Source organism: Dasypus novemcinctus, chromosome 7 (assembly GCF_030445035.2).
Source record: "Dasypus novemcinctus isolate mDasNov1 chromosome 7, mDasNov1.1.hap2, whole genome shotgun sequence".
Taxonomy (NCBI): domain Eukaryota; kingdom Metazoa; phylum Chordata; class Mammalia; order Cingulata; family Dasypodidae; genus Dasypus; species Dasypus novemcinctus.
In genome coordinates this window covers 135,302,018-135,590,375 of record NC_080679.1, presented here as the reverse complement: position 1 = coordinate 135,590,375, position 288,358 = coordinate 135,302,018, and the positions used below count along the sequence as shown (strand labels likewise).

The 288,358-nt window shown below is 41.0% G+C and overlaps 1 protein-coding gene and 1 long non-coding RNA gene across 2 annotated transcripts; both read right to left on the bottom strand.

Moving 5' to 3' along the window:
* Window positions 1–58,198: 58,198 nt before the first annotated feature.
* On the bottom strand, window positions 58,199–181,198 carry LOC139439270 (collagen alpha-1(I) chain-like). The gene is made up of 4 exons (XM_071215996.1): window positions 181,155–181,198; window positions 179,571–179,710; window positions 61,831–62,017; window positions 58,199–60,950 (listed from the first exon to the last, which is right to left on the bottom strand). Exons 1-4 carry the CDS (start codon window positions 181,196–181,198, stop codon window positions 58,199–58,201), a joined length of 3,123 nt encoding a protein of 1,040 aa, XP_071072097.1.
* Window positions 181,199–246,328: 65,130 nt separating this feature from the next.
* On the bottom strand, window positions 246,329–249,295 carry LOC131279310 (uncharacterized). The gene is made up of 3 exons (XR_009186697.1): window positions 249,063–249,295; window positions 248,209–248,361; window positions 246,329–246,858 (listed from the first exon to the last, which is right to left on the bottom strand). It is a non-coding gene; the product is annotated as an uncharacterized lncRNA (long non-coding RNA).
* Between the last annotated feature and the right edge of the window lie 39,063 nt (window positions 249,296–288,358).

The following is a 288,358-nucleotide window of genomic DNA, read 5'->3' as shown; positions in this document are numbered from 1 at the left end:
AAGAACTACCAAAAATTGACCCACACAAATATTGTTAACTGATACTTGAAAGAGGAACAGAGATAACGCAATGGACAAAATTTAGTCTTTTCAAAATGATGTTGGAACAATGGAAGTTCCATATACAAACTAATGGTGAGGGCAAGCAGTGTCTCCTTACTGCTGGACAGGGATAGAAACCCGGTTTCCCTGTCACACCTCTCAGGAGAGGGAGAGGTCATTCCGCCTCTGGGGGTGCAGTCTTGGCTCCATGCTTGTCTTGTCTAACGCTCCCGAAAGGCAGCATGGGGTGTTTGGGGGCCTCACTTCAGAGAGGAGAGGGTAGAAGTCTGGGCTCCCCACATGGCCCAGCCTTTACTGACCTGACTCGGGTTGGGGTCCCATGGCTTTTCTTGCATGACTGGCTGAAGTAAGGTGGTTATTATTTAAAAGGCTTCTGTCTTGGTAGGCTACTCCCTTTGCTGGTCCTTTGGCTAGAAAGAGAAGAGGGTTTTTTGTGGCCTATTTGCCTTTGCAGTCCGCTGGGTTCTTCAGCTTCATGTTTGGGGTATTTGAGGCAAACAGAAAACCTCGGGAACTCAATGTGTCATTTCTTGGGTCCAGAAGTCTGTAGCTGGTCTACATCATCTCTTCAAGGGGATTTTAATTGTACTTAGTGAGAAGGAAAGGGAGAAGTATGTCTACTCTATCTTCCCAGAAGTTATCTTGTTTTTATGTGGAAGAAAGCCAGCATGAAAAAGGTTATTAGTTTTCCATGATAATTGGCAATGGCAGAAATGAAATTGGAATCTGTTTCTTTTTACTTGAAACACCATGCTCTATTCCAGACATATGCTAATATATTCACTCTGTGTTTGAGTTCTGAATTGAGTCTTTAGTTATTTATTAGAAGTAAACGCTTACATCATTGTCTAATCATTTGATGGCTTTAGTCTTGTCATATTAAAAACAAAAAGATTACACACACCAAAAAAATCCCAGCTTCTTTTTTCCTATCAACAGGTGAATTTATAAACAAACTCTGATATATCCAAACAATAAAAACAACTCAGAAATGAAAAGAAATGACCTTTGGATACATGCACGAAGTGAAGGGATATATCAAAAACATTATATTCAGTGAGATAGTGCATACTATAGGATACCATTTACATGACATTCTACAAATAGCAAAACTAAGCTACAGTGAGAGAATTCATGGTTGACTGGGGCGGGGGTGAGAATTGCCTGCGACAGAGCAAGAGAGAATTTGCTAGGGTAATAAAACGTTCTATCTCATGATCAGGGTATGAGGTAGACCTTTATCAAAATCATCAAACTATAAACATAAAACCTGCTCACTTTGTTGAAGGTAAATTATATCTCAATAAAGCTGAATTAGAACAACAAAAATGTTTGGTTACACTTTATATTTTACTCTTGTAGTTCCTATGGTCTGGTAAGTAGGGCACACATAGCTAATGAAACTGGAATTGAATGGAATGAAATGGGATGGGATGGGATGGGATGGGGTGAAACTGGGTTTCAATCCTTGATGAAAAGCCTGGGGGAAAGAGTAGCTGAAGAGTTGGAGTTCAGTGCCTACTAAAGACCACAGCTCCAACCCAGGGGTGCTCCGGGGATGGCTGAGTGGTCAGATAATCCCACTGTGCTCTAGAGGTGCCTCCTTCTTGAGTGACTGAGGAGTTGGAGTAGAGCCAAGGGGACCAGTGGCGATGAGGCGCACTCATGCATCACCGTCTTACAGCTGGACGGCTTGTGTCCACCTCACACCAACAGCTTCACCGAATGCAAATGAGTCAGATGCAAGTCCACCTAGCATGGAAAAGACAGCCTCCTATTTCTAGACGGCAGTGAGAAGGTGATCTAACACCCGGTTGGGAAACAAGTTCCAAATGTGTAACTTGTACCCTGGACGACAGTGGAGTCTGTCCATTGAGAGTTCTGACTCACAGCCCTGGACCTCCTGCTGAGGGAAATTGGAAAGGTCAATAGCTTTTGCATGGTTTAGGGTTATTGAGGAGAACTAACGCCATGTGCACTTACAGAAGAGAAACTGCAAGCAGGATGGCTGCATGAGTGAGCTCATCTGGTTGTCGCTATATGAGTGTGTGCCTGAGCCCCCCACAGACCCCAAATCGATGCTCTGTGTCTAGATCAAACTGCCTGCAAATGTCACATTGGGCAGCGGGCAATGATTGCTGTATGCATCAAAGCATGTGAGATTCAGTACTAACACGAGGGGATTAGGGTGGGCGAACACCTAGCATTCGAAAATAGGCTCACCAGGTGGAGGGAGGATGCAACAGCGAGAAGCTGCCCAGACTGCTCTTTAACCATGTGGAACTCCTAGTCAAAATTACCAGTGCCAAGGCATTCTTCTCTCATGGGCCACAGCTGCCTGCTCTGCTGAGCAGTATTTAGAAAAAAAGTAATATGACCAACTTCTTTATAAATGACTTCTGTTCCTGAAGCCATTTTGATGGAGCTACTGCTGCATGGTAATACCATATGGCCATACTTCATTTTCAAATCACACCCTGCAGTTAAGAAAATGTCCTGATTACTCATGAGGCAAGATCATATCAGAAAAGCTAATTTAAAATTCAATACCTATCCAACAAGGTCAGGCCTTTGCTCTCTGACTCTTGGTGTGTGTGTGCATGTGCACACACCCACAGACTCACATTTGTGCATGCACATGCACAATCACTAAGGCAAACACACTCACAACTTCACACTCACAAACACATTCATGCCTGCATGCACATGCACAAACACTGGGCATACATACTCACTTACATTCACACACACACATTCCTGTGTGAACATGCAAGCACACACATTGAGACACACTCACACATTCACACACAGGTGCCTGCACGCATCTGCCCACACACTGAGCACACACTCGCTCAGCTGTGATGGACTTGCTCCTGATTCCCATGACTGCCCCTCGTGGCAGTTTCTGTGCTGTGGGTGACACAGGAGTGAGTGGCACCTTTGATGCACATTCATCTCAACAACTCCAGACTGTCCAAATCTCCCATGGCTATGACCAATTTTGAAAGCCAGTAGTGCCAATATTTATGTTTTTTCCCCTAAAGTAAGATCCCATTCAGATGCGTTGACCTTCCTCTTTGGAAGTGCACCCAACAGGTCACTGAGGGAGGGGAATGGGAGAACAGTGGTGGTCTCTGCCCCCCTGGCCAGCAAGGTGTGGAGGGCAGAGAGGAGGAGACCCACCTGCACAGCCCACCAGGAAACTCTCTTTGCAGGGGGAAGCTCTGGACTGTTTCTCAAAGCCTGAATTGGAAGTATCCAGGGACAGAGGAGGGAGAGCAGAGCGTGGGGTCCCCGTGGCAGGGAGCCAGTTTTGTTTGCTGGGTCCTGTGACAGAAGAGGCTGCAGTGAGGTAGGGGTGTGAGACCCCATCTCGGAGGGCTTGTGCCAGACCGGAATGACGAACCAGAAAGCAGAACCTCAGCGGAGCTGCAGCCCTGGTGGCCGTGAGCGGCGGTGCTCCCCGTGCTCCTCAGGGGAGGGCATCCTACCCAGTCCCCCAACAGCGGCGCTGCTCTCCAAGGCTTCCGGGACAACCGGCCTGGTCAAGCTAGGGATGAGTCGGCCTGAGCACCTGCGGGTGGGCGGAGGGTGATTTGGCTCTGACAGGTCTCTCAGGGGCTCCCTCTGCCCATCCCTCCATTCCAGGGACTTGCCTTGTAATAAACATCCTGACCCTTCAACTCTATCAGTCTGCTTCCAGGGACCGCAACCTGCAACAGGAGTTGATGCAAGAATTTTAAGACTGCTGTAGCTGGAGGAGGTATGGATGCCAGGGCAGCCTGGAGGGCTTTTCAGACAGGGAAATGGGCATTGGACAGTGCTTGACGTCCAGCTCAGTTTACCCTTGGGGTCACCAAGTGGTCAGGTGTGAGCTGGAGGGGGGACTACGGGCAACTGGGAGGGGCTGCCCCCTGGGACGACAAGCTCTCCTCTGGAGTCCCTGCCCGGACCCCTGTGGGGTGGGTGGGGGAACAGCTGTCTCTTTACAGAAGGGCTCATTGCATGGGATACTGAGGTGGACCCTGAGCTGGCAGCAGGTGGAGGCGGGCTCCAGCTGGACAGCGTCAGCAGTGATGGAACACGGCTGCGCAGGCACAGGCCAGGAGTGAGGGTGGCAGATGTCCTGGGATGGACCGGGAGCGCTCCGTGACTCTTTCTGTCCTGAGAGCCCGGGCGGGGGGGTGGGGGTTGCAGTGGTAGATTGGGCAGCCAGACTGGTGTGGCACCCCCAGGTCTTAATTGAAGGTGGTGGGAGCCAGCTGCCTATCCTGGAGCTAGAGGTGAGTGCCCCGGGGGCAGGGGATCGGGGGCATGTAGAGGGGGGTGCGGCGAGAGGCGCTGTGCTGAACCTCCAGGAAGCTGGGAAGAAGGCCCGTTGAAATCCTGGCACCCGCCTTGACTGAGTCTGTACAGCGGTGACCGGTCCTCCCCTGGGGCCCTCTGTGCCCTTGAGTCATGCATCCCGATCGGCAGAAGGTCAGAGGGGGATCTCCTGGGCACTGACTTAGATTCCTAAGAAGAAAGCCTTGCCCCAGAGGGCAGGGTGGAAGCGGGCCCCTCCCGGCCGGTGGGCAAGACAAAGATGAGTGGTGTGGGTAAGGGCAGTGATAATTAGTGCTACTCTTGTTTAAGTAAACTTTAAAAAAGGGACTTCGAATGAGGCTCCAGCCTCTCTTCAGGGCAAAAGGCAAGCTCGAAGCAGACTCAGAGCTTTATCTAGGCTCTCTTCCATTTTCTCAGCCTGGTTCTGCTGGAAATAAATGAGGCTTTTGTTTGCTTTTGTTTGAGGGGTTTGAAGGAATTCTCATAGATTTACTTCTACAGAGTCTCCAGCAGAAGGTCACCTTGTAGTGTGGCTCATTTCTACCCGCAGGAGATGTTTCCTATCCTACATTTAATAAAATCCCAGCATGGGTGAACTGAATTTTTAAATACCACAAATCATAAGTGAGAACACTTGTAGTTCACACAGAACATTTATAATATGTATTGAGACAATACGTTATGCCGTCACTTCTATTTGTTATATGTCCAGATGTACATGACCCGTCAGTGTGTGGCAGTCGTTACCCTTAGTCTAATAATTAGCTTCAATTAAACCACTTAACAATACTTATGGTAATTAGTTGTAAGTGTCCTCTCTTTGGCCCATATCACTCTCCTGAGCTGTAGGATGGCGGCCTGCTGTGATCAGCACGCACTGTCTTCAAAGGGCCGCAGCCTACCTTGTGTGCACGCTAAGCTGTATCCTACCTACAATGCTTCCATTTAAACAGATGGTCAATCAACTGTGGCATTTAATCAAATCATAAACTTGCTGCAATTCTAAGGAAGGAACCAATAGAGATAACATTAAGCAAAAGAAGACCCAGAAAGAATTCACAGGACTAACCAAGGAATTCAGGAAAGACCTTGACCAATTGCTGAGGTCCCTGGAAAGGAGTTGACAGTGGCCCCGTATTTCATAAAAGCATAAGAAATGTCTGTGGCATGAAAGAAGGACCTGCAAGGATTTACTGCATTTTGCATTTTATCCATCCATTTTCCTACTTTTGAAATGTAGGTTGTTTAGATATGTCTTGCTCTTCTAAACCTTGTTGAAGTGAAATCTGTATACATGTCTCTTTTCTATATATATGCATGAGGGTTTCTCTAGATTTATTTCCTTGATGAAGACATCTGGCCTAAAGTGTGCACATGTCTTAAATAAATTTTAACAGACAGAGAAAGATTATTCTTCAAAACTGTGCTCCAATGTCCCTACTCACTAGCAATTTAGGATGACTTTCTTTTCCTTGAATTTTTTCCAAACATTTTAGGGTGGGTGGGAACCAGGGCTGCTTACCTCCTTTTGTGTATATCATATGTGGTGAGTCTTCTTTGTGGCCTTCTGATTCTCCACTTTTTGACTAAGAGAACTACTTAGTAGTTGTGTGCTGTCCTTTGCAATATCCTTAGCTTAAAACCTCAACTTCCCTCACATCAGGGTTGAATATGTCAAATTTCCAACAGACGAAATGTTAGTAGAAATCCTTTAGGAGGACCTACATTCATGAACGAAAAGGGAAAATACTGCTGGGTAAAATAATCCCTCTGCCCATTTGCCCTTTCATAACTTCTTGGAAGGAGATGTAAGGTCAGAGATAAAGCAACCACATTGTCATCACGAGGTGACAGGCATGAAAACGTTCCAATTGTAGTGGAGGGTGGGGGGCTCTGCCTGCAATGCCTCTTCAGGGCCCACACACCTGTTGTCAATGCTGAGAATATTATTTCAGGATTCACAACTGCATCACTCATTGGCAGTTGTCCTCGGCCTAAGGGAGCCACCGTGCAAGGGTTACCACTTCTAGGGGGACGGCAATGGCAATGATTGGCTGGTGCAGGGACTTACTTCATCTGGGACCCCCTGAGCAGTGTCTCAGCTCCAGATCACCCTATAAGATGAGTGGCTTCAGCACCCCTCTGTCCAGCCCTGCCTTCCTCATGTCTTCATGGGCGCATCTCTGGAGGGCTATCTCCCAGCAAGACACCATCTCAGAGTCTGTTTCCAGGGACCCCAAACTAAGGTGCTCAGAAGATGCAGCAGAGCACAAATGTTGAAGAAGCCTGAAGTCTTTGCTCAGATATCACAACTGCCTTGAACTTCTCCCAGACGTTTTGTTACATGTAACAAAGCTGTGTTTAAGCTGTGGCCATTTGAAGATCTATTATTTAATAGTTGAACTGAATCCTAGCTTATCCTGCAGCCCCACCTGCTAAACAAGGAGGCAAGGTCCCTTTGAACCTAGGGGTAGTGGAGTTATGATGTTTTCCGTTATAGTACATATGGAAATAAAAGGAAGGTGAAGATAGCGCCAAACATCCCAGACTCCCCTCCTCTGTGTCCTCCAACCCCCCTTCTATTTTGTGCACCAGCTATACAGAAATGCCTATATAATCCCAGACACACAGCATTGCTTTTTTCCTCTTTGGCACATAGTGGTATTTCCTTGGAAGAAGCGCACCGTGCGTTGAGAAGACACACCCTCCTTCCCAGCCCAGCCCTGCCTCATTAACAGTTTCCCCTGGAGCTTCTGTGGCGGACACAGCTCCTTGCCTGCCAGATAAACAGGATCCCCAATACCTTGAGTGATGGTTTTGAACTGTGTCAATTTAGCTGAATTGGAACTATGTTTTCCCAAATGTCTTTCTTTTGAAAATTTGCTTTATGGTTGGCCAGATAGAATAAAAGATTTTGTGCATGGTCTGGAAGGCAGGAGTGAGCAGCCAGCACTGCTGATGAGGTCTGCAGAGGGCACAGGTACTTGGAGCAGGTTATGTGCAGCCCTCCAGTTGGTTGGCTCACCTCGCTGGCACGGGGCAGCACTCAGACCCACACTCCTGCAGTTCCACCAGATTGTCTCTTGAGCTGCTCCAAGTCCAGGCAGAGTGTGTGTGCCCTTCTGGCAAAGGGCACCAGCTCTTCCCACAAGGAACCCACATCATGAAGGTTGGAGGTGGTGAAAGACAGATGGGAATTCCACATTTTCCTCACAGGTTTGCAATTTGTCCTGGTGGGCATCAGTCATCCTTGCAGGCTCCAGTTGGACCTGCAGCCCCCTACATCACTCCTCGCTTCCTTCCTGATCGATGGGCTGTCTGGCTTATGGTGACTTCAGGCCAATGCCTAGCCCTGGACCTTACATGTACTTCGTAACCACCCCCTACAATTGTCATTGGTCTAATCCAGCTTGGAAGCTCCTGTCTCTGTATCACTCACAGTGATTCTGCTTCTGTGATGAATACTGACTAAAACGCCTGGTAACATATTTCTGATTTATTCAGTGAGAGTGAGGCCAGGTTTAAAGATGACATTTCCTATGCGCCATTGCAGTAAGAATGGCTGATGAGATATAAGTGGAACTCATTAGGTGGGCTTCTGGGAGGGGTGTTCCTTTTGCCCGTTGCTTTTCCCCTCCTTTCTCTCTAGTACTCAGATGTAAGGTCTGAGTTCCAGCAGCTGTCTTGTGACTTTGAGGAAGGAAGTCACATCAAGATGGTGATGCAGAAAGAAATTCGGAGCCTTGGACTCTGGTGGCTTTTGAGCCACTAACACAGCCCTGGACAGCCAAACCTGAACATCATGATGTTACTGAAGAAAGCTAAAATTTAATAAAACCACTGGAGCTAGGAGTTTGTAACTAGCCCACCAAACACCAATTTAAATTGATTCAGCATTAAATGTTTGTTTTTCTATGAAATCGCTATGCCATCTAAAGCATATTTGCTTATGTGTGTGTCCGTCAAGTTGAGAGGTGGACGTCTGAGCATGGCAGGACAGGTATCCTCAACGCCTTATACTGCAAGTGGCATGCAGAGGCATGGAGAGAGTACGGTTGGATATAACTGAACTATGACTAGCATGCTTTTAATTCCCCATCTGGAAACTCAAACCTACTGAAAGAGGACGCATTTTGTGAAGCTCCCACTGATGTTGCACATCATCCACCCTGTCTTCCCCATCTTCCTCCCCTGTACCCATCTATCCTAGAAGTCAACCATAATTGGATTTTGAGTTTATTGCAGGCTGTCTGTCACCTTGGACCCCATCTATATTTATTTGTTGGTGACTTTTGTGGGGGTTTTCAGAATGTTGCAATGAAAGATCATGTTCACTGATGTGAGTTCCCTGGCTCCTGGGAAGAATGGTATCTGCGAGAAGCCTGGTAACTGCTAGCATTCAAGCTGAGAATTCTAGTGTCCTGGCTAAGGAGGAGGGGCTGGGAGTCCCCCAAACCCAGCATGAGCATCTCCCTGGAAAGGACCAAGTTTGCCCTACCCACATTGTCAGGAACCATGCAATGAGGAGATCAAATCCACAAAGGCTTGGGTTGGTGGTATTTCCTTATGATTTTTATGCTTGGAACGTAGGAATTTTCTTTTATTGTCTTCTGCTTTCGAACAGTTTCATTTTTCATATTAAATTTTTAATGCACTAGAAATTCATGTTGGTATTCAGGAGAAGAAAGAATTTAATATCTTCCTACCAACAGTTGATGAAATATCCCTTATTAAACAAGTCTCTTTTATCTCTGGAAGTTTTATTTTAATTTTTGATATTAAAGCAGCTTTTATTTATTTTTATTATAAAAGCAATAGATATGTGTGGCAGTTAAAGATTATTATGAATCAAAAAAAGAAGATTGTTTGTAAACTAATCTATTCCTCTGGGTGTGATACCCTTGACTGCATCAGATTCTGCTGAAATGTCTTTGGTTAAGTAACCTATTAAGGTTAGGGTTTTGATTCGACCATGTCATTAAGGCATGTATTAGTCAGCCACAGGGGTGCTAATGAAAAATACCAGAAATCTGTTGGCTTTTATAAAGGATATTTATTTGGGGTAGAAGCTCACAGTTACCTGGCAATAAAGCATCAGCAAACTTCCCTCCCCAAAGTCTATTGCCACGTGTTGGAGCAAGATGATTGTCAACATCTGCAAGGGTTCAGGCTTCCTGGCTCCTCTCTTCCCAGGCTCTGTTTCTCTCTGGGCTCAGCTGCTCTGCTCTCTCCACAAGGTCAGCTGTGGACTATCAGGTGAATGGTTCTGTCTCTCTGGGGTTTCTGTCGTGTCTAAGGAGCTATCTCTATTCCTCTGTGTTCTTCTCCTGTGTTCACTTCCCGGGCTCCAGCTCAAAACTCCCAACTCTGTCCTTTGCCATGTCTTAAAGGGCAGGGACTCAACATCTTACTGATGTGGCTCAATCAAAGTCCTAATACCAAATTAACCAATTAGAAGTGATACCTCTGACAGACCAGTTTACAAACATAATTCAGTAACAACTTTTGGAATTCATAAACAATGCCAAACTGCTAGAAGGTCTGACTCAGTTTGAATCCCCACCCCATTGGTTGGTGGGCCCATATAAATGGACACTCATTCAAGAAGACACATAGGAAGAAAGAGAGCTGTTTTTGATCCTGGGCCCCAGGGAGAGATGGTCCATTTGCCTGATAGCCTACAGCTGACCTTGGTAAGAGAGCTGAGACTGATAAAGGAAGCCGTGAGAGATGACCTCTAACCAGGAGAGAGAGAGGACTGGAAGCCCAGAGAGAAAGGAGAGAACAGACATCAGTGGCCATTTTGCTTCAACATGTGGCAACTGACTTTGGTGAGAAAGCAGCCTTCACTTGGATTCTTTGTGGCTTGTAGCTGTGAGCGTTGACCCCAAATAAATACCTTTTATAAAAGCCAACAGATTTCTGGTAACTTCCATCAGCACCCCTTTGGCAGACTAATACGATATGTATTGCCAAAATTAGAAAATAGGAAATAAAAAGGTAAAATTCTTTACCCCACCCTCTTTTCACTTTGTGTGTGTATATATTTATATAGATACAGATAAATGTATATATATCTTTCCCACCAGTGTAACTCCATCTTCTATAATATTTGCGCTCACCTATTTTACATGGAGAGAGATCTTTTCCTGTTAACATTTCTTACCAAGTCTGAAGATTTCAATCTTTACATGGAGAAAATGTATCAAATCAATTTAATTATGATTATTGACAGCATTGAAGTTGTTATTGTTATTTTGTTTCTCTTTTTTAGCTATGATATTATGGTTTCACGTGTCATAATCCCTTTCTCTTTACCCTCCAGTAACTATTGTTGTTGGATTGGCAGCTTTAAGTTATCCCACTTATTGTTTTAGCTATAGTTCAACATTTTAAATATATATATTTTATTGAAGTGAATTTAAAATAACATAAAATTAACCATTTAAAAATAAACAATTCAATGACATTCGAAATGTTGTACCACCTCTGTTGAATTCTAAAGTGTTTTCATCCCCGAAAGGAAACCCCGTACCTATTCAGCAGTTGATCCCCATCCTCTTTTCCCTCAGCAACTGGTAACTACCAATCTGCTTTCTGTTTTTATAGATTTGCCTCTTCTGCATATTTCGTATAAATGGAGTCATACAATGTGTCAACTTTTGTGTGTGGTTTCTTTCATTTAGCATCATGATTTCGAGGTTCATCCTTATCATTGCATGTATCAGTAATTCATTCCAGGTTGTTCTTCATTATGTTCAACTAATATTTCATCATATATATACATAACACAGTTTGTTTATTCATTTATTAATTAATGGAAACTTGGGTTATTTCCACTTTGGGCCTATTGTGGATAGTGTCATTTTATATTTGTTTGATTCCTGGTTTTCAGTTAAGGTACATACATAGGAGTGGAATTGCTGAGTCATCTTGTAATTCTGGGTTTAACTGTTTGAGGAACTTACAATTTCCCATAGCATCTGAGCCATTTTACAACCACGCTAGAGTTGTATGAGTGTTCCAATTTCTCTGCATCCTTACCAACATTTATTAAATGTGTTTTTGACTAGAATATCTCAGTGGTTGTGAAGTCGTGTATTAGTCAGGGTTCCCTAGGGAAACAGAATCAACAAGACATATCTGTCAATAGTGTGTGATTCTATAAGAGTCTCTCATATGCAGCCGTGGGGATGCACAAGCCCGGGTTCCGCAGGCAGGCTGCAACCAGGGGCTGCAATGAAAGTCCAGTGAAGGTTTTTGAGTTCTGGGAGATGTTGACTGGCCAAAGACGAGGTGGGAAATTCTCTCTCAATGCTGGAATCACTTCCCCTTTTAAGGCATTCAACTGATTGAGTTAAGCATCACTTATTGCTGATGGCAAGCTGCCTGATTGATGTAATTATAATCAGCTATCGATGATATACCACTGCAGTAAAGTCAATGGTGACTAAGTCCATAAATGCCCTTGTATTACAATTAGCCCAGTGCTTGCTTGACCAAACAACTGGGTACAATTTCCTGGCCGAGTTGATACAATAGCCTAACCATCACAAGTGATATCTCATTGTGATTTTAATTTGCATTTCCAAATATCGAATATGTTGAGCCTCTTCTTATGTGCTTGTTGTCTATTTTCATATCTTCTTTTAAGAAATATGTATTCAAGTCTTTTGCCCATTTTTAGTTGGGTTTTAGTATTTTTTTTGTTGAATTGTAAGAATTCTTTATATATGCTGCTTATTAGATGCTTATTAGATGAATAATTTTCAGCTATTTTCTCCCATTCTATAGGATGTCTTTTCACTCAGTCCATTTAAGAATGTTTTCATTATTCCAAAAGGAAAAGTCCCATATCTTCTATATACCCCCATTATTGACCATTAACTTGATATAGTACCTTCTTTGCCATTGCTTTAAAAATACTACAATCTCTGTTAACTATAGTCTATACATAATGATAGTTGTATTTTACATCTCTCATATTCTAACACTTTGGTGAAGTGTTAGATCTTTGGTGAAGATTTCTTTTGTATGTACTATTAAACACAACCATCATCTACTGAAATCACTATTATACAGTCCCTAGATTATCCTCTAGCCTTTTTCAATTGGCATTAACCTCCTTATACTACCCATTATACACACTATAAAGTGTTACTATCAACTCTATCAATTTTCCCACATTTACAATTCAACTTATTAAACATTCTACTTACTTTCAGTATTGACTCCCCTTTTTCAACCTTCATTCTCTCTCCTAGCAGCTCTCTCTCTAGGTGTTAACTCTATGTTTAGTCTTCATATTCAGTTCATATTATTGCAATAGTACAATATTTTACCTGTTGTGTTGGCTTATTTCACTCAATATAATGTCCTCTAGGTTCATCCATGTTGTCATATGCACCCTGATTTCAATTCTGTTTACAGCTAGATAGAATTCCAGTGTATGCATATGCCACAATGTATATATCCATTCATTGGTTGATGGGTAGTTGGGTTGTTGCCACCTTTAGCAAATTGTGAATAGTGCCACTGTAAACATCAATGTACATGTGTCTCCAAGTTCTTGCTTTTACTTCTTCTGAATATATTCCTAATAGTGGGATTTCCAGATCATATGACAGTTCAATATTTAGTTTCCTGAGGAACTGTTAACTGTCCTCTACAGAGAGTGTACCACTTTATATTACCACCAACAGTGGAGTGTTCCAATTTCTCCACATCCTCTTCAGCACTTGTAGTTTTCTTTTTTTTTTTTTTTTTAATAATGGCCATTCTGTAAGGTATGAAATGGTATCTTATTGTAGTTTTGGTATGCATTTCCTTAAAAACTAGTGATGTTGAACATTTTTGCATGTGTTTTTTGGCCATTTGCACTTCTACTTTGGAAAAATGTTCACGTCTTTGTCTATTTTTTGATTGGGTTGTTGCCTTTTTATCATTGAGTTGCATGCTCTCTTTATATAACATGGAGATCAAACTCTTATTGGATATGTGATTCCAAAATTTTCTCCCATTGAGTAAGTTTCTTAGTAAAATCACTTGATACACAAAAGTGTTTAATTTTGAGGAGGCACCGTTTATGTTTTATCTTTCTTTGCTTGTGCTTTGGGTATGAAGTTTAAGAAGCCACCACTTACCACAAGCTCTTGAAAGTGTTTCCCTACATTTTCTTCAAAGAGTGTTGTGGTTCCAGCTTTTGTATTGAGACCCTTCATCCATTTTTGAGTTAATTTTTGCATAAGGTGCCAGGTAGGGGTCCTCTTTCTTTCTTTTAGCTCTAGATACCCATTTCCCCCAGCATCATTTATTGAACAGACTGTTCTGTCCCAGCTAGGTGGATTTGACAACCTTGTTGAAAATGACTTGCTTGTAGATATGAGGGTCTGTTTCCAAATTCTCAGTTCAATTCCACTGGTCGGTATGTCTACTTTTATGCCAGTGCCATACAGCATAGTTAAGGAATATGCTTTATAATCAGGGAGTGAAAGTCCTCCAACTTCATTTTTCTTTTTAAAGACATTTTTTGGCTATTTGGGGCATCATACCATTCCAAATAAGTTTGATAATTGGATTTTCCATTTATGAAAAAAAGGCTGTTGGGATTTTCATTGAGATTGCATTGAATCTATAAATTATTTTGGGTTTAATTGACATCTTATTGATATTTAGTCTTCCAACCATCAACTCAAATGTCCTTCCATTTATTTAGGTCTTTTTTGGTTTCTTTTAGCAATGTTTTGTAGTTTTCTGAATATAGTTTCTTTTATATTCCTGGTTAAGTTTATTCCTAATCTCTGCCTATTTTTGACAATCAAAGTTTTATTTTCTAAGATCTCTATTTGGTTATTTTATAGTTATTTTAACATCTTTAAAAGGCATTAATAGTACTTAAATAATAGTTCCTATTCAACTGTTTTTCTTCTTTGTATGACTGCCTTTTGAGATTGAAGCCCCTCTATTGGCATCCCAGTGTATGATTCTTGGTTGCCTTCTTATCTTTGTGTTTGAAAATTTCTGTTTGCTCTCTGTTATGACTATGTAGTAGATCTACAGTGGCTATTGGTGAAGGACAGGGCATGCTATTTGGAGGGGTGTGAAAGTAGCTGTGTGCATTACCTGTGACAGGAGTTCCCATCCATCCTGTTGGTCTTTAGCTTCTAGGGTCACTGCTCCTCTTCTATTCCCTCTACAATAGCACTTATGGCTCTGTGCTGTGAGCAGATACCACAGATGTTTGCTATTCAGCACAAGTAGAAAAGCAGGAAAAGGCCAAATAGCAAAGCTCCTTAGACTTCACCTCAGTTTCCTAAGTAATCTCCCTACCCTAACATTCCCTGATAGTGCCCTGCATATGCAGTGGTCTTCTTCTTTTAGGAATTTTGGACTTTGCTGATTTTATTCTCCTTAAGTTCATTCTTCTCAGATTCTTCCTACGTAGGTTTTATCCTATGTGTTCAATCTTTTAGAAATCTCTGAAAATAGGCTGCCCTGTTATGGACTTATGCTTAAAAAAAAGGCATCTTTTCTCAAAGTTCCTTGGGATTTCATAACATAAAGGAGGTATTCAGTCTTCTATCTTGTCCCAATCTCTGGTGCTTCATAATTATGTTTGGAATGACTTCACAGTACTTTTTAATTTCCACCTAAAATTCTATCTGATTATTGCTGGTATGAAAGAATAGATTGTTTTATTTTTTACTCAGTCAAAGCAGTAACATTATTTTGTAGTTCATCCTTGTGGTATTTTAGATATTAAAGGAAAGTACATAATTTCTGTCTATAATTTCTGTCTATAATTTCTGTTTAATTTATAAGAGTATCACCTAGCTAATATGAGACAAATTTTAATAATATTGGTAACACTTAGAATTTTTATCTTTTCCTGAAATTCCACCAGCCTCTCACAGGGAAGAACGATGAGGCTCCTGTGGGCTGTTGGGGAAGGATTTTAGAGTCGCTACAGTGATATATGCCCTAACCCTTTACCCTATGGTTGAAAAGCCTTAAGTCTCAGGGGGATGGGAAGCAAAACAGTAGCCTGCTGGAAACTCACAGCACCTGAGAGAGGGTAACTGGGATGGGGAAAGGGGATGAAGATCTGATGATGTACCAGGGGCAAGAATACACGCGAGACCCAGTCTTAACTCTAGAGGTGAGACAGCAGCAAGTGTGAAGGTCACAGCTTGAGGCTTCGGTTCACAGTGTCTGCCTAAGACCCAGACTTCAGCAAAACATCAGATGGAAACTTCAAGATTTAAACAGATACGATAAAAATGAGAAGCATATTAACAGAAATGGAAAATGCCTTTAATGGGCTCATCAGTAGACTTGACATAGGTGAGAAAAGAATCAAGGGACTTGAAGATAGGTCCATCTAAATTACCCAGACTGAAGCAGAAATAGGATAAAAGCCAGAAAAGAAAAGGAACAGAGCATCTAAGCGCAATAGGCCTGAAATTTATTATTCCTGTGTCTGTCATGGTTTCATTTAGCAGTGTGTATGAAAATATCTACGCAGGAAACTGAGCTTTCCACTTTAAAACAAGATTAAAACTAAAGACTGCCAGAAACAACCTCATCTCTTTTTTTTCTTGTACTTTCCAGCCAAAATTGATACCTCTGTATTTGGGGACAGCATACAACAGTCATACTGATAAAATAGCATGTGTTGGGCAGCCAGTGACAGTTAACTTCTTGCATTCTCTGTGGCAGTTGGAGAAGTATTCGAAGCTGCTATTTCAGCCAGTTTCTTGGGTGCACCGACTAGCTGTAAAACAGCACTCAGGAACCTGAGAGGCTCACAAAAACTCCATGTCGTCTGTCAGTGGGATCTATGGAGATCACGTGCAGTGATACATGGATTTCCTCTGAAATGTGACTTAAGAAATCAGATTCTGAAAAACCTGCCATTGAGAATATCGACAGTGGTCTAAACACTTAATATTTATTGCAGTATGAAAATCTATTTATTAAATATATTGTTTAATAATTTAAAAGTTTAATAAACACTGGCAGCAGCAATAAGTTTAAAAATAAACTAAATGTTTAATGGAAAAGTAAGTGCTAAAATTAGGTTCCCAGTAAGGTTGATGAACATGCACAAAACTCCTCTGTAACAGCCATCAGGGACATAAAGTAATAATGACCATGTGAAATAAAAAGACAAAAGTATGATGAAGATGCAACAACTATTATCCATTTCAAGAGCTGGCAATTATTTTAAGAAAACTGTGCCCAAAGATAATGTTTTAACAAATGCTCTTGCAGAAAGAACATTAACTTATTGCTCAGTGAAGCACTGCCTTTCATTTAGGTCAATTGAAAAATAATCCATTTTTAAATTTCAGTGTTTCTTGCACATATGCTAAAAGTAAACTGATACTATAAATTAATTGGTTCTGCTATGAGAAAATCTTTTTAATTGGTTAAATGATGCCCAAAACTAAGAGAATGTTTTTACCAGAAGACTTGCACTGAAAAAAAAAAATTAAATAATCAAAACAAGAACCTTTTTGAATCTTATTAGGCATATGTGTAACGACCCCTCAGGGAAATAGAGAAGTGTAGGAAAGACTAAAGAGCAAAGGAGAGGGTACATATCTAGGAAAAGATTGATGTATATGGATACTGACAGAATATTGGCTCCACAAACAAAATTGGGTCCAGTAAATGTGTTTTGAGGTTCTAGTATGACTGGAGAAAAGGTAAAATCAATACTTTTTTTAGACAATAATGAGTCAAGAAAATCTACAGTAAGTTCTGAAATACAACTGAAAAAATGAATAAGTAATAATAGAGAAAAAGAGAAATAGTGAAAATTATCTGATTAATCTAAATGAGGCATGCAAAGAGAAGAAAGAAGGTATAAAAGAGATGGATAATATAGAAAATAACCAGCAAGATGATAGGCCAAGCCTATGAATATTTATAAAATATAAATTATATAATATTATAAATGGATCAAATATTTTATATAAAAGAGTAAGATTTTCAGGAAGAATTACAAAACAAACCCAAATAATTGCTTCATATAAAACATACACCTTCATCTTAAGAACACAGATTGGTTGATAGTAAAAAAATGCAAATATTGTATCCTGTAAACACTGAGCAAAATAAATAGTGTAGCTATAATAATTTTAGCTATGATAGTAATATTATTATAAAGAACAAAATATATTATTTATATTAATAGTATAGCTACACTATTAAGTGAGGAATAATTGTTAAGTATGACACAGGCTATTTCATAATGATAAAAGGATCAGTCTACCAAGGTAATATAACAATTATGAATAGCTTCAAATTATTTACAACAAAAACTGGCAGAGCTAAAGGAGGACAAAGAAACAAATTTACAAGCATGCTAGAAGGCTTTGAACAATCCTCTATCAATATTTGATAGAAAAAAGAATAGAAGAAAGAATATAGAACATTTGAAAACTACTATTAATTAATTGTGTTTCATTGACTATACTTCAAAATGAGACTTAGCATCATTCTCAAGAATATATTTTCAGTGATATTGATCAAACTCCACAAAGTTTTTGGCCATAAAAATACCTCCATAACTTTACAAAAAGATTAAAATTTTAAAAATACATTAATGGACCACAAAGGAATTAAGTCGAATATCATTAACAGTGTTACAATTGGAAAAATTTCCAAGCTTTGATATTAACTAATACAGTTTTAGTAACTCATTAATCAAAGAAGTCACAATAGACATAAGCAATATGATGAACTGGATGATAACAAAATTATGATATGTCAAATGTGAGTTATCACTAAAGCATTGATTACAAGAAAATTTAGAATATCATTTACAAATATATTGGAGAAAGTTTTGAAACTTACATCTCAAGAAGCTATAGTAGATGAAGCCCAAAGGAATAGAAAGAAGTAGCTAATAAAAAGAACAAAAATCAAGGAATGAGAAAAGAACATACAGTAGAGAATAAACAAAGCCAGTTTTATTTTGAGGTATTAATATAGTGAATAAAACTCTAGAAAGCAAGATCAAAGTAAGGAAATATGAAAACAAAAAGTACCAATAGCAGGAATAAAAAGGGCAAATATTACAGGCCACACAGAGAGTGAAAATATCAGAACATATTATTGAAAAATATACACAAATCTTAAAATAGTTAGATGGAATAAATTTATTTCTTGAGAAAAACAAACTTACAAAACTCAACATAATAACTCACAGAATAATGGAATATTTCCATCTATTAAAAATAAGTTTAGAACTCTTCCCTAAAGTATACCCAAAGGCCCTGACTGTTTCATCCGTGTAAATTTTCCAATTACTTAAGGATAAAATAACACTAATTTTAAACAAGCTTATAAAGAGGACAGAAAAAAGAATATATCTTTCCCAACTCCTGTAATGAAGTCAAGACAATATGACCTTGATACCAAATTCTGTCAAGAACACTGGCAAAGAAGAAGAAGGTGGAGGAGAAGGAGATGGAGAAAAAAGAAGGGTAAATGATACCCTTAGATATTCCTTAGATATACATTAATACAAATCAAATTCATTGATGTAAATAAAGGCTAATATATCCTAATCTAGTGGAGTTTATTCCAGGAATACAGTATGTTGTAACATACAAAATCCATACATTGTCTTTCCCCACAATTATAGAGAAAGAAAGAATAAAACCACATAGTCATCTTGATGAAGACAAGACATTTGATATAATTCAATACCCATTCACAATTGAAACACTTTTCATAGTAGGAAAGGAAGGCATTTTCCCTAATCTGATTAAATGTAATAAAACAAATATTATAGTCAATGATTCCTCCTGAGAAAGATACCAGTATCAGTCCAACAATAATACAATATGGTGCTGGAGATCATAGTAATTTCAATAAGACAATACAATTAAATAAAGTAAAGGTCCAATGAATGAAAAAGAGTAAATAAAATTGTCATTATTTTGCAAGTGACATAATCATTAACCAAGAAAACTGAAAAAAAATTGGTATCAAAGAACTATTAGTATTAATATATGAATTTAAGAGTGCTGCTGGTACAAGTTCAACTGTATTTCAAAATAATAGCAACAAACAAGAAGAAAGTCAAATGTAATAAACAATAACATTTATATTAGCAATATATTAAAATACTAAAATGCTCAAATACTAAACAGAAAGATAATAAAGAACAGAACAGAAATCAATGAAGTTTAAAAAAGGAACCAAGAAAATCAATGAAACAAGGAGTTCTTGAAAAAAATAAAATTGATAAATTCTAAAAATATGATGAAAATAAAAAGAGAGAAGACAGAAATCACCCATATTTGAAGATGGTAAAGTAGAAAGTTCTAGGAATTATTTCCTCCATCAGAGCAATTGTTAAGTGGTAGGAAACGTCTGAATCAACTATTTTGAAACTCTAGAGTCCAGTAGAATATTATGCAGCATCAGGAAGAGTAGGAGTAAGAGGCTGGTAATTTTGCTAAAGAAATCAAAGAAGAACTAAATAAATGAAAGGGCATTCCGTATTCATCGATTGGAAGACTAAATATTGTTAAGATGTCAATTCTATCCTAAGTGATTTATGTATTTGACATAATTCCAATCAAATTCTTTCTTTGCAGAAATGGAAAGCCAGACATCTAATTGATATGGAAAGATAAGGGCCTTGAATAGCCAAAGCCATTGTAAGCCCCTACTTCCCAGTTTACCCAAAAATTAATTCTAGGAGGATTGCTTATATAAATACAAAAAGTAAAATAATAATATTTAAAGCATAAAACAAAATACATCTTCATGTCTTTCTGGTAGACAATGATTTCTTGAACAGGGCACAAATTTGATTTTTTAAAGGAAAAGTTGATAAACATGAGCACATTAAAATTGAGAATTTGCCTTTATCAGAGGACACTGTTAAGAGAGTGAAAAGGCAATCCACATAAAGAATCTAGACAATACATACATCTAAGAAAGGGTCTTTGCTCAAAATATGTGACAAACTTTCAATGGGAAAACTTGAACAAGTACTTCACAAAAAATAGGAAAAAGAAAAAGAGAAAACATACTGAAGGGCAATGAATTTGGGAAAAATGTTATAAAATCCACTCATCTTTTGGGACTTGCAAATTAATACTGCAATAATTGTAGTAGATTGTTTGCAAAGATGGCCTTATTTTATCTCTGCAGGCATGCTGCTTTGCAATGTGATTTTACCTCTCCTGCTGTAAAGACACAACATTTGTTTCCACAAGTACAACATAGTTACACATAAGATTCCGAAAGAGCTTGAATCTGGGATGGAGTTGTGACTTGCCTTGGTCAATTGAATGGTGAGGAAATGATAGGGACCTCCTTAAAATATTGCTGCCGCCATGCCAAGGAGCCCAGGTTAGCATCCTTGAAGAAAGAACATAAGGAAAAGAAAGCCCAGTCCGTGACCAGCACCTAATGCCACACCTGTGAGTGTTGCCATCCTGGACCGTCCAGCAGCACGACTCAATCCTGGCAAGGCTAGTAAGAGCACTGCTCAGGTAGCCCCAGGCCAAACTAATTGTCCCATGTAGTAAAATGGTTTTTAAGTCTCTGAGTTTTGGTGTGATTTGTTATATAGCAACTACTAACTGAAACAATGAAATAGCACTACACACCCACCAGAATAGTTAAAATCAAAAGAACAGACATTAGCAAATGTCAACCACAAGGCAGAGCACCTGGAACCCCTACCGACTATTGATGGACATGTAAACTGGTAAAATCATCTCAAAAAACAAGCCAACAGTTTTCAGCGAAGCTGTATGTAAACATATTCCTACATCCAGAAATTCCACTCCTGAAGTATATATTCAAGAAAAATGCACTTGAAACACATATAAGACTGTTATTTACATCATTATTCATAAAAGATGACAACTAGAAACAACCCCAGTACCCATCTAAAATATAATGGATAAATAGTAAATTGTGGTATGGACCTATAATAAACAACCATGAGAATAAACAAACCACGAGTACACCCCTCTACAATATAATAAAAATAATTTGAAGTCAATAAATACCTCAAAAGTTATCTAATTTTATTTCTTTATAATGTCCCTCTCACTCGCAAAAGTTCTTAGTGAGGCCAAAAATTATATGATCACCTACTTGTCATGCTGCAAATGTTTTTTCACAGACTAATTATGGGCCTTTATTTATACTTGATGGTAGTTGCTAAAAGTTCATTTTCAGTTCATTCTTTAACACATTTTTTCCCATTGCTATTTTCTTTGTCTAATAATCTACAAAAGATTCTGGCTAGTTGCCCTCCTTGCTTAACCCAGAATGGTTTTCAGGCTGCATAGTCTTGCTCTTTCCCCCTAACTTGCTGGTTCTTGACTTCTTAGGATTCAAGTCTTCCTTGGAAATTTCTGGAGGATTTTGATTCCTCCCCAGAGAAGAGTACTCACTCTTCTTTTCCTGTCACATACAACATTTTGCTACACTGTTCAGGGCCATTAGCAACCCTAGTCTGAATGAATCCTTTTGTGGTCCTGGGACCCAAGGGTTACCAGTGCTGTGGACAGGACAACTAGAATGGCCCGTTTCCTTTGCTGGGAAGACCTGCTTCCTGAGCCGAGCCCCCAAAGGAATTGCATTGCACTGCTTCCAGTGAGGTCCCCAGGAGCCTTGGCGTGGGCCACACTGCTGCCCTCATCTACCCAAACCCATCTGAGGTGTCTCCATTATACCGCTTCCCTGAGGAGAATTTGCCCTGCATCTCATGGCCTCAGTCTTGTTCCCATCCTCTCTGAAGGTTCCAGAGAAGCTTCAGCATCATAATGAACTCTTTCTTGGCCAGTCAACATGGAGCTACTCTTTGCCCCCTCTGATTGTCTGAGGAAGAGATTTTCTTTTCCATTTGTCCCTTGACAGACTTAATTTCATAGGTAGCTTTCCCATCTTACCAAATACATTGCACATGGTGATTTGAGATTAACCTTTTTCTACAGGGTGATGACAAAATCAATACAAAGAAACTATTATTTATTTAGTGCCTACCGGATGCAACATAACAGTACTAAATTTTAAAACTTCATGCTTACCTGCCCTATGTTGATGTTGTGATATTGATTACAAATGGAGAAGATGATGATGATGATGAACAGATGTCCAGTTACTCTTGGTTATATGTGAGCTCTTGGTTATATGCAGTGAAACTGAAATATGACCCTAACATATACATCCTGTCTTTTTACCCAACCATGCTCCTTCTTCGGCTGTGGCTGTGCCCAAAATTTCACATTATGAAACTAGTAATTATGTTGAAATTTTCCTCATTGAATTGGTCCTTGTGTTGCTCAGTCCACCATTGCAACCGTTTGGTATAACGTTTTCCAAACTTTTACACCTAAATCCGCATGACTCCTTTTGCACAATCCAGATGAAATACAACGAGCTGATTATCACTTATAAAATTAGTTGAAGTTAAAACAGAGCAAAACCCTGTAAGTATATAGTTGGTTTAAAATCCATCTGCACATCAGAGGGGAATAAAGGCCACCCAGGTGGGCCCTGCCCAGATACATTGGACCTTCTCAGGGGTAGCTCCATGGATGTCTGTAGTACAGAAGAGCCAAGAAACACAAAGAGAAGAGTGTTCTATGATGAGCAGAAAGTTCAGTGCCTCTGGCATCATCCCTGTGGGTGAGGTGTTTGAGATGTAGGCAAGAACTGTTGCTGGTCTCCATAGAGGACCACAGGGTCCTCCTCTTTTCTACTTATTTTTGATGTCTGTATGTTTTTGTCCCTGTACGGAAAGAGCATTTTTTTGACAGAGACTTAGGAGACGGTGAGTCTTGGGTTTCTCTCCCTCTCTCTCCTGCCTCATCAAACATATATCAAGGTACAATGTGCCAACCTCAGGAGGTTCTGCCACTATATAAAATGAATTATATTTCTTTCTCAATGAGCTCCACAGAAAGTTCAGTGGATTTTGGCATACAAGCAAAACAGAATAAAAACTACAGGTGTCTATGCTGTATGTTAGGAGTGAGGTATGGAGGACCCAATATATCAGACATAGAGAATTGAGGAAGGTTCTGAGCTCACCTTGTGAAGGGAAAGAGACATTTAGCTGATTCATGGAGAGGTATGGTATGGCCGCCGCAGAAATGGTCTGGAAGGGAGCGTACAACTATGCGTGCCTGCCAGCCATTGAACCATAGGTGCAGGGGCGTTGCATGGGTCAAGTGGGAGAAGTCAGTAGGTACTTGGCCACCAATGCCTCCAATGTTTTAAGTATTAATAAAATAAAATGGCCACCTGAATTGGGCATTACTGAGAGGGATCCCTTTCTGAGAATGGATTTTCCAGAAGACAGAAATAATTGAGGGGCTTTCTGAGAAAATAGAACCATCAGAATACAACCCACAGAACTGCAGATAGCCAACACCTGGTGTTGAACCAGTTTCAGTCCAGTAAAGAGAGTCTATAAAAATGGGAAACATAACCTGTAAATCAGTATAGATCTGCTCACCACTCTATAAGAACCTCCAGTGTAAAATGGAAACTTTCAACAAACAGAACATTTCCTTCCTTGCTTCCATATTTTCCCTACATCAGCTCACCCCTCCACCCCCTTCAGGTGTAGTTTGAATGCTGCCCAATTCGTGAATCATAAATTGATCAAATAAACACCCATAAATGATATCTTGTCTAATATTTCCTTTTAGAGGCCATACAAAGGATCAAGTCCTGTAGGAGGCAAGGGCACTGCTGTCATCATTGCTTTCCCTGAGAAGATCCAAGAAGCAAGGTGAGGAGTAGCCACAAGTGCAGATCTCACAGTTGGAAAGACTTGTTGACTATGAGGTCATGGGCAAGTCATCTTACTCCTCAGGACAGTTTGAGGTTTTTATGAATCCCAGAAATTATCATGTTCTTGGAGCTAACCCATTCGTATGGGTGTGGACACTTTGATTGGATTGGTTTGATGAGGCCTGACCCAGGGTGGGTCTTGGCCCTCTTGCTGGAGTCCTTTATAAGTGGAGGACTGAAAGCAGAGACACACAGAGAAAGGCTGCAGAGACAGAGAAACCCCAAGAGGCTGAGAGAGAGGTCCTGGAGTCTAGAGGCTAGAATCAGCAGAGCACAGAGGCAAGGTAAGAAGTCCCTGAGAGGTTGAAAGAGACGAGGAATGGAGGAAAGTGGAGAGATGAGCCATAGGCTTGATTGCTGAGAGCTGAGCTTCAGAGACAGGGAGAGCTACCATTATACCCTGCCATGTGCCTGATTGACTACAGCTGAGCATAGGGAGAAAGTGAGCCTGAAGGGGAAGGTAGAGACCTCAGCAGAGACTGGCTGCCATTGTGCCTTGCCACGTGGCATGAGTCCAGGATTGCCAGCAGCCTACCTTTGGAGAGACAGCATCTTGAAGATGCCTTGATTTGGACATTTTCACAGCCTCAAAACTGTAAGCTTGTAACCTAATAAATTCCCATTATAAAAGCCAACCCATTTCTGGTATTTTGCTCACAGCAGCTTTTGGGAGCCTCTGTCCTTTGCCTATGAGATCTGGATGAATTTGGGGAGGGGGAGATTAGAAGAGATGCACTCCCTGATTTTCGTGCATAGTCAAATAGTAATGATCACGTCAGCATTATTATTTTCAAGCTCTTCAGGATGAAGCTGTGTCACTTAGGAGAAAGGGACTGATGCTCTTGGCACCAGAGGCCCCTGTAGTTCCTCCAAAGGAGCCTCTCAGCCCCAGACACAAAAGCCAGAGGACTCATGCACAGACCCAACCCCTTTGTTTAGTCCTCTGCCCACCACATTTGCACTAGCATTCCTAAGTTGCAAATAGTTTCCTGATGATGGTCATGATTTAAATTTTAATAATCTTCTTGTTGAAAGACAAATCAAGAAATAAGAAAAACGTAAGCTGGAGATATTGCATTTCCCAGAAAGGCTAGCACTAATTAAGATGTTGAAAATGATCTTAACACCATTTCTCACAGCCGTGACAAATCTGACAGGTTTACTAATTAGCATTCCAGGACTCTCACACTGAATGTCCGCATTTTGTCAGATGGTGTGAAAGAACACAAACGGACTTGGTAATTGCCCGAGTGATTCAAGACCTTGCTGAAAGTAAAAGCCTTCTCTTGGGTGGCTCCAGGAACTGGTCCCTGGAGCAAATGGAAGACCACTGGAAGATGTTGCCCCCTGTCCTCCCCATCTCTGACCCCAAAGGAATCATGGAGAAGGTGGAGGGAGTTCAAAGTTACCTTCCACAAGTATGGCCTGAGTGAGCAGAGCCCAATACTCGCCCAGCTCTCACCCTGCTGGCTATTAGCAACCACTTCTTCATGCTAAGATCTTCCTCTCTGGGCTTTCCCCCATGGGTTCTGGCTCAAAGCTTTGGGGCAGCACATGACAATTCTAAAGCCCTTTCCACATGCCAACCCGTCTGCAAGAGCTACGCAAGTGGCAATTAGTATTAGTGCTTTCACTTGACACCGTGCTCTCACAGGCATCATTTCATGTGTCATAAGAACTTTGCCTAGTGGATAGTTAGAACCAGCCCCAACTCCCAGGTGAACCCATTGAATTCAGAGTAATGCTGTGACTTGCTTCAAGAAATATACCAAGTAGGTGGCTGAGTAGAGTCTCAATAATGACCCAGAGTTGGTTTAGGGTCTCCTCACCATTCTGAACTCTCCTCTTGAAATAAGTTCCAGTTCATCCAAAACCTATGAATATCATATTTTTAAAAGACCCAACTCCATGAGGCAAACTGGATCAACTGTGATGGCCTCTCTTAGGGAGGCACTCAAAAGGAGGCCACTTATATGAGATAAACTACAGCAGAGGTTTGCTGAACCCCTGGTCTGGCCCAGGGTGGTAGAGACGCAATTGAGAAAAGCCAGGAACAAAGCAGGATGGTAGAGGGTGTGACCCCAGAGGAATGCATGGCTGGAAAGCCAGGAGGAAAGAGTGAGACCTAGAGCCAAGGCACCCGGGCCATGAGATCTGAGAGCCCTGAGGGCTGTCATGGGGACATAGGGCATGGGCTTCAGCCAGGACACTATGTGTGCTGAGCCCATGACAATACTCTAGGCAACTCTCAGGAGTTCCTTGCCACAATGTCCATTTCTTAGTACAGTCTGATCTTCCTTCGCAATTCCATTTAAATGCTTCTGTCCACCATTGTCCTTATTCTGCTGTGTGGTCACCCTTTCTTTGTTTGCCTATCTCCACCACTATTTTTTTAATAAGATTTATTTTATTTCTCCATGCCCTCTCATTGCTTGCAATTGCTATGTCTGTTTGTTGTATGCTGGTCTTCTCTTTCTAGGAAGCACCAGGACCAAACCCAGGGACCCCCCCATGTAGGAGAGAGGTGTTATTCGCCTGTGCTACCTCTGCTCCCTGCTTTGTTGCATCTCCCATTGTGGTTCCTCACTGTCTCTTGGTTGCGTCATCTCACTGCGTCATCGTGTCGCATCAGCTCACCATCTGCGTGGCTTTTCCAGGAGGCACCGGGAACTGAACCCAAACCTCCCATGTGATAGGCAGGAGCTCAGTCACCCGAGCCACATCCCCTTCCCTCTCCACCATTATTTCAGGGTCCTGGAGGGCAGAAAAAGGCCAGATCCATAGCAGGGGCTGGCATGAAACAAATGCTTGGTAAATATCTGTAAGAGAATGAATCCTGAAGGATCTTCAAAATCAGTCACAATAAATGAACAAATTTAAAATAATATTAAACCCTTCCATGTCTATTAAAAATATGGTTTTTGGAAGTTCTGAAAAAAGTAGAATTGGGTAAGGGCAAGCTAGCAACTCTCCCACCAGATAATTTTCAGATTCAAGAACGATTAGATCATCAGTACTTGTGCTAAAAATCCAGACCACGTGGTTCTGCTTGATAGGGTCCTACCAGGATATTTGGAACCAAGAAGAAGGTGAGATAAATATCTCATGTAACATAGGTGGCTCTGTTTTATTTTCCAGCAAATAAGCTAGTAGGGATAATTTCTCATTTCATTATGTACTGCAGCTGCTCCTGGGCTCACTGATTTCCTGTTTCCCATAGGAAAAGAGTAATTTCAGAAGCTGTCCTGAAAGGTCATTCTTGCCAGGAAATTTTTGATAAATCGACAGATACACACTTAATGTTAAATGGCAGCATTTTCCATTCCTTTCTCCCCCCTCTTCTTCCTCCTCCTCCTCCTTTGCTTTTTCTTCCTCACATAAAGCTATACTGTGTTAAATTTAGTAGGTCGGTATGATGGTTAGGCTAACCTGTCAATTCAGCCAGGTAAAACCAGGGAGATTGCCACCTGCAATGAGTGACATTTTATCCAATCAGTTGAATGCCTTTAAAGGGGAAGTGACCTGTATTCATCATTGCAGGATCATGCAGAACACTTTCATTGCCCCCCAGTTACCCCCTCTTCCAACTATTCAGTTTCTCTCTCCCTCTTCAGGGCCCACAGTGACAACAAAGCTTCACTGCTTGAAGGACAAGATTCGTAGTTACTTACAACAATGCTGAGGGCTTCACACACTAGTCTATCCTACCCCATTGAGAGCCACCCATCTCTTGAGAGATACCCTGCCCTCTGAGGCCTATCCAGGATGGGGGCATAACACCTTCCTGATCATTGAATGGGTCTCCACCCACTGATATATCACACTATGACATGATGAGCACTCACACACTCCCTAAAAGCCTGCCCCAGGTGCACCCTGTGCCAGATGCCCCCCTTCAAACACCTTATACCAGTAACCCTTCCTTATTATATTTTCTATAGAGTTTTCTAAACATTATAGTTTGAACACATCCCTGACTATCTCCCATATTCACCTGCTCCCCCATAACCCTCCCCCCAATTCCATGGACCATCTGACCCATCTTCCCAACCCTAGCCCCCCTCAAGCCTGCAAAGCCCAACCCAACAGTATCCCCATGTCTTATCCCTTAACCCAACAGTCTTATCCCTTCACTGCCCAACTACTTAGCTCCACTTTATCATAGATTTTGCCCATGTGGGCATTGGCTCACAACCCTTCCTCTCCCCCTCTATTTCCTGTAAGCCTATTCTTCCAGTCTCTAGCTCTCTAAGAAAGCTTGGTTTGCTTAATTCATATCAGAGTGGTCATGTAATATTTGTCCTTCAATGCCTGGCTTGCTTCACTCAACATAAGGTCCTCAAGATTCATCCATGTTATCCCATGTGTTAGTACTGTATTCCTTTCTACACATGAGTAGTATTCCATTGTATATACATACCATATTTTGCTTATCTTTTCTTCTATTGATGGGCATTTGGATTGATTCCAGCTTTTGGCAATAGTGAATAATGTGGCTATGAACATTGGTGTGCATACATTGGTTTGTGTCCTTGTTTTCAGTACTTCCGGGTATGTACCCAGCAGTGAAATTGCTGGGTCATATGGCAAATCTATAGCTAGTTTTTTGAGGAACCACCAAACCATCTTCCAGAATGGCTGGATCCTTCTACATTCCCACCAGGAATGGATGAGGGTTCCCATTCCTCCACATCTTCTCCAACATTTGTAGTCCTCTGATTTTTTAATAGCTGCCAAGTCAGGCCATGTTAAATATCACCAAAAATTTGTATACTCTAAAAAGTAAACCATAATGTAACCAAAAATCTATAGAAGTGTACAGTCTAAAATGTAAACCATAATGGAACCATGGTTGGTAGCCATGTTTCAATATTTGTACATCAGTTGCAGCAAATATAACATCCACATGTAAAAAGACCATTGCTGGGGAAGGGGAAAAAGGGTTTTATGTTGGGTATATGGGAGTTCCCTATATTCTATATGTGACTTTACTGTGAACTAAAACTTTTTTGATGATATATTTTTAAAAAAGGATGTAGACACTGAGGAAGAAATGGGAGAGATTGCCATGCCACTGTACATGCAACACCTATTACAACTATGAAAGGCAAAACATCAACAAAAATTTTTTTAGGATATTTTTCATTTTTTTTAATACCCCAATTTATTTTTTACTGTATTTTAGTTTTTCTAAATTATCACATATTCTATTTCTAATCTTTAAACCTGTTGTTACTATTTCATTTTCCTAATAATTGAATTTGCCAATATATTAGACTTCATTTTTGAAGAAGTATTGGATCAAAGAGGGTTCAACTATGGCAGGGGAGGAGCACTGATGTGGAGTATCATTGATGGGGGATGCATGGGTGGGAGGGAGTTCATATGGGTGCATAGGTATGTTCATATGTTCATTGGGTATTGACATAGCGGGTAGAGTTTCACATGACAACTGAGGGAGTGCTGAGTTCCCATTCTGGGAAACTCTGTCGCATTCCCCAATAGAGGAGCAAAAATCCCCCAAGTACAAGGGCAAAGAACAATGAAGACGGATTGTCCAGTGATGGATCCTGAATACTGATGACTATGCTTATGAGCCTGCGTGCTTGAAATTTCAGCTAGGCCTAGAGCTGCAGAGTGCCTAAGAGTTACCTCTTGAAAACTTCCGTGTTGCTCAAATGTAGCCACTCTATAAGCCAAACTCAGCATGTAAATGCATTACCTTCTCCCCAGCATGGGTCATGACTCCCAGGAATGAGCCTCCCTGGTTCAGAGAGATTACTACCAAGCACCAGGTGGTGATGCAACTAGAAAAAGACCTTGAATAAAAGGGATAAATGGTAAAGACAAATGAGTTTATATGGCTAAGAGACTTCAAAATGAGTCAGGAGGTTATCAGAGGGGTCATGCTTACACACATCTCAGCAGGATCTTAGAGACAGGCAAAGTAGGTACAACCCCAGGTAGGGGTGCTCCTGAGGGTTACAGTCATGACAGATGGCTCTGGAGTTCAGTGCTTTGTCAATGAGTCCGACCTTGGAATTTGTGCTCCTGAGTATGATGGAGTTGGACTCAGCTGTGATCTCTCTATGCATGCTTCTTCTGTCACTTTTACTGAATGTGTGGTTGGTGCTGGGGTTGGTGTATACTCAGGAGACTTGAATCTCTGGACTGCCCATGTGCCAGCTGGGCCCTGAGCCTCAGCAGAGTTGCAATACCTGTGCTCCGGTTTGTTGGACTTGCCCAGGTCAGCTAACAGGGAGGTGAGGATGGTCAACCACCACACGAGGGAACTGAGAGAGTCTACAGCTGCAAGCAGGAGAACTCCATTCATCAGCCATGTGGAATCTAAGCCCCCTCTCATTTTAGAAGTGGAGTGGTCATTGCCATCCCAGGATCCTCAGGATGGAGGAATAAAATATGGATTAGAGTGGACTTACTGGTATTCTACTATAGAATTGTTGTGACTCTAGTAAAGGAAGAAATTATATCATTGATGTGGAGACAGTGGCCATGGGAGTTGCTGAAGATAGGGAGAGAGAAAAAGAGGCATGATATGGGGGCATTTTCTGGACTTGGAGTTGTCCTGAATGATATTGCAGGGACAGATGCAGGACATTATATACCCTGCCATAACTCACTGAATGGACCAGGAGAGATTGTAAACTACAATGTAAACATAATCCATGCTGCATAGCAGTGCTCCAAAATGTACTCATCAAATGCAATGAATGTACCACACTAATGAAAGATGTTGTTGATGTTGGAGGAGTGAAGCATGTGGGTATTGGTTATATGGGAACCTCTTATATTTTTTAATGTAATATTTTGTGTGGTCTGTGCATCTTTTTAAAAAAAGATTATTTTAAAAATGAAGGGAAAAAAGGTGGGGAAAGTGATTTCAGCATTCGGAGAGAATTTCCCAGCTCGTTTATGGATAGCCAACATCTCCTAGAAACTATCAAGGACCTTCACTGAACTTCATCAGAGTCTCTGTCTTGCAACTTGCCTGTGGAACCTGGACTTGTGCATCATCACAGTCACGTGAGAAGATTTTATAGACTCTCACACTCCTGATGGCTATCTCCTGTTGATTCTTTTCCCCTAGAGAACCCTGACTCATACCAGCAGCGGGGTGAGGGGTGCCTGAGCAGGAACCAACAGCATCCTCCAGGACAGGCATTATTTGAGCTCTGTTATTCCATGGGAATTCATTATTGGTGTATAACTTCTGAGCTCACAGCCCACATCATCTGTGACCCTCAGGGCCTCAGTTTAATGTCCCCTGGAAGTTTCCTTGGACACTCCAACCCCTTGGATCTCTCCTTTCCAAAAAACCTAGCTAGCATTTCTATGAACCAAATACTTGTGCAGCTAACCTCTGCCTTAAAATTCTGTCAAGTCATTACAGGTATACATAATTGTTTCCTTTTAAGCCTGAAAGCAACTCCAAGGCATGGTTTATGGAATCAAATAACACTTTGCACTAGTTCAGCACTCAACAGTGGGAGAGCTTCAATAGAAGGCACAGACCCTGCACAGTAATAAATAATATGATAGACTGCATAGTAGTAAATTTTAGTAACAAATTATTGTTAATGTTAACTAGTGCTTACTGGTGCTTGGTATTTGCCAAGCAATGCAATAGATACTCAGCTAACATTTATTTCATAACAACATTTTTGTTTAAGTAGTGTATTTTTAGGAATGCTTTCACCATCAGGTAAAAGGAAGTCTTGATAGAGAGTGACTTGAACAAATCAGAGGCATGTTTGCACTATATCAATGTGGAGATGGAATTTTCCTGGCAGTGGATTCATGGCTCAGTGTCTGTGAATCTCTTGGGCTTTTCCTTATGCTTGATACCTCACAGTCGTACAATGACTGCTGCAACCGCAGACATTACATTTGCCTTTAAGATAGGCAAAACACCTGCAACCAGCTGCATCTGTCCCTTTTATTAGGCAAAACAAAACCCCTCTCAGAAGACTCCAGAAAAATTTCCATTGCCACATTAACCAGACCAGAACTGTGTTATAAGGTTATCCTTGTCAACATGGAAGTTTAGCAAACTATACATTTCATTTTCTTAGATGCTAGAGTATGGTGGAGCAAACTGCAAAAAGACAAAAGGGTGTAGGAAATGTCTGTCAGGTTAGCCAGTGGACATCATCTTCTACATGCAGCTTCTAAATTTGCCTCCACTTTATAGATAAGAAAACTGAGGCAAGTAAGTAATTGCCCAAGGACTGGTAAGCAGTGGATTCAGGATTTATTCTCAACTCATTCTGTAGAGTCTGTTCTTTTGACTACTATGACATATTGCTTCTTCAGTTACTACATCTCAGAACCTCATTTCTCTCTCAAAAATGTCAACTCCAGGATAGAGAGAATTCAGATCATTACCTTAATGCATTTATCATCAAATATGGGAATCAAAAAATGCTAAATCCTAGATGCCATCTATCTTCAGTGAAAAACAAATGTGAGAAAGCTGGGTTTAAGCTAGTAAAGGAGAGGACATGAGTACAAAAGAAATGTCTGACCACTGTTAAACAGAAAAATGGAGCAGACAAATACATGGCATACTCCACGCTTAAACTGGGAAAACAGCTATCCAATAACTTACCTTTCCTTTGGCTGGGGAAGGATTACATTTATTTTATTTGATAGCAAAAAGCCTAGGTGGTTTTGTATATCACCATTTTTATAGCTCAGTCTTCCTGGCATAGACAATTAATTTAACTTCAAATGTTGTTTTTTAAATCTCTGCAACAAGAAAGAAACAGAACAACGTTGCTTGGCAGAAGGCAAAGTTCATAGAAGGAAGGATCCAGGTCAATCACCTTCTAATTTTGAAGGAAGGGTAACTCCGATGACACAAGGAGACACCAGGCGGACGAGGTTGTGTATTTGTGGCTTTAGGCTGTCCGCTGTGGAGTGCTGAGTTGACTTGGACTCACTCAGGAGCATTGGCTGCTAGCCTTTTTCCCCACTCTGCATTTAGTGATGCCTTATTGACAGCACCAAATCACCCATCGTGGGGCATTTCCAACGCAGGCATTGGGAAACCTGGCAGATCAGGGCTTTTTTCTCAGAAAGCTGGATGTTAAAGATTTACTAGCACTCCATTGTTGTGCAGGTCGGACATTGAGTGCAATAGGAACTCCCAAAGGGAAACAGTTAATATCAGGCTGGTCCAGAATTTGGTAAGACCTCAGATGTGGACTCACAGCTGCTGACCTTGACCCCTGATTAGTAACAGGCTGTATCTTATTTTCCTCAGGATCTATGGTTCTGGGGAGCACTGGGTAGGCAACTGGCCTTGGATCTTTTCATCTGTATTCTTCTGTCTCTTGCTAAATAAACCTATTACTGGTAACCAGAGAGCCAATAGCATGTGGTTAAATGCATTATAGATTCCTTAATGCTTCAGGGCAACTTTAAATATTATCAAGTTCCTGAAGGCAAATTTACCAACACACTTGACCCGCACGTTGGAGCTCTGTTTTCCCATTCATTATCTGCCTGATGCAATGACCTTTCACAGTAATCAATAGCTAAACTGATAAATGGGGAGCCTCCTTAAAAATCCATTGCTTGATTGCTGAGACTGAATGTTTTATTCATTGACAGGTGTGATTTATCATTCAGTGGCAAGGAGGAGAACGTTTGTTGCAGCTGCTCTCACAGACACCGCACAGCAGTGGGGGCTTTCCATCTGTTTCCAGCTTTTGGTGAGGGAGCTGCAGCTATATTTAGCGTAGTAGGCCATTAGCGATCTGTAAACAATCCGGATGCATTATTCTTCCCATTGTTCATAATTAAACTCCTCATCATGGGAATTGTAATGCATAAAGTCTTGTCTGTGATCTCACATTCAGATTCCAAAAACCATGAACTATTTCTACCTAAGTGGAAACTCCCCCTATGACTCAAACCAGCTTCTTAATGAAACAAGTAGTGATAGCTCCTGCCCACTTACTGAGGACCTACTATGTGCTAGACATTAGGTTTGGCCCTTATATACTTTATGTGCATTATATCACTTTAATCTCTGTAAAAACCCTGAAAGCCCACTGCTTCCTGATTCCCCTTTGCTTCTCTAGAGGGGCACACAGAGACAAACCATACCAGTCAGGGTTCAATCAGAGAAGCAGAATCACTGTGAATGATATAGAATAAGGGACTTGATCTTATCCCATTTGTGGGAGCTGGTTAAGCTCGTAATTTTTGGCTATTGCACATCTGACGTTGGGCAGTAAGTCAGCAGGACTAGAGCAGGCAGCAGGGAAGGAAAGATGGGCGTTTTTGTTTTTTTATTACTTTTTATTTTTAAAAAAGCATTAGATTACATAGATGTTACCTAAAAAATATAGGGGATTCCCATATGCCCCCGCATAAACACACACTTTCCCATGTTAACAACATCTTTCATTAGTGCGGTACATTTGTTACAATTGATGAACACATTGAAGCGTTGCTAACTGACCATGGACAAAGTTTACATTTTAGTTTATACTTTGTCCCACACAATTTTATAGGTTTTAACAAAATGTATGATGGGTTGTATCTGCCATTGCAATGTCATGCAGGACAATTCCAACGTCCCCAAAATGCCCCCATGTTACACCTATTCTTCCCTCTCCTTCCCCTCAGAACCTCTGGTAGCCACTGTCTTTATATCAATGATAAAAGTTCTTCCATTGCTAGAATAATAATAAGTCTATAATCCTATTACTGGAGTCTTTTACAAATAGAATGAAATTTAGACAGAGAGAGAGAAAGCCAGAGGGAGCAGGAAGCTGAAATTCAACAGAACTTGGAAGAGAATGGAGAGGACAGGAGATGCTGCCATGTTCATTGCCATGTGACGAGCTCAGGACCAAAGCCTCACCAGCCCTAGAAGACCCCAGTTTTCAGGAATAAAGCATCACTTTGATGATGCTTTGATTTGGACTTTTTCCCAGCATTAAACTGTGGGCCAATAAATTTCCATTGTATAAAACAACCCATTGCACAGGATTTGCTTGAGCAACCTAATACACTAAAACAACTTCTCCAATCCCAGTTATTTCAAATGTGAAATAGTTGCACTATTACACTATCTGTCTTGTGTGAAGACTTCCTGGGGAGAAGTTTGTCAGGCAGGCTGTGTGGTGTTTGGAACATGCCAGGTGAAACACATGCACCAGATGCTGGTTCCTTTTTCCCCTGTAATTCAGCAATGGTTTGGGGTATCCATCCGACACACCTAGCTCTGCCTCACTGCCCTCTGGAGGACTTCTGAGCTTGCAGGTGCTTCCTTGATCTGGATAACATCCTTCCCTATCCCCAGGAGGGGGGAGCCACTGCCCATTGGTGGGACCCTTCCTGGGGGGTTGCCTTCTTGGAACTCTGCATGCACATCCTTCCACCACTCCCCTCTGTGAGCCCCCACTCATACCCCTGCCCAAGATCCCGGTGGCCCCACTGTGATCCTGCAATGCTGCCTCACACACCACAGGTCTCTGTAGTGGGCTAGCCATTCTTTAGGCACCTACACTGAGCCCAGACCCCAGCTCCAAGTCCATTCCTGGGTGTATGTGTGTGTATGTGTGTGTTATTTAAAGGTCTAGACCTGCTTCGTCTTCTCCACCCTGCGAGTTACCAGTGACACCTGTATTTCTCCTATGTTTATAAAAATATTCAATAATTAGTTGAGGAATATTTTTATCCAATTTTTTTTAACCCATAGATTTTTATAAACTTCAAGACAGTGAGCCCAAGTTGAATATGGATGTGCTTGCTCTTCCCACTGCTCACTGCTTGTTGAGAGCAGTTGCTCCTGCTCCAGTTAATCTTATCAGTAACTCCTTATGCAAACCACCCCAAATGACCCAAAGCTTGTCTTTTGTTCACTGATGCCTTGCAGTTGTCTAGGTATCTGTTCCAATGTCCCCATCCTCTTGTTGATCTATTTCTATTTTGTGGTTCCAGAAAGCTTCAGCTAATGAGTACAGAAAGACATGACAATAGAAAGTTACACATTGCCAATCACTCTCCAGTTTTGCAGATGAAGAAATCAAGAATCAGACAATGAAGGGTTTGCACATTCTCTTGGTTAATAAGGGCCATTGTGCCATAATTGAGGTCTCCTCACCCATGACTGATTGCCTCTAACTACCTCTCCTTAGTCCACCTTTTATAACCATACAATATACTAAAGAGGAAATCAAAAGCTTCCTTGGAAATCATACGCATTCTTACTTGCTTTGTTTCCAGTAGATGCAAAGAGAAGCAACACGTTGGGTATGATCTGACCTCCCTTCATAGGTGTCAATGACATCCCCTTGTCACCTCCAATATTATATTGGAAACAGTGTGAAGATTTGATGCATTATGATGTTATTTGAGCAAGTAGATTCAGGTTGTCACTCTTTGTCCTAAAACTCCCAAGAAAGAGGTGAACAAAAGTTGCAGTGACATACAGAATTACTGTGGCAGGCTAATTAGACAAGGCTGGTTCCAAATGCCCAGTGTACACTCTCAGGAAGGCTGGCCTACATCATGTAGCTTAGGCTTTATGAGATTTTTGCCCAAGTCCTGATACTAGTGGATCATGATCCCAGTGAGAAGACTGATGACATCATAGTGTTAGGTAAGAGGAAGTGAACTAACAGCAAGATGTTCTGTCAATGAAAGAACTTTTTTCCAACAAGAAAGAAGAGTATCAGGGAGAGAGAAAGAAAGAGAGCCTGAGAATCATACCGACATACCCTCCTGTGACGGTTAGGCTAATGTGTCAACTCAGCAAGGTAATTGTGACCCAGTTAGCACTGGGCTAACTGTAATACAAGGACACTTATGGACTTTAGTCACAATTTACTTCACTGCAGTGATAAATCATAGAAAACTGATTACAATTACATCCATCAGGGAGCTTGTCATCAGCAATGAATGATACTTTATCCAATCAGTTGACTACCTTAAAAGGGGAAGTGATTCCAGCATTGAGTGAGAATTTCCCAGATCATCTTTAGACAGCCAGCATCTTTCAGAACTCAACAAGAACCTTAATGGACCTTCATTGGAGCCCCTGGTTGCAGCCTGCCTGTGGAACCTGGACTTGTGCATCCCCATGGTCATGTGAGAGACTCTGATTAAATCTCTTACTCTTGACACATGTCTCTTGTTGATTCTGTTTCCTAAGAGAACCCTGACTAATACACCTCCCATCTCCACCCCTCCTATACCTGATTGGGGTCTGGGAATCTGAGCCATTCTAATTGGAAGTCCTCTACTTGGGAAGGAGAAGGGAAGGGAGTAGAGAAAGAAAGGTCTTGGCCCCTAATGTGTTCTCCAAGTTCAATAAATTATTTCTTCAATGTGACTTCTGTGAAAATGCTCCCTGAGAGCAAAAACTTGAGTGTAGGTGGCTGCCCACTAAAGGAAAAAAAAAATTAGAGAAAAGAAAAGCAGAAAAGAGAGGGCAAGAGTAAAGGATAAGAGAGGACAGAAGGAAGAACAAAGATGGAGTGTCAAGTGAATGATAGGGGAGGGCAAGGAAAGGCAAGGGAAGGGAGTGTGTCATGGGGAGGAAAGGAAAGGGAAAGAGCTGCTATCAGTGCTTGCCAGGCTGCCATGGATGGGTTCCACCTAGATTTTTGTGTGCATAGAGGAGGAGTGATTTGGACGTAGTCCCAAGGTCTTCTAGTCTCTGGAATATGTGACCTCTTTAGGATTCAGACCACATCTTCTTCACTTCTACTGCTTCCCAAGATGCTTGCCCTTCGTATCCTTCAGGCTACCAACACCCCAGCCTCCCTCTTGAGGCACTTGGGTCTCCCTGGATTTCAGATATTTGTGAAATCTGCAGACATTCCTTATCCCTCTAATCAATAATTCCCACAATGACTTCTGTATAAGACAATCTGAAGTAACCCCAGGGTGACATTTTAAAAGGAAGAAAGAGGAGAGAGGATTTAAGTGAAGGCTGGTATAGTATACTAACTCAGTACATGGAAACTGATTATTTTCTCCTTCTATTTTGTCAGCCACCACTTTGAACCATCGTGTCCTGGTGCTGATGCCATACCTTTTTTCAAACATAGTTGTGCTGCTAACACTTCCATAACTAGTCTTATCCAGACAAGTGCACGCTTGAACAAGAAAGTGTGTTTATTGCTCATGACAACCTCTATATGGGAGGCATTATTATTGTTCACCCCTTTAACAGTAGGAAAACTGAGGCACAGAGTAATCAAGTAGGTCAAGGCATGTAGCAAGTAAGGGACAGAGGTGGGATGAGACAAGGCAGCTTAGATCTAGAGCCTATGCTTTGTGATGGTACACCCCTCTTTTGTTGTGTGACTTATCAGCATCTTTGTCTGTTACTATCAGTGTGCAGCTGTGCTTTTTGTTGTTGTTGCTTTTTTTGTTTTTTATTATCTTTTTTTATAGATACATAGATCACACAAGATGTTACATTAAAAAATATATGAGGTTCCCGTATATGCCACTCCCCATAAACCCCACTCCTCCCACATCAACAACTTCTTTCATTACTATGGTACATTCATTACATTTGAAGAATGCATTTTGGAGCACTGCTACACAGCATGGATTATAGTTTATGCTGTAGTTTACACTCTCTCCCTGTACATTCAGTGAGTTATGGCAGGATATATAATATTCTTCATTTGTCCCTGCAATATCATTCAGGACAAATCCAAGTCTAGAAAATGCCCCCATATCACACCTTTTTTTCCTATCCCTGCCTTCAGCAACTCCCATGGCCACTGTCTCCACATCAATGATATAGTTTCTTCCACTTCTAGAGTCACAATAATTTTAGAGTAGAATACCAGTAAGTCCACCCTAATCCATATTTTATTCCTCCATCCTGAGGACCCTGGGATGGCGATGCCCACTCTACTTCTAAATTGAGAGGGGACTTATATCCCACATGACTGATGGATGGGATTCTCTTGCTTGTAGTTGTAGACTCTCTTGGTTCCTTGGTGTGGTGGTTGACCATCCTCAATTCCTTATTAGCTGACCTGGGTAAGTCCACTGAACTGGAGAGTAGGTGGTGCAACTCTGTTGAGGCTCAGGGCCCAAAAGGCACATGGACAGTCCAAAGATTAAAGTTTCCTGAGCATAAGCCAACCTAAGTGCCAACCATGGGTTCAGTAAAAGTGACAGAAGAGGCATGTGTAGAGAAGTCACATCCAAGTCCAACTCCATCACACTCAGGAGTACAAATTCCAAAGTAAAGCCCACTGGCAAAGCACCAAACTCTGAAGCCATCTGCCATGGCTGTAGGACCTTGGTGTCTTCATAGCCCTCAGAAGCACCACTACCTGGGCTTGTATCTATTTTGGCTTTCTCTGAGATCCTGCTGAGAAGTGCATAAGCACAACCCCTCTGATGACCTCCTGACTCATTTTGAAGTCTCTTAGCCATATAAACTCATTTGTCTTTACCATTTACCCCTTTTATTCAAGGTCTTTTTCTAGTTGCATCACCATCTGGTGCTTGGTAGTAGTAAACCCTCTGAGCCAGGGAGGCTCATTCCTGGGTATCATGTCCCACACTGGGGAGAAGGTAATGCATTTACATGCTGAGTTTGGCTTAGAAAGTGGCCGCATTTGAGCAACATGGAGGTCCTCAGAAGGTAACACTTAGGCACCCTGAAGATCTAGGCCTAGTTGAAATTTCAAGCACACAGGCTCATATGCATAGTCATCAGTATTAAGGGCACATCATTGGACCACTGGTCTTTGCGCTTGTACTTGGGGAATTGTTGCTGTTCCACAGGGGGATGTAAGTGAACTCCTCAGGAGGGGAACTCAACACTGCCTTAGTTATCATGTAAAACTCTACCCATGATGTCAATAACCAATGAGCATCTGAACATATCTATATACCTTGAATGCATGCCCTGGTGAACTCTCTCCCACCCATGCATCTCCATCAATGACACCCCACATCAGTGCTCCTCCTCTGCCAAAGTTGAACCCTTCTGTGATCCAAAACTTCTTCAAAAATGAAGACATATATTTCCAAATTCAAGTAATAGGAAAATGAAAAGTAATGATGTTTAAAGATTAGAAATAAAACACATAATTTAGAAAAGTTAAATGAAGTAACAAATAAATTGGGGTATAGAAAATGAAAAATATCATACATTTTTTTTTCATATTTTGCCTTTCATCACTGTAACAGGTACAATCTCTTCCATTTCTTTCTCAGTATCTACATCCTTTTTTTAAAATTATGTCTTCAAAAAAGTTTTAGATCACAGTAAAGTCACATATAGAATATAGGGGACTGCCATATACCCAACATCAAACCCTTTTTCCCCTTGCCAGCAACTGAAACATGACTACTAACCGTAGTTCCATTATTGTTTACATTATGGTTTACATTTTAGACTATACACCTTTATAAATTTTTGGTGAAATTTAACATGGACTGTATCTATCATTACAGGATTGTGCAGAACACTTCCATTGCTCCCCAGTTACCCGTTCTTCCATCCATTCTATTCCTTTCTCCCACTCCTCTCAGGCCCACAGTGACAACCAAACTTCACTGCTTGAAGGACAAGATTCATAGCAACAATGCTGAGGGTTTGAAAATTTAGTCTGTTCTCCCCCATTGGGAGCCAACCATGCTCTCAATAGACACCCCCCTCTGTTTGCGAACATCAGGCCTCCCCAGGATGGGGGTACAACACCTTCCTGCTCATTGTATGGGTCTTTACCCACGGATATAACACCCTATGACAAGGTGAGCACTCACCAACTCCCTAGAAGCCTGCCCCAGTTTCACCCTGTGACAGATTCCCCCTGTCAAATACTTTAAATCAGTAACCCTTCCTTACTTTATTTTCTAAAGTGTTTTATCAACGTTATCATTTGAATCATATTCCTGACAATCTCCCATGTTTACCTGCTCCCCCTCAAGTCTCCTCCCAATTCCATGGGCCATCTGACCCATGCCCCCAACCCTAGCCCCCCTCAAGCCTTCAAAGCCCCACCCAGAGTGTCCCTATGCCCCTGTCTTATCCTTTCACTGCCTAAGTACTTCCCTCCACTTTATCATAAATTTCACCCATGTAGACATTGGCTCACAACCTTCCTCTCACCCCGAATCTCCTGTAAGCCTATCTTCCAGTCTCTAGCTATCTAAGAAAGCTTGATTTGCTTAATTCATATCAGAGAGGTCATGTACTATTTGTCCTTTAATGCCTGGCTTGCTTCACTCGACATAAGGTCCTCAAGATTCATTCATATTTTCCATGGGTTAGTACTGTGTACCTTCTTACGGTGGAGTAGTATTCCATTGTATGTATACACAACATTTTATTTATCCATTCCTCTGTTGATGGACATTTCGGTTGATTCCAACTTTTGGCAATAGTGAATAATGCCACCATGAACATTGGTGTGCATACATACATTTGTGTCCTTGTTTCAGTTTTTCTGGGTATATACCCAGCAGTGAATTTGCTGGGTCATAAGGCAAGTCTATATCTAGTTTTTTGAGGAACTGCCAAACTGTCCTCCAGAATGGCTGGATCCTTCTGCATTCCACCAGCAGTGGATAAGGGTTCCCATTCCTTCACATCCTCTCAAACACCTTTAGACCTTTGTATTTTTAATAGCCATCAGTTTAATGGGTGTAAGATGGTATCTCATTGTAATTTTGATTTGCATTTCCCTAATAGGTAATGATGTTGGGCATCTTTTCATGTGCTTTTTAGCCATTTGTATTTCTTCTTTGGAGGTGCATCTGTTCAAATCTCTCACCCATTTTTTCAATGGGTTGTTTGTCTTTTTATTTTCGAGATATAGGATTTCTTTTTATATGTTAGATATTAGACTCCTACCAGCCATATGGTTGCCAAATATTTTCTCTCGTTGGGTTGGCTGTCTTTTCACTTTCTTGGTAAACTCCTTTGAGGTGCAAATGGCTATCATTTTGAGAAGGTTCCATTTATCTATTTTTTCAATCACTGCTCATGCTTCAAGAAGCCATTTCCTACTATAAGGTCAGGCAGATGCTTCCCTACGTTGTTTTCCACAGTCCTTATGGCCTTGGTTCTTATATTTAGATCTATGATCCATCTTGTGTTGATTTTTCTATAAGGTGTGGTGGTGATCCTCTCTCATTCTTTTGCATATGGATATCCAGTTCTCTAAGCACCATTTGCTGAAGAGGCCATTCTCTCTCAGGAGAGTGGGCTTGGGGGCCTTGTTGAATATCAGGTAACTGTATATGCAAGGATCTATATTAGAACTCTCAATTCAGTTCCATTCATCAGTATGATTATCCTTATGCCAATACCATGACATTTTAACCACTATACCTTTGTAGTATGTTTTAAAATCTAAAATGTAGTATGTTTTAAAATCTAAAATTTAAAAAATGTAGTGTGATTCCTCCAATTTCATTTTTCCTTTTAAATATGTCTTTGGCTATTCAAAGCCTCTTTCCCTTCCAAATAAATTTCATAATTAGTTTTTCCACTTCATTAAAAAAATGCTATGTTGATTTTTATTGGGATCACATTGCATGTAGATCAGTTTTGGTAGGATAGATATCTTAATGATATTTAGTTTTCCTATCCATGAACAGGGAATATTCTTCCATTTATTTAAGTCTTCTTTGATTTCCTTGAACAGTGCTGTGTAGTTTTCTGTGTATAAGTCTTTTACATCTTTAGTTAAATTTATTCTCAGGTATTTGATTTATTTATTTTTTATTATTATAAATGGTATTTGTTTCTTGATAATCTCCTCAGATTGCTCATTATTGGTGTATGGAAATCCTCCTGATTTTTGCACATTGATCTTATAATCTGCAATTTACTGAATTCATTCATAAGTTCTAGAAGCGTTGTTGTAGATTTCTCAGTGCTTTCTACATAAAGGATCATGTCATATGCAAAAAGTGAGGTTTTGAATTCTTCCTTTCCATTTTGTATGCATTTTATAATTTTTTCTTGCCTCAGTCCTCAAGCAAGTACTTCTATACAATGTTAAATAGGAGGGTGGTAGTGGGCATCCTTGTCTTGTTCCTGATCTTGGAGGGAAAGATTTTAGAATTTCATCATTGTATATGATGTTAGCTGTGGGTTTTTCATGTATACCCTTTATCATGCTCAGAAAATTTCCTTCTATTCCTATCTTTTGCAGTGTTTTTATCAAAAAAGGGTGCTGTATTTTGTCAAATGTTTTTTCTGCATTTATAGATATGACCATGTGATTTTTTTCTTTTGATTTCTTTATGTGGTGTATTACATTGATTGATTTTCTTATGTTGAACCATCCTTGCACACCAGGGATGAAACCCACTTGGTCTCAGTATATAATTCATTTGATGTGTTGTTGAAAATGGTTAGCAAATATTTTGTTAAGGATTCTAGCTCTAAGTTCATTAGAAAGCTTAGTCTATAATTGTCCTTTCTTGTGGTGTCTTTGCTTGGCTTTGGTATTAGGGTCATGTTCACATCATAGAATGAGTTAGGCAATGTTCCTTCTGTTTCAATTTTTGGGAAGAGTTTCAGCAAGATTGAGGTTAGTTCTTTCCTGACTATCTGGTAGAATTAACCTGTGAAGCCATCTTGCCTAGGGTTCTTCTTATTTGGGAGGTATTTAACAACTGGTTCTATCTCTTTACTTGTGATTGGCTTGTTGAGATCAAAAATTTCTTCTTTCATCAATAAGGCTGCTAGTGTGTTTCTAGGAATTTGTCCATTTCCTCTAAATTTTCTTTCTTGTTGGCATATAGGTTTCCAAAGTATCCTCTTATGACACTCTTTATTTCTGTGGGGTTAGTGGTGATATCACTTTTTTCATTTCATATTTTGTGCATATGCATCTTTTTTCTTTTATTCTTTGTTGTCTAGCTAAGTGTCAATTTTATTGATCTTCTCATAGAACTGACTTTTTGTTTTGTTTTTTTTCTAGTGTTTTCTTCTTTTCTATTTCATTTAGTTCTGCTTTGATCTTAGTCCTTCCTTCCTTCCTTCCTTCCTTCCTTCCTTCCTTCCTTCCTTCCTTCCTTCCTTCCTTCCTTCCTTCCTTCCTTCTTTCCTTCCTTCCTTCTTCCTTTGGGTTAGTTTGTTGTTGTTTTTTACTAATTCCTCCAATGTGCAGTTAGATCTTCAATTTTAGCTCTTTCTTCTTTTTTGATATATGGATTTAGGACTATGAATTTCCCTCTCAGTACAGTTTTTGCTGCATCCCATAAGTTTAGATATATGTGTTGTCATATTAGTTTCAATGTAGTTACTAATTTTTTTTTTTTTTTGAGATTTCCTCCTTGACCCTCTGTTTGGCTAAAAGTGTCTTGCTTAACTTCCATATTTTCATGCCTAATCTGCTTTTGGGCCCTTGCAGATTTCCAGCTTCATTCCATTGTGGTCAGAGAAATTATTTGTATGATTTCAACTTTTCTGAATTCATTGAGATTTTCTCTGTGCACCAGCATGAGGTCTATCTTGAAGAATGATCCATGTGTGCTTGAGAAGAATGTATATCCTGCTGTTTTTGAATGTAGTGTTCTGTACATGTCTATTAGGTGAGGATCTTTTATTGTATTATTCAAAGTCTTTGTTTCTTTATTGATTCTCTGTTGAGATTTTCTATCTCATGGTGTTAATGGTATTAAAGTTCCCCACTATAATTGTAGAGGCATCTGTTCCTCCACTTAGTTTTCCCAGGGTTTCCCTCACATATTTTGAGTCACCCTGCTTAGGTGCATAAATGTTTATGCTTGTTCTTTCTTCTCGAAGGATTACCCCTTTTACTAATTTATAGTGTCTGTGCTTGTCTTTCACAATAGTTTTACATTTAAATCTATACTGATATTAGTATAGCTACTCCTGCCTTTTTTTGAGGTTATTGATTGCTTGTAAGACTGTTTTCCAGTCATTCAATTTCAAACTCCTTAAATCCCTGGGTCTAAGGTGGGTGTCTTGACCCACATAGATATAGGCAGCACATATCTCCTTATCCATTCTGCCATTCTGTGTCTCTTGACAGATGAGTTTAATCCATTAACATTCTGGGTTATTACTCTCAAGGAATTACTGACATTAGCCATATTATCTTTGGATTTGTATATGTCATGTCATTTTTATTTCTCTTTTTGTCTTTTTAGTTGATCTTACACTCTCCTACTCCAACTCTTCTGTTTTTTTTCTTTCAACTTCCTTTCAACCTCCCTTTAGTACTTCTTGAAGGGAAAGTTTCATATTGGCATACTCTCTTAGTTTCTGTTTATCTGCAAATATTTTAAACTCTCCATCATTTTTCAATGCCAAACAGTATTTTTGACTGGAATTTTCTTTCTTTAGTTCCTTGACTATGTCATACCACTGCCTTCTTGCCTCCATGGTTTCAGATGAGAAAGCAACACTTAATCTTATTGATCTTCCCTTGTATGTGATGGTTCTCTTTTCTCTTGCTGCTCTCAGTATTTTCTCTTTGTCCGAGCACTGGATAATCTGGAGAAGGCCTGTTGGAATTTATACTGTTTGGAGTGTGCTGCACTTCCTGGACATGTACATCCATCTCCCTCAATAGGTTTGGTAAGTTTTCAGGCATTATTTCCTCCAATATCCCTTCTTTCCCCTTTCCCTTCTCTTGTCTTTCTGGGTTGCCTATATTGCATATATCTGAGTGTTTTATATTGTCATTCAAATCCCTAAGTCCCTGCTGGATTTTTTCTCTCTTTTTATCTATCAGCTCTACTATCTGTTTGATTTCAGATGTACTATCTTCAACATCACTAATTCTTTCTCTGCCTGTTCAAATCTGCTGTTATTTTTGAGTGTATTTTGAGTGCATTTTTGATTTTTTGGATTGTGCCATTCATCACCATCATGTCCATTATCTTTTTGTGTATGTTTACAATTTCTTCAGTATGCTCTCCAAGTGTTTTCTTTTTTTTAATTTATTGAAATATATCACCCATACATAAACATACATAAACCATAAGTGTATAATAGTTGTGAACTTACAAAACAAACATACATAACATCAAACAAACATATAACATCTTGTCCTACCACCAATAACTTTCATTGTTTTTAAACCTTTTCAACTAATGATTAAAGGGCATTGTCAAGTATTACTACTAAACAAAGTAGTTTTCCCCTAACCAATCTGATTGTTATTATCTTTATATCATTTATATATGAACATTTAATATAAACAATTAAGTGTATAGTAAAAGTTGTGAACTTACAAAGCAAACATGCACAACATCATACAGGGGTCCCATACATCAATGCTCCACTAACACTTTGCATTGTCATGAGACGTTTGTTACACACTATGAAAGAACACCGTCAAAATCTTACTACTGCTCATAGTCCTTATCTTACATTTGGTGTGTTTTCCCCCAACCCACCCTATTGTTGTTTCTTAAATATATTTTTTTATGACATAAGTTGTACATTTATAAAATAATCATGCACAGGTACAGAATTCCCAAACAACACCCCTCCATCAACACACCACAATGTGGTGTGTCATTTGCTACAGATAAAATAATATCATCTGATTGTTACCATGTCCATAGTGTACATTTGGCTCACATTTTCCATACTGCTTCAGTATCAACACAGTGCATCTTTTGTACAGATGCAAGAATATTATATTATTACTGCTAACCACAGTCCATAGGTCACTCCAGCTGTATTTTTCCCATGCTTCTCCACATTCCCATCACCCTGCAGTAGTGATATATATTTATTCTAGCTAACAAAGAACACTCTTGCATCTGTACCATCAACCACAATTCTCACCCACCTCTTGGTTTACTGTGCAATTGAGTTCCTAGATTATTCTCAAGCATTCTGTCAACTGGCATTTACATAACTAGACTACCATTTTCAGTCACAGCCCCATTTATAAACTAGCTGTTTTTCACCGTGTGTTACCATCCACTCTATCCAAGTGTTTTTTTAATATCCTTAATCTCTTCCTTCTCTTCATTAAGTTGGCCCATGATATTTGTTTGGAAAGCTTTGATTCATTGCCTTAATGCTCTGCTGCTCTTCCAGATTTTTAGTTTGTTCATTGGACTGGGCCATGACTTCCTGATTATTGGTATGGTTTGCAATTTTTTATTGCTGTCTGGTCATCATTTTATCTTGATGGGTTTGTTCGGCTGATTAGCTTCTCTGTCTAGATTTGGGTTTTATTTAGTTGCTGTTTTTTTGTGTGTGTTAAGTTTTCTTTTTGACACTTTGTTCTTCTTATTCTATTTCCTTGTTTTTGTCTAAGTTCCCTCGAAGGAAAAAGATTAGGTCCAGGGAAAGCAAAAGAGATAAGAAAAGGAAAAGTATCATAGTAATATTGATGGTAAATGTTAGCAGAAGAAATATATAAGATCTAGGAGAATGAATATTAAATTCATGTAAGCAGTGTAGAGTTATAGGAATAAAAAAGCGGAGTACCTACAATGAAATGGGAAACTGAATATGGAGAAGGATAAAGTATGAATTAAAAGGCCAGTGTGATGAGGAGACAGGGAAAGAGAATAGAAGGACAAAAACAAAAAGAGTTAATAAAAGATAGAAAACAGAAGTGTTAGAAATAAAATTCCAGAAAAATTGGGGGCTAAACAAAGAGAAGTGGAATGTAAAAGCAACAACACAAAACAGAAGACAGAAAGATGTAGGAAGGAAAAGAGAGAGCATTGGTCACCAAAATCAGTACACACAGAAAAGAGGAAACAAGAAAGATGAAACACAGCAAACAAGAAACAAGCTATCACTAAGTAATTTAAAAAAGAAAAGGGGGGTGAGAAAAGAGGAAGGAAGGGCAAGAAAACAAAATACAGACAAACCCCCAAGCAAGGAGTCAACCAAACATTTCAAAAAATCAAACTTCCCTCTTAACCCCCTGTGAAGCCTGTCAGGCTACCATTGTTTATCATTCAGTTACCCTGGGGCTTTCTCTCTGAGGATTTTCAAGTGGGTTTTAGTGAATAAGCTAAGTTAAATTATATAACAAAAGTAACCTTTTTTTTTTTTTTTAAGGAAGAACAAGAGACTTAAGGGAAGTTATTACAAGGATAATGTCTTTGTTTTCCCTGTCCTAAAGTTTCAGGTAGATGTTTAATATCCCAGTGGCTCTCTACCCTAAGAGGAGCTGGGGATAGAATTAGAGACCTTGCACATTCAGGGCTGAAACTCCTCCACTGAGCTAAGCTTTCTTTCTGGGTTGATTTGTTCTTCAGAAAGAGTCCATTTGCGAGGGGCAGGATTGACTCTTTGCAATTGGATAAACTGCTGATTAGGGATCTGTCCTTTCCACCACCCCTCCCCCCTTTTTTCCCCTAACTGCTTTCTCTCTCAGGTCAGTAGGAAGCAATAACCTGTGTGAGAGTTACATTTTGAAATTCAAATGGGACCCTGGTGAATTAACTCACCACAGAAAATAATGACAGTCTCTTTGAGAGAGTGCACCCACACCTTGCCAGGGACCCTAAATAAGCTCTTGGAAGTTTATTAAGCCCTTCCTACTGTCCCCCTCTCTTAGGGTAGTTGCACAGGACTAGTCAATTGCTTGGCTCCACCTTCTCCCGGACAAATTCTCCCTATTCCAGGGAGGTTAGGTAAACCAGACTGCCCCAGCAGATTCACCTCTCCTTCTTCCTGGTTTCTCCTCAAGCCAGCTAGTATGCTCCTCAAAGCTCAAAAAAGGGGGTCCAGACAATTGAACCCACACTTCAGGGACCCTCTCCACCCTTCACCAGAGCCCCCTCTCTCTCAGAGTTTGTCTCCTCTGACTGTGTGACCAGCAAGGCCACAGCTGCCTGCTCTGAGGAAGGGGCTTAGCCGTCCCACAGCTCCTGCCTCAAGCACCAGAAACTCACAGTTTTATCTTGAACAATCACTCTTGTTGTCATGCTCTCTCCAGATGGATGCTCTAAAGCCTCCTGCTCTGTGGGTTCCCAAAACAGCTCACCCAGGCAGGATTTTGCCCCCACTCAGCCATTTTGTTGTGGGAGAGATCATGTGAGTGTGTGTACTCAATCCAATGCCATCTCACCCCTTCTTTGAACTGTGTTCTCTCTCAGGATTTCTGGAATGCCAAACTCTGGATGGACACAGTGCTCCTCTGATTGTCATTACTATGCATTTTATTCATCCATTCAGCAGACGTGGATTTGGAAGATTTTTAAAATATTTCTGTTAGAGAAGTTACAGGTTTATACACAAATCATAAAGAAATTACAGAGTTTTTGTATATCCCCCTATTTAAATACCTTGCATTAGTGTGGTAACTTTGTTACAAATGAAGAAGAATATCGTTATAATTGTACTATTAACAGTTCATAGATTGCATAGAATTCTTTCTTTGTATTGTACAGGCCTATGTTGTTGTTGTTTTATTTTTATTCTTAGTAACTAATATATACAAGCTAACCTTTCTCCTTTTAACCACATTCAAATATGTAACTCAGCACTGTTAGTTACCTTCACAATGTATGGAAGATTTGAAAGGAAAACCTCAAAGTGAACTTTGGGAAATATTCAATGAAATCCTACATCCCGCCATTTAATTTGATAACCCTAAAAGAAGTGTCAGTTGAAGACCACCTATTGTTACCACAACGATTCTTTTTGTAACCGTTCCTTACTGGAAAGCAATGCACCCAACTTGGAGATAATCAGAGTAAGCATGCCACGGAATGAAAAGAATGTGAGGATGCTTCATCCCGTGGTTTAAAGACAGAGAGAAGAGTGCATGGATTCAGTGATCCTCTTCTGCTGCAATGCTTACAGGCGGAATAAATAATTAGTGAGATGAAAAACATCTTGTGAGTGTGGGTCATGTGGGAAAAGTGGGTTATTGATGCAGGGGCTGTAAAATCTCTCTAAACTGCAGTGATTTCCTCTGTTAGCATCCAATTAATTGAGCATTCTAATGTAATTAGTTCACATTGTATACCTTTTCTGTGCACACGATAAAATATTGCAGCTTGAAAAGCTGAGAGCCTTGAAGGAAAGACCCTGGCCAAGGGGGTGGGGGAGGCTGGCAGGCAGAGAGCAGCTCCCATCAGCCCCTCCCCACAAAAGGACCCCGTCTCAGCTCCAGGTGTGTGCATGCCAGGTTTCCATTCAGGCTGCTCAGCATGGTTTGAGCACCAATAAATTCAACAATCAAATAGCCAGGCTGCCGGGTTCCTGACTAGAAGCATGCAGTTAAGCTTCAGTATTTAGGTGTTGCCTAAGAATCAAACCCTCACTACCGAGTAACCCATCTCAGATAACATAGGATTTGTAAAGAAAAGGGAATTTTCAGTAAGAAAACTGAGCCCAAAGAGGAGAACGGAGAATTGCCCAAATTCCCATAGGTGATTACTGGTACAGGTGGGACTAGGACAAGGTTTCTTGATCAAATTCTCTGCTCTCCCCATCATAGGACATCCCCACCCATTTCAGGTACCCTTCCCTGGCCTGGAATTTTAGTTTGCAATATGTGCAGTGACCTCTGAGGTCTGATTTTGAGGAGGTAACATCCCACCCTATGTTCAATGTCAAAGATGAAGGGGTGCTCAACTCGGGGATTTGGGGGGAACTGGCCCTTCTCCCCATTCCACAGGTCTGACTCACTGAAGCAAAACCCTAGAGACCTCAAACATCTGGGTGCAATTAGATCTTCTTTACACTAATTTCTACCTATTGTTAACCACTGCTGATACAGCTTTATTAACAGAGTATATCAGAATGGTATGACACGCTTGGAATCCACCTTGTGACAGGAATCTGGGTTGGATTCCACAGCTGCTAATCAGGTTGCTCTGAAACTCCTCCACAAAGGTCCCATCACTTCTGTCCCCTCATGGGGAATGATGCTGGCTGCATAGTTATAACTTCTAGGGAAGAGGCCAGCTCTTCACTTCTGATTCTCCTACCAGTTTTATCCTCATTTCAAGGCAAAGAGAAAACTAGGAAACTCTAAGATAACAGCCTCAAGAATAAGCCTCAGTTTGGTCAGGTTAGACTAGATTATTCTGTGGAAACAAACACCCACTAATTTCTATGACTTATACAATGAAAGTTTATCTCTCACTACATTAGTTTCCTAGGGCTGTTGTTAAAAAAAAAAAAAAGTTGAGTGGCTTGAAACAACAGAAATTTATTTTCCTACAGTCATGGAGATCAGAAGTCCAGGTGTCAACAGTGTCGAGTTCCCTCCACAGGCTCTAGAGGAGAACACTTCCTGCCTCTTCTGGCTTCTTATAGTGCTGGGCATTCCTTGGCTTGTAGACGCATCACTCCAATCTCCACCTCCAAGGCCACATGACCTTCTCTCTTGGCTGTCGATGTCTCTGTGTCCAAATTTCCCTCTTCTTATAAATCTGCCAGTCTTCGAATTCAGGACCCACTTTAATCCAGCACCACCTTATCTTAATATAACTAATTTTATCTGCAAAGATCCTATTTCAATATATGGTCATATTCTGAGGTTCTGGTATTAGGAAATCAGCATATCTTTTGGGGGACCATTCAACCCAAAACACTCAAACAAAGTCCACTCTAGAATAGAGGCAACTGTCCTGGGCTGCTACTTCTGCCTCAGCCCAGAGGTGATTACCCTTGGCTACTGCACATTTAAGGGGCCGGCACCTGCCCATGGCCCCATTAGACTGCAATGTGCTATGACCTGTAGCTACTCATTTTTCTGGTGAGAAAAGGAGGACCAGGTATCCTGAGTACCCGAGACATTGTTTGCCCTAGTAATTAATTCTAAATTATTTAGATTCCCAATTCCCAGCCAAGATTTTCCTGACTGATAGAAGCCATGATAGCAAACATGGTACCTGGAAAACATACATTTAACTGTTTCTCATCTAATTTTAGTTATTTGCATCACTAAATATATAAAAATAGAGGAGAAATCCGTGCTATTGCTAGAAACTGGAGAAGAGTGTAACCATGTGACAAAATCTCTATGGGATAGTTCTATGGCATGGGACGAGATTTGAGGAAATGTTGACCAGCAAAGTGATACATGAAGAAATATATTATCCATATATCTGAGTGGGAAAAAATCCCAGCACAATTCCAATAATGTTTATTAACACACAACGTCAGGGTAAAGTTAAAGATGGTCCAAGAAACTAAAGACATAAGTGGACAACGACCAGGAAACTCTGACCCTCAGCCTGGAACACTCAGTCCAGGAAGCTGGCCATTACGTGGAACAACCATCCCCGGTAGTCAAACCACCAAACAGCAATCCCTGCCACAACTGATCCAAAACAGCCAGGACCTAATAAATAACTGACAACTCTCTTACTTTTTGTCCCAGCTTTCAATTTAGGACCAACTGGATAAAAACAAATATACTCCCCTAAACAATCAAGTAAGAGGCCCCACTTCTGTCCAGCTTCCCCAGGATAAAAATCTCTGATCAGGGTATACCTGAAGTCTTCCCTTTTTCCACTCTAAAGCTCTTCCACTCCCCTGCCTACATTTGAGTCTCTGAGGTTCTGACTTCCCTGCTAGAGCAAGCTCTGAATAAATGGCTTTTGTTCTTTATTTCCACAAGCTCTTGGAAATCACAAAGAAAAAGATAAGCATCTCAAGTACAAAACCGGCAAAGGAAATGAACAGATGATTCACACATAGAGACATGTAAATTACTACAAAAATAAATAAATGAAATCATGTCTCATTTTTTCTATGCAAGTTCTAAATCACTTGAGAAATTAGACAAAGTCAGCAGGCTTAACACAGTATGTGGGAGAGAGGGGGAGGACACAGCCTAATGGGAGAGTTGGAAAGGGCCTGCTGCCTTCCACTGCCCAGCCTGGGGTGTGGGAAACCCCCTGAGGTCAAAGCAAGAGTGTGTCACATGACACAGGCAAAAACCGCAAAAGGCCAAGCCCACCAGCCAGCTCACAGGGTGCATTTCCAGGGAGCGTAATAACGGGTGGGCAGGAACTACGATATTTAGAGGGAAGCCATTTGTCATGGAAACTAGAAGGATGGGGAAATGGGGCTTCTTTTGAAAATCTTCAGTTTTACTGAAATGAGAAATTGTAACCTCAAACAACAGCACAATTCCCTTTTCTCCTTATTAAAATCCTGAAGTAGCGATGGTACTAATAACAATAAACCTGTTAAGAATGCATGAAACAGATCATCTCATATACTATTAAGGAGAGTGTAAGTGCCTCTCTGAAAGGCAATTTAGTAGTACCTATCAGAAATCATGATATGGGCATAATATTTGGCCAAGCGTTTTTACTTTGAATAATTAATCATGAGAATGTTAAAGGATATATTTTAAAGCAAAGTGAAATCATGAAATCTGTAAGAATATAAAATGAATATGAATCCAAGATTTTATTTATCTTTTTATTAATTAGGGAAACAGTAATATGTTACAACTGGTTCAAAGTAGAATTCAAAGAACATACATATGTAGGCGATTAAGGCAGCTGAAAATAGATGAAAAGCTGCTCAGTATTAAATTGTATTCCACAGGACACAATTCATTTGCATTTCTATGGACAGGATTCATTTGCATTGTTAATGATTTTATACAAGTTACAGAGTTGTAAAATAGCTCACAGACAAAAATAGGCAGAGAGAACCCTGAAGCCCAGATTTCTAATCTTTCAGGAATAAGCAATGCAAAGATTGAGCAACAAAGCTTCTCATCAAAATATTAAGAGTAATGGTTGGAGTGGGGGTGAAGGAAACAACATAATGTCCAATACGTGATAAATTTAATTTTCTGCAGCTATACACTGGAATGCTATGAATCTTTAAACTTTCATTGTAAGAAATATTTAAATCAGTGGGGAAAAGTTCACAGAGAAAATAAATACTTTTTCAAATTGTTGCCTATAAATTATACCTCGAGTAAGGAAACTGAACTCGCCCAGATTCCTCCTGAATTGTGTGGATGTCTGTCTAGAATTATGTCCAGGCCGAGAGCTTTGTCTGGGGTTGGAGATAAAGAGTTAACTTCCTCTTCCAGTAAGCAAGCAGGTGCATCATGGACCAAGCAGCAGGGAAGGAGGAGGTTCTCCTGCGGCAGAGACTGCGGTGCGGCCAGAGGGCCCTCGAAGTCCAGCTTCTGGCTTGCAGAGATGTAGAGAAAACTTCATACTATTGTTCGTGGCTATTGGTAATTAAAAAAATTATTTTAGTATTTTTGTTTGAATTATAATATTTTTTCTCTATTTTGCAAACATTGACAAAATATGCATTACTTTTGCAAAAATATAAATTATTGCAAAATAATTGTACTTAAAATATAGAAAAATAACTTTTGCCAATTTAAAAACCTGACACATAGAGCACACTGCTTTCTGCACTTATCCACATGGGTATACAGGCTCCAAAAGATAGTGAAAATGCTGTCCTAGAGTCCCATTCTTCTCCTGCACAGCCTGATTTGGTGACTGTTGCTTCATTCTAACATCCTGGAGGAGTTCACTTCTTCCTGAACTCTATTCTCCCTATCTCATGGGAAAACTGGCCCAGTCAATACCATCCCCGTGACATCTATGGCATATATCCTCTTCTATGTGTGCTTATCTCCAATAAATCCTTATTATCTCTTGGCAAAATGATATCTGTCTTAGATTCCTTTAGTTTCTATTCCAACCTATCCTCCATTCTGCAGAGAATATATATATATATAATACATGTGCATACATGCACAATTTTTTGAAGTGCAAATCTAATCATGTCTATCAATTTCTTAAAATCCTTTAGAGGATATCACGCTATCTAGGATACAATCCACATTCCTTAGTGTAGCTCGACAGGCCTGCACCACACTCCTCTTACGACCTCTTCTCTTCCTGCACTGCTGCTGCTTGTCTTGGCCTCTAAATGCGTTGCAGTGCCTCTGAGAGGGTCATATATTTGAAGATTCCTGCCTTTTCACAGACCTCTTCCATTTCCTCGTGTGCTCCGTGGCCCTCCTTTCCTTCAACCTTCAATGCCCAGTTCAGATAACAACCCTTTTTTAAATTATTAATTTCTTTTTATTTTAGAGTACATAAATGTTACATTAAAAATATAAGGAATTCCTTATCTTACATTTGGTGTATTTTTTCCCCAACCCATACTATTTTTTTAATGGGATTTTATGTATGTTTATTTTGTAAGTTCGCAATTTTTACTATACACACGTATTGTTTGTGTGTTCATGTATGAATGATATACTTCAATAAAAAATTTTTTGAAGTAAAAAAATGCATTAAAAAATATATATATATATAAGGAATTCCCATATGCCCTGCTACCTCCCCCTCCCACACATCTCCACATCAGCAACATCCCTCATTGATGTGGTACAATAGTTAAAATTGATGACCACATACTGAGGCATTGCTACTAACCACAGATTATAGTTTACATTATAATTTATACTCTGTCCCACACAATTTCGTGGGTTATGACAAAATATACAATGGCCTGTATCTGCTGTTGCAATGGCATGCCTCATGTGCTCCCCAAGCTGAGCCAGGCTCTGAGATCCTTTTGTTTACCACTGTTATGGATTTATCAAATTTATAATAGTGTAAAATGATTTCAGTGGGCTGTCACCTTCTTTAAAATGGAGAACTTGAAGTCAGGGGCCAGGTTTTCTCCCAGCACCTTAAGTAGGACTTGCCTCCTCTCCTGGTGGGCACTCAGTCTGTGGTTGTGCGAGGAAAATTTGGCCCTGGCACATCTTCCATTAAAGGAAGACCATGTGTGTTTCACTGTGTGTGAATTGTGTATGTTTAAGTACATAGATGTAATTTTTCTCCTAACTCTCTGAATCATTATGAGAGCATGGAGAGGGCATCACCAGTGCAGTGGCTGTGGAATAAGAACTAGAAATGCTATCAGTGTTGCTCCTGGTGTAGAAGAGGTTAGGAAAAAGCTCAATTCACTGTTTGCTATGAAGCTGGAATGGTTGGAACAATAAATTTAAAATTTTGACATTTAATTATCCTCCCGTTCCCTGCCTGGATTTTCAGATCTCTGCTTTAGGCCTAGGAAATTTCTTGGGATGGAGGATTCAGTTAAAATTGATCTACTGAGAGATTTCCTGCAGTCTCCACTGGAGTAAGGCATGGCAAGGACAGGTGACAACTCAGTGGCACAACAACCAAGCATAGGGTGACCCAGCAATGTGTGACTCAGAAAGTGTTTCAGAAAGTGGCTCTAAGAAATGTGACTTTGAGAAGGGCCTCCTGCAATGGGTAGGGGGGTCTGGCTTGCTAACCATGAGCATCCACAGTTCTATTCATCACGTCTGTTTGGCAAACTCTCAGGCACCACCGGTTAATGGGACCAGTGAAGACGTGTGGTCAGCTCAGACACCAGTGCTGTCCACAAAGGTGAGCACTTGTCCTCTCGAGTTAAGCCGAGCTTGTCCTGGGCAGGCAGCTGGGAGTCTCTTGTTCCCTGGGAGATCTTGGGGGCTCGCTTTGACTTCACCTAGTTCAGAGTGGCCTTCTGCAAAATGAAGGCTCCTTCTCAACCCCTCTCCTTGGCATCCCCGCCAGCCCTGGAGATGTGTGAAGCTCCAGAATCCGAAGGGCTGGGAGGAGGCCCCGAGAGTGTCATCAGAGCAACCTTCCTCCAAGGCAGGTCTCCCCACGCGCTGCCCCTGCCCACAAGCACAGGGAGCTCCCCACTTCCCCACCTCCGGTCCCTGTGCTTTCCAGTCCTCCAGACTCTTGAGCCCTATCCCGTCCCACCACCCACTCCCTTACTCCAAACCCGGGCGTTTCCCACACGCGGGCACCCCTAGCTCCTGACCTTTGGGAATCAGTGGGAGCCCTCGCCTCAGAGCTCCTCTCCTGCCCTCCCAGGCTGCGTCTCGCCTCTCCTCATCAGTGCTGCTTCCACTGTCTGTGCCCTCTCAGTGGCCCCGAGTCACTGCCGCTCCCGGCAGGCCCTGCAGCTCCTGTGCCGTCAACGTCCTCAGCCTTCCGTGATGCGAGGGTGAGTAGACAGATGGTGACGTAGTAATGGAGGGCGTGCAGGTGGGTGTCCACGTGGGTGGGCCACCGGACGTGGGGATTGGTGAGCAGGGTGGGTGTTAGGGGAGAGTGGGTGAGCAGATGAGTGAATTAGAGCGGGTAGGTGAGTAGGTGGATGAGAGAGTAGGCGAGCAGCTGAGGAAAGGAATGGGTGGGTACAAAAATGGGTAAGTGAGCTAGTGAACTGAGAAAACAAATAACAATCTAGGGCGAAGCTTTTGATACCCAGAAGAGGAAACTGTATCCGTTGCTATTCCGCCTTATTTTAGGAGCTCCCCTATTTTTATTTTTCAGTGTTAATAATAACATAATTAAAGTTAGAGTGTGGTAGTTTACCAAGATTATGAGACCGCAGTTCTGAATTCTTGGTTGTAAAAATGTTATTTTGATTACATTTTGAATTATAAGGTCAAAAGAAATAAACTTCTTGCCCATTTTTTCATTAAGTTGGAATGATTTTCAAGTTTCTGCAAATAGAGCAATTGTAAAATTAAAGCATGACACACTTACTGGTGAATAACGTACATATTCCCATTCCAAGAAATACAATGAATGACTTTGAAATAAGTTCTTTAATGTTTACTATATTGCCAGGGATTTCACAAAAATCAAGTCAAACATGATTAAGGAGAACACATTGGGTACTGAGTGGGCAGGTGGGTAGGGCAGGGCGAGCAAGGCGTCGGTGAAATGGAGGGAAAAGAGAGCACGTGACAAGGTCAAAGCTGTGTACTCCATCAGCTGCGGAGCCAGGGGGAACCAGACCCCGCAGGGACCCCGCCGGGGCCCGTCTGGACCACCACCCCTCCCTCTGAATCCCAGCTCCTTCACTTCGCTGCGGGACTCCCTGCCCCCACCCCAGTCCTCTCAAACACAGGTCCACAGGGTCCCTCGGAGGGAGGCAGAAGGCGCTGCCGCCTTAACAAACGGGGCTGCCTCAGCTCTCTGCAGCCAACGGCCGGGGCGGGAGGACAGCAGCCCCCGCGGGCCCGCAGCAGCCGGGGGGGGAGACAGCAGCCCCCGCGGGCCCGCGGCCGGGGCGGGAGGACAGCAGCCCCCGGGAGCCCGCAGCAGCCGGGGCGGGAGGACAGCAGCCCCCGGGAGCCCGCAGCCGGGGGGGGAGACAGCAGCCCCCACGGGCCCGCGGCCGGGGCGGGAGGACAGCAGCCCCCGCGGGCCCGCAGCTGGGGCGGGAGGACAGCAGCCCCCGGGAGCCCGCGGCCGGGGCGGGAGGACAGCAGCCCCCGGGAGCCCGCGGCCGGGGCGGGAGGACAGCAGCCCCCGGGAGCCCGCAGCAGCCAGGGCGGGAGGACAGCAGCCCCCGCGGGCCCGCAGCAGCCGGGCGGGAGGACAGCAGCCCCCGGAGCCCGCGGCCGGGGCGGGAGGACAGCAGCCCCCGGGAGCCCGCAGCAGCCGGGCGGGAGGACAGCAGCCCCCGGAGCCCGCGGCCGGGGCGGGAGGACAGCAGCCCCCGCGGGCCCGCAGCAGCCGGGCGGGAGGACAGCAGCCCCCGGAGCCCGCGGCCGGGGCGGGAGGACAGCAGCCCCCGCGGGCCCGCGGCCAGGGCGGGAGGACAGCAGCCCCCGGGAGCCCGCAGCAGCCGGGGCGGGAGGACAGCAGCCCCCGGGAGCCCGCAGCAGCCGGGCGGGAGGACAGCAGCCCCCGGGAGCCTGCGGCCAGGGCGGGAGGACAGCAGCCCCCGGGAGCCCGCGGCCGGGGCGGGAGGACAGCAGCCCCCGGGAGCCCGCAGCAGCCGGGGCGGGAGGACAGCAGCCCCCGGGAGCCCGCAGCAGCCGGGGCGGGAGGACAGCAGCCCCCGGGAGCCCGCAGCAGCCGGGGCGGGAGGACAGCAGCCCCCGCGGGCCCGCAGCAGCCGGGGCGGGAGGACAGCAGCCCCCGCGGGCCCGAAGCCGGGGCGGGAGGACAGCAGTCCCCGGGAGCCCGCAGCCGGGGCGGGAGGACAGCAGCCCCCGGGAGCCCGCAGCAGCCGGGCGGGAGGACAGCAGCCCCCGGGAGCCCGCAGCCGGGGCGGGAGGACAGCAGCCCCCGCGGGCCCGCAGCAGCCGGGGCGGGAGGACAGCAGCCCCCGCGGGCCCGCAGCTGGGGCGGGAGGACAGCAGCCCCCGGGAGCCCGCAGCAGCCGGGGCGGGAGGACAGCAGCCCCCGGGAGCCCGCGGCCGGGGCGGGAGGACAGCAGCCCCCGGGAGCCCGCAGCCGGGGCGGGAGGACAGCAGTCCCCGCGGGCCCGAAGCCGGGGCGGGAGGACAGCAGCCCCCGGGAGCCCGCAGCCGGGGCGGGAGGACAGCAGCCCCCGGGAGCCCGCAGCAGCTGGGGCGGGAGGACAGCAGCCCCCGCGGGCCCGCGGCCAGGGCGGGAGGACAGCAGCCCCCGGGAGCCCGCAGCAGCCGGGGCGGGAGGACAGCAGCCCCGGGAGCCCGCAGCAGCTGGGGCGGGAGGATAGCAGCCCCCGCGGGCCCGCGGCCGGGGCGGGAGGACAGCAGCCCCCGCGGGCCCGCGGCCGGGGCGGGAGGACAGCAGCCCCCGGGAGCCCGCAGCAGCCGGGGCGGGAGGACAGCAGCCCCCGCGGGCCCGCGGCCGGGGCGGGAGGACAGCAGCCCCCGCGGGCCCGCGGCCGGGGCGGGAGGACAGCAGCCCCCGGGAGCCCGCAGCAGCCGGGGCGGGAGGACAGCAGCCCCCGGAGCCGACGGCCGGGGCGGGAGGACAGCAGCCCCCGGGAGCCCGAAGCCGGGGCGGGAGGACAGCAGCCCCCGCGGGCCCGCAGCAGCCGGGGCGGGAGGACAGCAGCCCCCGCGGGCCCGCAGCAGCCGGGGCGGGAGGACAGCAGCCTCCGGGAGCCCGCAGCCGGGGCGGGAGGACAGCAGCCCCCGCGGGCCCGCAGCAGCCGGGGCGGGAGGACAGCAGCCCCCGCGGGCCCGCAGCTGGGGCGGGAGGACAGCAGCCCCCGCGGGCCCGCAGCCGGGGCGGGAGGACAGCAGCCCCCGCGGGCCCGCAGCAGCCGGGGCGGGAGGACAGCAGCCCCCGGGAGCCCGCAGCAGCCGGGGCGGGAGGACAGCAGCCCCCGCGGGCCCGCAGCAGCCGGGCGGGAGGACAGCAGCCCCCGGAGCCCGCGGCCGGGGCGGGAGGACAGCAGCCCCCGCGGGCCCGCAGCCGGGGCGGGAGGACAGCAGCCCCCGCGGGCCCGCAGCAGCCGGGGCGGGAGGACAGCAGCCCCCGGGAGCCCGCAGCAGCCGGGGCGGGAGGATAGCAGCCCCCGCGGGCCCGCAGCCGGGGCGGGAGGACAGCAGCCCCCGGGAGCCCGCGGCCGGGGCGGGAGGACAGCAGCCCCCGCAGGCCCGCAGCAGCCGGGGCGGGAGGACAGCAGCCCCCGCGGGCCCGCAGCAGCCGGGGCGGGCTGGGCCGCACCTGCTCCTCCTCTTGGCAGGTGCTTGCCCTCGCGGAGGGTCCCTGAGGGCATGCCCGCCAGGCTCCACGCCACGAGGGCGGGCCTGAGGCTCCAGATCAGAGGCAGCCTGTTGAACGGGAGCTTGGAGGAAGGGGATCTTGGAGGAAGGGGAGCTTGGAGGAAGGGGCCTGCCGGAATCTGCAAGTCCCCTGGAGACCGCAACTCTCCTAATCCTGTGCTCTCGCCCTCCTTCTGAGAGCCCTGTGGGAACCTGGCGCTGCAGTACCTTCAGCTTGGGAAAATAAATGATAACCGAAGCAACCAAGAGCATTAAGGAGAATTATGCCATCTTGGTTGGAGTTTTTAATCTCAGCTCCTAACGAGACTGAATTCCCCAGCCAGCATCCTCCTGGGAGGGCATGGCGATTTCCCCAAAGGTGGAACTTTAAGAAAAACACATTTCAAAAGTTAATGAGGGGAGAAGAGGCAAAAAAAACCAAAAACAGACTTTGTTTAAAAAACAGATGGAGAGATGAAGTCTCAACAGACTCACAGCCTTCACAGGCCTGAGGCCTGAGGCCGGCCAGGAGGAGATGCTGGGGCTCACCCCACACGCACAAAATCCTGTTCACGGTCAGCTATCAATTTCCCTGCTTTTACTCACTGCTTGAAATGTTACTTACTTGACTAAAGCACAATTCTGACCATTAACAAACAAGCCTGGTTAACTAACGGGGAGTCACAGCGGCGTGCGGTGGCGTCCCTTCCCGCACAGACAACTCCCGGTGATGAGAGCGTCTGCGGGGGGGGGGGGGCGGTGAGAACGGGGCTGGGGCTGGGAAGGTGATGAGAGCGTCTGCGGGGGGCGGTGAGAACGGGGCTGGGGCTGGGAAGGTGATGTAGCTCAGCTCCTGGGGGCTGCAAGTCTTCCGTGAGGAACGACAGCACTTCCTGCAGGGCAGAAGGAGGGGGGCCCAGTATCCTGAACAGCATGGTGCTACATCATTATCTCATTCGACCTCATTTTAAGAGGCACTGTAGTTTTTTCACCCATATTTACAGTTGAGCACACCAAAGTAAGAGTGATTAATTGGCTCCCCCAAAGTTTCAGAGCTCATAAGTGGCCCAGAGGGGTTAGAGTCACATCTGTCTCCGTCCCTTCACACCTGCCGTCAGCTGCCTGGGCCAAAGCTTTCCGAGCCTCAACATGGTCAATGAAGAAACCTGAGATGCGGGGACACACTTTCCTTTTCCTCAGGGTAGCTGTGTCTCTTCCCAACCATGGGGCCTCCACGGCCAGGTAATAAATCTCAGTCCTAACCTCCGTGACCCCAGCCTTGGCATGGCGGGGCTCTGCAGGCACGGTTTGGAGCACACTTCAAATTATCAGACTCCTCACACGTCAACTCCGTCTGGAGCAGAGCCAAGCCGCAGGCTCCGCCTGCCTGAGCCGTGCCTCCTCGCGAGCAGCGTCTGCTCAGTCACCTCCAGAACTTTTTTCTTCTGCAAGAAACTCACACAGTGTAATAACCATCTGGCCCCTTTATTTCTCGGTGGAGCTGAGTGTGTTCAGCACCGACCTCGCTGGCCTTGCGTTTGGCTGGAAGAAATCCTCTTATTAAATCAGAAACCACAAAGGACCCCTGCCCCTTGCCCTGACCCCAAGACAAGCCGAGGCTGGCTCTGCTCTGACTTCTCCAGACTGTCTGGCATTTAAATGCCAACCTCCATCCAAACTCCCACGAGGCAGGTGGCAGGCTGCGCACAACTTTCTCTACTTCGTTTCTCATAGTAAGCAAGAAAAGAAAAGAAAGGAAAAGGGAAAATGTCAGGAGACATTCAATGCTGGTAGAGAGGGCAGCTGCCGATGAGCTGAGATGCAGGAGCCCCTGGAGAGGTCTGAGCCCCTTCACAGCCACCCCCCCAGCCTGCCACCCATCGCTAGCCTTGGCAGGTCCCATGGTCTCCCAAGGACTGGGCCTGACCTTTGGCGTACCCTGTCTCAAGCTGCAATCCTCAAACCCACCTCAGGAAACTGGGTAGCAGGTCTGCGAAGGGTTGGTTTGGCAAGGCTGGAAGAAAGCCCACTGCCCACCAGACTTAGCACCCGGCCTGGAGAGTTCTCTACTACCCAGAGCCTGGCCCCAGTGGTCAGCCTGCAGCTTCAGAACCTAAGATAAGCGAATGGAGTATTTTCATTCATTCACTCACCCATTCATTCATACATCCATTTAACAAACGTTTATGGAGCACCTCTCCAGGATGGAGCATCTCTCCAGGTAAATTATCTAGGTCCAAGGATTTGCTGCTGAATAAATCAGATGGCATGCTGCTCCTCTGGGGTGGGGCCTCAGGCACTGATTGCACAGGGAAGAGCCACGCTCTCAATACGGGATGGAGACTCCAGGCCAGCTCAGCGGGCAGCACCAGTGAGAATCCTGCTCCTGCACTGCCCGTCCAGTTCCTGGATGCCCAGACATGTCCTGGCCACTGCTGTGCATTCATGGTCTAGTGCAGAGAAGTGTGGTCACAGCTGCAAAGTCCAGGTGAATCAGCAGTTGCTTCTCATGGTGAATCCATCAATTGATATCTAGTTTAGAGATTGATGAGCGGATTCATGGAAGCTGCCTTCTTACCCCATCCCCTTCTCTCTCTTTCTCTCTCTCTCACTATTTTATTGTCTTGATGGCAACTGTCATCATCTGAAATGATCTTTATTTGTCTGGGTATTTATCAGTCAGGGTTCTCCAGTGAAACAGAACCTCTATGTAGCCACACACACACAAACACACACACACACACACAGAGTTATCCCTTCCCCATTATGGTTTCTATATATTGTGGGTTGGCATAAGAAATTAAATGGGAATTTTTTGGCAGTTTTGCCGAAGCTGCAAAGGAGAGGTAAAAGCCAGTGGACAACACAGGAAAAGTTTAGAAACTCAGAAATGCATAAAATACATGTATACTATTACATAATACTTAACCCTAATTTTACAATAAGGTACTATAAATACCCCATAAAAGAACAAGAAAAAATTCAGACATCTTCTCTGGTATGAGGGAGGACAAAAGTTTTTAATGTGTTTTTTCCAGATCACTGGGGTGCCACACCCTAACTCCCCTGGTGTGGAAGGGAGAACTGGACTATATATTTACTATACATTATGCAGATTTACTATAAGGAATTGGTACGTGCACTGTAGGGGCTGGCAAGTCCAAATTCCATAAGTAAACCATAGGATGGGAATTCCAGTAAAGGTGACTTTGGAGTCTTGAGGCAGAAATCCTTCTGCTTCCAGAACTCCCAGTTCTTGCTGTTCAGAATGGAACTGATTGGATGAGATCCACCCACATAATGGAGGGAAATCTCCTTTATTCAAGGTCAACTAATTGAAGAGGCTAATCTATCTACAAAATACACAGTAACAACTAGACCAGCGTTGGACCAAACAACTAGATATCACAACCTAGTCAAATGGGCACATAATATATTAAGCGAGTACTCTTTGGACTTGCTTGGCTGAAGGCTGCCCCATTTCTTTATGTCTTTTGGGCTTTGCTCATCTCTGCTCATAAACATTGACAGACACCAGAGTTTACTCCTCCTAGGGCAATTGGAGTCCCAGGTTTGAAGAGCAAACTTGGCAGTAGAGATGCCCCATTACAAACAGATGGATAAAATGAGGCTTATAACCATTAAGGAATTTGCCTCAATTCACTTAGCTCACTGATCCTGAGCTGGGTCTGCAAACCAGAATTTATTATTTTTTCTACTATATCAGTCTGCCTCTTGGCCTGTTAAACTTGAAGAATTTCTCTCATGTGTTTTTCATTTAGACTGCCTCAAAAAAATTCCCTCTTGTCTTCTTTTCAGCTACTCAAAACTGCTTTCTTATTAGTCTTACTGTGTCTTCTGATGCTTTATCATTGCTCACAGAAGTTACAAATACCTTAGAATGGCTTTTTTTGTTCCTTATGATCTTACTTAACCCATCTTTACTTCCCCAATAGACAATACAGGAAGTAGTGTGAGGCAACTGGCTGTTTGTTCCCATAAACTTTGAGAACATCATAAGTTCCCATCATTGCTATTTCTGGTAATTTGCATTCCCTTTACTTCCTTTATCCCCTAAAATTAAGGAAGCAACTTTGGAATCAAGAAGTGGGTGGATGCTGGAATTATGAGATGCATAGTAGAAAAAAACCTAGTTAACTTTGAGCAGGCTGTTAGTAGAAATATGAATGCTGTTGAAAGAAGTGAAGATTTTAGAAAACTCCTAAATCTCCTTAATGAAAGTCCAAATTTCCTGCTACAATCTTCTGGTAGAAGTAAGGACTTGTAGGATGCTATGGTGAGTGCTCAAAACAAACTAGGGACCACGTCATTGTAAACTAGAGAAAGGAGGGGACAAGACAGGGAATGCAGGTGGTCTTGAAGAGCTGAAAGAAGCTTCTGGATGAAGCCAGCAAAGATTTGGAGACCTCAGCTCTATAGGCACAGGAAACTGACTTCTGCCAACAGCATGAAAATTTGGAAGTGGGTTTTACCCCTTAGCTTCTGGTTAGGAGGTAAGAGCTGCCTGACATCTTGATTTCAGCCTTGTGAGACCCAAATCAGAGGAACCAGCTGAGCCCACCTAGACTTCTGACCTGTAGAACTGTGAGATAGTGTACTTGTATTATTTTAAGCCAATAATTTTGTGGTTATTTGTTATAGCAGCAACAGAAAGCTACTATACTGAGGTTCTTTCATCTCTTTCAGAAAATCCTCCTCAACTACCCTATACATTTTTCAGACACATTCTTTCTATCATCCATTCCTAGACCTCTAATTGGATATGTGCTTTTTTTCTTCTTCTTCTTTACTTTCTTTTAAATGTTACAATCAAAAAATATGAGGTCCCCATATACCTCCTACCCCACCCACGCCACCCCTCCCATATCAACAAACTCTTTCATCATTGTGGCACATCCACTGCACCTGGTGAATACATTCTGGAGAACCACTGCAGTACATGGACGGTGGTCCACATTGTAGTCCACACTCTCCCCCAGTCCACCCAGTGAGCCATGACAGGACACACAATGTCCAGCATCTGTCCCTGCCACACCACCTAGGACAACTCCAAGTACTGAAAATGCCCCACACCATATCTCTTCTTCCCTCTTCCAACCATCATCAGCCACCATGGCCACCCTCTCCACATCACTACTACAATTTCTTCCCTTACTAATCACAATAGTTCCCCAGCAGAACACCAGTAGGTCCACTCTAATCCATCCTCTATTCCTCCATCTTGTGGACCTGGGATGGCTATGTCGAGTGCCCCTCTACATCAAGAGGGGGCTTAGATTCCACATGGCTGATGGATGCAATTCTCCTGCTTGCAGCTGTAGGCACTCTTGGCTCCCTGGTATGGTGGTTGATCCTCTTCATATCCCTGTCAGCTGGCCAGGGTAAGTCCAAGTAAGTAGAGTTCATCTAGCACTCTGAATATTAATGAGAAACAAAAGGATGAAAAATAAACTTTAAAAAATATAAGAGACATAAGGAATATGGTAAATGGTTGCCCACTAATATTCAGAGCACTAGATGAACTCTACTTATCTATCTCCCAGGTCATCAATACCCTGTTCCACTTTGTCCAATCTGTTATTAAGCCCATATACTAAACTATTTTTCTGTCATTTTATTTAATGTTATTTAAACATATTCACATGTACATCATAAAGTATACAGTCAGTGGCACTTGGTATAATCAGAGTTGTACATTCAACACTAAGCTATATTAGCACATTTTCATTGCTCAAAAAAATCAACAAAAAACAATAACAAACACAAAAACCCTAACCCTTCATAGTCTCCTCGCAATCTCTCTGTCCTGTCTGCCATATATAACTGTTAATCTATTTCTGTCTCTATAATTTATTTGTATTTACATTCTTTATAAAGGGAGTCAAACAATATTCAGTTCTTTTTGTCTAGTTTCTTTCTCTTAGCATACTTCCATTTTTTACATTAATGGAAGGTTATTAACATATTACTATAAATCACTGACCATAGTCTGCTTTGGTTCGCTCAAATATCACCCTGATATTAACATCTTGCAACATTAACATACATTTTAATCTTCCTAATTTCCTAGAGTTTTCACTGTGCTATACTACTAAATTCTTATTTCATTTTCCGTATACATCATCTTTAAAAATTATATTTAATTCTTTCAGTACATTCCAATTTTCTGGTGAATTTCTCCATCTTACCTGTTTTCTTGACCATATTATCACATATGGTTGCTTCTCTTTCTTATTGTTTTTACCTTGTTGACGTTTGCTCTTGGCCTCGTTTCTTGTGCCTGGTGAGGTGAACCTGAAAGCCGGACTCTGCATATTGCAACTCGAAGAGGCTTTAGATCCTGCCATCTTCCCTCAGATGTGCTTCAGACTCTCTGCCAGAGTAGGGACAAATCACCTTAATCAGAAGTGAGGCTGGTTTCAGTCTTGCAAGTCCTGGCCTACTTCTGGTTCACCCTCCCTGCTAGGGTGAAATACACCAAGGGTCCTGGCTGATATTCTTCAATTTTTTGGTTATCCTGATTTCCATTACATTCTTCTAACCTTCTTGGGCTCTTCTTCTATAGCTAAGAGTCATTAAATGCCCTCTGTATGAGCTGACTCCTCTGCACGTCCCTTCTCCTGAGCCCTTGGCCTTTATAGCAAATCTATTGTTCCTGCTCTTTGTTTTTTGTTTCTTTTTTTTTTTTTCCACTCTTTTTCTGCCTTCTCTGGTTTTAATTGAGAGTTTTATATCATTGCCTTCTCACTCTTCTTTTAGTACATGCTCTTCAATTTTTCCATTAGGTCCCTTAACATATTAACCATACTTATTTTTAACTCCTGTTCTGATTATTCCAAATTCTCTGCCATATATGAAGCTGGCTTTGATGTTTGGTCTGTCTCTTAAGACTGCATTTTTTTTGCTTTTTAATATGCCCTGCAATTTTTTTTATTGAACACTAGACATGATGTAACAAGTAAAAGAAACTGAGGTGTATTAGTCTGCCAAAGGGGTGTCGATACAAAGTACCAGAAATCTATTGACTTTTTAAAAGGGAGGTTATTTGGGGTGAAAGCTTACAGTTCCAAGGCCATAAGAAGTCTGATTCAAGACACCATAAGAGATACTTTCTTACCCAAGTCAGTTGCCAGGTGTTGAGGCAGGTGGCCACCATTCTCTGGGCTATGCCTTCCCCTTTCTGTCACATGGCAGTGTAAAAAATGACAGAGCTCCTTTTTTCTGTGTGTCTGTCTGTCCCTGTGTGTCCATTTATATCAGAGTCAGCAAGAAGGCAGGAACTCAGACTGAGTCATGCCTTACCGATGTAGTGGAATCAAAACCCTAAAGGGATCTTTGGAGTAATCTAATCAAAGGCCCCAAAGCTGAATTTCATGCAATCAAAAAGTATTGCACCCAGGGGATTAGATTAGTTTACAAATATAATCTTTCTCTTTTTGATTCATAAAATAATCTCAAAATGTCACATGATATAAATAGACTTTTTAGTATGAGGTTTTATGTTTACCTGATTAGAATTAAGCTGTGTTTACTGTTTGCTGTAAGTGTTAGAGGTTAAAATTTCCTCTGGTGTCCTTGGTTTCTATCTGCCCTGTTGTCTTTGGGTTTCCTTGAAAACTCCTTCTTAAATAAGGTTTGAGTCTTGCAGTTTTTCCGTCTGTAATCACCTGTTTTTATCCAGGAGGTTATTTAGGAGGTGGTAACATTTGGGGGACAGAGATGAGGCTTATATCCTATAACTATGTCTCAAACATTTTGTGAGCCAAAGCAAGTGCTTCTAAGCTATTTCCCCCACTTAGGTGAGACAGGAGGGCTAGAAGAGGCTGGATTCGGGTATTTCCCTTTTTCCACTTGAAAGGCTGTAGGGATTTGACATTCAATATTTCCCTTTGCCAAAGTCTGTTAAGTTCTGGTAGGATAATTACCCATGATGGAAGGTCTTTGTGAAGGAGAACAGAATGCTCTAGGTGTATTTGAAAATGACTGATTTCACCCTTCTCCTGTTCAGAGTCCAAGGAGATTTTCCTCCGACATTCCTGGTGAAGATCTAGTGGGAATACTGGAGGAAAAGCACATAAAAGTGTGGGGAACCCCTGAAAATTAGGCCTCTTGTGCAGTTTACCTCTCAGTTCAGCCATCTCAGTCACCAGCAATTGATCAATTTCCCTTTAAGTATGTATAGCAAATGCTGACCCCAGCAGTGGTTTCTGCTCCAGGTAGACTTTTGTTTTCTATGTCTGCCTGCCTCTCCTGTTTTGGGAGCAGCAGTTTGTCCTGTGACTTCAATTATCTGAAAGGTCTAAGAAGAATTGTTGATTTTCAATTTGTTCATCCATTTTTTCTTGTAACAATGAGAGTGAGAACTTCCAAACTCTTCATGTTGGTTTGGGCCCTTTGGGCAAGCTTCCAAACGATCTGCATATATCCCTTGGGTTCTGCTTAAGTTTTCCCTTGTCTTCTCATCCTTTTACCCAGTGCTGCTCAAAAATACCCATAAAGTCCAGGGTGTCAGATTTACCTTAAAGAACTTCCCTTCTTTTTAGAATTTTGACCCCTCAAACCCAGGTTCCTATGGACCCATCAATTCTTGGATAGTAGGTAACCTTTTTTTCCACCTTGTAAGTGGAAAAAGGGGAGAAGCAATTATATAATGTTTTGCGGGGGGACAATGTCTCAAAATAACACTTATCACTTTTGTTCAAAATTCATTGACTAGAATTTGGTTAGATCATCACATGTTACATATTTTCTTATCCACTCAGAGAGGCTGTGTCTTTTGATTGGGCAGTTTAATCCACTAACATTCAATGTTATTACTGTTGAGGGAGTTCTTACTTCACTCATTTTGACCTTTAGGTTTTATCTGTCATATTTTATTTTCACCACTATTTTTACACTTTTAGTTAACTTAGTCGATTAATGATATCTCATAATTTGTAACAAATGTTTCACAACAATGTAGTATGTTGGTGGAGGAGTGTTGTATGGGAATTCCACACATGTGCATGATTGTTCTGTAAGTTCACAACTACTTCTCTAATAAATAATACACATATATATAAGTTTAGACCATGTGATTACAGAGGTTTTCATGTGTACCTAAAACTCATTCCTCTTCTTTCTGGACATAGAAATAGACCACATTATTCAGCCTTCCTTATAGTTGGAGTGATCTTGTAACCAAATGTACTGTCCCTTCTGCCCTTTAATGGGTGACGATGGAACCACAGGCACCCAACCCGCTCGTCCATGCAGGCTGTGAACACCTGCAATTTCCAGAGAGGCTGAGGAAACACAGCTCCCCTGCTGTCCTGTTGGGGTGCATGGGTAGAGCTACAGGTGTCTGAGTATCCAGACGATGTGGGCTGAAAGTGCCTGCAGTTGTCCAGAGAGGCTGTCCAGAGAGGCACCCCCCCTTCCTATACTATGTGGGGGGGAGGAGGGTGGAATTCAAGGCACTCAACAAGCCCATCTGTGCAGGCCAAAAGCACTTACAGTGACTCAGAGAAGGCAAGGAAACACGGCTCTCCTCCTGTCGTACTGGGTGGTGAGGATGGAGCCCCAGGTGTCTAACTATCCAGTCTGTACCAGCAAAAGTGCCTGCAGTTGCCTAGAGAGGCTGGTGCAGTTTCAGCAGCTTCCGCCTCACCAGAGGCGGGGCTGGGGCCTAGGCTAGGGCGGCAGTCTGATCCATGTGAAAATAAGCCAATCCTGTGGTCACTGTGATTTTCAATCAGCCCCGCTTTCCTTCAAGCCAGGGCAGAGTTAAGATTGTGGCCACTCGCCTCCTTCCAACTTGTACAGGTTCAAACTCTAGCTGTTCTTAGGATTATACTTTAGCTAGCCGAATTTACTTACCAGTAGCTGAAGTCGGTGCTCAACCATCTCTTCCACCCCTGTTTTTGGAAAATGGAGCTTCCAACCGCAGCCATGGAACAGCTCCCCAGGCAGCTTGCACCGCTACTGGAGTATGGACACTGGCCTCTGGGAAGGGCCCTACTCACAAATCTTCACTACAGATAGGCAGTCTCTTCCTTCCATTCTTTCAAAGATTTTGCAGGATGCTCTTCTGGTCTCTTGGGCCCCCCAAATAGGTTCTTGATACAGCTCTGGGTAATTACTAACTGCCTTGTAGCATGAGGTGACTCTTGGCGGTCCTTACTCTGCTGCCATCTTGCCCCTCCCCCAGCACAGTGTAAATTTAATAAGCATTTGGTGAATTTAACAACATTGGAGATATAGAAGATGAACCAGATTATCTCAGAAGGCCTCTTCATGCCTAATGATTCCTGTACAATTCCTGAAAATGGTCTAAGAATTGCCTGCAGGATGCTGATACCAAAAAGAAAAAAGCATAAGAAGACAAAGATATTCTATTTACTTATTTTTAGACAATAAATGCTGCATTCAAGATATCATTGCATTGTCTTGTCTTAAGTGCCAAGATAGTTCTCATGACTTAGAATTTACAGTGGACTTCCTTAAAAATACCATTCCTGCACAAGTTAATTCAGTGAGTGCTCTGCCTATTCAGCTTCAGTGAGCTGGAACAAATGTTCACTGGTTATTGGATAACTTAAAAGTTTTATCTAGCATAAAACTAAAATTCCTTTGTGTTCAAGGAGAGCATGAGCTTATTTCAATTTTTCATGATTGCATAATCATGGTTTAAGCCTTTACTCTGTACATTTACCACCTCAGGACTTTTAATAGGCGTTTGGGGTATGCAAGAAAAGCAAGAACAAGGTACTTTCTCTGAAGGAGTTTGTATCTAGCTGATTAAACTTACGCAAAGAAAATGATGATGAAGTATCATAGCTGGAAAACATCAACATTTGGATCTGAATACAAGAAGCATGCAACAAAAGCTACTAGTGAATTATTTTGTTATTATTTTATTTTGATGGATAAGTAGAGGTCAATTTTGATTTTAATTTTCAGAGAAGGTGTAAAATTCTTTGGAGATATTCCATATATGTAGAATGAAGTCCAGATGCCTTACTTACATATTTAAACATATTCATAGTCTGCTCCCCCTGCATTCATTTACTCTTTTTCAACACCTCACCCATCATTCCCACTGTACTTGTCAACTTCCTGTTTCTCAAACTCTCATCCCTCTCTTTCTTGTGTATACGGTTCTGTCTGATTGGCATGTCCTTCCCCTTCATGTTCACCTGGAAAATTTTCTTGTCTCATGTTTTAGTTTGCTAAAGATGCTGGAAGCAATGTACCAGAAATGTGTTGGCTTTTATAAAAGGAATTTATTAGGTTACAAGCTTAGTTCTGAGGCTGTGAAAATGTCCAAATCAAGGCATCATCAGAGATGCTGTCTCACAGAGGGTTGGCTGCTGGTGACCCCGGACTCCTCTCTCAGAGAGCAAGGCACAGGAGGCACATGGAGGCATCTGCTTCTCTTCCAGGCCTCACTGCTTCTGCTTCTGCCTGCTCCATCCGGCTTCCTTTCTCCTGGATTCCTCTCTGAGCTCCTGGTTTCCTTCTTTCTATCTCTTCAGCTGTTTCTGTCTATTCTTTCAGTCCTCTGTTTATAAAGGACTCCAGCAAGAGGACCAAGACACACCCTGGGTCACTCCTTGCTAAATTAATGCAATCAAAGGCTCCTAACTGAACCCAACCCAATCAAATTGTCCCATACCCATAGAATGGATTAGCTACAAAAAGCATATTTTCCTGAGTTGACAAAAATCTTCACACTGTCACATCCCTTATGGTTTGTCTCTAGGGCCACCTCCCATGTATGTGTTTTTTGACATTTTCCAGTCTTGGCTGATACTTCCACTCATTTATTCTTCCATTCACAAGCACTCTGCTCCTGACATTGCCTTTGACTTAGTATCAAATTATCTAGTTTCTCATTGACTTTTTGTCCTGCTGAGAGACCAACCAAAGAAAATAATAATATAAATGCAGATTATGATAAGTACTGAACTGGAAGAAAGTTAAAGTGCTGAAACAGAGACCCAAAAATAAAGACCTTATGATAGGAAAGGAGATCAGGAAAGGCCTTTTCCAGGAGGAAGACTTTATGCTGAGATCTAAGGATGAGACAAAGCTGACCTTGCTAAAAGTAAGAGGAAAAACATCCCATCAAAGGAGATAGTCTGTGCAAAGGCCTTAATGGAGGCATGAGTTAAGTACACTGGATGACCTGAAAACAAGGGTTTTAGTTTGCTACAGGGTTGCTAAGGCAAAATACCAGAACTATGTAAGCTTTTATAACAGGAATTTATTTGGAATAAAATCTTACAATTCCAAGGCTGTGGAAATGTCCAAATCGAGGCATCATCAGAGATGCTGTCTTACCAAAGGTCAGCTGCTGGATGTTGGACTCCTGCCATGTGGCAGGGCAGAAATAGCAGGTCTACCACAGGTCTCTCTCTGCTTCTCCTCCAGGCTCATCTTCCCTTTCAGCTTCCAGCTGCTTTAAGGGCCTCTTGGGGACCTTGTTGCTTCAGCTGCTCTGTGGATTCCATCCTCCAGCCTCTCTCTCTACCTCTGAGGGTTTCTCTGTCTCTGCAGCTATAGGTGATCCTGGAATCTTCTCTCACATAGCAGGATAAAATGGCAGCTGTCTTTCTGTGTGTCTCTGCTTTCAGTTCTCCACTTATATAAGACTATAGCAAGAGGACCAAGACCCAACCTGGGTCAAGCCTCACCGATATAATCCAACCAAAGGTCCTAAAGTGATCTAATCAAAAGTGGTCTAATCAAAAATCTCTTAACTGAATCTAATGCATTTAAAGGACCCCACATGCATAGGAATGAATTAGTTCCAAGAAAATGATCTTTTCTGGGATTCACAAAAGCTTCAATCTGTCCCAACAAGTAAGGCTGGTGCTGATGAACAAGAAAGAGAGAGCTGAGATGAAGCTTGAGATACAGAGAGGACCAAAATCAGGCTAGGTGTTAGAGGCCCTGGCATGGAGGCTTGATATTATTCTAGACAAATGATGGTCTGATTTATATTTAACAAACTCTTACCTGCTACTATACAGAGAATGATTATTGAGAATCAGTAATTAGGATGATCATATAATTTATCATCCAAATCAGTACACTTTTGAGTTTGAAAAATGGCACCATTAATAATTATGGTTGGACAACGGGTACACACCAGGACATATTGCAACCCTAACAATAATGGATACAAGACAAAGCTAGTTGGTAGTCACTGCCTTCTGGAAGAAGGTTGATGGTCTTGGAAAGAAGCAGGTGGATTCATTGCATGTTTTGACTGGAGAATAAACGGGATTTTTCCCCACATGCATAAAGGAGATAGATTGAATCAAGTAAGATCTCTAGTTATTTTGTTTGAGAAACTGCATGCATATGATTTCCTGAGTTGGGGAGACCAGTTATGGGGAATACCTCTTTGGGTCGAGACAAGGAACAAGTAAATGTAAATCTTCCATAGTAACCCTCTAAGCCTGAGCAATCACTGAGCTCTTTGACCAAAATCACAGGGGCTATTGTATATGTCTAGGCTGAACCTCAGAGTGGAAGAATGGACAAGAGATATAAGTCTGGGGCATTGTCAACAAGAAGATAGATTTAAAATTATGTTAGTGGGTAGGTTCACATAGAGAGAACATGAAGAACAAGAAGAATGCAGTAGGTCGGTATTAGACCCAGAGAAGCAGAAATATAGAGGTTGGATAGGGAAGGAAGAGTCCCCAGTGAGGTTGAGAAGAAGAATTTGGGATGAAAGACAAGCCAGAAGCCTGGCAAAATGGAGGCAAAATGTTTCATGAAAGAGGGAATCATTAACTGTGTTAAAAGTTGCTGAGTAGAGGTAAGGGGAAATGAGAACAGAAGCATCTATTGAATTTGCTAACTTATAAGTCATTTATGGCCTTGGGAACATCAGTTTCTTGATATGGAGGCAGAAGAAACCAGGTTGGAAAATGATAGAGCAAAATGCAAGTTTAAATGTGGAGACTGCTGGTTAAAAATATATTTCAAGACATTTGGCCATAAAGAGTAAAGGAAGAATGAGGAATGGGGTTGATAGCTGAATGGAAATGTGACTTGGGAAAAAAATTGTTTTTCGTTAAGTTGGAAATTCATAGAACACGTATTTTTTGCCCCTTCTGATGGGTGCTCTCCTTTTAAGTATCCATAGCAGTCTATTTACCTTCCTGTCTTCTCTGCTTTCATTTAAAGACAATTTATCCCAGAACCCCAAGGTTCTAACAGAGTCCTCCTGTGAATTTGTTGAATGTTTAAGAGCTCCTTGTGGGCCAGATCCTGGTGACCAAGGGTTGAAAACTTCAGAGTGGGTTGAGGGGACATTGGCAGAAGAGATGGGACATACCCATGATTACGCAGAGAGTTAGGGGCATGGGCTCCTGTCCGATCAGTTCTAAGTGTCCCAGGGCTGTGATAGCACAGTGCCATGGACTGGTGGCTTAAAACAACAGGAATTTATCATCTCACAGTTCTGGAGGATGGAAGTCCAATCCAACAACAAGGTGTCCCTCTGCAGTCTGTAAGGTTCTGGCAATTTGCTGACAATCCGTGCATTCTTCAGCTTGTGGCATAGCTCAATCTCTGCCTTCATCTTCTCCCTCCATCTTTCTGCATCCAAATTTCCTTTCTTTATAAGGACACAGGTCACATAGGATTAAGGCTCACCCTTATCCAGTTTAGTCTCACCTTAACTAACCACTTCTTCAAAGATCCTATTTCCAAATAAGATCGAATTTGCAAGACCTGGGTTAGGATTTGAACATGACTTTTAGGAGGACACAGTTCAATCCATAACAAAAGGGGTTCACGTGATGCTCAGTCTTGGCTCTCAGAGGTAGCTCATATTTGGTCAGTTTTCACAGAAGATCTTAAGATGCTAGCACATGTGTTGGTTACCTTCAAAGGCCACCCTTCTTACCTTCTTATTGATAGAACCCCAATTGTGTTTGGTGCAGGAGTAAACCAGATACAGGACAGTAAGTCATGGCAATCTTCCACACTTTTGCAAGATAGTTTCACTCCCACCCTCCCTTGCAATTAGGAGAAACCATATGATTATGCGCTGGACAATGAGGTTTAAGAGGAAATCTATTGTGAGGCTTTGGGAAAAGTTTTTATTTCTTGATAAAGGAAGAATCCTTTTTTTTTTTAAATTTTTTTATTTTTTATTGACTTTGTAATAATATTACATTAAAAATATATATGTGAGGTCCCATTCAACCCCCCCCACCCCCCCTCTCTCCCCCCCCCCCAACAACACTCGTTCCCATCATCATGACACATCCATTGGATTTGGTAAGTACATCTTTGGGCACCTCTGCACCTCATATACATTGGTTCACATCATGGCCCATACTCTCCTCTATTCCATCAAGTGGGCCCTGTGAGGATTTACAATGTCCGGTGATTACCTCTGAAGCACCATCCAGGGCAGCTCCATGTCCCGAAGACGCCTCCACCTCTCATCTCTTCCTGCCTTTCCCCATACCCATCGTCCACCATGTCCACTTTTCCCAATCCAATGCCACCTCTTCTATGTGGACATTGGATTGGTTGTGTCCATTGCACCTCTATGTCAAGAGGAGGGTCAGATTCCACCTGGATGCTGGATGCAATCCTCCCATTTTCAGTTGTAATCACTCTAGGCTCCATGGTGTGGTGGTTGTCCTTCTTCAACTCCATCTTAGCTGAGTGTGGTAAGTCCAATAGATCAGATTGTAGGTGCTGGAGTCTGTTGAGGCTCAGGACCTGGCTATCACATTGTCAGTCCAGAGATTCAAATCCCCTAAATATATCTTAAACCCCAACATTAACTGCACCTCCAGCACATTAGCATGAAAGTCTTATGAAGGGAGATCCCATCTGAGTCCAGATTCATCACACATAAACACCATTTCCAAAGAGGGGCCATCTGCCCTGGTAGTTAACCCCATCGGCCATGACCATAACTCCCATGGGTCTCTTTAGCCCTCAAAGGAACCAATATCTGGGGGTTGTATCTGCTTTATCTGTCTCTCTGACTCTGCTCAGTTGTGCATGAGGGCAAACCTTCTGCCAGCCTCCAGACTCTTTTTTAGAAACTCGTAGCCATATAAACTCATTTCTCCTTTCCATTTCCCCCTTACTTTAGGTCAAACAGCATTTTAAAGTCATGGTATTTTATGTAGACATGGATATTCTGCTGATCCGCATTGAACCTTCCGTATAAGGTCATTTTCCAGTTGCATCATCAGTTGGTAGTTGATAGTGGTCCCTCGTTGCCAGGGAGGCTCATCCCCGGGTGTCATGTCCCGCGCTGGGGGGAAGGCATTGCATTTACATGCTGAGTTTGGCTTCGAGACTGGCCACATTTGAGTAACATGAAGGCTGACAGAAGGAAATTCCCAGGCACAAAGTTGCTCTAGGCCTTGTTCTTATTTTGGGTTTATCAGCTCACAAGCATAGTCATTAGCATCTGGGGCTCACTGTTGAACCCTCACTCCCTCCCGGTCCCCACCACTGTACCTGGGAGACTGTCGCTGCTCCCCTAGGGACCACGACAGAGCACCACTGGCCAGGAACCCAGTACCCCCCCTACTGTGGTTTTTAATTGTTGCCACTATGAGTATATCCAAACATTACCATGCACCCTGGACATATGTTCTGTACAGCTCCCTGTCAGTCATATATCACCTGTCATTGGTATCCCATACCAGTATCCCTCCATTGCCATTGTTGAAACACTCTGTGATCCAGAACTCCCCGAAATTTGAAGCCCAATATAATGTCATGGTCCCTTACTAGGGAATGGCATATAGCGATGAGTTTAAAGGATAGATAAAGAACTTGGATAAAGTTAGATAAAGAACTTAGATAAAGAATGTTGACTTGAAAAAATTCCACATCCTATTTTTTTCTTCTTCTTTTTCCCCCCCCCCCTAATTATTCAGCTTTTCTTCATAGGAGTCCTAGACCACAGCAATGTATATATATAATATACAGCACTCCCACACATCCACCAGAAAACCTTTTCCCTTCCACAGTGATACTCTTACGCCCTATTCATATCATATTTACTTAAAGTGATGTACAGAGTCTGAGACATTAGCTTTCTAACAAGGTGACATCTGTGCTTACATTATGGTGCATACTTTAGGATACACAGTTCTTTACATTTTTAGTTATCCTATGTTTTACATTATGGTTTACATTATCAGTCTGTCATCTCCTATATGTTATGGTGTAATATTACATGTTTTATATCCATCTTTGTGTACTCTCAAGAAACTCCTCTCTTACCCCCCATTTACTTTGGTTCCACACATTTAACGTCCATTTTCCCTTCCACCTTGGTGCCCTCAGTGATAGCCAACCTCCGTTTCCTGAGGAGCCACTTCCAGAGATAGATGGAATAGTGTTCAGGGCCTAACTTGCTCAACTGCCCCAATGCCCTGGGAGCCACCCTTTCTCTCGAGGGATACAGTTCCCTCTATTGGATGGCATTAGTCCTCCCCAGGATGTGGGTCCACCCCCACTCTCACTACTTGGGTTTCTACCCCATGGTGTCACCCACTCTGGCAGAATGAGCATTTAGACATTCCCCAGGAGCCCGTCCTGCATCAGACCCTCCCCTCCGAGCATTCTAAACAGGTAACCCTCTTTATTATATTTTGATATGATTTTCTCGGCATTTTACTCTCCACCAACACCTGACCCTCTCCTGGTTCGTATGCTACCCCTCCCTCCCCCCACTTTTGGGCAACGTTACCCATCCGTCCCTCCCCAGCCACCCTCAAACCCGCAAAGCCCCAAGCAAAGGCAACCCCTTGCCCCCCTGTTATCTCTTCTTTGTGTTCATACTTACCACCATCTCGTCTTAAATTCCACCCCTGCAGACATCAGCTCATATCCTTCCTCCACCCTCCGATTTCCTGCAAGCCTATCGTTCAGTCTCTTGCTATCTAGGGCAGCTTGTTTATTTCATATCATTGAGGTCATGTAGTATTTGTCCTTCAATGTCTGGGTTGCTTCACTCAACATAAGGTTCTCAAGATTCATCCATGTTATCACATGTGTTTGTAGTGTGTTTGTTCTTACAGCCGAGTAGTATTCCATTGTGTGTATATACCACATTTTATTGATCCACTCGTCTGTTGATGGGCATTTGGGTTGATTCCAACTTTTGGCAATAGTGAACAATGCTGCTATGAACATTGGTGTACATATATTGGTTTGTGTTCTTGTTTTCAGTTCTGCTGGGTATATTCCCAGCAGTGGTATTGCTGGGTCATATGGCAAATCTATGGCTAGTTTTTTGAGAAACCGCCATACTGTTCTCCAGAATGGTTGGATCCTTCTGCATTCCCACCAGCAGTGGATGAGTGTTCCCCTTCCTTCACATCCTCTCCAGCACTTGTATTCTTCTGTTTTTTTCATAGCTGCCAATCTTATGGGTGTAAGATGGTATCTCATTGTGGTTTTGATTTGCATTTCCCTGATAGCTAGAGATTTGGAACATTTTTTCATGTGCTTTCTTGCCATTTGTATTTCTTCTTCGGAGAAGTGTCTGTTTAAGTCTTTTTCCCATTTTTTAAATGGGTTGTTTATCTTTTTATTTTCAAGATATAGGAGTTCTTTATATATGCAAGTTATAAGTTTCTTATCAGATATATGATTGCCAAATATTTTCTCCCACTGTGTGGGCTCCCTTTTTACTTTCTTGACAAACTCCTTTGAGGTGCAGAAGGCTTTAATTTTGAGGAAGTCCCATTTATCTATTAGTTCTTTTGCTGCTCGTGCTTTTGGTGAGATATTCATAAATCCATTACCTATTACAAGGTCCTGTAGATGTTTCCCTACACTGCTTTCTAAGGTTTTTATGGTCTTGGCTCTTATATTTAGGTCTTTGATCCATCTTGAGTTAATCTTTGTATAAGGTGTGAGATGGTAATCCTCTTTCATTCTTCTACATATGGCTATCCAGTTCTCCAGACACCATTTGTTGAATAGGCCACTCTCTCCCAGTTGAGAGGGTTTGGTGGCTTTATCGAATATTATGTGGTTGTATATGTGAGGTTCTATATCAGAGCTTTCAATTCGATTCCATTGGTCTATATGTCTCTCCTTATGCCAATACCATGCTGTTTTCACCACCGTAGCTTTATAGTATGTTTTGAAGTCAGGTAGTGTGATTCCTCCAATTTCGTTTTTCTTTTTCAGTATGTCTTTGGCTATTCGGAGTCTCTTTCCTTTCCAAATAAATTTCATAGTTAGTTTTTCTAGTTCCTTAAAGAAGGCTGCATTGATTTTTATTGGGATTGCATTGAATGTGTAGATCAATTTTGGTAGGATAGACATCTTAATAATGTTCAGTCTTCCTATCCATGAACAAGGAATAGTCTTCCATTTATTTAGGTCTTCTTTGATTTCCTTGAACAATCTTGTATAGTTCTCAGTGTATAAGTTCTTTACCTCTTTAGTTAAATTTATTCCTAAGTATTTGATTTTTTTATTTACTATTGTGAATGGTATTTGTTTCTTGATTTCCTCCTGATCTTGCTCATTATTGGTGTACAGAAATGCTACTGATTTTTGCGCATTGATCTTATAACCTGCGACTTTACTAAACTCATTTATGAGTTCTAGAATCTTCGTTGTAGATCTCTCAGGGTTTTCTATGTATAGGATCATGTCATCTGCAAATAATGAAATTTTGACTTCTTCCTTTCCAATTTGAATGCCTTTTATTTCTGGTTCTTGCCTCAGTGCTCGAGCAAGTACTTCTAAGACAATGTTAAATAGGAGCGGAGACAGTGGGCATCCTTGTCTTGTTCCTGAGTTTAGAGGGAAGGAGTCTAGGATTTCTCCATTGTAAACAATATTGGCTTTAGGTTTTTCATATATACTCTTTATCATGTTCAAAAAATTTCCTTGTATTCCAATCATTTGGAGTGTTTTTATCAAGAAAGGGTGCTGTATTTTGTCAAATGCTTTTTCTGCATCAATAGATATAATCATGTGATTTTTTTCCTTCAATCTGTTTATATGGTGTATTACATTGATTGATTTTCTTATGTTGAACCATCCTTGCATACCTGGGATGAATCCCACTTGGTCATGGTGTATAATTCATTTAATGTGTTGTTGAATACGATTAGCAAGTATTTTGTTAAGTATTTTTGCGTCTAGGTTCATTAGAGAAATTGGTCTGTAATTTTCCTTTCTTGTGATGTCTTTGTTTGGCTTTGGTACTAGGGTAATGTTGGCATCATAGAAGGAGTTGGGTAATGTTCTTTCTGTTTCGATGGTTTGGAATAGTTTCAGCAGGATTGGTCTCAGTTCTTTCCGGAATGTTTTGTAGAATTCACCTGTGAAGCCATCTGGCCCTGGGCTCTTCTTAGTTGGGAGATTTTTAATAACTGATTCTATCTCTCTGCTTGTGATTGGTTTGTTAAGATCATCAATTTCTTCTTTTGTCAATATGGGCTGTTTATGTGTTTCTAGGAATTTGTCCATTTCCTCTAGATTGTCATTTTTGTTGGAATATAGTTTTTCAAAATATCCTCTTATGATAGTCTTTATTTCTGTGGGGTCAGTGGTGATATCGCCTTTCTCATTTCTTATTTTGTGTATTTGCATCTTCTCTCTTTTTTTCTTTGTTAGTGTTGCTAAAGGTTTGTCAATTTTGTTGATCTTCTCAAAAAACCAGCTCTTGGTCTTGTTTATCTGTTCAAGTGCTTTCTTATTTTCTATTTCGTTTAGTTCTGCTCTTATCTTTGTTATTTCCTTCCTTCTTCTTCCTGTTGGGTTACTTTGTTATTGTTTTTCTAATTCCTTCAAATGTGCAGTTAGTTCTTCAATTTTTGCTCTTTCTTCTTTTTTGATATATGAGTTTATGGCTATAAACTTCCCTCTCAGTACTGCTTTTGCTGCATCCCATAAATTTTGGTATGTTGTGTTATCATTATCATTTGTTTCAAGGTAGTCATTGATTTCTTTTGAGATTTCCTCTTTGACCCACTGTTTTTCTAAGAGTGTGTTGTTTAATTTCCAAATCGTGGTGTGAAATCTGGGCTTCTTTCCCTTGCAAATCTCCAGCTTGACTCCATTGTGGTCAGAGATAATGTTTTGTATGATTTCAATCTTTCTGAATTCGTTCAGCCTTTCTTTGTGGCCTAGCATATGATCTATCTTGGAGAATGATCCATGTGCGCTTGAGAAAAATGTATATCCTGTTGTGTTTGGGTGTAGCGATCTATATATGTCTATTAGATCGAGCTCCTCTAATATACTATTCAGATGTTTTGTTTCTTTGGTGATTCTCTTTTGAGATGTTCTGTCCAGAGTTGATAGTGGTGTATTAAAATCCCCCACTATAATTGTAGATGTATCTATTCTTTCACTTAGTTTTTCCAGCGTTTGCCTGACGTATTTAGAGGCACCCTTGTTAGGGGCATAGATATTTATGATTGTTCGATCTTCTTGACAGATTTTCCCTTGGACTAAAATGTAGTATCCTTCTTTGTCTCTCACAATTGTTTCACATTTAAAGTCTATTTTGTCTGATATTAATATAGCTACTCCTGCCTTTTTTTGGTTATTGTTAGCTTGTATGATTGTTTTCCAGCCTTTCACTTTCAATCTCCATGCGTCTCTGGGTCTAAGATGTGTCTCTTGTAGACAGCATATGGATGGGTCATATTTCCTTATCCAATGTCCCAGTCTGAATCTTTTGATAGGTGAGTTTAATCCATTGACATTCAGTGTTATTACTATCAAGGAATTATTTGTGTTAGCCATACTTTGATTGGATTTGTGTTTGTCATATTTTGTTTGTATATTTTTTTTTTGTCTTTTTTGTTGTTGTTGTTGGTCTTATACTCTCCTCCAACTTTGCCTTTCCTGTTTTTTCCTTTCTTCCTGCAGCACTCCCTTTAGAATTTCTTGAAGGGGAGGTTTCTTGTTGGTATACTCTTTCAGTTTCTGTTTGTCTGCAAATATTTTGAACTCTCCATCATATTTGAATGCTAGTTTAGCTGGATAAAGTATTCTTGGTTGGAAATTTCTTTCCCTTAGTACCTTGACTATATCATACCACTGTTTTCTTGCCTCCATGGTTTCAGAAGAGAAATCAGCACTTAATCTAATTGAGCTTCCCTTGTATGTGATGGTTTTCTTTTCTCTTGCTGCTTTTAGGATTTTCTCTTTGTCTTGAGCATTGGATAATTTGACAAGTATATGTCTTGGGGTGGGCCTTTTGGGGTTTATGACTTGTGGAGTGCGCTGTGCTTCTTGGATATGTACATCTGTCTCTTTCAGTAGATTTGGGAAGTTTTCAGCCATTATTTCCTGCAACACTCTTTCTGACCCCTTTCCCTTCTCTTCACCTTCTGGAATGCCTATAATACGTATGTTTGAGCGTTTTGCATTGTCATTCAGGTCCCTAAATCCTAATTGGATTTTTTCTATCTTCTTATTGACCCCTTCTACTATCTGTTTGATTTCTGATGTACTGTCTTCCACATCACTAATTCTCTGCTCTGTCTCTTCTAGTCTGCTGATATTTGCTGCAAGTGTATTTTTGATTTCTTGAACTGTGGTGTTCATTCCCATCATATCTGTTATGTTTTTGCGTATGTCTGCAATTTCCCCTCCAAGTGATGTCTTCATGTTGTTAACCTCTTTCATTACTGCATCAAATTTGTCGGTGATAAATGTTCTGAGATCTTTCATTGCTTGTGCCAAGTTTTGCTCCCCTTCGTGCTTATTGGTTTGTTGATTGGATTCAGCCATGTTTTCCTGATTATTGGTTTGGTTCGTAGATTTTTGTTGCTTTCTGGTCATCTCTTTATTTTGACGAATTTAATCAGTTCCTTAGCTTCTTTGTCTGCTCTTGGAGGTTAATTAGTTGTTATTTTTGCACAGGTGTTATATCTTCTCTTTGTCACTTTTTTCTTCTTATTCTAGTTACTTGTTGTTGGTTAAGTTCACTTTAGAGGAAAGTATTAGTGTTGGGGAAAGGCAATTGTGTAAGCAAGGGAAAAGTGTAAAGTTGTATTGGTGATGTATGTTAATAAAGCAAGAATATGAGATCTGGAAGGATGGAGGTTAGATTCATGTAGATTGTATAGAGTTATAGCTGTAGGTAGAGTACCTTTTATGAAGTAGATGACTGAATTTGGGAGGAATATGGTATGAACTACACAGCTATTGTTTTCATGAGAGAGGGAAAAAGAAAAGAAAGGTAAGAGTTTCAAGAGTGGATAATAGACAGAAAACAGAACAAAGGTATTAGAAATTAAGAGTTAGACACTTTGTGGATCAAAGAACGGGAGGTGGGGGGTGGAATATAGGAGAGACAGTAGATGATAGTGGATATCAAGATGCAGGGGAAGGGGGATAGTGTAGGTAGCCTAAATCAGTTCACACAGAAATGAGGCAGTGGAGGATGGGAAAACCCAGCAAATGTGAGGTGTTCCCTGTAGCACCTATTGTATACTTGAATTAAAGTAAAAATAAGTGGAAGATGAGGGACAAGAGGGAAAGAGAAAACCGAAAAAAAAAAAACTAATTATAATAAAGAAAAAAGAAAGGCAAGAAGAAAGGAAGAAAGAAAAAGAGGATGGGCAAACGGTGGGGAACGGATAGGGAGAAGAGAGATACAGGTACACACGTGTCACAATTGCAACACTATCTAAAACAACAACTTCCCCCCGCTTTGCCCTAAAAACCCCGTCTGTCTGCCCAAATGGGTCTGCAAGCACCTCCCTTCCCACAAACCCCCAATAGGCCGCCCAGGGCCCACGAACTCCCCAGTACTGCAGATGCTCAAAAAAAAAAAAAAAAAAAAAAAACAGAAACCCCTCCGCAGGCCCGGCTCCGCCCGCCGCGGAGGCTTGGACCGGCTCTGCCCGGCTCCTCACGCCGCCTTGGCCTGGCCTGGCTCCGCCCAGCTCCGCTCGCTACAGCGGCCCAGCCGGCTCCGGCGTCCACCTCCCGCCACCGCGGCCTGGACCGGCCCTGCCCGGCTCCGTACCCGCCGCGGCCTGACCCGGCCCCGCCCGGCTCCAAACGCTACCGCGGCCCGCAGCCGGGGCCTGAACCGGCCCCGCCCGGCTCCAAACGCTACCCCGGCCCGCAGCCGGGGCCTGAACCGGCCCCGCCCGGCTCCAAACGCTACCCCGGCCCGCAGCCGGGGCCTGAACCGGCCCCGCCCGGCTCCAAACGCTACCGCGGCCCGCAGCCGGGGCCTGAACCGGCCCCGCCCGGCTCCAAACGCTACCGCGGCCCGCAGCCGGGGCCTGAACCGGCCCCGCCCGGCTCCAAACGCTACCGCGGCCCGCAGCCGGGGCCTGAACCGGCCCCGCCCGGCTCCAAAGGCTACCTCGGCCCGGCTCTGCCTGGCTCGGCCCCGCCCGGCCCCGCTCGCCGCCCGCGCAGCCCAGCCCGGCTCTGGCGTCCGCCGCTGCGGCCCAGCCTGGCTCAGCCCCACCGAGCGGGGCTAGATGCCTCGTCTCCACCTACCCAAGGAGGGAATCCTCTACAGGTAGCTGGGATCTCCGTGTATATTTCACAGACGAATCCTCTCTGTTACCTTCCCTCCAAATCGATGTCCAGACACCTCCGGACCAGCAAAAATCCTGAAACAATCCGGTCCCAAAGAGTCTCCAACGCCGCCCAGCCGATTCCCTGCAGAAGACCCTAACAGGGATGTTCACTCAGCCGCCATCTTGCCCCCTCCTCCAAGGAAGAATCCTTTTTATCCTCATTTACTTCCTTGATGCTTGGGTTTCTGGGGTGAAGAAACAATGCCTGGAACTGCAGCAACTATCTTGACATTGTAAAGTGACAAGCTTGAGGACCAAAAGCCAGCATGCCAAAAAGAGACTGGGCTCTTGATGGAATCATTGAATCAATCCCTGAACTGTCCAGTACACAACTTGCTGTTAGGTAAGCAAGTCATATTCTTAGCATTTTACATCATTGGGTCTCTGATTCTTGTAGATGAGCACATTCAAACCAATGTCCTGAAATTGATTTCTTTTGCTTTGTCTCAACATTTCTTGCTTCTTCAAAGATAGTGTGTAATTAGCATGGACAGGTAATTGGAAGAGGAAGTAAAATTCCAATTCAGACAGGCCAAGATTAAAATCCACACTCAATCATTGCTAACTGGGACCTTGGGTAATTTGGTTAATTTCCATGAGCCTTTAATTAATATATAAAAGGACAAAAATATAAATTTCAGACATCCCACTAATTTGGGCAGACTTCTTTTTCACTAACAATTTCTGGAATTTTCTGACTTCCGGACCCCCAGTCCTTGCTGTTAAGAACAGGGTATTAATTAAGGATGCCCCTGACAGAATGAGACCAGGCTTCTTGCTACAGCCCCTTCTGACCAAATCAGAGTGCAGGGAGCCCCACCGGGAGGAGTTGAGGAGCAGCTAGTCCTATTTTGAAGGTCTCACTTAAATTAAAGTAAGAATTATCAAATTGTGTAATAAAACAAAAGCCAACTATGTGCTAGTTCTAAAAGATACATGTACAACATAAGGACAAAGAAGAGCTAAAAGCAAAAATGTGGAAAAGGATACTTTATACAAGTAAAATAGTAATAAAAAGGCATAGAAATACTAATATAAAAACACAAACTTTATGGGGAAGAGCATCATTGATAATAAAGAAACTTGTAACATGATAAAAAAATTTAAATTAAAAAAACAAACCAGGAAGATACATGAATTTTGAATTTGTATTCATTAATTTATACAACCTTCAATTAAAGAAAGCAAACACTGACAGGTTTGCTAGAAGAAAATTGCAACCTAAAATCATAGAGACCAAATGTTACCTTGTTTGAAAGCTATTGTCTCAATATCTGTACATCAGTTTCAGTAAATATAGTATGAATATGTAAAAAGATTATTGCTGTGGAAGGGAAAAGGGTTTTATATCGGATATGTGGGAGTACTGGATATTGTATATATGAATTACTGTGATCTAAAACTTTTGTGAAGATAAGCTTAATAATTAGGAAAAAAAAAAAAGAAAGGGCGTAGACACTGAGGAAAAGACAGAAGAATTTGCCTTGCCAATTTGCATACAGGGCAACACTTATTGCAGTGATGGAAGGCAAAACATCAAAAACAAAGCTTTTGCATTTTTAAATTTTATGATACCCCAATTTATTTTTACATTAATTTTTCCAAATTAATATGTATTCTATATCTAATCTTTCAACTCATCACTATATTCCATTTTACTTTTTTTTTTTTCAGGGTGGAAGTGTTTTTATTATAGCTTTGGTTAGACAGGGCGTGGCGGAGCCGGGCAGGAGCTTTGGGGATGCTGGGAAGCTACTAGCCAGCCCCCATTCCGTCCCTCCCCAGGCGGCGCCACCACGTTGCGGGGAAGGGCAGCGCACGGCAGCAGCACAGAAAGCGACACCGCCCTGACCTCTCCCCCCACAGGGGCGGGCTCCATTTTACTATTAATGGAACCTGGCAATATATTGGGCTTCACTTTTCAGGGAGTTTTGGATCACAGAGAGGTTCAACAATGGCAGTGGAGGAATACTGGTGTGGGGTGTTATTGACAGGGGACACATGGTTGGCAGAGAGTTCTCCAGGGTATATATCCAGGGTACATAAAAATGTTTGGATATTTTCATAGTGGTTACAATTAAAAACAACTACTGAGGGAGTGCTGAGTTCCTAGCCAGGGGAAGTCTACCACAGTCCCTAAAGGAACAGCAACAATCCCCCAACTGCAACAGCAAAGACCAAAAAAGAGGGAAGGTCCAACAATGAGCCCTTGATACTAATACCTATGCTTGTGAGCCTGTGTACCTGAAATAAGAACAAGGCCTAGAGCTGCAGGGTGCCTAAGAGTTACCTCCTGAGAGCCTCTGTGTTGCTCAAATGCGGCCAGTCTCGAAGCCAAATGCAGCATGTAAATGTGTTGCCTTCCCCCCAGCATGGGACATGACTCCCAGGGATGAGCTCCCTGGTGCTGAGGGATTACTACCAAGTACCAGCTGGTGATGTAACTAGAAAATGACCTTGAATAAAAGGGTCAACTTGGACCAGCAGAATATCTTAGTCTACATATAATACCAGGAGTTAAAAATGTTTTTTGACCTGAATAAAAGGGGGAAATGGAAAGGACAAATGAGTTAATAAGGCTATGAGTCTCCAAAAAGAACTGGGAGGTTATCAGAGGGGTTGCCCTTATGTACACTCAGCAGAGTCCCATAGATAGATAAAGTAGATACAACCACAGATATTGGTTCTTCTGAGGGCTACAGAGACCCACAGGTTCTATTGTCATGGCTGACGGAGTTCAGTGCCATTTCAGTTGGTCCTACTTTGGGGTTTGTGTTTCTGTGTGATGGAGCTGGACTCAGATGTGATCTTTGTCCATAAGCCTCTCCTGTTACTTTTACCAGAACTGTAGCTGGTGCTGGGGTTTAATGTATACCCAGGGGACCTGAATCTCTAGAATGACCATGTGATAGCCAGACCCTGAGCCTCAACAGACTTGCAACTCCTACACTCTGATTTATTGGACTTACCCCACTCAGCTAACCTGGAGGTGAAGAAGGTTAACCACCACATCAGGGAGCCAAGAGTGCCTACAACTGAAAGCAGGAGAATTGCATCCAGCATCCATGTGGAATCTAAGCCCCCTCTTGATAAGATGTGGAGTGGACACAACCATTCCAAGGTCCACAGGATGGAGGAATAGAGTATGGATTAGAGTGGACTTAGTGATATTCTATTCATGAACTATTGTGATTAGTAATCGAAGAAAATGTGGCCTTGGTGTGGAGAAAGTGGCCATGGTGGCTGCTGGGGGTAGGGAGTGGGAGGAAGAGATGTGATGTGGGGGCATTTTCAGGGATTGGAGTTGTTCTGGATGGTGCTGCAGGGACAGTTACCGGACATTATATGTCCTCCCATGGCCCACTGGGTGGACTGTGGGAGAGTGTGGGCTATGGTGTGGACCATTGACCATGAGGTGCAGTGGTGCTCAGAGATGTATTCACCAAATGCAAAGAATGTCTCATGATGATGGAGGAGGTTGTTGTTATGGTGGGAGGAGTGGGGTGAAGGGGGTGAGGGGTATATGGGGACCTCATGATTTTTAATGTAACATTAAAAAAATAAATAAAGACAAAAAAAATTGTAGTGAGAAATACTAACAGAAATCTCATAGTAATTGAACTATTTCATTAAAATGTAATAAAATTATAGTGCATTTATAAAACACAGTTAACAAGCTTGATTTAAACCCATACTTGTCCCAACAATGTGAAATGAAGCTTCCTTTTTAGTAAGCATGGATTACACTAACCACACTTTGGATCACAAAGTAACTCCCAAAAATACCAATGATCCAAAGTATCATGCACACCATTTCATTTGACCAATATGAAATTAAGCAGTGAATCTATTTTAAAAATATGTTATGCTTTTTAAAAAATTCCATGTATTTCAGATTACATAAAAATTGTCAGTATATCATGGGTTATAGAAAAGATGATAAGGAAGCAGATGTGGCTTAAGTGATAGGGTCTCCACCTACCATATGAGAGGACCCAGGTTCGATCCCTGGGGCCTCCTGGTAAAAAAGAGAAAGGTATGCCTGTGCAGTGAGCCAATGCCCACTCTGCAGGCTGAGTGCCCATGCTGTGAGCCAAGTGCCTGCATGGTGAGCCAGTGCCCGCACAACGAGCCGAGGGCCCACACATGTGCCTGCATGGTGAGCCAGTGCCCGCACAACGAGCCGAGGGCCCACACAAGTGCCTGCATGGTGAGCCAGTGCCCGCACAACGAGCCGAGGGCCCACACAAGTGCCTGCATGGTGAGCCAGTGCCCGCACAACGAGCCGAGGGCCCACACAAGTGCCTGCATGGTGAGCCAGTGCCTGCACAATGAGCCGAGGGCCCACACAAGTGCCTGTGTGGTGAGCTGAGTGCCTGTGTGACAAGCCAGTGTCCACGCAAGTGAGTCATGCAGCAAGATGATGCTGCAACAAAAGAGAGATGAAGGGGAGAGGCAAGATGAAGGGCAAGAGAAATCAGGAACTGAGGTGGCGCAATTGACAGGGAACCTCTCTCCACATCAGAGGTCCCCACTATCGAATCCCGGTGAATCTGAAAGAAAGACGAGAAGAGAAGACAAAAAATGGAAATAGATACAGATCACATAGTGAATGGACACAGACAGCAAAACCAGCAGGGTGGGGGAGGGTAAGAAGGGATGGGGGAAGGGGTGGGGGGGGGGAGGGGGAAATAAATAAATATTTTTTAAAAAGAAAAGATGATAGAAACTAGAAAATGTTTGGGATGCAGTTTGACATTTCTTACAGAGGCAATGGAGTCCTCCGCAGTGGCCAGTTCCTAGCCCTCATTTTACTTGATTTGTTAGCAGCATTGACCAGTCACTTCTTTTGTGGTGATGCTGTCTTCTATAGAACACTTCATTAAGTGGCCTCCCTGCTTAGTCTCCTCTGCTTGTCCCTCCTCTTCCCTCCAACCCCATAACATGAGAGTGAGGCCATTCCTTGTACTTTTCCCTTCTCTTTCTACTTGGGATATCTTTAAATACCATCTCTATGTGGATGGCTCCTGGATTTTATCTAGAGATCCTGCTGATGCTCAGATTGTGGTCTTGGGTCTACTCTACATGGACGTTGAATAAACACCTCAAAATAACCTGTCAGAACTGGAACTCCTGCTCTTTCCCCTAGTCCAGACCAACTTAGACTCTCCTCATCTCAGTTAACGGTGACACTACCCTTCTAGTTCCTCAGGGCCCCAAACTCTAGAACCCTTCTAGATTGCTCTTTTTCTCACACTCCACATTTACTCTCCAGAATATCCTGTTGGCTACACCTGAAAGCATATCTGGAAGTTTAAGTTCCCCGATTCTGCTGTGGTCTACACCATCAGCCATGCTCCCTGGACTTACCACCAATTCCTTCAAATTGATCTTACTGCTTTTAATTTTCCACCCAGTACGGTCAAATTTCAACGTACCTGCCAGAACAGTGTCCTAAAATGGAAGCTCAATTTTGTCACTCTGTTGCTCAAAATCCCCAATGGTCCCATCTGACTAAAATTCAAAACCAACCCCAGAGCCCTCTTCCTCCTCCGACCCCCATCTCCGAGGTGTCTTTTCTCCTCCTCAGTCGTGGCTGCCATGTCCCGCCTCAGGGCCTTTGAACTTGGTCTTCATCTGCCTGCAACACTCCTCCCCCAAGTGGGCCTGCTCCCAACCTCCTCATGTCAGTGCCCAGATGCCACATCCTCAGTGGGGCTGATCCCCCAGCCTTCTTACCCCACCCAGGGCTCCCCATTACCCTCTCCAGCTTTCCTTTTATATTATGACATTTGCCATCTTCTAATGCAGGAGGGGAAGTTCTTGGTCCATTGTTTGCATCTCCCACAGGGATGCAGTTCTGTGCAGGGAGGGGTGTCAAAGCCTTAGTTCATGCTGTGTGCCAGCACTCAGAGTAGGGCAACTGACACACAGTAGGTGCCTAATTAGTATTTGATGAATGAATGAAACAATGCATCATAATGAAAATGCTACATAAAAAATGCACAATGCAAGGACAAATAGTACCTGATTTCATTTGTATGAAATACCTGGAGTAGACAAATCCACAGAGATGGAGAACAGATTACAGGTTTCCAGGGCTTGGGGGTTGAGATCTGGAAAGTTAATGTGTGGTGGGTACAGAGTTTCTGTTTGGGTGATGAAAATGTCTTGGTAATAATAGGACAACATTGTGAATGAAATTAATAGCACAATACACGATGCATGATAGTGGTTAAAATGGGAAATTTTGTGTTGTATATATGTTACTGCAATAAAATTTGAAAAGTGAAAATGCACTGGGTGCCAATGAATAGTACCTAGAAAGAAATTGTCTTAAACATGTATATTAACAAAGAAACACTGAATATTAATGAACTAAGCATTATAATTTGAGATATGATCGGACTAACAGATTAAACTAATTGAAAAATTGAAAGGAAGGAAACAAGAAATATAAGGTCAGAAATTGATGGAATGAAAGGACCAAGAAAACAAAAGTTTGGTTCCCTGAAAAGCATGGTGCAATAGAATTTTCCACCTTGCAGACATGTTCTGTATCAATATGCTAGCCACTAGCCCCAATGGCTACTGAGATCATGAAATGTCGCTAGTCTGGGAGACAATTTTTAATTTTATATAATTTTAATTAACTAAAATTTAAATAATCATATGTCTAATGACTACTGCAGTGGATAGCAAAGTTCTAGAATCTTCTTTCATGACGTTCATATTTCACATATTTAATCATTGTTATGGAAACCTAAGAGGGGATAATTAGATATACCCTAAATGCTCACCATCATGAAAATGCATAAAGTGGATATATTAATACAATATAAAAACATTCCAGGTTAAAATTAACTAGAGCAATTAGGTTGAACAATATTCAGCTGCCAATATTTGACCATTTTAAGCCTACAAAAGCAGCAGTTTCAAAGATTTCTGCTTAATACATGTATGGACTCACAAATACCTAAAGTATCCTTTTGAGTGAAAAAAGTTAATTGCAAAATAACACTTGGAGAATGACACAATAAAGTTGAGATTCTAAATACTGCAAAATAGCACTTTATTATTTTTGTGGGTAGTAATATATATTTATATATAGGAAAGCAGTTTGTTGATATTTGATGGAAACACTAAATCCACAGAGCTATTACCTCCAGGGACAAGGGAGAGGAATGCTTTCAGGGAGGGTATGCAGGGGCCATCAAGTACTTCATTTCTTAGAAAACTGAAGCTAATGGGGCAATATATTAAAACTTGCCAAAGCTGGTGGTGGATAGATGGATGTTCATTATACCACTTTCTGCAATCTCTTGTGTGCTTGCAGTATTTCACAAATAAAAAGAAAAAAAGAATGATGAGAAAGAAAGAAATATAAATATCAATGTGTCTAGTGCTCTGTTTCCAAAACCCCTGAAGTGGAGCCTGCTGGAGCTCCTAAGAGAAGGACTGAACTTCTGGTGAGCATTGAAGGAGGCACATCTCAGTGCAGTGCTGCCCGCCATCCAGTGGGGACTCTTGAGGGGGAAGGGAGGGACCCAGGCAACAGGTGGAGAACATGCGCAGGCTGGACACCATCTGGACACCCCCGATGCTCACTGGAGATCACTGAGACGTTTGAGACCAACAGACTGAGCATCATATGACAGTGAGCAACCTGCCTAGGCCTGCTGTGCCAAAAAAGCATGGAATTGGAACCATGAACACATCACACACTCTCCATCCATCCAGGCCAACCCAAGGCCTGCTTACTGTATGAAGTCATTTTGGGGCCTACAGACTTCTCCCTTCTTCAGAGCCCATGTGTCTGTCCCTCCCCACTGGTCAAAGTTCACTGGATCTCCATCCATCCTACACAGGGAACGTGGCACAGCCAGCTCAGGGCCATCTCCCCTCCTATGCATTCTTCTAGCCCCTTTGGTGGAGAGTTCTTTGCTCTTGTTTTCTCTGGTCTAGAGAGAAGACTCAGATAATTAAAGGGGCCCCACCAGATGGACATTAGGGTGCTAGCCGGTGCTAATAGAGCCTCTGGAAAGAGATTTCCTCAGAGAGAATCCCAGGTTGGGCTGGCCCTCGAAGTCACAATGAAGAGGGGTCCAGTACTCCCTTCCAGGGCCAGAGCCTGTGTCTGGAAGCCCATAGCATGAAGGAACAGAGGAAAATAAGGGTTCTCTGTGGGTGAGCAAACCCCAAGCATCAAAGAGGAGGAAGTAGCTGAGAAGCGTGCACCCAGTTCCTGCTCCCAAAATTACCAGCCAGAAAATTCACCCCCGTTTCCCATGCAGGGAGAGGGTGGGATTGAACAGAGCCTGTTGAACTCAGGAGGACTTCTGTCTGGAAGAAGCTATCAAGAACTTCCCCCAACACTGTCTCATGGAGCTGTTAAGAGGGTCAAGTGAGACAATGAACATAAAGGACTTGGCATGGTGACTGGCACATAGATTCATTAGTTGTAGTTGTTGTTATCATTGTCACCTATTGTGTCCAGGAGATGTGCCAGGCAACTCACTCTTTTTTTAACCTTCACTTCAAAAGCATGAGTTTCCCCCCAAACATGGCAAGATCAGCAATGACCTAGCTGCATGGGAATGCCAGGAGTGGACTATCCCTATGGCCACAAGGCATGGTGGGCAGGCAAGGGCGCGCTATGGCCCTGGGCACCGACCTTCCTGGTGTGCCTGGACCCACCTCTGTTCTTGAGATGGTTGGTCCTGTACTGGGACTTGGCCTGCATTAGGTCCGTGAAGGCCTCGGTGGGGAGGCACCAGGGAACGAGGGTCTGCCACGGGAGCCATGTGCGGGCGCCGCACGCCCACTCTGCCTTATCTCCCGTCTCTGCAGATAGCTCCAGCACGGAACCCACACAGTCCTCCTCGTACAGTCAGTTACATGAGGGTCGGCTGTTCCTGATGAGCGACCAGGCAAGAAGAGCTAAGATAAATTATCACGCAACAAGTCTGTTTAATGAGCACAGGCATTTGTCTTAGAGCTTAATGAAAATAAATCTCTGCAGAACGTTTTCTGTTATTTTTCCATTTAGGTTCTGTCATGTTAGCATGGCTTTCCGGTTTACACAATAAGCCTCCAGGCAGGGACAATTAGAATCTCCTGAGACGTCTTATCCTTCCCCACTTGTTGATCCAAAATATGACTTTTCTTTATTCTTCTAAGTTCCTTGGCTCAGAGGGCACTTATGTTTTTTTGGATTTCAGGTTTTCTACTCAGCATATCAGAGGCCTTTGGAAAGGAACCTCAACAAGTTCCTGCACAGTGTGCAAGGCACAGTGTTGGGGGGCCATCCTGGGTGTACAACTGCTGCCCCAAACCCATGTGTGAATTAAAATGTCACTTGGTCCTCAGGCTTCTACCAAGTACAAACATAAATTGCACTGCCTCACAATTGCCTAACAGAAACTCGTGATGTATGATGTCACAGAGATCTGACAATCGAACCCTCATACTGCCTTTCTGTGGGCACAAAGGACCTTCTCTCAGAAACTAAATAAATAAATATGCATTTAAATAATGCATATTTAAATGTATATTAAATAAATATACAGGGAAGTTGAAAGGATTTTACAGTGGACATCTATAGAGCCACGCCTCAGTTCCATAATTTACATTTTGCTTTATTTGTTTTAATCACATGTCCATCTGTCTGTCTAACCCATCCATCCATCTATCCATCCATCTACCAATTCACTCACCTTATTTTTTTAAGCTTTATTTTTTTTATCTACCCCCCGCCTTGCCACTTGCACTCGCTGTCTGCTCTCTGTGTCCATTAGCTGCATGTTCTTCTGTGTCTGCTTGTCTTCTCTTCTCATCTTCTCTTTAGGAGGCACTGGGAACTAATCCCAGGACCTTCCAAAGTGGAGAGAGGCACTCAATCACTTGAGCCACCTCTGCTCCCTCGTTTGTTGTGTCTCTCATTGTCTTTCCTCTGTCTTTTTGTTGTTGTTGTGTTGCATCATCTTCTCATGCAGGCCAGCTTGCCTTCACCAGGAGACACCAGGAACCAAACCCAAGACTTCCCATATGGTAGACAGGAGCCCAATCGCTTGAGACACATCCGCTTCCCTCATCTTATTTTTTGATCCACGATCCATTTCAAAGTCAGTTGCAGACATTTTGACCATCATTGCCTCAGTGTGCACATCATTAACTACATTTCTACATTTCTTCATGGTCCTTTTGTTCTTAGGTAAAATTTGCATTACAGTAGATTGCACAGATTCAAGTCTTTGCAAATGCCTTGCCCTGGACAAATACAGGACACGACTTTCCCTCCAGAGGGACTTCTTGCCCCTTCCCAGTCCATCCTCGTCCTCAGCCCCCACGCAGGAAGCCAGTGTTCTGGTTTTGTTTTTATTTTGTTTTGTCTTCAGAACAAATAGTTTTGCCTCTTCGAGAACTTCATATGAAAGTAATTGTACTGTTAATTAGCCTTCTGCATAATGCTTCTTTCACCCAGCATCATCTTTCTGAGAATCATTTGTATTCTTGTGTGTATCAGCACTTTGTTCTTTTCATTTCTGAGTAGAATTCCGTTATAGGAGAATATACTACCATTTGTTTATCTACTCTCTTGTTGAGCGACACCTAAGATATTTACATTTTGGTGCTATTTAAATAAAGTTAATGTAAAAATTCCTATACAATCCTCCTTTCTTTATGGGAACATTTTTATTTCTCTTGAGTAAAAATAGATTGCCAGACACAGCAAATAAAAATACAGGACTCCCAGATAGATTTGAATTTCAGTAAACAATGAATAATTTTGGAGGTGTTAAATGTGAATAAACTGTGTCTCAGAATCACTGAAGTCTAATATTCCTAATTTACTAACACGGAGGTGTTAGGGTGTAATGGAGAAGGAGGATGTCTCCCAAGCAGTCATCAGGTAAGCGTCATCCTCCTGCATGACATCACAATGACAGATACAGGCCATTATATATTTTGTTATAACTTACTAAATTGCTCTGGACAGAGTGTAAATGATAATGCAGGCTATAATCCACAGTTAGTGGCAATGCTCCAATATGTGCTCATCAACCGGAACAAATGGACCACACGAATGAAGGATGTTGTTAATGTGGGAAAGGATGGGAGGAGGAGGGAGTGGCGCATATGGGAATCCCCTATATTTTTATGAAACATGTATGTAATCTAAAGTTTCTTAAAAATAAATAAATAAATAAATAATTTTTTAAAAAGAGGAGGGTCCTCGTTCACGTGGCACTCCCTACTGACCCAGCTCCTCCACACGTGCACCTGAGTTCTGGGGTGAGGGGCTGGCAGAAAATGCCACTTTCACACTGACGTGCTCTAAAGACGGTACACGAAGCAGCATGTTTCTGTCGCATCCTTGACAGGTCCCGCAAGAGTGTGGAGTGTGACATGAGAGAAATCAGGAGTGTCTTCTGTCCTTGGGGCCAGGAGGAAGCAGACGCACCATCACTGAAGCAGGAATGCTGGTGCATGAATGGCTCACCGGGCAGTCTGGCAGTGTCGTGGGGGGGGCGGGGTAGGGGCGGTAGGGAGGGGAACAAGGAGGCAAAACATGGCAAACTCCACCCAGTCACCAAAGGGATATGTGAGCTGCCCGCTGCCATCCCTGCCCCACACATGTGGAGCTTCCAGATCTTGCTCGAAAGAGCTGGCAGAGCTGGATCCAGACACTCACCTTTGGTGAGTGCACCTGTTGTTACCTGCAGCCTATGCCCCCAGCAGCTGGCACCCGGGTAGTGGGCATCACCCTCCCCACCCAGGGTGCTCTGGTAGGAATTTCAGATCCAACACCAGGACTGCCAGCCTGAGCCATCCTAGAGGAGAAGGGGCTAGCACCTGACCAGGTCCTGCCTCCATCCTCCTCCCTCTTGGCCGGTGGGGGCAGCATCTCCCCCCACCCCCAGATTTTAGGATCTCAGCACAAGAGCGAAAGCCCCAAAAGTGACTTCAGCTACAGCTAAGTTATTTCATTTTGCCAAAATTCCTCTTTCAGCAGGAACATTGCTCATATCTCTGACCTCTAAACACTCCTTTTGTTCTATTGCTTGGCAAAATCGGTGTCTGGAAAGCAACCACCGTTTTCTATTGTGTCTCTGCGTTCTGGAGCTGGGGAGGGTGGGGGGGTGGTGAGGACGGGGACTCTTCAGTTGCAGTCAGATGTGGCCAGGCTGGAGATGCCCATGTCCGGTGACTGACGCTGCTGACCTCGGCTGGGCTGTTGGCCAGAACACCTACACAGGACCCGCACACATGGCTGGGTCGTGCATGGAGTCTGGGTTCCAGGAACAAGCATTTCAAGGGAGACAGAGCCATGGAAAAGCTTAAGTCCTTTGATGACCTGGCCGTGGAAGTCACTCGGAATCCTCAAGTTCTTTTCAAATGAAGTGAGGCAATAAGGCCAGGCCACATTCAAGGGGAGGGGGCTTAGGCTCAGCCTTTAGTTGGGAAGAGGGCCAATTAATTTTCAGAAATGTTTTAAACCCACCATAGTTTTTAAAAAGCCCTGCGCCTCAAAGCTACATAGGGATATCAAAGCAAGGAGCCGGGCTCCGAGTTGCACCACGCGGAATGTATCTGCTTCATGATTCTGGCCTGAATCCATCACCATTTCTGTATGCTCTGTAAGTTCTCTGTAGACAGGAGGGCTGTCATTAAACCCACCCACTCTCCCTTTTGGTCAGTCTGGGCATGTGCTTTGGTCACTCTTCCAATGATTTACGAGCCAAGAGGGAAAAGGGCCACCCACTCTTGGCCAAATTTTGTACAACATCATGAAATAGGCAAAGTCAGCCATAGGGACAGGGAAAGGGCAACATCAGCTACACGGACAGGGAATGGGCAAAGTCAACTACAGGAACAGGAAATGGGCAAAGTTATCTAGAGGGACAGGGATTGGGTACAGTCAGTTAGAGGGACAAAAGTGGTCAAAGCCAGCTGGAGGGGCAGGAAATGGGCAAAGTCAGCTACAGGGACAGGGAATGAACAAAGCAGCTAGAGGGACAGAGTGTGGACGAAGTTAGCTAGAGGGACAGGGGGTGAGTAAAATCAGCTAGAGGGACAGGGAGTGGGCAAAGTCCATATAGGATCAAGAATTGGCCAGAATCACCTGCCTACCACCTTGGGAAATAAAACAGTCCAAGGTCCATGGTGGATATGAAACTGAGAATGTACTATATGGACAGAGAGGCCAAGAAACATAAAATATCAAGGATCAGGGGTCATGGCTGGGGGTGTCTGTGTGCAGGATGTGAATCCAATCTAAAGGAACATGTCCTTGTCACCCTAGACATTGCCTGAGCCAGCCTAAATCAGAGTCCTGAGCAGGGCTTTAAGCTACTTGCTAGGAAAATACCTGCACCCTTTGTCACCACCTCTGTTCTCTGGAGTCCTTGGCAGACTGCTGACTGACCAGATCATTTTTTCCCTGATGATTTCAAAAGTGGTCTAACAGTCAAGTGATTAGAATTGGTCTGTGAGTTAAAATCGATGTCCTCTCCTTGTATGAAGACAAAATGATAGTGGGTACCACCAAGTATGTGTGTGTGTGCATGTGTGTGCCTGTGTCAGACCACGGACAGAAAGCTCAATGGGAAAGAGAAAGCACTTCTTTGCAATTACTGGATAAGTCTCCTAGACAGGTCAGCAGGTCAGTCCTAATCCCTTCAGGTCCAGAGAACACAGCAGAAGCCCAGGTTATTCTGAGTCCCAGTTAACCCACTTGTTGAAAAGGCCATTAATGCCTACCTGTGTGAGCAAACGAGGGGTTGGGGCTTTTGGAAGTAGCAGTAGCTGTTGTTATTCGTGATCAGAGGCGGTGGGGGTCCCACTGCAGGGAGCTGCGGGCTAAGGGGCCCCAGGCAGCCACAGCGGCACTTCTGTTCAGCTCAGGGGTTGGAGCCAGGGAGAACTTCCCAGACTGAGCTGCCTGCCTCTGCCTGCTTCCCAAATGAGCACATGTTTACCTTTTCTTAATTACCTCCCTAGGGGCTGGGCATCCTATTTCTCAAGCTAAAGGCCAGGGACTTGAGAAACGGGAGTTTTAATGAAAGCAACAACCCAGTCTCCAAATGGTAAATTTTCATACTAGTAAGGGCTCTATGCATGCCCTTATCATGTTAATAAACCCAACTATGTCATCTTCTCCTTGCATAATCTTTTTAGGGGGTTTTGGTGGAAAATATTTTCCACAAAACTTGAACTGAGAGAGCAACAAAGCATTGAGTAATTGATAGTTTTCCTCTGGCTGTGGTTGTTGCAGGGAAAGGGGAAGAGATGGGCATAAAGAAACAAGGATGGAGGAATAAAATATGGAGTAGAGTGAAGTTACTGGTATTCTGCTGTAGAATTATTGTGACTAGTAATGGAAGAAACTGTAGCATTGATGTGGAGAAAGTGGCCAGGGTAGTTGCTGAGGGCGGAAGGGGAAGAAGAGATGAGATGTGGGGGCATTTTCAGGACTTGGAGTTATCCTAAATGATATTGCAGGGTCAGGTGCTGGACATTATACATCCTGCCATAACCCACTGAATGGGCTGGGGGAGAGTACAGTGTAAGCTGTTATCCATGTGGTGCAGCAGTGCTCCAAAATGTATTCACCAAATGCAATGGATGTGCCATAATGATGAAGGGGATTGTGGATGTGGGAGGAGTGGGGGGGTGGGGGGTGGGGTATGTGGAACCTCTTATATTTTTTAATGTAACATTTTTTGTCATCTATGTACCTTATAAAAAAGGCAATTTAATTTTTAAAAAATGGGTAGAAAAGCAAACAAACAAACAAAGAAACAAACAGAAACAAGGACAGTTGTGAGCTAAGGTGGGTGGCCTGGGCCACTCTCCAGCCAGGCCCCAGTCCCTCCAGTGGGCGGGGCTGAGAACAGGCTAGCTCAGTAGGGAGCTCCAGCAGGGTCTTTGTTGCCAGAAACCCACTCTGGCCGCGGCCCCCTCGCTCCCAGGATCACCTATTCTGGTCCCCGGTGAGCACTAAAAGGGCTTCAGAGACCCTGAAAACCACCTAACCCAATGCTGTCTCTCAGGAAAGGAGCTTTAGAGCAGAGAGAAGCTAGATGGAGTTTCCCTGACTGCTGAGACACGGCCCTTGGGTAAGAACCCAGATTCTTCACACCAAGTGTAGGAAACAGGCTAGAAAATAAGAACAATATGTGAATTTGTTACGTGTTTACTCTAAGCACTGTGCTAAATGTATCAGATCTTATAAATCCTTTTAAGGACCCTACATGGTTGCCATACATATTTTTTAACATTCTTTAAAAAAAATTTTTTTTTAGAGATAAATAGATCACATAAAATGTTACATTAAAAAAACATAAGAGGTTCCCGTATACCCCACTTCCTACTCCTCCCCGACTCCTCCCACATCAACATCCCCCTTCTTCTGTAAGGCACATCCATTGCATTTGGGAAATACACCCTGGAGCACTGCTGCACCACGTGGACCATAGTTTATACTGTAGTTCACACTGTCCTCCAGTCCATCCAGTCGGTTATGGCAGGGTATATAATGTCCTGCATCTGCCCCACAATATCATTCAGGACAACTCCAAGTCCAGATTATGCCCCATATCACACCTCTCCTTCCCTCTCCCTGCCCTCATCAGCTCCCGTGGCCACTGTCTCCATATCAATGATAACAATTTCTTCCATTGCTAGAGTCACAGCAGTTCTATAGTAGAATACCAGCAAGTCCACTCTAATCCATATTTTATTCCTCCATCCTGTGGAGGATGGTGATGTCTACTCCACTTCTAAATCGAGAAGGGGCTCAGAACCTACATGACTGATGGACGCGATTCTCCTGCTTGCAGCTGCAGACTCTATCAGTTTTCTCATATGGTGGTTGACCAGTCTCACCTCCCCATCAGCTGACCTGGATAAGTCCAATGAACTGGAGAGGAGATTTTGCAACTCTGCTGAAGCTCAGGGTCCAGCAGGTTGCCATATTTTTAAGTCTCATTTCACAAGCACAGAATGTTGGAAGTGATTGCTCATGTTTAGTTGCTCCAGAAGTGCCTACCAGAGCCTGCCCCCTTCTATACCATATTATAATATTATAAGAGGTATAATAGCAGCTACCTTAGTTAGAATCCTTCTGTGTGGTAGCCTCCACAGTAGGGCCCTACATGCACCATCTCATTCTATCTTTGCATCAGCCCTGGAAGACACGTTTCACAAATAAGAAGAATTGAAATTTGACATTCAGGGCCCATCCTTTTTTGATTTCAGTGCCCCTAAAGACAGATGGCCTGGATGACAAGGACATGTTTCTGCATCACCAGTTCTCTGGTTTCTTTGTTCTCAGTTTATTGCATATGAATAAACACTCCTTTGAATTATTTTCAGTCTCCTGAGATCAAGTCCAGAAAAGGTAAAATGTATGATTAGTGTACATCTAGTGTCTAGTTAGTTTAAAGTCTTTTTAGGTTTTGGCTTGAAATGTCAAGGAAGGAAAACAATTATAGCCTATTTGGCATATCAATAAGTGAGATGAAGTTGCTGAACAAGATAAGAACAGAAATCTCCCTTTCTTCCCAAAGCAAAGTTGCGTCTGGGCCTCTCAAGACAAAATACAAAGGCTAAAAGTACAGTTTTCTTTCTCTAGTGAGATAAAGGTATCGTGAAGAGCTGTCTTGAAAGTTGATATGAGAAATAATGTCATGGTAGGTGCCTAGCGTAGTGCAAAATACAATATTAATAAATAGTGGAGAACACTGTTCAACTTCCCAGGCATATTGAACACCGTACCCCAGAAATTCTGCATGCCAAAGCCCCCCATCCAAACTTAAGTCATCTGAGGCTCTGAAAAAGCTAGTTCATTGCAGGGAGGACCCAGTGTCTCTTAGGGAAGGTGGGAGGTGGAAGCCAGTAGCCCCTCTGGATGCCGGGGAGGGCTGCCTTAAAGGTCTGGCCAGGGGGAGCCAGATTAAAAAGAGTAGGAAGAAAGAAGAGTGAGGATGTGGAAACAAGGAGTGTAGCTCCCTCTCCCAGATGCCTGGCTGAGAAGAGAAGCACGGGAGAGGGCCACGCCCTGTGATAGGAGGAAGGCCAGCGTTTAGGTCAGTTCTTCCAATGCAAAGCTTGACCGGACCCCCCTGTTCAAGTGGTCTCCACACATGAAGGAATTTCCTTAGCAATCCCCCAGTTGCTTTACCATGAGGACAGACATTCCCAAACAGTTTTACTACTTGGAGACACAAACCTAGCCTCATACAAATCTGAAGCATCTATGCCTAGAATTCTGTTCAAATCCCAAATAAAAAATGGAATTCCAGTAAATGGCCCTTGTTGATCTTACCGATCATGTCACTAAGTTATGGAGACAAATCTTCCAGGCAGGAATCACCATTCCCATTTTATACAAGGTAATCCTGAGGAGGGGTGCAGATTCCCACTTATATGCTCAATATAAAGAGAGATTGGGGATTTCCTGTGCTTTTCCTACAATAGATGTCTAGAGCTGGCAGGAGGACATGTGGCAGCCTGAGCGTAGACCCCAGGTGCCTCGGATCCTGTGGAAAGGAGGGAGGCTTATGGAACTGTGCAGGATATAAAAAGGAGGGCATGGACTCAAAATTCCTTCCTTCTCCCATATCTCATAGCTCCTGGTAGGAATTCCAAGCTTGTCAAATTTATTACTCCCTCAAATTACCAAACCTAGAAACTATTAAGATATTTAAGTTATCTTACTAAACCCATTGATAACTGAATTAATTATCAGCAGCTGTCAAGGAGAATTTGTGTTAGATCCCTTAATTTTTACAGTGTAGTCTTATTAAACCTTTCATCTGCCCCACCCACGGATGGGGCCAGTTTGGATTGTCCAAACACAATCTGCCCACGGGCAGCTAAAATGTCATGGGATCTGTACTGAAGACTTAAAAGTGAGTTATATATGAATGAATGTTCACTGGTTTTATGGCTAAAGATAGCCTTCCATTAAACTCTTTATTTTCTCATCCCAGTTTTTGGGGACCTGGCTGCCAGATTCTATTTTAATCATCTCTAAGATGTTATCCAGCCCCCTGTGATTTGGTTCCAAGGTGGTTTTAAATGGGAAGACACTCTCCATCAAGTCTGGAGATGGAGCCAGACATTGAGGGCCAGGAAGTTACATTCAAGGGTGGAGCAGAGCTGTGAGGCAGAGGAGAGGTCAAGCCTTAGGGAGGAAACAGGGGCTAGACTGATCAGGTGAGACGGGATCGGGAAGCCGCAGCTGTGGAGACTGCTCCAAATGTGGAGATGGAGTGTGTTTTCATGCTGGCATAGTTTCATAACCGGGCTCTCCTCTAGACCTGCCGAGTGCCCGCACCACGCAGCCCGACATGCAGGATTCTACCCATCTGGATCACTCCCTTCCCCGCTTGAAAATATCTGAACCTGGGATATGTCTTACCATTACAATTACCATTTTTGTAATGGTATTGATTTTTGTTAACAGGCCATTGTGAGTCTTAAAATTCTATGTCTTACCATTGTTGATGTTATTTTCAATGAATATGGTATCTGAGTTTCAAGTTTTGTGTATTTAAAGTAAAAGAGATGATACTTATCTCACAGAATTCATAAGAGAAAGGAACAAGATTGTGATATGAGATGGCACATATGTTCATAAAAGCACAGCTATTATTATTAAGTGTTCAATATTATCATCATTGGAGTGACTACAATTTGTGTGGCCGGCCAGCTTGCAGAGCACAGTGCTGAGAGGGACAGTTTCTAAAAGTTATACTGCCAATCCAAACTCTTTCTTTGTCACTCATGAACATGGTCATGATTGTACTATGTGATTGCCATCCATCTCCCACCCATTTACCCATCCATCCATTTATCCAGTCATTCAGTTAATCTTTGTTGACTTTTCTTTTTCAATATCCTTTCATATTTTACCTCCAAATGTACTTCTGTAGAAGCCCACATCCATTTCCTAATGGGAACACTGGCCCCTCCCTGAGCTTAACTTAGCTCAGTCCTTACAGAAGGTTATTTCATCACCCTCCTTCTTTTGTCACCTCCACACTGAAGACAGCCCATTTTTTCACTTTCTCAGTAATGTTTTCCCTCACAGTCTATTTCTCATTTTAAAAAATAAGCCCTTGGAGTAAAGGTGAGAAGTAATATCCATGGCAGCTCTTCAGAGAGGGAAGCACCTTTCCCCCAGCACGGGTCCACGGCTTCCCTCCTGGAGCGAAAGGGGAAGCCCAGCGGGAGTGCTCAGAGGTTAATAGCCAGGTGGAGGCAGCAGTCAAGGAACTCACTTGGGAGCGTTATTACCTGGGGAAATGAAAAGAAATTAGAGAGCTCACCCTTTCACCTACCTGCCTGTATTTTGAAAACTGTCGGAGACAGAGACCCTCCACATGGGAAAATATCTGCAGGGTGTATTTGACATTTGCAAGGATGGAGTGTCTCTCCCTCTTTCAAAAAGCAGCAATTAAGCCTTGCCTCCAGGTCACTTTCTTGCACTCTAACTTTGGAAGTATAAAATGCCCTCTGCTCCTCACTAAAAAGGGCAACGCCCAGAGATGAAGGAGGAGAGAGGAAGGTCTTATATTAGGTACCCCCTCTCTCACTGTATCCCTAAGAGCTCACTTGACCCACACTGAATATCAGTGCATTGGAGACTGGCATGCCCTGTTAAGACCACTGCTGGAAGGGCCTGACCCCAGGTGTCCCAAAGTGTGACTCCTTGGCTCAGGTCTCTGTGGAATGGGTACATGCTATGTGCTCAGGTAAGCTGAGAGATGTTGGAATAAATGCAATTCCATGGGCTTTTTTACTTCCTGCAGGAATTGTCAGAGCTATTATTAGACCAATGTTGATTTTGAATCTCCAGGAAGAAAATATAAAGCCTTTCATAAACTTAATTGAAATTTGGACTCTTTTCTAGCACTCTTATCAGCAATGTAATAATTGGAAGGAGGAAATAATGTCTTGAGTCACTCTTTATTATAAACTCACAAGTCTTCTCTCTCTTGCACCACCCAAAATCAAAGTGTAGGTCCCTTCCACCTAAGCTGCAGAGATAATTTCTTAATCGGTTGCTTTGCTTTACATTTTTACTCTTTCCAATTCTTCCTGCATACTTATTACATTATTAATAAGAAGAATAACTGCTAGGTTTTATTGAGCACTGTTTTAAGAGTTTTACATGTATCATCTCAATTAACCCTCCCAACAGTTCTTTGAGGTAGGTATTTTTATTAGTTCCATTTTACAGATAAGCGTATGAGATAAGAATCCTCTGACTCCTTAATGCCTAAAGGATGCTTCACCATGATGTTCAAGATTCTGCCCAATCTGACCCCACCATCCTTTCCTAAACTGTCCCCATCTGCCTTGTATGAATCCCTTACTCTTATCTTCCTATGGGAAGAAGTGGCCTTGGATCTACCCCACACACCATTACCGTAACTGAACCTCTCATAATTTGCTTCCTCTCTCCTGCCAGGCCCAGTTCAAGTCCAGCCTCTTCCTTGAAGTTGTATCCAACAGTCCTAGTCCACATCAACATTTTCTGTCTATGAAATGCTCCTGGAAAAATGACTAACTCCTTCTGTTTTTGTTGTCATTGTTTGTTTTTTCATCTTTATAAATTGATTTATATTTACATTTTATATAAATGGAATTATACAATATGTTACACAATATATTTAGTCCATAGTAATGCAATCATATAGTATTTGTCCTTTTGTGTCTAGCTTGCTTCACTCAGCATAATGTCCTCCAGGTTCATCCATGTTCCTTCTGTTTTGTCTTCATGACATCATATCCATTCATCCCAGCATATCTGTCTTCCCCAAAGTAGACTCTACCCATTACTGTGTCTAGCAGAGAATAGACCCTCAGAAAAAGCTCGATGAGTGCACCAATGAACTATGATGAACTGTATCATCTCATTTGATATATATTGTATCATTCACACTAATTGACAGTGGTGACAGAGCACAGTGAAAACAATGCTGACATGGTGAGTCTGCAGGGATGATGGCGACACTGAGAAACAGTAGCAGCCGTAGCTGTCATAGACCAGGTCCCACATCAACATAAATCTTATTTTAATCTCTCTGAGCTTTCTCTCAGATACACAGGCAGGTACTATTAGTATTTTCCAGGGACAATACCGAGGCTGTGAAATGGTACTTGACTTGTTTAGGGTGTCAAATAGCAGAACCAAGACTTGACCAAACACTATCTGACCCACATTATGGTGCTTTTTTCTCTATATCCCATGGCTTTGATAGTATAAAGTGTTATTCAATCTCTGTTTTACTTTTCATATTATGGTAAAATGTGCATAACAAAAAATTTACCCTCTTACATTTTAAAGTGATAATTTCAATGGCACTTGTACATTCACGATGTTGTGCAACCCCAGGCCCGTTAAACCATTCCCCTACACCCCCAGGCCCTGAAAAATGCTCTCTGTTTCCTTGGGTTTGCCTATTCTGGAAATTTCATTTAAGTGGAGTCATACAGTATTCATCCTTTCGTGGCTGGCTCCTTTCGCTTAGCATAATGTTTTCAAGTTTCACCCATGTTGTAGCATGCATCAGAACTTCCAGCTTTTTATGGCTGTATACTCACTGTACAGATACGACACATGTTCTTTTTATCCATCAGTTGATAGACATTGGAATTGTTTCCACCTTTTGGATATTATGAATGCTGCTGCTGTGAACACCTGTGTGCACTTTGTTTCCATGAGCTGTTTTCATTTCTCTTGTGTATATGCCTAGGAGTGGAACTGTTGTGCCATACAGTAACTCTGTGCTTAACTTTTTCAAGGACTGTCAAACTGCTTTCCCTTTTATGTTCACATCAGCAAAACACGACTTACAATTATTCCACATCCTCAGCAATATTTCTCATTTTCCTTATTTTATTTTATTATATCATATAGCCATCCCAGTGGCGATCCTTATCTCATGTTCGACCATGGCTTTGATTTACATTTGCCTAATGACTAATGAATGATGTGGAGCAGCTTTTCTTGGGCTTGTCAGTCACTTGCATATCTTCTTTGGAGAAAAGCCTGTTTCACTTTTAACAGAGGAATAATTAGAAAAACTCCTTTTTCACTTCTTTAGGAGATTCGAGGGAAGGGGGAAATCGCCCACATGGGAGGCCTCTGGAGACTTGCTCCCACTCTGCAATGACCCTTCTTTCTTGCTCCTTCTGGATCCCTGAGAACTGGTGTCATCGCAGAAGCTACTGAGTATCGCACCCATCGTGTTCTTGTCCTCAGAGGATTTCCATCTTTATATGATTTACTCCTTACTCCACCCTGCAAGTTTGCTTTAGAGATGCCCATTTACAGTTGAGAGAATTATTCTCTCAAAATTTAAAGAAATTGCCCAAGTTCCTATGTAAGTGAGTGGCAAAGTCGAACTCAGAACTCAGATGCTAACTTCTTTCCCCTGTGCTTGGCTTTCCTCATCGCACAGAACCAGGATCTCTTCTGAGATCAGGAAACACGCTTCTGAAAAGAGGGTCAGGCCTTGGAGGATCCAGCGTAAAGGGAACACAACGGTCAGACTGGCAGAGGGTCATGAGAGACAGCCCAAGATCAAAGCTCCTCTCAGGAGACACGCACCAAGACCTTGCTCTTAGCAAGAGCTTCGTCTACAATAGTCTCTCATATTTGATTGCAATTTCATATTAGAATGTGTGAATGATTTTAATTATAGTCTTTTATTATCGATATGGCAGGTCTGCACTTAATATCTGCATTCCAAGCATGAATAGAGTAGCATATTTTTCCCAAATTACTTTTTTTCCCAGGACCTTATCAGGAAAGGAAGATTGGTCAGAAGGACTTAGGCTATACTGCTCCTTCGATGAATGGCCTTTATTATTCAATCCAGCATGTGCTTCCAGATGATACCCATGGAGATACTCCAGGATTCATCTTGGCATAATTTTGACAACCCAAAGGGACTTCCTTTAATCAATTTTCCTAAGGCACATTTTTTTTTTCAAAGAGTGTAAGTATATATTTTATTCTTTTTAAACTCAATTTAATTGTTGCCAATATCAGGATGCATTACTAGGGCACATTTTAAGCCTAAATATTCTTTGAACCTCTTGACCTGACATTTCTAATTCTTGAAATTTACATTAAGGAGATGAATTAATGAGCACAAAATGTAATAACAAATTCATTGTAGCAATATTTCTAATAGCGAATAATTTGAAACTGTATAAATGGCCCATAATCAAAAGGACATTGATTATTTATGGTAGCTATTTGATAAAATTTGGTGCATTCACTACACATCATATTTTTGGGGAAAAAATAATGAAATGGGAAAATGTTAATGATATAATGCTAAATACAAGTTTAAGATTTCAATTTTGTTGCCTATATGTGAGTGCATTTAATGTGTGTGTGAGTGCGACAGGTAAGAGAATGGATGGATTTTAAGTTACGGACTTGAAAGTACAACAAATGAGGCTTTTTCCATTTTTCTATGACTGGGTTTAATTTCTCTTTCGAGATTTCTTTCTTATGAGAGCAAAAGGTAATTGCAATTTCTTCTCCGTAAATAGCGATTTCAGTTAAATTCAGCAAATTAGAAGACTTCTACCCCTTCCCTGGGATGTAGTTAAGTTCTGGGGCTAATGTGGAGCTGGGGTTGGAGAGAAGGGTTAGTCTCTGGACTTAGCAGAATATCCTGGGATAAATGACACTCCATCTGAGCCGTGGGCCTGGCATCTGGGGACGCGTGCCCACTCGCACTGCCTTCTCTATGCTTCTGGCTTCTAGGTCTGCTGCTACACGCCAGTCACATTTTACCACTAAGCCTCATGGGAAAGCATTTGTTTCTTCCTGCTTAGCCCATCCTGGGAAAACAAAGCCTGAGGCAATGCTTAAGTGTGCTTTATTAGGCTTTACTGGGAGGTGCAATCTCAGAGCATAGAAAGGGAAGAAGAAGAATGAGACAGTGAAGGATGGAAAGCTGTAGAAAATGATTGCAGCACTGTGCTTGCAGTGCTTCAAGATTAACTACCACCACGCAGCAAATAGATAAGTGGGTGTGTGACATTTCTGATAGAGAGCCTGGACCATCAGAAAGAGAAAGGGACACAGCTGTCAGCACCAATCAGTCCAGGTTTCCCCATGGGCAGCCACTTTGTTAACTGGAGCCAAGGCTGGTGAATTCAGAAGTGGTGAGAAAAGCAAAGGGTCTGAGAGAAGATAATCAGCCAAGGCTCCTTGGAACAGAAAAGGCTGAGAGAAGCTGAATAGTCCATGATAGATCACTGATGGGCTCTCATCAGTTTATCTGGGACATTGATACATGCTCAGCCCCATCTCTTTTTTTTTTAGATTTATTTTTTACTTATTTCTCTCCTTCCCCACTGCCCCCCCCCCCAGTTGTCTGCTCTCTGTGTCCATTTGCTGTGTGTTCTTCTGTGTCTGCTTATATTCTTGTCAGCGGCACCCGGAATCTGTGTCTCTTTTTATTGTGTCAGCTCTCCATGTGTGGCTCCATTCCTGGGCAGGCTGCACTTTTTTTTGCCCTGGGCAGCTCTCCTTACAGGGCGTACTCCTTGCGCGTGGGGCTCCCCTACGCAGGGGACAGCCCTGCGTGGCACTCCTTGCGCACATCAGCTCTGCGTGTGCAGCCCCATCTATTTAGGATAGCTGTAGCGCCACCTCTGCTCTCATGAGCTGAAAAGTCTCAGGGGATGCTATTGGATACTAGCATTGCAGACATGAAGGGGTGTTGCTGTCTCCCCTTGTTCCAGGAAGGAAATTGGGCTCAGATGTCTACAACTCCAGGATGCTTGATTCTATCAAGGGTCTATGCTCCCCCAAGCTTAAGATTGGCCCAAAGGGAGTAAAATACAAATCCTCTTTTCTAAGATAAACATCAGTATCTTTCTCTTCTTACACTCCAGCCAAGACAAATACTTCATCTTCTTTCTGGACTTTGTATCTGAGCAGTGGCTTATTAGATAATTTTTTTATATACAAGTCTAATTGAAATATAATTCATATACCATATAACTCATCCATTTAAGTGGATTATTTAATGGTTTCAGCATAGTCACAGAATTGTGCAACTATCACCACAATAAATGTTAGTACTTTTTCACCACTCCAAAAAATAACCCCATGCTCATTAGCATTTACTCTTCATTTTTCCCCAACCCCAAGCACTAGTCAACCTCTAACCTACTTTCACTCTATATTGATTTTACTATTTTGGGCATTTCATAGAAATGGAATCATAGAAATGTGGCCTAAATTGACTAGTTTCTTTCATTTAGCAAAAAATTTTAAGTTTCTTCCACATTGTAGCGTGAATCAGTACTCTCTTCTTTTTTTTAATCACTGAATTATATATAATTATATGGATGTATGGCATTGCATTTATTCATTCATAAGTTGATGGACATTTGAGCTGTTTCCAATTTTGGGCTATAATTAAGAATGCCAGTATAAACACATGTTTTCATTTCTCTTGAGTATGTGCCTATGAATACAATTATTGGATCAAGTGGTAACTTTATGTTTAACATTTAACAATGGCTGCACCATTTTATAATGTCACTAGCATTTTATGAAGGTTCAGATTTCTCCAAATTCTTGCCAACAATTGATATTATGTGAACTTTTTTTTTAAGCCATCCATCCTCGTGGATGTGAAGTGGTATATTATTGTGGTTCTGATTAGAATTTATTAAATGACTAATGATACTAAACATCTTTTCTTGTGCATATTTGCCATTTATGTATCTTTTTAGAGAAATATCAATTCATGTCCTTAGCCCATTTTTTAACAAATCTATTTTATTAATACAAAATAATAAAGCATAAATCCATCCAAAGTGTACAATCATTGGCACTCAATACAATCACATAGTTGTACATTCATCACTCCTTTCATTCCTAGGGCATCTCCATTATTCCAGTAGAAATAACAGCAATGATAAAATACAAAAAGTAACCAAACAAACAAGCAAAACTCATTACCTTTTGATCTCTCTATGCATACTTTGCCATACATAGCTGCTATTCTGTTTCCTTTTCTCTAGTTTCTTTGTATTTATGTTTTGTAAAACCAGTCTTATATATGCAATATCACCCATATTTGTATATTCCATGAGGTTTCACTATGTTATACAATACCAAATTACATTTTTAAGCTTTCCTTCTAGTAGTATAACTGCTCTAAGGCTTTCCCTTTCAACCACTGTCATACCCATATAATAGTTCTGCAAGTCACAAACACCATGATATGCTCTCACCATTTCCACTCACTTCCAAAGATTCACAAACAACCTTTTAACCAATTCTGCACAGATTAACCCTCAGCTTTCCATTCTCTACCTTCATCCTATTTTCTGGTGAATTATTAATTCCATGAGTTTACATAATATATTTAGCTCATAATAGTGCAATCATACAATATTTGTCCTTTGGTCCATCATTTGCTTCACTCAGAATAATGTCCTATGGGTTCATCCATCTTGTCATACACTTCAGGACTCCATTTCTTTTTATCACGGCATAATATTCCATTGTGTGTGTATGACCACAATTTGTTTATCCGTTCACCAGTTGATGGGCACCTGGATTGTTTCTAACTTTTGGCTTTCGTGAATAACACTATTATGAACATTGGTGTGCATATTTCTATTCATGTCACTGCTTTCAGTTCTTCTGGGTATATACATAGCAGTAGTATTTCTGGGTCACATGGAGTCTATTTCAACTTCTTCAGGAGCTGCCAAACAGTCAGTGGTACAGTGGCTATACCTTCTACATCCCCACATCTCACCAAATCCTCTCCAACATGTACAGTTTTCCAACTTTTTAATAGTGGCCAGTCTGATAGGTGTGAAATGATATCTCAGTTGTAGTTTTGATTTGCATTTCCCTAATTGCTAGTGATGTTGAACATATTTTCATGTGTTTCTTTGCCATTTGTATTTCTTCCTTAGATGACTGTCTTTTCAAGTTTTTTACCCATTTTTTAATAGGGCGTTTGTCTTTTTATTGTTCAGCTCTACAATCTCTTTATGTATCATGGATATTAAACCCTTATTGGGTCTGCGATTGCCAAATATTTCTCCCATTGAATCAGCTGTCTTTTCATCCATTCACAAATATTCCATTTTGAATAGGTCCCATTTTTTCTTTTTTTGCTCATGCTTTGGTGTAAGGTTTAAGAAACTACTTTCTACCACAAGATCTTGGAGATGTTTTCCTACATTTTCTTCTAGGAGTTTTATGGTTGTTGCCTTTATAATGCATTTAGGTCCTTAACTGATCCATTTCAAATTAATTTTTGTAAAAGGTGTGTGATAGGGGTCCTCTTCCTTTCTTTTGGATATGGTCATCCTATTCTCCCAGCACCATTTGTTGAATAGACTGTCCTGGCCCAGCTAGGTGGGCTTAACAGCTATATTAGTCAGCCAAAGGGGTGCTGATGCAAAATACCAGAAGCCTGTTGGCTTTTATAAAGGGTATTTATTTGGGGTAGAACCTTAGAGATACCAAGCCATAAAGCATAAGTTACTTCCCTCACCAAAGTCTATTTTACATGTTGGAGCAAGATGGCTGCAAATGTCTGTGAAGGTTCAGGCTTCCTGGGTTCCTCCCTTCCAGGGTCTTACTTCTCTCTGGGTTCAGGGCTCCTCTCTTCCTGGGGCTGGCTTCTCTTTCCTCTGTGAGCTTACTTCCTGGGACTCTAGCTTAAGGCTTCAGCATCAGACTCCAATGTCAAAAACCCTTGCATCAAAAGCTCCAACTCTGTCCTTTGTCATGCCTTTTATCTGTGAGTCCCCACCCACCAAGGGGAGGGGAATCAATGCCCAAATGATGTGGTCCAATCAAAGCCCTAATCATAACTCATGCTCAAGTACAGATCAGCTTACAAACATAATCCAATATCTATTTTTGGAATTCATAACCATATCAAACTGCTACAACACTTTTGTCAAAAATCACTTCACTGGTCTATTTCTGAGTTCTCGATTAGGTTCCATTGGTAAATCTGTCTATCTTTACAATAATACCATGCTATTTTTATCACTGTAGCTAAGTAATATGATTTAAAGTCACAAGTGAGAGTCCTCCAACTTTGTTCTTCTGTTTTAAGACATTTTTTACTATTTGGAGCCCCTTACCCTTCCAAATAAATTTGAATATTGACTTTTCAATTTCAGCAAAAAGGTTTTTCATCTTTGGGAAGTTTTTGATGCCTATTTCAATCATCTCTTCACCTCCGATTGGCATGTTGAGGTTGTCCATTTCCTCTAGGGTCAGAGTATATGGTTCATGTGTTTCTAGGAATTTGTCCATCTCGCTTACATTGTCTAGTTTTTTGGCATACAGTTATTTATAGTATCCTCTTATGATCTCTCTTATTTCTGCAAGGTCAGTGGTATTGTCCCCCCTCTCATTTCTGATTTTATTTATTTGTGTCTTCTCTCTTCTTCTTTGTCAGTCTAGCTAAAGGTTTGTTGATCTTCTCAAAGAACCAACTTTTGGTTTTGTTGATTCCCTCTATTGATGTTTTTGTTAAATTTCATGTATTTCTGCTCTGATCTTTACTATTTGTTTCCTGTAGCTTGGTTTGGGATTAGTTTATTCTTTTTTTCTAGCACCTCCATGTATGCAGTTAGATTTGCAACTTTTGCTCTTTTTTTCTTTTTTGATGTTAAGTGTTGAGTCCTTAGCCCATTTTTGATTAGGTTATTTGTATTATTATTGAGTTGTAGTCATTCTTTACATAGTCTGGATAAAAATTTTTAGTAGATATTTAATTTGAAAATATTTGCTATTATTCTTTACACATTCTTGATTAAATCATTTGCAGAAAAATGTTTAATTTTGATGAAATCCAATTTATCTGCTTTTTCCTTTTTTGCTTGTGTTTTGTCATATTTAAGAAGGTTTTACATAACCCAAAGTCATGAGGATTTACTCCTATATTTCCTACTAAGAGTTTTACAGTTTTAGACTTCCATTTAGGTCTATTATCCATTTCAAGTTGATATTTGTATATGGTGTCAGACAAGGGACAAGTTCATTCTCCTGTATTGTGTGACAACATGATTTGTTGAAAGGATACTCTTTCTCCATTGCATTGTCTTGGCACCCTCGGTTGAAAATCAATTAACCATAAAAATAAGGGTTTATTTCTGGATGCTCAATAATATTCCAATGATCCATGTAGCCATATTTATATCAGAAACACACTATCCTAATTGCAATAGATTGAGAAGTGCAAATCCTCTAAGTTTGATATTATATTTTCAAGTTTTTTTTCAAGTTTGTTTTAATGACTGTATGTCCTTGACTTTCCACATGAATTGCAGAATCATCTTGTTAATATGTGAGGAAAATTATCCAGTTGGGATTTTGATAGGGATTGCATTGAATCTGTAGATCAATTTGGAAAGTATTTCTATCCAAACAAAATAAATCATTTAAATCCATGAACATAAAATGTCTGTCCATTTATTTAAATCTTCTTTAATTTCTTTCATTGATGATTTATGGTTTTCAGTATACCAGTCTTTCTTTCATTTTGGTAAATTAATCCTTAAGTACTTTATTCCTTTTGATCCTATTAGAAATAGAATTTTTCTCAGTTTTAATTTTGGATTGTTCATTGCCAGTGCATAGAAATTTTTTTAGTTTTTGTACTAATTAGTGGATGTGCTGAACTCACTTATTACTTCTAATAGTGTTTTGGTGGATTATTTAGGATGTTCTGTATACAAGAACACATGCTGAGTTCATTCATTATTTATAATTGTTTTTGTGGTTTATTCAGGATTTTCTATAAACAAGATCATGCCATCTGTGCATAGGTTTATTTCTTCCTTTGAAATCTGGATGCATGAATGCATTTTATTTATTTTTCTTGCTTAGTTGCCCTGGATAGAACCTCCAGTAAAATGATGAATGGACTTGGCAAGAAGAGTAGACATCCTCATATTCTTCCTGATCTTAGGGGAAAGACATTCAATCTTTCACCATTAAAAATCATGGTAACTTGGGCTTTTCAAATATATCCTTTATCAAGTTGAGAAAGTTCATTTCTATACCTAATTTGTTCAGTGTTTTGATCAATAAAGGGAGCTGTATTTTGACTAATGTTTTTTTCTTTATTGAATGATCATGTGGTTTTTGTCCTATTAGTATTGTCATGTTAAACCAACCTTACATTCCTGGGATAAATTCCATGTGGTCATGGTGTATAATCTTTTTTATGTGTTGCTATAATTGGTTTGCTAGTATTATTTGAAATCTTTTGTGTGAAGAGTCACAGGGTTTTGGTTTATAATTTTATTTTCTTGTGATATGTTTCTCTACTTTTGATATTAGGCTAGTATTGGACTCCCAAAATGAAGTGGGGGAATTTTCCATCTTCTTTCATTTATAGAAGGTTTTGTGGAGGATTGAGGTCATTTTTTCTTTAAATAACTGGTAAAAATGAGTTTATATGGCTAAGAGTATTCCAAAAAGAGTCAGGAAGTCATCAGAGGGATCACGCTTATGCACACCTCAGCAGGACCCTAGTGAGAGCCAAAGTACGTACAACCCTAGATGCTGGTTCTCATGAAGGCTACAGAGATCCACAGGGTATATGGTCATGGCACATGGATTTTGAGTTCTGTACCATGTTAATGAACCCTACTTTGGAATTTGTGCCCCTGAGTGAGATGAAACTGGACTCAGATGTGACCTTCCTACACGTCTCTTCTGTCACTTTTACTGAACCTGTGGTTGGTGCTAGGGATGGTCCATACTCAGGGGACTTGAATCTCCGGACTGCCCATGTGCCAGCTGGGCTCTGAGCCTCAGCAGAGTTGAGACTCCTACTCTCTGGTTCATCAACCTTACCCAGGGCAGCTAACAGGGAGGTAAAGATGGTCAAACACCACACCAGGGAATCAAGAGAGCCAACAACTACAAGCAGAGGAATTACATCCATCATCCATGTGGAATCTAAGCCCTCTCTTGATCTAGAGGTGGAGTGGATCATCACCATCCCAGGGTCCACAGAATGGAGGAATGAAATATGTATTAGAGTGGACTTACTGATATTTTACTATAAAACTATTGTGACTAGTAATAGAAGAAATTGTAGCATTGAGCAGGAGAATGTGACCACAGTAGTTGCTGAGGACAGGGAGAGGGAAGAAGAGATGTGATGTGGGGGCATTTTTTGGAACTTGAGTTGTCCTAAATGATACTGCAGGATCAGATGCTGGACTTTATATGTCCTGCCATAACCCACTGAATGTACTGGGGGAGAGTGTGAACTACAGGGTAAACTATTATCTATGTGGTGTAGCAGTGCCCCAAAATGTGATCACTGAGTGCAATGAGTGTGCCACAATGATGGAGGAGGTTGTTTGTGTGGAAGGAGTGGGCTGGGGAGGTGGGGGGTATATGGGAACCTCTTATATTTTTTAATGTAACATTTTTTTGTGTGTGTGATATATATATCTTCAAACAAATACAGTTTACAAAAATGATGGGGTGATGGGGTGGTGGGGTGGTAGGGTGGTGGGGTGGGGAGTGGGGTATATGGGAACCTCTCATGGTTTTTGTTTTTTTATGTTTTTAATGTAACATTCTTTGTGATCTATTAACTTTAATTTAAAAGTGTAAAAAAATGTAAAAAAAGAAAAATAAATAACTGGTAGAAACTACTAGTGAAACCATCTGGGCCTGGGATTTTCTTTGTGCAAATGTATTTTATTACTACTACTACTACTGCCACTATTTCTACTATTCAAACTCTTTATTTGTTATATGTTTATTCAGATTTTTTTCTGAGTCAGTTTTAGTAATTTGTATGAACACTGTTACTGTCAAATATATTACATTTCTGTATGTTATACATACAACAATAATTACTTTGTGCAAATATAAAAAATCTTACAACTTAACAATAAAAAGACAAACAGCTCAACTAAAATATGGAGTTTTTTTTAAACTTCGTGCATTTTTTAAAAACTTTCGTGTATATTTTTTTAAGATTTATTTATTTATTTATTTCCCCTTCCCCATCTCCCCCCCCCCCCCCACGCCCCGATTGTCTGTTCTCTGTGTCTATTTGCTGCATCTTCTTTGTCTGCTTCTGTTGTTGTCAGCGGCACGGGAATCTGCGTTTCTTTTTCTGTTGCATCATCATCTTGTTGTATCAGCTCTCCATGTGTGCTGCGCCATTCCTGGGCAGGCTGCACTTTCTTTCACGCTGGGCGGCTCTCCTTACGGGGTGCACTCCCTGTGCGTAGGGCTCCCCTAAGTGGGGGACACCCCTGCATGGCAGGGCACTCCCTGTGTGCATCAGCACTGCGCATGGGCCAGCTCCACACGGGTCAAGGAGGCCTGGGGTTTGAACCGCCGACCTCCCATGTGGTAGACGGACGCCCTAACCACTGGGCCAAGTCCGCCACCTAAAATATGGAGTTTTAATAGACATTTCTCAAACAAGATATACAAATGGTCAACTACTCAATATCATAGTCATAAGGGAATTGCAAATCAAAACCACGAAGAGATACCACTTTGCAAATCCTAAGATGGCTGAAATAAAAATCACAGAAAATAATTTGTGTTAATAAAGATGAAGAGAAATTAGAACGCTTCCACAATTCTGGTGGGATTGTAAAATAGTGCTGCCATTTTAGAAAATAAATGTTTTGTAGTTTCTCAAGTTGTTAAACCTAGATTTACCATATGATGCCTCGATTCCATTCCTAGATATGCACCCAAAAGAAACAAAATATGTCCTTTTGAAAACATGTATAGAACGTTCTTATCATTCTTCATAATAAGCAAAAAGTAGAAAAAAGTTAAATATCCATCAACTAATAAACGGATAAATAAAATGCCATTTATCTGTAAAATAAAATATTATTCAACCATATAAGGAATGAAATAGTTTTACCTGTTACATCATGGGTGAACAACGAAAATATTATGCTATGTAAAAGAAGTCACATTTTATGAAATCTCTAGCATAGGCAAATCCATAGACAGAAAGTGAAATGCTGGTTGTCAGGAGCTGAAGGAGGCAGAAGGGGGAACGATTGCTAATAAGTGCAGAATTTCGGTTTGGTGTGATGAAAATATTCTGAAATTAGATAGTGGGGAAATAGTTGCACAATTTTGTCAATATATTTAAATCCACTGAATTGTACAATTTAAAAGAGTAAATTTTATGCTATGTGAATATATGTCAATGAAGCTATTATTTTTTTAATTCTTTGCTTCTGACTTTCCAAAGTGCTGAATTTCCTCACTAATGCTGAATTTCATTTCCTGACTTTAAAATAGAAACAGCCAGAAAAAACAATAGCTATCACCTATCCAGGCACTATTCTAAGCAATTCACACTTCCTGACTCATTTAATCTTTAAAATAACCTGATAATGTGGGCATTATGATTATCATCCTCATTTTGTTGCTATAAAATACTGAGGCACAGAGACATTAAGTGATTTGTCTAAGGTCACACAGCTAGTAAGAGATAAAACTGGAATCTAATGCCAGACAGCCTAGATCCCTGGTCCATGCTCCTAACCAATGCACAATGTAAGCTTCCTGCCACCGAGTCTCTAGTACCTATCACTGAATGGTAGATCAAATACAGAAGTACATCTAATTAAAACTGCAGTTTAAAGTTGAAACAGACTAACTTATGAGTTCCCAAGGGGCATGAAATACCTCAACCCTAGTCCATTGTATCTACAGAGTGCACTTAATATGCTGAATTTAAGTAATGATTCCCAGGGAAATTGATACATTTTTCTTGAACATTTTCTATAGGTAAGCAGTTACTTCTGGCCCCACAGCAATGATGTGCAACTGACCTTGAAACCAGTGGGACAATAGTCATGTTGTAAGAGAGTGAAATTGTCGGACAAATCACATGCACCTTCACTAACATCATCAAATATGGGCCACCTTCCCACAAGGAAAAGCATCTAGGAATTTATTGTAACTCATATACCTCTTACATAGTCTTAAGCAAATTTCCAGTCTTCTACCTTAATGACAACCATTCTAATTAACGATCTTTGAAATGAAAAGATATATATTCCATTTATCATTTGATCCCTAGAGACCATGATTTCCAAGATTAGGTTTAGGCCTTTATCCAGTGCAGTATAACATTGAATTGTCCTTCAATTTTATAAGATTTCCTATACATGATACCTTCATATCTTCTAGCTTGAACAGACTACCTCCTTTATTCATTTATTTTTAATGTGCTTTTTTAATTATCTTTTTTAAAGATACAAAAATCACACAAAATGTTACAATAAAAAATATAAGAGATTCCCATATAACCCACTACCCACACACCCCACTCCTCCCACATAGACAACTTTTTTCATTAGTGTGTTGCAATCATTGCATTTGATAAGTACATTTTGAAGCATTGCTACACAGCATTGGATTATAGTTTATGTTGTATTTTACATTCTCTCCCAGTCCATTCAGTGGGTTATGGTAGGATGTATAATGTCCTGCACCTGTCCCTGCAATATCATTCAGGACAAAGCCAAGTCCTGAAAATACCTGAATATCATGCCTCCTTTTCCCTCTCCCTGTCTTCAGTAGCCACTGTCCACATCAAAGATATAATTTCTTCCATTGCTAGAGTCACAATAATTTTATAGTAGAATACCAGTAAATCCACTCTAATTCATATTTTATTCCTCCATCCTGTGGACCCTAGGATGCTGATGTCCACTCCACCTCTAAATCAAGAGGAGGCTTAGATCTCACATGGCTGATGGATGGAATTTTGCTTTTAGGTCTAGACTTTCTCAGTTCCCTGGTGTGGTAGTTGACCATCATCATCATCACCTCCCTTTTAGCTGACCTGGGTAAGCCCAACAAACTGGAGAGTAAGTGTTGCAACTCAGCTAAGGCTCAGGGTCCAGCTGGCACACAGGCAGTCCAGAGATTCAAGTCTCCTGAGCATAAACCAATCCCAGAGCCAACAACAGGTTCAGTAAAAGTGACAGAAGAGACATGTGTAGAGAGGTCACATCTGAGTTGAACTCCATCACCCTCAGGAGCACAAATTCCAAAGTAGGACTCACTGGCAAGGTACTGAATTTCAGAGCCATCTGGCATGACCGTAGTTCCTGGGTGTCTCCGTAGCCCTCAGGAGCACCACTAACTGGGGTTGTATCTACTTTGGTCGTCTCTGAGATCCTGCTGAGATGTGCATAAGCGCAACCCCTCTGATGACCTCCCAATTCATTTTGAAGTCTCTTTGCAAATGAACTCTTTTCTCTTTACCATTTTCCCCTTTTATTCAAGGTCTTTTTCTAGTCGCATAACCAGTTGGTGCTTGCCAGTAATCCATCAGTGCCAGGTAGGTTCAACCTCGGGAGTCATGTCTCACTCTGGGGGACATGACTGAGTTTGGCTTAGAGAGTGGCCACATTTGAGCAACATGGAGGCTCTCAGGAGGTAACTCTTAGGCACCCCACAGCCCTAGTCCTAGTTGAAATTTCAAACACACAGGCTCATAAGCATAGTCATCAGTATCAAAGGCCCGTCATTGGACCGTCTTTCTTCTCTGGTCTTTGCCCCTGTACTTGGGAGATTGTTGCTGCTCCATTGGGGAGTGCAACAGAGTTCTCCGAATGGGAACTCAGTACTCCCTCAGTTGTCGTCTTATACTCTACCCTCTATGTCGATACCCAGTGAACATCTGAACATATCCATATACCCTGTATGCAAGCCGTGGAGAACTCCCTTCCCCCATACACCCCCCATCAATGACACCCTACATCAGTGCTCCTCCCCTGCCATAGTTGAACTTACCTGTGATCCAAAACTTCTTCAGAAATAAAGTCTAATATATTGTCAAATTCAATAAGAAAATGAAATAGTAATGATAGGTTTAAAGATTAGAAATAGAATACATAATAATTTAGAAAAACTAAAATAAAGTAAAAAATAAATTGGGGTATTAAAATGAAAAATATCATAAAAAATTTTTTTTGATGTTTTGATTTTCATTACTGTGATAGGTGTTGCCTTCTAGGTACAGTGGCAAGGCAATCTTTTCCATTTCTTCCTCAATGTCTACATCCTTTTTTTTTTTTTTTTCTTATATGTCTTCAAAAAAGTTTTAGGTCACAGTAAAGTCACATATAGAATATAGAGTACCCCCATATACCCAACATCAAACCCTTTTCCCCCTTCCCCAGCAATGATCTTTTTACATGTGGATGTTAAATTTGCTGCAACTGATGTACAGATATCAAAACGAAGCTACCAACCATGGTTCTATTATGGTTTACATTATGGTTTACATTTTAGACTGTACACTTTTATAAATTTTTGGTTACATTATGGTTTACATTATGGTTTACATTTTAGACTATACACTTTTATAGATTTGGTGAAATTTAACATGGCCTGTATCCATCATTGCAGGATCATGCAGAACAATTCCATTGCTCTAGTTACCCTGTCTTTCATCTATTCTATTCTTCTCTCCCCCTCTCCTCAGGGCCCACAGTGACAACCAAGCTTCACTGCTTGGAGGACAAGATTCATAGATACTTGCACCAATGCTGAGGGCTTGACATATTAGACTGTCCTCCCCCATTGGGAGCCACCCATGCTCTTGAGAGACACCCACTTCTCTCTTTGAGAATATCAGGCCTCCCTAGGATGGGGGTACAACACCTTCCCACTCATTATATGTCTCCTCCCATTGATATAGCACACTATGACAAGAGGAGAACTCAAACACTCCCTAGAAGCCTGTGCCTGCACCAGATGCCCCCCCCAAAACACCTTAAACTAGTAACCTTTCCTTATTATATTTTCTAATGAGTTTTCTCAACATTATAGTTTCACCTATGTACCAGGCAATCTCCCAAGTTCACCTACACCCCCCAGCCCTCCCCCCAATTCCTTGGACCATCCGATCCATCCTTCAAACCCAGGCCCTGCACAAGCCTATGAAGCCCACCCTAACAATAACCCTATTCCCCTACCTTATCCTTCACTGCACATCTACTTACCTCCACTTTATCATAGGTTTCACCCATGTGGGCATTGACTCACAACCTTCTTCTCCTCCCCTAATTCTTGTAAGCCCATCTTCTAGTCTCTAGCTCTCTGAGACAGCTGGATTTGCTTACTTCATATCAGAGAGGTCATGTAGTATTTGTCCTTCAATGCCTGGCTTGCTTCACTCAACATAAGGTCCTCAAGATTCATCCATGTTATCCCATGTGTTAGTATTGTATTCCTTCTTACAGCTTTGTAGTATTCCATTGTATGTATATACCACATTTTGTTTATCCATTCCTCTGTTTATGGGCGTTTGGGTTGATTCCAACTTTGGCAATATGAATAATGCTACTATGAACATTGGTGTGCATATGTTGGTTCATGTCCTTGTTTTCAGTTCTTCTGGGTATATACCCAGCAGTAGAATTGCTGGGTCATATGGCAATTCTATAGCAACTTTTTTGAGAAACTGCCAAACTGTCCAACAGAATGGCTGGATCTTTTACATTCCCACCAGCAATGGATGAGGGTTCCTATTCCTCCACATCTTCTCAAACACTTGCAATCCTGTTTTTCTTAATAGCCACCAGTCTAATGAGTGTAAGATGGCATCTCATTGTATTTTAATTTGCATTTCCCTAATAGCTAGTGATGTTGAGCATCCTTTCATGTGCTTTTTAGCCATTTGTATTTCTTCTTTGGAGAAGCATCTGTTCAAATCTCTTGCCCATTTTTTAGATGAGTTGTTCATCTTTTTATTTTTTAAGATTTCTTTATATTTGCTGGATATTAGCCTCCCATCAGATATATGGTTACCAAATATTTTTAAGCAAGCAAGTAAAGAGTTTAATGTGAAGCAAAAGTGCACACTGAAGACAGGAGTCCAGGCATGCTCAAGAGGAAAATATGCCCTGGGGCTGGAGAGGCAGCCTTCTAAAGGCTGGCCTCCCCCTTCCTTCTTCCATGTAAAGGAAGACTTGTGAGTTGCAGCATTCTCATTAGATCTGAGGACACAAAAGGATTGGAAAAACAATATTCTCATTGGTTCTGAGTGTCTGCTGGCCTGGGTGGGAGTCAGGGGAGGGAGTCTGCAAATATGCAATAGTCAGGTGACAAATGGGCCTCTCGTAATCTGTTGTCTTCAAGGGGCAGTAGACTCCTCCCTTATTGGTGGGACTTTCCACTGTGCTTGGTAGCTCCGAGTTGCAGTTGCAAAGATGTGTGACCGCAAGCAGGAGGCTCACATAGGACTGACTGTTTCATCTGTTTTGCTCTAGTGCCTTCCCAGGGCATCTTTCCTTCCCCTCGGGTCCCTGTTCTAACCTGCATCAAATTCCCCCTCAGAGAGTTTTTCACCTTATTCTTAAGAGGGAGCAGAAGGTCAACGGTCAGTTTTCTGTACCTGCTTCCTGGTGGTTGGGGTCAGAAGCTCTCGTCTGATGGTGTGTGAAACTCTCAGGTGTGCTGTTGAAGCTGAGCAGAGGTGTGCTGGGGACGGAGTTTGGAGCTGGCGGGAATCCTCGCATGATCATTGATTGGCTGTGTAAAGCATCTAACCTGGAAGAGATAGGGGGCTATAAAAGGTAAGCATAAATGGGGCTTTCAATGAACTTCTGAAATATTGTATATTTTTGATAGATGAACCATATAATCCCTAGATCTGAGAATATTGTCTGTTAGAGACCATTGCCAAAAAGAGGCATTAAGCTCACAAGCTTTCTCTCATGAAACAAAGTGCATAGACGTCTGTGATGAAAAAGAAAGTCTTACTGCAACTGCTAAATATATGGGAAAAACAAAATTATCAAGGAACTGTTCACTATTTTCCTTTTTTTTTTGCTAATGTTATGAAAAATGTTGACCAAATAAAAGAAAGTATTGTGCAAAAATCCCTATATACTCACCACCTATCTTTAGCAATCATTAATTCAGAGCATTAATTTTACATGTAAATACTTCTTTCCCCTCCATATTACACTGATGCAAATCCCATACAATATCACTTCATATATAAAATTCCAGTGTCTCTAAAGATAAGGACTTTGGCTTAGAACATAACCAAGACCATTATTATACTTTTTTAAAAAAAACAGTAGTTCCTTAAAATCATCAAATGCTTAGTCAGTGTTCAAACTTCCCCTATTTTCTCATCAATATTCTGTCATAATTGATACATTATATTAGGTTGTGTTTGCTTGATCTACACTTTCCTCCTCCAATTCCTACTTCTTTTTTTCCCTTGCAGTTTATTTATTGAAGACAGAAGGCCATTAATCATATTTTTTCCTGTACTCAGGGTTTTGCTGACTGTATCTCTGTGGTTTCATCTAACATGCTCTTCTGTTCACTGAATTTCCTGTAAACTGGTAACTAGATACAAAGGCTTGGCTTGATACACATCCAATGTTGCAGTGTGCTTCCATCTGCGATTATGGATGTGCTACAAATGGTCTTTAATGGATTTCCTGCTTTCATTCACTTTATTATGGCCCAACTCTTTATTTCTTCTTCCCTGGACCCCAATTCCATTCATGTTACACTTTTGATACAGGATCTGTGATCCTGTTCATTTTCTACATCATATTTTCCTCTGTATTCTTCAGATTTGATATTTGTATTGATCTGTCTCCAAGATTCTTTCCTCTGTCACCTTCACTTATTAGTGAGTCCATCTAACAAATTTTTATTTCAGACAATATAGATTCTAGTGCTTATATTTCCATTTGTTTCTCTTTTATTCTAGTTTCTCTTTCTCTTTCTCTTCTGAGAATGCCTTTCTTTCCATTTATCTCAAGTTTGTTTGCTTTACCACATGGAGCAAAGTTATAATAGCTGCTGATTTGTCAGCTTTCTCTGGAGAAATAGAACTTACAGGATGTATGTATTGTGTTCCAAAGGCTTATGTATATATAAAAGAAGTTGAACAAATATAGTTAACATATATTCTGATGTGTTTAGATTGTCTTGTCTCATTATGTGGTGATTATTTTTAATTATGTGGCATATACTTTGTTAGTCAATTTGTAGAAATAATTTGAGGCATAGGATAGTGTTATATTTTTCCACAAAGGATTTGCATTCTTCATTTTTCAGGTAATACGGGGTTGCCTCCATCCAACTTCAGGATTTGAGATAATTTAGAATTGAGCTGGCTTCCCAGTATACTTCTAGTTCTTCCTTACTGTTAGGGTATGTTCCTTTGGTATCCTGATATTGGGTGATTGTTAAAAAAAAAAACAAAAAACAAAAAACAAAAAAACTTCTTTGAGTCACCCCTTTGAAATTAGCTAAGAACCCCAGGGAAGGAGCAACCCTAAGTACTAAGTTACTTCCCGCTGGCCTCCATCTTCTCCTAGATTCTAGAATGGGGTCTTCACTAATTCTGTCTCTCAATGTCTTCAAGAAGACTTTAATAATTTGTTTTGTTTTTAAGATTGTTCTTAGTGGGAGGTTTGGTTCATAATGCCTTGTCCACAACAGCTGCAGAAATTCCCAGGATGAGCAATATTTCTAAAGCTCCAGGTAAGTGTATGAAGGAAGGATAGTGGAGATCTACCTGAGAACCATCCCACTTACTGTTTATTAAGGGATCCATGGTTGACTAATTTTCCTCTTCTTTCTATAAGTACTATGTCTTCCAAATTTTATATGGACAGTGAAAATATTTAATCCCAGTTTCCTTACAGCTATCAATGGTAAAAAAAAAAAAAAAAAAAGGAAACATGCTAAATGAAAGAACCCAGATAAAAAGTACTGCATATTGTTTGACTGCATCTATGCAAAATGTAGAACTGGTAGTGTTCTATATTTATAAGAATAAATTACAGAGATGGAAATAGTTTAGCAGTTATGTATGGCAGGGGAAGGATAGATTGAGAGGTGACTACTAAGGGGTAAGTTGTGTTCATTTGTTTTGTATTTTTCTCTCTCTCTCTTTTTATTTTTGGACTAATGAAAATGCACTAATATAGACCAAAGTGATTATACCAAATGCCATTGATTTTACACTTTAGGTGAATTGTATGGTTTACAAATATGTTTCAATAAAATTAATAAAATATATATATATTTGGTGGCTGCAATATGATGTGTTCTCAAATTTAATTATTTTCTTCATTGATAAATCAGGAAACATGTTGTTGGTTTAAATGTATTGTTAAGTAACAAAGTAGACAAAGTAGTTAAGTAACAAAATATATTGTTAAGTAACAGGAGACCCCAAAATGTAGTCACTTAAACAAGACAGAAGTTTAGGTTGCTGTGCAGTCACACCTGGAGCTGTTAGACCAGGGCAATTGTGGTAGATCACTAGTGATGAATACCAGGCTTTTTCCACCTGAACAGCTGACAAACTGAGATGTTGCTCTTATTCACAGCCCATGGTGGTTCAGCATTGAAGCTGTATGCACCCCAGAAAAACGTGTTCTTAAACCTAATCCATTCCTGTGAGGGTGAACCCATTGTAAGCAGCACCTTTTGATGAGATGACTTCAGTTAAAATGTAGCGCAGCCCAATCAGGATGGGTCTCAATCCCATTACTGGAGTCCTTACAGAGAAAGGGAATGGAATCCAGATTATTAACATATTACTCTACACTACTATTCATAATTTGCTTTGGCGGTATTTTTGCCCAAATATCACCTTAGTATTAACCTCTTTTAACATTAACATTCTATATGTTCTGTTTCAGAGGAAAACATTCTTTTATATGTACTTTTAACCATATTCCTTTAAGAAAGTTCACTATGCTATATAATCCTGTTTCACTTTTTACATTTACTTCTACTGATATACACGTCTTTAGACTTTCCCTTTCAACCACTATTATATTTATATGTTAGTGCTATTAAATATAAACCCTTTGATGTGCTTTCACCATTTTACTCATTTCCAAACAACTTTCTTACCAATCTGCACACATTAAACCTTGATATATGTGTTGTTTTACTCCATATCCTTTTCCAAGAAATGGGTAGTGAATATAAATATCTACTCTTCCACATAAATGTAGCTTGGCTATTTTTCAGAAAGTTATTCATATGAATTTTTAGAATGAGGACCGAGATTAAAAGATATCTCTTCCTGATTTTGAAAATATCACCAAAAGCCATTTACATGATTTCAAGTGTCTTGTTCAAGTGCTGTATCATAACGACAGCTTGCGTAGACTGAAAAGCCTCAAACTATCATTTTTAGGACTGAAAAGTTTGAAAGTTCAGAATAATCAGATATTTCTAAGATGACCAAAACACAGTCCAAACTGCTTAGTCATTGAGCATGACTCATTCTTGGCAATTAATGTTTTGTACTCTTCTGATAAAGGAATTGAAGACATCTCATAGGAAATATTTTAAACCACATTGAAATCCTGCAGTGGATAATAAGGAAATACATTCTAGAGTTTAATGAAATTGCATAGGGGACTAGGAATTAATATGCCACTCTGTTTTGGTCTCCCAACTCAGTGTCTGCTGAAGTTCTCAAAGTGAACCTGAAAAACAGTTTGTACTTCATGTTGATGAGATAAAAATTGTGCCTGCAAGGGACGTGTGCTGAGAGTGTTCTAAGCAACGCCCAGCAATCCTCACCTCCTCCGATTGCATAACCTCCTCTACAGTAGTGGGGGCAGAAGCTGTGGCTTATAATAACCAATAAAATTAGGAAACAGTGAGGGTTCGTGACTTCTGTGATTGGGTTAAATAAGATAGTGGCTTCCATCTGGCTACAGACTCTCCCTTCCTAAAAGAGCAAAGGAGAGAGGCTGTGTGGCTGGAGCCCAGGGACAGGGGCGCCCTCAGGAGCTAGAGCCTTCAGGAGACACAGCTGCTGCCTGAGGCTCCACACCGCACAGAGGTACAGGCTAGACCCCTTGGGGTCCCCCTTTCTCTGGCTTTCTGCTCTCCCTCCTGAGCCTCCCAGTCCATGGGGTCACCCTCTCACCACCATTCAGAGAGGACCAGGCGCAAAGGTGAAGAAGAGATCTGAGGTCCCCCAGCCCTGTACAAACCCTCCCGATCCGCAGGAAGGTTTCCCTGGCACTCTCCCTGCATGCCTGCAGAGCCTGCCCTCCCGGGGGGGTCACGGCAGCAGGCCTCGGCGCTGCTCTCAGGGAGCTCTCACAGCATGCACAGCAGCTGCTGCAGGGAGGAGACCTGCAGGGGGGTGTGCTCCTCTCAGCCCTGGGAAAGGGGTCAGGGCTGCCTGAGCCTGGACCTGGAAGTCAGGCTGATAGAAACAGAGCCCCAGCCTCCCCCAGCCAGGAAAGGTGACCACCGCCAAGCAAGGCACAGCTGGTGGTCCCATGCACTTTCCCATTTGCGGCCACTTCCCACCTGAACTCTGATCTCTGCTGCATCTTCCAGCAACCCTTGAGGAACTGACATTTTGTCAACTACCAAATAAGCATGAAAGCATATTCTTCTCCAGTTGAACCTTCAGATGAGACCTCAACCTTGGCCAACATTTTGACTGCAGTTTTGTGAACGACCCTGAGGCAGGGGATCCAGATTTGTGAACCACAGAAATGGTGTGTGGTGTTCTAAGCCTCTGTTAGGGGTAATTTGTTATGCAGCAATAGATAACAAATACAGTTCCTCAAGGGCCGTTGGAGGGAGGCCACCTTCATTTGCTTGCCACATGGGTCTCCTCAGAGTGGCAACTTGGCTCATCAAAGCTAGAAAAGGAGGCAGTCTGTTTGTAAGACGAAGTCACCATTTTATTTTACCTAATTGCACAAGTGACATTGCAGCACCCTTCTCCTTTAGACATAAGCCTTATCCTAATTTTATATTTAAAATTTCCTTTTTATTCATAATCTTATAAAATGTTTAGACTGTACATAATGTATTGCTTTACTTCCTACATCATGTGATAAACCTTATATAAATGGAAGTGCACTGCATCAAAAAATAACTTCTTTGATTTGTTTTTCAGCATCACACTCCTGAGATTTGTGTGGGTTGTTACATGCCACAGGATCCATCTATTTTCACTACTGAATGCTATTCCACTTTAGGGGTATATCATAATTTAATTGTGGCCTATTGAGCAGCACTTCTTATAATGAGCAGTGCTGTTGTACAGTCCCTTTCATCTCCTAGTACATGTGTTTAAGGGTTTCTTCAACAACTAGCATTGGCAGCTCATATGGTGTGCACATTTCTATCACAAAAATATTATGACAAGTTGGTTTTTAAAGAAGAGGGACAATTCATGCACCTACTGGAAATATATTTCCAGTGTTCCGTGTAGCTTTATCAACATCTGGGAGTGTCTAACATTTAAATTTCCATTTACAACCTGATGAGTATTTAAAAGAATCTCATTATTTTAAAACACATTTACTGATAGGATTTTTTGCCCAATTGCTTGCTGTCCTTCTGTGAATGGCTGTTCAAGAACCTTCTCTATTTTTTTTCATTGTTTTTTCTTTTTCATTGGAATTGTAGGAGTTCATGTATTCTAGAAACTAATTATTTGTCAATATAGATATTACAAATATTTTCTGCTCATGCATGGCTGGTCACTTCCCTTACTTTCTGAATATTGATGTGTTAGAATTTATCAGTCTTTATTTTTAGGTTTTGTATTTTTAATACTTCTTTAAGAAATTTCTGCTTCTGTACTCTAAGGTAAAAATGAGCTTTCCCTATATAATATATTATATTGCCTTTCTTAAGGTAAAAATGATCTTTCCCTCTATAATATATTATATTGCCTTTCTTATCTAAGACTCTTACCTACCTGGAATTGTGGGGATGGGGTGGCATGGGAAGAGGGTGTCTGGAATGATGTGGGGTCTGTCTTAGTGCACTTGGCTGCTATGACAAATCCACACAATGGGTTGGCTTCACAGCAGGAATTTATTGGTTCCTGGTTTCAGACGCTAAAAGGCTGCTTCCTCCTGGGGTTTGTAGTACTTTGACTGGCCAAAAACTCCTGGGTTCATGGGCTTTTCTGTCACTTGGCATTGCCCTCTCCTTTCTTTACTGGATTCCATTTAATTCCGACTTCTACTTCTCTGTGTGGCTTCTTTTCATAAAGCCCCTAGGAACATGAGTAAGGCCCAGCCATAGTCAGTCGGGCCACACCTTGACTAAAAATAGTGTCTTCAAAAGATCCTACTTAAAATGGGCTCACACCCCTCCAGATGGTTTATGATTAAGACCGTGTTTCTTTCTGGATGCCTGACTCAACCTACCATAAAGCCCAATTTATTTTTCTGTATGGATTGCCAAATTGATTAGCAACATTAATTAATAACGCCATGGTTTTCACATGGATCTTCCATAAATAAGGTTTTCTTAAGTGATAGGGTCGGCTCTATCATATAAGTTGGTCCAACTGTCTACCCCTGTGCTAATTCTGTTCTGTTTAAATTATTTCACAGTTTGAAAAAGTCTTGATATATGATAAGGCAAGTTATCTTCATATGTAATTCTTCAGGAATGACTTGACTCTTCTTAGAACTCTGTGTTTCCATAGAAATGCAGCTATTTTTCACGGCACATACACACACACACACACACCACATACAAATCTTCAGCATGTTGATTTGAGTTGTATTGAATTTGTTAACTAATTTGTGAATGATTAATATCATTTGACATTGAGCTTTCTTATCTTTGAAAATAATATGAATTTACTTTATTCACATCTTGATAAATATCTTTCAATAAATTAGTATAATCATCTCCATAACATCTTATGCTTCTTTCATCAGAATTTTTCCTGATCAAATATTCATGGCAAATTAAAACTCATTTCACAATGTAGTGTCCTATTTACTGCCAGGAATCTGACTTCTAGTCCTATGTAACTATAATAGAACAAGGTTTCTTTTGTGCTTATAATTTTGAATGTTATTGTAATCAAGTTTTTTAATAATATATTTTTTCCATTTGTTTTTGTTGATGTATAGAAATGAAAATGATTTTGTATATTGCTTTTATATCTAGCCACATTGCTAAAATCACTTTATTTATTCTAATATTTACTATTTTTGTATTTTTTATATGGACAATAGGCATATAATGACTGTTGTGTTACTTTTCCAATATTAAAATCTTATATATTTATCCTTACTTTACTCAACATTTAGTAAAATGTTGAAAAATAAAACAGTGAAAGTGAAAATCATATCTAGTCCTGATTTTAAAAAGCTTTCACACTTTTATTTACCATATCATGTTTGTCACAGATGTTCAAAATAACATTTTTATTTTAGAATAGTTTTAGATTAACATAAAAGATGCAAAAGTACAAAGACTCCCCATAAAATACACCCCCAGTTTTTCCTTTTAATAGCACCTTATATTAATATGGCACCTTTTTCACCATTTCTTAGTCTTTGTTTTCCATCATCTTGGCATGCTTGATGATCAGGAATTTTGTACAACGTCTCTCAATAGGGATTTACCTGATGTTTTTCTCATGATCAAACTGGAGTTACGGGTTTTTGGATGGAAAGCCACAGTAGCAAAGTTCTAGTCTCATCACATCATAACACTAGAACATTATATCAACATAACTTTTCACTGTTGATTCGTCTCCACAATAAAGTTACTCTGTTCCACTCTTTTTCCCACACAACACTCTTTAGAAAGAAGTCACTATGTACAACCTGCACATGGAAACTGAAGTGTTATGCTCCAATTTCTTGAAGTTGAAGTATCTACACAAATTATTTGGGATTTTTCTACACAGGAAATTTGACTCTTCTCCATCTATTTCTTTTTCAATGATTTACTTATATCACTGTAGATATATGTTTTCTGTTTTAAGACATACAGTCCAATAATATACTTTATTTTGATTCTCAAATTATTCCAGTTTTAGTCATTCAGAACTCATTCAGTGACTCCCTTTGGTATCATTGTGTGTATTTATGTCTAGCACTTCCTTGCTTTCTGCTACTACAAGATGTTCTAGGTTCATCTTGTACATTCCCTGCTCCAGTCTTAGAACCAGCCATTTCTTTAAGAAGCCCCACCTGTTTTTACTGGAGAATGGAATCAAAAACCAAAATCTGGGCTGTGGGTACATTTATTGCAACTGTTGAATTGTGTCATTATTTCTAAGCTCTCTCACTTGACAAAACAAATATATGAATGTACACTAACCCATGTATTTACACATATCTATAAATATATATGTAACAATCTGTATCTATATTAAGCTAAACATGAGTTCACACTGACATCCTCAACTCTAACCCATTACCATATGGACCATTCTATTTTCCCCTTGCTTATTTGCAACTGCCAACTCAAACAAGAGAAACCTGGTTCCCACCATCTGCTACCCATTTATTTATCTATTGTAATTCCAGCATATATGTTTAGGGATATGAGAATTGTTAACCCATACCCCTGTGGGAATAAAATTTATCAGTTAGAGTGTAGTACATATGTGCAGTTTCTCGACCTTTGTGTTAAAATCGCCACTCATTGTCAATGTTATGTTAGTCACTACAGTTTTTCCAGCCGCTTCAGGGAGGTTGTGTCATCCGTTGGTAAGGAATACAGTTAGGTCATTCAGTCACATGCTGCATTCCATCCTGGTGTTCCTCCAACCTTTTAAAAAAAATTTTAGAATGAGGTTTCATCCTTTGTGCTGTAAAATTCTATGAACTTGGCAAATGCAGTGTCATGTATCCACCATCATAAAATCATACAAAACAGTGTCAGGTCCCTAACACCTCTTCTTTCTTCACTTGCTCAATATGCTCTTCCTCCCAGAAGCTCGGAAGCCACTGATTTGTTCACTATCCAGGTAGTTTTCTATTTCTCAATGTCTTGTAAAAGGAATCATACAGTAACGCAACCTTTTCAGACTGGCTCTTTCACTTGGCAATATGCATTTAACATTCATATACATCTTTGCATAGTTTAATAGCTAGTTTTAAAAAATATCTGAATAGTGCTGCACTGTATTAATGTACCACAGTTAGCTTATTCATTTACCTATTAGAGTGACTATCACTTATTGGTGGCTTTCAATTTTTGCTGATTATGGAGAAAACTGATTTAAACATCTAAATGCTGGTTTTTGTGTGGCCAATTGAGTAAATGCTTATGAACCTGGTTGTAGGGTCCTATTGTAAGACTGTGTTTAGTTTTACAAGAAGTTTCCAAATTCTCTTCCAAAGTAGCTATGCCATTTTGCAGTCCCACCAGAAATGAATAAGATTGTCCTGCAACCTTGGCAATGATTGGTATTATAATATCTTTTTAAAAAATTTATGTCGTTTTAATAGAGTCATAGTGGCTTATAATAATTTGCTTTTATTTAGCTCCTGGGTCTGCAGATTAATTGAAGAGCTTCGTAGTTCTTGACAGGGCTTTCTTACCCTTCTTGAGAATGTCTGGTCATCAGTTGAAGTAGAATGGCCCAGACTAGGATGACCAGTGTGGTGCAGCTCTACTGCACCCACCTTTCACACTCCAGCAGATGAGGCCAGGCATGTTGCCATGGTGATAGTACTGGGGAAAAGAGAGTAAGAAAACATGCCCAAGCAAGCCACAATATCAGCCCAGATTCAAAAGGGTGCAAAGTAGAGTTCACTTCTTTACTAAGAGGAATGGCAAAGTCAAACAAGAATGGTGTAGTTGTAAGAGGAGGTGAAGTAGTGGGTTATTGTCATAGTATATTACCAAAATGTTAAATGTTCTTAGGCTTGCTTTATATATGAGGATGTGGTTAATGTCTGTAAATGTTCCATGAGTTCTTAAAAACACTTTTCATTTAGGAGGTGTTAAAAATTCAGAAATATCTTCTATATCAAGTTTATATATATAAATATCAGTAGATATTTTAAATTTCTTGTATCTCTAATGATATATCTATATTACTATACTATTAAGATTGGTTATCTAGTATACACATTTTTATTATTCATATATATGCTGCTATATATAAATATAATATACATCCTGCATCATATTTGCTATTAAGAGGCGGGGCATGCTAAAATCTCCCACTATTGTGATTGCTTCTTCTTGTTTTCTACTTTTGACTCTAACAGTTTACTTTCTTTGAGAATGCTGTTAGTTGTTTAAAGGATTAGAATTGTTAAATCTTCCTGTTGATTTGAACTTTCTAATTCCATAAGGATCCTCTTTATATCTAAGAATATTTTTTTCCTTGCCATCTCTTTAGTCTTATATAAAAATACATCTCTAGCCTTATTTTGGTAACATTTTCCTGGTATACTTATCAATCATTTTATTTTAAACTTTTCTATTGACTTATTGTTTTAGTTTTCTAAAAGCAACTGGGAGCAATATAGCAGAATTGGATTGGCTTTTATAATGGCAATTCATTATTCTAAGAGCTTACAGTTCTGAGGCTGTGAAAATGTCCAGATCAAAGCATCGTCAGAGATGCTGTCTCATTGACGTTGACTGCAGGTGATCCTGGACTCCTACCGCACGGCAAAGCACAGTGGCTCTCTGGTTTGGGTTTCTACTCTAGGTTTCTACACAAGGAGTGTTTTCTCGTGGAGCTGAGCTGTGGGTGCCCAGGCATACGGCTCATCTCTCCAAGTCTCTTGGGGGCCCTTTCTGTGCCTCTGTGCTCCACTGATTGCAGCCTGTGGCCTCCAGGATGTCTATCCAGCGTCTTGGGGTTTCTGTCTCTGCTGATTTCTTCTTTGTGTCTCTGTGTTTAGTTCTGTCTTTATAAAGGACTCCAGAAGAGCCACGACCCACTCTGCGCCATGCAATCCAATCAAAGGCCCCAGCAGAAGCAATCCGAATCCAGAGTTCCCACTCACGGTAAGTTTACATGCACAGGCATGGATTAGCTCCAAGAACATTACCTATTCTGGGACCCACAAGAGGCTTCTGACTGTTACACTTATGTCTTCAATTTAAAAATCATTTAGGTCATAAATGTATGACTGAACAACATTTAAAATAAATGTAGCTTATAGACCTTTTTTAAAAAATTATTGGTATTTGAATGTATTTATCTCATTCTAGTGTACACTATTTGTTCAATCCTATTTATTTCTACTTTTGCCTTTTTTCTTCTTTTGGATTATAAATTTTTTTAACAAATCGATTTTATTGGTACATATTAATAAAGCATAATAAAGCATTAATAAATCCATCCAAAGCGTACCATCAATGGTATTCAGTGTAATCATGTATTTGTGGATTCATCACTTCAATCATTCTTACAGCACTTTCATTATTCCAATAATGATAATATAAACAAAAACAAACAAAACTTATCACCTTCCAATGTATCTATGTTTCCCCTGCCATACATAGCTACTATTCTTTTTCCTTCTTTATAGTCATTTCCAATGATTTACAAACAACTTTTTAAAATTTAAACCTACTTTTATTATTTTAATAATGTCACTGCCTCTACTTATTTGCCTTCTCATAACAAGTAAGTGTTAAGCATATTCTTTTCCAATTACAAGTGAACCAAATGAAGAGAATAGTGATAAAAGCTTCCCACATAGTTCTATAATCTAGAAAAAGCATAATAAGTAGATCTTCATATATTTTATGTCTGTGTTTTATAGTAGTGATCACAAAATATTTACAATATGGAAATTTATTTTTCTATTAAAACAGTAGAGCATTCTTGCCCTAAAAATGGCAAAAACTATGGAAAAATACAGAGGTACAAAGATAAAATTAAAATTCAACCATGAATCTATAAATCTATCATTTAAAATGCACCATTGAATCTATTTCATTATTATCCAGTCTTTATATATATATATATAATTGTAATCACGTTGGAAATATGGAAATTTAAATGCAAGTAAAAAGGAACAATTTTATCTATTTCCTAGAAAGTAATCTAAAATAATAGTAAAACCTGCATTGAATCATCTGCAGTACATTATTTCCAACTAAGATTCTTGTGTTTAAGAAAATACAGTAAAGTCACATATAGAATATAGGGGACTCCGTATATCCAGTATCAGGCCCTTTCCCCCCTTCCCCAGCAATGATCTTTTTACATGTTCCTGTTATATTTGCAGCAGCTGATGTGCAGATATTGACACATAGCTATCAAACATGATTCCATTTTGGTTTTGGTTTACATTATGGTTTATGTTTTAGACTGTACAATTTTCTAAATTTTAGTTACCTCATTTTTACAGTATGGTTTATATTTCCGCCTATAGACTTTTATACATTTTTGGTGACTAGTAATGGAAGAAACTATAGTACTGATGTGGAGACAGTAGCCACGGTAGTTGCTGAGGGCAGGGAGAGGGAAGAAGAGATGAGATGTGGGGGCATTTTCAGGACTTGGAGTTGTCCTAAATGATATTGCAGGGACAGATGCTGGACATTATATATCCTGCCATAACCCACTGTATGTACTGGGGGAAGAGTGTAAACTACGATGTAAACTATAATCCAAGCAGTGCAACAGTGCTCCAAAATGTATTCACCAAGTGCAATGAATGTGCCACAATGATGAAAGAGGTTGTTGATGTGGGGAGTGGGGGAGTGGGATGTGGGGTATGTGGTAACCTCTTATATTATTTGTACCTTTAAAAAAAGACAATTTAATAAAAAATAAAATAAAAATAAATTTAAAAAAGAAAATACAATCATTTTAAAGGATGCATTTTTAAAAATATATGTAAAAGAACACAATCTGCCCAATATTGCTCAACAAATCTCTTTGCCTTCACAAACAAATAATTCCGTAGATAAAGAGATCAAGAGAACAAATGTAAGAAACAAGGAATAAGTGGAAAGAGAAAGGAAGGAAAACACGTAGAAGAAATTCTAAAATTCTATATGACAATTTTAAACAATGTTACACACTTATGAAAGAGGTTGTTGATATGGAGGGAGTGGGGGGCATGGAAAGTAAGGTATAAGAGAACCTCTTATATTTTTTTAATGTAATATTTTGTGCGATATATGTATCTTAAAAGACAATAAAAATAAATTTAAAAAATATAAGGGAACTCATCAGCCATTCAATATAGTAAAAAAAACCAATGAATATTAATAAAGGAAAAGAAATGCTCTTTGTATTTTTGTGTAAATATTGATGTTGCATATTGTATTGCTTTTAATGTAGAGGAAAAAGAATAAGTAGTACTGCAAGTTTAGAAATTAAATATGTATGTGATAACATTCAAATAATAATAAGTTGAAATAGTAGGTAGAAGAGTAAGTCATAAGCAATGAAGCTGTGAATTTTTTTCATAATGTTTCATAGCAAGATGAATAGATTTGATATATTTAGACAAATATAAAAAAAAAACTTTTTAAAGTTATGCACAGATTAAACCTCAGCTTTTCATTCTCTAACCTCATTCTATTTTCTGGTGACCTATATTGTAATTATTAACTCCATGAGTTTTACACAATATTATTTATTTTATAATAGTGCAATCATATAGCATTTGCCTTTTTGTGTCTGGCTTGCCTCACTCAACATATCGTCCTCCAGGTTCATCCATGTTGTCGTAGGCTTCAGGACTTCATTTCTTCTTACCACTGCATAATATTCCCATGTGTATACACCACAATTTGTTTATCCATTCATCAGTTGACAGACACCTGGGTTGTTTCCAAATTTTGGCCATCATGAATAACACCACTACGCACATCATTATGCAGATGTCTATTCATGTCACTGCTCTCAGTTCTTCTGGGTATACACATAGCAATGGTATTTCTGGGTCACATGGCAAGTCTTTTTTTATATATTTTTTTAATTTTTAAAATTAATAGAATACAAAGAATGTTACATTAAAAAACATTAAAAAAAACAAAAAAACAAAGAGGTTTCCATATAACCCACTTCCCACCACATCATTTTTGTAAATTGTATTTTTTTTGAAGATATATACATCACAAAAAAACTGTTACACTAAAAAATATAAGAGGCTCCTGTGTACCCCTTAACCCCCCATCCCTCTTCTCCCACACCAACAACCTCCCTCATCATTGCGGCACCCTCATTGCACTCAGTGAACACATTTTGGGGCACTGCTGCATTACACAGATAATAGTTTATTCTGTAGTTCACACTCTCCCCCAGTACATTCAGTGGGTTATGGCAGGATATATAAAGTCCAGCATCTGACCCTGCAATATCATTAAGGCAACTCAAAATCCCCGAAATGCCCCCACATCACATCTTTTCTACTCTCTCCTTGCCCTCAGTAACTACTGTGGCCACTTTCTCCACCTCGATGCTAAAATTTCTTCTAAGACTCATCACAATAGTTTTATAGTAGAATATCAGTAAGTCCACTCTAGTCCATATTTTATTCCTCCATTCTGTGGACCCTGGGATGGTGATGTCCCCTCCACCTCTAGATCAAGAGGGGGCTTAGATTCCACATGGATGATGGAGGCAATTCCTTTGCTTACAGTTGTAGGCACTCTTGATTCAAGTCTATAATTCAACTTCCTTAGGCACTGCCAAACCATCCTCCATGGTGACTGTACCATTCTACATTCCCACCAACAGAGAATAAGTGTTCCTATCTCTCCACTTCCTCTTTAGCATTTACAGTTTTCTGACTTTTTAATAGCAGCCAGTCTAATAAGTGTGAAATTATGTTGCATTGTAGTTTTGATTTGCATTTCCCTAATCACTAGTGATGTGGAACATCTTTTTCATGTGTTTCTTCACCATTTGTATTTCTCTTTTGAACAATTTTCAAGTCTTTTGCCCATTTTTTTAAATTGGGTTGTATTATCTCTTTGTATATCATGAATATTAAATCATTATCAGATATGTCATTACCAAATATTTTTCCCATTGAGTAGGCTGCCTTTTAACCCTTTTCTCAGAATTTTTTAATTATTTCATTTTACCTTTTAGTTTGTAAGATTTGCATCTCCTTATTATTTTGGTTGTTACCATAAGTGTTTTAATCTATATTATAGGTTGATATAATAATATTCTTATTACATCAATATATATGATCAGCCAATAAAACAGCCATTTACTTAACAGTATGATTTTTACATTACTTTAACCCTGTTCACCTTATCCAAATTCACATGTTTCATCATGTATTTTGGCTCTAACTTAAAAAAATATTTTACTGGCTTCTATTACTGCTATTGAGAGTCTAATTGCCACTAATTTTGTGGTAATCTGCTTTCCTCTCTGCCTTTCTTTTTCAAAGATATATTTATTTATTTTATTCCCCACCCCCACCCTGCTGTTTTTGCTGTCTGTATCCATTCACTTTGTGATCCTCTGTATCTATTTCTCTTTTTGGTCTTCTCGTCTTTCTCCTCTAGGATTCACTGGGATTCAATCCTGGCGACCTCTGATGTGGAGAGAGTTTCCCTGTGAGCTGGGCCACCTCAGTTCCTGGTTTCTGCTGCGCTTCACCTAACTCTCCCCTTCATCTTTCTTTTGTTGCATCATCATCTTGCTGCATGACTCAGTTGCACAGGCACTGGCTCACCACACGAGCACTGGCTCGCCACACAGGCATGCTTTCTCTTCTTCTTTTTCACCTGGAGGCTCCAGGGATCAAACCCCTGTGGTAGGCGGAGGCCTTATCACTTGAGCCACATCTGCTTCCCCTCTCTGCCTTTTTTGATATTGCTTTATTTTTCTTCTTTTCTACACTTGAGTATGATTCTTCAAGAAATTATTTTTAAAATAATGTTTCACATTTATGATTCCAGAATTGAGATATGTTACATGAATTCCTCAACTGAGAAAAAAGTTTGTCTACTTAAATAATTTATCTCCTACTTTCTCTTCTTTTTTGAATTGAAATTAGATATATATGAGATTTTAATCATATTCCTTGACTTCTATTACATTATTTTCCATCTCTTTCCTTCTCTGAATCATTCTGTATAAATTCTTCACATCCAACGTCCACTTTACTAAGATTCTTTTTAACTTGGTCTAATTTGTTATTGAAAGTTTCCAATACATTTTCAACTCAATTATTTTGATTCCTATTTTCCTAATTTCTATTTTTTCAATCTTTTTTATATTTGTCTTTTGTCTGTATTTTCATATATACTTATTTTTATATTTTCATATTCCTTAGTAATTTTTCAATCTATGATTCTATTTATTTAAGTATATTAAATGTAATTTTTAAGTCTGTTTCTCTTAGTTGGAATGTCTGCAATCTCTAATTTTGGATTCTTTTGGCCATTGTTTTGCTTGTTCTTTTCATGGTGTCTTGTTTCCTTGAATATTTTATTAGTATTTCTTGAAAATTTATATTACATAATGTTTTTGGTGTAATTGTTTTTATCACTTTAATAATTTTTTATAACTGTTCTTTGAAGTCTGATATGAATTAGCTTCTGCCAGGCACAGAGAGCACTATCAATTCAGAAACACTTTAAAAAAAATTTTTTAAAGGACACTTAGATTACCTAAATGATACATAAAAATTGTAGGGATTCCCATATGCCCCTCTCTCTCCCCACCCCCCACATTTTCCCACATTAATAACATCCTTCATTATTGTGGTACATTTGTTACAATCGATGAACACATATTGGAGTATTGCCACTAAGTGTAGATTATAGTTTACATTATAGTTTAAACTCTTTAGGCCAACTTTTCACTTTTTGGGGGGGATCACCTAGATAGTGAAAAATTGGGTTGCAAAGCATCATAAGTATCTCACTGTCATTATGGATTATTTGAGAAGTCTGTTTCCTTTTAAAACATTAAACCCAACACAAATATCCTAGGATGGCTATTTTCTTTCTATCCCCTGAGGGGATATTTTATATGGATCACCCTTATACTGGGCCTTTGGGATCCCACAGCTCTAGAGATCTCTCATTAGACATACCCATCTTGGGTGTCCCTAAGATATTTGCCCTGAACCCTAAGACTTTCAGAGCAATGAAAAAAAGTCCTCAAGGCTACCAGTTTTGCCAATTGCCTCAGTGTGAAAGTCTGCTTATTTGTATATCTTACCACTCTTCTCCCTTTTTCTCTTGTTTTATCTCGTGTTGGTTCTTGTATTAGTCAGCCAAAGGGGTGCTGATGCAAAATATCAGAAATTGGCTGGTTTTTATAAAGGGTATTAATTGGGGTAGGAGCTTACAGATACCAGGCCATAAAGCATAAATTACTTCCTTCATCAAAGTCGATTTGGAGCAAGAAGGCTGCTGACGTCTGTGACGGTTCAGGATTCCTGGATTCCTACATTCCTAGGGTTTGCTTTTCTCTGGATTCAAGGTTCCTTTCTTCCTGGGGCTGTCTTCTCTTTCCTCTGTGAGCTTAATTCCTGGGGCTCCAGTTTAAGTCTTCAGCATCAAACTCCAACATCAAAACTCCAGCATCAGAAACCCTCAACTCTGTTCTTTGCCATGCCTTTTATCTGTGGGTCCCCATCTCTTGGTGGGTGAGGACTCAATGCCCTAATCATAACTCAATCACGCCCAGGTACAGATCAGATTGCAAGCGTAATCCAATATTTCGTTTTGTAATTCATCAGTTATATCAAACTGCTGCAGTTCCCTAACTTTTTTTCCCTGCCAATTCATCAGTTTTTAAAACACATTTTATTCATTAAGTTTAACCTGGAATACTGTTGTTTTTAATGGAGGCTCATTGTGATGCAAATCCGTAGTAATGCTGAATCTAGATATCTAAAATGATATTCCAAGAGGTTGTATCTCTATAATTTCAGTTACATATTCCAAAAACAATCTAGAGCTAACAGATTACTAAATCCTTGCTGCCATTCCAAAAAGAAAGAAAACAAAAGGAGAAAAAAACCTCATCACTGAGTGAAAAGATTTTCTATTTCCATAGAAATAAAGAGTAAAGAAGTAAACCATCAAAATGTGGAATCTCTAATTTAAGCTCTCCTTTATGAATAATGGATTGCAATCAATATCATATTTTTGTAAAATAATTATTATTGCAATTAAATTTTAAAACCTTTAATTTTTTTATTTTAAAAGTATCTAAAATTGTTGGTTTGCGTATATAGCCTACATCATTAACTGATCTCCCAACTTTAAAAGTTTTAGATTCATTCTTCTAGGTAACAGTTTCTCAATTAATCAAAGAACAAATTAATCCAACATCGTTTATAAATAGCCATAGCACCTAAAGACCAGGAATATAGGTATAATACAAAACTCAAAGTTTAATAGTAAATGGGAAAGACAGACAAATTAGTCAATGACTGTAATATAGAATGGTGTGTGATTCAACAGGGTACACAGAGAACCTAGTCCTTCCCTGGGTCAAAGAAATCTTCTTGGAGGAGAAGACATCTGATCTCAGCTTCACAATGTGAATAGTATAAGTGGACAGATGGATCAGGAAGGCAGGGTAAAAGTGAAGGGACTTATCATTGGGAAACAACCAATACTTTGGCACACTTACAGCAAAGGCTTCACAAAATTAAAACATTCTCTGCATAGCTAGTTTATCAGTCAAGATTCTCCAGACAAATAGAACTAACAGGGTATATGCGTGTTGACAGATAATAAGAGAGAAAGAAAGGGAGGCAGAGAGAGGGAGAAATTACAAGGCATTAGCTTCCACAGTTTCAGAGATTGTCAAGTGTAAGTTCCATAAGTTAAGCCACAGCAAAGTTAATGGTGAACATAAAGACCTTGGAAAATAATGTAGGGAAGCATCTACAGGACCTTGTAGTAGGAAATGGCTTCATGAACTTCACACCCAAAGCACAAGCAGCAAAAGAACTAATAGATAAACGGGACTTTCTCAAAATTAAAGCCTTCTGCACCTCAAAGGAATTTGTCAAGAAAGTGAAAAGAAAGCCTACCCAATGGAGGAAAATATTTGATAACCATATATCTGATAAGAGACTTATATCCTGCATGTATTTAAAAAATCCTATATCTCAAAAATAAAAAGACAAACAGCCCATTTAAAAAATGGGCAAAAGACCCGAACAGATGCTTCTCCAAAGAAGCAAAACAAATGACTAAAAAGCACATGAAAAATGCTCAAAATCACTAGCTATTAGGGAAATACAAATCAAAACTACAATGAGTACCATCTTACTCCCATAAGACTGGCAGCTATCAAAAAAAAAAACAAAAGATTGCAAGTGCTGCAGAGGATGTGGAGGAATGGGAACACTCATCCACTGCTGGTGGGAATGTAGAAGGACCTAGCCATTCTAGAGGACAGTTTGGCAGTTTTTAAAAAATTAGCTACAGATTTGCCATATTCTACTGCTGGGTATATACACCCAACGGAACTGAAAATAAGGACACAAACTGATACATGCACACCAATGTTCATAGCAGAATTATTCACTATTGCCAAAAGTTGGAATCAACTCAAATGCCCATCAACAGATGAATGGGTAAATAAAATGTGGTATATACATACAATGGAATACTACTCAGCTATAAGAAGGAATACAATACAAACACATGTAATAACATGGATGAATCTCAAGGACCTCATGTTAAGTGAAGCAAGCCAGACATTGAAGGACAAATACTACATGACCACTCTGATGTGAAACAAGCAAACCGAGGTGTCTCAGAGAGCTAGAGACTGGAAGATAAGCTTAAAGGAATTTGAGGGGGTAGAGGAAGGTTGTGAGCTGATGCCTACGTGAGTGAAGTCTATGATAAGCTGGAGATAAGTATTTGTACAGGGAAGGGATAAGATGGGGGCACAGTGATACCTTTGGGTGGGCTTGAAGGGGGCTAGGGTTGGGAGGATGGGTCAGATGGCCCAAGGAATTGGGCAGAGGGCTGGAGGGAACTGTTGAATATGGGGGACTGTCAGGTATATGGTTGAAACTATAAGGTTGAGAAAACTCTTTAGAAAATATAATAAGGAAGGATTACATGTTTAAGGTGCTTAAGGGGGTGCATCTGGCACAGGGGCAGGCTGCTAGGGAGTGAGTCCTCAGTTTGTCATAGTGTGTTAAATCATTGGGTGGAGACCGTACAATGAGTGTGAAGGTGTACCCACGTCCTGGGGAGACCTGATGTTCTCTAACAGGGAGAGTTGTGTCCCTCAAGAGAATTGGTGGCTCCCAATGGGTCAGGGCAGTCTAGTATGTCAAGCCCTGAGCATTGTTGCAAGTATTTGTAAATTTGGTCCCTCAAGTAGTGAAGACTGATTGTCACTGTGGGCCCTGAGGGGAGGGGGAAAGAGGTACAGAATAGACGTCAGCAGGGCAACTGGGGTACAACGGAAGTGCTCCACAAGATCATGTAATGATGGATATAGGACATGTTAACTTACACCAAAAGTGTATAAAAGTCTGTAAGCTAAAATGTAAAACATAACATAAAACATAAGGAAACTAAATTTTAGAAATTTGTACAGTCTAAAATATAAATCATAATATAAACCAAAATGGAACCATGTTTGAAAACTATGTTTCAAAATCTGTACATCACCTGCAGCAAATGTAACATGAACATGTAAAAAATCATTTTTGGGGAAGGGGGAAAGGGTTTGATATTGGATATATGGGAGTCCCCTATATTGTATATGTGAATTACTGTGATCTAAAACTTTTTTGAAGGCAAAATTAAAAATCAGGAAAAAAAAATTTTTTTAAAAGAATGAATGTAGACTTCTGAGGAAGAAATGAGAGAAAGTGCTGTGCCACTGTACATACAGGGCAACACCTATTACAGTGATGAAAGACAAAATGTTAAAAACAAAGTTTTATAATATTTTTCATTTTTATTAATACACCAATTTATTTTTACTTTATCTTAGTATTTCTAAATTAGTATGTATATTTCTAATCTTTAAACCCATCACTACTTTTCATTTTCCTATTAATTGAATTTGGCAATGTGTTAGGCTTCATTGTTGAAGAAGTTTTGGACCACAGAGAGATTCAACTATGGCAGGGGAGGAACACTGGTGTGGGATATTATTGACGGGGGGCACATGGTTGGGAGGGAGTTCTCCAGGGCATGTATATAAGGAGCACAAAAATGTTCTGATATATGTTGGATATTTTCATAGTAGTTACAGTTACAAAGGGCAACTGAGGGAGTGCTGAATTCCTACTCAGAGGAGCTCTGTCACATTCCCCAGTGGAACAGCAATAATCCCCCAAGTGCAATGACAAAGACCAACAAGGAAGGATGGCCCGATGATGAGCTCTTTTTAGATTTATTTATTTTTATTAATTTCTCTCCCCTTCCCTGCCCACCCCCAATTGTCTGTTCTCTGTGTCCATTTGCTGTGTGTTCTTCTGTGTCCACTTGTGTCAGCGGCACCCAGAATCAGCACTCCCTCAGTTATCTTTTGGTGCGTCATCTTCCTGCATCAGCCCTCTGTGTATGCGGCACCATCCCTGGGCAGGCTGCACTTTTTTCATGCTGGGTGGCTCTCCTTATGGGGCGCACTCCTTGTGTGTGGAGCTCCCCTACGCAGGGGACACCCCTGTGTAGTATGACACTCCTTGTGCGCATCAGCACTGGACGTGGGCTAGCTCATCACACAGAACAGGAGGCCCTGGGTTTGAACCTTGGACCTCCCATGTGGTAGGCGGATGCTCTATCCATTGAACCAAATCCACTTCCCTATTGCCTGCTTTTGATGGAACACAGTCTTCAGTAGGTTCTGGAAACAGAGGACAGGAGGAGGTACATTGTAGCATTTTAAACCTGTGTATAAATGTCTTTATTTTGTCTACTCGATTAGTAATTTGGCTGGGTTTGGAATTCTGGCTGGGAAATAATTTCCCCTCAGCCTTTTGAAGGTATCACTCCATTGCCTTTCAGCTTCCAGCATTGTTGGTAAAGATGCCCTATGCCTTGCTGAGCATAGGGAGAGGGAGGAAGAGATGTGATGAGGGGGCATTTTTGGGACTTGGAGTTGTCCTGAATGATATTGCAGGTCAGACGCTGGACATTATATATCCTGCCATAACTCACTGAGTGTACTGGGGGAGAGTGTGAGCTACAGGGTAAACTATTATCCACGTGGTACAGCAGTGCTCCAAAGTGTGTTCGCCGAGTGTGATGAGTGTGCCGCAATGATCGGGAGAGTGTTGGTGTGGAAGGAGTGGGGTGTGGGGTGTGGGGATGGTGATATATGGGAACCTCTTATGTTTTTTATAATGTAAACTTTTTTGTGATGTATATATCTTCAAAAAATTACAATTTACAAAAATGATGGAGTGGGGGGTGGGGAGTAGGTTATATGGGAACCTCTTATGTTTTTTAATGTAATATTCTATGTGATCTATTACATTTTTTAAAATGTTAATAAAAAATAATAAAAAATAACAAAAACAAAGTTAATGGTAAAGACTTGGGGCAGAAATTCTTCTGACCTGTTGGATGAGGCCCACTTGCATTATGAGGCTCATGTCCTTTACATAAGGCCAACTGATTGTAGGTATTTATTCCATCTACAAAATACCTTCACACCAACTTCTAGGCTAGTATTCAACCAAAAAATTGGACACCATAATCTAGACAAGTGGACCCATAAAATTAACCATGATAGCTAGTGAAAAGGATTGGCCTTCTTCATTTTATTTATTTTTCCATTTCAAATGTGACTTTAAGATATTTTGGATTTAAATAGACTTTGTTAATTTAATTTGATTTACCTAAATTAAAAATTGGGGACCTAATTCCTAATTCTTAAATGTAAGACAATTATATAAACAAAAATGACAAACAATTTTAAATGAAAATGAAGCATATATCAGAATCTAAGTAGAGGAAAAGGAATTCAATTCCATCAGACCACAGGAAGAAGATACTGAGGAATTACACACTTACTTTAGCTCTATGTTCCCCACAAGGCAAGGCACAAAGGAAAATAGTCTGGGTGATCTGCACTCTCGTTACATAATTAGAAATGCATTCTGTCTTTTCAGAGGAGGAGTTCTTGTTCTAAATACTACATTTTCATAAGATAAGATGTATAAGTAATTTGGTAAACATGCCTCAAATGCCAACTAACCTTCCTGCAGTGCCCTCTAACAATATCTTGCTGCTAAATGTTTCTGTGCATCCATGCTATGAGAGAATTTCTCCTTACAGGGTCACTTAACAAGCCCACAGGCAGCACAGCATCGTCTGATTTCACTTTCTTGCGTTCCCTGAAGTCGAATGTGGGAAACCATCTCAACACCAGCCAAGACCGCCTCTGCAAGCACTGGCAGCATGGGAGACCAGTATGACTAACTGGCCTCACTCTTCTAATGCCAGGGCCAGTCTTGCAACTCTTTGGCACCAGCAACAGTGGGATTATGCCTTTTCTTAGATGTTAAGCCCTCATCCCAAGGTATCTCTTCCTCTAGATTCTGATGATAAAGGCTCCTTCCTTTATTAGCCCAGCCCTGGGCATGAGAGCTCTTCTAGCAGTTATCAATATCCAGGTGACCGCTCATCCCTATTATGTCTTCCAATCTTCCAACACTGATGCCTTATGTGGAGTCGCTTTTGTTTGCTAAACCTACACAAGAATATTTTCTAGCTGGGAAGGAAAATGAAGTTGACACCATCATCCAGCAGTGTCACCATCCAGTGGTGGCACCCCAGCACTTAAGCTGGGGTCTTGTATCCCAAAGACCTGGCCTGGAGAATACCTGTGACATTATTGTCCTCTGGGTTGAAGTCTGAGAAGCAAAGGAAGCAGATGAGAAGAAGGATCTCCAGGGAAGTAAAGGAAACAGTCACAGTTCTCCAAAGAAAGGGAAAACCAGGCCAGGTGGGAATGAAGGGTGATGGTGAGAAAGGCCTGTGGTCAGCATTATGACTCCCAGTCAGGAGCATTTCCCAAGCTAAGTAAGGACAGGGTCAGTGAATAATGGGGACTCAAACACTGGCCTCTCTGATGGCAATGCAACTGTTCCCAATTATGACATCACAACACAATATAGGGAGTCATGGGAAATTGCAAGAATTTTTCTGTGTCCCACTACGTGATTCTTAAAAATGATGCAATCTGCAAAACCACACACTTAAAGGGAAAATGCTTTGGGCCAGCCAGACTGCTGGAGACCTTTCAAAATTTTGTAAGACCAGAGGCTCACAAAAGATAATGGCAATCCTAATAAAATACTAACCTAGTTTTAAGGACATGTTAACTTCCTGATAAAGAGAGGAACTACAATAAATAGGACTTGACGTAAAAAAGCACATGAAGGCAGTTTGATGGAAGCAGGTGTAAGGAAGAAGGCTGCGGGGTTGTGGAGGTGAAGGCTGAGGGACATCCTCAGGTCACAAGGTGCAGGTGGCAGGGGCACTGCTGCCGAGAACAAGGTGCAGTGATTCAGAGGCAGAATGCTCGATGTTGCATGTTGATTCTTAGTACGTGATCAGCATTTCCAAGACAAAGCATCTGGCCACACTCATCCAAGAGGAGGACATTGGAGAAACCATTACTCTCTGGATCACTTCATCCCCCATGATGGCGTACTTTGCCTTCAACTCCTATAACTTGGTGGGCAAAACATTAGAGTGCACAAAAAATGGCAAAGGATCCAAATCAACTGCCATTTATACTGACATCCTTTTCCTACTTTCTAATCATGAAAGAGCTAAGTTTCCTCTACAGAAAGACCATCTGTAGTAGAACAGAGAGAACATAACTAAAATTCCATGCCCTCTGATCTTATAAGCATGTCCCTTTAAAATTGGGCTTTGGAATTAGTAGGAGGGAGTTGATTTACTTATCGTAAATGGATCTACATTTTCTCTGCACTTATACATATCTTTTTTTGCTATTTTTACACTTAAACACATATAACTTGCTTTCTACCAAATCTGAGCTTTTTGAGTATAGGGGTCATGTGACATTCCTCTCCATATCCCCACCACCTTCACATGGCCAGGAGCGGAGGTGTTGAGCAAAATGTCTGAGGGACAAACAAGTATTATGATTGACAGGTTGATTGTGCCCTGCCTTGCCCAGTGAAGAATGCATGGCATGATCATGCCAGCTGTGCAGTTAGCTGCCTACATGGTGCAGCTTCATGGGTGCCCTCTTTTGCAGAGCCTTACCGAGGGTCATGTAGTTTTGGAGTCACAGCCTGTGGACCTGAAAGCTACACAGGAGTAAAGTCAGGCTTCAAAAGAGGCAGAGCGGCTTGTCCTACATACCCCTGTGGGAAGAAGCCCGCAAAGATGCTTCCCCAGTCTTCATTCTCCACCTGCACTACTCACTCCAGAAAACATCTTTGTCTCTCCAACAATGTTCAAAAAAAAAACCAAACAGCATAGTTGGCAACACAGGTATTTTAATGGGGAGACAAAAGTATAGAGTGGAAAGAAACAAACTGTAAAGACAAAAGTGGGTGTAAGTCCCAGACATTCTTCCAAACAATTTATATATTCATATATTAGCAAATTATTTTGACTCTCTGAAGTGCATGGCACATATCATCACTTCATTCCAGTGCTGGGAGTCTGACTTTCAGAAAAAGTTAGTTGCTTTCTGCTTGGTCATCCCACAGGTAAGTAGTTCGGCCAAGATTCAATTCCAACCCTCTTTACTCTGAATCTAGGTTCCTGGAGCCCTACCTTTGTGCCTCCGACCTGCAAACTTTTCTTTGGTGCACCCCAACACATGGCGTAGGCTGCCGGCGCTCACTTTAGAAAATATTATAGGGAAATTTCAACCAGCAGCCAGCAGGGAACTCTAAATGGCAGCCAGAGGTGCTCACTCTGCTCCCTTCTCATGCGTGACAGTGAGAACTCGCGCACTTTTTAAATGAAGAGTCTTAAATGATAAGATTAGCCAATCAGGATATGACTGTTTAAGAGGTAAACGTAATTTAGGATTGACAAATCGTAAACTCGTACCCAAGTCTAAACTGACAACATGCAAAGAGAACCGAAAAGCGAGACCCACGTCCCTGGAGAACTCTGAGAGCTTCCCTTTCCTGAGCAGCGTGTCCCTGTTCAGGTGGAGAAAGCAGCTCTCCCGCCTGCTCCTCACAGTTCTAATCTGCTCTGATGCTTGGTGCCGGGCTGGGTGACGTTTTGCAAGGTTTCCATGCCAGCCCGCGAGCACTCCGGGGTTCACCAGCATGCCGGCCGCTGGAAAGAAACTCAGTGCAGCTACAGCAGCGTTAGAGGCCAAGCAAGACCCCTACACAGGTGGCGAGGCCAGGGACTTTCCTAAGCAAAGGTGTTGCCCTCTCTATTCTTTCTCTCCTTGTCTTGCCCCCAATGAACTAGAGGCAACACGGGAACTGGGGATGATGACAGCAAGCCGAGCGGAGGGCGTCTTGCTTGGAATGGCCTCGAGAGACATTCTGAGGCCACAGTTTTCCCTCTGAGGAGAGGGGCAGGCGCCAGGCGCAAGGACGCAGGAGTCGCTTGACCCGTTGGCTGGTCCCTCTGTCTGGCAGAGGCAGTGCACGGGCCTGCGCTTCTCTAGCGCCCCTGACCCTCTTCCTTCAGCTGCCCAAGGCCCGGGCCAGGCATGGGGGAGCGGGCAGGGCAGCTCCTTGGCGAAGGGGGCCAGTCTCTCCTGCAGCTCGCGCAGCGTGGCGGGTGGAGGCGGTAGAGACAGGTGTGGGTTCGGTTCTGTCTGTCCTTCCTGGTGGCAGCCTGCTCATATAACGGGCCCATGGACACCTCGGAGAAGTGTGGGAGGGGAGCGCGGGCCGGGTGGACTCGCGGCGCCACGAGCACCCAGCTCCTGCCAGGTGGAGAGGCTCACGAAATCCCTAGGCTTGCGCTTCTCAGCTGAACCCTTGGCTGGCCACACGGAAAGCTGGGGGTGGGTGCGAGGGGAGGGCGTGTGCGGGCAGAAGAGGAAATGCACGCGGTCTGGGGAGAGGAGGCCCGGCCCGCCCACGCCTCCTGCCCCTCTGGTCTGCTGTCCTCCGGCTGCAGCGAGGCAGACGCGCCGCTCCTCACCTGCAGCTTGACCCGCGCGCGGATGCGGGCACCCGCCTGCGCTGGGCCCGCGTGGCCACCGCGCGCTCAGCCCTCAGTTCCGCGTTAGCTCAGAAACAGCTTGGAGCCAGCGGAGGCCTGTAATTGATGAGCTCTGTCAGCCGGCACATTCTCCCTCTGTAAATGGCCTCTATTTGGAGAGGTTGATTTATTTGTGTTTTATGGCTTATTTTGCGGTGAAGAAAAATCAATAAAGGCGCTCATTTTTACATTTTAAATGTGCCAGGCAGAATCGGAGCCTTCTCACATGGATGCTTTATGCTCTCCATTTCCAAAGGTGAACGGGTGTAAACGAAATTAAGCCTCGACTTGGAAATTACCCAAGGGTTTTTTTCCTCTCTCGTATTGTGGGTCCCTGAGGGAGGGGCCGGGTCGCCCCCCTGGCTTCTGCCTGCCCAGCTCGACCACACACACGGTCGGGGCCAGGGAGCGCAGGCGCCCACGCGCCGAGGCGGCGGGGGCGGCGGAGGCGAGGGAGCGCGGCCCGGCGCTGCGCCCTCGGCGGGGCTCTGCTGCGCCCACCGCCGTCCACGAGCAGGGAGGACCGAGGCCCTGCCAGATGTGGGACAGAAGTTCGGGCTTCCATGCGCAGGGGGCCGCTGCGTCTTCCGCAGGGTAACTTCTGTGCTGCAGTTTCCCCTCCTCTGCCTTGCGCGTTCCTGCCTTCCTGGACAAAAACATACTTTCTGTTGCTCGCCAGGAACTTTCTTGAGTTCCTACCGCATGCCAAGTGTCCCCAAGAAGCCAACCCTACAGCTAGAGAAAGGCCTCCGTCCCTCCGTGTCCTGCCTGTCCCGTCTCCTGGTCATCTCTTCATTCGGATATGCTCAGGTCACTCCCAGCTCATAATGGGTGTGTAGCCATCGCCCTGGCCCCTCTGCCAATTCTGACTCCATCTAAAAGCCACGCGCTCCCCAGGGCTCAGCCTTCTTCTCTCAGTCACTGCCCAGCACCGTGACTCCATCTTCTTCCACTCCCCGTCCCTGCGGTGGTTTGCACTGGCCTCTTCTGTTGCTAAGTCCAGTGGGCACACGGCAGACCTCCACTTCCGTGATGTTCTGTGCAGCGCCTGTGGCTGACTTTCCTTCTTGGAAAACTCAGCCCTCTGGTGCCTCGCCTCATTGTCTGCGGGTGCCTTCATCTCTTGCCCGCCTTCCACCTCCTCTCGTGGCCTTGCCTCCCTCTGGCTTCCGGTAGAGGCTGGCTTCCTTCCGGGTCATGTCTCAGAGCCTCTTCTCTTCTCCTTCTTCCTGGGTGATTTAACTCACTGTCAGCACTCCCACCACTTGCGGATAATTCTCAGGTCAGTGCTTCTAGTCTGCTCCTCCCACGAGTCTGTGACCCTCTCTACCCAACACCCCGGGTGGTGTCCATGTGCTGCAGTCACTAATTCCTGCTGAGCACCGCCTTCCCGGTCCGCTCCCTCTCCTGGACTCCTCATTTGCACAAGTAGCTCAATCATCCAGGTATTTATGAGTCATAAATGTATGAGTCATTCCAGACACTTCTTTACAGGCTTTCCGTGATCAGCCGTCTGTGTCTCACCTGCCACAAGACAATGAGCTCCTCCAAGCCTAGACCACATCCGAAGCAAATATAGATTACCTGAAATTAACCTGGGGCCTGGCAGATACTAGGAATGCATAAAACGTCTTCTGCTGACACATGTGAATGAGGAACAAGAACGCATGGACAGTAAATGTATTGAGTGAAAGACTGTCAATTTATATTCCAAAGTGTTACTGGAAAACCAGGGCAATATGACTAAATCTACCAGCAGAAGACGGGAGATTTCATGGTGAAAGGGTTATCCAAATTGAGGTGTAACCATTAAGTAGATGCCAGCTAGACAGAGAAGGGTGAAGTGACGTTTCAGGAAGAGGAGCGGACTTAGCAGAGCATACAGAAACGCTCCCAATAGCTGAGACTTTCAGAGGTGCCTGAACAAGCTTGGCATGACAAGGGGTGTGGACTTTAACCTGAAAACCACAGGACTGGCAGCATCTTTAACATTGGGACAGACGTGTGGCTTCTGTGGTATGTCCCCATGCCCTGGTTATGTGGCTGTTTTCCTAGTCTACTCAAGAAACGACAAGCTCAACTAAGGCAGTAGTGGTGGAGGATGAGGAAGAGGCACTGGAAATTCAGAGAGAATTCAGATTCCAGACAGACCACAGATGCCCTGGAAAGTGGGAAGGAGGATCGTGTAAGAGGCCTTATGAGACTGAGTGGAAGGTGTGTATGCTCAGAGCATTCAATGCTCAGAGTCTGCAAAGGACTTCCTTGTGAATTATTGGTTGTAGCCATCATAAGTCCTGCTGTGAATCAGGTATTCCAGAGAAAGTAAACGGTGGGAGGAATACAGTTTAAGGCCCATGTGAGAACCCAGGCATGTCCTGGTGGGCGTGTCCAGCAGGGCGGGAGGCCAGAGCGCAGATGCTTTGGCAGAGGCCTGGACTAGAGATTGGAGCAGGGCTGTGTATCATACGCTCTCAACTGTGGGCTTAAAAACCCACGGACATGGGGAAACAGAGGTAGTGTCTCACGTCTGAGTGTTAATTCCAGACGGCAGCTAATTTTATGTGCTAAGGAAAGGCAGAAAGAACAGGCACTAGTAATTGATAGACTACCTTATTCCAGGAATTGGGCTAAGCAGTTTATCTCATATTTTTCTAAAATTGTTAAATGCATTCCTCTCAAAAGCATTGTTGTCCTGTCTGTAATATAGTGATAACTATTCACATTATTGTTAATAATCTATAGGTAAAGAAACTGGGACTCAAATAAATCAGATAAAAATTTTTAAGGACTGATAGCTAACACAAGTAAATTCAAGATTGGAATTTGCATTTGACTGTTCCACAAATTCTGACCCTCTAAACCTCCTTGAATTGCCTCAAAAAGCTAAATTTCAATGTTAAGTAACACTTTCAGGCAATGATGAAAATCACAAAAATGGTAACTTGAAAACTATATTTGGATTTCTGTTTCCACAATTCCAGAGTACTCACCACCTAAAAGCTGAAAAGTACACCTGAGAAAATGTTTCAGTCATTTAAGAAACAGCACAAAAATATGATCACTAAGAAAAGGGAAAATTAGATTAACCCTATAATTGCCCCAGGTTTCTTCGTAGAAACACTGTCCAGACCAGAAAACAAAGAGCAGAACATGGGAGACTCACGACTTTAAAGAGATGGGGAGTGGAATTTGAGGGCTGCAGTGCTGAAAAATAACCGATAAGGGGAAATAAAAAGTACTCTTAAATGTAAGTGGAATGCCCTTGAGTCTGTTGCTGTGATAGATAAAACTGGGAAAGGAACTATGAAGGGATGAAGGGTGACCAGTTCCTAGAATTCACGTACTGCTGGGAGGAGTTAGTTCCACACAGGCCAAATGTAGATACCTATAGAACACCCAAGATTTTCTGTCAAAATCCCAGAAGGGCCACATGTTAGTAATATGTATAAACTTTACCTACATTAAAGGCTGTGCTAGACCCGACCATATGAAAGAAAAAACACTTTAAAGAAAGCCTCAAAAGGAACACACTGATCCGCAAGATAAAAAAACCAAAAAACTAAATTCAACAAACTTTGAAAAAAGACAACAAAATTCAAATATTCAACCATTCAATAGCAGTGTTCAAAATCCAGTAAAAATTACCAGATGTGAAAAGTAGCAGGAAAATGTTAACCAGGAAACCGTAACCAAGAGAAAATCCGTAAAGAAAGAAAGATTCAGAAATGACAGAGGTGAAGGAATTAGCAGGCGAGGACTGTAAATATGATTACAGGTTTAAAGAAAAGTGAAACCTAATGAGGAAAGAAATAGAAGATATAAAAAATCAAATGGAACTTCCAGAAATGGAAAATATAATAGCTGACATGAAAAATCCAACTGATGGGTTTAACAGCAGAATAGATACTACTTAAGAAAAGACTATGTCAGGAAATTTTAAAACATTTCAATAGAAACTGTCCAACTGAAGCACAAAAGAGGAGGAAAAATCACTTAAAAAGGAAGAAACTCAATGACTCTGGGATAATTTCAAGTTGCCTAAGATATATGTAATCAGAGTTGTAGAAAAAAACACACAAAAAGTACCTCAATAAGTAAAAGCTGAAATGTTTCTAAACTTGATGTAAACTATAAACTTGCAGCTCCAAGAAGATGAATGAAATTCAAGCAGGATAAACATAAAGAAAACCACATATAGTCACCTCATAATACGATTGCTAAAAATCAATGCTAAATAGAAACTTCATGTAGCTAGAAGAAGAAAAGATATTACATATAGGGGAACAAAATATGAATGAAAAATAAATCCTTCTTTCCAGAAACAAGGCAAATGAGGATAAAATAATTATATCTTTATACTTTAATGTAGTTGCTCAAGGGTTTATAATATGCATCTTTAATTTATCATTATCTTCCTTCAAAGAAATATAGTACCAGTTCCTATAAAACATCATAAAACCTATATCCTCTTTTCCAAATTTTGTACTATTTTTGTCAGATATTTTACTTCTACAAATGATTCTTAAAGTGGTCAATTATACTTTCTAAATTAAAAATTAGAAAAATGACTTTTACATTTACGTGCATGCTTAGCATATTTTACACTCTGCTAAGATTACAGTTTTTTTTCGGGCATCATTTTCTTTCAGTCTGAAAACTTCCATTGAATTTTCTTGCCATGCAGGTCTGCTGGCTACAAATTCTATCAGTATTTTGTTTCTTTGAAACAATTTTGTTTCATTTTCATTTTAAGGAAACAATTTTACTGTATATAAAATTCCAGAAAAACATAGGAAAATCCATAATTATATTAAGACATTACACTAGTACTCTCTTAGGAATTGGTAGGATAAGTAGAATAAAACTCAGTCAGGATATAGAAGGCTGAGTAGAGTGCCCACTAAATTGACCTCCTTGACATTTATGGATTATCCTCCCCACAGTAGCAGAATGCAAATTCTTTTTGAGAGTGAAACATTCACAAAATAGACCATTTCCTGGGACTTAAAACAAGTGTCAATCGATTTAAAAGAGAAAATCATGCAGAAGAGAAAATACTCTCTGACCACAAAACATTGTTAAACATTGAAAACAGAAACGTATCTGGAAAATTCTCAAATATTTGAAAATTAAGCATGCAAATCTAGAAAGGGACAAAACAGACAGGTTTAAACAGGCAAAGAAGAAATCACAAAGGAAATTCAAATATATTTTGAACTGAGTGAAAAATAAAAACATAATAGATAAAGGTAAGAAGGCGTCTGGTAAAACAAGTCTTAGAGGGAAATGTATAGCTTTAAATGCTAGTATTAGAAATGAAGATGCATAAAAGCAATAACTTAAGCTTCTTGCTTAATAGGCTAGAAAAAATAGCAAATAAGCACAAAGCAAATAGAAGAAAGGAAATGATAAAAAGTGGAGAAGTTAGATAATCAGTAACACTAAAAGGGGTGTCTTATAAAAGATTAATAAAATCAATATATTTCTACTAGAATGATAAAAGTGAGAGAAGACAAAAATTACTAATATCAGGAACAAAGAAAATGGCATCACCATAGCCCCCTCAAGTATTAAGGCATAATAAGAGTATTCATAACTTTATGTCATTAAATTTGACAATATAGCTAAAATGGCCAAGTCCCTATTTACAAGAACTGGCATAAAATGATACATAAAGTCTCAACTGACATATCTATTTTTAAAAATAAATTTGTAATTTAAAATATCTTTTTAGGAAATAAAGCATTTACAAACTCATTTTATGAAGATATTTTTATTACCTTGATATCAAAAACAAAAAAAAATGGTAAAGGCAAGAATACTAAATGTCACTATTTCACATGAACATATACTAAAAAATCCTTAGGAAATTTTGCAAATAGAATCCAGTAATATATAAAATGGATGATATATCATGACCAAGGTGGGTTTATCCAAGGAATGCAAGGTTGGCTATAATATTTGAAAATCAATCAATATTTCACCATACCAACAGAATGAAAAAGAAAAGCTATAAGACCACCTCATTATATGCAAAAAAAAATCTAAATATTCAATCTGTTATATGAACTTTAAGCATATAAGTCATATAAAGGATGGTCACAACATAATGAAAAGCATCTACAAATACGCCTTTAGCCCACAACATACTTGAAAGATTAAGTGCTTTTTCACTAACATTTGGAACATGTCAAATAATGTCTGCACTCACCTCATGCATTCAACATTGCAACCTCAATCAAAATCCAACAGGATTCCTAAAGACACTGACTAGTTCTTTTCAAAATTTATATGGAAATTTAATGGACTTAGAATGTCAAACTCTCTTGACACTAATTGATATCAAGACTTATGCTATACTTTGCTAATCTGCTAAGAATAATGTACCAGAAATGGGTTGGCTTTTACAATGGGAATTTATTAGGCTAAAATCTTACAGTTCTGAGGCTGTGAAGAAGTCCAAATAGAGGCATCATCGGAGATGTCTCACCGAGTTGCAGCTGTGGGCAATTAGGCATATGGCTCATCCCTCCCATCTCCTCTGGCTGTCATCTCTTTCCACCTCTTGGGTACCTCTTTCTATGCCTCTGTGCTCCACTGAGTCCAGCCTACAGTCTCTGGGACCTCTTTCTCTGCTTCTTGGGGTTTCCCTGTCTCTGAAGCTTTTTTCTGTGTCTGCTGCTTTTAGTCCTTTATAAAGGACTCCAGTAAGTGGATTAAAACCCACCCTGGGTCATGCAATCTAATCAAAAGTCCTTAGCAGAAGTAATTTAATCAAGAGTTCCTGCCTATAGAAGGTTTACACGCACAGGAATGGATTAGCTCTCAGGGCATATTCTTTTCTGGGACCCCAAAAAGCTTCAAACTCTCATACTCCACACCCTAGATCCCCAAAAGACATGCTCTTTCCAAATGCAAAATACATTCATTCCATCACAGTATTTCAAAAAGTCTTAAATCATTTCAGTAACAATGCTAAGTACAAAATCTCATTGAAATCAGTTATAGGCAGGCAGTCTGTCTTTCTTCAAGATTTATTTTATTTATCTATTTCTCCCCACCCTCTCGTTGTTTGCATTTGCTGTGTCTGTTTGTTGTGTGCTGGTTTTTTCTTTTTTTAGGAGGCACTGGGAACTGAAACTGGGACCTCCAGTGTGGGAGGGAGGCACCTAATCACTTAAGCTACCTCGGTGTCTGCTTGTTGGCCTGTCATTACGTTTTCCTCTATGTGTCTCTTGTTGTGTGATCTTCTTGTACCTGCTTGCCCTGCCAGCCTGTCACTTCAGCTCACCATCTTGGCTGTCTTCTTTAGGAGGCAGCAGGAACCAAACCCAGAGCTCCCGTGTGGTAGGCAGCAGCGCGGTCCCTCGAGTCACATCTGCTTCCCCGATGCAATCTACCTTGGGGAAAAAGTCCCCTCAGTCTGTGGACCTGTGAAACTTACAAAATAAGTTACCTGCTTTTAGTAAACAAAGGAATTACAGTCATAGAATAAACATTCCTTTTGCCATAGGGAGATATTGGAAGGAAAACAGGGGTTACAGGTCCCAAACCGCTCTGAAAACCTGTAGGGAATGCTCCATTAGGTTTTGTTTGTTTGTTTTTGTTTTGTTTTTTTAAAGATACCTAAATGTTACATAAGAAAAGGGGATTCCCATATGCTCCACTCTGTCCCCCCACACCCACACTTTCCTACATTAACAATATCCTTCATTAGTGTGGTACATTTGTTACAATTGATGAACACATATTGCAGTATTGCCACTAACCATGGACTATAACATTACATTATAGGTTACACTCTGTCCTGCACATTTTGTAAGTTATGACAAAATACATAATGGCCCGTATTGGTCATTGCAATGTCATGTAGGACAATTCCAATGTCCTGAAAATGCAACCATTTTATACCTACTTTTCCCCTTGCCCCCCCTCAGAACCTCCAGTGGCCATTTCCACATCAGTGATGAAGTTCTTCCATTGCTAGAATAACAATAAGTCCATAGTAGAATTATAGCAAGTCTACTTTAGTCCATTGTTCACTCTCCAATCTCTGCCTCTAATTGAGAGGAGTATTAGGTCCCATGGGGCAGATGGATGAGACTATCTTGCTTGCAGTTGCAGACACTCTCTGTTCCTTGGGATGGGTGTTGTCCATCATTGTCTCCTTGTTATTTGTCCTTAGTGAGTCCAATGAACTGGAGAGTAAGTTTTGCAACTCTGCTGAGATTCAGGGCCCAACTGGCACGTGGATGGACCAAATATTTAAGTCTCTTGGGTATGCACCCATCAAGTATAGTATTAACTGTAGGTTCAAATAAAAGGAGCAGAAGAATCGTGTGGAGAACCACAAGTAAGCACAACTGACACGCTGGGGAGCATAAATTCCAAGCTAAGGCCCACTGGCCAGGAGCCAGACTCCTGAGCTGCCTGCCCCGGCTACAGAGTCCGGGTGTCTCTAGACCCTCAGGAGCCCCACTATCTGAGGCAGTCAATGAGATCCTGATGAGAATGTGCGTAAGTGTAACCTCTGGAGCGACCTCCCGACTCACTTTGAAATCACAAGTGTTGGAGAGGATGTGGAGGAAAGGGAACCATCATCCACTAGGTTTTAAAGTCTGAGAGTCATTGATGGAATGATGGTGTCTTCTCCTCAGAGCCTCATGGAGCGGCAGTCCCACCCTTTCCAAGGGCTTGCCCAGCAACCGTGTTCTCAGCTCCACCCTCATCAAGCATCTGAGTGCTGGTCAAGCTCTAGACCTCACCTCCAAGAGCACTGGGGTGATGGTCAAACTCTCCACAATGTCTGGGGCACAGGCCCAGCCCCCTCAGAAGAGTTGGGTGGCAACCAAGCTCTCCTCCACCGACGGGGAATACGCCCCACCCTCTCTGAAGCCTGGGGCAGCTGACCTCCCCCTGACAACTAGAGGGAGGACCCACCTTCTCCAACTGCCAAAGCATACAAACCCTTTTCACACACATGGGTGGGGTCCCTCTCCTGGTCTAAGAGATGTCTGAAGTCCAGCCCTCAGCTTCCAAGATTCTGCCTTTGAAGCCATTTTTCCTCCAATCTCCCCTTTTTCTGTCCCTTTTTGTCCATGCTGGCAGTGGTCTGTTCCACAGATCTCACAGAACACTTGCTGGTTTCATATTTAGGAAATAGAGGTCCAAGCCATTAGGTAGACTTTCCACAAATCCTTCCTGGATAACTGCATTTCCAAGCCTGACTTACACTGAAGAGAATGGCTGCTTCCTTGTTCAGGTAATCTTCCCAAGGGGCTCTGTTTCCTGGGGATTCATTTTCTAGAAGCTTGCAATTTCCCAGACCATCAATGTCTGACTTCTTTTTGCTCAGGAGTTCAGTTTTCATCTTATCTTATCCTCTTCTGCTGCTATAAGCTGCCAGGAGAAGCCAGGCTGTGCTTTCCACATTTAGTTAGGAAATCACCTCAGCTCAATATCCAAGTTCATCACTTTCAAATTCTGCTTTCCATCTAACATCAGGAGTCAATTTTGCCAAACTCTCTGCCACTTTAAAGCAGCATCGCATTCCTTCCAGTTTGCAATGACAGTCGTCATTTCTAAGACCTCGTCAGAAGTATCTTTAGCATTCATACTTTCCCCAACAGTCTGTTCAAAGAGAGTCAGGCCTTTCTGTACAGTATCTCACAATTTTCCAGAAACTACCTCTTACCCATTTATAAAACTGTTCCAGCATTTTCGGTTTTTCCTAGCAGCATGCTCCTGATGCCCAGTACCAATTTCTGTTTTAGTTTCCTAAATGCCACCAGGAGTAATATACCAGAAATGGGTTGGCTTTTACAATGGGAATTTATTAAGTTAAAACCTTACAGTTCTGAGGTTGCAAAAATGTCCCAATTTCATCTCCAAATTCAGAGATGCTGTCTCATCAAGTTGCAGCTGAGGGCAGGCAGACGCATTGTGGCATCATCTAAAGATGCTTTCTCTCTGAGCTCAGCTGTGTGCGATCAGGCATCGGGCTCATCTCTTCCATTTCCTCCAGGCCTCGTCTCATTCAGCCTTTCCTGGGGACCCTTCTCCATGCCTCTGTGCTCCACTGATTCTAGCCTATGTGACCTCTCTCTGTCTCTGCAGTTTTTCTTCTGTGTCAGCTGCTTTTAGTCCTCCTTTTATAAAAGTCACCAGTAAGATGATTAAGACCTATCCTGGGTTACACAATCTAATCAAAGGCCCTTAGCAGAGTAATTTAATCAAGTGTTCCAACCTAAAATAGGTTTACATGCAAAGGAATGTATTAGCGCAAAGGGCATGACCTTTTCAGAGATCCACAAAAAGCTTTACACTGTCACAATTTACTATACTACACTACTTAAAGGACTACACTATTTGATTTCAAGACTTACTGTAAATCTACATAATAAAGATCTTCGTGGTTTTTATGAAGGACAGACAATTCACTGTAGTGGGTCATGTCTTATTTCTAAAAAAGATCCTATGGTAATTTAATGGAAAGAGGATAATCTTTTCAGAAAATGGTGCTGGGACTGTGGGATGTCCATATGGAAGAAAAAATAAACCTTGATTCACAGCATAGGAAGTATTTAATTCAAAAGGATAATAGATATAAGTATTAAAGTTAAAGCAATTAAAATTACTGAAGAAAATGCAAGATAAATTCCTCCAAGTCAAGGTTTTCTTTAATCGAACCAAGAGAGAAAAATTAATAGATTGCAAGTCTTCAAAAGTGAAAGCTTCTTGACATTTAAAATCATGATGAGATACTACTTCAAGCCATATATTATGAGGACAAGCAAAAATAAAAAAACCAAAACCAAAAATTGACCATACCAAATGCTTTTAAGGCTGCAGAGTAACAAGAACATTCATTAATTTCTGACAGGAAGGTGAACTGGGAGAGAAATTGTGGAAAAATTTTTTGTCGAGTTCTTATGAAATTACACATTCACAATATAACTCAGAAATCCCAATTTCTCAGAAATTTCTGATACTCACGGGAATCAGAAATATATATTCACACAAAACCAGTATCCAGATGTTTATACCATCTTTATTTACATTCTCCCCAAACTGGAAAGCACGAAGATGTCCTATAATAGGTGAACAAATAAAATGCGGTACTTCTAAACAATGGAATGCTAATCAGCAATTAAAAGGAGAAAACTATTGATTCTTGAAAGATCATGTATGAATTTTAAATGAATTTTACTAAAATGTGGTACCTCCATACAATGGAATGCTAATCAGCAATTAAAAGGACAAACTATTGATTCTTGAGAGAGCAGGTATGAATTTTAAATGAATTTTACTGAGTGAAAAAAGTCTTACCCAAAAGGCTCTCCATTGCATGATTGTATTCATATGGCATTCTTGAAAAGTCAAAACTATAGAGATGGAAAACAGATCATGAAAGACAGAGGAGGGATTGAAGACAGACTTAAGAAGAAATTTTAGAGTGATGGAACTATTCCATATGGTACTATGTTGTTGAATAAATGACTATATATTAATCAAAATCTAAAAAAAATTAGAAAATTGTCCCTATTTTCAGGTGATATGGTTATGTACAAAATCAAAGAATGTACAAGAAATCCTCTCTGGAAAAAAACAAGTGATTTCAGCAGTCATAATAGGATGTAAGATAAACATGCAAAAATCAATTGTATTTCTATATACTTGCAATGAACAAAAGGACACCAAAATTAAAAATACCATGTTAATTAAAACTGTAAATGTTACATCAAAAATGTGTATCTAACAAACTGTTTACAGGACTTGTATTCTGAAAACTCAAAACGTTGATCAAAAAAGTCAAAGAAGATCTAAATAAATAAAGAAAAATACTATTAGAAGACTAAAGATAGAAAAGATATCAATTCTTCCTAAAGTATATATAGATTTAATATAATTCCTATCAAAATTATACAAAGATTTTTATAGAGATAGTCAAAATTATTCTAAGTTTTATATGGAAAGCCAAAAAGACCTAGAATAGCTAAAAATCATTGTGAAAATGAATAATAAAGTGGTAATAATCAATCTATCCATTCTGAACACTCATTATATAGTTCCAGTAATCAAAACTATATGGTATTGGGAAGACATACGTATAGATCAATGAAACAGAAGAGATAACCCATATATAGACCTATTCAAATATGCGCAACTGATTTTTGAAAAATGTGCAAAAACAATTCAGTGAAAGAAGGAAAGCCACTTTAATCACTGATATTGGAGCAATTGGACATTCATAAGCCAAAAGCAAAATCAAACAAAGACCTTGACCTAAATCTTACAGCCCTATAAAAATAAACTCAAAATGGATCAGAATCTGAAAACATAAAGCTATAAGACTTTAGAAAGAAAATATGAGGAAATTTTTGAGATCTAGGGCTGGGCAAAGAATTCTTAGACTTGACATAACGTTAAAAGTATGATTCATAAAAGGAAAATTGGAGAAATTGGACCTCATCAAAAATAAAACCTTTGGCTCTGTGAAAGACTCAGTTAAGAGGACGAATGTACAAGTTACAGACTGGGAGAACATATTTGCAAGCTGCATATTTTACAATGGTACACATATGCAAAAAAGAAAAAAAATCAGAAGTAGGATGTTAGGGGACCCTGGGAAGGAATGTAGACTGTAACAAGTCAATCAAGATGTATTAAACGCTTATGACATAATCTCACTCAGGGTTTGAGAAAAATAAGAATGAGTTGATCTAAGTAACTTTAGAGTGTGGCATTTGAGCTTCCTACTCTAAGATTTAGGACAAAAAGAAATTACATAAATGCTGCACTCCCATTGGCAAATGTATTTCTCATATGGATCCAGGTTAGAAATTCTGAAACTACATTATTTGTATACTAGTGCTCAAAATTCAGTCAGTAAGTATGGATTAGAGTGGACTTACTGATATTCTATTCACAAACTACTGTGATTAGTAATCGAAGAAAATGTGGCTTTGGTATGGAGAAAGTGGCCATGGTGGCTGCTGGGGGTAGGGAGTGGGAGGAAGAGATGTGATGTGGGGCCATTTTCAGGACTTGGAGTTATCCTGGGTGATGCTGCAGGGACAGTTACCAGACATTGTACGTCCTCCCATGGCCCCCTGGGTGGACTGTGGGAGAGTGTGGGCTATGGTGTGGACCATTGACCATGAGGTGCAGCAATGCTCAGAGATGTATTCACCAAGTGCAATGAATGTCTCATGATGATGGAGATTGTTGTTATGGGGGGAGGAGTGGGGTGAGGGGGGTGGGAGGCATATGGGGACCTCATATTTTTTTAATGTAACATTAAAAAAAATTAAGACAAAAAAAATCAACTTCAAAAAAAAAATTCAGTCAGTAAATTTTAAGTATGAGAACCAGATTTCTACAAGTAACCAAGGGCAAGGAAGAATAAGATGAATCATTTGTTGTTAAGTTGTGGTTGTGTATATCAGAATTAACTTGTATTTATTTTAACATATGGTTATATATAGAGAGAAAGAGTCATGTATGCATATATTTTTATACATATATTTTTCCTAGCTGTCTATTGGGAGGCAACTTAGTCACAACAAGCATTAGCAGCACCCAGACCTTGATTTCTAAATACCATATTCCAATAAAAGTAATCAAGGCTTTTGTGGAAAAATGGCTGATTCTAGGGTTGAATCTAGGAATACTCAAAATGAGTCTGGAGCATCATCTGCCAAAAAGAAAGAAAGTGCTTTAAAGAGAAGGATACAAGTGCCAACCTATAAAAAAAATAACTCCCCAAATCCAAAGCTAAAACAATAAGAAACAAAAAAATAATATAGTTACAGACTAGTTACAGACTAGTTCCATGCAACATGGAAAATAAATATACAGGAGTCCATATTTATTTAAATAAATGGTCGAATAAATAGATGGAGAGAAGGGACTGATCTTCCTTACAGACCAATTCTATATAACAAATGCAAAAGAAATCAGAGAAATAGAAAATCACCTTTCAAATACCACAGTAATAAATGCTGCAGGCAAGATGCAGTGGTGAATTCTACATTTTGAGAGCAAAACTTTAAGGGAAAATAGGATATTTGCATAGCTTCTAGGCCCTAAAATTATTTTTTCATGATTCTAGTGGTCTTAACACATGTCCACAAATTATTTGAAACACCAGCTTTCAAGTGGTAGAGCCTTAATTCCTCTTCCCTTGAGATCTGCCTAAGTCTCAGGGACTTACTACTAATGAATAGAGTGTGGAAAAGAAATAGAAACAGTAATTTTACAGTGGAGAAAACTGGCAGACACTTCAGCCAGTGATCAAGGGTAACATGAGTGGCAAGAGATGCTGATGCCTTGTGCCAGATGAGAAAGGTTGTGATGGTTTGCATTTTGTGAATTCCACAAAAGATTATGTTCTTGAACTAATTCATTCCTGTGGGTGTAGGGCCCTTTGAGTGCATTAGATTCATTTAAGAGATCCTTGATTAGCTCACTTTCAATTAGATTGCTTTAGGGCTTTTGACTGGACTCTGTAAGTGAGGTGTGGCCCAGGTTGGATCACCACTCTCTTGTTGGGTCTTGTATATACTTAAAATATTCAGAAAGAAAGAAGAAACACAGAGAAAGGGAGCTCTGCCATTTTGATCCTTCCATGTGAGAGAGAGGACTCCAGGCTAACTTACAGCTGCAGAGAGACAGAGAAGCCCCTAGAGGTTCAAGGAGATGAGACCCAGGGAGAATTGTCTGATCACCCACAGCTGAGCTTGGGGAGAAAGTAGAGAGAGACTAGCAGACTTGCCATCTTGTCTTGCCACATGGCAGGAATCTAGGATCTTCTAGCAGCCAATGACTGCTGGAAAGCATTTCTAATAATGCCTTGATTTGGACATTTCTGAAGCCTTGGAACTGTAAGATTTTCCCGTAATAAAATTCCCTTTACAAAAGCCAATCCATTTCTGATATGTTTCTTTAGAAAGCCAAAACATGGGTACTACACCTCTGTAATTTTCTTTCCTAGAACCCATAACCTCAGACAATGCAAGAACAGTCATCAGGCAAACCCAAATTGAAGCAAATTCAACAATAAAACTGATACTTCAAACATGTCAAGATCACAGAAACTTAGATAAATGGACAAGGAAAAGCTGAGAAACTGTCATAGACTGGAGGACACTAAGGAGATATGGACAATTAAGTGCAATATATTACCCTGAATTAGACACTGGAAAAACTGGCAAAAATATGAATAAAACCTGTAGTTTAGTTAATAATATGCCATTGTTAAATTTCTTAGTTTTGATAAATTGGACTTCATCAAAATTAAACATTTCTGGTCTTGGAAGGAAAGATAGCTTTAAAAAGAAAAGTTTTCCTGACACTGAGAGAAAATATTTATTGATACATATATCTTACAAAGAATATAATTTTTTGAGATCAGTAATGAGAAAAAAATGTATGTATAATTTGACAAAATATTTGAACAGCAGTGAAGAGATGCAAATAAGCAAAAAAGCATATGAAGTGATGCTCAAAATCATCAATCATCAGGAAAGTCAAGTTGAAGCCACAATGACCACATCTACCAGAACAACTGAAATTGAAACTTCTGACAATACGAAGTGTCTAAGCTTGTGGAGGAATAGAAACTCTCATACACTGCTTTAGGAATGTAACATTGTGCAACTATGTCAGAAAAGATTTGGCAATTTCTCTAGTAACAGACAAAATATTCAGGCTTCCCCACCCATAAGCCCTCCTCAGAGTGGCAGCCTCATCCTTTCCAATGGTCCAGCTTTGGGTATATGCTGGGGTTCAGCACGTTGTGTTTTGTTTTGTTTTGTTTCTCTCTCTCTCTCTCTCTCTTTATTTTTTTTTAATGTTACATTCAAAAAATATAAGAAGTCCTCATATACACCCCATCCCCCTCACCCCACTCCTCCCACATCAACAACCTCTTTCATCATTGTGAGGCATTCATTGCATTTGGTGAATGCATTTTGGAGCACTGCTGCACCACATGAATAATGGTTTACATTATAGTTTACACTCTCCCCCAGTCCGTCCAGTGGGCCATGGCAGGACATACAATGTCCAGCACTTGTCCCTGCAGTACCACCTAGGACAACTCCAAATCCTGAAAATGCCCCCACATCATCTCTTTTCTTCCCTCTTCCTACCATTAGCAGGTACCGCGCCACTTTCTCCACATCACTGCTACAATTTCTTCCTTTACTAATCACAGTAGTTCCATAATAGAATATCAGTAAGTCCACTCTAATTCAACTCTATTCTTCCATCCTGTGGACCCTGGGATGGTGATGTCCACTCCACTTCTATATCAAGAGATGGCTTAGATTCTACATGGATGATGGATACAATTCTCCTGCTTGCAGTTGTAGGCACTTGGCTCCCTGGTGTGGTGATTGACCTTACTCACCTCCTTGTTAGCTGGTCAGGGTAAGTCCAATAAACCAGAGGGTAGGACTTGCAACTGTGCTGAGGCTCAGGACCTGGCTGTCACATGAACAGTCCAGAGATCCAGGTCTCCTGAGTATACACCAACCCCAACACCAATCATGGGTCCAGTAAAAATGACAGAAGAGACATGTGTAGAAAGGTCACATCTGAGTCCAACTCCATCACACTCAGGAACACAGACTCCAAAGTAGGGCCAACTGACATGGCGCTGAACTCCAGAGCCATCTACCATGACCATGGAACCTGTGGGTCTCTCTAGCCCTTAGGAGGACCAGCACCTGGGGTTGTATCTACTTTGGCTGTCTCTGAGACCCTGCTGAGGTGTGTGTAAGCGTGACCCCTCTGATGATCTCCTGACTCTTTTTTGGATGTTCATAGCCATATAAATTCATTTGTCCTTTCCAGCTCCCCCTTTTATTCAAGATCAAAAAGCAATTTTTAACACCTGATATTACATGTAGGCTGAGATATTCTGTTGGTATGAGTTGAACCTTTTATTCAAGGTCTTTTTCTAGTTATATCCTCAGCTGGTGCTTGGTAGTAATCCCTCAGCACTAGGGAGGCTCATCCCCGGGAGTCATGTCCTATGCTGGGGGAAGGTAATGCATTTACATGCTGAGCTTGGCTTAGAAAGTGGCCACATTTGACCAACATGGAGGCTTTCAGAAGGTGACTCTTAGGCACCCTGCAGCTCTAGGCCTAGTTCATATTTCAGGTGCATGGGCTCATAAGCATAGTCATCAGTATCAAGGGCTCATTGTTGGACCATCCTTCTTTATTGATCTTTGCCATTGCACTTGGGGGATTGTTGATATTCCATTGGGGAATGTGATAGAGCTCCCCTGGCTAAGATCTCAGCACTCCCTTAGATGTCATTTTTAACTATAACCACTATGAAAGTATCCAAACATTTTTATGTACCCTGTATACATGCCCTGGAGAACTCCCTCCCAACCATGTGCCCCCCATCAATAACAGCCCACACCAGTGTTCCTCCACTGCCATAGTTGAACCTGTCTGTGGTCCAAAATCCTCAACATTGTTGCAAGTATCTCTGAAAATGGTCCTTCAAGTAATGAAGTTTGATTGTCACTGTGGGCCCTGAGGGGAGGGGAAGAGAGGTATAGAATAGATGGAATCAGTGTAATTGTGGGGCAATGGAAGTGTTCCACAGATCATGCAATGATAGATATAGGACATGTTAAATTACACCAAAAATGTATAAAAGTCTATAGGCTAAAATGTAAAGCATAATGTAAACATGAGATAACTAAAAATTTAGAAAGTTGTATAGTTTAAAATATAAACCATAATGTAAACCCAAATGTAATCATGCTTGAAAGCTATTGTTTCGATATCTGTACATCAGCTGCAGCAAATATAATATGAACATGTAAAAAGATCATTGTTGGGGAAGGGACAAAGTATTTGATGTTGGATATGTGAGAGTACCATATATTCTATATGTGAATTACTGTAATCTAAAACTTTTGTGAAGACAAACTTAATAATTAAAAAAAAAGGATGTAGACACTGATGAAGAAATGAAAGAAATTGCCTTGCCACTGCACATACAGGGCAACACCTATTGCAGTGATGAAAGGCAAAATGTCAAAAACAAAGCTTTTTCATTTTTTCATTTTTTGATACCCCAATTTATTTTTACTTTAATTTTTCTAAATTAGTATGTATTCTATATCTAACCTTTAAACCCATCACTATATTTCACTTTACTATTAATGGAACCTGGCAATGTATTAGGCAGCATGTTGTGTTAAGAGGAAGCTTCCACTGGCTTTATACACACCTGTATTCAAGTTCCAAACTCAGTCCCTCTTTGGACTAAATAATGTAATCTCTCAGTCTCACTTCCTATGTCTATGAAATGGGCATAGAAGGGTGAATTATTAAGATCTTTTTTTTTAGTGTTGAATGATAAAATATATGTCCAATACCTAGCAAAATTCCCAATACTGTTAATTTCTCCTCCATCTTTCTTCTGGATTAAATATGGGAAATTGAGTCCATTTTTCCCTGAAACTCCAACCAGTTGGTGAACTAGCTCAACGTGCTCTGCAGTGAAGTATTCTGAGGCTGGCCACAGACCCAAATGGAAGAATCCCTGTCTGTGTGTTCAAGGGGTGGGGAAGCATGGCATGCATGCCTTAGATTCTCCATCCCTGGTCTAGACTGTTCAGTGAAAGCAGAGACTAGGGCTGATTTGAATGTTCCTCCTGCCACCAAGCACATTTCAGGGATTCATATTTGTTGGACCTTTAAATGAGTGAGCCAATGATTGGGTGAAATAAAATTTGGATGGATGGATGGATGGGTGGGGAAACAAACTCTTGTACACACTACTGTTTCCTCCTGCCTGCCTCTGACACACGCTGTTTTCTTGTTTGTGCTTGTAGATACTTGCCCTCATAAGTCCATTCTGACCATAACCCATATTCCCCCGAATGAACACTTCATTTAACAACCCTGGGCTGCATCTGCCCAGCATGGTCAGCCCAGGTACCTGCTTGAAGACCAAGGAAGCTAATCAGGGATGGCATGTTGGCAACAACGACCTGGACTCTGATGACGGTGAGGGTACCATTTCTTAAACTCTGCTACATTCTTGTTCTGTGTATATATTTTGATTTCAGGGATCTGCATGTGGGAGGGAAATGATTAAAGTTATCTCTAAACACAAAGGCTGAGCTCTATAGTAAAGTAGGTTGGGCCAATGGCAAGAAGTCTTTTTCTTAAGTGAGTTTGACTTAAATAACTTTGGCCCACTGATTTCTAAGACCTATTTCTGTTGGACTAGTAGTAACAGATGTGTTAGGGGGTCATTGTTAGAAATAAGACATCCTTGTCTCCTTCCCTGAAGTTTGTGATTCTTGGGCTATGTATTTAACAAACTCCCCAGTGACTTTGATATGTGACCAGATTTCAGTCCCTGGCTCAGGGTGGACACTAGAGTGTGGTTTATTTCATACCTACCATGATCTAAACCCCACATCCATGAAAGGAGAAGCTTCCTCCCTGGACAACGTGGCCTGGTCTGATGTCCTTATCCTAAACCCCTCAGATGGTATTAGGGATCAGGGTGAGATTTCTGGACTTGAAGCAGTCTTGGCCAGCATCCAAACCAGATGGTATCTCCCACTCTCTCCTCCCCCAGGAAGGTTTGAGGCTGGCTACCTCACCATGCTGATCTCTGCTCTTCACCTGTGACCTTCAGATTATGTTACACACCTGGATAGTTTATTGACATCCTGGAACCCGTATTTATGTGATAACTTTCTATTACTCAAGGGAGCTAGTGACTGCAGTTGCTTCAGTACAGATATTTCCCTTTGGATAATCTTCTTCCCCTCGGGACTCACTCATCCCTCTGCCTGCACACATGGCAGAGACCTACAGTGGCAGAAATGCACCCTCAGTGAGAATAGTTTTAAAATCCCTGGAAAGAAGCCATAATAAATTGCCTCCACCTCTGTCACAGTTCATTCAGGGAACTACTCTTGGTCAACTAGATGGTAAAAGGGCCCTATTTGGTATATGACTATGAGGAAGAACATCTGGTGCCCTCAAGGATCAGGAATGGAGCCAGGCACTCCAAGAAGGAACATATGGGAATGGGGCACTGCTAGGGTCAGAGACTGGGATGAGAAATGGAAACCTTCAAAACAGTAGAGTCTAGGACCATTGTTACCATGGCACTCGTGGTTGTGTGATGGCAGAAGTGAGTGGGCATCATCTGGCAAATGCAGATGAAACCCTGACAGCTATTGTGAGTCACGTAGGAGGGGAAGAAAAGACAGGGAACCTAGAGGTACCAACGTGGGGTGAGATATCAAGGCAAGTCCCAGAAGTTGCAGCCTAAGGTATTTTAAACTGATTAGGGGCATCTCAGTGGACCTACAGAAGTCAGTAAGGGAAATTATAGCAAGGTCTGTAGGAGGTGAAAAGACCCAGTCCTGGGTATCCATTTCTTGGGCTAATCTGCTAGTCTGAGAGGGACTTGAGGCATGAGGTTGGCCCTTAAATTAAGAGAAGCAGTCAGATATGGAAGCAGGGTGAAGAATCAGAATTAAGAATGTAGAATAAAGTCATTACTAATTTGTTTTCTGTCTACACGGTATATCTTTTCCCACACCCTTACTTTTTTTTAAACAATAAATATTTTATTTCTAAACTTATTAGATATATTCTTTTTTTGTAATAAAAATTTTATTTTAGAGAAGTTTTACATTTACAGAAAAATTACACCAAAAGTATAGAGAATTTCCATATAATCCACACCTTTACTTTTAACTCATTTGTATCAGTCGTTCCTGTAAATAGCGGTGGAAAATCGAATTATGTATTCCAGTAAAAAACAATGAGTTCTTAATTTTAATTCCATTCCTACAGGTGTGACTCCATTATAAATAGGACATTTTGAATATGTTATTTTTAGTTCAGGTGTGTGCAAGTGAATCAGGGTGTCTCTTGATCCTATTAAGAGAGAACTTATAAAGAGAAAGCCACAGCACAGACAGGAGCCAGAAGTTGAAATTTAATGGAACACAAAGAGAAGGGAGATGACATTGTCTTATGATGGAACAACCAAGGAAGTCCACAGATTGTCAGCACTGTCAGGTATACCAACTCCAGAGGAGGCCAGCCTTCTAGCCTCTGAAACTGTAGCCAATAAGTCGCTGTTGTTTAAGCCAGCCCATCATGTGGCATGTGGCATAGCAGCTGGGGAACTAACAGAGCTTTTGGTAGAGAGTGGGATGTTGTTACAAATACCTAAAAAGGTGGAAACAGCTTTGGAATTGGTTAATGGGTAGAAACTGGAAAAATTGTGAGGTGCTTGATAGAAAAAGCCTTGATTATTTTGAAGAGGCTATTGGTAGAAACTACTTGTTCCATAGAAGAATATCAGTAAGTTCACTCTAATCCATACTCTATTCCTCTATCCTGTGGGCCCTGGGATGGTTATGTCCTCTCCCCGCTCTATATCAAGAGGGGGCTTAGATTCTATTGAGACTAGTAGTGGAAGAAACTGTATCATCGATGTGGAGAAAGTGGCCACTGTAGTTGCTGAGGGCAAGGAGAGGGAAGAAGAAACGTGATGTGGGGCATTTTCAGGACTTGTAGTTGTCCTGAATGGTATTTCAGGATCAGATGCTGGACATTATATATCCTGCCATAACCCACTGAACGGGCTGGGGGAGAGTATAAACTACAATGTAAACTATTATCCATGCAGTGCAGCAGTTCTCCAAAATGTACTCATCAAATGCAATGAATGTACCACAATGATGAAAGAGGTTGTTGATGTGGGAGGAGTGGGGGGTGGGGAGTGGGGTATATGGGATCCTCTTATATATATATATTTTAAAGATTTATTTATTTATTTCTCTCCCCTCCCCCCCCCCCCGGTTGTCTGTTGTCTATCTATTTACTGCATCTTCTTTGTCCACTTCTGTTGTTGTCAGCAGCACAGGAATCTGTTTCTTTTTGTTGAGTCATCTTGTTGTGTCGCTCTCTGTGTGTGGGCACCATTCCTGGGCAGGCTGCACTTTCTTTCACACTGGGTGGCTCTCCTTATGGGGCGCACTCCTTGCTCGTGGGGCTCCCCCATGCGGGGGACACCCCCGCATGGCATGGCACTCCCTGCACGCATCAGCACCACACATGGGCCAGCTCCACATGGGTCAAGGAGGCCTGGGGTTTGAACCATGGACCTCCTATGTGGCAGACGGACGCCCTAACCACTGGGCCAAGTCCACTGCCCCTCTTATATTTTTTAATGTAACATTTTCTGTGATCTATGTATCTTCAAAAAATACAATTAAAAATAAATAAATAAATAATATATATATATTTTAAAAACATTTAAAAATATATCTGGTCTATTTGTCATTGTTGTTTCTGGTGATAAGCTAAATTCCTCTATCTTGACTGGAAGCAGAAGTCCCAAAGCACCAAATTTACACTATAATTCTTGATGTGTTTATGTGTCAAAACCTCAGCTAAACAGTCATGGAAATTTGTGCTCAGTATCCAAATATTAGCAGGAATCAGCATTTGCTCAGCATCTACTGCATTCCAGGCATGGATCTATCTAATTTCTAATTCTCATAGACAACCCTGTGATGCAAATGCTATTATCCTCATTTTGCTGAGGAGAAAACTGGGGCCTTCCAAGGTTATGAGACACAGCTGTAGTAAGAGTTAAGAAGCAGTTTATCTGAATCACTATATGCTTGAAATCAAATTGCCTGAGTGGTGAGAAAACAGCTTTCTGGACATCCTGTGTCCTGTGACACAGTGAGCCAACTCTAAACCAATTGCCAGCAGCCTCCCAACGGCCCATGTGAGATGGCGTCCAGGGGGGTCCAGCAACCCATCACTGCACAGGCCTTGCTGTGAAGACAGGCTGGAGAAACCCTCTCTTTAACATGCTGGAGAATTGACAGGGGCCCCACACAGACAGGAGCTCCCTCCCAGGCCCAGGAATGTTCAGGAAGGCCACATCCATGCAGCTGTCAGAGACCTGGCCTCCGTGGACCCCCTAGCATTCTGCCAGATAAAAGGCAGCTGCCAGCAGCCACCAGCACCATTGTGGATTGATTAGCTCCTGACAGCTAAAAGGCACGTTTGCACCTGAAAGGTCCCTGGGATGATTATAATCAGGGAAAATCCCTTCCCTTTCCCCTACCTTCTCTGTGAGCTGATTGTCTGCATGACAGTAGGCAGCATTCTCCAAGGAGAATGACAGATCCCTGCTCCACGAGCCCCAGACAATTTCAGACCACAGTAAGCAGCATCAGCTCAGTGGAAGAGAACACACCAGGCTGCTCCCAGGCCCAGCGTGGACTTCATTCAGGGAAAGACTTGGGAAGACTTGCCAGTGGGTCAGGCTTTCAGTTCAGTTCTACTTCTGAATTGTATATCTTAATGAAATAGGATAAAAGGGTTTGTCTTTTTCATCTTTTTCAGTGTTCATAAAGTTTAATGAGATGTTTATTTACTCATTCATTTATTCTGTAAATATTTACTGAGGTTCTGTGTCTTTTCTAAGCCCTGTGAGCAGCCCTGTGAACACAGAGGAAAAGATAAAACTAAGCCTCTGATCTGTGGAAACTCCCAGCTGAACGAGGCAGTAGAGCAGAAAATCAGCTGCATTTTGCAATGTTATCTAAGCCACATAGGAGGAGCATAATAGCAAAGAAGGAGAATTTGGGAAGGACACAGGGCTCCTCTAAGAAAACCATGGAAAGCTGCCACCAAGAGAAGACACTCGACCATGAAAGAAGGAAGGAATAATGAGCAAGATCAGGAGGAAATCAAGAAACAAATACCATTCACAACAGTAAATAAAAAAATCAAATACTTAGGAATAAATTTAACTAAAGAGGTAAAGAACTTATACAACGAGAATTATACAAGATTGTTCAAGGAAATCAAAGAAGACCTAAATAAATGGAAGACTATTCCTTGTTCATGGATAGGAAGACTGAACATTATTAAGATGTCTATCCTACCAAAACTGATCTACACATTCAATGCAATCCCAATAAAAATCAACGCAGCATTCTTTAAGGAACTAGAAAAACTAACTATGAAATTTATTTGGAAAGGAAAGAGACCCCGAATAGCCAAAGACATACTGAAAAAGAAAAACGAAATTGGAGGAATCACACTACCTGACTTCAAAACATACTATAAAGCTACGGTGGTGAAAACAGCATGGTATTGGCATAAAGAGAGACACATAGACCAATGGAATCGAATTGAAACCTCTGATATAGAACCTCACATATACAGCCACATAATATTCGATAAACCCACCAAACCCTCTCAATTGGGAGAGAGTGGCCTATTCAACAAATGGTGTCTGGAGAACTGGATAGCCATATGTAGAAGAATGAAAGAGGATTACCATCTCACACCTTATACAAAGATCAACTCAAGATGGATCAAAGACCTAAATATAAGAGCCAAGACCATAAAAACCTTAGAAAGCAGTGTAGGGAAACATCTACAGGACCTAGTAATAGGAAATGGATTTATGAATATCTCACCAAAAGCACGAGCAGCAAAAGAACTAATAGATAAATGGGACTTCCTCAAAATTAAAGCCTTCTGCACCTCAAAGGAGTTTGTCAAGAAAGTAAAAAGGGAGCCCACACAGTGGGAGAAAATATTTGGCAATCATATATCTGATAAGAAACTTATAACTTGCATATATAAAGAACTCCTATATCTTGAAAATAAAAAGATAAACAACCCATTTAAAAAATGGGAAAAAGACTTAAACAGACACTTCTCCGAAGAAGAAATACAAATGGCAAGAAAGCACATGAAAAAATGTTCCAAATCTCTAGCTATCAGGGAAATGCAAATCAAAACTACAATGAGATACCATCTTACACCCATAAGATTGGCAGCTATGAAAAAAACAGAAGAATACAAGTGCTGGAGAGGATGTGAAGGAAGGGGAACACTCATCCACTGCTGGTGGGAATGCAGAAGGATCCAACCATTCTGGAGGACAGTATGGCGGTTTCTCAAAAAACTAGCCATAGATTTGCCATATGACCCAGCAATACCACTACTGGGTATATACCCAGCAGAACTGAAAACAAGGACACAAACCGATATATGTACACCAATGTTCATAGCAGCATTGTTCACTATTGCCAAAAGTTGGAATCAACCCAAATGCCCATCAACAGATGAGTGGATCAATAAAATGTGGTATATACACACAATGGAATACTACTCGGCTGTAAGAACAAACACACTACAAACACATGTGATAACATGGATGAATCTTGAGAACCTTATGTTGAGTGAAGCAACCCAGACATTGAAGGACAAATACTACATGACCTCAATGATATGAAATAACCAAGCTGCCCTAGATAGCAAGAGACTGAACGATAGGCTTACAGGAAATCGGAGGGTGGAGGAAGGATATGAGCCGATGTCTGCAGGGGTGCAATTTAAGACGAGAGGGTGGTAAGTATGAACACAAAGAAGAGATAAAATGGGGGCAAGGGGTTACCTTTTGTTGGGGCTTTACGGGTTTGAGGGTGGCTGGGGAGGGACGGTTGGGTAACGGTGCCCAAAAGTGGGGGGAGGGAGGGGTAGCATACGAACACAGGAGAGGGACAGGAGGTGGTGGAGAGTAAAATGCCGAGAAAATCATAACAAAATATAATAAAGAGGGTTACCTGTTTAGAATGCTCGGAGGGGAGGGTCTGAAGCAGGACGGGCTCCTGGGGAATGTCTAAATGCTCATTCTGCCAGAGTGGGTGACACCATGGGGTAGAATCCCAAGTAGTGAGAGTGGGGGTGGACCCACATCCTGGGGAGGACTGATGCCACCAAATAGAGGGAACTCTATCCCTCGGGAGAAAGGGTGGCCCCCAGGGCATTGGGGCAGTTGAGCAGGTTAGGCCCTGAACACTATTCCATCTATCTCTGGAAGTGGCTCCTCAGGAAACGGAGGTTGGCTGTCACTGTGGGCACCAAGGTGGAAGGGAAAATGGACGCTAAATGTGTGGAACCAAAGTAAATGGGGGGCAAGAGAGGAGTTTCTTGAGAGTACACAAGGATGGATATAAAACATGTAATATTACACCATAACATATAGGAGATGATAGACTGATAATGTAAACCATAATGTAAAACATAGGATAACTAAAAATGTAAAGAACTGTGTATCCTAAAGTATGCACCATAATGTAAGCACAGATATTACCTTGTTAGAAAGCTAATGTCTCAGACTCTGTACATCACTTTAAGTAAATATGATGTGAATAGGGTGTAAGAGTATCGCTGTGGAAGGGAAAAGGTTTTGTGATGGATGTATGGGAGTGCTGTATATTGTATATATGCATTGCTGTGGTCTAGGACTCCTATGAAGAAATGCTGAATAATTAGGGGGGGGGAAAAAAAAAAAAAGTATAGGATGTGGAAATTTTTTCAAGTCAACGTTCTTTATCTAAGTTCTTTATTTAACTTTATCCAAGTTCTTTATCTATCCTTTAAACCCATCGCTATATGCCATTCCCTAGTAAGGGACCATGACATTATATTGGGCCTCAAATTTCGGGGAGTTCTGGATCACAGAGTGTTTCAACAATGGCAAAGGAGGAAAACTGGTATGGGATACCAATGACAGGTGATATATGGCTGACAGGGAGCTATACAGAACATATGTCCAGGGTGCATGGTAATGATTGGATATACTCATGGTGGCAACAATTGGAAACCACAGCAGGGGGGGGTACTGGGTTCCTGGCCAGTGGTGCTCTGTCGTGGTCCCTAGGGGAGCAGCAACAGTCTCCCAGGTACAGCGGCGGGGACCGGGAGGGAGTGAGGGTTCAACGGTGAGCCCCTGATGCTAATGACTATGCTTGTGAGCTGATAAACCTAAAATAAGAACAAGGCCTAGAGCAACATTGTGCCTGGGAATTTCCTCCTGTCAGCCTTCATGTTACTCAAATGTGGCCAGTCTCGAAGCCAAACTCAGCATGTAAATGCAATGCCTTCCCTCCAGCGTGGGACATGACACCCGGGGATGAGCCTCCCTGGCAACGAGGGACCATTATCAAATACCAACTGATGATGCAACTGGAAAAGGACCTTATACGGAAGGTTCAATGCGGATCAGCAGAATATCCATGTCTACATAAAATACCATGACTTTAAAATGCTGTTTGACCTAAAGTAAGGGGGAAATGGAAAGGAGAAATGAGTTTATATGGCTACGAGTTTCTAAAAAAGAGTCTGGAGGCTGGCAGAAGGATTGCCCTCATGCACAACTGAGCAGAGTCAGAGAGACAGATAAAGCAGATACAACCCCCAGATAATGGTTCCTTTGAAGGCTAAAGAGACCCATGAGAGTTATGGTCATGGCCGATGGGGTTAACTATCAGGGCAGATGGCCCCTCTTTGGAAATGGTGTGTATGTGTGATGAATCTGGACTCAGATGGGATCTCCCTTCATAAGTCTTTCATGCTAATGTACCGGAGGTGCAGTTAACGTTGGGGTTTAAGATATATTTAGGGGATTTGAATCTCTGGACCGACAATGTGATAGCCAGGTCCTGAGCCTCAACAGACTCCAGCACCTACAATCTGATTTATTGGACTTACCACACTCAGCTAAGATGGAGTTGAAGAAGGACAATCACCACACCGTGGAGCCTAGAGTGATTACAACTGAAAATGGGAGGACTGCATCCAGCATCCATGTGGAATCTGAGCCTCCTCTTGACATAGAGGTGCAATGGACACAACCAATCCAATGTCCACATAGAAGAGGTGGCATGGAATTGGGAAAAGTGGACATGGTGGACGATGGGTATGGGGAAGGGCAGGAGGAGATGAGAGATGGAGGCGTCTTTGGGACATGGAGCTGCCCTGGATGGTGCCTCAGAGGTAATCACCGGACATTGTAAATCCTCACAGGGCCCCCTGGATGGAATGGAGGAGAGTGGGGGCCATGATGTGGACCATTGTCTATAAGGTGCAGAGGTGCCCAAAGATGTACTTACCAAATCCAATGGATGTGTCATGATGATGGGAACGAGTGTTGTTGGGGGGGGAGAGGGGGGGTGGGGGGGGTGGGGATGAATGGGACCTCACATATATATTTTTAATGTAACATTATTACAAAGTCAATAAAAAAAAATTAATTTAAAAAAAAAAAAAAAAAAAAGAAAGAAGGAAGGAATCAGAGTTAAGGCGATAAAGGAACGAGGCACAATCAGTAGGATATACCAAGGCCCAGATGTCTCCCAAGGTTGTGGTATGTGCATGTATAGGGGAAACTTTCATGCCCACCCCCCTTTCCATCTTTATCATCATCATCATCACCACCACCATCATCATCATAATCATGATCACCATCTTTATAATCATCACCATCATCATCATCATCACCATCATCTTCAGCAGCAGCAGTAATATCCTCATCTTCCTCTCTTTATGGAGGACCAATTTCTGGATGTTCTCAGCTGGGCACAATGTAATTCATTCAGAATGGAAACCACAAGCCATTATAGCTACTATGTGTCCAGGGTACATCCAGGAGTTCCTGCAGAGATACAACTCCCATTGGTTTCATTACTTACTTTTCATTTAGGATATTGTTTTTCTGGCTTACATAAAATGAATGTATTTATAGGCAGAAGGGAGAAATCCTCTTGTTCCTTTTGGGTACAGTAATCCATTCTATAACATTCCACCAGACCATCACATTTCCACAGTGTGAGCAGAATATTGGCACCCTTCTCTCCTGAAGACTCCAGGACCTAATCCCTGGAACCTTAAAATAGTACCTTATAAGCAAAATGTGTCTTTGCAGATGTGATTAAGTTAATGATATTGACAGAGAGAGAGATTCCTCTGGATTATCCAGGTGGTCCCCATGTGGAAACATAGGTGTCCTTATAAGGAAGAAGCAGGGCAATATTTGACATGGAAGAGAGAGGCAATGGGAGGATCTCATCAGAGGGAGGCATTGGAAGATGCAACAGTGCAGAGGAGCCATGAGCAGAGAAGAACAAGTGGCCACCAGATGCTGAAAAAGACAAGGAATGCAGCTTTAAATGCTGGAAAATGGACTCCCCCTTAGAGTATCTAGAGGAGTTTAGCCCTGCCAACACCTTAGTTCCAGCCCAGTCAAACTGATTTCCTACTTCTGGCCTCCAAAGCTATGAAAGAATAAATGTGTGTTGGCTTAAATCACCAAGTGTATGGTGATTTGTCACAGCAGCCACAGGAAACTAATACACTCACAAAGGCAAGGAACTCATTGCCTCATGGAACCTCTCCTGATGAGAAAATTTCCCTCCTCTGACTGACATCCATTTGTCCCAGTTCTGTCCTTTGGCATCACAATGAACATTTGCTTTTTTATTCCCTCACATGAGAGTCTGGGAGGTATCGCTGGATTCTTTTCAACAGCAATTTATCAAATGCCAACTATTTGCCAGGAACTCTGCTAGGTGATGACAGGTATCTTTATAGGAGGCAATAGGAGTGCTTGCATTTCACATATTCTAAGTTCACTACTTAGAGGTAGTGCACTTCTGCTGTCCACTCTTACTGACTTTAGACACAGCTGCAGGGAATAGTCCTCTGTGAGCTCAAATTCACCTCCTGCACCATACTTCCCTCTTCTTTATGGTCCAGAGTCTTCCCCAAGGCCTTGGGAGTTCTCTCAGAGGGTGGGCAAGTGTCATCCAGAAGAAGGAGTTACTGCCACTGGAAGAAGCACTCTCTCAGTGAGGGCAAGAGCCCATGGTGAGTGCGCTGGTCTCTTATATCCAGGGGACAATTCCAGGGAACATCTACATACTTCTCAGGGGGTTCCAGCAGAATCATCTCTGTGCCCTCAGCAACTGCCCCAATAACAAATCTTACATCACTTTTTCCTCCTCCCATATCATATCTCTCTTCTCCGTCATCCCTGCTTCCTAGGATTGCCTCCCCAATAAATCACATGTACCCAAGCCTTTGTCTCAAACTCTGATTTCAGGGAACCCCTCAGAGGATGTGAGGTGGGGGCTGCATAGCCACAGCATTTCTACCCTCTCCCGGTTCACCAAGCCCTCCATCCCTTACGGGGATGCCCTGAGCACTTGCCTTCCGGACCAGCTCTCCTTACACAGTCGCCTCGGAGCAACTCAGCCCTGCGCGTTCCCTCTCCTCATCTGACACTGGAAGACCCTACCTGTGGCTATATCACTGAAACTAGCTTTCATGCAGCATCTTATCAGCAGTACTGCAGTCATACCCCTCAAGCTTATTTTTGTGTTATTTATGATTTTATGCATCTATACTTTGTGGAAAGGAATGCTTATTAGCAATGTGGCCATGGAAGCTGAGCCTAAGAGCCTTATCGGGAAGATGGTGCTACTGAAGGTCGTCTGGCAGAGTTGTAGTGTGAACAGCACAAGTTTCTATCAGCGTGACGTGCCGAGTCCAGCAACCAGCCATTCCCTGGTGCTGCTGCCTGGCCTGACCCTTCCTGCTTTCATCTTTGGATGTAAAGACTGGGGCCCATGTCCACTTCCATCAGTGTCAAAAGTATCTTTTGGCACAACATTGAATGATAGTGATGACTCCATCGTTTTCAGAAGCCGCAAGCGGAGGAAAGGGACACTGAAGCGGCTTGAAGCTGGAGCCTCGCCTTTGTGCTTCTTGATCTTCACTAAGCATTTTCAAATGACTGTTGAGAACAGTGCTCTTTTCATCTATTTAGTAATAACAAAAATAAATTTTCAAAAGTTAAAATTGCACCACAGCCAGCAAAGGGGTGAAGACACCTCCTCGGTCGGGGAGGGACGTCATTTCCCGTGGGCAGTGCAGGTTCTCGCTCCTTCTGCCCTCAAGCCCAGCCCACCCGCCCAGGCTCGAGGTGCCTTTTGGACTCTGCTCCGGAGGAAGTAGCCAGAAAGCAGCTTCACGTTCATGTTTTCTTTTAAATTTGGGGCCTTCTAGCATGTCATTCTGATCGTTTTTTCTCCTATAGAGCTTATAAATGAATGAGACTGAGCCTAAGTGAGATTTCAGGAGGACAGTGGAGAGGAGACCATTATATGTCAGGCAGGAGTGGGAAGGGCTAAATAATTGCGGAAGAGCAGGCTGACTTCTCCAACAAGGGGGCAGGGCATAGCACAGAGGAGCTGGGATGTCCTGATGCAAGCCTGACTTTCTCAGGGCACTCTCCAGGTCCTGGTCACATTTGTGTGAGGCACAGGTGGGCATACTTAATTTCAAATTTTCAGTCTTGCTCTGGTGAATAACTGAGCTGGAATGCACTTACAGAAATGATTTCTAAGGGCATACTTAGAACCAATGAAGACAAGCAACAGACAATGACTGAGTACGAGTAACGGGGCCTCTTCATCTCTAGGAGCACCCTGCACCCTTGCCTTGAGACTTGCCAGAGCACTTGGAGGCCTCTCCTTATTCTTGCCCAGGTTGGCAGCCCATGGTCTGCAGAATGGCTGGCAGCCTCATTCTCACCTGCCTTCCTTGTCAGGGCTGCTCTCATAAATACCTCATGCTGGTTGACTTAACAACAGGAATGTATCGGCTCATAGTCTAGAGGCTGGAGCCCATATCAAGGCTGTCAGGCCATGCCTTCGTCCAGGGTCTGTGACCCTCTGGTGACGGTGTGCCGACCTAGCTGGCAGTCCTTGGCTTGCTTCTCTGCCTCCATCACATGAAGATCTCTCTTCTTGGGTCTGCTCTTCTAGTTTCCTCTTATTTCTGGCTTCTGGCTGTTCTGATTGCATCTGAATTTCTCTTAATATGGCCTCCAGCAATAAAGATTGAGGCCCATCCTCATTTCATTTGACCACACCAATATAGGATCTTAGAAATAAATCCTATTCACAAAGGAGTCCACACCTTAACTGATAATACTTCTTCAATGGAGTTCACAATCACAGGAATGTGGATTGAAATGAAAAATACGTCTTCTGTTGAGGTACATAATTCAATCTACCACATTACCCCGGGAGGGAAAGTGCCACCTCCTCCCTCGACCACCAGTCAGATGTGCTTCTTTCTGATGGGACCACCTGGACCAAGCCTGGGCTTCAGAGACGCCATATACCCATTGGGCTGGGGCCTGGGGCACTGAACAAATCATGAGGCAAAGGAGTCTGATACCAACCAGGTTTGGGGCCACCGGCTCCCGGGATGTGGCAATGTGGTCTTATTTCTCCCAATACTGGCTAGGTACAATGCAGCCATTTAGAGGGGCTCCTCAAGGGAAAATTTGGGAGCTTGGAAAAGAAAGAGGGAAAACACTGGGTAACAGACCACAGATGCCCACAGTCTACTACCTTAAAAGAATTCCTTAAATATATTTTATATTTAAATTTTCACAGAATGATAATGAAAGTTGTGGACATTTTCCTGAGATATCATAGAATCAAAAGTACCTTTGGTACAGGGATCCTATCTGGGATGATGGAAAGGTTTTGGTAATAGATGGTACTGCTGGTAGATCAACGTTGAGAACAAGATTAATAGCACTGAAATATATATTTCAATGTGATTAAAAGGGGAAATGTTAGATTATATATATATGGCACAGAATATTTTTTTTAAAAAATCAATGAAACTACACTACACAAACAATGAACATGAAGTTAAACCATAGACTTTAATTAATAGTACAATTTTTTAAATGCGCTATCATCAGTTGTAACAAATATTCCACACCAGTGCAAGGTGTTAGTGGTGGGGTGATATATGGGAATTCTGTATTTTATGGAAGGTTGTCCTATAAACCCACAGCTTCTCTAATAAAGAAAAGAACACAAATTATTTTTACAGTGCCTAAGGTTGGACAACTTGTAATTTGTAGAGAAAAGATAGTCAAAGGTAGAAGATAATTTGGAAGTACCATGCAAGAGTGATAACTACAGGAGGTGGGCTGTGTGTTTGTTTTTATATGTTACATCCCAAGAACCAAGCTCAATTTTCAGTTGCAAAACTGTGTGGAAGGTTAGGCAGCGATCCAGGGAAGTCTCAGGGTGGTGAAGAGGCTAGCAATGGTCACCGCCATGTTAAAGGCCAGTGTACGGGGGACGCAGATGCGGCTCCACCAGGTGGACTCCCACCTCCCACATGCGAGGTCGCAGGTTCAGGTTCCTGTGCCTCCTGGAGAAGGCGACCAAACAATGAGCAGACGGGCGACGGAACCATCATGGGTAGAGGGGATAAATAATAAATAAAAAAATAAGATCAGGCAAATAAATAAATCTTATTCACTGTCTGCCTCCTGGAGGGCAAGGATCACACGTCTCTTTATCACAGCTGTAAGCCAGCTCCTAATATGGGTCTGGCTCAAGCCTTTTATTGTCAGATGGGTGAGTGAACGGGCCCGAGAAGACGGGCAAGCATTGACGATGTGAGAAGAAGGGCTTCCAGGCAGGAGTCTGAGCTCAGTGACTATCTACTTAGGGCATGGTCACATGACCTCATTTACTCCTCCATTAGAGGACATCTCTGAGCACAGTTCATAAACAGAGACTAGAACTCTGAAAGGCTGAACAGCTCATCCGGCTGCACACTCTAAAATTGGAGCCAGAGTCAACCCGAAGTCTCATATCCAAATCATGGGAGCTTTCTGTGGCTACTGAATGCTTTTGAAACAGAATAAAGGAATATAACCAATAAAAAGGTTCAACATGAATACTTATTGTCTGTTTAAAAGTAGCTTTTTAACTAAAATTTTTACTGAGATAATTATAGATTCACAGGCTGTTATAAGAAATAATATAGAGAGATTGCACTGTACTCAGTTTCCTCCACTGATAACATTTTGCAGAATTATAGTACAATAGCACAACAGAATATTGACATTGATACAATCCACCAACTTTATTCAGATTTCCCCATTTTTACCTGTACTTACTTGTGTATGTGTGCATGTATGTAGTTCTATTCAATTTGTATGTATTCACCACCACAGTCAAGATACGAAACAGTTTCATTCCAAAGGCTCCTTCCTATTGTCCTTTTAAAACCACACCTACTTCCCTCCTGCCACCATTCCCAACTGATCTGCTATCCATTTCTGTAATTTTGCCATTACAAAATGCTGTGTAAATGAAATTATGCAATATATAACCTATTAGGGTTAACATTTTTTTGACTCACAATAATTCCCTGCAGATTCATCCAATTTGCTGCATATATCAATAGTTCATTCCTTTTTTATTGCTGAGTAGTATCTCATCATAGGTATGCACCACAGCTTGTTAACCATTCACATGTTGAAGGGAATCTGGACTGATTTCAATTTTGGGGTATTACAAATAAAGCTGCTGTAACATTTGTGTACAGGTGCACATATGTTTTCACTTCTCTGGAATAAATTCAAGGGCACCACTGCTGAGACCTATTGTAACTACATGGTTTACATTTAAAAATGTGTCAACATGTGCTACAGAGTGACTGCACTATTTTACATTCTCATTCAGTTTCTCTGAATGCTCACCAGCATGTGATGCTGTCACTGTTTTGCTCCTTTTTTTAAGACACTCTGATAAGTGTGTAATGATATTCCAATTTGATTATAACTTGTATTTCCCTGATGACTAAGGATGTTGAATATCTCTATGTGTTTGTCATCTGTAATGCTATTTCATAAAATGTTTGTTCATGTCCTTTATCCATTTTCTAATGCACTTGTTTTTTTGCTGCTGAATTTTGAAAGCTCTTTATGTGTTTTGATACTAATCTTATGTTGGATGATGGTTGGCAGATATTTTCTCCCAATATGTGTCTTGTCATTTCATCCTCTTCACATGAGCTTCAGCAGAGTAAAACATTTTTTTATTTTATTTTAATGAAGTACAATTTATCAATTTTTCCTTTGGTGTCAAGTCTAAGAGTTCTTTGCCTAATTCTAGATCCCAAAGAAGATTTCTTCCTAACATTATTTTTAACATTCTACCACGTAAATTTTACAGTTAAGCCTGTGATCCATTTTGAGTTAATTTTATATAAGGTGGGAGTTATAGGTCAAGGTTTTGTGTATAACTGTCCAATTGCCCTCACACCTCTGTTGAAAATGTTTTCCTTGCCTTCATGGGATTGCTTCTGCATCTTGCCAATAATCAACGAAGAATATTTGTATAGGTTTATTTGTGGTTTTCTATTCCCACATCAATTTATGTGTCTCTCTCACCACCAATAGCATCCTGTCTTGATTACTGTACCTAAGAGTGATTCCTCCCACTTTATTTTCCCTTTTTGGGAAAGTTTTAGCTATTCTAATACCTGGAAGTTCCAAATAAATGTAGATAAGCTTGTCTTTGTCTACAAAAACCCTTGCTGAGATTGTGATAGGAATTGCATTCAACTTGTAGATCAATCTGAAGATAATTGATACCTTTACTATGTTAAGTCCATAAGCACCTTATGTTTCTACATTTATTTAGATCTTTGATTTCTTCATCAGCATTTTGTGATTTTGAGAACACAGATCCTATATATGCTTTGTTACAGTTACGCTTAAGTTATTTCATTTTCTTTAGAGCGATTGTAAATGGTATCGTGTATTTAATTTGAGGTTCAAACATTTTCATTGCTGGAATATAGAAATGTGATTTATTTTGTGGGTTGTTCATTGTATACTGCAAACTTGGAATAGGTTTATTTTGGGAAATTCTTTGGTATTTTCTTTATAGACAATCATGTCATTTGTAGGTACGTAGAATTCCATTCTTCCATTCCAAACCTTATGCCTTTATTTTTCTTCCTTTTTTTTAAAGAAATTTGCTCATTGAAAGGTGTAGTTTAAGAAACAAAAAGATAAGCCATAGACTGAGAAATAACTTTTGCAAAACAGGTATCCAACAAAAGGCTTTTATTTAGACTACAGAGGAAAAAAAAACAACAAAAAAAAAAACCTTGCAACTCAATGCTGAGAGAGAAAACAACCCAATTTAAAAGTGGGCAAAGGGGGAAGAGGACTTGGCCCAGTGGTTAGGGCATCCATCTACCACATGGGAGGTCTGCGGTTCAAACCCCGGGCCCCCTTGTGGAGCTGGCCCACACGCAGTGCTGATGCACGCAAGGAGTGCCCTGCCACGCAGGGGTGTCCTCGCAAGGGGAGCCCCACGGGCAAGGAGTGCGCCCCGTAGGGAGAGCCGCCCAGTGTGAAAGAAAGTGCAGCCTGCCTAAGAATGGCATCACCCACTGTGGGGAGCTGCCCGGAGCTACGTGCATTTGCGGTCTCCAGCAACATGGCGGTTTTCATAAGTACGCCTACTCCACCCCTGTGCTTCCGCCTTCTTCTTCCCTTTTCCCCAGTTTCCCGGGCAAAAAGTGTCGTGCCTGCGCAACAAGATGTTGAAGCCATGACCAGCATTGAAGACTCGCAACCTATAGCAAGTGGTGTAACAGCATTTTATTGCCTTATATGGAAGAGCCGCTTCATCAGCCTATCACCCCCTGCTAATACCCTCCCCTTAGTATATATTCTGATGCTCTACCCTCAATAAACGGAGACCTGATCAGAATCCTGTCTTGTCTTGTGTGTTTCTCTCGCCTCTTGTCCCCCAATTCCCGCTCCCTCTTTCAGGTGCCGGTTCGTTTGACCTGCGGGCCGGGTCAACCCACAAGGAGAGCGGACACAACAAGATGACGCAACAAAAAGAGGCACAGATTCCTGTGCCACTGACAACAGAAGCGGACAAAGAAGATGCAGCAAATAGACACAGAGAACAGACAAACGGGGGGGAGAGTAGGGGAGAGAAATAAATAAATAAATAAATAAATAAATAAATAAAAGTGTGCAAAGGAAATAAAAAATATATACAAGCTTGGTCAATAAGCACAAGTAGAGATGTTCACCATCACTAGTCTTCATAGGAATGCAAATCAAAATCACAATAAGATAGCAGAACACACACACTAGGATGGCTGAAGTCAAGAAGACTGACAACACCAGTGCTAACAAGTACGTGGAGCAAATAGAAACCTCGTGCATTGCTGGTGGAAGGCAAAATGTGCAGCCACTTTAGAAAATAATACGACAGCACCTCACATGAAAATAAACATTTACCACAAGACCCAGCAATTCTGCTCCAAGATATCTACTCAATATATTAAAATATGTGTCCACACAAAAGTGCGTATGCCAATTATTCTTAATACTGAGATATGAATAGCTACAATTCATAATAACCAAAAAGTCTATCAATTGGTAAATAGATTTTTAAAATTATGTATATCCATACCATCCATGCCTATGGAATATTACTCAGCAACAAATACAAACAAAATGGACAAATCCCTAAAACATTACGCTAATTTTTAAAATTATGTATATCCATACCATCCATGCCTACGGAATATTACTCAGCAACAAATACAAACAAAATGGACAAATCCCTAAAATATTATGCTAAGCAAAAGATATCAACTACAAAGACTGTGTCTGTCTGACTCCATTTAAATGAAAGTCTAGAAAAGGCAAAATTCTAGCGACAGCATGTCAGTGGTTGCCTGGAAACATGGGCGAGGAATGCAAGGAAGGATAAAGTGGCACAGGGAAACCTTTTCAGCCAAGGCAGTGATTGTCACATGGATGTACGTGAATACCAAAATCAACTGTGTACTTAAAATTAGCGATATCATCATATCATCTTTCTCTTTCTTGCTTAAGGTGATTCAAACTGTGTTGATTAGCAGCCATCCTTGCCTTGTTCCTGATTTTAGAGGAGTATCATTCAGTCTTTTACCATGAGGTATGATGGTAACTGTTAGGTTTTCACACGTGCTCATTATCAAGTTGAGGTTGCTCCTCTCTCTCCCTAGATTTCTGCAAGTTTTTAACCCAAATGGCTGCTAGATTTGTCAAAAGCATTTTCTGCATCAACTTATATGTTCATATGATGTTTCCTTTTTAGCTTTATGATACAGTGGGTTGCACTGACTGATCTTTAAGTGGAAAAGAGTCTTATATTTCTGAAATAGATCACAACTGTTAAGTTGCATAATTATTTTTGTATAATGCTGTATTTAGTTTGCTAATAATTGAGGATTTTTGTGTCTAAATTCATGAGAAAATTTGACCTGAATTTCTCCTTTCTCGTACTATTTTTCCTTTTTCTGGTGTTGGCATCATGGTAATACTAGCCTCATAAAATGAATTAGAAATTGTTTTCTTATTTTATATCATCTGAAAGACATTTCATAAAACTAGAGTTAATTCTTCTTCAAATATTGAGTAGAATTCTCCAGTGAAGCCAAATGGGCTTGGGGATTTCTTCTTTGGGAGATTTTGAATTACAAATTCAACTTATTTGATACTTATCAGACTATTCAGAATTTCTATATTATCTTAGTTGAGTTTCAGAATCTTGTGTTTTTTTAAGAAATGGTCCAGTTCTTCTAAGTTGCTGAATTTATGAGCATAAAGAAGCTCATAGTGTTGCCTTATTATCTGTTTAAGCTTGCAGGATCTATAGCAATATGATCTATTTCATTTCTGACATGATTTGTGACTTCTTTTTAGTTCAATCATTTTGCTATGGGTATATAAATTGTATTGATTTTAGAGGAATCTAGTCTGTTTTATTGAATGTTTATATGCCTAGTTTCAATTTCATTGATATTTTTGCTCTTATCATTACTATTTCTTTTATTCTTCTTGTTGTGGGTTTATTTATTCTCCTTTTCTAGTTTCTGTTGGTAAAAAATTAGATTGAATATTTGAGATTATTTTCCTTTGTCTATAGTTTTTGAAAGTTTAATTACGTTGTGTCTTAGCATGAATTTCCTTGGATGTATCTTACTTGGAGTTTTTATGGTTATTGAATCTGTGGGTTTATATTTTTGCCAAATTCAGAAACTTTCAAACATTTTTTTTCTCTCAAATACTCTTCAGCCCACTCTCACTATTCTCCTTCCAGAATTCCAATTATGTGAATGCTGAAGTTTTTCTTATTGTCCCACAGGTCCCTGAGGCTATGTTCATTTTTGTCAGTCTATTATCTATGTGTTGCTCAGGTTGGGTGATTTCCTTTGATCTATTCTCAAGTTCACCAATTCCATCCTGAGTTATCACCACTCTACTACTGAAGCCACCTGGCAGGATTTTTACCTTGGGGAATGCACAGACTGGGATTGATCTTTTTGCACCCTAGTCAACCTAAGCGTGTGTCATCACTCTGAATCCTCACTAAAACCCTGAGAGTTTTATGCTCAGATGCCATTTCATAGGAAGTTAATTTTTCTGGACACATCACAGTTCATGTATGTACAGAGAAGACTGACTAACTGACTTTACTCTGAAGTCTCTGACTGAAGTCAATGAAAATGTACTCTGTACTGCAAATAATGGATCCCTCCTTTATCTGCTTCCTGACGTTGAATTTTCATATTCCAAGTTTTGCAAAAGTAGTTCCCTCTCTGAGGAAACAGTCTTATTGCACACTGCCTGCTCCCCACCCCATCTCCAGTCCATGGGATCCTGGCTAGAAGGTGAATGAAGGGATCGTGTTGCTGGGTAACTGTGTAGCCAGTCCCATCCACTGCCCACAGAACCCTTCTCAGACATCCAGAGATCTGAGCACTCTTGGAGAGGGAAAGGGAAACTGTTGTGAACTGGGAAGAAGCAGCAGAAAGAGGATTTCTCAGCAGACGTTCCTCCCTTAGTCTCCCAGAATGTATGCATTTAAAATCAAGAATTCACAACTGCACAGTCAGCCAGGGACTTGACCAGGCTGGGGTCACTCCTGGGCTCTCCAAGATCTTATCTGAGCACAAACCAGCAGAGCTTGGAAGAGGCTGACAGTCGAGTCAGCAATTCTGTCCTCAACACACTCTCACTGTGAAACTCAAACTTTAAGCTTTCCCGTGAAATTAAACAGCATACAGCTTTTTAAACAACGTTTTAATTTTAGACAAGCTAAATATCTCCTTGTCTTTTCCATGTTTTTCTCAGAGTAGGCTTTATAAAAGGTTTGAATTGTAGCAAGAAAACCAAGTTTAACTGAGGGTCTGTTATGTGATTTTAATTTCGTCTCCCCTACCCTGTGAAGTGTAAATTAGTGTCCTCGATTTAGAGGCTAAGAAACTAATTTGTGGAGTTTGGGAGTGGGTGCCAGGCTGAGAGGGACTCCCGGGCTCATCCAAGTAGGAGCCCTGAGCCCAATCCCAGCCATCTGCGGCTGGTCGCCAGCCCTGGGTCTCTCTCGCCTTCTCCCTGGACAGGCTGATCCCAGGATCAGGTAGGACCCAAGGATACTTGCCGTAAAGTAGCAGAAAGAAACATCCATGTTCCCTGTAATTATATTAAACTAAAATTATGTGGGCCTAGAAAGAAGTGGGAACAAGTCAGGGAGGGAAGAAAGTAAAGAGGCAGAGGGATGAGAGAGGCCCTAGTTCTCAGATAAACTCACATGGGCCAAGGCAAGAGGCAAGTCCTTGTCACTCCTGCCCACCTCCCAAGGAAGCCAGTGTGTTTATCACAAGCAACCGCGTCATGGACTTGGCAGCGAGTCAAGCATTTCTCGCTGCCTTCCACCATGCTGACTATAAGAGCACTTGGTTCAGTCCACGTTGGGATTTAGTTTTGTGTGTTTCCTACGGGGACTCCAAGCTAAGCTCTCTGCTCGGCTCCTGGGGCCTGATGCATATAAAGAGGAGGTGCAAAACCTGCTCTGCTCTTGGAGGTCTAAGATGGAGGCAGCTACGATCATCTGCCGGTAACTGAGTTTTGATGCAGAAGAGCTGCCTGACAAGTTATTTATGGAACTGGAGGAGTGGAGACATGACAAGTGCAAACTTGAAACAGGAATCTTCAGACTCACATATGTGAAGCAGCTGATCCAACCCTGGAGCGACAGCATGTCCAGAATTTCCCTTTGCGCCTCCTGGTGTGTGTGTGAGTGTGGTTCGTGGGTGTCTGTTGCACTTCCCTGGTAAAATGGGAGATGGATCTGAGAACCACACAGACTTCACGCCCACTGAACACCAGAACTGTGGATTTAACTCCCTCTGTCCTCTGAGAAGCGTGGGTGCCACCGGCGAGACAGCGCCTCCCTCTGGCTGAGTGGCCTCCCCTTACTGAGTCTCAGTTTCCGTGGCTAGCTACTTGAAGACAGCTCAACTCAACAAAGACATTGTGAGCAACTGCTGTGTAGAAAGGCTATGCTGAACAGATAAGAGATGCCTTTCCTCAGAAAGGACATATATTGTATGCTCTCACTGATTTGAAACAATTAGAATAACCAAGCTCATAGAGTCAGAATCTAGAATACAGGTTACCAGGGGATGGGGCAGGGATAAGGAATGGGAAGTTAAAGCTTAAAATGAACTGGGTTCCTATGTGGAAAAATGGAAATGTTATGGTAATGGAGGGAGGGTGGTACTAGTATCAAAATATCATGAATGCAATTAACAGCACTGAAATACATATCTGAATCTGATTAAAAGGAGGATATGTTAGGTTGCATAGATAGTAATAGAATAAAAATTAAAAACTAAATCCATGGAACTACACTACACAGTGAGGGGGAAAAAAGCGAGTCAGGGTAGCAGGAGAACTGCAGCATGTGGCAGATGTGAGGGTGGGGGCATTGAGAAGAAAAGGTACCTTCACCTGGGCACCACACGGTCCTCTCGGAGGAGGTGGCATAGAAAGTGCATTTGCAAACATGGGTATGATGAGAAGAGATTTGAAGTAGTTTTCTCTGCATTACAGCCCAAGGTAATAGCAAAGGCACTTAGAAATAAAAGTTCAGGGCATATGTAAGCAGCAGGGATTGTTCTGGTGTGGATACAAACTATGTCCAGGTTCTGGAATTTCAATGAGTGTCATTTGAGATATTGCTGTAAAAGGAATGGCTTGGCCTTCCCTGAGGCAGGAGTCAATTATGAATCTGCATTTCTAACAAAATCTCCAGGGAGACACTGGGGCAGTGCAGGTGTCTTAGATTGCTGGGGCTGCTATGACAAATAGGAATTTATTGGCTCATGGTTTTGGTGTTTAGAAGTCCAAAATCAAGGTACTGGCAAGACCGTGTGTTCTCCTAGAGCTCAGAATTCTGGGGAAGCTTCCTTGGCTTGCATCTCTGCCTCTGTCGCATGGTGATCTCATTCTCCTGGGTCTGCTCATTTGGTTTCTGCTGACTTCTGGCTTCTTGCTGTGTTGTCTTCTCTCCCACTTCCTCCCCCCATTCATTTGAGCCTCCCTTCAAGTAAAACAACCTCTTTCAAAGGTCTTATTTACAATGTTCATCACACTGTGAAAAAGTGAAGTTGTGGATGTCTGAGTGACATGAAGGACAGAAGAATAGAGAGTGGGTCCAGGACTATGAGAAGCCCTCAGTCATATCCATGGGATCAAATCCCATTGAATTCTTTTTTTTTAATATGTTCATACTATATTTACTGAAACTGATGTACAGATATTGAGACAATAGCTTTCAGACAAGGTAACATTTGGGTTTACATTGTGGTTTGTATTTTAGACTATACAATTTTCTAAAGTTTTAGTTATCTTATGTTTTACATTATGATCTACATTTTAGCCTATCAGCCCCTATACATTTTTAGTGTAATTTAACATGTCTTATATCCATCCTTGCATACTCTTGTGGAACACTTCTATTGCCCACACAGTTACATTGATTCCATCTATTCAATACCTCTTTCCCCGTCCCTCAGGGCCCACAGTGACAGTCAATGTTCATTGCTTGAAGGGCCATGTTCAGAGATAACTTGCAACAGTGCTGAGGGCTTGACACACTCACCCATTTAATTCTATTCTTTGTGAATGGCTAATCACGAAGTTTTCCAAACTAGTTTATTGCATCAATTTATAATAGGAAATGATAGCTCTAAGTAAGGCCAAAAGGGAAGAGGGAATGTTAGGAACAGTGAGTGGTTGAAATGAAAAGTCCTTAATTCTGGAGTCCCAAGGTCTGAAATCACCTCCGCCACCAGCTCCATGGCCATGGGCAAGGACATTAGCCTCTGACCCTCAAGAACTCAGTTGTTCAATGGGGAGCATGGCAGACTTGTGCCTTTTTGCCACACCGAATCCATACACCCACTCTTTCTATAATTTGGAGACTTTCAACCCTGTGGTCCTCAGTTGAAGGTAAAGCTTCTAAGAGACCTGCCCCTTAGACTCTGGATGTGAGCATATGAATGGCTCGGCCAAGCCAAGGTCCTACCTCCGTCTTCGGGTTTTGAAGGAATGATCCAGTGCCTGTGAGAGCTGAGAAATTCCCCAGGGCAATGTGGCTTGGAGAATGCAGCAGGACTGCAGTGTGGAAAATAATCTCAGTGGAGGTTTGTAAAGCTCACCATTATCATCATCAACTATCCAGTGTGGCATCAATTAAGGGTTGTGACTAGGTTGATTCACTGATTTTTGATCCTCTTAATGTCCTGTTTCTCTTACAAACCTGACTCTTCATCCTTCTCAATGATCTAGCATTCCTCTTCTTCTTAACTATCATAGTCATTTACTGTTGCTTCTTGTTACTATTATAAAAACTCTGACTAAAACAGAATATAAATGGGGAAAGTTATTACTTATAAAGTCATTTTCTATGAACTAAAGGGATGTTAAGCTTCTGAATCTGAACATTTAGAATAAGAGTGATCTATTTTTAAAAAAACAGGGAAGTTTGGAAGAGTTACTGGGGGGTTTGACAAAATTGGTTCCCCTGAGACAACCATTCAGACAGATGGAAAATTGGTGTATTAATCAGAATTGATTAGGCTGTGTTGTTGTAACAAATAAATCTCAAATTCATGGTGCAAAAAATATTTTGTTTTCTTGCCTATAGCAGCAGGGAAAAGAGTGTGGAAAAGGCTGGGGCTCGTCCCCTTGGGTGGGTAGCACAAGTTCCCACCCCCGAAGGGCAGGCTGTACATAATGGCTTCCTTCTAATGTGTACAACATGGAATGCGGGTGAAAATGGTAAATTTACAGTGGGGGAACCTGACAAACACAACTTCAGTCAGGTGATGAAAGTCAGCGTCAACATGATAAGTCATGTTGACAACATACGCCCTTGGCATGATGTAATGAGAATGACACTTCGCCTCCATGGTCTTCCTCCCAAAATCTCACTACTACCATCTAATCATGATAAAAATATCAGATTATCTCCAATTGAGGGACGTTCTACAAAATACCCCAAAACTCTAAAGTCATCCAAAGCAAGAAAAGTCTGAGAAATGGTTACAACCAAGAGGAACTTGAAACACGATGACTAAATATACTGTGGTTTTCTTGATGGCATCTTGGAAAACAAAAAAAGACATTAAGTAAAAACTAAGGAAACTTGAATAAAGTATTCATTTTATTTAATAATTATATACACCATTGTTTCATTAGCTGTGACAGATGTTACTACTGGGGGAAAATTGGGTGTGGGATTTATAGAGATTCATAGTACTATCTTCAAAATTTTTCTTTAAATCTAAAACTATTCTAAAATAGAAAGATTTTTGAAAACTGTTTTTTAAATAGTCTAGCCTACAGGGAAAACATGTCCCTCTCACTCACAGTCCTTTGGCCAGAATTTATCACATGGCCCCACCTCACCACAAAGGGGCTGGAAAGCTCTCCCTGTGTGTCTAGGTAGGGAGGAGACCTAGATACCACAAGCACTGCAAGAGGGTGGGGTCTGAGGGAAAGGTCGCTGCAAAATGGTCACCTGCAGAAAGGTGATGATATGATGACGCTTTTTCCAAGATAACAGTGTGAAATGATTCCAAAGCTGATCCAGTGAAGGAATATGCCCCAGGGTGGCCATAGATTTGAAGAAGAGATAGAGGCTTGGAGTCCGGGGAGTAATGGGGCAAGAATGAGATGGACAAGGACAGAAAAGATGCAGGTGACACATGTCAGCAAACAGAAATCCACAGGGCCCCTTTGAAGGTCCATTTCAGGAGAAGGTAGGGTGTCATTTTCCAGTGAATTGGAGAGTAGGTGGAAGGAAAGGGTGTAAGAGAGTAAATATAGACTGATAGTTTAACAAATAGCAATAAATGTAGAAGACAGAATGTATAGTAGCTGAAGGTAAAGTCATGTCAAATTAAGTGCACTTTAAAAGTTAATTTTTAAAAATAAAACTTTCTATTTAAAATGTCAATTAGTTTCTTGATGTAGCTTCTCCTCATTTCCCTATAAAATGATATTTCAAAAGCTAGAACCAGGTGAAAACTACTAACACTGAGAAATGAGCTTTTCCTTGCCCCCAGCCTCATGACAGTCCATTTGGGCCTCCAGATATGGACTTAGTTCACAAAAGACAAGAGGTAAGGGGCAGGACTCCTATGTGTGCACCAAGAGAAAGCTGAGCAAACTGAAAATCGATGGCTTTTCTTGGAACTATCATAGAACTGAAATTGCAAGGTAAACCATCACCACAAAATCTTTAGAGACAGGCAAATCCAGAGTGTCACAGCCAAGCACTGCTTCACAGCAAAGAATAGAAGAAACTTCCAGAGCCATAACCTATAGGAACATTTAAATGGCAATTTTGATGAATCCCTAGAGGCTGAGCATGGGCTAACTGGAAAGTGAGAAGTACCAGGGGATTGCAATGTTAGGGCGATCCCCCACTTCCAGAGACTTTACCTCCAGAAACCCAAACAGTTTTTCATGGTGAAGATCTGAGAAATATCCTCTCTTGACTTTGATAGAGTGCAGAAGAATAATTAATATAAAATGTGTCCAGAGCATTCTCCATAGCCAAGGCCTCCTACAACTTATCAGAGTATTGCCCCAGCTGGGGAGGAAAGCATTACCTTCCACTTCAGTATCCCTTGGCTTCCTGTTTCACCAAAGATGGAAAAATAAATGATTCCACTAGAGAATAAGCCCTTCTGAAAGTCACAGCCCATGGACACATGCACAATAAAATACTGATATTCAGTCATAAGATCATAGAATGCTTCTTCTCCTTCACACGTTTCTCCCCACCAATATTACAACAAAGGATTACAGCTGAAAGGATTGCAAGATGCCAACATGCTGAGAGAAGGATGACTTAGGGGAGCCCAAAGTCCAACTGGAGCCAAAATCTAGGAAACTACAGGACTTTAAAGCTTTTGGCATCTATAGCTCCTGTAAATTTTAAATACAGATGAGATTAACGTAAATGCTTACCTTAAATGCCTTTTTACTTCAGTTTCTAGGACAAAATATAATATGCCCAACTTTTAACAAAAAAATATTACAAGCTATGCCAAAAGGCAAGAAGACAAAAGTACTCTGAAGAAACAAAGCAAGCATCAGAACCAGACTCAGATATGAGACAGCTATTGGAATTATCAGACAAATAATTAAGATAAGTATAATTAATATGTTAAGGAATTTACGGGGAAAAGTAAGCAACATGAAAGAACACATAGGTGACATAAATGGAGAGACGGAAATGTTAAGAAAGAATTAAAAAGAAATGCTCGAAACTAAACAAAAGAAAACAAGAATTAAAAAAGAAACATAAACCCAGGAATTGCAGAAAATTTCAAGAGGTTTAACATACATATTACTGAACTACTAGAAAGAGAAGACAGAAAAATGAAGCAGAAGAAATATTTGAAGTAATAAGGGCCAAGAAGTTTCCAAAACTAATGGTAGACACAAAACCACAGATCCAGGAAGCTCGAACACCAAACAAAATGGATACACATGGACCCAGTCAATGAAAATGGTGGAGTGAGATGCTTCAGGGTTCTGTTCTTCCAGGAAATCTTTGAACAACTAGCAAAAACTGGCAGGGCCTCATCCTTAGATCTCTGGAAAATAGTTAAAAGGTCACAGTAACTGAGCAAATACTGAATTAAGAAAACACATCTTTTAGAAATAGTAGGAGAAGCTCCTGGTGCCTTGGCTGGCCACTCCCCTAACGTTTCTCCATCACAGTGTGGAGCCAGCTTGTGCTCCTATTGTGAGACGCTGTCACAGAGGGATCAGAGTAAACCCCGTGCTCATACTGTGGTGTCAGTATGTTGTTGCCAGTCTATCTGGTGAAGCCTGAAGGACTAAACCAGGAAACTCCTCTCTGGCTCATCCTCCCAGGAATTGCCCTGCAATCAGAAGCACCTTGCAAACAGCTAAAGTAGTGTAAGAAACAATTAAGACACAGTGGCTTGGAGCAAAAGCTTAGTTGCTTCAAATCATAAAATAGAACACCCTGGAGGGGAATAAAATTCATTTCATAGGGAGTAGAGGGGACCTGCAGTCTGAGTTGTATATTCAGCAAAATTATCCTTCAAAAAAATAAATAAATAAAGTCACAGATAAACAAAAATGAATGGAAATCATCAGCAGCAGAACTGGTCTGCAAAAAATGTTAAAAGAAATTCCTCAGGAAGAAGGGAAATCATATAGGTAAGAAACTTGGACTACATTTTTAAAAGTAAGCATAGCAGAGGAGTAATACAGGTAAAATAAAATTTTTAGTTTTTTTTTTAATTGTTCTAAAAGCTGCTTATAGTTATAATGGTAATAATAATGATAATGAATAATGATAATGACAATGTATTGGATATTTATGACATATGGATAAGTGAGAAGAATGAAAGTGAGAAAGCGAGAGGAGTTGAGAATACTCTGTTAAAAGCTAACTATACTACACCTGAAATGATATGTTATTTAAAGGAGATCTTAGATTACTTAAAAGTCTATAAATGCAACAGCATAGATAAACTTTGAAAATATTATGCTAAGTCATAGAAGCCAGTCACATATTGTATGATTGCATTTATATGAACCATAACACAGATTTTATTTGTCAGATTAAGCAAATCCATGGAAAGAAAGTAATTAGTGATTACTGGTGTGGGGGGTAGGGAGGTGGAAGGAGGCTTGCAGATCCTTTTTGAGTTTACAAAAGTATTCTATAATCATATTGTGGAAATGGTTAGATAACTCCATGAATATATTAAAAACTATTGGAATATGCACTTTAAATGGATGAAGTGTATGGTATGTGATTTATATTGCCATAAAACTTTAAAAAACACTTTCCAGAGGAATATATTAGGATGCTGACTCTACACAGAATAATATTTAGAATATTCAGTATACTTTAGAAAACTATCTGACATACAAACAACCAAGAAAATGTGACCCCATTTCAAGAAAATAGGTAATAAAATCATCCCCAAGGTAATATCATGTTGAAGTTTTCTGACAAGGAATTTTACCCAGCTACTAAAATTATGCTCAATGAGGTAAATGAAAACATGCTTACAATGAAAGAAAGGATAGATAATCTTGGCAGAGAAGCAGAAAATATAAACATTAACCAAATAATAATCCTAAAACAGAATAATCAGAATCTGAAATAAAAAGTCATTGGGTATCTATAACAGCAGAATGGAGATGGCAGTTAAAAGACCCAATAAACTTGGAAAATGGATGCCAGAAATTACATAATCTAGATATAAGAAAATAATTTTTAAAAGATAATCAGCTACTAATGACTGTGAAAAAATATTGCAAAATCTAGTTTATATTAAAGTGTAGTCTCAAGACTACAAGGGGAGAAAATAATGGGAAAAGAAAAATGACGAAGTGAAAATGACCGAACTTTTCCCAAATGTCATGATAGTCATGAATTTAGGTTTCAAGAGGCTCTGCAAATCCCAAGCGTGTCCAATATAAAGACACTATACACCAATGCAATTCATAGTCAAATTTATGAAAACCCAAGATTAAAAAGACAATTTTGAAAGCAGCCAGTGAAAAATGACACCTTTCATTCAGAGGAGTGATGTTTTTGATGACTGCTAATCTTCTCATCAAAAACTACAAAGGTCAAAAGACCAGGCAGTAACATCTTTAAAATAATGCAAGAACAAGCTATAACCAGAATTCAGTATCTGAGGTAAAACTATTCAAGAATGAAGGCAAGAGATTCCCAGGTAGATAAAATGGCATAGGTTTATTTTTCCCTGTTCCTTCCTTCTAAAGCAAAACTATAAACAATAATGCAAGAGACTAAAAAGAAAACTATTGGTTAAGAAGAGTCAAAGTGCTTGGTTTCCAAGGACTGTGCAAACTGCACAGTGGCAGGACGTCCTGCACAACCACCCAACCAAGGAAGGCCACCCTGAAGTGGCAGTAGAAGACAGTCCAGGTCTGCTCATTCTTCCTTAGAATGAATGAGATTTCTTCTGACAGGTGAGCTCAGAACAATTTTCAGGAGAAATGAGTGGGAGCCCCACCATAAATGAGCAGCCAGGGGAAGCACTCTCCTTTACCAATGAGACTGACAGTCCCCTTTCAACAAGAGATAGCAAGGTGCATGGGAGGAGTGAGCAGGAGATACTCAGATAGGGCAGGAAAGCCCTTTGTCCCCCGAAGCTAGAGACTCTTTTCCTCCAGTAAAAGACACTCAGGTGGGCAGGTGAAAACAGAGAAAGAAACCCGTTACAGCAGGCAGCCTAGTCTGAGAAGGCTATTTGTCCCCAGCAGACAGGACTTTCCTTCTGTACCGAGGGTAGAAGAACAAATAGGGAGATTCTACCTCTGATTCTACCCACTGGCTTTGCCTATGGAAACCCATTCTCCCATCCAGATAATAGCAGCAGGGAAAGTGGAGGTCCCAGTGGTACCAAATAAATGGAGCAGATCAAAATAGCACAGTAAAGACTCTGAAAACTAAACTGTCATTGGAAATAAAGATAGCAAATTTAGACAGATCTGCATGCTAAATCTAAATGGGGGTACATCTTGTTCAGAAAAAAGATGTAATAGGTTCTATAATCTCCTAAATAATAGAAAAAATTATCCAGGAAGCAATAGAGAAAACAAAAAAACAAGACAATAACAACTTGAATGAAGAAAACATTACATCAACATCAAAAGGAATTAGATATTGGAAATAACTAAATAAGATTTTCAACAGCTATCATATAAGTGCTTCAACACTCAATTTAAAATTCCTTTGAAACAAATGAAAAAATAGAACATCCCAATGAATAAATAGAAGCTAAAAAGAATCAAATGGAAATTATAGAACTAAAAAGTGCAATAACAGAAATTTAAAAAGTTAAACTAGTAGAGAGGAGATAACAGAAGATAGAAGATAGATAACAGAGGATAGAATTAGTGAACTTGAAGAAAGAATGGTAGAAATCACCAGATTTCTAGAAACTAGACTAAAAGGGAAAAAAAGTTTCCAAGACTCATGGAACAATGACAGAAGATTCACCTTTATATTGACAAAGTCCCAGAAAGAGAGGAAGATTGTGGGACTGAAAGAGTATTTGAAGTACTTGATTGGCCATATTTGTTAAATGAATGAATGTCTGGAGGGGAAAAATGATCATACATTGGGGAAACGATAAAAAGAGAGTGAAAGAGTCGCTGAGGGAAGTTCCATCTTTTCCTTTTAGACCTTGTAAACAAAGCCTCCTGGAAAGCTGCCTTTTCATGTCCTTTGACAGTCCACAGTTCCAGAAAACCCCAGCCCTGCCATGGACAACCAGAACTGTCACCGTAGGCAAACTACCCAAACCCTCCACACTATCATGTACTGGATCCAACAGACTGCTGATTTTCCTGCATAAAATAAACACCCGCAAATATCTAAGAAGAAAAGTGTGAGCTTTAGACAATGGATTTCTGAACTCTGCGTAGCCTGAGCTATGAGATACAAATTTCATACATTAGAAAAGGAGTCAGAGAAAATGATGAATAAATCAGATTTATTCCCTTTGCTATCTCATATCCTCCTAGCATGAGGCCTCAGTCCTCAGTAAGTCTGGACCTGGAGGCATGGTCCGTGAATATAAACTTTCTGCCCGCAAGGTACTTGGGATGCACTATCACTTGATGAGGGCATGGGTGGAGGGACTGGGTTCCAGGAGCTGGGACAAGAACAGAAATACACAGTCCCTGAGCACCAGAGGGGTGAACGGAGCAAAGTCTGTTGCTAAACTTTTGGTCCAAGTATTGGAGAGAGTGTTCTCACTCAATGTCCACCCATGCATTCAACAAGCACTTATTAAGAACAAACTGATTTATAAATGTGATTGTGGCTGAAAGGGGTAGGCTAGAGAGGTTAATGTTAATTGAAAGACAGATAGAGGATAATCTAGGGACTGTAAAATGAAGAGATTTTGGTGGTAGAGGAGGATTGTGGTTAATAGTATAAATGCAAGAATTTTCTTCTACTACAAGGTGTTAAGAATATGGTAATACATTGGAAATACAAGTAATGTAACTTACAGACTATAGTAATATTGTAATATGTTCATAGCAAAGGAAAAGAAAGTAATATATCAATGCTAAACATCAAAAAAGTATTCATAGGAATATGATTAAGCATTTTTCTACACTTTATTAACAAGGAGATCTTGGTCATGTCACTTAACAAATTTGTGCTCATCAACATATCTTTCTGAAAACTGGAGGAACCATTGAGTTTGTTTTTAGGATTAGATGAGTTAAATGTGCCTGGATAGAATTTTTTGAAGTGATGCTTCCATAATTTGTTAAGCTGCCTTTTGTCTGTTATTTTATTTTTTGAGGTTGAAATAAAATTTATTTATTTTTTAAAAAAAGAAACTACTGAGTTCCAATCTGTGCTGGGAAGTTACATATGAGCAGCAAATTCTAAGAAGTTAAGCCCTTACATAGAAGTTGATAGAAAAATGATCTTCCAAAGATGTCCACATACTAAACTCCAGAACCTATGACTATGTTACCTTAAATGGCAAAAAGTTCTCTGCAGATGTGATTAAGGTAATGGACCTTAACATGGTAATATTATCCTGGATCACCACTGTTGGCCCAGTCTAATAACATGCGTCCTTAAAGGATGAGCAAGTTTTCCAGCTGTGGCCAGAAAGATGTGTTGTGATAAAGAGCCTCCATTGTTGAATTTGAAGATGGAGGAAGGGGCCACAAGGTATGGAATGCAGTGACCTGCAAATACTGGAATCGCCATAGTTAACAGCCAGCAAGAAAATGAAGTCCTACCACCATGAAGAACCAAATCCTGCCAAATGCTTGAGTAAGCAAGGAAATGGATCTTCCCCAGAGTCTCCAGGACAGAACTTGACACTGTTAGCACTTTGATCTTAACCTAATGAAATTAATGTTGGACTTCTGACCTACAAAAGTGTAATAGAATAAATATGTACTGCTTTAAGCAACTATTTTTTAAATCATTAGTAACAGCAGTAATAGAAAACTAAATCAACAACCAAGAGTTCAAAAGATAAGTGTGAACAGAATCAAAGCAAAAGCAGGTTGACAATTTGTGCAACTGATAAGAGGGTATGGGTAACTACAGCTATCAAGAATGTTATCTTATTTTAAATCTGTCTGTTCTTTGTTGTAATCAAAGTAGAGATGGTCAGGAGAAAATGGTGGGATTAATGGGGAATGAAGGGCAAAATGGGGACAAAATTTCCAGAAGTTAACAGAGATCAAATCCAATCAATGATGGGGCAAATTGACCCTTTTCCAACAAAAGGTGCTGTTGTGGTTTGAATTCTGTCCCCAAAATGGTTATGTTGAGGTCATAACACCTGGTACCTGTGAATGCAACCTTATCTGGAAATAGGATCTTTGCAGATGTAATCAAGTTGAGATGAGCCATACTGGAATTCCATTCCTGTTATTGGACAAAAGAACTCTAACCTCCACCTTTGAGGAAAGTGGGTGAAAGAGCCTGCAGAAGTGCGGAGGGGAGCAAGTGTCACATCTCAGTGACCTTTGACAGGTACAGGTCTGAACAAGGAGTAGGGTGATGGTTCAGCACTCTGGACAGAGCCCGTACCGTAAGCTATGCACCCATATTGGATCTCAAAGTCCTGGCTGCAGAGTTCAGGGAATGCCCACTTATCATAGGGATTTCAAATCCAAGTCACCCAATTTTACACAAACATTAAGGGGTGGAGTCTAGAAACACATATCCATCTAATTCTAGTGTGCCTTCTCTTCTACCAGGTAGGTTATTTCATGCATATTGAAAAGTCAGAGACTTATGCGCACTCCTCCCCCAAGGAATTCACAAATTAATAAGGAATATGGAAAAGATACTCTTTAGCCTAAAGGTGTGCATCTCTGACTGCTTTTTGAAGTTTTATACCTTTATTCATTACTCTTTTAGATATATTTTTCTCTTGTCAGAAGATAGACTATTTCCTGAATGTCACCATCTTTCACATACAAGCACCCCAAGATAATCATCATTCAGAGACTCCCCCAATTATTCATGCCCTGGTTAGGCCATAAAAGGTCATTTGGCCTGATTAGCTATTTTCAGCCTCCAGTCAATTAGCTGAGTAATCTCTGCTTGTCTTACTCTGGTAGTTATCTGCACATTGCCAGAGGAGAGAGCTCCGGGTAGAGCACTTTTCAGCTGCTTTTGCATTCATAGAGCAGCCAGTAGACCTTTCTTAATAAAATCTGCAGTCATTCCAGCTCCCTTAACCTTTCAAAGTTCAACCGTGAAAGATTTGTGTTATGATCCTGCTTCTCTCAAGCTAGGGAGAGATTTTCCACATTTCATTTTTCTAAAAATTAACAGATCATTAGAACGAGGGAAACTTCTTACTATATTCCTGTGGACAATAATGCTCAAGGCAATTAGTTCCAGACCACAAATCTACCAGGATAAAATGGGCCTTGGATTATAGCTGCTGGTGTGTCTGAGGAACCCAAGTTCCCACAAGTTCCTAAGAAATGATAATGAGATCATTTTGGGTAAATAAGTTAGAAGTTCAAATTCTCAAACCAAATTTTCCATGTCTTAATAAAAAGAAGAATTAGCTAGTATTCATTGTAGGATTAATTTACTTTCTATTTCTAAACGTACTTGTTGAATTAAGGTCATTTTTCTCAAAGTATGTTTGCTGAACCACTGTTAAACGTAACTACATAGGTAAATATATAAGCTAGCACTACAGTACCTCTGATTTGTAACTCTTCCTTTTCTTCTGTATGATACAAAAACCAATTCATAAAATGAAAATATAAATCTGTATCAATGGATACACAGTATATAAATATGTAATCTGTTACAATAACAATATAAAAGGGGAAGGACAACTGTACAGAAGCAAGGTGTTTTATAGTATTGAAACTAAGCTGATATTAATCAAACTAAGTTGTTTATAATTCTTAAGATGTTAATTGTCATAGCCAAAAGGAAAACCTTGCCCAACATTGGAATGTAATGTGAAAACTTAGTTTCAAACAGACTAGAACACAAATATTCACTATTATTAATAATTGTCAGAAAGTGATAGGGAATAGGGAGTTAAGGCTTCAAATGTACAGAGTTCCTATTTGGGATGATGGAAATGTTATGGAAGTGCGTGGTGGTGATGGTAACACAACATTGTGAGCACAACTAACAGTGCTGAATATATTTGAATGTGGTTAAGAGGGAAAATATTAGGTTTTATTTATGGTAAGAGAATAAAAACATTAGAAAGAGTCCATGGGACTGCACTACACAGTGAACCTTAAGTTAAACCATGGACTAGAGTTAATAGTGCAATTATAAAATGTGGTATTATCAGTTGTAACAAATGTACTAAACCAATGCAGAGTGTAAATAATAGGGTGGTCTATGAGAATTCTGTATTTTATGCATGATTGTTTTAAAAATGCACAACTTATCTAAATAAAAAGTTGAAACGTCCAATGACCTTAAACTGATTAATAGGGAATTAAACTATAATGTATCAGATAATGTAGTGTTACCTGACAGTAAACATGAATGTGACCTCTGTGGAAAACAGTTTGACGTTTCCTCAGAAAGTTAAGTAGAGAATTACCATATAATCTGGCAATACCACTCCTAGGTATAAACCCAAAAGAATTGAAACTAGGGCCTTGAACAGATATTTCCACATTGATGTTCATAGCAACATTATTCATGATTGTCAAAAGATAGAACCAACTCAAGGGTCCATCAACTGATGAATTGATAAATAAAGTGCGGTATATGCATACAATGGAATATCATTGAACATAAAAAGGAATGAAGTCCTGATACATGCAACAACCTATATGAACCTTGAAGACAACATTTTGAATGAAATAAGCCAGACACAAAAGGACAAATAGTGTATGAGCTTACTGATTTGAAACAATTAGAATAAGCAAATTCACAGAGTCAAAATCTAGAATATAGGTGACCAGGGGATGGGATGGGGATAGGAATGGGAAGTTAAGGCTTAAAATGAGTAGTATTCCTATTTACAATGATGGAAATGTTTTGGTAATGGATGATAGTGATGGTGGCACAACATTGTGGAGACAGTTAACAGCTCTGAAATATATATTTGAATGTGGTTAAGAGGGTAAATGCTAGATTGTATATATGCTGAGAGAATAAAGATTTTTAAAATTATCCATGGAACTGGACTACACAAACAGTGACCTCTACTTTGAACCGTGGAATTTGGTTGGCAGTACAATTAGAAAAATGTGCTGTCATCAGTTGTGACAGAGTTCCTACAGCAATGCAAGGTGTTGGTCTTGAAGTGGTATATGGGAATCATATATTTTATGCATGATTTTTCTGTAAACCCACAACTTCTTCAATAAAGAAAAAAAAATGAGTGAGCTATTGTTATTTGTTACAATATGGATGAAGCTTGAATCATTATGCTAAGTGAAAGAAACCAGTTACGAAAGAACACATCGTATGATTCAATTTATATGAAATGTCCATAGTCAGCAAAGCCAGAGACAGATACTAGATTTTTGGTTGTGCAGGGTGAATTGGTGGGGGATGGGGACACATGGGGAGTGACTGCTAATAGAATGAGAATCACGTTCTAAAATTAGATTGTGGTAATGGTTATACAACTCTGAACATACTAAAAATAACAGCTTTTGCACTTCAAATGAGTAAATTGTATGCTATATGACATATATCGATAAAGCTAAAAATGTGCCCTTGCATTATAAAGAGGAAACAAAGCCCAAATTTGTTTAAGATTCTTGCCTGGAAGCAGATGCTGGCAGGCTATAATTGGGTGGATAGTAAAGACAAGACACTGTCTTAAGAAACTGAAGACAGAGCTCAGAGGCAGGAGAGCAAGTGGCAAAGACAAAAGTAGGTCATCAAAATCTGATGGTATCAGTCTGAGCAATTACCATTTTTTTAAGATTAGGGTTAACAGAGCTATTGGGGAGTGTAGGAAGGCGAGGAGACACCTCTGGCTGAAAACACAGGGGAAGCTCTACGGGCAGCATTCTATAGTCAATAGAATATGTCTTACAAGCTCTTAGATCCCTTTGGGTACAAAAAATGTCCTCCCTGTTTCTACTAGGATGGAGTCAAATGCAAGATAGTGAGCCTCCCAGTCTGGTGCTGCCAACATAGGATCAGATCAGAGACTCAAAAGCAACCATGGGAAGCGGACTTGGCCCAATGGATAGGGCATCACCTACCACACGGGATGTCCAAGGTTCAAACCCCGGACCTCCTTGACCCATGTGGAGCTGGCCCATGCACAGTGCTGATGCACGCAAGGAATGCCCTGCCATGCAGGGGTGTCCCCCACATAGGGGAGACCCACGCACAAGGACTGCACCCCATAAGGAGAGCCGCCCAGTGCAAAAGTAAGTGCAGCCTGCCCAGGAATGGCGCTGCACACACGGAGAGCTGACACAACAAAAAGAAACACAGATTCCCAGTGTCGCTGATAAGGATAGAAGCGGTCACAGAAGAACACACAGCAAATGGACACAGAGAGCAGACAATGGGGGAGGGGGGGCGCGGGGAAGGGGAGAAAAATAAAAAATAAATCTTAAAAAAAAAAAAAAAAGGAACCAGCTCTCAAGTCAAGAGACTTAATGGCTTTAATAATCACTTCGGAACAAAATGCATTCCAAAACATGCCAGATATTACCAATCCCCTTTGGTCTTTTCCTTCCCCAGGTAAGGTTGACCACTTATCTCTGAGTCTCCACTGGGTCCATACGTAATCCTATGACAATACATATAGCCCTTTATTTCACCTAACCGCCCATTGTCCCAGTGCAGGCGGAAGTTCTCAAAGGACAGGGGCCCTGTGTCCTGAGTACGTAACAGAGTACCTGCCGTATTTGTGGATGGAGCCTTGGAAAGGGGTTCAAGAACTTTACTTTGGTTTATTAGACCCCATGACCTTCAAGACAGTAGAGACAGAAAGGGTATTTGGGACCATTATTTTAAGACCCATCACTAGCTATATCTCAGTATATCTGTGTTGAGATGACTCCTAAGCTTTTGGACGGCCACAAGATCCTTCACCACAGACTCAGCATCTGCCTTTTACTCTCGGAACATCACTCCCCACGTTCCTGACAACACCAGAAGTTAGAACTTGGGTATGGGCGCTGGTATAGGTCTGCCCATATCTGGATTCCTTTCCCAAAGTGCTGGCTATGTGGCCTTGAGCTAGTCGCTTAAATTCTATGTCTCTAAAATCCTTCATATGTGAATTGGGATAACAATATTATCTACCTCACATAATTATGGTGGGGATAAAATGAGTTAATAGATACAAAACAATCAAAATAATCACAGTGTGCATTAGTTATTATGATGATTATTGCAAAATATCTATAATAATGTGATTTCTGTAAATGAGTGCTATTATCACAGTTTTTGCCACTTAAATAAAATGTGATAAATACAGGCTATACGCATTTCTCAACTATTGTCAATGTTACCTACCTGTACAAATCAAGAGGAAAATTAAGTCTGCAGTTAAAAAGGAATTTTACATCGATCCAATCTTTAAAATAAAATCTATGATAGAAATATCACTTTAGCTTTCCCTGAAGGAAAAGGTCCAGCTTAATACTAATCTTCATGATTATTCTAAATTATTCTCACTTTTCGTACAGTCTTGGTGTTAGAGAAGCAGCAGCAAATGGTCACTCACCCCGTCAGTTACAGAGGCAAGGGAGCCAATTCCAAAGTTATCATTCTGCTCTATTTGTTCACCCTTGGCATTCACAAAAGCAGGCTCAGTGACATTATATAAATCGTAGTCACAGGGTCTGACAATAACGAAGCGCGTGTCAGAACGGAAAAACTGTAAACTTTGAAAGCAGGTGGACTTGGATCCAAATTCAGGCTTTCTTCTTGCGAAATGTATGACACCTGGCAAAGTATTTAATTTCTCTGACCCTCTATTCTTTTAAAGTGTTAATGAAGTTCCAATGAAGACCATAGACAACAACCAGGAAATGCTTCAGACACTAACTGCTACTTGAGGAGTGTTTAATATATGATAGCTAGTCTGATGAAATTTATTTAGGTCTTTAAAAATCAAGACAGAAAAGTCTTTCTGCCCTTTGCCCCAAGGTTGACTGCAAGCTCTTTGGCTGACGTAGGCCTGAGATTTTGCATATTAGGAAAGTCCCAGTGTCTTCCTATGCACAAGTATATTTATAATGACAGCTGGAAGGCATGGGGATGAAAGTTATTCAGGAGGTAAAATTGTAGAACCTAGTGACTGGTAGAACGTTGGAGCCACAAACAGTAAGGCTCAATGCAGATTCTTATGGTTCTGGTTTAGTCTCCAGCACGTGGTATCACCCACCAAGATACTAAGTCCTGAAGGAACAGTAATTTAGATACAGAACACCTGGATGGAATGCTCATTGCATAGAGTCGGTTATTCAGGTCTGAAGCTCAGGGAGATGCTCTGGGCTGTGGATAGCAATTTCAGAGGACTCTTCCTATGGAGAGGGGTTAGGATGATGAGGATTGGAGACGGAGGCATTTGGAATAGAGGTTGTCACTGGAGTGGCCAAAGAGAGCACTCATCGTAAGGTGGGGCTGAAGTCAGGGAAAACTGGTTCACAGGAACACCAAGAGGAAACGAGCACGAGCACAGAGGCCTGGGGAGGCTGGCACACAGAACACACGGGTGGACGGTCAGCCCTGGAAGGAATGGCAGAGACACTGTTTTCAGTAACAAGGAAATGAGAACAATGGTTAGAATACAGAGAGGGTGAGAACTCACAGAAAGGAGAATTACGTAAGATCTGAAGGCAATGCCCAGAGATGGAAGGTAGGAAAGAAGCTGGGTGAGAAAGAGGAGGAATAGAGACTAAGACCAAGGGCACGCAGGTGATAAAAACAGTTACATATTGGAAAATAAGACTTAAAACCATTTGAAGAGAAACACGGATAACAGCCTAAAATATACAGACTGATCTGGAAAACAATAAAACATAACGAGCATAGCCTAAGTGTTAAAAATGAGCTTTAAACTAAAAGAATAAAGATTTTATAGGACAAGAAATTAAATTCTCAGAAGTATTAAAGCTGAAATAAGCTCCTGAATGCTAAGGCCAGAGCCTCAGTTAGCAGAACAGAATTTGGTGTATGTTGGGCAATCACTAAGATTGTCCTGGTGCAGGTAGACACACATTTTCTGGGGTTCTTTGGCAAAAGTCAGCCTGAAAGCCTGAACCAAGGAACTCTTCTCTGGGTCCCCCTCTCAGAACTTGCTCTTCAGGCAGAAGCAGGCTTGTAGGCAGCTGAAGCAGTGTAAGAAACAACAAAGTCAAAGAGGCATGGGGCAAAGTATCACCTGATATAAGACATAAAATAGAACACCGTGGGGGGAGGAGTGTATTTAATACAAAGTGTGATCTATATAGCATCTCCTATCTGAGAAATGATTTTGCCCCTGCCGTCCTCAGACATCCCCACTGTAACACCCTGGAATTACCCAAGCTTTAGCTGCTGTAACAGTGAATGCAGCCTGCATGGAGCACATCTTGTTTTGAGAAAAGGGCACATACCAAAATGTTTTCACAATCCTTGCACCTAAGTCCCTGGCACTTAGCAACCTTTGTTCCTCAACCAAACACAATCTGAAGAGCAGTTGCAATAGACACAGGTCACTGTACATCACAAAGTAGCTGCACTTCTCTGTAAGTTAGTTACCCTAACAAATTTTTTGGACTGATCACTGTGACTTTTAGTGCTTCTTTCTTCAGAATCCAAAAATAGCCCCATGGTAGGGGTATTTGGGGCAATCCTGGCTGGGTCTTCCCATATTCTCCCTTCAGGGGGAATCCTGCTGCTAGTTCAGCAAGATGCAACAGAAATAGAGGGGACCTCCATATTCCTGTAAACAGGGGAATTCCTAACCAAGAGAGAACCACACAGCCAGGACAAGATGCAGGGTTAAAAAATATGTAGAGCATCTTGCACTTCACTTTCTCCTTTGGCTGATCCCATTGACGGGAAGACTAAACTCTGTAAAGGAGCAACAGCTAGTGCAGACCCAAATCACAAAAACTGTGAAAGGGAAGGCTTTGTGTTGGTTTGTTTGTAATTATTAGCTTCTGGAAATCAAGAAAATCTCTGTCCATATCACTAGCTAAATACAAACATAAGGAACAGAGAGCTCAGGGACCAAATCTCAAGATAAATCATTAAAATATTAAAATGCACAGTGTGCAAAAAAAGATTATAAGACAAAAAATAGAAACAGAAAATGATAACAAATCCAAAGAAAAAATATGAAAATTCAGAAACCATCAACAAAGAAGACCAGACTTTGGATTTAACAGAAAAAGACTTTAGAACAATTTTCATTATATTCATCGAGATAAAGAAAACATGGAGAAAGAACTAAAGGATATCAGGAAAATTATGCAAAAACTGTGAAATCTCAATAAAGAGTTGGAAATTTTAAAAGGAATCAAAACAGAAATACTGCAGTTGAAGACAACAATAACTTAAGTGAAAAAGTTCCAAAAGGGTTTCAATAGCAGATTGGAATTGTTTTAGTTTGCAAAAGCTGATGAAAGCAATATAACAGAAATGGGGTGGCTTTTACAATGGGGGTTGATTGGTTTGCAAGCTTATGATTCTGAGATTAAGAAAAGTGTCCAAATCAAGCTACTGTCAAGCGATGCTTTCTCCCCAAGGACAGGCTGAGAGCAATTCTGGACTCCTCTGCCACACGGCAAGGCACATGACAGTGTCTGCCAATCTCTGCCTTCCCCACTGGGCTCTGTTCCTTTCAGCTTCTACCTGCTCCATCTGTGACTTTCTTTCTCTGCTTCTGTGTTTTTCTCCCTGTATCCATCCCCTTTCTAAAGGGCTCCAGTAAGAGGATTAAGACCCACCCTGGGCCAGGCTCTCCTGAAGTAGCCTAACCAAAAGTGCTGCTGCCTACAGTAGGTTCACACCCACAGGAAGGGATCAGCTCTAAGGACATGGTTTTTCCTGGGGTCCGTAAAAAACATAAACTACCACCTCTGGCAAAAGGAAGAACCAGTAAATGTGAAAACAAGACAATTGAAATGAGTGAGAGTAAGTGGGAGAAAGAAAAAAATAAATAAAAAAGGGACCAGAGCCTAAGAGACATGTGTCACACCATCAAGTATAACCATATACTCATATGGGAATTCCAGAAGGAGAAGAAAGAGAATAACAGGCAGCAAGAATACTGAGGAAATAAAGGAAGAAAATTTCCCAAATGGAAGAAAATATATGAATATATACATTCAGGAATACCCAGGAATCCCAAACAGTATAAACTTGAAGAAAACCCCACAGAATAATCAAGCTATCAAATGCCAAAGACAAAGAGAGAGATCTGAAAGCTTCATGAGAAAGGCATCATGATAAGTACAAAGAAGCCCCATTAAGATTAAGACCTTATTTCTCATCAGAAACCGTGGAGACAAGAAAGCAGTGAGATGAAATATTTAAAGTGATGAAAGAAAACAACTGCTGAGCAGGAATGTTAAATCCAGTGAGACAGTTTTTCAAAACTGAGTGAGAGATTAAAATATCCCCAATAAACAAAAACTGAGAGAGTTTGTCACCACTAGACCTACCCCATGTGCAATGCTAAAGGGAATTCTTCAGGATGAAAGGAAAGGACAACAGACAATGGATTGACACAGCATAAGGAAATAAATATCTCCAGTAAAGATAATCATGTGATTAATTATAAATAAATGGCAATATTATTTTACTGTATTTTTGGTATATAAATCCACTTTTTACTTCTTACAGTTTCTAAAATGCAAGTGTATATAAAGTAATGATAACTCTATGGCATTGAACGTAGAGTGTATGAGGATATATTTTGTTGACAAGTACAACAAAAAGGTGGGAGGATGGAGGCTTATAGGAGAAGGAATATTTGTATATGCTTTTTATTTTTTGTCTTTATTTTTTTAATATTACATTAAAAGAATATGAGGTCCCCATATACCCCCCACTCCCTCCAAATCAAATGTGATTGTTACAGATTTAGGATGTTAAATTTAAGTTCCAAAGTAATACATGGAAAATAAATGAAAAAAAATTATAGAGAAGAATGTAATAAGGGACTCGAAGTGGTACAATACAAAAATAAATTTAATAACTATGAAAGTAGGCAATAATGGAAGAATTGAGAGACAATAAACTTCTGAGAATTACAAAACCAAATAGCAAAATGCATAATGAAGACCAGGATTCTCAATAGATACTTCAAATGTAAATGGATTAAACTCTCCAGTCAAAAGACAGATATTGGCAGAATGGGTAAAAAAAAACATAACCCTACTATATGCTCTTTACAAGAGACAAATGTTAAATTCAGAGACACAAGTAGGTTGAGAGTGAAAGGATGGAAAATATATACCATGCAAATAGGAACCAAAAGAGAGCTGATGTAGCTATATTAATACCAGGTAAAATAGATTTTAAGTAAAAACTGTCAAGAGGAATAAAAAAGGTCACTATGGAATTGTGGGAACATGGCATCAGATTAGGCAGTTAAAGCTCAGCTCCCAAAAAATCAAAGCAGAAACAACCAAAGGTCTCCGGAGGGACCTGCTTTGGAGGTCAGCAGACCAGAACAGTGCTTCATAACTTCCAAAAGGGTGAGGGACAGAATGACAAAGAAGCCAAAACAACAAACTGAGTTACCAAACTTCCTGGCTGCGAGAAAGGGCTCTCCTCCCCCAGCCCCAAGATATTCAGTGGTGGTAAAACCCTTGGATCATTTCAGTTGACCTAAAGGGGAGAAAATGTCTTCCTACATGCCAGCTGTTACAAGGAAAAAGGGAGGGAGAATAGGGGGGAGGCTTTGAATTCAGATAGTAGAGAGCCCACTTTATTTTTGTTTGATTGTTTCTTTCTTTCTTTTCTTTTAAATGTTACATTCAAAAAATATGAGGTCCCCATATACCCCCACCCCACCCACGCCACCTGTCCCACATCAACAACCTCTCCCATCATCACGGCACACCCACTGCGCCTGGCGAATACATTCTGGAGTACCACTGCACCACATGGACAGTGGCCCACATTGTAGTCCACACTCTCCCCCAGTCCACCCAATGGGCCACGGCAGGACACACAATGTCCAGCATCCATCCCTGCAGCACCACCCAGGACAACTCTACATCCTGAAAATGCCCCCACACCATATCTCTTCCTCCATCTCCCTACCATCAGCAGCCACCATGGCCACCCTCTCCACATCACTATTACAATTTCTTCCCTTACTAATCACAATAGTTCCCCAGCAGAACACCAGTAAGTGCACTCTAATCCATAGTCTATTCTTCCATCCTGTGGACCCTGGGATGGTTATGTCCAGTCCCCTTCTACATCAAGAGGAGCCTTACATTCCACATGGCTGATGGATGCAATTCTCCTGCTTGCAGCTGTAGGCACTCTTGGCTCCCTGGTGTGGTGGTTGGCCCTCTTCACCTCCCTGTCAGCTGGCCAGGATAAGTCCAACAAACAAGAGGGTAGGAGCTGCAAGTCTGCTGAGGCCCAGGGCCTGACTGTCATATGGACAGTCCAGAGGTTCAGGTCTCCTGAGTATACACTAACCCAAATGCCAACCACAGGTCCAGTAAAAGTAATAGAAGAGGCATGTGTAGAAAGGTCATATCGGAGTCCAACTCCATCACACTCAGGAACACAAACTCCAAAGTAGGGCCAACTGACATAGCCCTGAACAGAGCCATCTGCCTTGACCATAGAACCTGTGGGTCTCTGCAGCCCTCAGGAGAACCAGCACCTGGGTTTCCATCTATCTTGGCTGTCTCTGGTACCCTGCTGAGGCATGCATAAGCATCACCCCTCTCATGAACCTCCTGACTCTTTTTTGGAGACTCATAGCCATATAAACTCACTTGTCCTTTCCATTTTCCCCTTTTATCCAAAGTCAAAAAGCAGTTTCTAACACCTGATATTACATGTAGGCTGAGATATTTTGCCAGTGTGAGTTGACCCCTTTATTCAAGGTCTTTTTCTAGTTACATCATCAGCTGGTGCTTGGTAGTAATCCCTCAGCACCAGGGAGGCTCATCCCTGGGAGTCATGTCCCACTCTGGGGGCAAGACAATGCATCTACATGCTAAGTTTGGCTTAGAGAGTGGCCACATTTGAGCAACATGGAGGCCCTCAGGAGGTAACTCAGGCATACTACAGGAGAGCCCACTTTGAATCTTGGCCAGATGAGAACAAGAGAAAACTGTAAGAGATAGACCTCTGTGAAAGGAGTGTCAACGAGCACCATCTGCAGGCTAGTCTGGAAACTACATGGACAGAAACTTCATTTAGAGCTCTCTTACCCCACCCCTGGGAGAAAGCCTGCCTCATTAATGAGTACTTGGCATGATTTTGGTACCTTAAGCTGGGCAATTTTAAAGACTTACGATAAGTTGAACCAAATATGAAAGAGTTGTGAAAGAATAATAGTAGACAAGAGAGAGAAATTAGTCATCAGAGTAAATTCACCAACTTATCAGATGCCTAGACATCAGCAAAAAATTACAAGCCACACCAGGAAACAGGAAGAGATGGCCCATATGAGAATGAAAGACACAATGGGTGAGATTAAAAGCACTTTAGAGGAACATAAGAGCAGATTTGAACTGCTTGGAAACAGATTTACGGATTTTGAAGACAGAACATCTGAACTGGAAAAGACAGGAGAATAGAAGGAGAAAAGAATTTTTAAAAATGGAACAGGGTTTCAGGGAATGGAACGACAACATGAAACGCAAATCATATGCAATATCAGCATCCCAGAAGGAGAAGAAAATGGAAAAGGGGCAGAATAAATATGTGAGGAAATAATGAATGAAAATTTACCTACCCTTATTAAAAGACATAAATATCAACATCCAAAAAAGACAATGTACCCCAAACAAAATAAAAATGAACAGACCTACCTCAAGAAACCCACTTTTCACATTGACAAATATCAGCAATAAAGAGAGGATTCTAAAAGCAGCAAGAAAAAAGCAAAGCATTTCATACAAGGGAAACTCAATAAGTTTATGTCCTGACCTCTCATCAGAAACCATGGAAGACAGGAGAAAGTGGCATGATGTATTTAAGGTACTGAAAGAGAAAAACTGCAAGCCAAGAATCCATATCTGGCAAAACTGTCATTCAAAACTGAGGGTGAGCTCAAAGTCTTCACAGACAAACAAAATCAGATAGAATATGTTACCAAAAGACCAGAATTACAAGAGACGCTAAAGGGAAAGCTGTAGATTGAAAGAAAAAAACAAGGGCAAGAGTCTTAGAGAGGAGTGTAAAAATGAAGAATATAAGAAAGGGTAAAAAGGTAGACTGTAGTATGATATGACAACAGAAAGCAAAGGTCAAAATGGATGCAGTAAGTAATGCCTTTACAGTTATAACATTGAATGTTAATGGATTGAACTCCCCAAATGAAAGACACAGACTGATAGAATGGATTAAAAAATATGAGCCATGTGTATGTTGTCTACAAGAGACTCATCTCAGACATAATGACACAACCAGGTTAAAAGTGAAGGATTGGAAAAAGACATTCCATGCAAACAGTAACCAAAAAAAAAAAGAAAGAAAGCTGGAGTAGCAATACTAATATCAGACAAAATAGATTTTAAATGCAAAACTGTTGTAAGGGAAGAAGAAGGTAATTATATATTACTAACAGGGGCATTTCAACAAGAAGAAAAAACTATTGTAAATATTTATGCTCCTAACTCAGTAGCCCCAAGATACATGAGGCATACACCTGCAAAGCTGAAGGTAGAAATAGATGTCTATACAATAATAGTTGGAGATTTTAATATGCCCCTCTCAGTATTCGATAGAATATCAAGACAGAACATAAATAAAGAATTAAAGAACTTGAATAATATGATAAATGAACTAGACCTAAGAGATACCTACAGAGCATTGCACCCCAAAACAACAGAATATACATTCAAGTGCTCATGAACCCTTCTCCAAGGCAGACCATATGTTGGATCTCAAGAAATTCTCAATAAATTTAAAAAGATTGAAATTATGCAAAATACTTTTTCTGATCATAATGGAATCAACAATGGACAGAAAAAGGGAAAATTCATGAATGTATGGACATTAACACACTCTTAAACAATCTGTGAGTCAAAGAAGAAATTGCAAAAGAATTCAGCAAATGTCTTGAGACAAATAAACATGAGAACACAACCTATCAAAACATATGGGATACTGCAAAGGCAGTGGTGAGAGGGAAATTGATAATGCTCAATGTTTACATTAAAAAAGAGGAAAGGGCTAAAATTGATGGTTTAACTCCACACTAGAAGATCTATTAATAGAAAAAGAACAACAAACTAATACCAAACCAAGCTGAGGGAAAGAAATAGTAAAGATCAGAGCAGAAATAAATGAAATAGAGAACAAAGCAATAGGGAAAATCAACAAAACAAAAATTTGGTTCTTTGAGAAAATCAACAAAATTGACAAACTCTTAGCTAGACTGACAAAGAGAAAAAGAGAGAAGAAATAAAATCAGAAAGGAGAGAGAGTACATTACCACTAACCTTACAGAAATAAGAGAAATTATAAGAGGATGCTATGAAAAACTGCATGCCAAAAACCTAGAAAATATAGATGAGATGGACAAAGTCTTGGAAACACATGCAAGACCTACCCTGAATTTAGAAGAAATAAAGGACATCGACAAACTAATCACAAATGCAGAGATTGAAACAATCATCAAAAACCTCGCTAAAATGAAAAGCCTGGGACTAGACGGTTTCACAGCTGAATTCCACCAGTCATTCAAAGATGAACTTACACCGATCTTCCTCAAACTCTTCCAAAAACTTAAACAGGAAAGAATGCTGCCAAGCTCATTCTGTGATGCCAACATCACCCTAATACCAAAACCAGATAATGATGCTACAGAAAAAGAATATCACACAAAAATATCTATAATGATTATAGATACAAAAATCCTTGACAAGATACTTGCAAACAGAATCCAAAAGCACATTAAAAGCATTATGCACTATGATCAAGTGGGTTTTATCCCAGGTATGCAAGGGTGTTTCAACAAAAGAAAAGCAATTACTGAAATTTAAGAAGAAAATTCACATGATCCTCTCGATTGATTCAGAAAAGGCATTCGACAAAGTACAGCACCCTTTCTTGATTAAAAACATGCCAAAAGATAGGAATAGAAGGAAGTTTTCTTAACATGGTAAAGTGCATATATGAAAATCTACAGCTAGCATTGTACTCAATGGTGAAAATCTGAAAGCTTTCCCACTGAGTACAGGAACAAGGCAAGGATGCCCATTGCCACCATTGCTATTCAGTATTGTGCTAGAAGTTCTATCTAGAGTAGGTTACACAAAGAAATAAAAGGCACCCAAGTAGGAAAGGAAGAAGTAAATCTTTCACTATTCACTGATGACATGATCGAGAAAATCCTGAAAAATCCACAAGAAAGCTACTAGAATTAATAGACAAGTTCAGCAAAGTGGCTGGATATAAGTTTAATAGGCAAAAATCAATAGCATTTCTATACACTACTGGTGTGCAATCTGAGGAGGATCAGGAAAAAAATTCCATTTATAATAGCAACTAAAACAATAAAACATTTATGAATAAACTTAGCCAAGGACATTAAAAAATCTGTACTCAGAAAACTACAATACATTGCTAAAAGAAACTGAAGGCATGTTTATGGATTGGAAGACTAAATATTGTTAAGACATCAGTTCTACCCAAACTGATTTGCAGATTCAATGCAATCACAATAAAATCCCAACAACCATTTTTGCAGAAATCAAAAAGCCAATAATCAAATTTATTTGGAAGGGTAAGAGACCCAGAATAGCAAAAAAAAAAAAAAGCCTTAAAAAAGAATGACATTGGAGACCTCTCACTTCCTGACTTTAAAGCATATTACTTAGCTACAGTTGTAAGAACACCATGGTACTGGCATAAGGACAGACAGAAGATTGAACAACAGAACTGAATCAAGAACTCAGAAATTTACCCTCACCTTTAGAGTCAAGTGGTTTTTGACAAGGCTGTTAAGCACACCCAGCTGGGCCAGAACAGTCTATTCAACAAATGGTGCTGGGAGAACAGAACTGGATAGCCATATCCAAAAGACTCATAGCTTATACAAAATTTAACTCAAAATGGATCAAGGATTTAAATATAAAAACAACCACCATAAAACTCCAGTAGAAAATGTAGGAAAACCTCTTCAAGATCTTGTGATGGGTGATAGTTTCTTAAACCTTACATCCAAAGTGCAAGCAACAGCAACAAAATAGATAAATGAGACCTCCTCAAAATTCAACACTTTTGCACCACAAAAGACTGTCAAAAGGATGAAAAGGCAATTGACTTAATGGGAGAAAATATTTGGCAATCACATATCTGATAAAGGTTTAATATCCATGATATATAAGGAGATCATAGAATTCAATAATAAAAAGACAAAGTATCCAATTAAAAAATAAACAAAAACTTGAAAAGACTATTTTCCAAAGAAGAAATACAAATGGCAAAGTAACACATGAAAAGATGTTCAGCATCACTAGAGACTTGGGAAATGCAAATCAAAACTACAGTGAGATATCACTTCACACCTATTAGTCTGGTCACTATTGAAAACATGGAAATCAGTAAACATTGGAGAGGATGTGGAGAGACAGGAATACTTATTCACTGTTGACAAGAATGTAGAATGCTACAGCCTCTGTGGAGGACTGTTTGGCAGTTCCTAAGGAAGTGGAATATAAACTTGCCATGGGACCTAGCAATACCATTGCTAAGTATACACCCAGAATAACTGAGAGCAGGGACATGAATAGACATCTGCACACCGAGGTTCATGACAGTATTATTTATGATAGTCAAAAGTTGGAAAAAATCCAGGTGTCTGTCAACTAATGAATGGATAAACAAATTGTGGAGTATACACACAATAGAATGTTATGCAGCAGTAAGAAGAAATGAAGTTGTGAAACATGACAGCATGGATGAAACTGGAGGACATTATGTTGAGTGAAGCAAGCCAGACACAAAAGGGCAAATACTGTATGACTGCCCTACTATGAACTAAATATATTGTGTGAAATATGAATACATTATGTAAAATATTAATATGGGTAGAATTGCATATATAAGACCATTTTTCTTTGAAGCTGAACAAATGTAAGTTAATAGTACAAAATGTTAATATCAGGCAAAAAAAAAACATTATACACAAAAAACAAATATGTATACACAGAGTACTACATATTGTATGATTCCATTTATATAAAATGTAAACATAAATCAATTTTTAAATATGTAAGGTGATTAGTGGCTATGCAGGTCTAAGGAAAGAATGCTAAGGGATGCAGAGCCTTTTATTTTGGAGTAATGAAATCGTTCTAAAATTTTTGAGGTGATGAATGCACAACAATGTAATTATACTGTATGCATTGATTAGGCACTTAGGATAGAAGAGCCAGAAACAGTAGCTAAGTACAGTGGGGGAAGCACAGAGTGATTGCAAAGTGAGGAATTTTCTTGTTTGTTTGTTTGTCTGGGTTTTTTGTTGTTGTTTATTATCATTATTATTGAAATAATGAAAATGCTCTAATAATGATTGAAATGATGAATGCACAACTATGTGCTTGCCAGTCTGTGCTAGCCAAAGGTACTTGCATTTACCTGGATAGGCTAGTGCAGGGTCTGCCAGCCTCCTCCCTGCCAGAGGTGAGGCTGAAGCTTAAGTCTAGGGCTGCAGGCTGATGTGGGTAAAAGAAACTGGTTCCTACCATCACTGTGATTTTCCATCTGCCTGGCTTCCCTTCATCTGGGGGTAGAGAAAAAATGGCAGCCACCAGCCTTTCCCCAATTTGGACAGACCCAGCTGTTCCTAGGGTTATACCCCAGCCAACCAAGTCTACCAATCAGTAGCCAAAATCGGTATCCAACTGATTTGCTATAATGGTATTATAGCAAATACCATTGACTGTGCACTTTGGATGAATTGTATGTTTATTGACATGTATCAATAAAATTGATTTGTTTTGAAAAAATCAATCCAGGGGGAAAAAGTTACCACCTGGTGCAGTTATGAACATGGTTTTGTTTGTTTGTTTGTCTTTTGTTTTCCTTTTTTCACTATTTATTTGTAAAACTTACTTGAAATTATTCATGAAATTATCATTAAATTGAAATGATGGATTGACCCCCTAAAAAATGTCATTATATGCTGAAAAGGGGGTCAATCAACAAGAAAATATATCAATAAAAATGTACATACAGAGGACAACCAGCAAGATGGTGGCAAAGTAAGGAGCTCCTACAGTCAGCCCCTGCTACAGGGCAGTTAGTAATCATCCAGAGCTATCTGGAAATATCTGAAGCACATGTTTGGGAGCTTCAGGAGGCCAGAAGAGCATCCTGCTACATACTTGAAGGAATGAAAGAACGAGACTGCCCATCTCCAGAGAAGATTCATAAGTAGAGCACTCCACACCACAGAGGCCAGTGTCCATCTTCCATTGGAGGCACAAGCTGCCTCAGGAGCTGTTCCATGCCTGGAATTGAAAGCTCCACTTCCCAAAAAGAAGGGAGGAAAAGACGGTTGGGCACCAACTTTAGCTCCTGATGAGTAAGTTCAGCATGCTAAAGTATAATCCTAAGAAAAGGTAAAGTTTGAGCCTGTCCAAGTCAGAAAGAAGCCAGTAGCTGCCATCTTAACACCATGCTTGGCATGAGGGGAAGCAGGGCAGACTGAAAATCACAGTACTGGTGGAGACTAGCTTCTTTCCAACCAGATCAAATTGTAGCTCTAGCCTAGGCCCCAGCACAACCTCCAGCAGGGAGGAAGCTGTGGGAACCTGCACCAGTATCTCTGAGAAATTACCAGCCAAGTCACAGAGGTCAGTGGTTATCCTACTCTGGTGGGGCAAGCTGCCCCAGGAGCTATTCTGTGGCTGCTCCTGGAATGGAAGCTCCATTTCCCAAAAAAAAGGGAGGAGATAGTTGGATACCAATTTTGGCTACTGATTGGTGGACTTGGTTGGCTAAGGCATAACACTAGGAACGGCTGGGTTGTGAGTCTGTCCAAGTTGGAGAAAGGCTGGTGGTTGCCATTTTTTCTCTGTCCCCGGATGAAGGGAAGCCAGGCAGATGGAAAATCACAGTGATGGTAGGAACCAGTTTCTTTCTCCCACATCAGCCTGCAGCCCTAGACTAAGCTTCAGCCTCACCTCTGGCAGGGAGGAGGCTGGCAGACCCTGCACTAGCCTATCCAGGTAAATGCAGGTACCTTTGGCTAGCACAGACTGAATAATTGTAAGTCTACCAGGACAACTGTGGTCATCTTGGACCCACACTGCATAGATTGCCACCCACATGCAACTCTATCCCTGCCTGAGGCAGGGGAGAAAGGAGCATGAGGCTTCATCAGTCTCTCTGGGCAGCTACAATCTAGGTCTGCAAGATTTGGATTATTCCACACACCTGCATGCGACTCTGTCCCTAGTCCTGGCAAAGGAGAAAGTTGGGAGAAGTGTCATTGGTCCCTGGGGTAATGAGGGCAGCTTAAGCCTGCACAGCTTATAGCACCTACTTCATCCTTGACTCCTACTGCACAACCAGCAAGGGAGAAAGGACAGGAAGCCCTAACTAAAGAGAAAAACTGCACCCAGAGTAAATAGTAAGCCAGATGCTAAGATATGAATAAAAAATTACAATCCACACCAAGAAACAGGAAAATACGGCCCAGTTAAAGGAACAAGATAAGCCTCCAAATGACATAAAGGAGTTGAGACAACTGATCATACATGTTCAAACAAATCTCCTTAACAAATTCAATGAGATGGCTAAAGAGATTAAGGATATTACAAAGACACTGTATGAGCACAAATGAGAATTTGAAAGCATACATAGAAAAATAGCAGATCTTATGGGAATGAAAAACACAATAGATGAAATTTTAAAAACTTTGGAATCATATAATAGTAGATTTGAGGAGGCAGGGGAAAGGATTGGTGAGCTTGAAGAAATGGCTTCTGAAAGTGAACATACAAAAGAACAGATGAAGAAAAGAGTGGAAAAAATTGAATAAGGTCTCAGGGAACTAAATGATAGCAAAAGGCATGCAAACATGCATGTTATGGGTGTCCCAGAAGAAGAGAAGGGAAAAGGGGCAAAAGGAATAGTTGAAGAAATAATGGTAGAAAGTTTCCCAACCCTACTGAAGGACATAGATATCCATGTCCAAGAAGCACAATGTACTCTGAACCAAAAAAATCCAAATAGACCATCTCCAAGACACATACTAATCAGAATGTCAAATACCCAAGACAAAGAGAATTCCAAGACCAGCAAGAGAAAAGCAATGCATAACATATAAGGGATACCCAATAACGTTAAGTGCTGATTTCTCACCAGAAACCATGGAGGCAAGAAGACAGTGGTCTGATATATTTAAGATACTGTAACAGAAAAAGTTCCAGCCAAGAATCTTATATCCAGCAAGACTGTCTTTCAAAAATGAGGGCAAGATTAGGATATTCATGATAAACAGAAACTGAAAGAATTTCTAAGCAAGACACCAGAATTTCAGGACATACTAAAGGGTGTGCTAGAGCCTGAAAAGAAAAGACAGGAGAGCGAGGCCTGGAAGAGAGTCTAGAAATGAAGATTATATCAATAAAAGTAACTAAAAGTGTCAAAAGAGTGATGAAAATAAAGACAGATAAAACTCAAATAGTCAGGAAAAAACTTAATCAACAATGTAAAGCACTTGTATTCAGAAAACTGAAACTCAATGTTAAAAGAAAATTTAAAAAGTCCTAAATAACTGGAAGAACATTCCATGGTCATGGATTTGAAGACTGTATATCACTAAGATGTCAATTCTACTCAAGTTGATATACAGATTAAATGCAATCCTAATAAATGTTCCACCAGCATTTTTAAAATTGAAAACAGAATTATCAAATTTGTTTGGAAGGGTAAGGGGTTCTGAATAGTCAGGAAGATCATAAAAAGGAAAAGCAAACCCTCATCTCCAGACTTTAAATCATGTTACCTGGCTATAGTGGTAAAAACAACTTGGTACTGGCATAAAGACAGATACATAAACCAAGGGAACTAAACTGATGGCTCAGAAACACACCCTCACATGTACGGTCAAGTGATTTTTGACTAGTCTGTCAAACCCACCCAGCTCAGGCAGAACAGTCCATTCAACAAATGGTGCTGAAACAACTGGACATCCATGGCCGAATGAAGTAAAAAGGACCTTTATCTCACACCTTATCCAAAATTTAACTCAAAATGGATCAAAAACCTAAAAATAAAAGCAAGAACCATAAAACTTCTAGAAGAAATTGTAGGAAAATATCTTCAAGACCTGGTGAGAGGTGGTGGATTCTTAACAGAGATAAGAGGAGGACTGATATGGACTACTGATGTTTAATGTATGTAGAAGTTTTAATTATCTTTACTGTAAATGGAAATGTATGGAGTGGATGGTAACAAGTAGTGAGTAATAGCTAGTTTATAGATGGGGATGTGGCTGAAAATGATAGTCTAGTTATGTAAATAACAAGTGACAGAATGCTGGAGTATAATCTAGGAACTGAATAACACAGTAAACCAAGAGGTGGGTGAGAATTGTAGTTGATGGTACAGATGCAAGAGTGTCCTTTGTGAGCTACAGCAAATGTACATCACTACTGCAGGGTGGTGGGAATGAGGAGAAACATGGGAAAAATACAACCATAGTGACCTATGGACTGTGGTTAGCAGTAATAATATAATATTCTTGCATCTATGCCAAAGATGTACTGTGTTGATAATGAGGTTTTATGGAAAATGTGAGCCTAATGTAAACTATGGACTTCTATTCCTAATTTTCTAATTGTATTTATCAAAAAGTGGAACTAGATTTTTTGAAATGCCTTTTCTGAATCAATCAGCCATAGTAATACAGACCATAAAGAGATCAAAGGAAAAAAAATCATATGATCATATCTATAAATGCAGAAAAAGCATTTGACAAAATACAGCACCCTTTCCTGGTGAAAACACAGGAATAGAAGGAAACTTTCTGAACATGATAGGGGTATATATGAAAAACCCACAGCTAACATTATTTATAGTGGGGAGATCATAAAATCTTTCCCTTTAAGATCAGAAACAAGACAAGAATGCCCACTATTACCCCTTATATTTAACATTATTTTAAAAGTACTTGCTCGAGCACTTAGGCAAGTATCAGATATAAAAGGCATCCAAATTGGAAAGGATGAAATCAAAATTTCACTATTTGGAGATGACATGATCCTATACATAGAAACACTGAGAAGTCTACAACAAAGCTTCTAGAACTCATAAATGAGTTCAGTAAAGTTGCAGGGTATAAGATCAATGCGCAAAACTCAGTAGCATTTCCGTAAACTAATAATGAGCAATCTGAGTAGGAAATCAAGAAACAAATACCATTTACAATAGTAAATAGAAAAATCAAATACCCAGGAATAAATTTAACTAAAGATGTAAAAGACTTATTCACAGAAAACTATGCAACACTGCTCAAGGAAATCAAAGAAGACTGAAATAAATGAAATGGAAGAATATTCCCTGTTTATGGATAGGAAGACTAAATATTATTAAGATGTCTATCCTACACAAACTGATCCACATATTCAGTGCAATCCCATTAAATATCAACACAGCATTTTTTAATGAACTGGAAAAACTAGCTATGAAATTTATTTGGAAGGGAAAGAGGTCCTGAATAACCAAAGACATATTGAAAAAGAAAAATGAAATAGGAGGAATATACTACCTGACTTTAAAAATATACCACAAAGATATACTGGTCCAAACACCATGGTATTGGCACAAGGATAGACATACTGACCAATGGAACCAAATCGGGAGTTCTGATAGAGATCCTTGCATATACAGACATCTGCTATTCAACAAGGCCACCAAGCCTACTCAACTGGGAGGAATGGCCTGTTCAAAAAATGTGCTTAGAGAACTTGATATCCATACACAAAAGAATGAGAGAGGAATACCATCTCACACCTTATATAGAAATCAACTCAAGATGGATCAAAGATCTAAATATAAGAGCCAAGACAAAAAGACCTTGGAAGACAATGTAGGGAAGCATCTACAGGACCTCATAATAGGAAATGGCTTCATTAACTTTGCACCCAAAACACAAGCTATAAAAGAAAAAAACAGATAAATGGGACCTCCTCAAAATTAAAGCCTTTTGCAACTCAAAGGAGTCTATCAAGAAAGTGAAAAGACAGCCTACCCAATGGAAGAAAATATTTGGTTGCCATATATCTGCTAAGAGCCTAATATCTAGCATATATGAAAAAACACTATCTCAAAATTAAAAAGACAAACAACCCGTTTAAAAAATGGGCAAGAGATTTGAACAGATGTTTCTCCCTAAATGAAATACAAATGGCTAAAAAGCACAGGAAAAAATGCTCAACATCAATAGCTATTAGGGAAATGCAAATCAAAACTACAATGAGATACCATCTTACACCCATAGACTGGTGGCTATTAAAACAACAAAGGAGTACAAGTGTTGGAGAGAATGTCGAGGAATGGGAACCCTCATCCACCACTGATAGTAATGTAGAAGGATCCAGCCATTCTGGAGGACAGTTTGGCTAACTATAAAGTTCCTATATGACCCAGCAATCCCACTGTTGGGTATATAACCAGAAGAACTGAAAACAAGGACACAAACCAATATATGCACACCAATGTTCATAGCAGCATTATTTACTATTGCCAAAAGTTGGAATCAACCCACATGCCCATCAACAGATGAATGGATAAATAAAATGTGGTATTTACGTGCAATGGAATGCTACTCAGCTGTAAGAAGGAATACAGTACTAACACATGGGACAACATGAATGAATCTTGAGGACCTTATGTTGAGTGAAGCAAGCCAGGCATTGAAGGATAAATACTGCATGACCTCTCTGATATGAATTAAATAAATCAAGGTGTATCAGAGAGCTAGAGACTGGAAGATAGGCTTACAGGAAATAGGAGAGGAGGGGAAGGTTATGAGTGGATGCCTACACTAGCAAAATCTATAATAAAGTGGAGATAAGTAGTTGTGCTGTGAAGGGATAAGGTGAGGGCATAGGGATACTATTGGGTTGTACTTTGCAGGCTTGTGTGGGGCCTGGGTTAGAAGGATGGGTCAGATGGTCCATGGAATTGGGGGGAGGGTTTGGTGGGAGCAGGTGAAGATGGGGGATCGTCAGGTATGTGGTTGAAAATATAGTGTTAAGAAAACTCTTTAGATAATATAATAAGAAAGGGTTACTTGTTTAGGGAGTTTGACAGAGGGCATCTGGCACAGGGTGCACCTGGGGTTGGGTTCTAGGGAGTGTGTGAGTGCTCATATTGTCATAGTGTGTTTTATATATGGGTGGAGACCCATACAATGACCAGGAAGATGTTGTACCCCCATCATGGGGAGGCCTGATGTTCTCAGAGGGGAGAGTGTCTCTTGAGAACATGGGTGACTCCCAATGGGGGAGAACAGACTAGTGTGTGAAGCCCTCAGCAATGTTGCAAGCATCTATGAATCTTGTCCTTCAAGCATTGAAGCTTGGTTTTTACTGTGGGCCCCAAGGGGTGGGGGAAGAGGGGTAACTAGGGGGTAATGGAATGTTCTGCAAGATCATGCAATGATGGATACAGGCCATGTTAAATTTCACCAAAAATGGATAAAAGTATATAGTCTAAAATGTTAACCATAATGCAAACCATAATGTAACCAAAAAATTTATAAAAGTGTACAGTCTAAAATATAAACCATAATGTAAACCATAATTGAACTGTGGTTAGGAGCTATGTTTCAATAACTGTACATCAGTTGTAACAAAAGTAATATCTATGTGTAAAAAGATCATTGCTGGGGAAAGGGGAAAAGATTTGATGTTGGGTATATGGGAGTTCCTATATTCTATATGTGATTTTACTGTACTTAAAACTTTTTGAAGACATAATACAAAATTTTTTAAAAAAAAGATACAGACACTGAGGAAGAAATGGAAGCGATTGCCTTGTTGCAGTACAGGGCAACACTTATTACAGTGATGAAAGGCAAAATGTTAAAAAAAAAAGTTTTATGATATTTTTCAGTTTTTCATACCCCAATCTATTTTTTACTTTATTTTAGTTTTTCTAAATTATTACATATTCTAATCTTTAAACGTATCATTACTACTTCATTTTCCTACTTGCTGAATTTAGCAATATTTAGGCTTCGTTTTTGAAGAAGTTTTGGATCACAGAGGGGTTCTACTATGGCAGGAGAGGAGCACTGATGTGGGGTGTTATTGATGGTTGATGCATTGGTGGGAGGGGATTCTCCTTGGCATGCACACAGGGTATACAGATATGTTCAGATATTCATTGGGTATTGACGTAGAGTGTAGATTTTCACACAACAACTGAGGGAGTGCTGAGTTCCTAGCCAGAGGAGCTCTGTCTCATCCCCCAATGGAAAAGCAACAATCCCCCAAATGCAAGGGCAAAGACCAATGAGGAAGGATGGTCCAATGATGGGCCCTTGATACTGATGACTATGCTTATGAGCCTGTGTGCCTGAAATTTCAACTAGGTCTAGAACTGCAGGGTGCCCAAGAGTTACCCTCTAGGTGCCTCCATGTTGCTTAAATGTGGCCACTCTCTAAACCAAACTCAGCATGTAAATACATTACCTTACGCCCAGCAGGAAACATGACTTCTGGGGATGAGCCTCCCTGGCACCAAGGGGTTACTACCATGTACCAGCTGGTGATGCAACTAGTAAAAGACCTTGAACAAAAGGGGCAAATGGTAAATGCAAATGAGTTTATATGACTAAGAGACTTCAAAATGAGTTGGGACGTCATCAGTGGGGTCACACTTACGTCTCAGCAGGATCCCAGAGACAGCCTAAGTAGTTACAATCCCAGGTACTAGTGCTCCTGGGGGCTACAGAAACACTCAGGCCCCATGGTCATGACAGAGGGCTCTGGAGTTCTGTGCCTTGCCAGTGGGCCCTACTTTGGAATTTGTGCTCCTGAGTGTGATGGAGTTGGACTCAGATGTGACCTCTCTGCACATGCCTCTTCTGTCATTTTTACTGAGTGGTTGGTGCTGGGATTGGTGTATGCTTAAGAGACTTGAATTTCTGGACTGTCCATGTGCCAGCTGGACCTTGAGCCTCAGCAGAGTTGCAACACATACTTTTCAGTTTGTTGGACTTACCCAGGTCAGCTAACAGGGAGGTAAGGATGGTCAGCCACCACACCAGGGAACCAAGAGTGTCTACAACTGCAACAGGAGAATCCCATCCATCAGCCATGTTGGATCTAAGACCCTTCTTGATTCAGAGATGGAGTGGACATCACCATCCCAGGGCCCTCAGGATGGAGGAATAAAAGGTGGATTAGAGTGGATTTACTGGCATTCTACCATAAAATTATTGTGACTCTAGCAATGGAAGAAATTATATCATTGATGTGGAGACAGTGGCCCTGGAAGTTGCTGAGGGCAGGGAGAGGGAAGAAGAGGTGTGATATGGGGGCATTTTCGTTACTTGGAGTTGTCCTGAATGATATTGCAGAGACAGATGCAGGGCATTATATATCCTGCCATAATCCACTCAACGGACTGGGAGAGAGTGTAATCTACAATGTAAACTATTATCCATGCTGTATAGCAGTGCTCCAAAATGTATTCATCAAATGCAATGAATGTGCCATACTGATGAAAGAGATTTTTGATGTGGAAGGAGTGGGAGGGTGGGGAGTGGGGTATAATGGAAACTTATATTTTTTAATGTAATATTTTGTGTGATCTATGTATCTTTTTTTAAAAAAAGACAATAAAAAATAAAATATAACATTCCTGACCAGGAAAAATTAGAAAATATAATTTCTATATCTATTAAATAAATTGAATCCATAATTTAAAAATAAACTTATCCACATAGGAAATTACAGACCCCAATGTCAAAATGGTGAATTCTTCCAAATATTTAAGTAAGAATTATTAGTCTTGCATGAACTCTATCTAAAGACAGAAAAAGAATGATTACTTCCAAATTCAATTTATGAAACCATCAAAATCTTGATATCAAAATGTGACAATGATATAAGAAGAAAGGAAAATTATAGACTAATCTCTTATTAATCTCTCATGAACATAGATGAAAAAAATTTTAAATATTAACAAGACAATTCTAATAATATTTAATTCATAGAAATCAAGTTCGTCTTATTCCAGAAATTAGTCTAACTTTAAAAAAATCCAATCAGTGTAGTTCATAACATTTTTAGGGGGAAAAAATCATCATCTCATAATGTACAGTAGAAGTATTTCGTAAAATTCAATATCCAGTTAAGATTAACAAAAGCAACTTACCCTATAACAAATATTATGCTTGTGGGTAAAAGACAAAAATTTACCTCTGAGATAAGACACAAGACCAAGATGTCCATTTCTACTTAACATTATATTATCCTAGAAAATACAATAAATGAAGAAAAATAATAAGTGATATGAGGATGTGAAATAAAGAAATAATGTAATTATTTATATAATACCATTAAGCATATAGAAAATCCAAATAATATACATATATTTTATTTTAATTAATAAATTAATTTAATAAATGTGTGATTAAGACTTGGTTAGCAAATATTTGCTTCTTCAGCTCACCTCCTTATAAGAAGACCTACCTGTCTCACTGAGTTTGAACATAGCCATGTGATTTGGTTTGGCCAATAGATTATTGGTAGAAGTGAGAGTGTACCTAGGACTTCAGGGCTTCACCTGTTTCTTTTAATCTTTCTGGGACTTTCTCACATCCTCGATGAAAAGAATACATAGTAGATAGTGTATGCCCATTCAGCTTTGTCCCAAAATGAGACATATGGAGCAGAGCTGTAATAGTCGATCTAAATATTTGCATTCAGAAGCAGAGCAGCTCTAGCCAAGGTGAAATCTCACAGTCAAAAGCAGAGTTTCACCGGCTATGCCACTGAACTCTGGAGTTGTTTCTTATGTAACATGATTGTTGTAATAGCTGACTATTACAAGAAAATGCTGGATCCAAGGTCAACATATAATATTCAATTGAAATTTTGTATACTAATGAAAAACAAAAATTAAATTTTAAAATGAGATATCAATTTTAATGGCATAGAGTTCAAATGCTTATGAATGAGTCTATTAAATAATGTGTAAGACCTCTACAGAGCAAGCTACAATTACTGAAAGAAAATAAAGAAGGCCTGATGAATGGACTCCATATTTTAAAATGTAGTTCTCACCCATACTGATTTAAAGGCTCAATGAAATTCCAATCAAACCCACATTGATTCTAAAACGTATGTTAAAATTTTAAAAACTACAGAAAAACACAAAGAATGGCAAAGACAAGCTTCAAGAAAAACACAGTTGTTGAACGACATACTACAGAGTATCAATGATAGCTGGAAAATGTGCTTTTTAAAATTTCTTCACTTAAGCAGCTCTGAAAATTCTAATACACTAATTGAGGTGGTTTTCTATTAATCTAATTATAGAAGTTTACTCTCTGTACTTAGTTCCCTAAAGGATATTAACCAGACCTTCTCAATATTTCTTACAGAAAGACAATAATGTCTCAAAGCAAAACCAGACAGAACAGAGCAAACCTTTAAATTTTTGCAGGGACAAAAAAAACTTGATATTCTTGAGTCATTGGCCGAGAAAGGAGTCATGAAACCTTGCTAAACTGTGGTTTATTAGCCACTGAAACCAAAGACAAAGTTGATGTGCTTGAGACAACACAGGGTTGAGTAATTGCATGTACCCTCCTCACAAGACCACTTGTTTATATTCTTCCCTACCCTCTCCTTTGCCTATAAAAACCCTGTCTCCCATTCTCATTTTGAACTGGTTTTGGGAATTCCCCCAGTTTCTTGCCTGTGAACTCACAATAAATCATCTTCTCACTGAAAGACATGTTTCTCCTGTGTAGTACTGGATTGGGCAGGCCCTTCTATTGGAAATAGCTGTGCTTGCAGTAACATTAAGGTTGTTAATAAATTACAGTAATTAAAACATTTGAGCATAAATACAAAGAGGAACAAATAGATCAACAAAATAAATCTACTTATAAACTAAGATTCCAGTAACAGACATTACACACAATCACCAAAAAGGCAATGCAATGCAGTGGGGAAATTACGGTCTTTTCAATTGTGTCAGTTGGATTTTCATATGGAAAACAATGTACACTGACCTGCTTTACATTGGGATTTATACTTGAATATGCAAGGTAAATCCAAAAGCTTCTAGGAGGAAAATATTTAAGGAGTAGGCAAAATTTGCTTAATCACAAAAAAATTTGCCTAACCACAAAGGGAAAGTTTGATATATTAAACATTAAAATTAAGAACTTTTGTTTAATAAAACAACATTCAAATAACAAAAAGGTGAATCACATTGGGAAATTCTCTCCTCTCTCATATTATTTATAAAATAAAAAATTATCACATAGAATATAAAAAAGAACTCCTACAAAACAATAGGAAGGAGTCAGACAACATAATACAAAAATTATCAAAAGTCTTTTATAGAGATGCTTTATAAATAGTTAATGGACGTATGAGAATGTGCTCAATATCATTAGTCATCAAGGAAATGCAGATTATAGCCTCAATGAGATGCTAGTATACACCTGCTGAAATAGCTAAAATGTGTTTTTTTTAATGACAATACCAAATGTTGTCAAAGATGTGGAGCAACTGGAATTCTCTCTGCAAGGGGGGAATACATTTTGACCTACTATGGAAAGATGCTTGGCAGTACCTGCTAATGCTACATATACATATATCCTATGACTCAGCAATTCTTCATTACTAGGCAGGGAAGGAGGACAGCTGGAGGGAGCAGGACATTTTCATGAACAACTGAGACATCATTTGCAGATGCCCAAAGGTATGCACAGCATATGTTCACCAAAAAACATGTGTGAGAATGTTTATCACAGCTCTCTTTAACACCTAAAAGGATTGTAGCCATGGTGGGTTTGTTAATATCAAATAACCACTCCTGTTATAAACAACTATAAAAACTGGATAAAATGTAAAAACAACAACTCATAGACAGACAATGACTAAGTCATTGTTATTATACTTGAGAGAAGGGAAGCACATGAGTAGAATTCCATATCAATCTTCACTTTATCCTTAGATGCATTTTTCCAAACAAGAACATAAACAGACTCCAAGCAAAGGGAAAATAGAGTCCAAGCAGAGAACGAAAGTCTCATCAGGTGGTAAACTAGTGAGTGGTTTTCAGGCTGACAAAGCCATTGGGATATGTGGGCAAGTCACAGAGAAGGATTCCCAAATTTATATGTATTTTTCCATTTAATCTTTGACCTAAATTTAAGCCACCAGTGTGCATTCTGATGCTCTGAAAAGCTTAGTAGAAAAGATTTACTTGGAGGCTGGAGACTTGTGCAGATATTCTAGAAAATACAGTCATAGTAAATGAATTTGGAAAAGCAGCTGAGATTATTTATTGAGGTCCCAGAAATTCTACAGACGTAATTCTAGATGAAAGGGACAAACTGAAATGTGCCTGCCTCAGCACAGCCTAAACACAAACTTCAACAAGATCAAAGTGATCCACTCATAATTTAATTGTCTTCCAGAACAAACATTTAACACCTTTTTTGGGAAGATTATATAATCCAGAACTACTACAATGTATCATCTAGAGTGAATGAAATGCAGTTTAAAAAATAAACCTGAATATACATTAGTAAGCAGGCAAAATGATTGGTAATAAATAGGTAAAATAGCCAATAGAAGCAGATCCAGAAATTGAAATTAGCAAAGACTTCAAAGAAAATAGAGTAAAAGATGGACAAAATGTATGAAAAAGATGAATCATATCATTAGATAATTTGAATCTTTGAAATACAGTGTATATTCTAGAAGTAAAAGATATATCTGAAATTCAGAACTCATTGGATGAATTTAACAGCAGATTAAACATAGTCTCATAAAGGATTAGTAAATACAAACAGGTAAATAATGTATATCTACTTCGAAACACAAGAAAATTAAGAATGACAATGATTCATTTGTGCATCAATTAGGTAACAAATAAATGAAACATGATACATTTGCACAATGTTGTCATATATAAGTTTAAGTGAGCAAAAAAATATAAATAAATATAATTAATATTGTATAGAGATGAACAATTAAATGATGAGTGACAAAAGCAATTGTATGATCAACATACCAGGGTCTACAGGATGGAGGAATAAAATATGGATTAGAGTGGACTTCCTGGTATTTTACTTAGAACTATTGTGACTCTAGCAATAGAAGAAATTGTATCATTGATGTGGAGAGAGTGGCCACAGGAGTTTCTGAGGGCAGGGAGAGGGAAGAAGAGATGTGATGTGGGGGCTTTTACAGGACTTGGAGTTGTCCTGAATGATATAGCAGGGACAGATGCTGGACTTTACACATCCTGCCATACCTTACTGAAAGTACTAGGTGAGAGTGTAAACTACAATGTAAACTATAATGCATGTGGTGCAGCAGTGCTCCAAAATATATTTACCAAATGCAATGAATGTGCCACAATGATGAAAGAGGTTGTTGATGTGGGAGGAGAGGATGGGGTGGGGTTTGGGGTATATGGGAACCTCTTATATTTTTTAATGTAACATTTTCTGTGATCTATATATCTTTTTTAAAAAGAATTTTAAAAAGTAGAAAAGAAAAGCAATAGTATGATCCTATTTGAGTAAATTTAAACACACACACACATACATATACATAAGATAATCCTATTTATTACTTTTGGTATATATGTCAGGTAAGAGTAAAATTAGTATAGGATCATACATTACAAAAATGTATACCAAAAGTTTATGGTTTTGTAGAGGTAATCAATAGATGGAGACTAGGTGTGAATCAAAAGTAATTCAAAGTAATTTTTAATCTTTTATTCCTTTTTACAGAAAATATGACAAAGTATTTTTTTAAATTTTGAGCAGTGGAGACAAGATAGTTTGCCAGTATATTTTTGTCCTTCTCAAAATCATTCATGCAGTCTAAAACAAGGAAGTTCTCTTTAACAGTGTGTCCCATGCATTATGCTCCACAGGGGCTCACAATTTTACATCTCATACATGTTTTCCTAGGAAGCTAAAATAATTTGTGCTGCTCCAAAATAAATTGTTGTCTTTTATATTAGGAATTTAAAATATAGTACTTTAAGCGGTTTTTAAAAATAGAACTATAAGCATACTATTTAGTTATATAGGCATATAGCCATAATTTCCAAAATAGTTAGCTAAATCTTTGCTCTAGATTTTAAATTTGTACTGAGCTTAGATTTTAATTTGGTTTTAACATTTATACAAGCCTACATTATACAAGAAACTTAGCTTATCAGCCTACTTACTTACTTTTCTTACAGACAATTCCATGAGCTTTACTTACCCATCAATCAATATACTCATTCTTTATCAGGAAAATCTTTTACCATCATCCTTCTCAGTAAAAGTGTATAATCCTATTACACTCCATATCACAATTTATTATTCTTTTGTATAGTGCATCACCCATATTCTTAGACACACAACTCTGTACAGTAGACAACTGAAATAATGTGGTAAACTTACGGTCCACGTTTATGCCTAGTCAGTTACAGTGTCCCTATAACAAGGACCTTTTTATATACAATATAATAATAATTAGCTAAAAGAGTGAAATATGGTTGCTTTGAGAAGGCTGGGGAAGGGAGGACAGGTTGGGTGACTGCTGTTATCTACAACGGACTGTAGAACTATGTCACTATTAACTATATGTAGGAATGCTTTGGGTAAAATAGACACTTTACAAGAGTAATTAAAGATGATCAGTATCTTTACTTTCTTTTCTCTAATGCTAATATTATTCCTCCTCCACCTATCTTACTTCAGTCCGATTTTTTTAACACTATAAATTATATATTACTATTGTTTTTGCTATACACAATCAAAGGTTACTTTCCATTTCCTTTTCAAAACATTTCTTCTTGCATCTCGAATATTAATTCTGGCACCATTTTTCTTCTTTTACAACTTTAGGATTTCCTTTAGTGCAAGTTGTTGGTAACAACCCTTTAAAATTTTCATTTTTGAAAGTGTCTCTATTTTGCATCCATTCTGGAAATTTAATTTTCCTTTGTATATAAGTCTATTTTGACATACTTTCTTCACTTTGAAAATAGCTTTTGTCCTAAATGCAAGGGTTGATTTGTTTTCATTTATCTTGCTTAGGGCTCTTTCCTGTACTCTTGTATAATTTCTGGTAATTTCTCAAACTTTATCTCCTCAAGTACAGCCTTGCTCTCATTATCTGTTTTTCTTCTTCTGGGTCTCCAGGAAGATAGCTTTACTTTCTACCTTCCATGTTTCCTGAATTCTGTTTTATAGTTTTCATTTCTTTGTTTCTCTGTACTATGTACCATATAAGTTCCTCAAATCAATTTTATGGCTTATTGATTTTTTTCTATGTTTATTCTGCTGCTTAAGTTAAACATTGTTTTTTTTTTGTGACAGTTATAGCTTAATTTCTAGAAGTTCTAATTGTTCCACCCAAACTCTGCTGTTCTATTTTATAGTTTCTTATTTCTTAGACATACCTTCAGTACATTCCTTATATAATTATTTCATTTTCATTATCAAATAGTTTCATCTGTTTGTTGTTTCTATTGGCACTTGCAAAGATGTAAAGAGTGTTTTGGTGTTGAGTTTTTGTAACATCCTGTTTCTTAATACATTACCTGTGTGAACTCTTTCTGGCCAATTTTTTAAGTTAAGTTGTTTTTGTTTTGTTTTTTTAACCTAAGAGGATTTTACTTTACTTCTATCAGAGTTAGAGAGCTACCAACATTAAAGAAAATTAAACTGCATTCTCAATGTGTGTCTTCCTGGGCAGTCAATAAAAAGGCAACTTCTACTCTGACACCTATATGAGGACTTGTTTGTAGCTTCAAATTTTAGGAAAGGCAACTTGGAGCCCCATCTACCCAATGCCAAGGCGAAGATTGATTTTCTTACCATCTTCTTTCGTGAAGGAAGTTTCTCTTTTCCTTTTTTTTCCCCTAGTGCTGTTGCTTTGGCTATCTTCCTTTGAGGATTTCAGGCTTTCTCCCAACAACCTTTCCCCCTTTTGAGGGACACATCCTTTGTCTTCTCTTCTTCTCAGTAGAAGCCCTACCTTCCCACAGGAAAGGTGCCAGCTTCACTTGTTTACCTCTCTGGATTCATTCTTATTTGTTTAGTTTTTTTTGTTTTTGTTTTTGTTTTTGGCAAGGGGAGAGTTGGGGCCTTGAAGGATTTCCCATATTTTCTTATTCATTCAGCTGTGCATTTAAAGATTATTCTAACAACTGAAAGCAGGAGGATTTCATCCAGTATCCATGTGGAATCTAAGCCCCCTCTTGACTTAGATGTGGAGTGGACACAACCAATTCAAGGGCCACAGGATGGAGGAGTACAATAAGGATTAGAGTGGACTTACTGATATTCTATTCATGAACTACTGTGGTTAGTAATCGAGAAAATGGGGCATTGGTGTGGAGAAAGTGACCATGGTGGCTGCTGGGTGCGGGGAAGGGGAGGAAGAGATGAGATGTGGAGGCATTTTCGGGACTTGGAGTTGCCCTGGGTGGTGCTGCAGGGACAATTACCGGACATTGCAGATTGTCCCATGGCCCACTGGATGGAACGTGGGAGAGTATGGGCTATGATGTGGACCATTGACCATGAGGGGCAGCGATGCCCAGAGATGTACTCACCAAATACAATGGGTGTGTCATGATGATGGGGGAGAGTGATGCTGTGGGGGGAGTGGTGGGGTGGGGGTGGTGGGGGTGAATGGGGACCTCATATTTTTTTAATGTAATATTTTTTAAAAATGAATTAAAAAAATAAAATAAAAATAAAGATTATTCTAAATTATTTTATCCAGCTCTTAGGTTTTAATACTGAGAGTATTTTTAGGATACCCAAACCTCTGTAATAAAATATATTATTTTTTAAAGTACCATAAATAAATATATCCTTCTGGTAATTCTCATCCCATAACAAGACCTTATGGAATTACATAATACCCACAAGTTCTTTGAAATCCAGAGTCATTTGAGAGTTTTTCTTGTGCTGAAGGTAGATGCAGGCAATTAAACCCAAAGATTTATTGCTTAGTAGATTAATGCACATTAGTCAATCTTCTCTGCTGTAGAATTCTTCCCATTCAAGTTGGTTAATACAAAATAGATGATTATTTTCTGCTTCTAATAGATTTGTTTGAAATATTGCTTACTGGAAAGGGAAGTACATTACATTTCTTAAAATTTAGGGGATACCAAACAGTATACTATAAAAATTCTCCCATTCATTCTCCTGTACCCATTTCTTCTCTCCTGAGAAACCAATATCGGGTTGAATCATTTTTATCAAGATGGAAGTTTTAACACCTCTCAGTTCTAAGATATATATTAGATGTCTATTAGAGGGAACTAAGATTTAGTGAGGACCTCATTTGTGCAAGAATATATTTCATTTAATTACCACGAAACAAATACAAGGTTAGAAATAGAAAGCTTAAATAATATGTGAGAGGTTGCTGAACTTTTAAATGACAGAAGACGGAGTCACACCCATCCTTGCATGATCTGAAAGTCCACGCTCTCCCTATGTCCCTATGTTGCCCCCATATACGAAAGTTTCATCATCACCATTTGATGAAGCAGAAACAAAAACGGTCTTGTATGTGGCAACCAAGAAGTGGACTTCTGTTTTCTCATCTCTATCCTGAGGATCTGGCTCAATCTCTGTCCACAGTTCCTTCTAGATTACATTTGATCACAGCAAGAAGGTAAATAATTTTACGTATCTTTTTTCAGCCTTGGAGAGTGGAGACCAGTTCAGTCAGAAAAAGGCAAAATCAAGAGTGGGCCAATCTCCCCTTTACTCACGAAGCTGCGCATCCAGTTTGTTTACAAAGAAGAGATCAAGACAGATGTGCCCACTTAGAACGTGATTCTGGCTTGTCTGAAAAGTCAAAGATTCCCTAGAGACATAAATGTAAACCAGGTGTTATAAGCCTACTTGGCTGAAAACTTAAGCCACATTCTCTACACTCAGACTTACTGTGATAAAGATGGTATTTTGCTTTCAAAAAATAATATGTATATAAAGGGTGTTCAAGTCCATCCACAAAGTGGCATCACCTAGTTTTGCTGAAGCAAGACCACACAGCAATTAAGAGGAAGGTTTAAAGATCAGACTTGAGTTCAAGTTCTGGCTCCCATACCCTCACTATGTGACCTTGACAAGTTACTTACCACCTCAGCCACCTCATCTGAACATAAGTATTAGTTCTCAGAAGGTCAGTTGGGAAAATGGAAGCTAAGCCTTTGCTGAGTGGATGGCCCATGACATCTGTCATCTATTATATCCTTCTCTCCTCCTGCACGAATCATGTTCTCAGCTCCTGCAGACTCTCCCGCAGCTGTGCAGTGTTCTCGCTCAAGCCCCTGCTCTGGCTGCTTCTGAGGATTTGCTCATGCTCCATCCATTTGTGCACATGCTTGAATCGAAAGTCCTTTCTCAGCATATGACGGAGTGGGGCTCTATGCTGGCTGCACCTTAGAACCACCTGGGGAAGCTTGTAAGAAGCACCGATTCCTGCCTCCACCTCTAGAGGTTCTGACTTGCTTGCTCTGGCATTAGGATCCTGTGATTCCATCATGCAGTGGAGACCTCTCAGGAAGGTAAGTGGCTTCCTCCATGTTCACTTGTGTGACACTTTTAGAACCCAAATGTAAATTAGCTTAATCATAAATCTAAGTAATTTTGTGCCATCCTCAGGTAGCCAGAGGGATTGGTGATAGAGAACTGCATTGAAGGGGTCAGAGAGGAGGTGACATATGTAGAATTTACCACCCTCCAGGAAAGGTTACAACAATGAATCTCACCCTGCTCGGGGAAAAAGGGGACTGGCAGCAAGTATACAATTTTGTCCTGAATTTTATCTCATCAGAAATCTCAGACTTATAAAGAACAACCACATTGGACTTACATTAGGCAGGTAATTGTTTTTCTTCTCTAGTCTCTACAAGCACTTGCCCACGGGGTGGACTTTACCATCCCTGCTCAGAAGGATATGCCGAGGATCCATGGTTGGAAGCTCTGTAGTAAGGCCCCCGATCCATCGGTGTCCGGTTTTAAAGTGGATGACCTTTCTGCCCCGCTGCACAGTCTTATGAGCACAGAGAAGGGAAACAAAGTCTTTGAAATTTGTTTTGTTAAGTAAATAGATAGCAACATCGGAGGTTTGGACTCTCACAATTCCAGTTTCTTAGCTAGCGCAAGGACACCTAAAAATTTTCCAACTCAAGAATTAGCATAGTTTTCTTTTCCCTCTGGAGTAATACATTGCTAGAAACTTGCATATGGTGTGTTTAAAGGCCCATCACTTATTTTATTTCCCACAGGAAGCCTTTCTTGATCCTTCAACCCATTTAGAATTTCTATTCATTGTTCCATAGTGTCCCATAACATGAAACTAAACATATAAACAGACAATGGTCAGACCACATACAAAAAACAAACTCTGACCCAAAACCTCTGTGGCAACCAGGCCAGGAAGCCAAAACACAGCCTTTGTAGCAATAGCCCCAAATAGCCAGGACTTGATCAACAACTGACAACTCATCTTTTGTCCTTGATTCCAACTTAGAACCAACCAGGGAAAACCAAGTATGCTCCCCTAACCAGTCACACAGGATGACTGCTTCTAGTTAGCCAAAGAACAACAACTTTGGTTTTAGTAAAACACATTTGAGGACTTGGGGTTTCACTTTCCTTTCCCCATCTTGACTTAGTTTGCTAAGCTGCTCAAAGCAGATACCTTAGAATGGGTTGGCTTTTAATGGTGGGAATTTATTAGCTTACAGGCTTACAGTTTTGTGACTAAGAAAAGTGTCCGCATCAAGGCATCATCAGGTGATGCTCTCTCCCTGAAGACGGGCTGCTGGCCATCCCTGACTCCTCTGTCACACGGCGAGGCACAAGGTGGGGTCTGCTGGTCTCTGCCTTCGCTCCCAGGTGGCCTTGCATCCAGCTTCCGGGTCCCCTGGCTTCCTCTCCCTGTCTGAATTTCGTTCCCTTTTAAAGGACTCCAGTGAGAGGGTTCAGATCTACCCTGAATGAGGTGGGGAAGATCATAAGATTCTACCCACCAAAAGATCCTATCCATAATGGGCCCACACCCACAGGAGTGGATTACCTTTAAGAACAGACTTTTCTGGGGTACATACAGCTTCAAACCATCACACTGACTCTCAGCATTCCCTAAACCGATCAAGAACCCGGCTGGAAAAGCAGAAAAGGTTGGAGATCAGAATGTACTGTGTCCATAAGTCTCCTCTGCAGCTAAGTTTTATTGTATGAAAAATCAATGCAGTTTGAAGCCAGTCAAACTTGTATAGCCAGCTAGCTCTGTGTGACTTCAGGCATGGGACTTACGACCTGGACTTCCATCTCTTCACCTACGAATGAAGAAGAGAGAAACTTACCCTATGGGGCTGCTGGGAAGAAGGGAATGCACTTATCAAATCATGTGGCCATCTATATGCTGGATGCAGCTGGTGCTAAAACCATTCTGGTCACTCCCTAATCTTCCCTTCCCAGATAGTTGTATTTAAATAAGTCCCTGATCTGAGCTTGTTTTCTTTCAAATAAGTGACTTGCTATTCATGGGATCCTTTCATATACCTTAATACCTAATAACACAAATAATTCATTCACCAAATACTTATTTTCTACAAGGCCATTGGCTAGATGTTAAGGGAATTCGGCTGCACTGCCATGCTCCCTGCTGCCCACAGTACAATTGCGGAGAAAAGTCATATATACAAAAAAATCCATGATGAAGTGTGATATTTCCCAATAGTGACAAATTAAGCCAGTAAATTAGTAACTAGAGTTCCTAGGAAGGTTCATGCCCATCTCTGTTACCTGAAAATGATACATGGACAAGTTGGAAGTAGATCGGGCTCTGAAACACAACGATTGGCTAAAAATTGAAAGTATACCTTCTTAAGTCATTAGGAAAATAATACATTCTTGGTATATTAAAATTTTGGAAGATACAAAAATGTGAAAAGAAAAGAGGCAATACCCATAATTTACTTTTTGAAGATGATCACTTGTAATATTTTAGATGTATTTACTCCTTTTTGCTATATACAGTTTTTAAATCGTTTATTAAACAGACTTATAAAAAATAAATAAATGCACACATATATGGTTTGTTTAATTTTTTTTCAAATAATACAAGATAGGCATTTTCCCGTGTTTTCAGAGCCTCTTTGTACTTACAAATTGAAAAGAAACTGTATGCGGTAGACTTTAAAGGTCTTTTACTGTTGCTAGTGGTGCTATCACATAATTACGTTAGGCAATTTAAAGCTAATTTTCTGTAGTTTTGATCGTATCTTTAGATTCCTAAAAGTAGGATTATTTGGTAAAAGGGCAAGAACATTTTGGAAGAGCTTACCTGTTGGGAAATGCTTCTTGGAGGAATGATGCACATTAGACGTGTCTACTTCACTGCAAAGCTTCAGGAAGGGAGGCCACCCCTGATCCAGAAACAGGATGTGTAAGCCCACAGATTACCAGTACAAAGAGGTTGTATCTTGTTCTCTGTTACCTCACCAAGACCTGCATAGTTCTTGACTTTTAAATTTAGTCTGATAATTATGTGATAGGTAAATGAAAGCCACAAATGTTAAGAATTACTCATAAGTTAGGTGAAGTGGAATGCAAAGTTGTTTTTCTTTTTGGGTGCCGAGATCTCGTGAAATATTGTGAAACAAGTTTGGAGTGGACTGTGAAGTGCCTTAAATATCCAAGTATAGACTGAAAATTTAATCCATAAACCAAAGGTGGTCACAGACAAAGTTTGCAAGGGAGCACATGATGGGCTTTGCAAATAACCATTAGAATATTTGTGAGAGGGTTAGAGCAGGCACACTGCAAATCGATGAGCCTCTCATAAGGTTGTATAAGTCAAGAGTTCACTCTTGGCTACTTTGGTTTTCCAAAGGTTAAGTAAGAACGTCTGGGATAATAAGGTGGGGCAATGGGAAAGGGGAGGAGGTTGTGAAGAAATAATCTGCAGGGTTTGGTACTTCATTGGACATGGGCTTGGGAAAGGAGTCTTGGTACTTCATTGGACATGGGCTTGGGAAAGGAGTCTACATAGCTCTACTACAGTGCAGGAGTCCTGTGCACATGGATGAGCGCTCCTCATGGGGGGAATAGGCATGGAGCTAGAAAAGCAGGATTTGGGGTCTCTCAACCGTAGGTGGGCACACCCAGGCGGGCAGCTGTTGTGGCAAGTCTGGATCCCAGGAGAGATGGGAAACAGACCCGAGAATTTGGGGGTCATCGAAGGGGGAGCAATAGCAGAATCTCTAGAAAGCCCCAAATGACAGACTTTCCTTCATAATGGATAGAGGAGCACCACATTATGATTACATTTGCTAGACATATTTTACGAATCACAAGGGAAAAAAAGAGAAACAAAGGGACAAGTAACTGTTTACATGAACAATTATTGTGGGAAGAGTAACTATCAACAGAGTAGTTTCCTTTCAACTAGATAGTTTTCTTTATTAGCTGTAAGGATTAGGACTAATCACCACAGAAAGAATGAAAACAATAGAACTAAAAAAGAGAAAAAAACAACTTTCTACAACTGGATCATCCCAAGGCTTTTAAAAATTCCACTCTGCCGTTATTTCCCATTAAATGACCACAACTTCTCTATTAATCAGGGTTAGGGATCTGAAGAGAAAAAGGAGAGTTAGCTCCAGGGATCGTTAGTGATCTGTAAAGCAGATTAGACCCCAAGGAAGTCCATCTAATCATCAAGCAGTCCAGAAATCCACTAGGAGAGCAGAGACCAAAGGGTTAAAATATCAAGAAATTAGATGGGTCCAGAGAAAAGAGCCCTATAGGTCCTGGTGGTCAGAGGCCTTTATCAGCTTTGCTGACTGCTGCACAATTAGGACTTACACCCTGGCCTCATGATGGTGAATGTAGGTTCAGCAATTTGTAGAGAGCAGGCACACGACCACGTGGCAACACCAAGCAGCACCACCCCCAGCCACCTCCCTGCACCAACTACTTGGTTGAGTCTCTGGATCTATGCACAGTGGCCTCAGACAGATGTAAGCTTCCCTTAAGAGGTCCCTTCCAGAGAAAACACTGGGCCCAGGAGAGCTGCTCCCCACCCCCCATAAATGCTCTGACAGCAGTACCATGCAATAGCAAAACATTCTTGCCCAGTTACAATGAATGGAACGTGTCCTAATGAGGAGACCTAACCACAGAAAACCGTGCAGGAGCTCCACAAACCAGGGCTGTGCTTTGGCAATGTCTTAGTTTGCCAGGGCTGCTATGACAAATATGCACAAGGGGTTCTTAACAGGAATTTATTGTCCCATGGTTTTGGAGACTCGAAATTCAGCATCAAGGAAGGTATCAGGAGGGCTTGCTTTCTCCCAGAGTCTGTAGTGTCCTGAAATCTCTGACACATGGCCATCTCTCTCTCCCTCCATCTGCTCCTTTGGTTTCTGCTGAGTTTTGGCATCTGCTGGCTGACAGCAATCCGAATTTCCTCCAGTTCTAAGGACTCCAGTCATATGGATAAGGCCCACTTTGATTCAACTTGGCCTCATCTAAATAAGGTCTTCCAAGATCATATTCATAAATGAGTCCACACCTTAACTAATAATAGCGCCTTTTATGGCCCTATTTGTAGATGAGTTCACAACCACAGAACTGGGTATAGGACTTAAATATACCCTTGTGGAGGATATGATTCAGTCCCCAACAGGCAGGGAAAAGGATGGCTGGAGTCCAGGAAAGTGAATTTCAGAGCCATATTCTTCTCCTTTATTTTCTTTTAAATGTTACAGTCAAAAAATATGAGGTCCCCATATTCTGAGAACTGGCTTGGACCCATGCCCTAGGGCAGTCACTTCCTATATGTTATCTACGTTAAATCTCACAGCTGTCCTCATCCTGCAAAGGAGGACGTTCTACCTCAAAGACATTAAACAAAGGCCCATCCCTGGATCCTGAGTTGGTCTCTGGTCAGAAAAGACTGGAACCCGCTTTGGGGCAGGGGGAGAGGTGGTTGTGGAACAAACTTCTCTGCTCCCTGCAGATACTGATGGCCAGGCACAGGATGTTTGTTGACCCATCATTTCCTTAGTGACATTCTACTTTCTAATTTAATGCTAGACTGGCCTCAGGAGATTTGGCCTCAAGCCCTAGCACTGCCACTTACTAGCTTCCTGGCCTTAAGGAATGTACTTGACCCTGAAAGGCAAGAATAGCAGAAGGGAAGGGGCGGGGTGGAAGAGAGGAGCGTGTGTCTCTAAGGGCCAACCCCTCAGCACCTGCCATGGACTTTGGGGACAGGCCTAAAAACCTGGGCCTGTAGATGGGATAAAAGTACTCGCCTTCTCAAGCAGTTTTACAAGTCAAATGCAAAATATCTATGAAAGTGCTTAAAAAATTCTTTACTGCCAAGCAGGTGCCAGATGGATATTTCTCGGAATGGGTATGTAATTAACCATTCCATATTACATATTCAGTATTCCACGTGTAACACACATATTGCGCACGTGTCTGATGGTTTGCTTCTAAAGTCGTTACCTCGGGAGTCTTATCTCAATGACACAGTCTGACCTCTTGCCTTCCTGGAGCTTATTGTCCAAGTATGGAGTGAGGTCTGAATCTCAACATCCTCATCTCAGCCTGAGTGCAAGTGAATTCTCAAGAGATGAAGAGCCAGCAGTGCAGTAGAGGAAGGGGTAAAGGAACCATGGGTGAGGAGAAGGAATAACAGGGAAGAAAGAGCTCTGGGGTGACTTTATCCAGGCAGAGATCTCTATCGTGTTACCAGCTCCTGCCCCGACGAGGCTCCAAGTTCCCAACAGCATCACTGCAGACTTCATGTCAAAATTAAGTTGGGGGATGTCTACAAGGGCGTGGCATGCCATGGAAGCCGTGTTGTCAATGGTGGCTGATCAGGAAGAACATTCTAGGGCTTCCATCTTCCTACCCAAGGCTTCGTGTTCTGGTGGGACAGCTCTAGCTGACCCTGGGGACTCCATCCCATCTTTTTGTATGTCCAATCTGCCCTTGAGTTCACCTTCAAAAGGGAAGAAAGGAGAGTAATTAGCCAATCAATTCATTTCTTGGAGCTCTTCAGAGCCGGCTTTAAAGTAACCTACTGAGCCGTGCTCCATTCCTGGGAGACTGGAATTCGTATCTGACCAGATGTTACAGTGTACAAGTTGGGCCACTTCTCAGGGACAGACCTGGTTTGTTGGGAGGATTATGTGAGATTTTGTAAATATAATCCTTTGCACGGCACTCAATCTATTATCTTTGACTTTGAGTAGGCAATGAGCTCTTTAAAGTCGAACTGGATTCATTGAGGTTATATGAAGGAAGTTTGGACGAATTCACTGTGCAACTGGGTGGGTTGGAAGAAATTGCTTATTCCCACCCTTTCTGTTTTGAGGATATCACCTGGGAGGCCAAAGCCTCCTCAAAGACACAGCAAATTCACAAGGATTGGAACATGAACAGGGGTCTCAGAAAAACCCTAGAGGGCAGTTTCTTCTGTTATCTTCCATTTAAAAATGAGGAAACTGAGACTCAAAGAAATTAGGTTATTTGTCCACATTGACATAGCTAATAAATGACTCAAACGTTGGCAACATGTTCTGAATCTCAGCCAGCTGCTACATCGCAGGGCATTCAACAACAAAGCCTGAGTGCCTCTGGAAGGAACGTGGCTAGCCTTAAGATCCTTTGAAAATTCACTAGTTTTACCTTTTTGTTGTTGTTGTTTTTTTTTTAGCAGACCATGGAGTCAGCTTCCCTGTACTTGCACATCCCACAAAACTGTCCTTCCCAATGAACTCTCTATCTGCCCTGGCCCACATCCCTGCCCCAGGCTCAAATAACTTCCCTGCTCATGATCCATACCTGGAATTTTTCGTGTCATGCTGCTTGGAGAATTTTCCACCTCTTCCTAGAACATTTGAGATTACTGTCCTAGCTCTGAGGATCCCCAAGGCTGAATAATTTGAAGTTTAAACTGCTGGATAATGTCAGCAGCTGGGAGAGTAGCACAGCGAGAGGCATCAAGGAAGACAAGCCAATTAGAAAATTCTACGCATATCTGACCGTTTCAAAGAGATGGGGATTTGGCTTTGATTGGAATTTCTACTTCTATGAAATGCCAGGACACATCCAGAAGAGAAATTTTCTTTCCAAAGTCATTCTGATTTTCATTGAAAAATTAAGACATGTCTAATCAGCGCATGTTGGTCCCTCAGCCTGCAGAGCTCTAACTCCTGGTGGGTGGGCAGGGGTAGGACCCAGCCCACCCCACTACTCTGCCCATCTCTCTCTCATGCCTGGGTCCTAGGGCCATTAGAACCAAGACTCTGTTTCCACTATATTCTCTCCAATACCTTTGAACTCTTACCCCAGATGTCTCCAAGCCACAGAGGGGCTAGCCCTCCTCTCCTCCTACAGTAGTCACCAAGGCAGCATCGTGGCGAAGCAGGGTAGTGGCAGGGCCTGGACCAATACTTAGGTCTTCTGACCACAGGATTAAGGTTCTCTCCACTTTTTTTTTCTTTTGGAAATGTATGATGTTTTTACTGTATTATACATCACTACTTTTCTTGGCCTTAATATAGTCTTAGGTACAGAGCAATGCTTAGATTAAGTTTGTAAACAACAAAACCTACTTCATTAAAAATCATCCACTAATCCTTACACTTTCCTTTGCACACTGGAGATATTAAATTAAATGCTTTCTCAGAAAGGTCATGTCAACTTTCTTTTTTATTTTTATTTTTGTAGTTTTTTAAAACTAATTATTTTATTTTAAAAGAACCTTTAGATTACATAAATGTTACATAAAAAATATAAGGTATTCCCATATTCCCCACTCCCTCTCCTTCCCACATCTTTCCACATTAACATCATCCTTCATTAGTGTGGTACATTTGTTACCATTGATGAACACACTGAAGCATTGCTATTAACCATGGACTACTGTTTACATTATAGTTTACACTCTTTTCCTCACAATTTTGTAGGTTATGACAAAATATACAATGGCCTGTATCCATCACAGCAATGTCATGCAAAACAACTCCAATGTCCTGAAAATGCACCCATATTACACCTATTCTTCCCTCTCCCATCCCTCAGAACCTCTGGTGGCCACTGCCTTTATATCAAAGACAAGAGTTCTTCCACTGTAGAATAATGATAAGTCTATAGTAGAATAATAATAAATCTACTTAAGTCCACTGTTCCTTCCCCAACCTTGAGGATTTGGGATAGAGGTGCCACTTTGCTTCTAATTTTGAGGGGGCTTAGATCCCATGGAGCAGATGAATGGAACTATCTTGCTTGCAGTTGCAGACACTCTCTGTTCCTTGGGATGGGTGTTGCCCATCATCATCTCCTTGTTAGTTGTCCTGGGTGAGTCCAATGAACTGGAGAGTAGGTGTTGCAACTCTGCTGAGATTCAGGGTCCAGCAGCTGGCACTATCTTTCAAAAGTTTCTAAAGTACATGTTTGCCAATGTCTAGGTCTTACTGGTCTTACTTAACAGAGCTAGCTATGACACTCTGGGGTGTCAACAATGATCTTGTGACACCCCCAGCCAAGGGGCACCCCTCCTCCTCTGTTTGTTGAGCACCAGCATGCTCTGTTTCCTCCCACATGAGACAGGACTAGTGACCCTGCCATCAGGTGTGTTGTGGAGTGCAGGTGCGATAATGTGCCAAAGGGCCGGAGCACAGGGGTGCAAGATGTGCTGGTTCCCCTTCACACACCGAAGAAGGTGGCGTTGGCTAAGTCCAACAGTGCAGGTCCTAGGGCAGGTGCTGAGAAGCTACAGACGACTAAGACAGAGCTCCAACTTTCAAAGAGCCCCAACCCACAGGGAACCAGAGGAACACCCAGCCAGTGTTGCAGGAAAGCTCGGCGTCTCAGGCGCTGGGCACGGGGTGGCTCCCCAGCAGAAATGCCTGCTGGTTCATAAAGCCTCCAGCCCACCAGACCCATCCCTGCGATGGACCTCCTTTTCCTCCCTGATGTCTTTAGGAACAGAAGAGGTGGCCAGGTGGTATGATTGAAAGGTTTCTGGAAAGCCACTCCCTAAAGCTTACATTTCCTCTCACAAAGACCAACCAGTATAAATTTATTCTCAGGCTTAGAAATACAGACAAAACTGTGTTTCTCTTTGAGGAAAACCTCCTTACACTCTATCAGTTATTAACACTTCAGTAAACATTGGTTAATCAGCTGTGCCCCACTGAGAGCCAGTGTCTCATAGCTGAAATTTCAAGTGCTCTGGGAAGCTCTCCCTGCCTGTTCTCTTCAGAAAACCCCAAGCATCCATATTTATATCAGGAAGATGCAGTATCCTCTTTGAGGTGCAATCTGGGCCATGGGCTTCCGTTTTTGTAACATTTGTTCTTAAAAGAGCTCATCAAGGCAGACACAGTGATGTCCATTCCAAAGCGAGCACAAATGATGTCCCAGGAGTAAAGGATCCAGCCTTTGGAGCTTTGGGTGGAAGTAAGAAACCAAGCCTAAGGCTTGCCAAACCCTGGAGGGAAAATAAATAATGCTGCAAGATCTGGGTACACATTCTGATTGTTGGTTTGTAAGCTTTCAACTAGATGTGCGGGTGGCTGTGTGCGTGTGTGAGTGTGTGTGCATGCCTGAGTTCTCATCTTACCAGCTACATCAATGTCACTATACACCAACACTGGATTCTCAAAAATGAATTATCTGTAAGAGAAGGGAATAGCAAATGCCTCATAAATAAAATGTAACTCATTCTTGTCATATCTGTGTATAGAACAAATATAATCTGTTCTGTTTTAAATTAAAGGTATCATCCGTTGAACTATGTACTCTTTTGAACCATTTTATCTGAAATGAAAATAAATAAGGAAGTTGGCAGAGCAAACAATTGATTGTCATCTTCAGAGTGAGTTTTGGGGATTGCTGCTTTGAACACACCTGCATTTTTTTATTTTGTCAGTCGACTTGGTACCGATGTCATGGAGACATATATGTGCAGAGAACAACCTGCTTCTCCAAGGACAGATCTGAGAACGTGCAGGTGCAGAGTTTCTCATGCAGCCTCCAGGGTTCTGAGAAATGGGCTTCTCTTCCAATGCACTCAACCTCTTGTTTTCTGCCTTATTTGGGTTTTTCAAGCAAAGGCAGACGTTTAAATGAGAACTTGCTTATGGGTCTGACCCGCAGACGTGATTCAGCTGAGCAGGTGTGATGAGCCAGGTGAGAGCAAGAGAATGTGGAGAGAGAGAAAGAGCCCACTGGGGCACTCAGGTCTGCCCACCACGCTGCTGACAGACTCTCTTTCCATCCGAAGCTCACTTCTCCCTCTGACTTGCCTGGGATTCACTTGCCGTGGTCTTGAAAGCCTCAGTGTAGATACGGCCCCCTCTGAGGCTTAGGTTTAATGCCTGACCTCTGCCTCCAGAATTCCCTGCAAAGCTGCTGCAAACACAGATCCGTTGTTTCCACCCCAGCTCTCCACTGTGCCCTGTCCCTGTACCTCCAGGGCCAGCGGTCTGTGAGCTGAGCCAATCTGGGGTCTGGATCCCCCAGGCTGACTGTGTTCTGGAACCAGGTTCAATCCCTGCACCCAACTCCTGTGTCCCCCTGCCTTGCCCCAACCTCAGTGCACCTGCCTCTCACTTGGATTTGACTAAGAACCGTATGATGTAGCACTTGAAAGTATGCACAACTCTTGGATGTCCATATCGTGTGGCTTCATTCCCTAGATAATCTCTTGGGCTCATTGCCCTGAGGCAGGGGTTCTTAACAAGGGGTCTGTGAGCTTGAACTGAAATTCAAAACATTATTTCTGTGTGGACCTGTTGGCATGCGTGTGAAATATTTATTAAATAATAAAGTGTAATGTGGACTTCGTAAGAGGTCCATGGTTTTCACCTCACTGGCAAGGGGTTGGTGGAACAAAAAAAGATTAAAAAGCCCTGTCATAAGGGGAAACTGAGGCTCGAGGAGACACGACCACTCTTTGGAGCCCGGGTTTCTCCAGACCCCCATTTCCTTGTTCCTTTGCCAGGACTGTCTGGCACTGCCTGTCCTGAAAGCTGTGTGCTTCCTACAATTCACGGAGGAAAGTGGTCCTTTCCAGAGACCCAACGGCCAGCTGCGTGCTTGCGAGTGGGGGTTGGGTGGGGGTGTCCTGAAACGCTCACCCCTTTTTTAAAAAACCCAGCTTCATAATGTTTAATAAGATTACTATCTCGCACTACAACAGAATCTTGTCAACATGGAAAAATGGCCTTTGCTAACCGCGTGAAATGCCTCTGATAACCAGCACGGGCGACGTCATGTAACAAAGGCACCAAATAACAAAAATAATCAGTTTTTCCACTCAGATGCCTTCCAATATTGCTCACACATTTATAGGAGCAGCGTATCATAAATAATGCAGCAGCTCGATGTGCCCCGAATTCTCCATTACCACGCAGGTCTGAACTGAGCAGTGAAAATATTTCATCTGGACGGCTCCGTATCCAGTCATATATTTTCCAATGATTTTATAACTTCTAAGACTCCACAAATATAACCAGGCTTGTATCCTCTCGCAGACTGAGGACTTCAAAGTATAGGCGAAAAGGCAGCTCTAACGATGCTCTTAGTCTCTTTATGACGTGGCAGCGTTGGTGCCACTCCAGCTCAGGGTCTACCGTCAGGTTTACTGGCTTCCCTGCTGCAGGAGTGTATACCTCGGCTATTAAAGGAAAAGTTCTGGAACTTGTGATAGGATACCTATTTTATATAAAAAATATTATTTTAAGTCTCTAAGGTTTAGGATAATGTATTGTGCAGTTAAAGTAATAGTGAACTAATAGATATATCAGCGTGGGAAAGGCTGTAAGGGAAGACATGGATCCAAGGTCGAAGATGATTTTTTATTTTTTTTTATTAGAAAAGTTGCAGACTCACAGAAAAATCATGCATAAAGTACAGAGCTCCCATATGCTGCCCTATTATTAACATCCTGCATTAGTGTGGGACATGTGTTACAATTCATAAAAGTACATTTTTATAATTGTACTATTAGCTACAGTCCAGGCTTTACATTAGGGTACACTGTATATGCCGTACTGTCCTACGTGGTTTTCTTTTTAGTTTTTATTCCGGTAGCATGCATACAACCTAAAATTTCCCTTTTAACCACATTTGAATATACAATTCAGTGCTGGTAATTATATTCTCAATGTTGTGCCACTGTCACCACCATTAGGATACATCTTTAAACACCAAAACTCCAAAAATGATTTGGTATTGCTATTTGAAAAGTAATAGCATCTTGTAATTTCTAAAAAAATATTTTGCTTATTGGATTTCACTCTTACAGGAGGTTCTAAAGCCTCTTCTCCTCTAACAAAAGAAGAGAAAGAAGCGACAGCGCCCCATCCTCAACCCTTCCTCAAGGGGGAGATATTCTGGGAGACCACTCTCAGAAGAAGCACTGACTTAAGGGCAGAGAGACTACTGAAAATGCCTCCTACCTGTTTTCCCACCCTTGGTTGGAGAAATGTATTAATTAGGCCAGACCAAGTTTTAAAATCATTTAGAGGAAAAGTGTTTGCCCATCTCCTTCACCACTTTCAAATGTCCACCCTTGGTCTCCATAGATATTTTGTCTTCTATTTTACCTCTGCCCATGTCAGGTTGCCCCACTCTCGGCTTCACTACCCTGTTGGTCAAGTCCTAAAGATGACACCGAATCTCTCCAAAGCTCCCTGAGATGCTGGCACCACCCGCCTTCCACGTGCTTGGGGGCTGGAGCTTCGTGGTGAGGCAGGAGCTTGGCCATGGGCAGTTAACTCCAACCTCCATGTGCTCAAACATCCCCCTCTGTCCCCGCATCATGGACCAGCTGCAAGGACTGGACATGATAAAGCACAGAACACTAACCCAGAACCTGACCATCCCCAGCACCAGGGCGTGCTGACTGCTGCCATGTGGTCACCATCATGACAGCTGCAATGCTGGTAAGCTTTACTTCCTCCGACATCAGATTCCCCACCTTCAACACATGCATACAGTATCCTTGGTCTTCTTGTCGAATTAAACCATTCATGCTTCTGGTAAGTCCACCCTATTCTCTAACCTTCTTCCCCATCTCTCCTTCAACTCTTCAGTTCTGCTTCTCTGTTTCTTCCCTTGGGCAGAAGAGAACTGGCTCCTCTTGGAATGCTGAAGCTCCCTCGACAAATACATGGCACAGCATCGAGTTAAAATTCACAGTAAGTGTCTGCTGTTGGGCAAAGACTCCAAGCTTCATTCCATGCCCTGAAACTTGCTTGGATGTCCCATGGATGAACTAGAAATAAAGGCTGAAGCAAACTAGCATTTAAGTGAGAGTAGCCAGGCTGATGCCCAGGATATTAGCCAGGCTTCTCCAGAGAAGAAACAGACCAACACATTCACATCCACATCGTAGCTGAGAGTTAAGAGTTGACAAAGGATTATAGTTATGGAATCATTATATAGATGCCTTTTCACTTTCTAGTATATTATACCATAACCAAAGTAAATACCTGAAACTAGTGAAATTCACAAAACTGTAACCCAGATGTCTTGCTTTTGATAATGACTTTTCTTATAACTATATAATCTTTACCTTGTGACTATAAAAGTTCATGATAACTCATGATTGACCTTGCTTGTAACTACTTATCTTGTTTCACAACTTTGACATCACATAGGCAGCCCCTTAATGTTTATTAATGAAGAAACCTGAGTCAACCCAAACTAACCCATCCCTATAGTTGACCTAAACCTCATTATAATACTAAAAATCATGCCCTTCATCATGTTAAGGCCACCATTTTCTTACATACGTTCTTTGACTAGGCACGTAAACAATCTGTGCATACTCAATAATTGGACTACCTCTAACTGTCATCTCAAGCCATTATACTCATTATCCTAAAACTGCCTGTCTTTGGATACTACAAAACTCTCAGAGGTATTGCAGCTCAGAGAGATGAATTTAAGGTCCATAGCCTTCTGTTCTTGCTTTGCTCTTGGAAATAAAGCTCTTTCTCCCTATGAAGTTCCAGTGTCACAGGTCTTGGTCATTGTGTGCATCAGGCAGAGAATCCCCCCATTTATCAATATCAATATGTAAATATTAAGAGATTTATTATAGAAATTGGCTCATGCAACCATGGAGATTGGCAAGTTCAAATTTCATAAGGCAGGCCACAAATTGGAAACTCCAGTGAAGGTAAAGTTTAGTTCCCCAAGGGAAGTTGGCTGGCTGAAAAAGAGATACAAAGTCTTCTTTCTTACTGCTGAAATCCTCCCTTTGGACTTTGAAACTTCCAACCGATTGGACAAAGAGACTCCTCTCACTGCCAAGTGCAATCTCCTGTGTTGATTGAAGATGCAATCAGTCCTAGATACAACCAAATGACTATAGATGCTGATCCATCTATGAAATACCTTCATTGTAACAAACAGGCCAGTGATTGCTTAACCAAACAAATGGATACCATAACTTATCCTAGTCCACTCATGACCTTAACTATCACGCCCAGAAATTACGTTATTATGCTGGTTTGTCTTTCCTAGCCATGGGTGTTATCCCAGCAAGTTTGGTAAGGTGGTGCTTCTTTGAAGCATTCCCTGCACCTCCTAGATCACCTTCCATTTGCTGCAGGGCCATTTTGCAATTCATCCTTACCTGAGGCATATCTATGAACAGATTCCAAATATACTAGAATGACATTTTAAGGATGTTTCTCCATCAGGAGAGTGGGAATTTTCTAACTTTGTTTAAATATGGACTTCTAAATAATCCACTGGAAGAGAAGAACCACAGCTGATTTGACCTTAAATCTATCCTGGCAGGATACCAGACACAGAACATATATTCAAACATATTGAAGAGTGAACCAGTGAATAAATGATAAACATTTTCTGCCTCGGTTTTAGGAATGAAATTTCAGACCAACATAATAAATTATTTCAACTTCTGTTAGGCTGCAAGCCGCATACTTATCCTGTCCCGCCCTGAGGTCCCTTGATCAACCACCTTGAAATTTCAGCACTCACCATTGCACCTCTTCCAAGAGGCTAGGACTGAGCTTCCCATATCTTAGCAAAACAGACTAAGTGGCAGTAGCCATGTCAGTGACCACCTTGGATAGCAATGGAGAAGGCATCAGAGGTGAAGGCCAACACAAAGCAGCTGAGACCAATTGGGTCAGGCAGGTTTAAAATGTGTCCTGAGGAAGCATGAAACTGTGCCCTACAAGGGTTAGCAGAGGTTTGCTCAAGGACCTGGAAACCGCCCAGCAAGAAAATGGGAAGCAAGACCTACCAGCAGACCCCAATTCTAGACTCTATGAGTGGGTGAAACTTCCCTGTCTTTATGTCTTAGTTTGCCAGGATTATTTTAATATACACCACCGACTGCTTGGCGTAAACAACAGGACTTTATTGTCTCATGGTTTGGGGGTTACAAGTCCAGAATCAAGCAGTTGGCAGGGCTCTGCTTCCTCCGTAGTCTGTAGCATTCTGGTGGTGGCTCATCAGCCACAGTACCTCCACCTCTGCCTCCGTCATGTGACATCTGCCTACTTCTGTCTCCTACTTTCCTTGGCTCATGAGCACTCCAGGCATATTGGATTAAGGCCCACTCCAATTCAGTTTGGCCTCATCGTAGCTAAGAACAACTTCAAAGACCTATTTACAACTGGGTGCAAATCCCCAGGATGGAGGGTGTGGTGGTTTAGAGCTATGTACCCTAGAAAAACATGTTCTTGTTTTCTCCTCTAATAAGAGAAGTTGTGGGCTTACAGAACAATCATGCATAAAATACAAGATTGCCATATACCACTTTATTATTGTCTCACATTGGTGAATGCAATTAACAACACTGAAATACACATTCGAATGTGGTAAAGCGGAAAGATTAGATTGTATATATGGTATCAGAGCAAACTTTTAAAAAAAATTTTTAAATGGAGCTACACTATGCAAAGGGTGAACCTTAAATTAATCCATGAACTATAGTTAAGAGTACAATTATAAAAATGTGCTTTCATCAATTGTAATAAATGTTCCACACACATGAAGAACATGTTCTTAACCTTAATCCTTTTGGTGGATACGAACCCATGTACATAGAACCTTTCTATGAGGTTACTTCAGATAAGGTGTAGCCCAGGATGGGTTTTTAATCCTATTACTGAAGGCTTGTAGGGAATGTCACAAAGAGATAAAACCTGCAGAGGGAGCAGCTAAAGCTGAAAGATAAAAGAACCCTGAAGAGAAGGGAGAGGCCAGGAGCAGGCTGCCATGTGCATTGCCATGTGACAGAGGATCTCAGGATCGAGGATTGCTAGCAGCCAACCCCAGAAACCCAGTCTTTGGAGAAAAAGCATTGCCTTGATGATGTCTTGATTTTTGACATTTCCTAGCCTCAAAATGTAAGTCAATAAATTTTCTCTTTTTTTTAAATATATATATAAAATAATTTTTTCATTGTGTCTTTAATCACCACAGAATCTGTTGTCTTTTACATACAGTGACAATTACTTCCATGTTTCCCCAGTGTCATTTTTCCCTTTTTTTATTATCTGTTTTTAAAGATATATAGATCGCACAAAATGTTACACTGAAAAATATAAGATATTCCCATATACCCCAATTCCCCCTCACATTCCTCCCACATGGCCAAAGTCTTTCATTAGTGTGGCACATACATTGCATTTAGTGAATACATTTTGGAGCACTGCTACATTTTGGAGCACTGCTATAATCCACTTGCAGTTGTAGACTCTCTCAGTTCCCTGGTATGGTGGTTGACCATCCTCACCTCCCTGTTAGCTGACCTGGATAAGTCCAACAAACCAGCAAGTAGGTGTTGCAACTCTGCTGAGCCTCAGGGCCCAGGTGGCACATGGAGAGTCCAGAGATTTAAGTCTCCTGAGCACACACCAACCCCAGTACCAACCATAGGTTCAGTAAAAGTGACAGAAGATGCATATGTAGAGAGGTCACATCTGAGTCCAAATCCATCATACTCAGGAGCACAAATTCCAAAGTAGAACCTGTGTGTTTCTGTAGCCCTCAGGAGCACCATTACCTTGTGTTGTATCTACTTTGGCTGTCTCTGGGATCCTGCTGAGAAATGCTTAAGCACACCTCTTTGATGACCTCCCAACTCTTTTTCAAGTCTTTTAGCCATATAAACTCATTTGTCTTTACCATTTCCTTCTTTTATTCAAGGTATTTTTCTAGTTGCACCACCAGCTGGTGCTTGGTAGTAATCCCTAGGCATCAGGGAGGCTCATCCCCAGGAGTTATGTCCCACACTGGCGAAAAGTTAATGCATTTATATACTGAGTTTGGCTTAGAGAGTGGCCACATTTGAGCAACATGGAAGCTCTCAAGAGTTAACTCTTAGACACCCTACAGCTCTAGGCCTAGTTGAAATTTCAGGCACACAGGTTCATAAGCATAGTCATCAGTATCAAGGGCTCATCATTGGACCATCCTTCTTCACTGGTCTTTGCTCTTGCACTTGGGGGATCATTTCTGTTCCATTGGGGAATGTGACAGAGCTCCCCTGGTAAGGAACTCCACACTCCCTCAGTTGTCATTTGTATCTGTAACTACTATGAAAATATTCAATAAATATCTGAACATTTTCATATACTCTATGTACATGCCCTGGAAAACTCCCCCCCAACCACATGTCCTCCATCACCAGTGTTCCTCCCCTGCCATAGTTGAACCCCTCTGTGGTCCAAAACTTCTTCAAAAATGAAACCTAATATATTACCAAATTCAATTAATGGAAAAATGAAATAGTAATGATAGGTTTAAAGAGTAGAAATAGAATTCATAATAATTTAATAATTTAGAAAACCAAAAATAAAGTAAAAACTAAATTGGAGTATTAAAAAAATTAAAAAATATAATAAAATAATTTTTTTGATATTTTGTCTTTCATCACTGTAATACATGTTGCCCTGTATGTACAGTGGCAAGGGAATCTCATCCATTTCTTTCTCAATGTCTACATCCTGTTTTTAATTATTATGTCTTCAAAACATTTTTAGGTCACAGTAAAGTCATATATAGAATATAGGGGACTCCCATATACCCAACATCAAACCCTTTCCCCCTTCCCCCACAGTGATCTTTTTACATGTTGATGTTATATTTGCTGCAACTTATACAGATATTGAAACATAGCTACTAAGTTTTCATTGTTTAAGCCAACCCATTACGTGGTATTTACTTTAGAAATGAGGAAATTAAAAGAGGGGATTCGAAATTGAATATATCTTTGTGGGGAGACAGGAGCCAATCTATAGCAAGGTTGCTTAAAAAATAAAACATGAAAGGAAGGAAGGAATGGAGGGAGGAAGGGAGGGAAGGAAGGAGGGAGGGAGGGAGGGAAAGAGGGAGGGAGGAAAAGAAGTCATGCTCTTTGGGAGAACTTTGGTTATATGGAGAGCTTTATTGCAACAGAAACTTCTATTTCCTTCTTTCTTTAATGGTTTGGGGTGGATGACTCTTCCAGGTTAGGTTACTGGGGGTTACTTTGTCCTGGTGCTTGCCATTTGGATTAATTCCCTTATATGTGTGGATAAGAAAGTCCAAGATCTGGCTTCCCCCCATCAATTGTACCCAGAAGTCTCTGCCTGTCATTTAAACAGAGACATCAAGACTTATTCAAAGACTCTCTACAGCCTCAGTATTGTCCTGAGCCCAGGCATCATCCCAGATGTTGTCTGGTTGTCAGTCCTCAGCACTGTGGACCTAGAACGGGGGTCAGCTTTAAAGGCAGCTGAGAAAGGGAAGTCAGAGGCCAAGGCTCCCCCCACAAAGACTCCAGGCATTTATCTGTTTGGCCTTCATCAGTGGTTCTGACATGTAAGGCCACCAGTCAATACCATCTTTGGCCATCACTCACTGCTCAGGGCAAGCAAGAAATGAAAGGAGTCTTCCAATTCCTGGAAGGAAGGCAGGTGGGACAGGGAAAACCAGACACTGGCTGGATTCAGTGGGTATCAGAGCTATTGTCACTGATGCTTTGATGGTGTTAAAAAAAGTTACAGCATGTCAGAGGGGAGATCAGTGACTGAATTGGCCAAAAAGCAGAAAAGTCAGGAGAACAATCCATGCTTGACTTTTTCTCCTGCTGCAACACCTCCACAGCCTCATTTGGTCTGGGCACCAGAATCATTTCTGAGATGCTAAAAGCCCTCTTCCCTCTCACAGGGCAAGCATGCTCTCCTACTTACTTAAAATTCCCAGTGCCAAGTTTGCGTTTATAACAGGCATGGCAGATGCTGTGCCCCAACCTTGGGTACAAATTGCATTGCTGGACTCCTCTTAAGAGCCCATTTTATCCTTGCTGGAGAATGACTTAACGGAATCTTGCACTCTGCCTCCTTAATTAATTCACCACCTCTGCCCCAACCCCAGCTCATCCTCAACCCCATCTCCCTCAAAATGCTTTATGGGAATAATACAAATGGGCTGTATTTCTTGCTTCTCGCTTTTCCCCCAGCTATTCCAAATTTGTATGGGGCAGGGATTGTGTCTCATTCAGAGTTATAATATACTGTAACTGTTCCCTGACAAGAATCTGTTAAGTGGAATTGCTCTTCTTACTGCCGTAATAAAATCCATCGAGAAGATGAAAAGCCAGCCGTTATGGGCTCATCTTTTCTGTTCAGGTAAGATTCTTGCACACAGAAGTTTTACAGCACATTAACATTTTTAATGTTTTCTAAGGTGTACAGCTTTAATAGCCAGGGGCCTTTGGGAGCCCTGGTTTGGGACCCCTCACATGAAAGCTGTGCCTTGCAGTATTGTCTAGGTCCTGCAGAACCCACTCTAATGCCTGAAGCAGTTCCAGCGTCCAAGTTTCTCAAGGTGTTCAGCCTGCAGGGTGGAGTTGGGAATTGCAGATGGTGGGAGGGTATCTGCCAAATACAGGTTAGGGATAAGGAGCTTATGGACAAGGACCCCAAACAAACTTACCCTTATGTGAAATTGATTTGAAATGATTGGCTGGAATGTTGTGTTAAGAAGAATCCTGGGCCTTCATTTGTGCTCAGCAAAAAAAAAAAAAATGCATGCCACAGGTGCAAAGGTAGAGTCATGGTACACGGGCCTCTCAGCACTAAATTCACCATCCCTGACCCAGAAGAACTGGACCCTGATGGATGAGGCTGAACATTGCTTACTCTGCATCCATGACATGAGGACAGGGAAACAGAAATCAATACAGAGCGATAGCCTGCTCTGTTTACGGGACATGCAGCAGGTCTTACCACTACTAAAGGGTGGGATTGTCTCATTTGGCGTGAAGACACTGCTGACAACACAGTGGTCTTCCCCAGGAAAGAGCCAAGGGAAGGGAGGTAGGAGGCTTGACTTCTTCCTTGCTCATTCTTTCATTTTATTCAACAATGGTTTCCTGGGCATGCACGCGATGCCAGGCAACAGGCTAGACGTTAACGAAGACAATTAGGATGCAGCCCTGACTTCAAAACAGAGTCGGACTGATTTCAACTTCCTTCTTCCTACCATCAGCATCCTCCCTTTTCACTGAGGTGCATCTGGGAGAACTCTAGGTGCCTTCATCCCCTCAAAGGATTGGACTAAGAACCTGTCACAGAGATTCAGAATAGAAAAGCGAGCATCCTGGCTTCAAGAGGCTCAGAGCAGGAGGTGGGCAGGTGCATAAGGCTTAGAGATGCTACAACGGAAATCCACATAGATAATGTAGTGAAACTGGAGGAGACAGGTACCCCTACTTGGGAATGAGGCCATGGATGGGGTTCAAGAAAGGTTTCCCAATAACCTGTGAGAAGAGTCTTGGAAGATACAACTGGTACTTTCTAGGCAAGACAAGGATACTGTCAGTGAGAAGAGCTGTTTAAGCAAAAGCCCAGAAGTGAGAACATATATCAGGCATGTGCTGCCTTGCAAATGGTTTCAAGGGGCTGGATTTGGGTTGCAGCAAAATTAGAAAAGAGCTTGAAGGGTAGGGAGGTTAAGGGCAGGAGTAGCTTCCACCTTGCACAGAGTGTTGGAGGTGCTGGAGGAAAGAGTGCAGTCATGTTTTACCTTTGAAGGAATGCTTGCTGACTACATGAAAGGAGGGCTAGATGTCTACAGTGGAGACAGGCAGGCCTGGGAGAACATACAGGCCATGCTCCTTGCATCAGCACAGGCTCTAGCCCAGGGCAGGTGTCTGATAAGCATTTTTTAAGTGGATGAGTAAATGGAGAAGATGTGGATAAATGAAGTGGCACTGGGAAAGCAGGGAAATGGGAGAGCGGATATCAACACTATCAATAGGGGAAAATGGAACCAGATGTGGGAGGAAAGGAAGGAAGAGCTATTAAGGAACCTCCTTGGGGAGGTCTCTTCTCACTCTGAAGTTATTCTTCTCTAATTGTGGGAAAACAACTAAAGAAGAATATTCTTTCTTGCTCCCTTGGTTCCAATGACTTGTCACTTGCTAAGGAGCCAACCAAGCCTTAACAACAGCTCACTTGTCCTCAGGAATTAGCAGAAGTGACAGCAACTCTGAAAGCCTTCAAGACAAGGAACTAAACTCTAACATTGCATGCATACGGACCATCCAGAGGCCTGGGGCCCACGACCAGAGTCCATTTGATGTGGGATGCATTTTTTTTTTTTAGTAAGTTGTCTGGGTTTTTTTTGTTGTTGTTTTTTAAGATTTATTTTTATTTATTTCTCTCCCCTTCCTCCCCCTCCCCAGTTGTCTGCTCTGTGTCCATTCACTGTGTGTTCTTCTGTGACCACTTCTATCTTTATCAATGGCACGGGAATCTGTGTTTCTTTTTGTTGCATCGTCTTCTTGTGTCAGTTCTCCATGTGTGTGGCGCCATTCTTGGGCAGGCTGCACTTTCTTTCACACTGGGCGGCTCTCCTTATGGGATGCACTCCTTGTGCTTGGGGCTCCCCTACACGGGGGACACCCCTGTGTAGCATGGCGCTCCTTGCGCGCATCAGCACTGCGCATAGGCCAGCTCATCACACCGGTCAGGAGGCCCGGGATGAACCGTGGACCTCCCATGTGGTGGGTGGACGCCCTATCCATTTTGACATAGCTCAGGATGCCGATGCTGGTGGCACACACTTTGAGATTTATTGCCTGAGTTCAAGGCAGGAACCAGAGACAAGATTCCAAGAGTAGGAAACTTCAGAGAATGAAAAATTTATTATTCCCCCTTGTTTTCTGTTTTGTTTTGTCTTTCTTTAGCCTTGGTCAATTTTCCTCCAGCTATCAAGAGCAAAACTCTTACACCACGAAGGACCTGAGTATTTGGCTCAAAGGGGAAGAGGAGTTGGGAGACTGACATTCCAGAGAGACCATGGCGGAGGGATGGACCAAAGAAGCTCCCAAGGAAGGCAGATGGGTCCAAGGACTGTGGTCTGGGATGGAGGACCTAGACCTGAAACCAAAGTCCCTTGAGGAGGAACTGAGATAAAGATTCCAGGGGAGGAATCCTTCAAGGTCTTCCAAGGTCTCCATGGGGAGACCATGCCCTGAGGTGTACACTGAAGAATGGTGGTGTCATGTGTCAGCACCTCTCAGTACATGCGTTCTTCCCCTGGGATTTTGAACTTACCGTCTTCTCCAGCATGTCTGCCTTCATGAAAGGATATATGCCATCTCTGTGTTCTTTGACACTGGTGTTGGACTTGATGGGTACTCTGTATTTTCCTGCAAACCTGATGCCTCTTGAAGCCTGATTCCCATATGGGGAAGAGTGGGTAGTGGCAGTCCAGGCTTGGCCCCCAGATATCTCCCCACTTAACTCCCAGACTTCTTCTGGGCCAAAACCTGTGGCACAGAGGTCTCAATGATAGTATTCAGGCCTGTTCTCACCAACTGAAGAAGGCCTGCAGGATAGCCTTGAGAACATCAGGAATCTCCCCAGGCAGCAGTTCTACCCATTAGCCTGTGCCCCTCAGTCCCAGCCCAGAGCAGACTTTTCACACCCTTTCGTCAGTGAGTTGAGGATAAAACATCAGACATCATCTTCATTGAAGACACCTCAAAGCTAGGTTGGGAGGAAAGTTAAAGCACACAAAGGATTAAGGAAGGAAAGAATTTACTGCAGAACACAATGACGCTTTGGGGTACAAATTTCTACACTTCTTTCCAAGGAAGAGGTATATCAGGCCATTAAATTATAAGTAAGTCTAATATATTGCCAAATTCAATTAATAGGGAAATGAAATAGCAATGAAAGTTTAATGATTAGAAATGGCATATATAATAATTTAGAAAAACTAAAATAAAGTAAAAATAAATTGGGGTATTAAAAAATGGAAAATACGTTAGATTTCATTTTTTAAGAAGTTTTAGATCATAGAGGAGTTCAACTTTGGCAAGGGAAAAGCGCTGATATGGAGTGTTGTTGATGGGTGATGTATGGCTATGACAGAGTTCTCCAGGTCACGCACATAGGGGATATAGATATGGTGGGATGTTGGGTATTGACATAGTGGGTAGAGTTTCACGTGACAACTGAGTGAGTGCTGAGTTCCCATTCTGGGAAACTCTGTCACACTGCCCAATGGAGCAGCAACAATCCCCCGAGTGCAAGGACAAAGACCAGTGAAAAGGATGGTCCAACGATGGGCCCTTGATACTGATGACTATGCTTATGAGCCTGTATGCTTAAAATTTCAACTAGGCCTAGAGCTGCAGGTTGCCTATGAGTTACTTCCTGAGAGCCTCCATGTTGCTCAAATGTGACCACTCTCTAAGGCAAATTCAGCATATAAATGTATTACTTTCTCCCCAGCATGGGACATATGGGATGAGCCTTCCTGGTGATGAGGGATTACTAGCAAGCACCAGCTGGTGATGCAACTAGAAAAGACCTTGAATAAAAAGGGGGAAATGGTAAAAATAAAGAAGTTTATATGACTAAGAGAGCTCAAAATGAGTCAGAAATTCATCAGAGGGGTTGCGCTTATGCATGTCTCAGCAAGATCTCTGAGACAGCCAAAGTAGAAACAACTACAGGTGGTGGTGCCCCTGAGAGCTTTGGAGACACCCAGGTCCTACAGTCATGGCCAATGGCTCTGGATTACAGTGTCTTGCCAGTAGGTTCTACTTTGGAATTTGTGCTCCTGAGTGTGATGGAGTTGGACTCCACTGTGACCTCTCTACACATGCCTCTTCTGTCACTTTTACTGAACGTATGGTTGGTGCTGGGGTTGGTGAATACTCAGGACACTTGAATCTCTGGGCTGTCCATGAGTCAGTTGAGCCCTGAGATTCAGCAGAGTTGCAAAACCTACTCTCCAGTTTGTTGGACTTACCCAGATCAGCTAACAGGGAGGTTGGGATGGTCAATCATCATGCCAGGAAACCAAGAGAGTCTACAATTGCAGGCAGGAGAATCCCATCCATCAGCCATGTGAGATCTAAGACCTCTCTCGATTTAGAGGTGGAGTGGGCATCACCATCCCAGGGTCCTCAGGATGGAGGAATAAAATATGGATTAGAGTGAACTTACTGGTATTCTACTATAGAATCATTGTGACTCTAGCAATGGAAGCAACTGTATCATTAATGTGGAGACAGTGGCCATGGGGGTTTCTGAAAGCAGGGAGAAGGAAAAGAGAGTGTGATATGGGGGTATTTTGGGGACCTTGAGTTGTCCTAAGTGATATTGCAGGGACAGATGTAAGACATTACATATCCTGCCATAACCCAATGAATAGATTGGGAGAGAGTGTAAACTACAATGTAAACTGTAATTCATGCTGTGTAGTAGTGCTCCAAAATGTATTCATCAAATGCAATGAATGTGCCACACTGATGAAAGAGGTTGTTGATGTGGGAGGAGTGGGGAGAAGGGGGAGTGGGGTATATGGGAACCTCTTATATTTTTTAATGTAACATTTTGTGTGATCTATATATCTTTTTTTAAAAAAGGACAATAAAAAATTTTCTTATAAATTAAAAAATAATAATAAATTATAGGTAAGTAAGTAGGGGGTAAAGCCAAGGCTTAAAGCCCTGTTGCAGATTCTAACTTGGGGTTGCTGGCTCCTTCTACTCCACCTCCCACTTCAGAGGCTCTCAGAAGTCATCACAGGCTGGCAGAGGAAACAATTCACAACCCCCAGGTACAGAGAAGCACAAACTGAGATGAGAATTCAGTCCATAGCCCCAAAGAGTAAAGAGCCAGCTAATTCTGCCCATCAAGTCCCCCGGTGCAAATGCAAATAGCAGCAGAGGTTCCTCCCTCAAATGACCATGGCTGCCTGGCCTCTGATTATGGCTCCCCACCACTCCAACATAGGCTGGGAGCCTGATATGGGGGGGCAGGCGCATTCCTGTCTTAATGAGATGGTTAATTCAGCATGATGGCTCAAATCATCTCCTTTCCAAGTGTCCTGGTTTGGGTGCTGAGTTGTATGTCCACATCACACAATGGGCACTGGCCTCCTTGCTGAGGGTATTGCCTCATGGCAACTTGGATGCCTTCTCTCCATACCACGTGTGCCCACACGTTATCTATTTTCACCTTAGAAGCAGTAGTTCCTGTAGGCCACCCTGACGTTCAGACACCCAGGGGTGTTTCAATGGTCCCCTGACTAGCTGCCTCTGTCCTGTGTCCCCAGAAGCCCTTGGTGTTGCTCCTGCCACACTGGAGCCATTGCCTGTTTGGATGCCATGTCTTCCTGCCATGGGACTCACAGCAGTTGGGCATGATACTTTCATGGAGGGGTCCATCTGCTTTGTTCACCATGTCCCACCAAATCTCACCCAGTGCCTGATACTTGGGAATGCAAAGTAAATGTTTATTGAACATAGGAATGGATGGATGTCTCCTGGTGTCTTCCAAATTTGGTGGGCTCAAGAGCATTGGAGCTATTCCTTCAATCACACTGCCACTGGCACAATATGCCTAAGACAATGTGCAGCTCAGAAATGCCTGCCAAATTGGCTGACACCTGGACCTTGGTAATGACTTGGGGTGGAACACTCACTCTGCTGTGTGCACCAGAAGCCTACCCACAGATGAGACATCATCCTCACTCTAGGGTTAACGCAGTGTAGGAATGAGTATCAGTTAGTGCCTTAGTTTCCCAACTGTTATGAAAAATACCACAAAATGGATTAACCTAACAACAGAAATTTTTTGGCTCATAGTTTAAGAAGCTGGAAGACTTGCTTCTTCTAAGGTCCACATAGCATGCTGGCCAGTAGGCAATCCTTGGGCTCCATGGCTTTCCTGTCACATGGTGATGCCCTCTACTTTCTCTTCTGGGTTTGGTTGATGTCCAGTGTTTGTGTTTCTATAAGTCTCCCAATAATTAGGATTAAAACCTGGTCCGATTCAGTTGACCACACTTTAACTGAAAATAACATCTTCTAAAGGTCCTGTTGACCAAATGGTTGCCACTCAAAGGAATGGATTAATATTAGGAACATGTTTTGTTTTTTTGTTTTTTCTTGCTGGGGTACAGAACTCAATCTACCATAGTTAGTACCAGCAGTCAGAAATTTAGGGTTTAAGGACTTTCTCTACTACTTGGGAATCATATGACATTGAAATCATTTAAATTCCCTAGGTGTTGGCTATTAAAAAGTAAAGATGATATGACTTGATTTTCCCCAAGATAATTTAAAAGAATCATGCCATCCCCTATTCTTCCCCCAAAATCTTCCATAGCTCCCAACTTCTTACAAGATATTGTGGTAGTGAAGGTCCTCCCGTTCTCTGAATCAACTTGTCCTACATCTTCCACCTGGCTCTCCGGCTGCTGTTGTTGCCATCTGGCTGCACTTTCTCTTTCACACATGAAGCAAATTCTCTTCATCCTCAAGACTCAGGTCACCTGCTGATGCCCCCCACACCTTCCTACCTTCTCCTCTGCTGACATTAGCTTTTATCCTCCACAGCTTCATCACCTTCTGGTCTCTACTGCGCTACCAACCTGTAGCTCAGGTCAGATGCAACCCATGTGCAGTGCTGCTCCCTTCTTTTTTTTTTCCCCCAGCTCTTTAGGGGGTGGACAACCATAAGTATTCTGAAGTTTTAGAGATGAGCTGGATTCAGGCAACATGCAATTTTGACACATGAGTAGGTGATTGGAACCATCCTTACAGAAAGATGACCCTCAGGGAAGCCAAAATGAGCAGGTCAGGCCAGGGACACACCAGGCAGGGCTGGGGGTGGGAGCTGGGGCTGGAATGTGGAGGGTTCAGCGATCAAACCTAAGTTTCTTAGCAAGCCCCAGTATCAAAGTTTAGTCCAGAAGCAGGGCTAGTAGCTGAATAGCCCTGTGAGAGACAGAATATACAAATGGACAATGACCAGGAAACTCAGACCCATTATCTGCAGTAACCAGACCAGGAAACTCTAGTCCACCACCATAGCAATTAGTCCAGAAAACTGGCCTCTATTCAGGAAGCTAAAGCACAATCCCTATAACAAGGGATCCAAACTAGCCAGGATAGCTTCCCAAATTTTTGCCCCAGTTTCCAGTTTAGTGCCAATAAGAGAGAGCCAAATACACACCACTAATCAGTCACATAGGATGCCCTGATTCTATTCAGCCTGCTGCCAGCTTCCCCATGCCAACAGCCTCCAATCAGGACATACCTGAAGTCTTCCTTTTTGCTCACTACAAAGCTTTTCCACTCTTCTGCCTGCCTTTGAGCCTCTGCCAAATGCAAGGCATGGCAGCTGACACCCTTGTATAGCAAGCTCTGAACAAATAGCCTTTGTTTGTTCTCATTTGAGTTGTCTTTGTTTATTTCCAGACCTGGAGTGAGGGGTAGCTGGAGGAGGGACCCAGGCTTTTGTTAAGGAGTGAGCTCATGCTTGTACTCCTGAGATGAGCCACATATTAAAGCAGGGAGACAGACACTTTCCCCAGCACCGAGCTCTCAGCCTGACAGGGAGTAGGGGCTGCAAGTATATGAGTTGGAACTGAAAGCTTAGTGGTTTCCAGGGTCTGGAGAAAGTGAGGAATGGGAAGTGACTGCTCATGGGCACAGGGTTTCCCACCCTGTTGTGGTGTGTTGGAAACATTTGGACCTAGACTGAGTTGCTGGTTTTATAACATTTTAAGTGAATTAATTTTTTTTTTTAAGATTTATTTATTTATTTAATTCCACCCCTCTCCCCCAGTTGTCTGTTCTCTGTGTCTATTTGCTACGTCTTGTTTCTTTGTCCGCTTCTGTTGTCGTCAGCAGCAGGGGAAGTGTGGGCGGCGCCATTCCTGGGCAGGCTGCGCTTTCTTTCACGCTGGGTGGCTCTCCTTATGGGGTGTACTCCTTGCGCGTGGGGCTCCCCTACGCGGGGGACACCCCTGCGTGGCAGGGCACTCCTTGCGCGCATCAGCACTGCACATGGGCCAGCGCCACACGGGTCAAGGAGGCCCGGGGTTTGAACTGTGGACCTCCCATGTGGTAGATGGACGCCCTAACCACTGGGCCAAGTCCTGTTTCCCTGTAAGTGAATTAAATGCTACTGCATTGTACACTATGCAATGGCTAATTTCATGTTAGGTGAATTTTACCTCAATTTAAAAAACTAAAAACTGTTTTCAGGTACATTTGCAGACAGCCAAGTTTTAATTAAATAAAAGTGTTATAAAAGAAAGATTGAGAAATGGATGAAAATGTATCCACTTGGCAGACCTTGCTGATTTGATGTCAAAGCAGCTGTATTTAACACCTAATTTCAATACCATTTTTTATAGTGTGATCCAACAAAGAATAGCTTTTACTGAAAAAAAGTTTTTTGTTGGTGGTAGGAAGGAAAGTAGAGAGGAAATAAGTAAAGTGTACGTGTCCCAAATCAGACTTAGATAGTAAAAATCTTTTGTAAATGCTCTCTTAAAGTGCTTTACTTCTTGTTATTCCTCTTACTGGATTGGAATCCTTCACATCAGCGACCCTACCCGCATTTCCACAGGGAAAACTAGAAGGCACCAAAAGACAGGTTGACTACTTGGGCAGGATGGTGGGCTGGAGGGCCACTGAGTAGCCAGGCAGCTTCAAGAGCCAAGGCGAGGGGGCTGGTCCAGAGCACCCGGGGGGGCCTTAGGCTGGGTTCGCCCGTGCCCAGCATGGTCCTCAGAGGAGTTGCCTCTTCCTGGGAAACTCTCAGAGCACATATTGTAAGGGCCAGATGGAATTGTGCATGTGAGAGCATTTGCAGCTTGAACACCACAGTGCCCTGTGCATGTGATGAAGTACTCAGTTGATTGACAAGCAGAATATTTTTAAAAATAAAATGTCAGAAACATTCAAAAGCCATTTGGTAGAATGCTTAAGCTGGAAAGGATTGTAACTAAATTGTCCCAAAGGTATTCCCTCATTGCTCCCAAAAGACATCTGAAAACGGCTTTAAAAGAGTCTCTTTAGCAGACTGTATGCAAACACTGTAAACAATATTTTATATAAAATAAAAATTTTATATTAAAAAAATGCAATAATAAGGCAGCCCAATTAAATCCACTAGACCCAGGGTCTAGGAAACTCAGAATTTAGCAATATAACTTCATTCAATTTTCTGTTGCAAAAATTTGCTGAAATAGGTACTAGTTAAACGACAAATTAACATGTCTTTTCCAATATCCAATGTGCTTTATTAGGAGACAAATCATCCTGTCTGTTCCACACAGTTTGTGTACTTAAATTTGTAACCTCATCAGTAAATTTCCATATTTTGTCACTCAGGGATTTATTAAAATTTAATAAATGTCTTTGCTGCTAAAATATAAGAGTGAAAGCTTAATAATGAACTGGATGAGCTTTGATGTGGTTATGGTGATGGGGAAGAGGATATACCATGTCAGGCACTTGGGGAAGTTGGGAATAAGCTAAGGCTGCCCCTAGGGAGGCAGGGGGCTCCCAGAGGACTTGGAAAGAAGTCAGGAAAGGCTCTGCTGTCCAAAAAGGGAGTGTCAGTGACGACCCTGATCCTCAGGAGGGGAACGCTGCAGTTTTCCTCACATGTCTATTTGAGGAGGTGGAGAGAAAGAAAAGAATGATTATTGAAGATAGACAGGAGGTTTTAAAAATTGACATAAAAGGGAATTGTCTAGAAACTATGATTTCAATGGTCCAAGCTTCCACCCTGGAGCCCTCCTTCCTTCCTTCCACCTTTCCATCTGTTATTTCTTTCATTTCTTACTTTATTTCTATCCTTCTTTTTCTTTTTTCTTTATTTTTTTTCTTTCATCTTTTAAAAATTTTAACAACTTTATTGAGATATAATTCATATACCATAAAATCTACCCAAAGCATCCAATTCAATATTTTTTAATGGGTTCACAGAGATGTGTAACCATCAGTGCAATCTCATTTTTGAAATTTTTCATCACCCCAAAAAGAAACTCTGTGCATATTAGCCATCCCTACTTATTATACCTTGTCATGGCTTGGAGTTTTGTACCCCACAAAAATATACTTTTAAACTTAATCCATTCCTGCAGGTCTGAACCCATTATATGTAATAAAGCTTGGCGTGGTGACTTCAGTTAAGGTATGGCCTAAGTCAATCAGGATGGGTCTTAATCCTATTACAAGAATCCTTTATTAGCAGAATGACATTCAGACCTAGAGAGAGAAAACGAGAAAGAGAACAAGTATCTCTTTAATGGAACCTGGAAGAGAAGGGAGAGACCAGGAGAGACTGCCATGTGCATTGCCATGTGACAGAGGAGCCTAGACCAAAGATGATGACAGCCAGTCCCAGAACAGCAGCCTTCAGGAAGAAAGCATCATGTTGATGAGACCTTGATTTGGACTTCTCCTAGCCTCAAAACATGGAGCCAATTTTCAGGATTTGGAGTTGTCCTAGTGGTGCTGCAGGGACGGATGCTAGACGTTGTGTGTCCTGGCCCACTGGCTGGACTGGGGGAGAGTGTGGACTACAATGTGGACCACTGTCCATGTGGTGCAGCAGTTCTCCAGAATGTATTCACTGGGTGCAGTGGATGTGCCACAATGATGGAAGAGTTTGTTGATGTGGGAGGGGTGGTATGGGTGGGGTGAGGGGTATATGGGGACCTCATATATTTTTAATGTAAAATTTAAAAGAAAATAAAGAAAAAAATTATGAAAAAATAAACAAGTAAATAAAATACAAGACTATGAATGTCCTTGTTGGAAAAAAAAAAGTCAGGCTGGATGCTCTTGTATAGTTTGTAACAAACGTTTCACACCAATGCAAAGAGTTGGTGGAGGGGTGATAGATGAGACCCCTGTGTGATGTTATATATGTTTATTTTGTAAGTTCACAGTCTTTACTATACACTTATTGTTTATGCGTGTTCATGTATGAATGATATACTTCAATTTAAAAAAAAGTAAAAATAAAAAATACAAAAACATGGAGCCAATACACTCCTATTGCTTAATCCAACCCATTGCATGGTATTTGCTTGTGTAGCCAAGGAAACAGAACACCCTGCCCTCTATAGCACAATCTACTTACTTTGTCTATAAATTTCCTTGTTCCTGACATTTCATATGAATGGAATCATACAATATGTGATCCTTTGTGACTGGTTTCTTCAACTTAGTGACATAATATTTTCAAGGTCTATCCACTTTGCAGCATGTATCAATACTTCATTCTTTTTAATGACTGAATATTATTCCATTGTATGGCAATACCACATTTTATATATTCATCAGTTTATAGACATTTGGGTTGTGACCATATTTTGTCTATTATGAATTATTTTGAACGTGTACAAGTTTTTCTGTGGACATGTTTTCAAATCTCTTGGATATATGCCTAGGAATGGAATTGTCAGGTTATTTGATAATCTTTTCCCAATTCACTGTACTAGTTTACATTCTTTCCAGCAAACATGGGGATTTCAATTTCTCAATATCTTTGCCAATACTTGTATGTTTTGACTATAGCCATCCCAGTGGGTATGAAGTGGTTTCTCATTGTGATGTGCGTTTCCCTAAAGATGCTGTTTAAATGTCTTTCCATATGAATATTGGTCATTCGTATATCTCCTTTGGAGAAGCTTCTATGTGAATCCTTGACTTCTATCTTAATTAGATAATGTCATTGTATTATTGAGATGTGAAAGTTCTTTATATATTCTGAGTACATGACCCTTATTAGCATGTAATTTACAAACATTTTCACCCACTCTCACATATTTTCACTTTTTTGTTGGTACTATGTGTAGTACAAAAGATCTTAAAGTTGATCAAATACAGTATATCTTCTTTTTGTGGCTGGTTTTGTGTTATATCTAAAAAACAGCTGCCTAACTCAAGACTTCTAAGATTTACTCCTTGTTTTCTTAAGAATTTTATAGTTTTAGCTCTTATTAGGTTTATGGTCCACTTTGCTTTAGTTTTTAATATGTTGTGTGGAAGGAATCCAATGTCATTTTTTTGTATGTACATATCCAGTTTCCCAGAGCCATGTGTTAAAAATATTATTTTTAAACAAATCAGTTTTATTGATATATATTAATAAAGCATGTAATTCATTGAAAAGATTATTTTTTTCCCACTGAATGGTCCTGGCACCCTTATCAAAATCAATTGACCACACATTTAAAAATTTGCTTCTATATGCTCAATAATATTATATATATATATATCCTTATTCCAGCATCACACTTTCTCAATTACTGTAGCTTTGTAGTAAATTTTGAAATCAGAAAGTATGACTTCTCCCACTCTGTCCTTTTTCAAGATTGGCTTGATTATTCTTGCTCTCTTACATTTTTGTTGAGTTGTGGGATCAGCTTATCAATTTCTACAATAAAAACCACCTAGATCTCAATATGGTAAAAATGCATATGAGAAAAATCTAGCATAGTACTCAATGGAAACTTTCCACCTGAGCTCAATTACAAGACAAGGATGCCCACGTCACCAGTGTTATTCAATATTGTGCTAGAGGTTCTAACTAGAGCAACAAATACTACATGACCTCTCTGATATGAATTAAGCAAATCAAGCTGTCTCAGAGAACTAGACACTGGATGATAGGCTTACAGGAAATCGGAGGGGGGAGAGGAAGGTTGTGAGCTGACGCCTACATGGGCGAAATCTGTGATAAAGTGGAGGTAAGTAGTTGTGCAGGGAAGGAGTAAGACAGGGGCATAGGGATATTACTGGGTGGGGCTTTGCAGGCTTGAGGGGGGCTAGGGCTGGGAGGATGGGTCAGATGGTCCCTGAAATTAGGGAGTAGTTTTGGGGGAGCAAATGAACAGGAGAGATTGTCAGATACGTGGTTGAAACTATAATGTTGAGAAAACTCTTTAGAAAATATAAGAAGGAGGAGTTACTTGTTTAAGGTATTTGATAGGGGGCATCAGGCACAGAGTGCACCTGGGGCAGGCTTCTAGGGAGTGTGTGAGTGCTCATCTTGTCATGGTGTGTTATAGCATTAGGTAGAGACCCATACCATGAGTGGGAATGTGTTGTACTCACATCCTGAGGAGGCCTGATGTTCTCAAAGAGAGGGGAGGGTGGCTCTTGAAAGCATGGGTGGCTCCCAATTGGGGAGGACAGACTAGTGTGTCAAGCCCTCAGCACTGTTGCAATTATCTATGAATCTGAGCCTTCAAAGAGTGAGGCTTGATTTTCACTGTGGGTCCCAAGAGGAGAGAGAGAGAGGAATAGAATAGGTAGAAGAGGAGTAACTGGGGAGCAGTGGAAGTGTTCCACAAGATCGTGCAATGATGGATATAGGCCAGGTTAAATTTCACCAAAAATTTATCAGAGTATAGTCTAAAATGTAAACCATAATGTAAACCATAATGTAACTAAAAATTTAGAAAAGTGTACAGTCTAAAATATAAACCATAATGTAAACCAAAATGTAACCATGGTTAGTAGCTATATTTCAATATCTGTACATCAGCTGTAGCAAATATAACATCCACTTGTAAAAAGACCATTTTTGGGGAAAGGGGAAAAGGGTTTGATGTTGGGTATATGGGAGTCCCCTATATTGTATATGTAACTTTACTGTGATCTAAAACTTTTTTGAAGACAAAATTAAAAATTTTAAAAATAAAGGATGTAGACACTGAGGAAGAAATGGAAGAGATTGCCTTGCCACTGTATATACAGGACAACACCTATCACAGTGATGAAAGGCAAAAGGTCAAAAACAAAGTTTTATGATGTTTTTCATTTCTTAATACCTCAATTTATTTTTACTTTATTTTAGTTTTTCTAAATTACTATGTATTCTATTTTGAATCTTTAAATCTATCAGTGCTATTTCATTTTCCTATTATTTGAATTTGGCAATATTAGGCTTCATTTTTGAAGAAATTTTGGATCACAAAGGGGATCAACTGTGGCAGGGAGGCGTACTACTATGGGGTGTCATTGATAGGGGATGCAAGGGTGGGAGAGAGTTCTCCAGGCATGTAAATAGGATATATAAAACTATTCAGATTTTCATTGGGTATTGTCATACTAGATAGAGTTACACATGACAACTGAGGGAGTGCTGAATTCCTAGCTGGGGGAGCTCAGTCACATCCACAATGGAACAGCAACAATCCCCCAAGTGCAAGGGCAAAGACCAGTGAAGGATGCTCCAATGATGAGCCCTTGATACTGATGACATACTTATGAGCCTGTGTGCCAGAAATTTAAACTAGGCCTAGAGCTGCATGGTGCCTAAGAGTTATCTCCTGAGAGCCTCCATGTTGCTCAAATGTGGCCACTCTCTAAGCCAAACTCAGCATGTAAATGTATTACCTTCCCTCCCAGTGTGGGACATGACTCCCAGGGATGAGCCCCCCTGGTGCCAAGGGATTACTACCAATCACTAGCTGGTGATGTAACCAGAAAAAGACCTTGAGTAAAAGGGGGAAATGGTAAAGACAAATGAGTTTATATGGCTAAGAGACTTCAAAATTAGTTGGGAGGTCATCAGATGGGTCTCACTTACACACATCTCAGCAGGATTCCAGAGACAGCTGAAGTAGATACAACCCCATGTACTGGTGCTCCTGAAGGCTACAGAGACACCCAGGTCCTATAGTCATGGCAGAATGGCTCTGGAATTCAGTAGCTTGCCAGTGAGCTCTACTTTGGAATTTGCGCTCCTCAGTGTGACAGAGTTGGACTCAGATGTGACCTTTCTACCCATGTCTCTCCTGTCACTTTTCTGAATCTGTGGTTGGTGCTATTGTTGGTGTATATTCAGGAGACTTGAATCTATGGTCTGGCCATGTGCCAGCTGTGCCCTGAGCCTCAGCATAGTTGCAACACTTACCCTCCAGTTCATTGGACTTACCCAGGTCAGCTAACAAGGAGGTGAAGATGGTCAACCACCACACCAGGAAACTGAGAAAGTCTACAACTGCAAGCAGGAGAATCCCATCCATCAGCCATGTGGGATCTAAGACCCCTCTCAACTGAGAGGTGGAGTGGATGTCACCATCCCAGGGTCAACAGGATGAAGGAATAAAATATGGATTAGAGTGGACTTACTGGTATTCTACCATAGAACTACTTTGTGACTCTAGCAATGGAAGAAATTGTATCATTGATGTGGAGACAGTGGCCACAGGAGTTGCTGAGGCCAGGGAGAGGGAAGAAAATGTGTGATGTGGGATATTTTGGGGGCTTAGAATTGTCTTGAAGATGCTGGACATTATATATATAACCCACTGAGTGAACTGAGAGAGAGTGTAAACTACAATGTAAACTATACTCCATGCTGTGTAGCAGTGCTCCAAAATGTTTTCATCAAATGCAATCAATGTGCCACACTGATGAAAGAGGTTGTTGATGTGGGAGGAGTGGGGGTGCAGTGTGGGGTACAAAGGAGCCTCTTATATTTTTTAATTTAACATTTTTTGTGATCTATGTATCATTAAAGAAGAGACTGTTAAATAAAAACTTAAAATTTTTTTTAAAAGACACCCAAATAGGAAAAGAAGAAGTAAAACTTTCACTATTCTCTGATGATAGAATCCTATATATAGAACCTCCTGAAAAATCCACAAGAAAGCGACTAGAACTAATAGATGAGTTTAGCAAAGTGGTGGGATACAAGGTTAATATGCAAATAATCAATAGCATTTCTATACACAACTAATCAGCAATCTGTGGAGGAAATCAGAAAAAAAATTCAATTTATAATAGCAACTAAAACCATCAAATATTTATGAATAAACTTTACCAAAGACATAAAGGAAAACTATAAAACATTGCTAAAAGAAACTGAAGAAGACTAAATAAATAGAAGGACATTCCATGTTCATGGATTGGAAGATTAAATATCATTAAGACGTCAATTCCACACAAACTGATTTACAGATTCAATGCAATTCCAATAAAAATACCAAAAACCTTTTTTTGCAGAAGTGAGAAAACCAATTATCAAATTTATTTGGAATGGTAAGGAACCAAGAATAGTCAAAAAGAGCTTAAAAGAGAAGAATGAAGTTGGAGGACCCTCACTTCCAGACTTTAAAGCATATTACCTAGCTACAGTGGTAAAAAACAAAAAACAAAAAACAGTATGGTACTGGCATAAAGACAGACACATTGTCCAATGGAACCAAATCAAGAACTCAGAAATAGACCTTCATATCTATAGTCAAGTGATTTTTGACAAGGCCATTAAGCCCTCCCAGCTGGGCCAGACCTGTCTCTTCAACAAATGGTGCTGGGAGAACTGTATCTAAAAGAAAGAAAAAAAGACCCCTATCTCATACCTTACACAAAAACTAACTCAAAATGGATCAATGACCTAAATATAAAAGTAACAACTATAAAACTCCTAGAAGAAAATGTAGATAAATGTCTTCAAAGTCTTGTAGTAGGTGGTAGTTTCTTAAAAATTATACCCAAAGCATGCACAACAAAAGGAAAAATAGATGAGTGGAACTTCCTCAAAAGTAAACACTTTTGCACCTCAATGGACTCTCTCAAAGGGTGAAGAGGCAGCCAACTCAAGAGGAGAAAATATTTGGCAATCTCATATCCAATGAAGGTTTAATATCCAGTATATATAAAGAGATCATACAATTCAACAATAAAAAGACAAATGACCCAATTAAAAACTGAACAAAAGACTTGAAAAGACAATTGTCCAAAGGAGAAATACAAATGATGAAAAATCACATTTTAAAAAATGTTCAATATCACTAGTGATTAGGGAAATGCAAATCAAAACTACAGTGAGAAATGTACAGCCCCTGTGGAGGTCTGTTTGATAGTTCCTAAGGAACTTGAATATAGACTTGTCATGTGGCCCAGCAATACAACTACTAGGTATATAACCAGAAGAACTGAAAGCAGAGACACAAACAGACACCTGCATACCGATGTTCATAGTGGCATTATTCAGTTACCAAAAGCTGGAAATAACCCAGGTGTCCATCAACAGATGAATAGATAAAAAAATTGTGGTGTATACACATGATGCAATATTACGCAGAAATGAAGTTGCGAGGCATATGACAACACGAATGAGTGTGGATGACATTATGTTGAGTGAAGCAAGCCAGACATGAAAGGAAAAATACTGTATGATTGTCCTTATTATGAACTAAATATATTGTGTAAACTCATGTAGCTACTAATTAGAATATAGGTCACCAGAAAATTGAAGGAGGGTAGAGAATGGAAAGCTAAGGGTTAATCTGTGCAGAATTGGTAAAAAGTTGTTTGTAAATTTTTGGAAAGGAATAGAAATAATTAAAGCACATCATGGTATTTGTAACTAGCATTGCTATTGTATGGGCGTGACAGTGGTTGAAAGGGAAAGTCTAAGTTCATATTTATTACTAGAAGGAAAGCTGAAAACTGTAACATGGGACTCTGTACGTTAGTAAAACCTCATATCTAACACAAATATGGATGATATTGCATATATAAGACTCTTTTTACAAAATATAAATGTACTAGAGAAAAGGAAAAAGAATAGCTACTATGTATGGCAGGCAATGCATAGAGAGATTGAGAGGTGATGAGTTTTGTTTGTTTTTTGTTGTTTGGAATAATGAAAGTGCTCTGGGAATGATTGGGGTGATGAATGCACAAATATGTGATTATATCAAATACCAGTGATTCTACTCTTTAGATGGATTTATGCTTTATTAATATGTATAAATAAAATTGAAAAAAAAGTTTTTAAAAAAGCCAGCTAGTATTTTGATTGGGATTTTGTGTTGAATCTGTAGTTCAATTGGGGGAATATTGTCGTCCTAACAGTATTAGTCTTCTGACCTGGAAACATGGGCTGACTTTCCATTCAGTCAGATAGTCTTAAATTTCTTTCAATAACGTTTTATAGTTTTTAGCATGTTTTACACTTTTTTGTTAATTTTACTCCTAAATATTTTATATTTTCTTGATGCTACAGTAACTGAATTGTTTTTTCTTAATTGCATTTTGGTTTATTGCTAGTGTATAGAAGTAAAATGGAGAGGAGAGGGGGCAAGATGGCGGCTGAGTGAACATCCCTGTTAGAGTCTTCTGCAGGGAATCGGCTGGGCGGCGTTGGAGACTCTTTGGGACCGGATTGTTTCGGGATTTTTGCTGGTCCGGAGGTGTCTGGACATCGATTTGGAGGGAAGGTAACAGAGAGGATTCGTCTGTGAAATATACACGGAGATCCCAGCTACCTGTAGAGGATTCCCTTCTTGGGTAGGCGGAGACGAGGCATCTAGCCCTGCTCGGTGGGGCTGAGCCAGGCCGGGCCGGGCCGCGGTAGCGCTTGGAGCCGGGCGGGGCCGGTGCAGGCCCCAGCTGCGGGCCGCGGTAGCGCTTGGAGCCGGGCTGGGCCGGTGCAGGCCCCGGCTGCGGGCCGCGGTAGCGCTTGGAGCCGGGCGGGGCCGGTGCAGGCCCCGGCTGCGGGCCGCGGTAGCGTTTGGAGCCGGGCGGGCCCGGGTCAGGCCGCGGCGGGTGCGGAGCCGGGCAGGGCCGGTCCAGGCCGCGGTGGCGGGAGGTGGATGCCGGAGCCGGCTGGGCCGCTGTAGCGAGCGGAGCTGGGCGGAGCCAGGCCAGGCCAAGGCGGCGTGAGGAGCCGGGCAGAGCCAGTCCAAGCCTCCGCGGCGGGCGGAGCCGGGCCTGCGGAGGGGTTTCTGTTTTTTTTTTTTTTTTTTTGGTTTTTTTTTTTTTTTTTTTTTTAATTTTACTTAATTTTTTTTTTTTTTTTTTTTTTTTTTTTGAGCATCTGCAGTACTGGGGAGTTCGTGGGCCCTGGGCGGCCTATTGGGGCTTTGTGGGAAGGGAGGTGCTTGCAGACCCATTTGGGCAGACAGACGGGGGGGTTTTAGGGCAAAGCGGGGGGAAGTTGTTGTTTTAGATAGTGTTGCAATTGTGACACGTGTGTACCTGTATCTCTCTTCTCCCTATCCATTCCCCACCGTTTGCCCATCCTCTTTTTCTTTCTTCCTTTCTTCTTGCCTTTCTTTTTTCTTTATTATAATTAGTTTGGTTTTTTGTTTTTTTTTTTTTTTCAGTTTTCTCTTTCCCTCTTGTCCCTCATCTTCCACTTATTTTTACTTTAATTCAAGTATACAATAGGTGCTACAGGGAACACCTCACATTTGCTGGGTTTTCCCATCCTCCACTGCCTCATTTCAGTGTGAACTGATTTAGGCTACCTACACTATCCCCCTTCCCCTGCATCTTGATATCCACTATCATCTACTGTCTCTCCTATATTCCACCCCCCACCTCCCGTTCTTTGATCCACAAAGTGTCTAACTCTTAATTTCTAATACCTTTGTTCTGTTTTCTGTCTATTATCCACTCTTGAAACTATTACCTTTCTTTTCTTTTTCCCTCTCTCATGAAAACAATAGCTGTGTAGTTCATACCATATTCCTCCCAAATTCAGTCATCAACTTCATAAAAGGTACTCTACCTACAGCTATAACCCTATACAATCTACATGAATCTAACCTCCATCCTTCCAGATCTCATATTCCTGCTTTATTAACATACATCACCAATACAACTTTACACTTTTCCCTTGCTTACACAATTGCCTTTCCCCAACACTAATACTTTCCTCTAAAGTGAACTTAACCAACAACAAGTAACTAGAATAAGAAGAAAAAAGTGACAAAGAGAAGATATAACACCTGTGCAAAAATAACAACTAATTAACCTCCAAGAGCAGACAAAGAAGCTAAGGAACTGATTAAATTCGTCAAAATAAAGAGATGACCAGAAAGCAACAAAAATCTACGAACCAAACCAATAATCAGGAAAACATGGCTGAATCCAATCAACAAACCAATAATCACGAAGGGGAGCAAAACTTGGCACAAGCAATGAAAGATCTCAGAACATTTATCACCGACAAATTTGATGCAGTAATGAAAGAGGTTAACAACATGAAGACATCACTTGGAGGGGAAATTGCAGACATACGCAAAAACATAACAGATATGATGGGAATGAACACCACAGTTCAAGAAATCAAAAATACACTTGCAGCAAATATCAGCAGACTAGAAGAGACAGAGCAGAGAATTAGTGATGTGGAAGACAGTACATCAGAAATCAAACAGATAGTAGAAGGGGTCAATAAGAAGATAGAAAAAATCCAATTAGGATTTAGGGACCTGAATGACAATGCAAAACGCTCAAACATACGTATTATAGGCATTCCAGAAGGTGAAGAGAAGGGAAAGGGGTCAGAAAGAGTGTTGCAGGAAATAATGGCTGAAAACTTCCCAAATCTACTGAAAGAGACAGATGTACATATCCAAGAAGCACAGCGCACTCCACAAGTCATAAACCCCAACAGGCCCACCCCAAGACATATACTTGTCAAATTATCCAATGCTCAAGACAAAGAGAAAATCCTAAAAGCAGCAAGAGAAAAGAAAACCATCACATACAAGGGAAGCTCAATTAGATTAAGTGCTGATTTCTCTTCTGAAACCATGGAGGCAAGAAGACAGTGGTATGATATAGTCAAGGTACTAAAGGAAAAAAATTTCCAACCAAGAATACTCTATCCAGCTAAACTAGCATTCAAACATGATGGAGAGTTCAAAATATTCGCAGACAAACAGAAACTGAAAGAGTATACCAACAAGAAACCTCCCCTTCAAGAAATTCTAAAGGGAGTTCTGCAGGAAGAAAGGAAAAAACAGGAAAGGCAAAGTTGGAGGAGAGTATAAGACCAACAACAACAACAAAAAAGACAAAAAAAAATATACAAACAAAATATGACAAACACAAATCCAATCAAAATATGGCTAACACAAATAATTCCTTGATAGTAATAACACTGAATGTCAATGGATTAAACTCACCTATCAAAAGATTCAGACTGGGACACTGGATAAGGAAATATGACCCATCCATATGCTGTCTACAAGAGACACATCTTAGACCCAGAGACGCATGGAGATTGAAAGTGAAAGGCTGGAAAACAATCATACAAGCTAACAATAACCAAAAAAAGGCAGGAGTAGCTATATTAATATCAGACAAAATAGACTTTAAATGTGAAACAATTGTGAGAGACAAAGAAGGATACTACATTTTAGTCAAAGGGAAAATCTGTCAAGAAGATCGAACAATCATAAATATCTATGCCCCTAACAAGGGTGCCTCTAAATACGTCAGGCAAACGCTGGAAAAACTAAGTGAAAGAATAGATACATCTACAATTATAGTGGGGGATTTTAATACACCACTATCAATTCTGGACAGAACATCTCAAAAGAGAATCACCAAAGAAACAAAACATCTGAATAGTATATTAGAGGAGCTCGATCTAATAGACATATATAGATCGCTACACCCAAACACAGCAGGATATACATTTTTCTCAAGCGCACATGGATCATTCTCCAAGATAGATCATATGCTAGGCCACAAAGAAAGGCTGAACGAATTCAGAAAGATTGAAATCATACAAAACATTATCTCTGACCACAGTGGAGTCAAGCTGGAGATTTGCAAGGGAAAGAAGCCCAGATTTCACACCACGATTTGGAAATTAAACAACACACTCTTAGAAAAACAGTGGGTCAAAGAGGAAATCTCAAAAGAAATCAATGACTACCTTGAAACAAATGATAATGATAACACAACATACCAAAATTTATGGGATGCAGCAAAAGCAGTACTGAGAGGGAAGTTTATAGCCATAAATTCATATATCAAAAAAGAAGAAAGAGCAAAAATTGAAGAACTGACTGCACATTTGAAGGAATTAGAAAAACAACAACAAAGTAACCCAACAGGAAGAAGAAGGAAGGAAATAACAAAGATAAGAGCAGAACTAAATGAAATAGAAAATAAGAAAGCACTTGAACAGATAAACAAGACCAAGAGCTGGTTTTTTGAGAAGATTAACAAAATTGACAAACCTTTAGCAACACTAACAAAGAAAAAAAGAGAGAAGATGCAAATACACAAAATAAGAAATGAGAAAGGTGATATCACCACTGACCCCACAGAAATAAAGACTATCATAAGAGGATATTTTGAAAAACTATATTCCAACAAAAATGACAATCTAGAGGAAATGGACAAATTCCTAGAAACACATAAACAGCCCATATTGACAAAAGAAGAAATTGATGATCTTAACAAACCAATCACAAGCAGAGAGATAGAATCAGTTATTAAAAATCTCCCAACTAAGAAGAGCCCAGGGCCAGATGGCTTCACAGGTGAATTCTATAAAACATTCCGGAAAGAACTGACACCAATCCTGCTGAAACTATTCCAAACCATCGAAACAGAAAGAACATTACCCAACTCCTTCTATGATGCCAACATTACCCTAGTACCAAAGCCAAACAAAGACATCACAAGAAAGGAAAATTACAGACCAATTTCTCTAATGAACCTAGACGCAAAAATACTTAACAAAATACTTGCTAATCGTATTCAACAACACATTAAACGAATTATACACCACGACCAAGTGGGATTCATCCCAGGTATGCAAGGATGGTTCAACATAAGAAAATCAATCAACGTAATACACCATATAAACAGATTGAAGGAAAAAAATCACATGATTATATCTATTGATGCAGAAAAAGCATTTGACAAAATACAGCACCCTTTCTTGATAAAAACACTCCAAATGATTGGAATACAAGGAAATTTTTTGAACATGATAAAGAGTATATATGAAAAACCTAAAGCCAATATTGTTTACAATGGAGAAATCCTAGACTCCTTCCCTCTAAACTCAGGAACAAGACAAGGATGCCCACTGTCACCGCTCCTATTTAACATTGTCTTAGAAGTACTTGCTCGAGCACTGAGGCAAGAACCAGAAATAAAAGGCATTCAAATTGGAAAGGAAGAAGTCAAAATTTCATTATTTGCAGATGACATGATCCTATACATAGAAAACCCTGAGAGATCTACAACGAAGATTCTAGAACTCATAAATGAGTTTAGTAAAGTCGCAGGTTATAAGATCAATGCGCAAAAATCAGTAGCATTTCTGTACACCAATAATGAGCAAGATCAGGAGGAAATCAAGAAACAAATACCATTCACAATAGTAAATAAAAAAATCAAATACTTAGGAATAAATTTAACTAAAGAGGTAAAGAACTTATACACTGAGAACTATACAAGATTGTTCAAGGAAATCAAAGAAGACCTAAATAAATGGAAGACTATTCCTTGTTCATGGATAGGAAGACTGAACATTATTAAGATGTCTATCCTACCAAAATTGATCTACACATTCAATGCAATCCCAATAAAAATCAATGCAGCCTTCTTTAAGGAACTAGAAAAACTAACTATGAAATTTATTTGGAAAGGAAAGAGACCCCGAATAGCCAAAGACATACTGAAAAAGAAAAACGAAATTGGAGGAATCACACTACCTGACTTCAAAACATACTATAAAGCTACGGTGGTGAAAACAGCATGGTATTGGCATAAGGAGAGACATATAGACCAATGGAATCGAATTGAAAGCTCTGATATAGAACCTCACATATACAACCACATAATATTCGATAAAGCCACCAAACCCTCTCAACTGGGAGAGAGTGGCCTATTCAACAAATGGTGTCTGGAGAACTGGATAGCCATATGTAGAAGAATGAAAGAGGATTACCATCTCACACCTTATACAAAGATCAACTCAAGATGGATCAAAGACCTAAATATAAAAGCCAAGACCATAAAAACCTTAGAAAGCAGTGTAGGGAAACATCTACAGGACCTTGTAATAGGAAATGGATTTATGAATATCTCACCAAAAGCACAAGCAGCAAAAGAACTAATAGATAAATGGGACTTCCTCAAAATTAAAGCCTTCTGCACCTCAAAGGAGTTTGTCAAGAAAGTAAAAAGGGAGCCCACACAGTGGGAGAAAATATTTGGCAATCATATATCTGATAAGAAACTTATAACTTGCATATATAAAGAACTCCTACATCTTGAAAATAAAAAGATAAACAATCCATTTAAAAAATGGGAAAAAGACTTAAACAGACACTTCTCCGAAGAAGAAATACAAATGGCAAGAAAGCACATGAAAAAATGTTCCAAATCTCTAGCTATCAGGGAAATGCAAATCAAAACCACAATGAGATACCATCTTACACCCATAAGATTGGCAGCTATGAAAAAAACAGAAGAATACAAGTGCTGGAGAGGATGTGAAGGAAGGGGAACACTCATCCACTGCTGGTGGGAATGCAGAAGGATCCAACCATTCTGGAGAACAGTATGGCGGTTTCTCAAAAAACTAGCCATAGATTTGCCATATGACCCAGCAATACCACTGCTGGGAATATACCCAGCAGAACTGAAAACAAGAACACAAACCAATATATGTACACCAATGTTCATAGCAGCATTGTTCACTATTGCCAAAAGTTGGAATCAACCCAAATGCCCATCAACAGACGAGTGGATCAATAAAATGTGGTATATACACACAATGGAATACTACTCGGCTGTAAGAACAAACACACTACAAACACATGTGATAACATGGATGAATCTTGAGAACCTTATGTTGAGTGAAGCAACCCAGACATTGAAGGACAAATACTACATGACCTCAATGATATGAAATAAACAAGCTGCCCTAGATAGCAAGAGACTGAACGATAGGCTTGCAGGAAATCGGAGGGTGGAGGAAGGATATGAGCCGATGTCTGCAGGGGTGGAATTTAAGACGAGATGGTGGTAAGTATGAACACAAAGAAGAGATAAAAGGGGGGCAAGGGGTTGCCTTTGCTTGGGGCTTTGCGGGTTTGAGGGTGGCTGGGGAGGGACGGGTGGGTAACGTTGCCCAAAAGTGGGGGGAGGGAGGGGTAGCATACGAACCAGGAGAGGGTCAGGTGTTGGTGGAGAGTAAAATGCCGAGAAAATCATATCAAAATATAATAAAGAGGGTTACCTGTTTAGAATGCTCGGAGGGGAGGGTCTGATGCAGGACGGGCTCCTGGGGAATGTCTAAATGCTCATTCTACCAGAGTGGGTGACACCATGGGGTAGAAACCCAAGTAGTGAGAGTGGGGGTGGACCCACATCCTGGGGAGGACTAATGCCATCAAATAGAGGGAACTGTATCCCTCGAGAGAAAGGGTGGCTCCCAGGGCATTGGGGCAGTTGAGCAAGTTAGGCCCTGAACACTATTCCATCTATCTCTGGAAGTGGCTCCTCAGGAAACGGAGGTTGGCTATCACTGAGGGCACCAAGGTGGAAGGGAAAATGGACGTTAAATGTGTGGAACCAAAGTAAATGGGGGGTAAGAGAGGAGTTTCTTGAGAGTACACAAGGATGGATATAAAACATGTAATATTACACCATAACATATAGGAGATGACAGACTGATAATGTAAACCATAATGTAAAACATAGGATAACTAAAAATGTAAAGAACTGTGTATCCTAAAGTATGCACCATAATGTAAACACAGATGTCACCTTGTTAGAAAGCTAATGTCTCAGACTCTGTACATCACTTTAAGTAAATATGATATGAATAGGGCGTAAGAGTATCACTGTGGAAGGGAAAAGGTTTTCTGGTGGATGTGTGGGAGTGCTGTATATTATATATATACATTGCTGTGGTCTAGGACTCCTGTGAAGAAAAGCTGAATAATTAGGGGGGGGGAGAAAAAAAAAAAAAAAAAAGAAAAAAATAGGATGTGGAATTTTTTCAAGTCAACATTCTTTATCTAAGTTCTTTATCTAACTTTATCCAAGTTCTTTATCTATCCTTTAAACTCATCGCTATATGCCATTCCCTAGTAAGGGACCATGACATTATATTGGGCTTCAAATTTCGGGGAGTTCTGGATCACAGAGTGTTTCAACAATGGCAATGGAGGGATACTGGTATGGGATACCAATGACAGATGATATATGACTGACAGGGAGCTGTACAGAACATATGTCCAGGGTGCATGGTAATGTTTGGATATACTCATAGTGGCAACAATTAAAAACCACAGTAGGGGGGGTACTGGGTTCCTGGCCAGTGGTGCTCTGTCGTGGTCCCTAGGGGAGCAGCGACAGTCTCCCAGGTACAGTGGTGGGGACCGGGAGGGAGTGAGGGTTCAACAGTGAGCCCCTGATACTAATGACTATGCTTGTGAGCTGATAAACCCAAAATAATAACAAGGCCTAGAGCAACTTTGTGCCTGGGAATTTCCTTCTGTCAGCCTTCATGTTACTCAAATGTGGCCAGTCTCGAAGCCAAACTCAGCATGTAAATGCAATGCCTTCCCCCCAGCGTGGGACATGACACCCGGGGATGAGCCTCCCTGGCAACGAGGGACCACTATCAACTACCAACTGATGATGCAACTGGAAAATGACCTTATACGGAAGGTTCAATGCGGATCAGCAGAATATCCATGTCTACATAAAATACCATGACTTTAAAATGCTGTTTGACCTAAAGTAAGGGGGAAATGGAAAGGAGAAATGAGTTTATATGGCTACGAGTTTCTAAAAAAGAGTCTGGAGGCTGGCAGAAGGATTGCCCTCATGCACAACTGAGCAGAGTCAGAGAGACAGATAAAGCAGATACAACCCCCAGATATTGGTTCCTTTGAGGGCTAAAGAGACCCATGGGAGTTATGGTCATGGCCGATGGGGTTAACTACCAGGGCAGATGGCCCCTCTTTGGAAATGGTGTTTATGTGTGATGAATCTGGACTCAGATGGGATCTCCCTTCATAAGACTTTCATGCTAATGTGCTGGAGGTGCAGTTAATGTTGGGGTTTAAGATATATTTAGGGGATTTGAATCTCTGGACTGACAATGTGATAGCCAGATCCTGAGCCTCAACAGACTCCAGCACCTACAATCTGATTTATTGGACTTACCACACTCAGCTAAGATGGAGGTGAAGAAGGACAACCACCACACCATGGAGCCTAGAGTGATTACAACTGAAAATGGGAGGATTGCATCCAGCATCCAGGTGGAATCTGAGCCTCCTCTTGACATAAAGGTGCAATGGACACAACCAATCCAGTGTCCACATAGAAGAGGTGGCATTGGATTGGGAAAAGTGGACATAATGGACAA

What these genes read in the sequence shown, in the direction of transcription:
- LOC139439270 (XM_071215996.1), bottom strand. Translation starts at nt 181,198, where the DNA reads ATGACGGAGAAGAGAGATATGATATGGGAGGAGGAAAAAGTGAT. An exon ending in TGGGAGGAGGAAAAAGTGAT is followed by an intron (nt 179,711 to 181,154) that starts GTAAGATTTGTT and finishes TCCTCCATAAAG; the next exon opens with AGAGGAAGATGAGGATATTA. An exon ending in GCCCAGGCAGCTGACGGCAG is followed by an intron (nt 60,951 to 61,830) that starts GTGTGAAGGGAC and finishes CCCAAGCTGAAG; the next exon opens with GTACTGCAGCGCCAGGTTCC.